Source organism: Taudactylus pleione, unplaced genomic scaffold (genome assembly GCF_031769625.1).
Source record: "Taudactylus pleione unplaced genomic scaffold, aTauple2 ptg000501l, whole genome shotgun sequence".
Classification (NCBI taxonomy): domain Eukaryota; kingdom Metazoa; phylum Chordata; class Amphibia; order Anura; family Myobatrachidae; genus Taudactylus; species Taudactylus pleione.
In genome coordinates, this window is record NW_028284903.1 from 562,995 (window position 1) to 846,129 (window position 283,135).

At 43.9% G+C, this 283,135-nt stretch overlaps 1 protein-coding gene across 1 annotated transcript; it reads left to right on the top strand.

Annotated features, from left to right (window-relative positions):
- Positions 1-22,723: 22,723 nt before the first annotated feature.
- Positions 22,724-236,746, top strand: TYRO3 (TYRO3 protein tyrosine kinase). The gene is made up of 19 exons (XM_088449938.1): positions 22,724-23,314; positions 92,577-92,772; positions 93,797-93,897; positions 97,065-97,238; positions 105,396-105,482; positions 131,144-131,259; positions 143,988-144,165; positions 174,186-174,328; positions 181,136-181,280; positions 185,120-185,249; positions 188,117-188,217; positions 189,444-189,539; positions 190,845-190,925; positions 194,340-194,432; positions 205,435-205,556; positions 209,855-209,964; positions 228,116-228,275; positions 229,077-229,213; positions 235,673-236,746. Exons 1-19 carry the CDS (start codon positions 23,251-23,253, stop codon positions 236,073-236,075), a joined length of 2,637 nt encoding a protein of 878 aa, XP_088306064.1. The 5' UTR covers positions 22,724-23,250; the 3' UTR covers positions 236,076-236,746.
- Positions 236,747-283,135: the final 46,389 nt, after the last annotated feature.

Sequence of the window (283,135 nt, forward strand, 5' to 3'; positions counted from 1 at the left end):
CTTACATTATAGGTGCTGTCCTGTGTGTTGTGGTGTAGGCCGCTGCCCTTCTTACATTACAGGTGCTGCCCTGTGTGTTGTGGTGAAGACCGCTGCCCTTCTTACATTACAGGTGCTGTCCTGTGTGTTGTGGTGTAGGCCACTGCCCTTCTTATTCTTACATTACAGGTGCTGTCGTGTGTGTTGTGATGTAGGCCGCTGCCCTTCTTATTCTTACATTACAGGAGGTGCTGTCCTGTGTGTTGTGGTGTAGGCCGCTGCCCTTCTTATTCTTACACTACAGGTGCTGTCCTGTGTATTGTGGTGTAGGCCGCTGCCCTTCAATAAAAATAAAAACTTTTACAGGTGCTGTCCTGTGTGTTGTGGTGTAGGCCGCTGCCCTTCTTATTCTTACATTACAGGTGCTGTCCTGTGTATTGTGGTGTAGGCCACTGCCCTTCTTATTCTTACATTACAGGTGCTGTCCTTTGTGTTGTGGTGTAGGCCTCTGCCCTTCTTATTCTTACATTACAGGTGCTGTCCTGTGTGTTGTGGTGTAAGCCGCTGCCCTTCTTATTCTTACATTACAGGTGCTGTCCTGTGTGTTGTGGTGTAGGCCTCTGCCCTTCTTATTCTTACATTACAGGTGCTGTCCTTTGTGTTGTGGTGTAGGCCACTGCCCTTCTTATTCTTACATTACAGGTGCTGTCCTGTGTTGTGGTGTAGGCCTCTGCCCTTCTTATTCTTACATTACAGGTGCTGCCCTGTGTATTGTGGTGTAGGCCGCTGCCCTTCTTATTCTTACATTACAGGTGCTGTCCTGTGTGTTGTGGTGTAGGCCTCTGCCCTTATTCTTACATTACAGGTGCTGTCCTGTGTATTGTGGTGTAGGCCTTATTCTTACATTACAGGTGCTGTCCTGTGTGTTGTGGTGTAGGCCGCTGCCCTTCTTATTCTTACATTACAGGTGCTGTCCTGTGTGTTGTGGTGTAGGCCGCTGCCCTTCTTATTCTTACATTACAGGTGCTGCCCTGTGTATTGTGGTGTAGGCCGCTGCCCTTCTTATTCTTACATTACAGGTGCTGTCCTGTGTATTGTGGTGTAGGCCTCTGCCCTTATTCTTACATTACAGGTGCTGTCCTGTGTATTGTGGTATAGGCCTTATTCTTACATTACAGGTGCTGTCCTGTGTGTTGTGGTGTAGGCCGCTGCCCTTCAATAAAAATAAAAACTTTTACAGGTGCTGTCCTGTGTGCTGTGGTGTAGGCCGCTGCCCTTCTTATTCTTACATTACAGGTGCTGTCCTGTGTATTGTGGTGTAGGCCACTGCCCTTCTTATTCTTACATTACAGGTGCTGTCCTTTGTGTTGTGGTGTAGGCCGCTGCCCTTCTTACATTACAGGTGCTGCCCTGTGTGTTGTGGTGTAGACCGCTGCCCTTCTTACATTACAGGTGCTGCCCTGTGTATTGTGGTGTAGGCCGCTGCCCTTCTTATTCTTACATTACAGGTGCTGTCCTGTGTGTTGTGGTGTAGGCCGCTGCCCTTCTTATTCTTACATTACAGGTGCTGTCCTGTGTGTTGTGGTGTAGGCCGATGCCCTTCTTATTCTTACATTACAGGTGCTGCCCTGTGTATTGTGGTGTAGGCCGCTGCCCTTCTTATTCTTACATTACAGGTGCTGTCCTGTGTGTTGTGGTGTAGGCCTCTGCCCTTATTCTTACATTACAGGTGCTGTCCTGTGTATTGTGGTGTAGGCCTTATTCTTACATTACAGGTGCTGTCCTGTGTGTTGTGGTGTAGGCCGCTGCCCTTCTTATTCTTACATTACAGGTGCTGTCCTGTGTGTTGTGGTGTAGGCCGCTGCCCTTATTCTTACATTACAGGTGCTGTCCTATGTGTTGTGGTGTAGGCCGCTGCCCTTCTTACATTACAGGTGCTGCCCTGTGTGTTGTGGTGTAGGCCGCTGCCCTTCTTACATTACAGGTGCTGTCCTGTGTGTTGTGGTGTAGGCCGCTGCCCTTCTTATTCTTACATTACAGGTGCTGTCCTGTGTGTTGTGGTGTAGGCCGCTGCCCTTCTTACATTACAGGTGCTGCCCTGTGTGTTGTGGCGAAGGCCGCTGCCCTTCTTACATTACAGGTGCTGTCCTGTGTGTTGTGGTGTAGGCCGCTGCCCTTCTTATTCTTACATTATAGGTGCTGTCCTGTGTGTTGTGGTCTACGCCGCTGCCCTTCTTACATTACAGGTGCTGCCCTGTGTGTTGTGGTGTAGACCGCTGCCCTTCTTACATTACAGGTGCTGTCCTGTGTGTTGTGGTGTAGGCCACTGCCCTTCTTATTCTTACATTACAGGTGCTGTCGTGTGTGTTGTGATGTAGGCCGCTGCCCTTCTTATTCTTACATTACAGGAGGTGCTGTCCTGTGTGTTGTGGTGTAGGCCGCTGCCCTTCTTATTCTTACACTACAGGTGCTGTCCTGTGTATTGTGGTGTAGGCCGCTGCCCTTCAATAAAAATAAAAACTTTTACAGGTGCTGTCCTGTGTGTTGTGGTGTAGGCCGCTGCCCTTCTTATTCTTACATTACAGGTGCTGTCCTGTGTATTGTGGTGTAGGCCACTGCCCTTCTTATTCTTACATTACAGGTGCTGTCCTTTGTGTTGTGGTGTAGGCCTCTGCCCTTCTTATTCTTACATTACAGGTGCTGTCCTGTGTGTTGTGGTGTAAGCCGCTGCCCTTCTTATTCTTACATTACAGGTGCTGTCCTGTGTGTTGTGGTGTAGGCCTCTGCCCTTCTTATTCTTACATTACAGGTGCTGTCCTTTGTGTTGTGGTGTAGGCCACTGCCCTTCTTATTCTTACATTACAGGTGCTGTCCTGTGTTGTGGTGTAGGCCTCTGCCCTTCTTATTCTTACATTACAGGTGCTGCCCTGTGTATTGTGGTGTAGGCCGCTGCCCTTCTTATTCTTACATTACAGGTGCTGTCCTGTGTGTTGTGGTGTAGGCCTCTGCCCTTATTCTTACATTACAGGTGCTGTCCTGTGTATTGTGGTGTAGGCCTTATTCTTACATTACAGGTGCTGTCCTGTGTGTTGTGGTGTAGGCCGCTGCCCTTCTTATTCTTACATTACAGGTGCTGTCCTGTGTGTTGTGGTGTAGGCCGCTGCCCTTCTTATTCTTACATTACAGGTGCTGCCCTGTGTATTGTGGTGTAGGCCGCTGCCCTTCTTATTCTTACATTACAGGTGCTGTCCTGTGTATTGTGGTGTAGGCCTCTGCCCTTATTCTTACATTACAGGTGCTGTCCTGTGTATTGTGGTATAGGCCTTATTCTTACATTACAGGTGCTGTCCTGTGTGTTGTGGTGTAGGCCGCTGCCCTTCAATAAAAATAAAAACTTTTACAGGTGCTGTCCTGTGTGCTGTGGTGTAGGTCGCTGCCCTTCTTATTCTTACATTACAGGTGCTGTCCTGTGTATTGTGGTGTAGGCCACTGCCCTTCTTATTCTTACATTACAGGTGCTGTCCTTTGTGTTGTGGTGTAGGCCGCTGCCCTTCTTACATTACAGGTGCTGCCCTGTGTGTTGTGGTGTAGACCGCTGCCCTTCTTACATTACAGGTGCTGCCCTGTGTATTGTGGTGTAGGCCGCTGCCCTTCTTATTCTTACATTACAGGTGCTGTCCTGTGTGTTGTGGTGTAGGCCGCTGCCCTTCTTATTCTTACATTACAGGTGCTGTCCTGTGTGTTGTGGTGTAGGCCGATGCCCTTCTTATTCTTACATTACAGGTGCTGCCCTGTGTATTGTGGTGTAGGCCGCTGCCCTTCTTATTCTTACATTACAGGTGCTGTCCTGTGTGTTGTGGTGTAGGCCTCTGCCCTTATTCTTACATTACAGGTGCTGTCCTGTGTATTGTGGTGTAGGCCTTATTCTTACATTACAGGTGCTGTCCTGTGTGTTGTGGTGTAGGCCGCTGCCCTTCTTATTCTTACATTACAGGTGCTGTCCTGTGTGTTGTGGTGTAGGCCTCTGCACTTCTTATTCTTACATTACAGGTGCTGTCCTGTGTGTTGTGGTGTAGGCCTCTGCCCTTCTTATTCTTACATTACAGGTGCTGTCCTGTGTGTTGTGGTGTAGGCCGCTGCCCTTCTTATTCTTACATTACAGGTGCTGTCCTGTGTGTTGTGGTGTAGGCCGCTGCCCTTCTTATTCTTACATTACAGGTGCTGTCCTGTGTGTTGTGGTGTAGGCCGATGCCCTTCTTATTCTTACATTACAGGTGCTGTCCTGTGTATTGTGGTGTAGGCCACTGCCCTTCTTATTCTTACATTACAGGTGCTGTCCTTTGTGTTGTGGTGTAGGCCTCTGCCCTTCTTATTCTTACATTACAGGTGCTGTCCTGTGTGTTGTGGTGTAGGCCTCTGCCCTTCTTATTCTTACATTACAGGTGCTGTCCTGTGTGTTGTGGTGTAAGCCGCTGCCCTTCTTATTCTTACATTACAGGTGCTGTCCTGTGTGTTGTGGTGTAGGCCTCTGCCCTTCTTATTCTTACATTACAGGTGCTGTCCTTTGTGTTGTGGTGTAGGCCACTGCCCTTCTTATTCTTACATTACAGGTGCTGTCCTGTATTGTGGTGTAGGCCTCTGCCCTTCTTATTCTTACATTACAGGTGCTGCCCTGTGTATTGTGGTGTAGGCCGCTGCCCTTCTTATTCTTACATTACAGGTGCTGTCCTGTGTGTTGTGGTGTAGGCCTCTGCCCTTATTCTTACATTAGAGGTGCTGTCCTGTGTATTGTGGTGTAGGCCTTATTCTTACATTACAGGTGCTGTCCTGTGTGTTGTGGTGTAGGCCGCTGCCCTTCTTATTCTTACATTACAGGTGCTGCCCTGTGTGTTGTGGTGTAGGCCGCTGCCCTTCTTATTCTTACATTACAGGTGCTGCCCTGTGTATTGTGGTGTAGGCCGCTGCCCTTCTTATTCTTACATTACAGGTGCTGTCCTGTGTATTGTGGTGTAGGCCTCTGCCCTTATTCTTACATTACAGGTGCTGTCCTGTGTATTGTGGTGTAGGCCTTATTCTTACATTACAGGTGCTGTCCTGTGTGTTGTGGTGTAGGCCGCTGCCCTTCTTATTCTTACATTACAGGTGCTGTCCTGTGTGTTGTGGTGTAGGCCGCTGCCCTTCTTATTCTTACATTACAGGTGCTGTCCTGTGTGTTGTGGTGTAGGCCTCTGCCCTTCTTATTCTTACATTACAGGTGCTGTCCTGTGTGTTGTGGTGTAGGCCTCTGCCCTTCTTATTCTTACATTACAGGTGCTGTCCTGTGTGTTGTGGTGTAGGCCTCTGCCCTTCTTATTCTTACATTACAGGTGCTGTCCTGTGTGTTGTGGTGTAGGCCGCTGCCCTTCTTATTCTTACATTACAGGTGCTGTCCTGTGTGTTGTGGTGTAGGCCGCTGCCCTTCTTATTCTTACATTACAGGTGCTGTCCTGTGTGTTGTGGTGTAGGCCGCTGCCCTTCTTATTCTTACATTACAGGTGCTGCCCTGTGTATTGTGGTGTAGGCCGCTGCCCTTCTTATTCTTACATTACAGGTGCTGTCCTGTGTGTTGTGGTGTAGGCCTCTGCCCTTATTCTTACATTACAGGTGCTGTCCTGTGTATTGTGGTGTAGGCCTTATTCTTACATTACAGGTGCTGTCCTGTGTGTTGTGGTGTAGGCCACTGCCCTTCTTATTCTTACATTACAGGTGCTGTCCTGTGTGTTGTGGTGTAGGCCGCTGCCCTTCTTATTCTTACATTACAGGTGCTGTCCTGTGTGTTGTGGTGTAGGCCTCTGCCCTTCTTATTCTTACATTACAGGTGCTGTCCTGTGTGTTGTGGTGTAGGCCTCTGCCCTTCTTATTCTTACATTACAGGTGCTGTCCTGTGTATTGTGGTGTAGGCCGCTGCCCTTCTTATTCTTACATTACAGGTGCTGTCCTGTGTGTTGTGGTGTAGGCCGCTGCCCTTATTCTTACATTACAGGTGCTGTCCTATGTGTTGTGGTGTAGGCCGCTGCCCTTCTTACATTACAGGTGCTGCCCTGTGTGTTGTGGTGTAGGCCGCTGCCCTTCTTACATTACAGGTGCTGTCCTGTGTGTTGTGGTGTAGGCCACTGCCCTTCTTATTCTTACATTACAGGTGCTGTCCTGTGTGTTGTGGTGTAGGCCGCTGCCCTTCTTACATTATAGGTGCTGCCCTGTGTGTTGTGGTGTAGGCCGCTGCCCTTCTTATTCTTACATTACAGGTGCTGTCCTGTGTGTTGTGGTGTAGGCCGCTGCCCTTCTTACATTACAGGTGCTGCCCTGTGTGTTGTGGCGTAGGCCGCTGCCCTTCTTACATTACAGGTGCTGTCCTGTGTGTTGTGGTGTAGGCCGCTGCCCTTCTTATTCTTACATTATAGGTGCTGTCCTGTGTGTTGTGGTGTAGGCCGCTGCCCTTCTTACATTACAGGTGCTGCCCTGTGTGTTGTGGTGTAGGCCGCTGCCCTTCTTACATTACAGGTGCTGTCCTGTGTGTTGTGGTGTAGGCCACTGCCCTTCTTATTCTTACATTACAGGTGCTGTCGTGTGTGTTGTGATGTAGGCCGCTGCCCTTCTTATTCTTACATTACAGGAGGTGCTGTCCTGTGTGTTGTGGTGTAGGCCGCTGCCCTTCTTATTCTTACACTACAGGTGCTGTCCTGTGTATTGTGGTGTAGGCCGCTGCCCTTCAATAAAAATAAAAACTTTTACAGGTGCTGTCCTGTGTGTTGTGGTGTAGGCCGCTGCCCTTCTTATTCTTACATTACAGGTGCTGTCCTGTGTATTGTGGTGTAGGCCACTGCCCTTCTTATTCTTACATTACAGGTGCTGTCCTTTGTGTTGTGGTGTAGGCCTCTGCCCTTCTTATTCTTACATTACAGGTGCTGTCCTGTGTGTTGTGGTGTAAGCCGCTGCCCTTCTTATTCTTACATTACAGGTGCTGTCCTGTGTGTTGTGGTGTAGGCCTCTGCCCTTCTTATTCTTACATTACAGGTGCTGTCCTTTGTGTTGTGGTGTAGGCCACTGCCCTTCTTATTCTTACATTACAGGTGCTGTCCTGTGTTGTGGTGTAGGCCTCTGCCCTTCTTATTCTTACATTACAGGTGCTGCCCTGTGTATTGTGGTGTAGGCCGCTGCCCTTCTTATTCTTACATTACAGGTGCTGTCCTGTGTGTTGTGGTGTAGGCCTCTGCCCTTATTCTTACATTACAGGTGCTGTCCTGTGTATTGTGGTGTAGGCCTTATTCTTACATTACAGGTGCTGTCCTGTGTGTTGTGGTGTAGGCCGCTGCCCTTCTTATTCTTACATTACAGGTGCTGTCCTGTGTGTTGTGGTGTAGGCCGCTGCCCTTCTTATTCTTACATTACAGGTGCTGCCCTGTGTATTGTGGTGTAGGCCGCTGCCCTTCTTATTCTTACATTACAGGTGCTGTCCTGTGTATTGTGGTGTAGGCCTCTGCCCTTATTCTTACATTACAGGTGCTGTCCTGTGTATTGTGGTGTAGGCCTTATTCTTACATTACAGGTGCTGTCCTGTGTGTTGTGGTGTAGGCCTCTGCCCTTCTTATTCTTACATTACAGGTGCTGTCCTGTGTGTTGTGGTGTAGGCCTCTGCACTTCTTATTCTTACATTACAGGTGCTGTCCTGTGTGTTGTGGTGTAGGCCTCTGCCCTTCTTATTCTTACATTACAGGTGCTGTCCTGTGTGTTGTGGTGTAGGCCGCTGCCCTTCTTATTCTTACATTACAGGTGCTGTCCTGTGTGTTGTGGTGTAGGCCGCTGCCCTTCTTATTCTTACATTACAGGTGCTGTCCTGTGTGTTGTGGTGTAGGCCGATGCCCTTCTTATTCTTACATTACAGGTGCTGCCCTGTGTATTGTGGTGTAGGCCGCTGCCCTTCTTATTCTTACATTACAGGTGCTGTCCTGTGTGTTGTGGTGTAGGCCTCTGCCCTTATTCTTACATTACAGGTGCTGTCCTGTGTATTGTGGTGTAGGCCTTATTCTTACATTACAGGTGCTGTCCTGTGTGTTGTGGTGTAGGCCGCTGCCCTTCTTATTCTTACATTACAGGTGCTGTCCTGTGTGTTGTGGTGTAGGCCGCTGCCCTTCTTATTCTTACATTACAGGTGCTGTCCTGTGTGTTGTGGTGTAGGCCTCTGCCCTTCTTATTCTTACATTACAGGTGCTGTCCTGTGTGTTGTGGTGTAGGCCTCTGCCCTTCTTATTCTTACATTACAGGTGCTGTCCTGTGTATTGTGGTGTAGGCCTCTGCCCTTCTTATTCTTACATTACAGGTGCTGTCCTGTGTGTTGTGGTGTAGGCCGCTGCCCTTATTCTTACATTACAGGTGCTGTCCTGTGTATTGTGGTGTAGGTCGCTGCCCTTCAATAAAAATATAAGACTTTTAAAGGTGCTGTCTGTGATGTCCTAGTTTTGTTGTGGGCCCGGGGTGGTGATAGGAGCAGACACAGAAGCAGATTTAAAACAAAACGTGGAACTTTTAATAAGTGGTTTGGCAGACATGAACAATAGGAGAAAATAAGTCCAGGGATGGCACTAAAGTGCAAATGGGAACTGAGGTGAATGCAATGAGTAAAAGTCCAGGTAGTGGCAGATAGGAGCAGTCCAGTATCTGGGTCTTGTGAGGGTGGTGAAAAAAGACTTGTCCAGCAGTGTGAGATTCTGGTTAATAGGGAAATGTCCAGTTAATGACAGGCAGGGGAAATCAGGTGTAGTGGTTGAAATGAAAAATGCAGACTGAGGGAAAATCATCCAGCAGAATGTCAGAGGAGGCAAGGTGCAGGGTGAACAGCAGACTCAGGTTCTCAGGCAAGGGGAAGGTAATGGAGGATGCAGGGTACTCCAGCAGGGTAGGAGAAGACAAGAAGGCAGGCAGGTAGCGTTACACAGGAACAGATGGTGAGCACAGGGAACTCTCTCAGCTATGCTGAGAAACACGTTGCACTGGCAATGAAGTGAGGCTCTGAACCTCCCTAAATACCAAGTGCTGTGCCGTGACTGGCCAGAGAGAGCATGTGACAAACCAGGATTGGACAATTAGTTCACGTGAGCAGAGGCAAGATGGTGGCGCCCATGCCAGAGTGGAACAGAAGCACCACCAGGCTTCACCAGCCCAAAGTGACAACATGCCCGCACAGAACCACGCACAGCCAACACCCCTCGCCAAACACCAGCGCCACCACCAGACGCCCCCCACCATAGTGACCTCACAGGTAATACCCGTTGACCACCATGCCGAGAAACTCTGGTTGTGACAGTACCCCCCCCCCCCCCTTATGGGTGGCCTCAGGAAATCACCAGGCTTTTCCGGATGAGCAGTATGGAATCTCCTGACCAGGGCGGGAGCATGGATATCTCGAGCATCGGTCCATCAGCGCTCCTCCGGACAGTAACCCCTCCAATCCAGGAGATACTGCAATCGTCCTCTGCGGATGCGAGAATCCAGGACCTGAGAGACCTCGAACTCCACGCCTCTTTCAGTCTGGATGCGAGGTAGAACAGGAAGGACTTTGCGGAATTTGTTCAATATTAGAGGTTTTAGAAGGGAGATATGGAATAAGTTTGGAATCTTTAGATAAGCAGGCAGCTGAAGGCGATAAGCCACAGGGTTGATTATTTCTGTGATGGAAAAGGGTCTGATGAACCGGGGAGCAAACTTCATTGAAGGTACTCTGAGACGGATGTTCCGGGTGGACAACCAGACTTGGTCTCCAACTTGCATGCAAGGTACCTTCCTACGTCTCCTTTCTGCCTGAAGTTTGTAATGGGAGGACGCCTTCTCCAAATCAGAACGTATTTGAGCCCAATTAGATGCAAATCTCTGTACAGTATCCTCCACGGCTGGCACATCAAAGGCAGACAGGCTTCAAAACTCAGGAATACGAGGGTGAACACCGTAGATGATCTGAAATGGGGTTTGATTTGTCGAAGAATGATACGTGGCATTAATTGCAAATTCCACCCATGGTAGCAATTCAGACCAATTGTCTTGGCATGATTTCATGAAGATCCTTAGGAAGGTCTCAAGATCTTGATTGATCCTCTCTGTGGATCCATTGCTCTGAGGGTGATAGGCCGTGGAGAAATTTAACTTTACTTGTAGAACAGAGCATAAAGCTCTCCAGAACTTTGCCACAAATTGAGTACCACGATCAGAAACTATTTCGGTAGGAAGTCCATGGAGGCAAAATGTGTGCTGAATGAACAGATGAGCCAAGTCAGGAGCAGTAGGCAGATTCTTTAGAGATATATAATGAACCATCTTCGAAAATCGGTCTACCACAACCCAGATGGTGGCGTAACCCTGAGAGCTAGGTAAATCCGTTACGAAGTCCATGGAGAGATGTGTCCATGGACGTGATGGAATAGGCAGGGGTAACAATTCACCAGCTGGGGCTTGATGCGAAGACTTATGCTGAGCACATGAGGTACAAGAGGAAATAAACTCCAATACATCAGTCTTCATGGACGGCCACCAATAACTTCTCTTTAAAAGTTTCAGAGTCTTCCGAGTACCTGTGTGACCTGCAAAACGAGAGGAGTGAGTCCAGGTGAGGAGCTGCTTCCTTAACTCCAGGGGCCACAATATTTTCCCAGTAGGGGGCTGTATCTGCACGGTGGCAAACACTCTTGACTCCAGGACAGGGGCACTATGCAGGGTCTCCGAATTGTCGTTACAGAGGAGAGATCTAGACAGAGCAACTGCTTTCTGATTTAGAGCTCCAGATCGGAAGGTCAGGGTGAACTGAAAGAGAGCAAAGAAAATTGCCCATCGTGCCAGACGAGGGCTCACACACTGGATGTTTTTGAGGAAGAGGAGGTTCCGATGATCAGTGAAGACAGTGAAGGGAAATTTAGCCCCTTCCAGTAGGTATCTCCACTCCTTCAGCGCCAACTTCACTGCCAGGAGTTCTTGTTCACCTATAGCATAGTTCCTTTCGGCAGAAGAGAACTTCTTGGAAAAAAACCCACAGGGATGAACTCTGTTGTCCTCATATCGTTATATAGGACCACTCCTACTGCTTCAGATGAGGCATCAACCACTAACAAAAAAGGTCTATTCAGGTCTGGTTGTCTTAAGACTGGAGCTGAGATAAAGGCTTGTTTCAAAAGCTGGAAGACTGTCTCTGCCTTGAGTGACCATAGGGCAGGATTAGCTCCTTTATGGGTCAGTGCCGTAATGTGAGCCATCAGTGACGAAAATCCCTTGATAAAGCATCTATAATAGTTGTCGAATCCGAGTAGTCTCTGGATGGCTTTCAAGGTTTGAGGTTGGGACCAATCCAGGATTGCTTGCACTTTTTTGGGATACATTTCTAGACTGGAGCCAGAGATGACGTAACCAAGAAATGGCACACTGGGTACACTAAAGACACACTTTTCCAGTTTACAGTAGGTTCTTCCTCAGATGAGACAGCACTTCTTCACATGGTAATGATGTTCCTCTAGAGAAGACGAGAAAATCAATATGTCGTCCAGATAGACAATGACTGACACATATAATAGATCCCGGAAAATTTTGTTAACGAAGCCCTGAAAGACAACTGGGGCAGTGAACAAGCCGAAAGGCATCACAAGGTATTCAAAATGTCCATCCCTAGTATTAAAAGCGGTCTTCCACTTGTCAGCTGAGCGAATATGAATGAGATTATAGGCCCCTCTCAGATCTAACTTGGAGAATATGATGGACCCCTTGACCCTGTCAAATAACTCCATGATTAATGGAAGCGGATATCGATTTTTGACCGTTATATCGTTCAGGCATCGGTAGTCTATACAAGGTCTTAATCCACCATCCTTCTTGCCAATGAAAAAGAACCCAGCTCCTGCAGGAGAGGTAGAAGGACGAATTAATCGTTTCTCCAAATTCTCTTTGATGTATTCAGACATCGCTTTGGTTTCTGGCAAGGATAGAGGATAGGTGCAGCCACGAGGAGGCATCTTGTCAGGAAATAAATCGATTGGACAATCCCATTCCTTGTGAGGAGGTAAGAAATTCGCTATTTGTTCAGAAAATACATCAGTAAACATTTGATACTCCTTGGGAATTGCTGGAGATACTAATGAGACTGTTTTCCTCACAAGTCGTATCTTGCGAAGACAAGATTTCTGACAGTCAACTCCCCATGAAAGAATTTGCATTGAGCACCAGTCGATCCTGGGATTGTGCTGGCATAACCAGGGTAGCCCTAAAATGATTTCTTGGGAGGCCTCAGGTATCACTAAGAATTTTAGAGACTCAGAATGGAGTGCCCCACTACGGACCAATACTGGTTGAGATTCCTTGGTGAAAACTCTGTTAGCCAGAGGACGTCCATCTACAGCGGTCAGGGAAATCGCGTGATCAAGGGATGAACAAGGAATCTGTAGCTTGTTAACTAAGCTGGAGGTCATAAAAAATTTCCGGCTGCTCCAGAATCTAGTAGAGCAGTAACGTTCAGCTGAAGTGGAACGTGACATGTCAATATCTCCTTCTTCATTTTCTCCCGCAGCTGGGGCCGCCAGGATTCAAGGGTAGTCAATCTGTTGGACAAACTGGCTCTATTTTACCTAAGTTGCCCCCCCTCCAGGGTGTACTCCGAAAGAGTTTTTAGTGCAGCCGGGAACCTTGTCAGCGAAAAGGCGTAGGAAGTTGCTTCCACAAAACGTGGTGTCAAAGTCAAATAATTGGTTATGATCGTTGTACAATTATTATCTGATGATCTAATCGTCTATGGTCTGACGATGTGTTTCCACGATGCTACTTTGCGTCGCGCAATCCGATGCGCTAAACTATGTATTAAGAACACACATACACTGATGCACCTAACGCACACACATATAAATGTATATATACTTATATACACGGACGCTCATATGCGTATGCACATACTTACACATGGACGCTCATTTGTATATAGTTGCTATTTCAACACACAGATGCACATATGCGGACGCGTATGTGCAAGATGGTTCCCACACATTATAGTTAATAACCAGTGTTATTAAAGGTATTTTTAGCTAATAATTATGATGTAATATTTACTTAAACGAGATCTAAGGTTTAGAATATAGTGGACATGTCATGTTTGGTATCATACTAAATCCCTGTTTAATTGCAGACATCCGTATCTATCGGCAAAGAAGTCGCATCATGCGTCCGCTAGTTATGGATGATAGGGAGTTATTGGTTAGAAATGTTATAACATGCATGTAGTGTTGTAGCCAGTATTAACCAGTTGTTCGGCGGGAAGCTACACAAAGAGACCGTTGGAGAACTGAGCCATGCCCCTGATGACACCATATGAATCGACCAATGACCAGATTATCCAGAAGCAAGAACCAATGGAAACTTGTCAACTAGTCCCTTTGTTAACTCTGAACTCTCTAAGGTATATAAGCTGCATCCTGATCCCAGTGTTCAGACATCCTCTGATGATCACAGGCTTCTGGATTGATAACTGTATGCTGGGACCAGTGCGCATGCGTATGTATTGGCTTGTACGTTATTATTGCTTTTTACTCTAATTGTTAAATCTTACATCGTGTTACCACTTTATACATAAATAACTTTTTGTGCTTTGGAAAAACACGATTGGACTGGAAAGCAATTCTTTCTTAAGCGACTTGCAGCACTAAATAGCGACTAGTGACTATTAGGAATCAATAGTGGAGAAGATAATGTTCATCAAAATGAATGATCAATTCTTCCGGGAAGACCAGCCTCCAGAAAGTACAGAGGGACCTGTGGTGGTGGATTCCAGCGGGGACGAATTAATACTCTGTGAGGATAAGGATTTACACAACTCTGAAGAGGGTGAGGAATCGGTGGATGAGGAGGATGAGGACGACATCTTGCCTCTGTAGAGCCAGTTTGTGCAGAGACAGATTAATTGCCAGTTTGTTTTGTGGGGGCCCAAACGAACAAATCATTTCAGCCACAGTCGTGTGGCAGACCCTGTTGCTGAAATGACTGGTTTGTTAAAGTGTGCATGTCCTGTTTATACAACATAAGGGTGGGTAGGAGGGCCCAAGGACAATTCCATCTTGCACATCATTTTTTTTTTGGCATTATGTACTCCTTGGGGCCTAGTTTTTCAAACTGCCATCCTGTCTGCCACTGCAGTGTCACTCCTACATGGGCCACGTGTTTGTGCCGCCCACTTGTGTCGCTTAGCATAGTCATCCAGCTGCCTCGGTGCAATCTTTTGGACTAAAAACAATATTGTGATGTGTGAGGTGTTCAGAATAGACTGGAAATGAGTGGAAATTACTGTTATTGAGGTTAATAATAGCTTAGGAACAAAAAAAAAAACAATTTCTGTGATTTTAGCTGTTTTTATGCTCTTTTCCAAAAAAATACAGATCCAAAACAGAAAACCTAAAACACGGAAGGGTGGTTTTGGCAAAACCAATCCAGATCCAAAACATGAAGAAAGATCCAGAACCAAAACCAAAACACGAAAAGTGGCCAGTGCACACACCTAGTTTTTAGTAGGGGTGAGCGGGTTCAGATTTACTCGGTTCTTATCGCCACTTTACCGCAAGTTCGGATTAGTTCGGATTTATTTTATTGGCTATCCAAAACATGTGAGCCGATAGCCAATAAAATGCCATGCTGAGAACCGAGTAAAACCGAGTAAATCCGAACCCGCTCATCCCTAGTTTTTAGTCACGCTGGGGGCGAAACCAGTACATTGAAAATACAGGCCAGGTCAACATGCTATATACTGAAACAAGCCAAATCCACATAAAATACACTGAAAAAGCCACTTCCACATAAAATACATTGGAAAAGCCACAGCCACATAAAATGTGTTTTAAAAAACACATCCACATAAAATATATTTTGAAATCCAGAACCACATAAAATACATTGAAAAAGCAAGATTCACTCCAGCCCCCTCCCTTGCTATTTCAGCCCACGTGTCATTATGGTATGCAGTTGGGATGCCGACGGTGTAAATGCCGACCGTCAGCATCCTGACTGTCTAATCCCGGCAAGTTTCTAATGACAGGCGTCAAAATCCTGACGCCTGTCATTAGACCTACGCCGGGAGCCCGACACCCGGCTTAGTGATCGAAGGTAAGCCGGGTGTGGACAGTCACGGGGGGGGACGACTTAGGGTTAGGCACCCCCCGGGAGGTTAGGGTTAGGATAGAGGAAGGGAGGGTTAGGCACCCCCCTGGGAGACTTAGGGTTAGGCTGTGGGGAAGGGGGGGTTAGGGTTAGGCACCTGGGGGGAGGTTAGGGTTACCCCTAAGGGAGGGTTAGGGGGGGAGGTTAGGTTAGTAAATAGAAAAAATACTTACCTGTCGGGATCTTCACTGCCAGGCTTCCGCTGTCGGGATATGGTCCGGTGGTAAATCATACTGATCCCTTTCATTACAGCCCCCCCATGCCACTGCAGTGACCCCTTGTGTGTCACTCCTGCCACCCCCACCCCCCTGAGTTATCTCAACAGCCCCACTCTGCCCCCATAAGCATTAAAGCAGGCATCATCCACCCAGCTCTCAGGCTGAACCCCCCCCCCCCCTCCCCCCCACTGGCTCTCAGGCTACAGTTCTTATTATGCTGTGCCAAAAAAATTGGTTTGTCTGGAGGGGGTTACTGGGTACTCAGAATCCCCCCCCTGTGTGTGCTACTGCTTCAGCCTGTACAGTAGTCCTGTTTATCCTAGAGACTATTATAGTGCTTCAAGTACCAAGTATTCTGCATTCAACTCACCTGCTCATTCTGGGTTCAAGTGAAATATTCCTGTTTACACTTTGGACTGTATTACTGCGCAGTGAGGCCACTGCCTATCTCAGCACAACAGTTCCTACCTGTCTCCAGGACTGTTTGCACCTCATACCATCGGTATTACCAACAATGGTGGTAGTTGTCCTAAGGGTCCTCTTTCTGAGTGTTGGGGTTCGTGCTGAGTGTCCGCTGGAGTGGTCACTCTGGGTGCTGGGGACTGGTTCTATATCCTTCTTTGAGGATGTAGGCTCTAGGTACTCAGTACTGGTAGTTGGTTTGTACTATCGTCAGTGGATTCCAGGCTGGCTATTGATCTGCTGTATTACTCATTGCTCTGTTCCCTGAGTTCTCAAATATTGGTTCCAGCTCCTACTCCTAGGGGCTGAGTTCCCTTCAATTGGTTCAAGGGGTAGACTGAGATCCGTATAGAGATCTGACCTCTTAGACTGCACTAGGCAACTTGCCACATGGGTCCTTTTCATGAGTAAACAGCTAAACCAGGCACCTATCCTCCTGTGCCCCTTGTCAGCCCAGTCCATGGGTTCTGACTCAGATCTGATTATTCAAACTGTGACAAGGGCCTAAGGCAAGATTCTGGTTTGAGGCCCCCTATTAATGTCAAGAGAGGGAATATACAGAGCAATGCGACAATTATTACCTTGACACTACATGTGTGGAGGCCAGCATCCTGGCACCAGTATGCCGGGAAGCTGACTTTACTCCCTGACCCTCACACGCAGCTCTGCTCCCCGACCCTCACACGCAGACCTGCTCCCCGACCCTCATGCGCAGCTCTGCTCCCCGACCCTCACGCGCGGCTCTGCTCCCCGACCCTCACGCGCGGCTCTGCTCCCCGACCCTCACGTGCGGCTCTGCTCTCTGACTCTCACGCGCGGCTCTGCTCCCTGAAACTCACACGCGGCTCTGCTCCCCGACTCTCACACTCGGCTCTGCTCCCCGACCCTCACGTGCGGCTCTGCTCCCCAGCTCTGCTCCCCGACTCTCACGCTCGGCTCTGCTCCCCGACCCTCACGTGCAGCTCTGCTCCCCGACTCTCAGGTGCAGCTCTGCTCCCAGACCCTCACGCGCAGCTCTGCTCTCTGACTCTCACACGCGGCTCTGCTCCCTGAACCTCACGCGCAGCTCTGCTCCCTGACTCTCACGCTCGGCTCTGCTCCCTGACTCTCCCGCGCGGCTCTGCTCCCCGACCCTCACGCGCGGCTCTGCTCCCCGACCCTCACGCGCGACTCTCCTCCCCGATCCTCACGCGCGACTCTCCTCCCTGACCCTCACGCGCGACTCTGCTCCCTGACCCTCACGCGCGACTCTGCTCTCCAACCCTCATCCCTTTATTTGGCAATTGCAGCCCATATTTCATGTTTTGTAAAAGAGTGTTTGACCACATATATTTTAAGTGCTGACACTACCTTTAACAGTCCTATATTGCTTGGCTCCCATTTATGGAGAGTAAGGGGCTAGTTTTACATAGCAGAAGTGTCACAAAGAAGTTTTGATCTATGAAGTTGACTTCTCTACTATGGCAGGGAGATCTCATGCTGCGTGTCTCCCTGCTGTAGTGTCTGGCTGGTAGCGCCTAGTAATGGTTGTGGAAAATTCAGGGGGTCTCCACTCTCTTTGCACCCACTTTATTTTTCCACTACTAGCCTACACTGACGTGCCAGTACTGGTCTATTTAAAATTACATATGGGGGGAGGGGTTGGGTATTTTTATTATTAATGACATTATTCTTTTATTATCAATGACATTATTTTGACAAATGCAGTTATGTTACCGGCAGGAGACACCTCTGTGAGAACTTTTTCTGGTGCATTTTTGCAAAGATTCAAATTTTTTGTCTATTACATCTGTCGACTTGTATTTTCAGCACTACAAAAACTGGAATGACGAGGAATGTTTCATTCTGGCGTGCTTCTGGTGACTTAGCTTGGATATGCATCTCAGTTTCACAAGTTTGCAGCTATTACATTCCTCCCGGGAGCACTCCTTTCCCCTGGAGCTAACACCAGCTTCTCGGATACAACAGGGGCTGTCTGCACTAGTGTCACCATGGTTGCTCCTTTAGTCAGGCTATGGGAGCTGAAGCTTCCCGCAGCCTGACCGGGTGCTCGTCACTTCAGAGGCCAGGAATCTGTGTCTGTTGTCCTGTTGCAAACTCTGGCCCCATCCCTCCCGGAAAACGGGGACGACCAGGGAACGGTAAACAGGCACGCCCCCGCTGCGCCACCAAAACGCTGCAGCATGTCAATCATGCTGCAGCTTGGAGGGGGGCTGTGAACGAGATTGGAGGACCCATTCAGCACGGGTGCAGACCTCTAACAATCGGAGATGTACGTTCATCGTTGGGTGAACGTATATCTCTAAATTTGGCCTTGTCTCTTTTCTTTTCTTTACTCCACCACTGTGTATTTCCTACTTGTATAGCTGCAGCTGGAGTTCTGGCAGCACTCATTCATCATGCTATGCCTTCTAGGCAAATGGTGAACCTGCAGTTCTTTTATTACTATTCTGTACTATTACCTTACTTTACCTTACACTGATACATTTCTATGAGGATTTAGATGTTTTATTTTTGATGCATGAGAGATCTATTTGTGGATGTTTATATTTGGGTCTGCATGAGCCAGAGGCAGGGGTGTATCTAGGGATCCAAGCACCCCTGCCAAAATAAGGGGCTAGTGCCCCCCCCCTCAGATATATTACATTATTCCTAAACAATATAATGTATAATGTTTCATATAGCCCACATGGAAAAATAGTGCCTTCACATTGCTGTTAATAAATAACACACATTCTAGAGACAGCAAAGGTAAAAGAGTTTTTTTGGCATGCAGTTGTGTGGGGTTGAGTACGTGATGCCAGGGTAGGGATCCCGGCTGTCATAATCCTGGCGCTCGCATCCCAACAGGGTTAGGGTATGCTAATCCTACCCTTAAACCTAACCCTTCCTCCCCACAGCCTAAACCCAACCTCCCCCCTTCAGCATGGGCCTAACCCTAACCGTCCCCCTAGTGCTGAACCCTAACCCCTAACACTTACCATCAGGATGCTGGCGGTTGGTATGCTGGTGCCGGGATTCTGACTGGTGTCGGGATTCTGGCACCAGCATCCCGACAGCCAAGATTTAAACTACATCCCATTGTATGGGGATACTGGAAAGTACAGACTGCGCAGGGCTTGGGAGTGCCGGCGGAGCGTGCGATCACGGTGTTCAGCGCTGAATGCTCAGTCATTTCACATCTTCTATTCTGGGATCAACATAATCACTGCTGGTCCCATGTATCCATCTCCAATAAGTAAATAAACCTTCCATCCCATAAAGCTTATAATTAGCATTAATATTTAATACATTACCCTTCACCCCATCTTAAATTAATAGACATTGCCAAGATGCTACTGTTATACTATTAACTATCCCTCATCATTAAATAAATAGTTGCCACCCACTATTAAATGATTTACCCCACCACATCAATCCATTAATAGCCCAGCCCCCACCCCATTACATAAATTATTAACCCTCACCACACTAATAGCCAACCCACAAAATAATAATAAAAATAATAGACCAGCCCCATTACATTAATAGGTTCCTCTCTCCATCATCTCCTCCACATTTACTTTGTTTGATCCTGTTCGAGCTTTACAGTGACAGCTGCAGCCTCCACAGACTTCCGGGGGCGGAATCTTCATAGAGATCCGGGTGCGGAGTCACTTTGTAAGGGGAGGAGCATCAGCGTGCCAGCGTCTGTCCTACTCTAAGACACACAGCTAAGGACAGCTAGCTGCTGCAATAAATGATTGACCTTTGAAGTGTGGCAGGCGGTGCTACTTTCATATAACTATGTTGGCCGCGGCTGCCGCTATTGTTAAAACACTCAACAGCCGGGTATGCACTGTGGGAGCGGGGAGTCATGCACAGTCAGTCAGGGGTGTATCTACCCTGTCTGTTGGTGGCACCACTGGGTGGCGCTCCCCCTCGGCCGCCGCCCCTGGTGAGTGCCATCCTGGCCAATAGGTAGATACGTCCCTGGCCAGTGGTTCCCAAACGTGGTCCTCAAGGCTCCCTAATAGTTCAGGTTTTAGAGATATCCATGGTCGAACACAGGTGGATTAATTAGTACCTCAGCCAATTTGATTTAATCACCTTTGCTCAACCATGGATATCTCTAAAACCTGAACTGTTGGGGAGCCTTGAGGACCGCGTTTGGGTATCTCTGGCATAAGCATTGGCTTATCAATCTATAACAGTGGTTCACAAACTCGGTTGTCAAAGTCAAATAATTATATACGATCGCTTTACAATTATTATCTGACGATATATATAGTCGTCTATGGTCTGATGACGTATTACTAGGACGCTACTTTGCGTCGGTGGAATCCGATGTGCTAAAATGTATATTCACAACACACATGCACATAACGCACATATATATATATATAACAGCAGAGGGACTGGCACTCAGGGTATTGCAGTGTAACTTTACCGGGTGCCTCCACGGCAAATTGTAGAGTTCAAGAAAGGTGCGGCACTCACGGATAGATTAAGCAGATACAACAGGTCTTTAACGTTTCAGTTTTTATATAACTGTCCTCAGACAGTTATATAAAAACTCAAACGTTAAAGACCTGTTGTATCTGCTTAAACTATCCGTGAGTGCCGCACCTTTCTTGAACTCATATATATATATATATATATATATATATATATATATATACAGTGGCAAACGCAGGATTTCTAGAGGGGGGTTTCCAAATGCTTGATTTTAGAGTGAGTGTGGCCTGTCCACGAAGAGGGCATAATTAGCACTTATCCAGCTTTAATATGTTACATACAAAGTGTATTGTGTGTAATAATTCCAGCATATACAGGACCAGCGATCACAATAAGCCATTAGATGTGGCAGTAGGGCCATCCTGCCTGACCTGAATGTTTTTATGTCAGATGTGGGCACAATTCCAGAGCATTGGAGCAAGTTTGGGAGTCTGGGGGAGAAGCAGAAGAACCTAGCACTGCCCTGGACATATATGTACATATCGGTCTCCATATGTACTGGATAGTGTATTATTATACACTATTAATAATTAGCCCTATAGATGGTCTATAGCAGTGCACCCCTAACAGTGCATGTTTTCCACATTTTCTAGTTGGTGCACTTGTATATTTATTACTGGCTGACACATTTTAAAAGATCCACAGGTGGTGCTAATTATTTAATTTGTGATACAGAGAAGAACATGCAGTAACATTCTATTATTTTACTATTTCTATTGTGGTCATGGTGTTGGCTGGGGAGGGGGGTTTCCAGGCAGACGGAAACCCCCCTGCGTTTGCCTATGATATATATATACACACGGACACTCATATGCGTATTCACATACATACACGTAGATGCTCATATGTAAATTCACATACATACACACAGACGCACATATGCGAACACATACATATAAAATGGTTTCCACACATTATAGTTAATAACCAGAGATATTAAAGGTATTTGTTAGCTAATAATTATGATGTCATATGTACTTAAAAGAGATCTAAGGTTCAGAATACAGTGGACGTGTCATGTTTGGTATCATACTAAATCCCTGTTTATTTGCAGACATCCGTTTCTATCGGCAAAGAAGTCGCATCATGCGTCCGCTAGTTGTGGATGATAGGGAATTATTGAATAGAATGTTATTACTAGTATGCAGTGTTGTAGCCAGTTTTAACCAGTTCTTCAGCGGGAAGCTACACAATGTGACCGTTGGAAGACTGAGCCATACCCCTGATGACACCGTATGAAATGACCAATGACCAGATTGACCAGAAGCAAGAACCAATGAGAACCTGTCAATTTGTCCATTTGTTAACTCTGAAACCTGTAAGGTATATAGGCTGTGTCCTGACCTCAGTGCACACACATCTTCTTGCGACCGCAGACTTCTGGATTGATGACTGTATACTGGGACCAGTGCGCACGCGTATGTATCGGCTGTACTATTTTCATTGCTTTTTACTCTAATTGTTAAATCTTACATCGTGTTATTCCTTTTACATAAATAACTTTTTGTGCTTTGGAACCACACGATTGGACTGGAAAGCTCCCTCCCGCGGCTATTCAACATCATGTTTAATTTAATCGCCCCTTTTGTTCTTACTATTTTTTGCCATCTACAATTATAGGGGGCGATTCAATTCAACGCCATAGAAGATAATAGCTAGAATCTGATTGGTTGCTATGGGCAACATCCCCATTTCTAAAAACTCTCACTTTAGTAAAATGTACCCCCTAGAATTGTATTAATTGAACCCTGGGATTCAGGGACAGAACACACCATTCTGCCCTTCAGGATTTGATTCGATTTTTTGTTTTGTGTTGTGTGTTGAATATTTGAATGACCTTTAATAAATACTGTTTTTAACTATTTATACTGACGAAGTGCCCCCACCAAAAAAAGTTTCTTTCTCTTTGTGTGTGTGTTTGTGTGTGTGAATTCTTATAAAACAGTTAAAAGAATTTTTTACATCAATTCAAATATTTGAGCACAGGAAATTGTAACTGGAAAAAAATGATAAATAAATAACAGGGTAGACAAATGTGTATAGAGAAAAACAACGAATTTGCGACATCTCACAACATAAAGCTTACCAGATGATATGATGATTGGAGACACTTATTAAAACAAATCAGCAGAATTATGCTTGTAAATGGAATTGGTGCAGCTACTTTTGGTATGGGTGTCCATGATTATTCAGATGATCCGATAGATAGCCTGAAACATCATAATGTCATTTGTCTGTACAGTATAGACTCCGTAGCGCCATACGCAAGGCTTCGTCGAGGATGGGATGATGCTGCAAGTCTGCCAGCAGAGGGCGCAGCTTGCAGCACATAACTGTAGTACGCGGAGGGGCCAGTGGCGGAGGATTGCACGCCTCTTCCTGCTGCACTCGCAGTCCTCCCTGTATACAGAGCACTTTGTATTGCTCAGGAAAAGGAGGAGACATCGGTGTTCTCTGACAGAAGCGGGATTGGTGTCTCAGCCTTGTAAGGTGGCATAGACTCCATCCAGAGCTCTGTGGAACAAGGTAACCTGGGCTGCATGAGAATTGCTACACCAGGTACAATGCTCTCCATGAAAAGGTACATAGAGCCTATACATTGCTGGTCCGAGGAGGCACAGTGAGGTGCAGTGTGGGGTGCTGGTGTCTGGGATCGCTGACCACCCAATGCATTGTCTCAGCATCATCACCTGTTGCTCTGGAGTCTGGGATTGACCCCTGTTACATGTGCTTGCTGGAAGCTGTCATTCATTGATCAGCCGGAGAGGTCTGTGGGAAAGCGCTGAGCCGGAGGACCCACCCTGCTGGATCGGTGCTTGGGAGTGCTGCTGTATGCACAGCTCTTGCCGGCCACGGTGAGCCCCGCAGGAGGATGGACAGGCGGTGAGGAAGCATGGTCTACCCCGGGCCGGTCACCCTCATCACGCTCCTAGCCACGGTGATCCTGCAGTCAGCAGGTAAGAGGAGAGCAGATACCGGGGTATCACTCTCAGGGCGAGGATGTACGGATAAGTACTGTATGTAGGATAGAGCTGCAGCTCCCACTTCATTCATTCTCTCCATCATCGCCTCCCAAATTTGATTCTAAAGCACCCTATCAGTCCAGGTTTTAAGGATATACATGGTTGAGCACAGTTAAATTTAATTGATTGAGGCACTAATCACCTATGCTCAAACATGGAGATCCTTAAAACCTGCACTGTTATGGTGCCTTGAGGACTGAGTTTTGGAACCTCTTCTCTACATAGTTGAGGACACAGGTAGTAGCCTGCAGCCCTCAGTTTGTCCTGCTGGTGGGGCCTACTGTGATCTGTAGTTCCACAGCAGCTGGATTAGCATGGTAGTACACAGCAGCCTGTCGTGAAACCCTACACATCACTGCATGTGCCCTAGGTGGGATAAAGGCCAGTCAATATTACAGAACACCAACATTATGTCCTCTAATAGAGGTTAGGTTAATGTTTCACCTCCCAGCAGTAGCAGGGTCCCTATGACTAGTTGGGGACTATGACTGATGTGACCATGAGCTGGTACTAGGTGATTCTGCATAAGAGAGTTGTGGGAGACCTAGGAGGTCCCCGGCACCATATTAGGTGCTAATGTGACAGGAGTCTCTGGAGTGGAGGCCACATCAACAGGAGGGACTGTCTTGGCATGGCTTCTACGCGGGGCAGGGTACATTATATAGTAGCATGAGATAAACTTTGACATCAGAACTAACAGTACATTAGACATGAACATATATTGACAATTATGATGACTGTTTAGTAAAGATCCATTATTCAGGAATTTTGCTACCAAGACCAGCATTGAGTTTATTCTTTTTTTATAACAATAGAATCAGATTGACTTCTTATTACTGAGTCATATTCTCTTCTAGGTTAACAAAAATGTGTCTCTGTTTTCATTCCATGTAACCGCTGGCACCTTAACCTTTATATTGTGTCTTTTCATTTTGTATATGTTTATGTATAAAGGGCATGTACCATACTGGCTAATAAATCCTCCATCTTTGGAATAAGCACAAGTGTTTGCATTTTCCCCAAGCATTTGATTTCAGTTAATTCTTTATTAATTTGCCTTAAGGTCATGATTGGAATTTGTATATGTAAAATACTTGGTCCACACACAATGTATCTTAAGGGCCCCACACACGGAACGATATAGCAGCGACATTGTTCCAATCCTTCGGATCGGCTGCTATATCGCACTGTGTATGGGGGCCTTAGCTGCAACTTAACTTGCGTCTGTATAGGGATAACTGGGATGGCAATGGGGCCTTCACACGTATGTCATGGGCCTGAAGTCAGATTTGCGCGGTATGTTGAGTTTTGCGTACACAGAGCTTTGACTGATGTGATACGCGTCTCTTTCAGCAGGTATTGGGTATATGTGTACTAATTATGACAGTTGTTTGAACAAGCATATGGAAAGGACGGTGCTATAACACCATTACCTACAACTCGGCATGCAGGCAAATAACCGCATTTATGGCCGGATTCATAGATGGTCGCAGTGTCTATGATTTGCTACTGTGCATGGTCAAAAAGTCCAGAAACCTTTACTGCGCACGTGTAAACCCAAGTGTCCTGTGCAACACTTGAGAAGGAGTTTTCGATCCCTGGGCGTATCAGGATGGAGACTGTCAGGTGACCTATAGTGAACACTAAGTGGCTGTCTCATGGGCGTGTTACGGGAGTGTCACAGGTGTCTGAGAACGCTGCTGCAAATCCCCAGTTTCAGAGGCCGTGTTTGGGTGGATTAGAAGAGAGCAGATAGAGTAGACAATAGGCTACCACAAATGTCGATGGTGCGACTGATATTGCATCGATGTAGGAGTGTGTACAATCTCCGTCGCATATACATTGTCAGATAAAATGTCTATCGGACATGCACACATTTTATCTGACAGCCGTAGAAACCCATCCGATATATTGCGATGTATGGCCATGATATCTGCGCTCCTCCCCTGGGGTGGAGACATTTCCCTGTTCCTCCCCTGTGAAGGAACAGGGGAAACGCTGGTCTGTTGGGCAGGGGTAGTATACGTTTCCCGATGCGGCGATTGGCAGCTCACAAATCTTTCTCCATGCCAGATGATATGGCGTGGTCGGTTGTGCTTGTACAGTGTAGACTTATCTGGCTGATATCAGATAATCTGATAATGTACGTCCAGTTGCCTACCCAATATAGATACGGCGAATTACACACTGATAATTGGAAGCCAAATTATCTTCCCCCGAAATATTTGCAAAGCTGCACTTTTTCCATTCAGTACTGCGTAATGCCAGGTACAATCCCTTGTGACAGCTAGTGATTACGTAGCCACTGTCTAACGATGGCAATATTGTGAAATATCCTTGGCTAATACTATGAGTCATACTCCTGCAGCGCCTCTGTTGTCAGTACTGTATATAAAGTGCATGACTTGTAGGTGAGTGATTTGGAGAGCTGAGATAGGAGATGTAAGGGAAGAACTGTTTGCTGACCTTGCCTGCTTTGTGTCCGATGAATCAAGCTCAATGTCGTCCTACCTGCGATATGTTGTCCTGTGGTCTGACAGGAGAGTAGTTAAGCTCTATGGCATTTGTCAGCAGACCTGACAGTAAGCAAGTGTATTGGTAGGAGTACTGTGATTCTCATAGAAAGTTTGTGGCAGTATAGATCCTGATGTATATTTTTATGTGAAAACTAAGTTGGGCAGTAATTTATAAAGTTCAATTGAATATGAATATTCGTATATATTGGATTATTAATAGTACAATTTTTTTGCTATATTTAAAATATAGTTTTTGGAGCTGTTTGCTATAATTATTCCTCCTCTGGCTCCTCCACACAGGGTAAGTGATATAAATGGTACATCTACATTACGGAAATGGGTGACACATTATCTGTAGTGGAACACCTGTTTGTTAGCGAAGCAGTCGGGAAGCCGATGGACGGAATCCCGACCTTCGGCTTCCCGACTGTCTAATCCCGGCAAGGGTTAAATGACAGGCGTCGAAATCCCGACTCCTGTCATTTTCCCTACGCCGGGAGCTCGACACCCGGCTTACCGATCGAAGGTAACCCGGGCGCGGACAGCCGCAGGGGGGGTGGTGGTGTTAGGTTTAGGGTTCCCGGGGGGGTCTTAGGGGTAGGCACCCCGCCAGGAGGTTAGATTTAGGCTAGGGGAAGGGAGGGTTGGGTTAGGCAACCCCCTGGGGGATTTAGGCTTAGGCGGCGGGGAAGGGGGGAGTAGGGTTAATTTCTTGGAGGGGGGGAGGGAGGTTAGGGTTAGGCACTTGGAGGGGGGGAGGTTAGGCACCCCTAAGGGAGGGCTAGGGTTAGGGGTAGAATAGGTTAGTCAATACTTACCTTTTGACGATTGGGATTTTCACTGCTGCGGATGCTGCTGTCAGGATTTAAACCGCCGGCCATGCAGACGTCGGTAAATAATTCTGAATCCATTTGTTATATTGTACTGTACATGCACAATATGAAGGCTATAGATCCCTTATTGTCAGTTACCCTTGCTGACTGTGTAAATTGGAAACTATTTAAGTTGTTAATTAGGTGTATTTACTATGGAAATATGGTTGTGCTCGTATCCATTTTATATAAATGCAGATTTAATAAAAAAAAAAATGTCAATAATATTATTATCATCATTAATACCTCTTATGGCTATCAATGTGCATCTAAAATGGGGATGCAGTTTTTTGTTTAGACTAAGGGGCACACGAGTAGCATAGCCAGATCATCCATCCAGGCAACCTAGAGTCCTGCCTATGGCTCTGAAGCAACATGATCGCACAAACCTGTCCTTCAGTATTTTACATTTATTCATTTATAAATAGGAATGGGATAATGGCCGAACCAGTATATTGCCTATGACCTGTGGTGTCTTTTTACTGCTCGGATTGGCAGATTGTACACATTTGAAGGAACTGAAATAAAATCTTAGTTTGCTCTGTCTGTAAAATACATATAAATGATTACAGGAAAAGATGAATGTAATTCAAAATTGTGAAAATCACCATGGGGATAGTGCATACTGCCAGTAGGGGTGCAGGGAGGGGGGAGGATTATCTGAGCCCGGACTTGATGGTGTGGCCTGTCGAGGGTCTGGGTCTGGGTCCGCTATTTTTTTTTATTTTATTTTTTGTTGTTGTAAGGAGGCGTGCCCATCTCTTTACATTGGGCCACCCCCCTAAAGTACCAGTGCTCTCTATGGCCCTGACTCCCAGGCAAGGTAATGCCACACGGGGCGGGATGCATCAAAGGTAGAAATGCGGTCAAACCACAAAAATGCGAGTTTGACCGCATTTCTCGTATGTACCAAGCAGTTTGGTTGTGGTGGGTAACACTATCTCCTGATTGGCGTTACCCTATGGAAGCCTATGGGCTTCTATCGGGAGAGTGCTGTGAGAGTGATCCAATCAGATCCCTCCCAGCACCCCCCGCTGCGCATGCGTCCTTCTGCACATGCACAGAAGGACACAAGAGGGACTTCTGGGTCATAGTCCCAGAAGTCCCTCCATCGCAAGAGCGGTCCTTTGCAGGGTTCGTCATGCATACCGGTGTTGCAAATGCCGGCATGCATGCGAAGGGTGGCGTCTTCCTTCCCGCCCAGGGAGTGTTCCATGCCCCTCCCCTCAATCATTTAACTCACTCATGGAAATTCGTACCATCTCCTGTCCCTCTCTCGTCTGTAATCTGTTACCCCCATCTCAGGATCGATGTCTGCATTATTAGCATTACTTTACTTTCCTGTGGTGAAGGCAATGTGGCTTCCAGACAGAAGCAGCAAGACTTATGGGTGAATTTACTAATCTTTGGTCTTCAAAGCGTTAATTATCTGTAGTTTTGCTGTTGGGATTTAAAACTGCAATACTATTGTATGCAAAATCGGGTGTGTTTTTTACTTAATAATATTGCCGTTTCAAATCCCGCAGGCAAACCCGCTGATACTTTTGAAATCTCGACACTTAGAAAATATACACCTTAGTCTTCCGAGATGAGATGTTAAACATGATTTAGTCGTAGCTCCAAAATACAGTAGCATCTGGCAGTAAATAAGACTGCCAGACTTTCTGACCTCACTGTCACAGTACACATAGCTACAGTGACTCCCTGGTGCAATGCAGGACAGTAGTGTTTCTGTCCCCTGGAGTTAAGGGTTGCAATGCATCTGTACTGTTGATCATCTGGAATGCAGACGCCAGGACTAAATCAAGCACACGAGCTTAGGACCTCTTTATAATGCATTTGCTTGTACTGTAAACCTACATTATATTAATGAGACCGAATTGTTTTTATGCAGTTTGTAAAGTGCCTCCATCGGCTTCAGCAGAAATAGAAACCTGCAGTGAATGTGATAGAAGTATTGCAGTTGCAGCTATATGTGCTGTACAGAGATGCTGGGCCATCTACTTTTGGATGAACCTGTTCTGTTCTTCTGAGCAATGTATGGGGGCTGGCGCACTTTTGGATTCATATTTCTGGAGCCCTCCTCATTTTGTTATGTCTCCCTTTTATAAAAATGCATCCAAGATGTTTTTCCAATGTATAAGGGCCAGTTGGCAAATGAAGAAAAAAAAATAAAAAAATTCTATACTATGCTCCTATTCAGTGGCTCTTATATGGTAATGGTGTGCAGGCCATACATGTCCCAATGTGATGACCCTACACAGAGGGCCTGATTCTGAGTCACACGCTGCAGTGAGTGCATTAGCGCCTGTTGATGTAAGCATGTCTGGTATATAACCGTGCGTTTGAATGTGTTAAGGCTGGGACGCTCACTTTGAGCAGCTGTAGACGCAACCATCCCACTTCGTAGGTCTTCGGACATAACCTTCGGACGCACCATCGAATCTTGCACCAGCCACGTGCTTCTGTAGGTGCAGATTTTGCATTAGAGTATGGCCTCCAATGTGAGCACTTATAGAGGGTAGACACGTTCAGACTTGGAGACTATATGATATCGACCGTTATCTGATCATCCTGCTTGTGTTGGATGTTCGATATCGAACATCCAACACATACATCAACCCCCCAACTACTATAACAACCCACGATCGCGGGTCCCAAAAGTAAACTATATCGACCAGGTTGGCCTGCATGCACGGGCGATGGTCGATATCGATTACTAAAGTGCTGGTTTTTAGAAGTGGAGATGTTGCCCATAGCAACCAATCCAGATTCTATTTATCATTTATCTAGCACTTTCTAAAAGATTATAGCTAGAATCTGGTTGCTATGGGCAACATCTCCTTCACTTCTAAAAACCAGCACTTTAGTAAATATACCCCCAGGTGTGCAAAGCTGATGGAGACTAGTGCAAAAAGATTTTCTGCTGTAATAAGCATCTTTTGCTTTTATGTCAAGTTGTAGTCTAAGGGTGCGCATGCTTAACTCTGTTTTTCACTTGCATTTTGTTGGTTGCAGTGTAACTTTACAGGTATTAATCGGTCTGAATGGCGGACCTTGATATCAGACTTTACATCACAAAAAACTGCATTTTTAATAAGGGTGTGGAGATCCACTGTATTTCCTGTCTTTACTGTTGTTTTTTTGCTCGTCTATAAGTAATGGGTGCCCGACGAAGCCGTTCAATTGTTGCTCTGCTCTGGTGCAAGAGTTGCGGGTGCCCATTACATATTGCTCTTGTCGTGCTTAAATCTACTGGGTTTAGCTCTGTAAAGTGGCTTAACCCATCTAAAGTCCTGGTTAGGATGCCCATAAGCTTGGACTTTTTATGAAATTCTGCCTGCCACCTCAGGAGGGTATGAGCAGAAATCTGGGTGCCAGTGACACTCGCCCCGGATCAGGGCTACAATTGAATTGCTCTGTCGGGTGCCCATTACTAACTGGTGTGCAACAAAAATTTAATTCCCCTCACTGAGTGTATTTAATGTTAGCTTCAATGTAGAAATGCTCTATTCTAGTGAGGTACATGCATATGCCCAGTGATGCTGCCACATCATCTGGCCAATGGCAGCCGGTCAGTACTCAACAGCGCTAATGTCGTCTTTTGCATAGAGTTTGTATTGTATGTGTGTAACATTAACCAGATGTTTTCTTGTTTGTTTTCCACACTTTTAGCCTGTGTTTATGCATGGAGTCTAATGTTACAGATGATGATGATGATGATGTTTTTATTGTAAAACACAAACACATTATTCCTATTGCAAATGATATTTAGTGTCATATCATCAAGTTCATAGAAGGTTTATTTCATTTTATTTTCATGTTGATCTTTTGTGCTCAGGCTTTTAGCAGGATATTGTTTACATTTCTTATCTCTATGCATCTCTGATGTTACGTTTTAGCTTCTTGTGTTACATAGATCCCCGGACTGACATCACTTAGTTCCACCTAATTTGTAAGTTTGTGTGTTCTCAAGAGAGGCTAACAGTAACTTTTAATGAGAAGAAAACAGACACTAGAAGTCCTATTTTGCAAATCTACAGAAGATGTAAGGGAGGCTATACTTCTACAAGTTGCTCAGTGGCGTCATGAGGGGGGGGGGGCGCACCCGGGGGTCACCCTCGGAGGGGCTGACACCAAAATGCCGGCTCGTCTGCAGTGACAGGAGCAGGCTGCTGTAGGTGGATGTTGCACTGCAGCACCCGGATCCTGTCATAGAAGAGGAGCCGACAGTGTGGACTGTCCAGTCTCCAGGGACAGCCCAGCATCTTCGGTGATGCTGGGCTGCCCCCGGAGTGATGATATTGGGATTCCCCGTGAGGCTACGCCCCCTTTTTGGCAGGGGGGCTTACCAGAGTGCGCATTGGGTGTCACCAGACCTCGTGACGCTTCTAAAGTTGCTCGTCCTGCCATGGGCAGGATGAGCAACTTGTGTATGTATTCATGAAGTACATATCTCACCACAAATGGTTCAGTGACCCGTATTTGCTCCTTGTATGGTATCTCGCACACTGTAACCTTCGTAGTGCGCCCAAGATGGCTGCCTCACTTGGTACGCCTGTGAGTGGGATGAGAAATACTTGGATCTGCTGGCTATGTAAGGTAACTGCTCTTAAATGTAGTTTTCTGTAACTTCCCCATTTTGTGTTATCTCTCCTAAGCGTTACCTATTCCACCCAGGGTAACCTATGTGGTGCCCAAAATGGCTGTCTCGCCTGGTACCCTTTGTGTGTGGGAATCTGTAACTCATAGAAGTTATCCCCCAAAATGGCTCCACCAACCCTGCACTATGTTGACTGTTTTCAGGTTTATTTTCTTCTTTCTGTAATACTAAACCCCTGTTCTTTGTTTCTGATGGAGAAAAACGCAAAATAAATGAAATTATTATTAGGTGTTTACTTTCACAACCTGTAAAACCATATGTGCAGTTCAAATAAGTTTTACATGTGTCCATTCTACTTGCACTGAATTGGTCGACCCCAATGCTTTTACTTTGCGTCAGCCAGTGAAAGTGTAGAGAATTGCATTAAAGTGGACAAACCTTTCAATACTCCTGACGCTTCAGAATGGAACATACCTGCGTTTTCCTACTGCCAATAATCACTAGGTGCAGTCTTGGGTCTTAAGGATTTGTCATTGCGTCTTGTCTTAGGGATTACCTTGTTCGTAAGATGCAATTTGCTTGTCCTGTTGTACTTGTAATGACTTCTTGGTAAGTTTGCCTTAATTAATAATGAGCATTTAAAACCTAAAACATATTATTAAAATCCTATTTAGTTGATGCAACATGATGGAGAGTGCCGTGCTCCGAGGGGGATGTAGTCAGCATCCCGGCCCTCTCCTAATTTACAAGCAATATTTATTTTCTTATTTCCTATATATATTCAGTACAGCATGTGCTCTGCACAATGGACCATATATCACTGTGCATTTGTGTTTATTACCATGAGTGAGGGTTTCACAAGTTGGCTGAGCTGAGGAAGTGAGATTTATTATCCATGAGGTACCACCCAGTGGGCACATTATGAAATACTGAGGAAGTCTGAATTGTGCCTATAGCCAGCAAGTAATCATAGCCTCTGTTGCATAAATTATAAATTTTTTTCAGTCATCACGCTGCCACACCCAGGCTGTTCATTTTTGACTCAAAGCCCTAAAAATCACAATGTCATTCAGGAGACTTGCAGCACTGCGCTTTCTCAGATCATACAACTGGTCCCTACACACGGAACGATATTACACAGAATCCGACGGATTGGAACGATAATTCAGCAATATTGTTCCGTGTGTATGCACGATATCGTGCATTTTGCGCGCTCCCATGGGGTTGTCCGTCGCTTCGTCTAATCTTTCTGCATGTTCAAAAGATCAGGCGAATCAATTGATGATCCCATGTAGCGCTATGGGGGAGGGCCGGCATATCGGGCAGTCGGCCACCGGCTCGTCCAGTGTGTAGGGATCACCCAATATGTCAGCCCTCGGATCATCCGTTGCATTGGTGGGTACATATTATGTACCGTGTGTGCCTAGCTACAAGGTTTACTTGGTGGCCATGGAGGGGTTAAAACATCAGGTGAGGGTACTCTGATTACAGTTTTTCTGGTGGATTTATGGAGGTCCCTTTTCACCATAATGACCAACCTTTCACCATTTCCTTCATTGATAAAACTTGCAGACAACCCATTTCCAACTCCTTCTCTCTCATCAGTATAAGATATGATAAGTGCTGAGGTTTAAAATCTGTAGCTGAAAAACCATTTGGTACCAGGTCCAGCATTGTTTTTCAATCTCTACTGAATATTAGATAATCAATACATTTCCGTATTAAAACCACCTCTTTTGAATTAATGGAACACACTGACATTTTGTTAAAATAAATGTTGTGACCTTACTAAAATGTCCCTAATATTCAAAGTAATTGCTCACAGGGTTGCGTTAACGTTATTTATCCGGGTCCATTCATTGACACTGACCTATATAAGTGGGAAAGATGCTATCGATGTTAGGAGTAGCTCAGCTGTTTGAGATTTCTCAAGATAGCCTAGTTCAGGTGTTAGTGACTGATCACAGAGCAGGACAAAGCCTCACATTCCTACAGTGCTGTAACTGCTGCAGGGAAGTGATCATTATCCAGCCACACAAAGAAGGGCGGGTTACCCTCCCAGAAACATTGTCAGTGCTTCTAAAATGTCCCCACCAGTGCACTATTCTCTCATGTTTTAGTTGTCCCTTTTATTGATGGTCATAAGTTGTGTTTTTAGAATAAAAAAAAAAACACGGTAACTTGTGTTAGAAAATGTCATGCCATTTATGTATTAAGCTCACCCTTACCGCACTGCTCCCCTCCCCTGGGTGCCAATGGCTGCCCCATGCATTGCTTTTTTCCTGGGACTCTCGTTTTTCTCACACATCCTACAGAAAGCCCTGGAGCTATGTGACTGTGCAAAGGGGTTTGTGACTTAGCGGACCAATAAGAAGTCGGAACCACAGAATTTGCTGCATTCTGTTGCTTCTCTTATGCTCAACCATACCCGCAGCTATTTTAAAATGGTGAATGGGATAAACCTTTGGAACAGCCCAAGGAGCTATAGGAACATAGGAGCTCTAGAAACAGTTGTTTCAGTATGTAAGTCCCAGAGCTCACTTACAGTATACCACTTTCAGACATGAAGTCTCTGCTTCAACCCGGCTTGGACCTGGCACACTGAGCACGGGTTGAATTCAGGCTACCCCTTTTACACATGGAATAACCCGGGTCGTCACCCTTCACATCGGACCCGAGTCTTGCAGTGACCCGGGTCTCTATCAGGCAGCAGTGGATGCTTGGAGATGTAATTTCCAAGCGCCACTGAGACTGCAAATTGGAGCCTGTTGGGCATGACCCGTGTCATCACGACCCGGGTATGCCATTCAAATTAGAGGCGACCCGGGCATAACCCTGCTACCGAGCAGGGTCGCGGAGTTGGGACTCCAACACTGGATGTGTTCAAGCCTGAGCATATATATCCAGTATTATACATGATCATCCCCCAAACCGGTTTGTTAGCATCTGGGATTTATGGACTCACTTCTAGGGGGTAAATTTAGTGAGAATCAGATTCTAGATACAATCTTCAAGAAGGTGCTAATTAAATGTTAAGTAGAATCTGATTGGTTGCTATGGGCAACATTTCCACTTCTGAGAACTCTCCCTTCCTTTTGCATTATTCGACTTCAAATAGGCACAACACTCTTTGTAGCTTTTACTCATGTTGATGCTGTACTCTACTTCAGTTATCTTATTTACTGAGAGATCTCCCAAATGTATTTATTATTTTTTTGTACCACCTCCTCTTATAAGTTTGAAACATTTTAATACTATTGACAAAATAAAAGCCAGAATTATTTTTCAATGTAAGTGATTTTTTTTTTTTTTATTTAATTTGTCAAATTTGGTGTATGTGTGTGTGTGTGTGTGTGTGTGTGTATATATATATATATATATATATATATATATATAAATATAATTTTTTTTTACCTACTTGTACTGTTATGCCTGGATTGTGATGTATGTGCTATCATTTTGAGTGGATAGTTACTGTGTGGGTAATAATTCACATGCATTATCCTCCCAGTGTCATCTGTCTTGTCCCCTGTCTATTTACGTGTTATGCAATGCATGCTTCATTGATTTAGCTCTGTTACCATGCCACCAGTAATTATCTGATTATCTGACAAGGAGAGTAAATAACACAAAGTAGTAGTAATAATAATGATAATATGTAAAGGGACTTTTCAATAAACAACAATGAAGCGGCCATCACTGATAGATTATTAGCCCAGGTTGGGGATTGTCTGTCAGTGGTTCCCAAACTTTCACAGCACACTAGGGTACCAGCATTTTTTTCACGGCACTCCTAGGCCAACAGTTTCTTAAAGAAATTCAGCAAAACACATTAAATTAAGGATGACAGGTACACACAATTTTCTTAAGTCCAGTTATGTGGTAGTGGACAGGGGTGTGCTTCTGTGTGACCATATATTTTATGGTTGGCAGGCGCCAGTGCTAGTTTTGCCAATCACCTTGAAGATAAATAATTTGAATTGGTCCTGGACCACCAAGCTGTGGCACCCCTACCTATGTACCCTGCGACACCCAGTTTGGTAGGAGCTGGTCTATGGAGAGATGATACAGAAGTTGGGTGCGCGAGTAGTCTATGGCACAGGGCAGCATAAATAATGGCGTGTTAAACTAGTGCCCCTTTTACACCAGAGCTTAAACCCGGGTAATTGCAGGGTTAACCCGGGTAGCTCCTTGGTGTAAAAAGGGACAGAGTTGGATTTCCTAGTCGAGTGACCTGGCAATTCAACCCAGGTAACTTGCAGGGCTTAACACGGGAATGACCCGTGAAACCCTGAAGCGTAAACGGCGTGATCCAGGTCACGATGAGACTGGAGAGTGTCGCATGTTGACAGATTGGTCGGCTTCAGTGGCGCTTGGAGAAGACGTCATCTCCAAGCGTCCACTTCCACGCCGGAAGAGCCGGGTCACTGCAGACCCGACTCCGGTGTGAACGGCGCCGACTCGGGAATATCCTGGGTCAGCGCCGGCTAAATTCCGGGTCTGATACGGGTTGGAACCCTGTTCCAACCTCCTGGTCGGACCCGGAATTTAGTTATAAAAGCGGTTTAAAGGTGCTCTTTTTGAAATTGTAAAAGGTGCAATCTTACGCTGACTCTGACACACCTATACACCCACACTTTCTGGCCAGGGGACCTTTATTTGTTTGTTAGCTCTTATTTCATAGTACTGATATATTACGCAGTGCTTTTACAGGGAATATTTAATAATTTAAATCAATCCATGCCCCAGTGGAGATTACAATGTAATCCCTAACATACAAACACATTGTTGGATACTTCAGCAGTCAATTACCCTGATTATATGTTTTGATAGATGGAAACCCATACACATGTAGTGAGAACCTGCAGATTTCACATAGATAAGGCCTTGCTCAGAATTCAACCCATGACCCTATAATCTTAAAGAAAAATGTATTTGCTTAATTTTAACTCGTACAAGTCAATGCACATGAAAGACATATGGCGGGATGCACTAACACTAAAATGTGGCCAAACCTTCGATAACTTAATTTCCCATATGTATCAAGCTCCGGAAAGCAAAACATTCCAGACCTTGCACCCAATAGGCAACGTAAATGACATTGCCTAATAGAAGCTATGGCCTTCATTTCAGATAATTCCACGAGCGGGATCCAATAAGATCCCTCCCAGTATCCCCCGCAGCTCAGGTATGCGCTGGGTGACAGCAACTCATGCATCGAAGGACTCCTGGGTCAGAAACCTAGAAGTTCTTGCACCACAAAGGACAGCTCTTTTATGTCCTTTGCGGATCTAATAGCAAAACTACATGTATACGGAGTTAATAAACGCTACTATGCTTGCGGTAAGTGGTGGAGTGTATGGCATTCATATTGCGATGATTGATACAATCCCGCCCATAGAGGTATATTTAAAAAAACATGGTACAAAATGGTCAGATATCAACCAGAGTATTGTGTTTTTTTTTTTTTTTCTAGCACAGTTTCAAAACAGAAAGACCAGGTGTCATTTGCACAATGGCTTTAATAGGTTAATGATATAATTATTATTATTATTAACAGTTTCTTATATAGCGCAGCATATTCCTTTACGCTTTACAATTGTAAACATTAATAGAACAAAACTGGGTAATAACAGACAGATATATAGGTAGGAAGGCCCTGCTCGCAAGCTTACAATCTATAGGGTATGAGAAAATACTCTGGACAAAGAAGGCTGAATGCCATTCTTGTGCTAATCCTTACCATGTACTTATTAATGGGTCTATTTTGCTAATCAATATTGACCCCTTCCTTGTCAATACATTGGCCATTACATGTTCCCGAGGGTGTGTCTGTGCTCCTGTATCTCCGCAAGGGGAGTTCGGTAATGTGTGCCATACTCTCATTGCGGTCAGTTGGCGGTGGTCTGCCTCTGATTATTGGAATAACATGGTGAAATGGGACAAAAAAGTTTTGAAGGCAGACAGGGATTATTTGAGCATATACTTAGCAGGGACGTGCAGTTAGTGTAGGCATGGGAGGCAGAGCCTCCTCGGTCATATTCCTGAGATTTGATCTAAAAATGTATAGAACTTATAAACATCTTTGTTTATTGTAATCATTTTTATAGTTAAAACTCGCCACCCTGGGACTGCTGGGAGACGAGAGATGAGGCAGCAACAGCTCAGCCTTGCTTCTGCGTAGTCAGACACTCCTTGCAGAGCTGGGGGAGGGGCCACACCTTGAGCAGTAAGCTGCACAGAAAAAGAGCTAATAGAGGATTGCCTGAGTATGGAGGCATGTCTTGAGCACTGATGGACACCTTGGATGTGTCATGTGACACAAGCACTGCAGTGTTTAGAGATCGGAACTTAGCAGCAGCAAGAGAAGGTACAGTGATGCAGGTAGGAGAATCAATGGACACTGAAGCTTAGTGTAGTAAGGTGAGAGTTACAGTGAATAGGGGTGAGACAGGCTTCCAGCACTCAGACTCATCTACATGAGTGCCTTCCCAGCCATTGACCTCACCGCATGTCACTGATACTTAGATAGTGGGGGACTGATCTCTGGACAGGGGCAGATTATCAGAAATGCATGTTACTAGTGTGTACGCGTTTAGACTTGTTTCGGGCTGCCAATTCAAAGTACAGTACACCCAGGAGTCCCTCTCGCGTCCTTCTGCACGTGCGCAGAAGGCCACAGAGGGTGCTGGGAGGGATCCCTCTCATGAGAGGTGTCCCTAAAAGAAGCCCATAAGCTTCTATTGGGTAACGCCACCTGAAGATGTCGTTAACCATTGGGACGAGGTACTGGAAGGCATCACATTCTGTTGCTTAGTACAATGTGGTAAAATGGGGCTTTTATCGCATTTTCCCCTTTAGTACATCCTGGCCCCTATCTCGAAACGCGCCGGCCAGAAGGCAGTAACCAGGAGCTGCTGATCCATACTTCAGTGGTTGTGTAGTATTAAATCATATACACTATATGCATACATTTAATATAATATTGACACCACTTACATTGTTGGCCTATTTACCCCAAAGGTTTAAATAAAGTCTCTTTTCTATTTGAATACACAACTGTGTAATATCTCCACCAGCAATTCCTAATCAAAAGATCAGAGAGAAGAGAGAACCAAAGGTTGGAAACTAATATCCTTATCTACTCTTCTTGTGCCTATATGCATATCCCACTATCTTGTCTTACTGGGTCATTTGCTTCCAAGGAGTTAACACTAATAATCCAGCACTATAGTCTGTTCCTATCAAAGGAACTTGGACCATTACTCCTTCAGAAAACAACATACTGTATCTGTTAGTCATGCAGATTCCATAACTGACCTGAATTCTCTCTGCTCTTCATTGTCAAAACTCAGATTGAAAGATGGTTTCACTTTGTTTATGTATTAAAATCTGCATATATATTGACTGCATATCAAATGCAGTCTGGTCATTTGCATAGTAGTTAGGCTCAGTTTTCCTGCTGTATTTGTTTGGTTTAATGCAGGTCTTGTTTTCTTTGTGTGGATTTGGAAACATAATCAGGGGTGCTGAAAGAGGTGAAGGGTGATACTGATCTCTCAGGCCTGGGTTTGTCTGGGTGGGCCTGGAGGAGGCCCAGGCCAGCCATAGATTAGGTGGAATGACCCCTTCTAAGTGCAAGCCACTGTTTTTCTAACAAGTGGGTGTGGCCACTTGCCATATGGCCACACCTCCTCTAGCACCTGAGCCCGCAGTATGTGTACTAAACAATTAGAATGATAGCATTGAGTTTGCGTAGTGTGATGCGTTTTTTTTCAATCAATTTGCTTACCAATGCGCTTGACAGGTTTTTTTTTTTTCTCCAATCCTCAAACAAGGCAATTGAATTCAATTAAACAGTTTATAGCAACAATATTATACAATACAATACATTAATACATTTCAGAAAAAACAATATAATGGACACTTTTCTGAGAATGAAAGTAACTCTCTGGTCCGAGTAATATTTATTAAACAGGAACGCAGGATACTTGATCCACCTACGGGAGCAATGGGTTAAACACAAAAGAGCATACAAGATCACCTTCTTCTGCAATAGTTGGACCCCAAATGACACAATTGATTACTTTCAGGTGCACCTGAACCTCGAATGCACTAATCTCTTAGTTAACTCTGGCATGCAGAGATATAACAATCAGTTTGATATGGGTATACCATTGCCTGGGATGATGTGTAGCTTAAGTAGAGAAGAAGTCTATAGATCCTCAGACAATACAAAGTCCTGCGATGCTATAGATGGGGTGTAATAAATTGTAGCAGCCTTTACTGGCTAAGTTCCCTGTAAATGGGCTGTGAGAAACTGGTAACTCCACTCGCTGTTAATGCTGTAATGAACGTACGGTGCCCTTCTGAGCTATAGATAAATTCTTTGCTAACTATGCCAAGGATAGATGCTTTTTCTTTAATTTTGCAGTCACAGGGTTAATTATGCCTGCTGAGATGACCTTACGGTTCTCTCCCTGCCCAACTCTGACATGATATTAGCTGAAAGTGTTCTGCTAATTCTCCTTCTGGCTTTATTCACAGTTAGGTAAACTATAGTTCACGTTATAACAGCTGTAACTGCTGGGTTTATAAGATGTTCTGCTTAAGAGTCACAAGAATCTATTGCCTCGCATCTAAACCTCTCCTGAGCTGACAGGGCGAGAGTTAACTGGAAGTTTGACTGGTACTTCACTATGATGCATGTACTGAGCAGTTCATATAGTGTTAAAGTGCCAGTGTATAAAGATTTGACAGACTTGTACTGTTGGCTGTACTCCACAGCAGAGATAACTAGCTGACAGGGCGAGAGTTAACTGGAAGTTTGACTGGTACTTCACTATGATGCATGTACTGAGCAGTTCATATAGTGTTAAAGTGCCAGTGTATAAAGATTTGACAAACCTGTACTGTTGGCTGTCAGTCTCTGTGCAGAGGGAGGAGGCCGGGCAGTTCCACCGCTGAGGCCGCTTTCCTCTGTTCACGCCCCCGCATCAGCCGCACAGCTCCCCGGCTGTCTGTCACTCTGCAGGGCAGGTTTGGAGGCGGTGCCCGGCTGGTGCGACCTCCTCCGGCAATGCCTCCAGTCGCTAAGCAGCTCCGGTCCCGGCAGACGCTACACGGAGTCCTGCGGCTCCGCTTCACAGCTACCGGTAGGTCCCGCTTTCCCCTTATTCAACTCAACAAGCGCAGCGTTTCCTCCCTTACGCTGGCTTACCTCAAGCAAACTCTTCCTGGCAGTCCCCGCGGGTCCTCTTATATATTAGCGGTCGCATGCAGGTCAGCTTCCCGCTCACCGCACGCGCCGCTCTCTTCACTGGCCACCTATGTAAGCTAAAGGGGGGAAGGATTCCCCTCATAACAGTTGGGCCGTCCTGTCCTTGACCGCGTGCCTGCTGGTTCCCTTAATGCCAAGAGTAGGCAGCAGGCTCCATTTGCTCTCCCTGAGGGGGTAGTTCACTCCAATGTTCCCCAGGAAGGGGTTAACAGGTCCAAATGCACTGTATATACATATTAACCAGTACCTGGATCCCTTATAAACAAAGCAAGATGACCACATATATATATTGGCAACCTCCAGTTTCCTATCCGTGTAAACACATCAACTACAGCATCCTGTCATTAAAATACAATGCATTTTATGAATTTACCAGCAAGCACTTCTAAGGGTATTACTTATGTCTCTGTGTCCTGATGATCATAACATATACAGCAGTGCTTAAAGTGGTCCTAGAAAAGTGGTGGAACTCACTCACTCCCTCTCCCCCCCACCCCCCGAGCTTCTTCAATTAGGGGACAGGGCGTGCCGAGAAAAGGGTGTGGTCTCCAAAGACAGGGGCGGGGTTACACACTATTCCAATTTCAAACTACGTCACACAGTAGCACAATATTCCAATTACACCGCACATAGGGAGAGAATCAATAAAGCTTGGAGAGAGATAAAATTGGAGGTACATTTCCCACTTACTACATTTCACGCAGATCGCATTTCCCATTACCAGTAGCGTCACAAGGTGGGTGTGGGCCACACCTAGGTGCACTGTAGTATTACGTGCAGCACTCTGCTCCTGACACAGTGAGGGAGCCGGCACTGCACACAGAGTGGTCCCTGGTGGCAGTCCGCACTTCCAGTCACGCCCCTACCCATGAGGTCACGCCCCTACATGTGAGTTCACACCGCTTTTTGTACTACAGTCCTCCCAGCACCTGGCGTCACCTTGGGGAAAGACGCCACTGCCCATTACAAGTATGGGAATTGCAAACTGCTTGCTAAAGAAATGCAAATTAAAGGGCTTGGAGTAGGTTTTTCATGACAACTGCTCCAAAAGCCCTTTAATACATTTCACATTATTTTAGTTTCATTGAAAGGGTGTGACAACGCCCATTTTCACATTATTTTAATTAAAAAAAGATTGATAAACAGTGTGTGAATGATTGTGTACTTTTCTGTATTCTGATTTAACTCTATTTAATTTTGTTAACTGTAAGCAAACAGTATTTCTTTCATTTCCATCTGAATTAGTGAATGTCTCCCACTCTGCAGGTAAAAATGAAAAAGGCATGCCTTACCTGCCGCCGTTTACTCAGGCTGCCTGGGAGATGCCAGAGGATTGTGTGTGTGTGTGTGTGTGTGTGACGGGGGGGCTATGATGAGATTCAACGGCACCACACCTACCCCCCCCACCCCATACCTCACACCGGAACCTCCAAACCACTCACAACCCATGGTTTGCGGCGGCAATGTGGGTGTGTCACGATTATGTAATTTACCATGGATTGCGTCAAGTCCTCGAACACCTGCTTTTCTCAGGAAATAGGGGAACCGTGAGGCTGGTCTACGCTTGGGTGTCCAGTTGAGCTCCATGAACTTCACTAATCTCCAGGACATACCGGGAGAACAGGCAAGTATGAGGTGCGCATGCGTTCAGTTATATTGCTGGAAATATAAGCAGACAGGCCTGATGTCACTACATGCAAGTGTTGTTACTTGCATGTTTCATATAGAGAATGAAAAAATATGTTTATGGTTTAGTCTTCTGTTACTGCGAAAATACTGCAGCAGTTTTAACAAAGTGTTAATTTTCAGGTGTATTATTGGGACTGTGATCGTAAATCCGCTAGTGATCATAATTTGAGCTGCTAATTTGTCCTTAAAGACAGTTGATATTGTATAATTAGCATCATTTTTCTAAAAATCTTGCGGATGTTTATGGCAGTGAGTGACTAATTACAGTGTAGGTAATTGAGCCCCCTGTTGTTTAAATCAGGCTGCAGCCTTAATAAATAATGTCTAAGGTGTATTCCCCAAGGCTCCGTCATCCTCACATCTTGTCAGAGCGTGGCAAACAGCAGCTGAGGGATGCGATTACACAGCTGCACTCCGTAGGTATCCAGCCTCTCATTCCTTCAGTCCTCCCACAGTATAAATGTGTGCGCTTCCTGCTCATTTACATAGAGGTGGCTGGGATCCTGGCCCTCTGTTTCTGTAAAATCCTAATGAGTTTTTGTTCAGCTTGAACCGATGGCAGGGGCCCAATGTAGGCTGAAGCGGCAACACTTGGCATGGCGTCTCACTTTATGCTCCCACATACGCTTTGTATTGTTCAGGAAAAACTCTTCACTGTGTGATTAAAGGAAAAATTGCATAAATTGCTGAAAACCCCCTCAGCACATATAGAGCCTGAGGAGGTGAGCTCCGTGGTTGTATAGGCTCGTGCGTTGTGTGCATGCAAGAAAATGAGACATGTGCCGTTCGGTTCCCCAGAAGTCCAAATCCACATGAATTTTGTGAATGTGGACAGATTCAAGTTCCTGAGGAGATCCGGACAGATCCGAGGTCGTGCTTCTGATCGTCCCGCCTTTGGAATTGGGATTTCAAATCCGAATTTTGGGTTTTCGAATGCAAAAATTACATGATTTTAGCTGTTTTAAAAACTTTTTTGTTATCAATACACATTCACTTGTGGCATACTTGCTGACATTCAGCTCCTTCCTTCCGGGAGGGAGCTGAATGCCTGCATTCTGCGGGGGGCGTGGCCGGGCTATGTAGCAGTTTTGGGGGCGGGGCCAGGGGTGTGACTGAACGATCATGTCATCATGGCCCCGCCCCCTCTTCACAATGTTGGAAAAAGGGCATTGTGAAGCAGGGGGCGGAGCCGCGATGATGCGATTCAGTGCGAATTGCGTCATCGGGCATCCCCGCTGCTGGGTTTTTTAGTAGTAGTCCGGCTTGTAGGCGGAAGCCGGGAGGCTTGCCTGCCTTTCCGGGGGGTCGGGAACGGCACCCGATATTCGGGAGGCTCCCGACCAAATCGGGAGGGTAGACAAGCCTGACTTGTGGTCATAGGCCAATCTTGATCTGATGCTGATAGGGATTTGTGATTGTTTATGGCCCAAGCTACAGCGATTTATGACCGGAGAGAGCAAACCAGTGTAGATCCTATAATACAGGGGTTTCCAACACTAATCCTCAAGTACCCCCAACAGGTCATGTTTTCAGGATTTCTGTCTTTGTAAACTAATAGGAGAATTTTTGACCCAGCATAATAGAATGAATCGCCTGTACAAGAAATCCAGAACAGGACCTGTTGAGGTACCCATAATTGGAGATTAAATCCCCTGCTATAATAGCGTTCTTATTATTTTAGGCTTCAGTTACACTGTAAGGATTGAAATATGAAAACTTCTGATCTTTACACATGTTTTTTTTTAGCTATTCTACCCCCATATCCCGGCTGGTTCTCCTGTTTGTTCCCAGGTAAAAGCATACAAAATAGTTTTGGTTAAATGATTTATGTCTGGAACACAGCAAATGGGAAGAAGAAAAGGGACAGATTTTCAGTCCTACAGTCCTCTCATACAGAGCTATGTACAGATGCTGACTGTCAGTTCACTGCTGACAGCTTGATATAGGGAAAAAAAATCCCTTGCATACTAATCTGCCTATTCCTGTCTTTGTTTTCAAATTTCTGCCAATAGCAAAGACATATCAAGAAACTAACAAAACTCTGGCATGGGGCGTAAATGGTAACGTAACAGATGTAATTGGAACATGTAGAATATAGTGTCCCAGCCTCCTCCTTATCTCGCGTCTCTTGTTTTTGTCCCTCTTGGGGACAAATCTGAAAACAAATAATCTCGGGCGTCACATCTTTAATTTATAATGAGCCAATGTAATCTGTCCTTGGGGACTGTATCAGTATTAATAAAATATGCAGAATGTTTGCTGCAGCAGTGATAATACACATGGTACAATAGGCGTCAACCTGCTATTAGGAAGATAGTCATAAAGAAGCCCGGCAACCGTACTGGCTGCTGTTAATGTCCTCTAAACCATTTTGACCAGTACTAAAGAAACTGGTGCTGAGAGGTACATTTATTATTGTGGATCCTGAGGCTTTGAGGTCAGGTATTGAAACACAATCAATATTTCAAGAACCGTGACTCACTGGGGCTATTTAAAGTACTATATTCTCAACAGGGTTGGAAATAGAGAGGCAGGAAGTGTACTGTACCATAATAATCAATATACTGTGGTGTGTATACTTGTTAACTCCTTGTCTGCCGTACCCCCCCACAACCTGCAACTGTTCCTGACCGCACTGCATGTGAGACTTGGTAGGAGTTACGTTTATTTTGCTGCAGGGCAACTAGAACAAATCCTTGCACGTTCTTTCTGTGAATAGAAGGGAAGGGAGGAAACCCCCACCTAATTGCTGTACACAGTGGGCAGGATTAATTAAGAAGGGTTTGGCAAAATTTGACAACCCATTTAAAAAGGACTAAAGTGAGGAGGTAGCTAAAGGCAAGCAGTGTAAAAACCATCAAAAAGCATTTGTAAAAGCGTCAATTAGAAAATAAACCCCATTATGTTTCTAAGCTAGACAGTCAGAGCTAGAATTCTCCTTCTAACTTGTATGTTCTTGTTTCTTTTGCAAGTTCTTCTAACCTTCTCTTTTCTAATGCTGCAGGATTGGTTTGTAGTAATGGGGAAGAACTGTGTTGTGCTGATCTTTTGCCTGGTTTAGAGAAGACTGCTACTATCATATTATTATATCCTCCTAGATTTATTCCGCTAATTAGTCTGACTTCTTCTGGATAAGTAATTTCTTCTTCCACTTTCAGGAACAAGATTTAAAAAAACATGCCCTGACATTACGTGTATATAACGAGGGGAAGGGGTGGGACCACCAGAACCAGGAAGAAGAGCACTGTCAAAATCATTCTGGGTTAGGTTTAAAGGGAAGTGGGCTCAGAACATGGGACTCGAAGTATACTCTCGCGGGCTCGCCACGCTTAGAACACAGTGGCTCGCTTCACTCACCTCAGGTTACTATTACCACTCTATGGCCACATGGATAGTAAAACTGCTAGCTCACCGGCCTTGGCACTCCCCCTGCCACCTGCAGGTCACATGATTGAGGTCCTTCTGCCCACTTGGATCTAGCATCATCCGCCTTTTGGAGAGAGATAAAGTACCAACCAATCGCTCTTTGCTGTCATTTTTCAAAGACCGCCTGTAAAGTGACAGGAGCTGATTGGCTGGTACTTTATCTCCGTTTTCTCTTTCCAAGGCTTAGCACATAGAACCTAATATGTCCAGCATGGTTAATTTAACGACATCACCTGTGTACAGATAATTCAGTAGTGTGTAGACTGCAATCGGATGTTTTTTAAGGTTGTTTTCATGTATCAGAAAATCGTGGCTTGTGAGTAAAATCTTTCAGGTGTGTACCTAGCTTTAAACTAGAACAAAGTTATACTTAGCTTGGAGGACTGACTTGGCTCTAGATATCCTAGAACTGGAAAACCAGGGTGCCGTGGAAAAGCGCTATCCGTGTCACTGATAATAGATGAATATAGGAGCAGGAATGGTAACAAAAAAAAATAGCTATTCATAATACATCTAAATATTTGTCATAGAATATTGAGTTCTTTTACTAGATACACTGGGGTCTATGTACTAAGCCTTGGAGAGAAAGTACCAACCAATCAGCTCCTGTCACTTTACAGGCTGTTTGAAAAATGACTGTTAGGAGCCGATTGTTGGTACTTTATCTTCATCCACTTTATTGCTCTCCAAGGCTTAGTACATAGACTCCACTGTGTGAATACAATTACAGTAACAGTGTAAAATGCCATTTTTTTTTTAAATTGTAAATTGTTGAAGGAATCAAGTACCTGTAGTTGGTAAAAATAATATACAAGACTTCCTCAGGGGTATATCTTAAAAATATGTTCAAATATCACAATGAAAGTCAATGGCATAATGAAGATACTGGTGTGCCAGGTATAGATCACACGATTTTGGACCTTTAAAGTTGTAATGTAGTCATATGGCATCCAACTGTTTCCTGTACAGTATCTCTGTCTAAAAAATTCTGTCCTATGAACTGTATGATTGTTTACATTTTATAAGTTTTAATACTAAAAGTTACATTGACTAATCTTGAGTAATATTTCTACTTCAGGGTCCATAGGGTATCCACAGGATACCTTGGGGTATAGGTGTGACGTCAGTCATCGGGCACCATAGAGTTAAGCTTTCAGCCTCCCAGGATGCACTAGGGTCCCCCTCCTATACCCCGCCCCCAAGCCAAGGCATCTCAGTTTAGTTTGGTGCCCGGCCGGAGTCGGGTGCACCTGTTGGAGTGGGGACTAAGAAGAGCCCCTGAAGCTTTCTACATGCAGCTGTGGCTGCACATCTGGAAGTACAGCATGGACAGTCAGTCCTGACGTCCATGCTGTCTTCCCTACACCCCCGCCGGTACCAGAACACCGGTACCGATCCGGGGATGCTGGTGAGCATCTGGGGTCACAGCTAGCGGTGACCCCAGATGTTCCGGACCATGGCCGGAATCAAGGGGGACAGCAAGGTAAGCAGCGGGGTCCCGCGGTGGGTCCCCGCTGTTACATGGTCCAGAGTCCCCAGGCAGGGGGCTCCCTGGGGACTGGCTGCAGCGTGGAGCCAGGTAAGAACCTGCGCTTCCACTACCCCCCTGGGACAGCGGACCGCAGCAGAGCGGTAGCGCTGCGGCGTCCTGGGGGTTAAATGCATGCCAGGGGAGCGCGCCTTCCCTGTCTCACAGCCGGCGCCTCCCCCGCTGCACACAGCCCTCTCTGCAACACGCCGACTGGCTCTGTGGCAGCGCTCCTCCCCCAGGCCAGCCTCCTCTCTGCTCCTCGTCGGCCATCTTCAAGAACTCATGGTGAACGCTGCTGGAAGTCTGGACGGAGGCATCGTGGTCTGGGTCCCCCCGCATACCTCTCCTCCGCTGTGGTCAAGTCTGTGTATGCAGCGCTGTGTCCTACCAGACTCTGTGTAGTTGATTTATCAGCGCTGGTTAGTGCAAGAATTGAGTTTCTTTGCATTGTATGTGACTGTGCTAGCGCTGCTGCCTGTACTTTACTTCTATTACTGTCAGCCTTATTACTGTCCCTGTCTTTCTTCTAAAGCCCGTGTGGTGCGGTACTGCAGGGTGGACTCTCACCTTTTTAAAACAATTGGTGAGAGGGGTCACATACTTTCTACCATCATGTCTGAAAGTGACTTTCCACTCCGGCTACAGTGTACTACGTGTAAAGTACCTTTAGCGGAGGGGGAGGGTAGCGCGGAGGGCCTCTGCCGGCAGTGTTTGTCAATGGCGCGGCCTATTACGGTTACAGCACCGGTACAGGAGCCGCCCTGGGCTTGTTTCGCTCAGGCGCTTACAACCTTTGTGGGCCAGTTAGCTCCGCAGCCCGCGTTTACGCAGATGGGTTTGTCCCAGCAATCAGTGGTGTCGTCACCCATGCAGGGTTTCCCAAGACAATTGGTGGTACCCCGCAGTCTCCCTATTTCCCCTCTCCCGGTTTCTCAGGAGCCGGCGTGGGTTAACTCCCTGACGAGTTCTGTACAGCACTTGTCGCATGTGTTGCAAGGGGAGTATGTGATGCGGCCACATAAACGGCCGGTGGCGTCTCTGTCGGCTCCTTATGAGGATGACGAAGGGACGTCTGATGATGGGGAGATTCTGGATCCTTACGATCAGGAACCTCTCCATACTAAGGCCGCAGACGCTAGGTCCAAGATGTATATTCCTGGACTTATTCGGGCAGTCCGCACAGCCTTGGTGACTGAGGACGAAGTTCCCCCAGCGGCTAAATCCAAGTATGCCTTTTTTAAGGAGGTGAAGGGTGACGCCACAGTCTTTCCTCTTTCGGGTCAGTTGGTGGATCATTTAGAGGAGGCGTGGAAACAGCCTGGCAAGCGATACCAGCCGCAGAGGCGCCTGGCGGTGGCTTATCCGTTCGCGGATAATTATTTTGTTAAGTGGGAATCCCCTCCACAGGTGGATTCTCATGTGACACGTCTTGTCCATAGTGCCACATTACCAATGCCATCCATGTCCTCCCTTAAGGATGCTACGGACCGCAAGGTGGAGATCTGCCTGAAGTCCGCTTATTCCCTTGCCCCCCGCAAGGGCTATGGCCATTTGCTGGGTTGCCAGAGCTATGGAGCGTTGGGCGGATTAGTTGGAAGCGTCCTTCGATTCCGGCTGAACAGGCGGAGTTGATTGGTAATCTCCGTGATTCGGCCACTTATATCAACGAGGCGGCCTTAGACATTAGTACCCTGGTGTCTCGAATTTCTTCAGCAGCGGTGGCTGCTCGTCGCACCTTGTGGTTGCGATCCTGGAAGGCGGACGCTGATTCCAAAAAGGGTTTGGAGGCGTTGCCCTTTAACGGAGAAGTTCTCTTTGGTCCAGGTCTGGACAAGATTGTAGCCACACTGGCAGCAGCCAAATCGGCATGTCGGCCGCTGTTCCTTCTGGTTCAGGACCATCGTCCTTTCGGTCTTATAGGGCCCAGGGCAGGCCCAAACCACAGTCTTTTCCCCGACAGGCTGGTCCCAAGAAATCGGCCAAGGCCCGGAAGCAGGCCTGGAGTACCAGACGTCCGGCCGCTAAGCCAGATGACAAGCCTGCGGCCTGACGGTCCGGGCCTCCCTTTGGGGGATCCCAAAGTGGGAGGCCGCCTGCTGCAGTTCGCCCTGTGTTGGTCGGTCACCACGACAGACACTTGGGTTCTCGAGGTGGTCTCCCACGGGTATGCCCTCTCTTTCCGGCACAGACCCCCGGCTCGATTTTTCACCACGGGTCTACCATCAGACCGGAACAAGGCCACGGAGCTGCGGAAGGTCTTGCACACTATGCTCCAGGCTGGAGTTATAGTGCCTGTTCCATTCTCCCAAAGGGGCCAGGGTTTCTATTTCAATCTCTTTTTGGTGCAGAAACCCAATGGGTCATATCGTCCGATTCTCAACCTCAAAGCTCTCAACAAGTCTTTGCGGAGGCCGAAGTTTCGGATGGAGACCCTACGGTCCATCGTTCTGGCGCTGGAACCTGGGGACTACATGGTGTCATTGGACATACAGGACGCTTACCTGCATGTCCCTATTCTTTTGCGCCATCAACAGTTCCTCAGGTTTGCAATCCGCAGCGACCACTTTCAGTTTCGGGCGTTGCCTTTTAGCCTGGCGACAGCACCGCGTGTGTTCACCAAGGTGATGGCGGTCATGGCGGCTTCTCTGCGGCTGCAGGGAGTCCGCATGTTGCCGTACTTGGACGACCTTTTATTAGTGGCAGGATCTCCGGAGCTCCTTCTGCGCCACTTGGACCTGACCATTGCGCTACTGCAACGGCACGGCTGGTTAATAAACTGGCACAAGTCCACTCTAATCCCGTCTCGGCGGATTCTGCACCTCGGAGCCTTATTGGACTCGGGACAGCAAAGGATCTTTGTGACGGGGGAAAAGATCTCTGCTTTACAGTCGAGGGTGCGCAGTTGTCTGCACAGCCGCCGGGTGTCTCTACACTCGGCGATGAGGTTACTGGGCTCCATGGTGTCGGTGTTCGACATGGTGGAATATGCCCAGTTTCACTCCAGACTTCTGCAGCACCTGATCCTGTCCAAGTGGAACGGGCTGCCTCAGTCTCTAAAATCCCAGACGATAGTGCTCACCCCGGAGGTTCGCATGTCCCTTGCTTGGTGGTTGCAGACGACCCATCTCAGCAAGGGACGTCCGTTCTGGGTACCAAATTTGGTCCTGTTGAAAACGCAAGTCTTCGGGACTGGGGAGCAGTTTCGGGTCCACACTTGTTCCAGGACAGGTGGACTCTGACAGAAGCGGAGCTTCCAATAAATATCTTGGAACTCTGAGCGGTCTTCAATGCCCTCCAGATCCTGGTATGGACGGAGCGCAATCTTCCGGCCATATCGGCTGTCTTCATCCCGGGAGTGCTAAACTGGGAGGCGGACTTTCTCAGTCGCCAGGACGTTCATCCGGGGGAATGGTCCCTGCACCCGGACGTTTTTCAACTGCTGGTGGACAAGTGGGGTCTTCCAGAGATCGACTTCATGGTGTCCCGGCACAACAACAAGTTGCCGGTGTATGGGTCTCGCACAAGAGACGAAAAGGCGTCTCTGGTGGATGCTCTGTCCGTCCGGTGGACGTTCCGGTTCGCTTACCTGTTTCCTCCGGTTTCCCTTCTTCCACAGGTAATCCGGAAATTCAAACAGGAAGGAGGGACGCTCCTGTTGATAGCTCCCGTGTGGCCCAGATGGCACTGGTTCTCAGACCTTCAGGGTGTGTCCATGGACAGTCCTCTGCGGTTGCCGCTATGACCGGACCGTCTGTCGCAGGGTCCTTGTCTTCACCCGGACCTGACTCTGCTGTCTTTGACGGCGTGGCTGTTGAGACAGCCATGTTGAGGTCCAGGGGGTTTTCCAGCTATGTAGTGCGTACCATGTTACGAGCTCAGAAACAGTCTTCCGCGAGGATATACCATCGCCTGTGGCATACGTTCTTCCAGTGGTGTCGACCGAGAGGTTATGCACCGCGGGAGTTTCGTCTGTCTCGGATACTCGCCTTCCTAAAAGCGGGACTAGATCATGGGCTTCGCCTTGCTTCTTTGAAGGTACAGGTTTCGGCCCTGTCTGTCTGGTTTCACCGTAGGATTGCTACAATCCCGGATGTGCGCACCTTTATGCAAGGTGTTCTCCGCATTCAGCCGCCCTTTGTTCCACCTGTGGCGCCTTGTGATTTGGCTGTGGTCCTGAGGCCTCTCCAAGGACCGCCGTTTGAACCACTGGGCTCAGTGGATCTTAAATGGCTAACAGCTAAGACTGTTTTCCTTCTGGCCATAGCTTCGGCCAGAAGTGTTTCTGATTTAGGGGCTCTTTCTGTCCGCTCGCAAGTGGGTCGATGTTCTGCACTGAGCATGCGCACGACGGAGGGAGCTCCGTCGTGCGCATGCGCCAGACGCGACGAGCGAAGGACTTTCCTTCGCTCGTTGTGTCTGATCAAAGGGGGCGTGCTGTCGATGTTGATTGACAGCACGCCCCCTTTGGTGGGCGTGCCGGGGGCGTGCCTCCCTGACGGGGGCGTTCCTAAGGGAACGCCTACCGTCAGAAGCCGGCCCACTGACATCACTAGTGATGTCAGTGGGAGTGATTTTGGCTCTGATAGAGCCAAAATAACTCCGGGCCTTGCGGTTGAAAACCTCAACCGCAGGCTCCGGCTCGCAGTTTCGATGGTCGCGATGGTCAAGACCATCGCGGCCATCAAACTGCACGCTCGTATAGGCTGTGGGTGGTGACCCACAGCTATACGAGCGTCCAGGGGGACGCTCCATAGTTATGGAGGATGGCCCTCATTCAGAGCGTGCGCTCTGCTCAGAGCGTACGGCTCTGAATGAGGGCCTTAGTGGGTGTCTCTTAGTGCGATCAGTTGACGTCAGCTATGGGACATGTTACAATACAGTGGGTGGAGGACACAACATGATTCACTGAAGTCTATGATTTTAAACATTGTTGGAATAAATGTGGTGATTTACTTAATGTACTCTCCTCCTGTTGGGAAATCCTCACATGGCTTGCAGGGGTGGCACGTTATCCAGCTGTCCACAGCTGGCAGATGAATGGTTTATAATTACTCTTCACGGATTACTAATTATCAGTGCGCAAGCCAGTTGTTTCACTACATACTATGTGAAAGCATGTGAAAACAATTACTGTAACAGTGTATTAAGGCATTTTGTTTTACTGGAAAGTGTTTATTTTTCCACCAAATACTAGCAATTGTAAAACACTTAATAATCACCTTTTTGTATTTGCTATAAATATTTACAAATTGCATTACAAGGAACATTGTAGATACAAAGTCGTATTTACTACACATCAGACCTATTTTTAAATTTAAAGCTCTGTTACTACCAAGACCACACTAACCCCTTCCCCTCTTGGAAGAGTGACACTATTGGTGAGTGACAGCGCGACTTCTAATGAACCCTCCCTGGAGCTGGATTTAAGTGGTAAACAAAAACTTTCACCATATTAGTTGGTAAGGCTTTAATGAGATATAAAATATGTCAGGCGAGGGACACTTTGTGGTTAATTAGAAAACAATGCACTGTTCTGGTTATTTTCATTGGCAGCGGGTACGCCTAACCTTCACACATTGAGCCTTATTTATTCAGAACAAAATAGCCCTAATCATCTTTGGTTGCACTATGCTCCTTGATCTGTGCAGGTGTGTGCCTAGGTTTCAGTCATGGGTTTCAAAGCAAATGGTGAACATGTGTGTAGGAGTTCGAGTTTGCACCAAACAATGTTTGGCGCTCTGGGCCTGATTCAGACCCGCTCGCGAGCGCTGAGCCAAGGGCGTGGCTGCCCAGACGGAGGCGTTCCCATGGGAACGCCCACCCTCTGGGGCCGGCCCCACTGACATCACTAGTGATGTCAGTGGGAGTGCTTTTGGCTCCGATAGAGGCCTCGTCGCAAGCCCGATGGTATTGACAATCGAGACCATCATTTTGGCCGCTCGCTATAGGTGTGGGTGGTCACCCATAGCTATGCGAGCGGCCAGGAGGCCGCTCCAAAAAGGAGCAGGGATGGCCCTGATTCAGAGCGAGCGCTCTGTCAGAGTATCCGGCTCTGAATCAGGGCCTGTGTACAGAGATGCATCCATGTGCCTAGTTTTGCGGAGCAGAGCAATAAACGGTTTGGGTATAAGATCTTGGAGGTCAGAATACCGACATTTAGACATTGCGTCAGTCGGAATCCCCCCCCCTCCGGCAACCTAACCTTAATACTTACCGTCGGGATTCCAAGGCCGGTATTCTGAGCGCCGACATCCTGACCGCAGGGATGGTAACTACGTCACTAATATGGAAAGCTTCATTTTGTGGACAGAGGGTGCATTTTTAGTGGCTTTCTTGATGTGTTGGATTGAATTCCACAAAAGTAAGCAAGCTTTGCATCCGCTCTGACTCAGCAGAAATCTGCTGCCGTACTGTTTTTTTTTTTTTTCTTTTCTAAATAGATACATTTTCTGTGGGAAAATGAGAGCTAACACACAAGTAGGCAAAGTATTGCACTGGTAGGCAGATCAAACACAAGTAAGCAGAGGCGGTACACCGGTTTCAGGACAGCTAGTCGACAGTTTCTGTATGTCTATAGTCAGAATGTCGACATGGTCATTAGGACGACAACCAAAATGTTAACACGTTCAGGATGTCGAAATTTTTTTGTAGTTGATGGCTTAGTTTTAGGGTTAGGCTAAAATAAGATAAATGTGTTGATAGTCTGGTGTCGACATGTTAAATTACTGTATTCTGAACGTGTTGTCATTTTAACCACGTTGACCTAATTGTATGTCGACAAACTGGTTGTCAACCTAATGAAAAAGTTGACATTCAGATCCTGTCGGCATTCTGGTGTCCACATTCTGAGTGTTGACCTTCTGAATGTTGACTGGTCATACCACACCCAGTACACCAGTGGGTGGAGAAGCTTAATCCGGCAGAGAGGAGTTTCCAGGTGTGTGATAGTAGTTTGATCTGAGAAGTCCTTGTTAGTGCATGAATCCAGCACATCATTATTAGACTGTTTTGAATGATAATACAGAAAGCGCTCTAAAGTCTGCCATACGATGCAAAGAGTACCCTAGTGACTGCCATAGAGTATTGAGTGTGTACTAGTAACTGCCATAGAACAGAGCATTCTAGTCACTGCCATACAATAGAGCACTCTTACGACTCTTATAGAATACAGTGAGTGCCTAGTGACTGTCATACAATAAAGGATGTGCCAAGTGACTGCTATACAATACAGAGAGCTTTAGCGCCTTTTATAAAATACAGCAAGTGCCTAGTGACTACCATACAAAGGAGTGCTGTAATGACTGACTGACTAATAATTTAGACCGCCCTAGTGACTGGCATGCGGTACAGAGCGCCTAGTGACTGGCATGCGGTACAGAGCGCCCTAGTGACTGGCATGCGGTACAGAGCGCCCTAGTGACTGGCATGCGGTACAGAGCGCCCTAGTGACTGGCATGCGGTACAGAGCGCCCTAGTAACTGGCATGCGGTACAGAGCGCCCTAGTGACTGGCATGTGGTACAGAGCGCCCTAGTGACTGGCATGCGGTACAGAGCAACCCTAATGATTGGCATACAACAGTGTGCCTAGTGATTGGCATATAACGCAGCGCCCATAGTAACTGTCATGCAGTACAGAATGCCCTAGTGACTGGCATGCAATTCAGAGTGCCCTAGTGCCTGGCATATAACACAGCACCTAGTGATTGGCATATAACGCAGCGCCCCTAGTGACTGGGATATAGAAACATAGAATTTGATGGCAGATAAGAACCATTTGGCCCATCTAGTCTGCCCCATTTTTAAACATATCGTTACCTCAACCCTTATTGATCCTGACTTCTTCTGAAGAATATCCTTCTGTCTATCCCATGCATATAACACAGGGTCCCTAGTGACTAGCATATAACTCTGAGTTCTGAATTTGTTGTGGACTCGGGGTGGTGATAGGAGCAGACACAGAAGCAGACTTAAATGAAAAAGTGGAGTTTTTAATAAGTGACTTAGAAGACATGGGAATGGCAAATAAAAAGTCCAGGTATAGCACTAAAGTGCACTTGATAACTGTAGTGGGGGTTAATGGGAAATGTCCAGATAGTGACAGGCAGGAACAGTCCAGTAAACAAATATGTTGAGCTGCAACGAAATCGGTATGAAATTCCCGGCAGTGCCTGGCCGACCAAAGCAGAGTTCCCGGCAGTGGAAGCCCGACAGCGCTGGAAATCCCGATCGTCGATAGGTAAGTATTGACTGACCTAACCTAACCCTAACCTCCCCCCCTCCCCCCCCTCAAGTGCCTAACCCTAACCCCCCCCCTTCCCCGCTGCCTAAGCCTAAGTCCCCCCTGGGGGTGCCCAACCCTTCCTCCCCCTAGCCTAACCCTAACCCTCCCGGGGGGGTGCCTAACCTTAAGTCCCCCCCAGGTACCCTAAACCTAACCCTCTCCCCCCCGCGGCTGGCCGCTCGTGGTGCCCGGCATCCCTTCGATCGAGATGCCGGGCGCCGGTCTCCCGGCGTCGGGGAAATGTCAGGCGTCTACATCTAGACGTCCGGCATTTCACCCTCGCCGGGATATGACAGTCGGGAAGCCGGCTGCCGGTATTAAGGAAGCCAGCTTCCCGATTGTATACCGCTGTAACGAGTGCAGGTATGGTGAGCTGTAACAAATGCAGGCTGAGGTAATGAAGTCCAGCTGGGAGTGAAGGGAGGCAAGGTGCAGGGAACAGCAGGTTCCGGTACTCAAGCAGGTGAAAAGGTATGTGGAAGGTGCAGGGTAAATCCAGCAGGTTGGAGCAGGCAAGGTTCAGGCTAGTAGCGTAACAGACAGGCAGGCAGGTAAGGCACAGGTACTCTCTCTCAGCCGCAGCTGAGAAACACGTTGCACTGGCAAAGGAAGAAAGGCTCTGGACCTTCCTAAATACTCAGTGCCGCGCTGTGACTGGCTGGAATGAGCACATGACCCACCAGGATTGGACAGCCTGAATCACATGGCCACAGGCAAGATGGCAGCGCCCATGCCAATGGAACGGAAACACCTCCAGACCTCACCAATGTGCCCGCACAGAACCACGCGCAGCTAATGCCCCTCGCCAAACACCAGCACCACTGCCAGAGGCCCCCGTCATAATTACCTCACAGGTAATACCCGGTGACTACCATGCCGAGAGACCCTGGCCATGACAATAACACAGTGCTCTAGTGACTGGCATACAACACAGAGAGCTCTAGTGACAGGCATACAATGCAACAAGCATCCTACAATACGAGAGCATCCTAGTGACTGCCACACAATACGGAGAGCATCCTAGTGACTGCCACACAATACGGAGAGCATCCTAGTGACTGCCACACAATACGGAGAGCATCCTAGTGACTGCCACACAATACGGAGAGCATCCTAGTGACTGCCACACAATACATAGAGCATCCTAGTGATATTACTGAAAGCATTCTAGTATCTGACACACACATGTCCTTGTGACTGTCGCATAATGCGGAGTCATCTGTACCTTATCATACAAGACTAAGCATTGGCCCTCACTCTGCAATGAGAAACAGTGTAGCAGCAAATCAGACGGCAGATGTGGTGTTCTGATTTGCTGTCAGGCTGTCTGTCGTTTGAATCATTTGATACTCACAACTGGAGCTCGGCCACCTTAAAGTTGGGTACACACTGTGCTGACGGATACGCTGACACAGCGGCCAATCAGGTAAGCTATACAGACTTGCCGATCAGCCGCTCTGTGTGTTCCCTGACGTCACAACTGGGTGGGCATTTGAATTTGTCCGCTGAGTTGAACTTGGGTCACCAGCCATCCCTGCAGCAAGTGCACCGATATATTTGCAAATATATCGTCCATCTGCTGTGCCGCAGAGCAGATGTGATATGTCTGTGAGTGAGGCCGTTCACAGGCATATCTGGACTACACATCCGCCAACGCGCTCGTGATACAACGACCGTTCAATTGGAATGAGTGCAACAAAATCACTAGGTGGCCTCCTGAAAAGTCCTAGTGAGATCTATGGCTGATCTGCCCATGAGTCTGTGATGTATCTGTTTAGTAACACTCAGCACTGTGGAATATGTTATTGCTATATAATTAAAACATTAATTTCGTCATAGTCTTAATGTTGTTACATAATTAACCTAATTTAAGGAATGCAACATCTACAGTATGTTCCAATTTCTCTCTATGGCTAGTATCATCACATGAGCACTCTGTGTGCCCACATATCTCAACTCTAGAATCTGGGCTACACATTGCAGGCATTGGAAACACTGAGGTCCTGTCAGCTAAGTGCTGATAGATTATAGGAACACTACAGGCAGGAGGCTATCTCCGATTACATTATCTGCTATCGAAGACGTCATACTTGCCATTTCATAGGGGATATATGTCTTCCCCTGAGCTTAGCACTGGCTTTCTGGCTGAACTGACCAGTGCTTAATTAACAAATTGATGTAAAACACTTGTTTATATAAGTTAACTCATCCAGGGTAATTACTGTTAGAATCTCAGTGAAATATTCAAGAGTAGACAAATATCTGCAGGATAAACTGGGTCAGCCAAAAGTGTCTTGTGCAGGCAAATTGTGCTCCCAGGTATTGTACACACCTTGGACCTCATTCAGAGTCTCTCTCAAGCGCTGTGAGCTCGCAAGCGGCCCGATGGTTTGCAAATGCGCATGCTTCGTTCTGCGTGTGCGGAAACTACTCTGTACATTCGCAGCCCGCTCGCACGCCCACCAAAGACACCCCAGTGAAATGAGTGACAGGAGAGGCCGTTTGTGGGTGGTAACAGGGGCAGGACACTAATAACGGGGGAGTGGCGGTGCGAACGCAGGCGTGCCTGAGTGTTCACCGCCGTTTTTAAAGCGTGCATAATTAACAGGCAGCGTCATAGTACACGTCACATGCTTGTTTTTTACACTGAAATCCTCAGAGTGCTTGCGGCAGGGTAAGGCAACCACAAGCGCTGCAATCGCAACCGATGATGCTCGATGTACCAATGTTTTAATACACTTCCTGGAGATGACCTGCGCAAGTGGGCGTCTCAACATAGGCTAATGGGTGTCAGCATACACAGAGCGATCGCTCGCACAGCCAAAGTGGACGTGCTTATGCCTTGGCGAGCGATCTCTTCCCATGGCGTCACTTTGAAAAATGTGCATACGCTGGATGCGAGCTAGCGGCCGTTTGCGAGAGACTCTGAATGAGGTCCTTTTATTTGTAGTAATTGCATGTATGGGACTGGCTTAGAGCGAGTACAGGTCGCATCTGACTGATAACTGAACCATTCCATATATAGTAACAGTGTTTCCTAAATGCTCTTATTAACATATAAGGGTAGAGATATCAGACCTTGGAGAGAGGTACAGTACCAACCAATCCGCTTCTAGCTGTCTCTTTTTTTTTTTTTTTAACGCAGCCTATAAAATGGCACTTAGAAACTGATTGCTTGGTACTTTGTAGCTCCACTTTATCGCTAAGCTTTGATACAGCTCCCCCATATTAACAAATGTGGTGAAGGCACATTACAAATGAGACATCCGCTCCAAACCTGAGTATGTTTATGGGATTTATTATTGAAATATGCAGAGACTTTCTCTATGGCTGCTAGATTCCAGACATTATTTACGTGCTGTCGGCAGGTGGGGGACTCTGGATGTTCCCACTGATCAGGCACCTTGCAGCATTTAGAATTTGGATGGATAATTTAGCAGCATATTTGTCTAGTCCTACTCATGGTCTACCAAGGAGAAAAGACAAAAGGTATTGTTAATATTACTATCAACTTCATTCCAAAATGGTGAACTCTTAGGACATGATCACTAGATGTGGACATCTGATCTCGCATTACCACAGCCCCCCAATATTGATCTGAAGCAGTACCATAGCTATTCTTCAGCCTGGTAGTGACCAGATACCTCCTGCAATAAACCATATAGTTGTTCTCTTTGAATAGAGATGAAAGCGAGGATATTGAGTTGAATGTTTTGTATTCGATGGCTTTGGTCCTGGGGCCTCGTTCAAATTCAGTCCTTTTGTCATTTACACTATCTCCTGCACCACAACCATCTTACTTGGGGGATCTGTATCAAGCCTTGGAGAGAGATAAAGTACCAACAAATCAGCTCCTGTCATTTTTCAAGTACAGCCTTTAAAATGACAGCAGCTTATTGGTTGGCACTATATATCTCTACTTTATTTTTCTCCAGGCTTGATACACTCCCCCTAAGTGCTCTGAGAGTGCTAAGAGGAAAGACTGGGGAGATGATGCTTGGACAAAAAAATCTTGAATTGAGTAAACCTGTAGAGAAGAAAGGTCTCTTAATTGTCTTATGCTATGCAGATTTTTTTTTTAAACTCTTCAGTAATTCACTGCAAGATTTTAGTCCTCAACTAGATGCCAGCAGCATTCCCACCTTGTCTCCTTTTCTCATGGAAAGTCTGGTACGCCACTTATGGATGGACTAGGCTGTTGCAGTAATAGAAGACCCAATTCTCCTCCCAAAATCCCCAGTTTATGGTATCCTGCAGTTTTAAGGATTTTATCCAGTTTGGAGACTAATTCTTTCATCAACTTCTGTGATCCGATTTACTTAGCATAAGCTGCGGCTTTGATCAAACATCCCCAGTCCACCGCTACTGTGTAAGTGTTAGCCTTTTGAGTGTCCCACAGAAACACAGGAGTAGCCTTTGGTCTGCAATTGGTAGAGTAGTGATTCTTTGACAGTAAGCTGCATTTCTTTCTAAGGATTAAGGAGAATCATAGAGGTTCCAGGTGGGTATGTCCAGGACCTTCTATGTCTACTGTGACCGGTCCATGATTTCACCAAGTCTTGGGAAGATATTAATATCTTATAGATGTTGCACAGGGGCAATACTTCAAGACCATATGCAGCCATAAATTAGCATCATGGACAGGGATATTAATTAACATCATGGATAGTCTCTAGCTGTGAGATTTTTCACGTCATGTGTCGAATATGTTTAAGGTGTGCTGGGTCGACTTAGGTGGAAGCTTGGATCGATCTAGGTGCAAGTCAAGTGAGGTATTAAAATTTCCCTCCAAAACCACCCTGTACGTCCTGTATTGTGATAAGTGATGCATGGTTTTTGTTACCTGCTTTTTATGCTTTGCAACTCATTGTGCTGGTTGCACAGATGTTAATAGACATCTTGAATCCGCCATTTCTATTTGTATTACCTTTTTAATACACTTTTTCATATTCAAACCAAGTGTCAGGTTTTATTTTTGTAATAAATTCAAGTGTACAGCTTATTAAAAATATGAACTGTTTGCAGTCCTGAGGACTGGAGCTGAGATACTGTGATTTGGAGGAAATAGTCTTTTATCATTGTTACATAAATTTGCCTCTTATGGCACAGCCAGGGGGATACTAATGACCCTCTAGTCATGTATCGTGCATATTTATATAGGACAGAGTATGGCAGCCTTCATTATTATAGTTCCTGCCGGTCGATCCATCTCCCATAGAGGTGTAATTCCGCATCAGCTGAAGAGCCTACGGCCGCCCATTTTTGATTTGCTCCGAACTGATTTATGAACCAATTAAAATAATATGCACAGGGCTGGGTGAAATCAATGGACTTCTTATAGTGCCCACGGCATAGGTGAAATCAATGGACTTCTTATAGTGCCACCGGCATAGTTTGAAAGAAGAAATCATTCTGAGATATAATATGTAGTATGCCTTTAAGTATTTTACTGCACTTTCTTTAAAATACAGTATATCAATAGAAAATATAAGCCCTGTTACAGAGAAGGCACTGTGCAGTTTTCGAAACTATAACGAATGACCTAATTCAAATATTTGTGCAATAACTGTAAAATGTAAAGGTTGTATGACTTTTAAATCAATTGTTGCTGGATCTTTTTATTACAAAAAATGTCACTTGTCTGCCTATGCTATAATACATAACATCAAGATATTGCTAAATTGCACATTATTATCATCACATCAAGTGAATTACATGATAGCATGTAGTGGAAGGAGCAGGTGATTTATTGCACAAATATGCATGCTGTTGATTCTAGTAATAAGTTGTATTGGATAATGCACCTCTTATAGATGTTCTAAATGTGATCATTTAGAAGAATTATGAAAATTGTAATATGGTTTCCGCACTCTGAGGTCATATTCTACCATTGCAAGGTTTTAATCTATGGGCAATGTTATAGATATCCTTGGTATGGTGTGTGTGCGCTTTGTATTGTATTGAAATATTGTCAAACTCTATTAGCAAAGTCCTGGTGTAAACCAATTGTAGGGTGGGTGTTCTTATAACATCAGTACTGGTACAGGTTGCTGGTTTGCAAAAACTCTAGGCAGTTATGTTCATCTGTATCTTATATGAGGGTTGTAATAGGTGATAGTCAATGGAGTCCCTGGTGGGCAATGTCGTAGTATAGATGTCTTCCCCTATCCAAATGGTGTCTGCATTGGAAACTGCCACTCCACCTCAAATGTTCACATAAACAAACCACAGTATCAGGTGCTGATGGACACTATTGTGCAGGAGGCGGGTAAACAGTTGCGACTTACCCAAGTTCCAACGCTGTCCTGGTTCACCAGATGAACACTCTCTGCGTGGTTTGCTGTGTGTGGGTATGGGGGGCAGGGGACACAAGGTCCAATGATAACCTTTGCAAATATCATTTATTACTCTGTCCACATACCTCACTGTGGCAGATTGTAGTGACAGAGCGCTCTAAAAACATGCAGTACAACTACAAATCATGCAGACATCTTCGTCTGAAGGTAATGGTTGAAAAGGTCAAAGTCAATATACAGAGTGGTGTTGCTAGTTCTCCAAACGCGTTTCATCCTGTGTGGGGACTTTTTCAAGGGTAGGTGAAGTGGTGACCCAAGACTGGGGTTTAAATACCTTGTGTAATGAGTCCATTAGGTCCCGGATACATTGCTTCCAGTTTTCCGGTCTGTCTGAGCTCTATGCGTCATCCGCTAGAGCCCACTCTGTCTTGCTGTGTTGTAGATGTCGCGTGCATGCTCTGTAGGCTATGCGCGGACATAATAGTCCATAGCAGAATGTCAGTGTGTTTTAACTGTAGCGCACTGGCTAACCTCTTCTCCACTGGTGTAGTTGTGGAGATACTGTCCCCACTCTGTAGGTGGCCATTTTGGGTGTGATATCTGTGTTATTTATCCTTTGTGATATTCTATATCCGCTACTCTACAGTTTATATTCCCATGTTTTAGTGGTGGGGTCTCTCCTTAATTAGAACATTTGCCACTTAGCATGGTCATGCATATTATTTATTTAGTGTTATGTTTGGGGAGTTACTCTTTTATAGATATTTAAAGTGGTCCAATACAGTCATAGTGATTGCATGTATTGCAAACTCATCGGTTATCATGTGCTGTTTATTTTGGTATGTTCAGTGACTTGATGCCAAGTAAATTCAGCACAAATGATCATACTATCAAGGTTAATTGCTGGTGTTGTGTTACCATGTGGTTTTAGTGTTTTCTATTGTAAATCTTTTAGTTCTATAGTATCTTAGGGATCTTCTGCTGGTATTATTTATACAGGTTATCTTGCCTGTATTTTCATGCGCTCAAGTTGGTTTACAGGAATATACTATCCAGGGGTCTATATTTAGGCCTTCTGGTTGGAGGGTCTTCATCTCAGAGATCCAGCAACTTTCTACTTGATCGATCCTATTTGAGTGATCTCCCCACGCCCCCCCCCTTCCAGTTGGGCTCTACTGATTCTAACCCAATAAATTTAAGGCCATCTGGTTTGCTACTGTGCATGGTTCTAAAATGGTCTGATACACTGTGCCCGACAAATGCCTTCCTGATATTATTGATGGGTTCATTAATCCTCACTTTCAGCAGTCTTGTTGTTCTCTATGTATTGTAATTGACAAGGGCATTGTAGAACATATATAATGTTACGGCTATCACAAGTGATTGTGTTCTTGATTTTATAGGTCTTTCCGGTTTTCAATGCAGTTATCTCTTGTGTTGGTGCGTAACTTTTGTATTTCAGTTGTTTGCAAGACTTGCACCATCTGCAATGGTAGAAGCCTGTTTTCACCGTTTGTCTATCTAGAGTGAATTGCTTTTGGTGTTGTGTGTTTCTGATGTGATTTTACCACTAATTTTCTCTCCAAGTCTGGTGCTTTCCTAAAGACCAGATCTGGTTGTGCCGGTATATCTGTGTGCAATTTCTCATCCATATGCAAAATGGGCCAGTGTTTTTTTCGGGTTTTCCAACTCTTAATGGCCGACTTTGTGTAGTTGGTTATGAAAAGGACTTTTTCTGTCTCTTTCTGCATTGTTTTGCCTTTGTAATCTAACATTGGGGCTCGTGGGTCTTTGAGTGACTTATTGAATGCCTTCTCCACCCTGTCCATATCATAGTTTTTATCTTTAAAGAGCTTTTTCAGGTCATTACCTTGCTCCACGAAATCCTCTATATTTGAACAGTTCCTCCTGACTTGTGTGTACTGGCTTAGTGGTACACTGTTTAGCCAACTTGGGTGATGGTTGCTGTCGGCCCTGATATAGCTATTAACGTCTACTGTCTTATAATGCATCTTCGTATGTAACTCGTTGTTTTGGATAAAAATGTCCAGGTCTAAAAATTGGACTCTATCTTTACTGTATTGTGTGGTAAACACCAGATTGCGATTGTTGGCATTTATGTATGTCAAATAGGTTTGTAGTGATAAATCACTGCCTTGCCAGATAAAGAGCACGTCATCTATGCAACGTCTCCAGAGAACCAAGTTTGCCCCAAGCTCACTGAAGGAAAAGATGTTGTTGTCCTCCTGATGACTCATGAAGAGATTTGCATACCCTAATTCAGGATCCTGTTCTAAGAAGTGTTTTATACTTGACAGGCCCTGGGTGTAGTTAATGACGGTATAAAGTGATGTTACATCGCATGTTGCTAACCAGCACTCATTGTTCCAGTTGATGTCCTGTAGGACATTCAGCACTTGGGTGGTGTCCCTCAAACATGATCTGTTTTTTTTCACATGGATTTGCAAGTAATAGTCTATATATTGGGAGAGTGCTGATGTCAGTGAAGTTATCCCAGATGTAATGGGCCTTCCTGGTGGTTGTTTTGCATCTATATGCAGTTTCGGCAGGTGCTAGAATACCGGAATTATTGGATGGGCTGTGTTTAGGAAATCAAACTCATGTTTCTTTAAGATCCCTGTATTGAAACCTTCTCTAATGAACTTGTGTAATTCTTGATGATATTGATTGGTTGGAGTTTGGTATAGGTATGGGTATCCCCCAGGTTTCTAGTCGCCTCCTTTATGTAATCTCCCTTGTCGGGTAACACACTCTTTTCCCCCCCCCCCCACTTCCCCCCCTTATCTGCAGGCTTGATGACCAAGTTAGTGTCGTTCTTCAGGTCAATCAGTGCTGTTCTTTCTGCTCTGGTCAAATTGCTCTTAGTGTGCATATGTTCTGTTTTAATTCTCTCAATGTCGTTCATCACAGCTTTTTCAAAGGTGTGTGCATAATGTCCTTTTAGGTATATGGGATTGAATTAGAATTGTGGTTTCAAAGTTGTATGTTTATAATTATTCGTATTTGCTGTAAGCGCTATCTCTATTTGTTTGTCCATGAAATACTTTTTTAGGCTAAGTTTCCTCGTGAAATTTTTGAGGTCTTGATGCATCGAAAATTTGTCTAGTTTATTATCTGGGGCAAATTTTAGGCTTTTATTGAGTACTGAGATTTGGGGTTGTGTCAGTGTCTTCCTGCTCAGATTAAAAAATCCTATTGGTTGTTTATTGTCTAAATAATTTCCTGCTCCTTTTTGTTTGTTTTTTGTTTGTTTTTTCCTCCTCTACATACTTTTCTACCGTATTTAACTTCCTTTTTTGTGGTATTTGTGTTCTGCTTGCTAGTATTGGTATTTGGTTCCTAATTCTAAAAAATTGTCCCCCCTTTTTTTGCTGATAAGTCTTTTTGTACTGCACTAATCAGGGACTCTGAGGTGTCAATGTTGGTTTGGGGGGGAATTAACTGGGTGATCTCTTGCACTTGTGTATCTCTAGTGCCTAGAGAGTCCCTCCAACCTCTTTCAAATGATTGTCTCGCGATGTTTGCATAGTGATCTGTGGTGGGGCTCAGATCTTTAATGGAATGAATGGAGAATTCATCTGTATCTTCTTCGTTATGGATACTAAGGTTTAATAAATCTGTTATTTGGTCACTCCCTGTTGGTTTTGTGTGTAAACTGGTCATGAATTGTTAGTACGTTAAATTACATTTTTTGTATATCAGTGTCTCAAATGTTCTTTTTGTGTTGTGGTTATGATAATGTTTTGGAGTGGTTATTGATCTTGTGGAAACTAGCTTTTTTTGTAATTTATCAGAAACTAGTTGTTGTTTCTTTGTTTTTGTTTTTCTAACTTTTGTCCCTGTGTGGACCTTTTTGATAGCCTTTTAAAATTTTGGATTTTTTCTTTTTAATGATGGAATCTTCCTCTCTATCCAATTTCTGTTTGATCAGTTGTTCTAAGGTTTTATAATCCTTATCAGCCTTATGTGGTTCTAAGATGGTGTCAAGTGTACGGATCTCACTTGCGATCTCCTCTAACTCAGACTCCCTTTCTTTGACAATCATCTTCATCAGTTGTGTTGAGCACTCGTGTAGTGTGTTGTCCCATTGTTTGATGAAATTGATGTTACGCCTGTTGTGGATGGGTTTCTTTTTTATCTTTAATCCCTTTGGTATGATGTTTTCTGTAATGTACCATTGTATGGTTTGTTTGTCCCATACAATTTTAGTTTCTTTTTCTAACAATTTTGTTTTACTATATTATAGATATTATATTAGCCCTATCTAAGAGTGTTTGTCTTGAATCTAGTATGCCCATATGTATTATGTGATACTTTCGTTCAAAATATTTAAAACTGCAGAGAGGGAATCTCTAGGATTGGATATGTAGAATAGGACATCATCAACAAAAGCCGTAAAAAGAGAAGATTGTAGTATTCTAAAGAGGGGGTCAGTTGCCAGGTTGAACAATAAGGGCGAGAGGGAGCATCCTTGTCGTGTTCCTCTGTTAATTGTTATTGGAGGGCCACGCGATCCATTAACAATTAAAGAAGTTGTAGGTGAAGTGTAAAAATATTGGACAAGGCGTATGAATGAGGGGTCAAAGTCACGTTTCTCAAGAAACTGAAACAGATCAGGCCATGCTACGGTGTCGAAAGATCTGTGTGTATCTAAGCTCAATAATATGCAATCAGGAGCTGAAGATTGGGTGACTGCAGTCACAGTTGCAAGGGCAGTCCTGATTACCCTTACCGATTTAACGACCTTGGACAAAACCTACCTGATGGGGAGTCAACAGATCAGGAAGGATATCCTGAAGCCTATTAGCCATTATTTGGGAAAAAAATCTTAAAATCAGTATTTTAATAAATAAATTGGTCTATACGCATCTACTGAAGTTGAGTCCCTACTCAGTTTGGGAATTAGAGTTGTATGGGGATTGGTAAAAGAGCGATAAGGAGGGTTATCACGAAAAATCTTACCAAACGGCTCAAGCAAGCTTGGGGTGATTTCGTTTTGAAGAAGCTTAAAATAAGCCCCAGTACAGCCATCAGGGCCTGGAGATTTATGTAAAGGCAAGGCCTTTAACACCGATTTAAATTCCCCCTCTGTTATGTTCGCTGATAAAAGGTCTTTTGAGCCTGTCAGCTTAGGGAGACCTGCCTCCTCTAATATTTTAGGTTGTATCTATTTTTGTCTTTGCAGCATATGGATCAATATAAAATTGGTTGAAATTGTTGTGATATTTCAGCAGTATTAAAGAGGGTTCTATGAGAGGTCGATCTCTAATTTTCCAAGGCCTCGACATCATAGCAGTTTGCCTGCCCTATTGCCCTATCTATAATAGGTGTGTCTTGTATAATCTAAACGCTGACTGGCCTGAGAGGTTAACAACTCTAGTAGCTTTTTATTTTGTAGGTACTGTTCTAAGGTTAAATCAGAAGGATTACTGATATAATCTTGGAAACTACGGGATACCACCTCCTGCAACACCTGATATTTTCTGGCACTCCTTTTTTTATTTTCCTGGCGACGTAACCCATTATGTGGCCTCTCAGCACTGCCTTTGACGTCTCCCAGAAAAGTATCGAGTTATCCCAATATTCTACATTATTGTCTAGGAAGTTGTTCCAAGAGTATGGGCCTGATTCAGACCCACTCGCGAGCGGCTGTCCGCTCGCAAGTGGGTCGATGTTATGCACTGAGCATGCGCACGACGGAGGGAGCTCCGTCGTGCGCATGCGCCAGACGCGACGAGCGAAGGAAAGTCCTTCGCTCGTTGTGTCCGATCAAAGGGGGCGTGCTGTCAATGTTGATTGACAGCACGCCCCCTTTGGTGGGCGTGCCGGGGGCGTGCCTCCCTGATGGGGGCGTTCCCATGGGAACGCCTCCCGTCAGAAGCCGGCCCACTGACATCACTAGTGATGTCAGTGGGAGTGATTTTGGCTCTGATAGAGCCAAAATCACTCCGGAGCTTGCGGTTGAAAACCTCAACCGCAGGCTCCGGCTCGCAATTTCGATGGTCGCGATGGTCTCGACCATCGCGGCCATCACAAAGCACGCTCGTATAGCCTGTGGGTGGTGACCCACAGCTATACGAGCGTCCAGGAGGACGCTCCATGAAAATGGAGCCCGGCCCTCATTCAGAGCGTGCGCTCTGCTGAGAGCGTACGGCTCTGAATGAGGGCCTATGTCAGAAAACTTTTAAAGTCCTCCGACTGGGAGAGCGAGTCTGGGAAGCACCAAAAAAGATCCTGTGAACAAGTAGTCCGTATATACAGGCATAATCGTATTGGGGCATGATCGGATATTATATCTCCTATGTCCGTTGATTTAACCTGAGTTAAAAGTGAGATGGTTAGAAATAATCTATTCGTGAGAGGGAATTATGGCCCTGATTCAGAGCCGGACGCTCTGACCAGAGCGCTCGCTCTGAATCAGGGCCCACCTCCATTAATATGGAGCGTCCTCCTGGACGCTCCTATAGCTGTGGGTCACCACCCACAGCATATACGAGCGTGCAGGATGATGGTCGCGATGGTCTTGGCCATCGAAACTGCGAGCAGAAGCCTGCGGTTGAGCTTTTCAACCGCAAGGCCAGGAGTGATTTTGGCTCTATCAGAGCCAAAATCACTCCCACTGACATCACTAGTGATGTCAGTGGGGCCGGCTTCAGACGGTAGGAGTTCCCTTGGGTACGCCTCCGTCTGGCAGGCACGCCCCCGGCACGCCCACCAAAGGGGGCGTGCTGTCAGTCAACATCGACAGCACGCCCCCTTTGATGAGACACTCCGAGCGAAGGAAAGTCCTTCGCTCGTAGGGTCTCGCGCATGCGCACGACGGAGCTCCCTCCGTCGTGCGCATGCGCAGTGGGGACCATCGACCCACTTGCGAGCGGACAGCCGCTCGCGAGTGGGTCTGAATGAGGGCCTATGTGCTCTAGCATGATGAGTAGAAGATCTATCTGTCATATTCAATAGACGCCAAGGATCCCCTAAATGAAGTAGATCTTTTAGTTCCTGAATACATCTCCAACATGGCAAGTTTAATCTTTAGGTCAAGGGGCAGATTTGTCAATAACTTGGTCGTCAACAATATTAAAAGCTCCACCGATGATCAATGAGTATAAGGTGCGATTTAGCTAATTTTTGTCTCAAATCACGAAAAAATTCCCCAGGGTTTACAGTAGGAGCGTATACATTTACCAATGTATAGCGTGTTTCTTCTATCTCCATATCCACCACCGACCATTAGGATCACATATTGAGTCTAAAATAGTATACTGTAAATCACGTGCGATTTTGAGCGATAAGAGGCTGACAGACATTCTCCAATCCAAGAAGCCCGAAGAGCGGAGCCACCCAATAAGTCTCCTGTAGAAAGATTATCTGAGAACGTAGTCTACGAATATGTGTAAGCACCTTTTTACGTTTTATTAGGGAATTCAGCCCCCCCACATTCCAAGATAGCAAGGAGATGGATTGCTGCCTTTGATGGGTAGAGATATTATTGAGCTGTGTTGCCATAATGTGTGTAAAGAGAGAATTCTCCCAAAAGAGGCCAGGTCATACCACTTCCACGCGACTCCCCACAGCACCCCCAATGGACAATTATCATACATAAAAGATAATACATATCAATTCCAATTGTCAATAGGGTCGGTAGATAGTCATTGACACATAGTGGTGCAAACAGTTTCCAAACAAAATAAAATATATAATTTTAGAAGGCAACAAATTTCTCCACCCTAATAACCCAAGGATCGCACTTTTGAAAAAATGGGATACTCCAGACAAAAAACCAAACCAAAAAAAATACAGACGTAAAACACATTGTGAAATGGTTGATACCAGGATACAAAGAAAAATAGGGCCTTTAGCCTAATTTATAAGATCAAATATATAATTTAACATTAATATAGTGTAAACTTAAGTTTTAAAGAAATATAAACCCCCCCCTGTCTGGAAACCTAGAATAATGAGGGTGAGGGTTGAAACATCAGTATAGATGGAATATAGGTTCAAATATTAAGACCGATTTAATGCTTTATAATTTGGATCAAGAAACTCACTAATTTAATACAGGGAGCCACATTTGTAAGATTCAAAAAGTTTGATATTTGAAATATTTATTGGAAAATAGAAGTAAAGCTTGTTGAGTTGTATAGAACACCTTGGGTGTTTTATACTAAGTTCATCATGTTATATTTTATTTCTCTTTAGCTGTTAGCTATGTTATATGGAGGTTCTTCTGTAACTGAGTAAGGAGAGTGAGAGTGACAGGTGTCACAGGCGAATGAGTTTGAGGCTGTGTTCCCGGGCTGGGTCTTGAATCTGTCTTGTTAGACTCTGATGCTTCTCTGGAGAAGACTGGGTTTGATTAAGTCCCTGCGCGTGAAGGAACTAATAGACAGCAGGGACCTATGAGTGGTTACTGAGAAACTGCTGTATTCCGGTTAGGACCGGGAGGTAATTGGACTCCAAGTATAATGGCGGACGGCTGGAACTCCGGGCAGGACCGGAGGGTAACTGGACTCCGTGTATAATAGAGGACGACTGGACGCACACAGCAGTATAGCACTGAAGAATCAGCTGGAATGCATATGAAGAGCACGGTATGGAAGTCCACTTAGACAAGGCTAAGAGTCCTGTTGCACTGGCAACCCGTTACTGCAGCAGGAACTCCTTTATAGAGGCTGCAGGAAGCTGATTGGCTGAAACCGTGTAGGTCTGATCCTGGGGTCTCTCCGGAGGGCTGTGACAACAGGCTTGCTCTGTAGAAATGTACTATGTGGATTGGTTGACGTTATAGCAACTGAAATGGCTAAAGAATCCTTTTTACCCTGCATGAGAATGTGACATTGTGAATGTCAGTAGGCAAATGTCAACAGCCCATATTAGGGTTAGGATCGAAATGTGCTAAAACGCTATGTCGACAATCCGTCGGCATTATGTCAATGTGAATTTCAACATTTCACATGCACAGCCAGTTAAAAGCCTATACTTTTATATTAGAAAAATAAAAAAATGGCCTTTAGCCTATTTTATAAGATCAAATATACAAAGAAGTCCGAGTAAATATGAGAATCAATACATCAGTACAGAAAGTGTGTTTTTAAGACGGCTTGCATTTTCCTTAGGAGCATTGCTTTACCTTCAATGGTGATGTCTTTGAAACTCCGCAGGTCAATTTTCATACGGCAAATCTGCAATCTGTTTAATCCTCCAAACCGAACTTCCAGGATCATGTTTGATTTTTTTTTTTTTTTTTCAAGAGGAATTGTGTGATGTGTGCCAGATGCCACTGCCCGATATGCCCATAAAGTATCACCTAGCTCAGCCAAAGTAATTCGAGGTCTGAATTAGTGCTGTCTCCAAGTGCTGTTCTGCATAGAAGACCGCAATCCATGTGCAGCAAACAGTTGGGGGTAGATTAAATTATTTGCAAGGTTCTAAGCCAGGACTTGACAAATTTTTCTAAAATCTAGGATCCAGGATGAAATTGTAAGAGCCAGACCACCGCCCCCCCAAAAAAAGTACAGGAGCACAGCTCTGTCTGTTATGCAACTGTTATACAAACTATACTAGTCCACAAAATGGTCACACAGCTCTGCACAGCTCCCCTGCTCCACCATCCAGTAATAACAGACCACGTTTCACATAAAACAATGGTGCCAGAATGTACAACAAAACCCCCCTCCCCTCATGGTCACACCACTAACCCTTTGAAGCCGCTCCGCAATCACTGGCCACGCATAGACCCTACTACTGGAGAGCTCTATGCAGCCGGAGATGGGAGACCGTAGACAGCCAGGAGGACGTACAGGAGGTTCAGCGTAGACTGGGACAGACAGCAGGGATCAGAGGAGGCTGGGACAGACACAGGCACAGCAGTCCCCTCATACGACACTCAGCACATGCACTCCTGTGCATGACATGAACACCCCAATACTATAGGCCCGAATCTCCGCCAGAGCTGATGAGGATCTGCTTCCTCCCTCACTGCAAAATCTGGTAGCCAGGCAGCAAAATCTGGTAGCCATGGTGACCTGGCCCCCAGGATTTGTTGAGCCCTGTTCTAAGCCTTATGCAATGTGTGGCTGTGCATAGATAAGGTTTAAAATCGCACTACTTCATATTGATTGCACTTATGTAAATTGAATGCACGAACAAGCCAGGTTTTCCTACCCAGGTAACCAGCATGGTAATAATGGAACCTAATTGGTTCTGCCTTGTGTCCTCTCATACGTCAGGTCCTAGTGCTGCAATGCTTCCGTTTTCTACCTTCTGCCTGGGGCGCAAAGCACAGATATTCATTATCTGGACAAGCATGCAGACGGCCATTAGGGACGGCTGCACATTGGAACGGCTCTGTGTTCTCCCACATAATCATCTTCTCCCTAATATAAAACAGGACCTTTATGAAGGCAGTGGGGGTAAAACGTGTCATCACACCAAGTATGGGCTTCTTTCGAAGATGTACTGGAATATCATCCCGTTTCAGCTGCTAGAGCCAGAGAGCTCAATTGTCCACCTCATTTCCATCTCTGTTCCTCCCTTGGTGATCTTTGCAGCCTCCTTGTCGGCGACAGCTGCTGCCATAACTTCTGCAGAAACTAGTGTTTTGGCTTTGTGTTTAGCAATGATACCAAAGATAAATACCAGGCACACAGCTACTCTACGCTGGTAGATAACCGTAGTACCCACGCAGGACTGAAACAAAAGCCTTCTCCACAGCCAGAAGAGGAAGCAGATTGTGTTAAATTAAATGGTGAATGACCGTTATGGTTGCCAGAGGCTGATTGAGTTAAGGTTTCTACAATTTAATATGGATATTTCTTCTCCACCTTCCAGTCTCTCTTTTCATCCCACCCATACCACACCACCAATAGATGCCCAAAAATGGCAATCATCAAATGCAGCTTTATTATTGATGGCTAAGAATGACTTAGACTAGTTACACACACTTCCCCCACTAGCAGCCACAATTGTTACTCCCCTACCCAGTGCTCGAAGTGGGAATTTAGAGGTGGGGGTATGGAGACTGAATTTCCCCCCCTGGGCCCCTGCTTCCATATCACCCCATTGTACATCTTTCACCCCACCCCCACACTTCTCCCTGCCTGCTCCCCTCTCTCACACCCTGCTCTTCTAACTGAATCCCTCTCTTCCCTCACCTCCTACAATACTAACTGCCTGCCTCCCTCTATCTGCCCCTCTCTCTATTCCCTCTCTCACATCCTCCCCTCTCTACTTCCCTCTTACCTACTGTCTTGTGCTGCTGGAACGGAGCTGCCAGGAGCACCGGGTCTTTGTTGCTGCTGCAGTAGTGCGAGCCAATGAGAAGCTGCCACTTGGCAGCTTCTCATTGGCTGGCGGCCGCGAGCCCTGCGATTGACTGGCGGCCGCGAGCCCTGCGATTGGCTGGCGGCCGCAAGCCCTGCGATTGGCTGGCGGCCGCAAGCCCTGCAATTGACTGGCAGCCGCAAGCCCTGCAATTGACTGGCAGCCAGAGTGCGCTGCTTACAATGCAGCCGGGACCAGATGGCTGTTTTGTCCCGGCTACATGCCAGCCGCTGATCGAGATGTGTCCCCTGCGGGACACATCGCTACACATTGCCGCCGCTGCTCCAGCGCTGGGATGCCATAATGCATCTCAGCGCTGGTGCATTCTCTTCTGCCTCTAAAATGAAGTGGGGCCGGGAAGTGGCGGTATGTCATATCGCCGTATACCGCCCCACTTCGACCACTGCCCCTACCTTGTATATCTGATGTTACTAACACCTCTTAGTTTATTATCATGATCAGCATAGCTCGCAGGATAAGGGATGTAGTTATGAGACCGGCGGCCGCGATGCCACTGGTCTCAAAACCAACAGGAAAATCCCGACAAGGGACTTAAGATAGGCGTCAAAATACCGATGCTGGAGCGCCAAATGATGCCAGCACGAACTAGTTAAGTCCAGTCCAGTGCACCGCAGGGCAGGGGGCGCTGATTGAGCCTGTCAATTTTCCTGTTTGATATCATTCTCACTTGTAGCTTCCTCTTTTTTTATCCCCAGCATCTCCTGATCTCCCCTCTCTAAGCCCCCCCCCCCGCCCATCTCTTCCCTGGCTCTTTCTCATAGTGCAACCGAAGAGGGGCCATTGCCTTATCTCATGTCCCTGTTTGAAAAATGGGGGGCGCCAATGCTCCTTCTTTCCAAATAGTCTAGTTACGGCTTGGGAAGTTGAGGTACTAACTGGGAGGGTTATGATGTGGGGTGGGGAGGGTTAGGCTACAAGAAGGGAGGGTTAGGGGGGAAAAAGGGGGGAGTTTAATCATACTTACCCGACCCCTGTCGGGGTGCCGCTGTCGGTATTTTGACAGGAGGCACCCCCACAGCCGGCATTACATACCCATTCCGCAGGATAATATGTTAGCATTTTATAATAAAATGATAGTGATACAGCTTTGTTTGAGTAAGAAAGAGAGTTCACTGCATCACCTCTCATTTTATGGCTGCACTTCCCCTCATCAACCCCTTTCGCTAGAGACAAAATACGTGCCATTGAAGGCCATTAAGTTTGGAGGTGGCTTGCTTTTACTTTTTTTTTTCTTTTAGATCTCTCTTGTCTAATTGATGTTGTTTAGAACAGGCATTGATGCCTGCATTGTGAAACTGATCACGTATTGCATTGTTCTTTGCAAGGCCAAGGTTCTGGGCTGGTTTAATGATGATTCACATACGTTAATTATTAAATAATTAGCGAGGATGCTCTTTAATCATATGTTGGGTTTTAATGAATAGGGTCTCTAACATTTTTCACATATATTAAAGTGAACCTACCCCAAAAAAAATATATCAAAGTCTGAGAAGGAAGCACAAACCAACATACGTTATTATTTTTTTTATTATTCTGCTTACAACATACTGCAGTCAAAGTTATTTAGGCCATGGACCGAGAATAAAGGGAATTTTAAATCCAGATCTTCAGATGGTCACCTTTTAGAACAGGTTATATTATCTTGTGTATTAAGTATTAATATTGGCTTTACATATCTAAAGAACTTCTAACAGACTTCATGTCCTTTGAGTATTAGACCAGTCAAGAACCTAAATCCATGAAGAATACAATTAACTGTTATGTAACTGCTTTAAATTTTCTACATTATTATGTAGGACAAGATAGATTTATTCGTTCACCGCAATGTCTTTGACAGTGCCCTTCTCAGAAAATTGTTTAGCTTCTAAATGTTTAGCAGTGCTCCTCACAGTGATGATAATAGTAAAGAACACGTGTTTTTTTTTTTCCCCTGTACTTTTACCCCTTATTTTTTCTTTGCATTGTTTTGTGTTTTTCTTGATGTTATGCTCTGTCCCTCTGATTTGAAGAAGTACGGCAAAGAAATGTAGGCAAAAACAAGGTTGGTACTCCTCCATGCGCACCTTGCGACTCTGGGCACCATCTGTACCTAGGATGGGACGGAGAGGGGTGTTTTGCTATGTTGTTCAAAAAAAGCAATGCTTGATGCATCCCACCCTGGAAAGTTTTGGGCCCTTGTATGGTCCAATAAGGGTTAACTTGGAACCCCCCTTCAACACCATAAAAATCTTTCTGGATCACACACACACTAATAGGCAGAGGGAATCACTACTTATTGATATGAAGGTCTGGTAAGAGTAGTAGTAGTAGTCTCTATAGAGAGCAAAGGACAAAGATGCTGAGTATTGTAGCCATGACGTTTTAAAGGTTTAGGGCCCCATTTATCAACAAGTTTTATCATTCACAACGACTCACACAGTCTATTCCCTCAGTTTTCACCAACAGCTCCAGTGACCAATATATATGCAGGCTCTCTGCTCTCAGGGACACCTGAACGTGCCTGATTCATTAAGGATAGCTATTGCGATCACAGCTCCGTAATTGCACGCAGGTCTGCTGCGATAATAAGCTAATGAACGCTATTGCAATGCCATCGCACTGCCAGCAGAAACGCCCACTGCCTCCACTACCGCTATCTCACATCTGTAATACCTTGCAGTCCTGCGTATATGTCGGTAACATTGGCCCCTCACGCAGAATTACAGCGGCCCTGGCCTTACTTAGAAATTGCTAACTTCGCTGCACACAGTAAGTACTCAAGCTGCGTATGCTGTCGCAGTGGCTAATTTATGCACGCCCATGTAACTGCATTCAAACGGACAGGCACGCCAGCGTTTCTCCAACTACTCCCCCGTCACCACCCCCAAACGCTGATTACCTGTCACTCTGCACTGGCTTTCTGCGCTCTGCATAATCGCAGTGCCATCGCATTGTAGCCTTCACGCACGCGCACTGCGATGCATGCGCAGTACGCAATAATCGTCCAACTGCGTGCTGTTGGAGTTGCGATTCGTAATGAATCGGGCCATAAGTCTGCTGGAAAAAAGGGGTTATTATTCCCAGTTACTAATGTGATCTTAGATTGCTATGAAAAGAAAAGCTATTATTTTACTGCAGATCTGCATTTATAGGTTTTTCTGTCACCTAAGCAATGTTTACTAAATAGGAAACTTTGTGTTGTATAATTTGCATACTAAGAAGTAAAATAGCACTTTAGCAAATGACTTACAGAAAGAGAGTGTCTTGGGTGGTAAACTTGGGTGTTAGATGAAAGTGAGAGGATTTGCCTCATTATAGAAAAGAGCCTAATAAGGTTGCCAGATGTAGTCTGTCTGTAACTAAGCTCTGAATAGTAATAAGTTCATTAAACTGGGGATGCTGGAAGGTGCCAAGTTATTGGAGAGAAAAGAAAAGTTATGTATATAGGATCTCATTCAGATAGGACACAATTAGCAGCTAAGCACAAATGTAAAATGTGCCAGGAAGAAAATGACAGTTTTCTACCTATGCAGAGTTGGCTGCAAATGCGAGATGCAACCATATCTGCACAGGTACCAAAGACGCCCCTCTCCCCATGCAAGTAACAGGAGCTGCGCCAGGAATATGTTGGGAGGTGTGGCTACACTGTGAGCACAAAAGATCCTGAACAGTAGGGGAAGGCGGGGCTAGTTGTTAGAGGCAAGTTGTTACAATGAATCTAAAACCACGCCCACGTCTCGCTGCTGCTGATGCGACTGGGAACAAGTTTGAACATGTTACAGTCAGTGCTCAGCAAAACGACGCTAACGCAGACGTGTTTATTTAATATGTACCTAAACAAACTCGATTTTCTTGTTCCATAGTACAGGTTGAGTCTCCCATAACCGTATATTCTAAAAACCTAAATATTCCAAAAAACTGAATATTTCGGGGCAGCCATGACGTCACTAGTGTCAATGGCCAATGACTAGAAGGTGGGTGTGGCTTCAGAGGCATTCTCTCACCAGAAAAGATGATTTAATATTGGCAACTATTGTAGCGAATCACCTTTTAAAGTTATTTTCTTTTGAAAACAGAACCTCAGTAATATTGCTACTACAGTCTGCTTTTTAAGGATGTCTCATGGCCCCAGGGATTAGTTAGTGTAATAATGGTAATCTAAGCCAGAAGGTAATATCTCTGTAAATGCAATCACTGCAGGTCTAAATTAATCCAATCTCTCCCCCAGCACTTCTCTCCATTTGGCTATTATAAAAGTTTTATAAGAGTGACTCCTTAGTGTTTGTTATTAACTGGGCTCACCACCTCCGCGTATAGCTGCTCCCAGCTGACTCCTTATGTCACTCAGGCAAATCTCTAGCAGCTGCCTCCGCCTCCTGCCTTCCTTCAGCTGTACTGAGCTCCTGCGTCACACAGCTCCCTGCCTGAACTCCACTATCTCAGTGGCCAGATGCTGCTGCGGCTACTCCTCCGATCTGATGCTGTCAGCTTAGTGCAGATGCTGCTCTGCTCACACTGGCCTGACTGAGCCTGTTACTCCATCTCTGCTGTCATCTCAGCTCTTAAGCCAGACAGCATGGAGGTGATCAGGTCAGTCAGCACTGGAGGGGGATCAGGAGACTGGCAGTTACTAGACTGGCAGTTACTAGACTGGCAGTTACTGCTGCTGCAGTGGCATTTATAACCTTGCTGACCTGTCCATGTGCTCTTTCTAGAACTATCCCTCCATGCAGTGTATGAGGTGCAGTAAATCACTTTCACTGGGGCCATGTTTCACCCCTTCACACTGTACATATAATAATTATACACAGTCATATTAAACACATACAGATACAATACTATCTTAAAGATGTAATATACACACATATAGTTCTGTTTTATTTTACATATTTTACACCCTATATGGATTATCCCTCTTGATGTCATCAAGATACACCACCACTTCTCGGAGATGCATATCTCCAACTGTCTTCTCCATACTCCTCTGAAACGTGGCAGGAGCTCCCTTGGTTCCCTGGGGCATTCGTAAACATTCAAAAAACCCCAACGGACAGATGAATGCAGTCTTCTCAGCATCTTTAGGATCCATCAAGATCTGATAAAATCCACTTTTTAGATCTAGCACTGAAAACCACTGACTACCCTGTAGGCAATCCAAGGCCTCATCCACCCGTGGTACTGTGTATTGATCTGGTACAGTCCGTTGGTTAAGTTTACGGTAGTCAATGCACATGCGTACCTCTCCATTCTTTTTTCTTGCGACCACTATAGGTGAAGCAAAAGGGCTTTCCGACTCCCGAATGACTCGGCTGTCTAATAATTTTTTCAAATGCTCTCTCATATCTTCTAAATCAGCTGGCGCCAATCTACGGGATCTTTCCCTAAAGGGAGTTTCGTCGGTTAAACGAATTTGATGGGACACATTGGTGGATAAACCTAGATCCCACTCATGCTGTGAGAACGCAGCATTCCGCTGTATGAGATCCTTCACCAACTTAGATTTACTTTCATCTGGGATATCACTCCCTGAAAAGCACTCTTCAAAGTCATGTTGTGGGCTGTATTTGGTCTTGGCCTGCACTTCTTCAATTTTCCGATATGCCTCCAGGCAGGAGGGATGTATATGTAAGGAGTTGGCATAGGCTGTCCCTCCCACTTCTCGACACCACTGCGCCAAAGTTTTGAATAAATTTGCATTGGTTCCCAGAATGACGGAAGCCTCTCTTTCCTCTCCATCTGATTCTGGGCAAATTAAAGCCGTGGTATGTATTTCTCCATTCACTCCAGCTACTTCCAAGGGAAATTTTAATGTAATAGGTATGTACCCTAGATATGGGTAACTATGATCACTTAATCCCCATAGGATAAGACCTGACAAGGGTAATATAGGAATATCATCCAAATGATGTCTATACCAGTCCTCGAATATGATGGATACCTGGGATCCGCTGTCTAACAAAACAGTACATGGGTTTCCATTAACAAATGCTGGTATCAGTGGAGCCGGTCCCATCAATCCCTCAGGCACAGAGTAGCTGCCACTGTAACTCCCCATCACTTCCTGCTGATTCTTTAGGGAGCCGATGCGGGGTTCATCGGTCTCCCACTGGCGTTTCCCGATGAGTTCCTGCCTCGACTAGCCCGAGAGCCTTCTTCAACACCGTTCCATCTCTGATCACATTCAAACGCTCTGTGGCCAAGTCTTCCACAGCGAAAACACCTTTGCTGTCTAGTAACCCTTCCTCTTTCAGCAGTATTCATGGGCGTAGTTCCAGTGGGTGTTTTAGCTGCGTCATCTTTCTTCTTTATCTCCTCTTTCAACTGAAATGCTAGCTGCCCAACTTGCTCTCGTAACTCTTCTACTACTTTAGCTAAATGTTCAACCATTTTAACTTTTTTTACAGTCTTCTCTCGTGTTTCAACTAGAGCTTCTTCCTGTTTAACTTCCCTCATTAATTGCATAAAGGAAGGAGGTTGTCTGCTGACTGTAGTGTATCTCAGCCGCTGAGCGATTGGATCAGTGGTAAGAGCCCCTTCTATCAACTGTTGCATCCTTTTATCATTAACCTCTTCTGTTGTCATTCCCCCCTTTTCAACAATTTGATGAATGATTTTGTCAATGCGATACAGATATGCTGTCAACTTCTCCCCCACCTCTTGGTAAGTATGCCGCAACCGATACTTAAGATCATCTACATTCTCCATTGTCCCAAATTCTAATTCTAGAGCTGCAAGATAATCTCGGAAATTTATAGTAGGGTCATCTCTCCGAGTGGCATTTATTACTTCCATAGCTGGGCCCCTTAAACCTTCTACTATTCGTTGTTTTTTTATTGCATCAGGACACTGCCACTCTTCCGACAACTGATGTACGGTGTCTTTCCAAGCTTCATAGCTGTCTTCTCCAGTGGGTACCGGCCGAATCCCAGAAAAAATCCTCAAGCGTCTATACCCTCCCTCATGATGAATTCTCCCAAATTCATCTACTAGCGTCTTTACAACAGTCACCATCGCATTGTTCTGGTTTGTATCAGCATTAGATCCTTGGTCCTGAGTATTACTCCCCATATTCTGTAAATTCTCCCCATTAAAGGGTGTGGAACGATTATGAACAGATTCCCCTGCCCCTATACCACTGCTTGGCTTTTCAACTGGCCAAATAATATTCCACTTCTGTCCATCTCCATCAGGAGTGGGTATCCTAACAGGAATCATATCCCTTTCCAGCGGTTCCTTGGTGACTACTAATGCAGCGCACACTACTCCATCAATTTTTTCCCAAAAATCTACCACTCGTGGCTCTTTGATGCCGTACAAATTCTCAACAGCTAATACTATCTGAGCACTCCGAACATCGCTCAGATTCCCCCCTAGGGCTAAGCAGTTCAGTGGGGGGACACTTTTCCTTTCACACCACTCTAAAATATCTTCCGTCTTTATTGACGCCATACCTTGATAGTAAACAGAAGATACCCCGAGGCTTCTCTGTCTCACTTTTCAGATCTCAGCAGTGCCTCCAGTTGTAACCCTGTTTGTGACTGCAGATTGGTTAAGTTTAGTGCCTCCACCCAAGCTATTTACTGTTATAATGTAGTATGGGTCCACTTGGGCAAAACCCACCTAATTACTAAATTAGTGTTGCGTTACATAGAAACATCATTTACCTGCTATCTGTATAATTCTTCTCCACTGAATTCACTCTTTGAAATATCTCACCTAAGGATTATTAAGTAAATAACACCACAGTACAAGTTTCTTTTCTATATTTTGTGATAACTTTCAAACAGAGTTTTAAAGGTTTCGTACTACTAACATATTGAATAACACATGTTTATGTTGCAAATATATTAGAATAGTGGTTTTAATACAATCAACCATACTCTTATTATTAATATAGTAATTTATATTATACCTAGCAAATAGCTAACAGGATAAATAGCCTGTATATTATTACATACAAACACTGTAAAACATCACATATGAAATTATTTAGAAAAGTCTATGAATGAGTCCTGCATCAGGGAGTAATCCCAATTTGTATTTAACAGAAGGATGTCCGCTGCTATAGTTCGCTTAGACTGAGCAGTATTTAGTTTGCTATATGTTCCGGGTAGTGTTTTATATCATATCCTGAGGACGGGTGCCTTTAGTACAGTAAATGTGCTTCTCCTGTCTCAAGTCCAGAATCCCGTTTAATATTGGCAACTATTGTAGCGAATCACCTTTTAAAGTTATTTTCTTTTGAAAACAGAACCTCAGTAATATTGCTACTACAGTCTGCTTTTTAAGGATGTCTCATGGCCCCAGGGATTAGTTAGTGTAATAATGGTAATCTAAGCCAGAAGGTAATATCTCTGTAAATGCAATCACTGCAGGTCTAAATTAATCCAATCTCTCCCCCAGCACTTCTCTCCATTTGGCTATTATAAAAGTTTTATAAGAGTGACTCCTTAGTGTTTGTTATTAACTGGGCTCACCACCTCCGCGTATAGCTGCTCCCAGCTGACTCCTTATGTCACTCAGGCAAATCTCTAGCAGCTGCCTCCGCCTCCTGCCTTCCTTCAGCTGTACTGAGCTCCTGCGTCACACAGCTCCCTGCCTGAACTCCACTATCTCAGTGGCCAGATGCTGCTGCGGCTACTCCTCCGATCTGACGCTGATGCTGTCAGCTTAGTGCAGATGCTGCTCTGCTCACACTGGCCTGACTGAGCCTGTTACTCCATCTCTGCTGTCATCTCAGCTCTTAAGCCAGACAGCATGGAGGTGATCAGGTCAGTCAGCACTGGAGGGGGATCAGGAGACTGGCAGTTACTAGACTGGCAGTTACTAGACTGGCAGTTACTGCTGCTGCAGTGGCATTTATAACCTTGCTGACCTGTCCATGTGCTCTTTCTAGAACTATCCCTCCATGCAGTGTATGAGGTGCAGTAAATCACTTTCACTGGGGCCATGTTTCACCCCTTCACACTGTACATATAATAATTATACACAGTCATATTAAACACATACAGATACAATACTATCTTAAAGATGTAATATACACACATATAGTTCTGTTTTATTTTACATATTTTACACCCTATATGGATTATCCCTCTTGATGTCATCAAGATACACCACCACTTCTCGGAGATGCATATCTCCAACTGTCTTCTCCATACTCCTCTGAAACGTGGCAGGAGCTCCCTTGGTTCCCTGGGGCATTCGTAAACATTCAAAAAACCCCAACGGACAGATGAATGCAGTCTTCTCAGCATCTTTAGGATCCATCAAGATCTGATAAAATCCACTTTTTAGATCTAGCACTGAAAACCACTGACTACCCTGTAGGCAATCCAAGGCCTCATCCACCCGTGGTACTGTGTATTGATCTGGTACAGTCCGTTGGTTAAGTTTACGGTAGTCAATGCACATGCGTACCTCTCCATTCTTTTTTCTTGCGACCACTATAGGTGAAGCAAAAGGGCTTTCCGACTCCCGAATGACTCGGCTGTCTAATAATTTTTTCAAATGCTCTCTCATATCTTCTAAATCAGCTGGCGCCAATCTACGGGATCTTTCCCTAAAGGGAGTTTCGTCGGTTAAACGAATTTGATGGGACACATTGGTGGATAAACCTAGATCCCACTCATGCTGTGAGAACGCAGCATTCCGCTGTATGAGATCCTTCACCAACTTAGATTTACTTTCATCTGGGATATCACTCCCTGAAAAGCACTCTTCAAAGTCATGTTGTGGGCTGTATTTGGTCTTGGCCTGCACTTCTTCAATTTTCCGATATGCCTCCAGGCAGGAGGGATGTATATGTAAGGAGTTGGCATAGGCTGTCCCTCCCACTTCTCGACACCACTGCGCCAAAGTTTTGAATAAATTTGCATTGGTTCCCAGAATGACGGAAGCCTCTCTTTCCTCTCCATCTGATTCTGGGCAAATTAAAGCCGTGGTATGTATTTCTCCATTCACTCCAGCTACTTCCAAGGGAAATTTTAATGTAATAGGTATGTACCCTAGATATGGGTAACTATGATCACTTAATCCCCATAGGATAAGACCTGACAAGGGTAATATAAGAATATCATCCAAATGATGTCTATACCAGTCCTCGAATATGATGGATACCTGGGATCCGCTGTCTAACAAAACAGTACATGGGTTTCCATTAACAAATGCTGGTATCAGTGGAGCCGGTCCCATCAATCCCTCAGGCACAGAGTAGCTGCCACTGTAACTCCCCATCACTTCCTGCTGATTCTTTAGGGAGCCGATGCGGGGTTCATCGGTCTCCCACTGGCGTTTCCCGATGAGTTCCTGCCTCGACTAGCCCGAGAGCCTTCTTCAACACCGTTCCATCTCTGATCACATTCAAACGCTCTGTGGCCAAGTCTTCCACAGCGAAAACACCTTTGCTGTCTAGTAACCCTTCCTCTTTCAGCAGTATTCATGGGCGTAGTTCCAGTGGGTGTTTTAGCTGCGTCATCTTTCTTCTTTATCTCCTCTTTCAACTGAAATGCTAGCTGCCCAACTTGCTCTCGTAACTCTTCTACTACTTTAGCTAAATGTTCAACCATTTTAACTTTTTTTACAGTCTTCTCTCGTGTTTCAACTAGAGCTTCTTCCTGTTTAACTTCCCTCATTAATTGCATAAAGGAAGGAGGTTGTCTGCTGACTGTAGTGTATCTCAGCCGCTGAGCGATTGGATCAGTGGTAAGAGCCCCTTCTATCAACTGTTGCATCCTTTTATCATTAACCTCTTCTGTTGTCATTCCCCCCTTTTCAACAATTTGATGAATGATTTTGTCAATGCGATACAGATATGCTGTCAACTTCTCCCCCACCTCTTGGTAAGTATGCCGCAACCGATACTTAAGATCATCTACATTCTCCATTGTCCCAAATTCTAATTCTAGAGCTGCAAGATAATCTCGGAAACTTATAGTAGGGTCATCTCTCCGAGTGGCATTTATTACTTCCATAGCTGGGCCCCTTAAACCTTCTACTATTCGTTGTTTTTTTATTGCATCAGGACACTGCCACTCTTCCGACAACTGATGTACGGTGTCTTTCCAAGCTTCATAGCTGTCTTCTCCAGTGGGTACCGGCCGAATCCCAGAAAAAATCCTCAAGCGTCTATACCCTCCCTCATGATGAATTCTCCCAAATTCATCTACTAGCGTCTTTACAACAGTCACCATCGCATTGTTCTGGTTTGTATCAGCATTAGATCCTTGGTCCTGAGTATTACTCCCCATATTCTGTAAATTCTCCCCATTAAAGGGTGTGGAACGATTATGAACAGATTCCCCTGCCCCTATACCACTGCTTGGCTTTTCAACTGGCCAAATAATATTCCACTTCTGTCCATCTCCATCAGGAGTGGGTATCCTAACAGGAATCATATCCCTTTCCAGCGGTTCCTTGGTGACTACTAATGCAGCGCACACTACTCCATCAATTTTTTCCCAAAAATCTACCACTCGTGGCTCTTTGATGCCGTACAAATTCTCAACAGCTAATACTATCTGAGCACTCCGAACATCGCTCAGATTCCCCCCTAGGGCTAAGCAGTTCAGTGGGGGGACACTTTTCCTTTCACACCACTCTAAAATATCTTCCGTCTTTATTGACGCCATACCTTGATAGTAAACAGAAGATACCCCGAGGCTTCTCTGTCTCACTTTTCAGATCTCAGCAGTGCCTCCAGTTGTAACCCTGTTTGTGACTGCAGATTGGTTAAGTTTAGTGCCTCCACCCAAGCTATTTACTGTTATAATGTAGTATGGGTCCACTTGGGCAAAACCCACCTAATTACTAAATTAGTGTTGCGTTACATAGAAACATCATTTACCTGCTATCTGTATAATTCTTCTCCACTGAATTCACTCTTTGAAATATCTCACCTAAGGATTATTAAGTAAATAACACCACAGTACAAGTTTCTTTTCTATATTTTGTGATAACTTTCAAACAGAGTTTTAAAGGTTTCGTACTACTAACATATTGAATAACACATGTTTATGTTGCAAATATATTAGAATAGTGGTTTTAATACAATCAACCATACTCTTATTATTAATATAGTAATTTATATTATACCTAGCAAATAGCTAACAGGATAAATAGCCTGTATATTATTACATACAAACACTGTAAAACATCACATATGAAATTATTTAGAAAAGTCTATGAATGAGTCCTGCATCAGGGAGTAATCCCAATTTGTATTTAACAGAAGGATGTCCGCTGCTATAGTTCGCTTAGACTGAGCAGTATTTAGTTTGCTATATGTTCCGGGTAGTGTTTTATATCATATCCTGAGGACGGGTGCCTTTAGTACAGTAAATGTGCTTCTCCTGTCTCAAGTCCAGAATCCCGTTTAATATTGGCAACTATTGTAGCGAATCACCTTTTAAAGTTATTTCCTTTTGAAAACAGAACCTCAGTAATATTGCTACTACAGTCTGCTTTTTAAGGATGTCTCATGGCCCCAGGGATTAGTTAGTGTAATAATGGTAATCTAAGCCAGAAGGTAATATCTCTGTAAATGCAATCACTGCAGGTCTAAATTAATCCAATCTCTCCCCCAGCACTTCTCTCCATTTGGCTATTATAAAAGTTTTATAAGAGTGACTCCTTAGTGTTTGTTATTAACTGGGCTCACCACCTCCGCGTATAGCTGCTCCCAGCTGACTCCTTATGTCACTCAGGCAAATCTCTAGCAGCTGCCTCCGCCTCCTGCCTTCCTTCAGCTGTACTGAGCTCCTGCGTCACACAGCTCCCTGCCTGAACTCCACTATCTCAGTGGCCAGATGCTGCTGCGGCTACTCCTCCGATCTGACGCTGATGCTGTCAGCTTAGTGCAGATGCTGCTCTGCTCACACTGGCCTGACTGAGCCTGTTACTCCATCTCTGCTGTCATCTCAGCTCTTAAGCCAGACAGCATGGAGGTGATCAGGTCAGTCAGCACTGGAGGGGGATCAGGAGACTGGCAGTTACTAGACTGGCAGTTACTAGACTGGCAGTTACTAGACTGGCAGTTACTGCTGCTGCAGTGGCATTTATAACCTTGCTGACCTGTCCATGTGCTCTTTCTAGAACTACCCCTCCATGCAGTGTATGAGGTGCAGTAAATCACTTTCACTGGGGCCATGTTTCACCCCTTCACACTGTACATATAATAATTATACACAGTCATATTAAACACATACAGATACAATACTATCTTAAAGATGTAATATACACACATATAGTTCTGTTTTATTTTACATATTTTACACCCTATATGGATTATCCCTCTTTCTCATACTTATTAAAGGGTGTTACAAATGTAACTTACACCCAATATAAATAGAAGAAAGAGTTCTGTTGTGTTTGTAAGTTTTTCTGTTCGGTTGTGATTTAAAGATTTGAGATATTTGAATTTCTGTATTTTTGTAACAACTAGCCCCACCTTCCCTTACACCAGTGGTTCCCAAACTGTGCGCCGTGGCTCCCTGGGGTGCCTCGAGACACATGCAGGGGTGCCTCAGGTTGGTCGTCCAGGACCAAATCAAATTCTTTATGGTCAATGTAATGTAAATATGTGCACAAACAGAAGCACAAACCTGTCCACCACTATATAACCAAATCTAAGGATAACCGGTAAGCACAATTTACTACAGTGTACTACTTCACTGCATTTTCTTCTGAATTTCTCAATAACAAACTTTTGGCTTAGGGGTGCCGTGAAAACAAGGCTGAAGCACTAGGGCGCCGTGATTCAAAAAAGTTTGGGAACCACTGCCCTACACAATTCATACACATTACAGTAGAAATCATGCATTTTTGTTTTTAAAAGAGCCAGTACACGGTTATCCTGCTATTGCATTGCAATAGATGCAGTTATATTATATTTGCATAGCTAGGTGTGTCTTACATGGTTTTGTCAAATCCGGTGTGGCTAGCGGCCTTCTTCCTTATCCACTTGCAATGTGCACCAGGGGTTGAGTACCCATAAGTCATCCCTCTCCAAAACAGGCGAATTTGAACCTATTAGGTGGCCATATTTGGACATATTTTTTGTCGGCGCACCCTTATTGAAACTTTGGCGGTGTCTATACACCCCCTCCAACTTCTGTCCTCACTTCCTTAGCACAGGCCACTGTAAGCACAAAATGTGGCTAGAGCAAAAGTCACACATTGCGATTTGACACACCTGCGCACGTAAAAAAAAAAAGACAGCATGTGGTGGGGGAAAAATGCTAAAAAGTTGGGCTGGAGCTCTAGTGGTGTTATACAATCTGATTGGCCAGATGCTTACATTTACCAGACATGCTCAGTTGGACACAGTAATATTATGATCAGGTAGATGAAATTGGTTTGGGGTCATAACTCATAAGCATCAATTTCAGGCCGGATTTCTAAAAGAAAAAAAAAAGATCTATAGGAATAATGGCATTGTGTTTTATATTTTGCACTCTCTGTTTTATAATGATGTCGGCAAGTGTGCCATGCCAATTTAAATCGTATTTAATGGCCGTACTGGCTGACAAAAATAAGATAACTAAGCACATCGTGTGCAGCTTTTTCCTACAGACCATGACACATTACAATGAACTTTGTTAAAATTTAAGTTTGAATACTCCAGTTCAACTTCTAAAGCCCAAATAATAAGAGTGAATATGGAAAATGATGTGTTCTATACAAAACAAGAGAAACTGTGCTGTATAATTGGTATTTTGTTAACTATAGAGACAGATGCAGTGACTGTCCTTTAAACCTACAAATTAGGGAGCGGTGACAATGATGTATGATGGCATCCAGTGTTTAATCTCAAATCTGATAACAAGACCAAATCAATGCATTACGCTACAGAGAGATGCGGCTGTGAGCCATCCTGCATCAAAGCCCAAATCTCCATTTTCTTGGGGGGTGGGTGTGAAGATTGCCTCTCTGCTATTACCAGCAAAATTCTAGAATGATATCATTCATTCCACTAAAATCTGTTTAATCCATGACGGCGGCACTCTGCTCATTTTACATTTTATTATTTATTTATTTATTTCTTGCTTTTATTTTGTATGCTATTTATTTACATATTGTCAGTATGGAACCATATTCTCTCTTAGGGCTAGTTTATGGTATCCAGCTGGAGTTCATAGACAATAATGGGAAGGGGGTTTTGAGTCACCACAAAAAAAAAAAAATAATTGAGGAAGTCCGAAATGTAAATCCAGGTCCATCTGCATCTACTAAACCATACTTACAGTATGTGTGTTACGGTTTGAGACAGTAAAGGTGCGTATCCACTACACGAGAGTGGAATGACTGTGCGATTACAACATTGTAATCATGCAGTCGTTCTCCACCCTTTGCAGTGGATAATGTGCCCACACTGAACGATAGGTCGTTCAGTGTAGGCACCCTCCCTCATTCCTGTACATGCACAACCTGTCGATATCGGCAGATTGACCGGCATGTTCAGGCAATGATAGATGTCAAACGACCAGCGGGAGCGCGCATCGCTGGTCGTTTCCGACATTTAACTGCATGATTTAATGAGCGATTGAATGATTACGATGTTGTAATCGTTCAATCGCACATTTTAATTGTCTAGTGGATATGCACCTTAACACAAGTTGGGTGTAATGCTTAAGGAATAAATTCCTGTCAGAGATTGGAAATTTGGTTAATCTCACAGTGGAGTCCACCCATGAATCTTAATCTCTGATTTCAGAGGTAGAGGGGCCTATTTATCAAAGCATCACTGTCAGTGTTGGAACTATTGCCACTGCAGGGGTCTTGACCACTATGGGCCCCGGAGGTAAGGGGGGTCCAGTGATGCCAGGTCACAGAAGATTGGGGGCATCTTCCTAGTATTGCTGGGCCACATAGCAAAATTTCAAGGTAGTTCTGGTAATACCGCATTTTGCACGCGATTCCAGCGCACATTTCCGGCTTCTCAGTGGCGCAGAATGGGGCCTCTAGGGAGATGTATGCGGCTCAAAGCACTTTGGTAGCAAGGTATCGCTTAGTTGTTATGGAGATAAAATCATAAACTGCAGTGGATATAAATATATATTGATAAAGCACCGATATTATCACTGTAGCAACAAGATGTTTCATAAATAGGCCCTGTGTGTTATTAAAGTGCGCTGGAATGGCAGAGTGATAATGACCAGGGTTTTAATAGGAGAAGGGAATTCTTGGCAGAGTGCACAGGAGAGTTTTGTCCTCTGCGATGTCTCATGGCTATTTCATAAGCTTTTTAGACCTTCTTTTGCTTTGTAGATTAAGTAATGAGACTTTACATGTGCTAGGGTGTACTGAGGACACAACTATTAACAATAAAGAACTGGGAATCCTCTCTTTGATCCGAATATGTGTATACAGAACTGGTGACAGCATTGTTGGTCATTCTAAGGCAGACTCTATGCTGCCGTCCTTCCCCTGACAACCAAATTAAATACAGCTCTATCATTTTATATTTGGTTTTCACTGAAAGCATTGATTAATTGTATTGCAGTTCTTGTAGATGTGACGCAAGTGTTGTTAGATCGGACATTAAAGAATGGTCTATTAAATGCATACGTTGCATGGCCCTGTTGTAAGTAGTGCAGACATGCTGAATTCCTTCATAACAACCATTGCAAGCATGCAGTAACGTCTTCACTAATTACAATAGAAACTTAGAACATGTAGTTAATATGTATTGAATGATCTGCAGTATATGATTGCAATGCACATAAGAAGTATACTTACAAGAGACAATACACATTTTAGTCCTGTTTCATTGATGGATGGTTGCCTTTATGTGGTTTTTCAGATATATCCATATTTTAACATCTCTAAAGGAAGCGGTGTCAGTGCACTATTAGTGTTCACAAGACTAGCTAAACCTGTAACCAATCAGAAAATTGCAATGTTCACAAGGCTAGCCAAACCTGTGGTCAATCAGAGCAATACAATGTTCCAAAGGCTAGCCAAATCTGTGGACAATAAGAGCATTAGAATGTTCAGAAAAACCTGGGAAGAATCAGGAAGTTAGAATGTTCATAAGATTAGCCAAACCTGTGGTCACTCAGCGTATTAGGATGTTTACAAGTCTAGTCAAAGCTGTGGACAATCAGAGCAATTACATTGTTCACAAGGTTAGCCAAACATGTGGACAGTCAGAATGTTCACATGGTTATCCAAACGTGGTCAGAGTAATTAGAATGTTCACAAAGCTAGCCAAACGTGGTCAATCAAAGCATTAGAATGTTCTCATGGGTAGCCAAACTTGTGGTCAATCAGAGCAATTAGAATGTTCACAAGGCTAGCCAAACATGTGGTCAATCAGAGCATTACAATGTTTACATGGTTAGCCAAACGTGGCCAATCAGAGCATTAGTTAGAATATTCTCATGGTTCGCCAACCCTGTGGTCATTCAGAGCAATTACAACGTTCACAAGTCAAGTCAAACCTGTGGTCAATCGGTGCAATTAGAATGTTCACAAGGTTAGCCAACCCTGTGATCATTCTGAGCAATTACAGCTTTCATAAAGCAAGCTAAGCCTGTAGGTAAATCTGAGCACTGGAATGGTCATAAGGCTACAAACCTATAACAATAGAAAACTTACTTAAAATGAAACAGTACCAATATCTGTAGCCTATGTATCTATTTGATTTTCGATACAGTGCCTCTCTTACTTTTTATTAGAGTACATTTTGCATACTAAAGAATATCACCTCTGATGTCTTATTTCTTGTGACTGCACTTAGCTTGTTTTATTTCCTTTCTCTCCAGTTTGTCTTAGTGATGTCTCTCTGGCTTTTGTGTGAGTGACGTCATTGTTGTTGCTTGCAAAATGCTTTGACAGATGTGATAGGCCAAAAATATACAGTGACTAATGAAATCCTCTGTATCCCACCACCTACTTTCACCAGTAATGACAGTCTTCTAGAGAACCGAAGGGGGGGGGAGACTGTTGGTAACACTGCAACATGCAAAAATTCGGGATTAGGATTCTCTATATTTTGTTTTTCTCTTTTTTACATTGGATGTGTTTGCAAAACCATTTTTAAAGTATAATTAAAGATTACTTAAAGGACTGTGAACATAATAACATAAAATATGATTGGGGTAATTTCTGTTCAGTTTTTTTTTTCGATCATATTAAAGAGCACTGTATGCAGCTTTTCGTTGTCTAAAATGGCTCATAATGCAGAAAAATAACTTGCACTTGGCATTAGTTACAGCAGAAGTGTCCTGTGCGTGGTAAAATTAATCACTGTTTTGGTCTAAAGTTATCTAAGGGGAATTCAATAATTTTTTTTACAGCCGTAGCTCATATGTAAACAGACAGAAGCTACAGTATGTGCCACTGAGTCCTGCAGGCGCCCATTACTTATTGCAGATGTCTGCTCTCACCCACCTGAGAGACGAGCAGAACTCTGACCAAAGTCAGGCCTTAACCTTATCACGCATGGCTTTTGGGTCTCTTTGGACAGGCTGATCCCATGCATTTTGGGTGCGACATTCACGATGAGTGATGGACGCCTATGGCGTTTTCACCCAGCGCCACAAACAATTAAAAAGCTCTTGTCCCTTAAGTTGGGAGCTGTGGCTGTGACAAAGCAATTGAGTTCTCCTCTAATAGGGTAAACGTGTAGCTTATAGTGCACGGATGCAATATGGTAGGACACAAAGGCAGGACAAAATTGCAAAGATCTAGGCTGAGTGATAGGTCTGTCTGACAGCTTTACATTGTTGTCCTATCACATTCAGGTTTGCTGCTTCCCTAACACACACACGAGTGGTTGTTGTTGACCAACCACATTTATTGTCCTGTCTGGTGAATCTGAACAGACTGTTCTGAACATTTGTTTTGTGGAGTCACACAAACTGTACAGTGTCTGGTAAACCCAACCAACAGTTATCCTGTACCTGCATGTCCGGTATATGTTCATAATCATAGGCATGTGCAGAAGCCAGCACAGGGGGTGCCTCAAAGAGGACTCTGGACATTCAGAATGTTGACAATGACAAAGTATTGACATTGTGAATGTTGACAGCCTATTTTCTTCTCAGGTTAGGTTTAGCATTAGGCATACTTACCTCACAACACAAATCCACATGGCTAACTGTCGACATTCTGACAATGTCAACATTGTAAATGTCGATATTTGACATGTCGACTTCCCGTTCAAATCGACATTCTGAATGTCTACATTTTGTACCACACCCGCATTGTCAGCACAAAACCAGCTTATAGTCCTTTTTAGAATTTTATTTGGTGTTTTTGTTATATTGTTTTTGTTTTATATTTTAGACATGTAAGTACATTACATACAGCCAACCTAACTAGCTTTCATCTGTTTCATGTCATTGTTACAGGAAAGGCTACTGGACTGTCATTTACAGGTCATGGGTACAACCTGACCGTATCTCAAGGTCATGAAGCAAAGCTGAACTGCAGTTTACTGGGCATAGAGGAGCCAGAAATCCAGTGGATGAAGGATGGAGTTCCGTTACAGAGCGCCGACCAGATGTACATTCCAGAGGATGAAGATCATTGGATCAGCTTCCTCAGGTACTGTATTTGGTCCAGGCTGGTGCTCAAAATCATGGATCTGTGTATTCCTAACAGGCATAAGGAGTGTGTACTAACATTTCCTTTATCTAGAGCCTCAGTTACCCATACTAAGATAAGTATGCAGCTGTCCCATATGGCATGCACAAGGTGATATTCTCAGGACAGATAGAAATATATCAGAGGCGAAATTGTACTAGACAGGTTTATGCAATACTTTTATATCCACGGAGGTCTCAGGAGTTTATAAATACATTCGCTATGACTGATGATGTTTAATAATTTTCTAAGATGGATTAAGAAAAAGCTAAACGTCCAAACTAACCTAAAGTTCACGATCGTCTAATCATGTTAGCTTCACGCTTAGATCCCATAGCATTACATGGCTCTTCAGTAAAATAACTTGGGGATATAAACTAGTCAGCCTTAAAAATAAACTATATTCCAGTCTTGTTGTATTTATAGACAGGATTCCAGATCAGCAAAACATTATTGCAGGAATTCTATTGGTTGTGAAGATTACTGTGTTGGGATCTCGTGTGGCATTTTTCTTTTATAACAACGAAAAAAGTTCCAGACTCTTGATGGACTTCCCAGCTGTGGTGTTTCTCAGAAGACCCATATGTCTCACAATTTGGCTAAATCCGGTTGACCTCAATGCTAAGCAACCAGATCTCTCTTCAGTTTAATCTACTGCATCATGGGTGATCTAATGAAAGTAGACACCCCACAAATGAAATGTCAGCTTTTATTAGAACAACCACTGTGGATCTCCCCTGTTATAGAGAGACTTTAGAAGTGGCAAAGTTGGTCGTCTCATATTCTGGCTGCGGATACACTACTAGATGAGGTGCCTGGTTTTAGGGAAGGGATCCCCGCCTAGGTTCTAATATATAAAAGAAAGAAAAGGGATTTAGATAATGTATAGTGGAGAACCACTTTTAAATGACTCGTAGAGCAGTACTGATATGTTGTGTAGAAATTTGGGTACACAAACGTCTAATTTACACAAATGTATCTTCAGTTTGAAAAATGTGGAGCGTCCTGATGCTGGAACATACTGGTGTGAGGCAGAGTACGGTGGATTGAAGGCGGTGTCAGATAGCATCTGGATCGTGGTGGAAGGTAGGCATCTCCCGTGAGAATTTGTGAATCTATATGACAATGAGGGATATAATAATAAAAATCATTGTGCAAAATCGGTTTATTCGCAATTTTCAGGATCACCTTATTTGTGGTAAAATTTTACATTTATTTGTTCAAAATAAACAATTTATTTCAAATGTTTTCATCTTCTGTTCATTCAGTGATTGCATATAGCAGAGACTATATCATTATCTTCTCTGTAAGTTGTGATTCTGCTATGCGTTCTCTTTCTGTATTATTGATGGAATGTCGATGACGACTTCCTTTGTTAGAGTAGGGTTTTCCCTTCTATTTCCCAAGCTTCCCTATGTTTAGTTAAAGTAACTGAAGTAACAGCTTTGATTTGAGTGGGTGCAACACCTGATGTACAGGATGGAATAGATGAAGAATGGCAGAAATTGGTTTCACAGTTTACGGCAGCATGAGGTGAAAGTGAGGTTACGCTGTGTGTTCCAGGCGTGAGCCGGATTATCCTCTGTTGCTTTTTAGCTGACTGCAGAGAATGACAATGTTCTGTTTTTAGAAAACTGGAATTTCCAGAACTTCAGCAATACCAGACCTGGTTGAAAATAATGAGTGCAGTGATCTATCAGGCTATAATTTGCCTTCCAGGGCAGGGCATTCTCCAAGAATATATTGGTCATAAGTTAAACATATATACCAGGCCTTGCATGAACTTTCTGCCAACTTCCAAACATCCAATTAAAAAAAAAAAAATACAGTACATGACACCCTTTAACGTCCAATCTTCCATGTCACCCACACTTTTCAGTGCAATCTCTCTGCACATATCACTATACTGTCTCCATTTATATTACCACTCCTTGCTGCTACTGTTTCACTTTATTCCCAGCCTTCCTTCTCCAAGCACACTGTTTCTTGGACTTTGGCCTTCTATTACAGCTATCATGTACTACCAGGAGCTGTAAAGATAAGGCAAGTGCTTATTAATGTGGTATGATCTGTTTCATCAGCAGCTGAATTGGGATCCTGATGTCTAATTGTGTAGCAACAGGACCACCCTAATGACATACCTACCTTCATTAGTTACTGGGCTCGGGGCCAGGACCTCTTGTTAAAGGCTTGGTTGAAACTCTTGTCTTCACATCTTGTTGTAGAGGTTTGGTTTTGTGTAGACCAGTGTTTCACAAACTTTGCTATTAAAGTCCAGGTTTTATGGATATTCATGCTAATTAAGTCACCTGTGCTCAAGCATGGATATCCTTAAAACCTGGACTGTACTGGTGGAGTTTGGGAAGCTCTGGAGTAGGCTCTGGCTAACGTTATTTGGCACAATATCACCATTTTAATATTGTATTGCAGAATTTGTATTTAGAAGAAAAGCGGTGTATTCAATGCAGATAGTATTTTTGTAGGACTAAAGGCTGGGAGGCCTAGTATACCAAAAGCTTTGTATAGGTTATCTATGTATATTACAAACCACTGTACCACCTACTACTCATAGGGTACAGATGTGTAAAATATGTGTCATTGTTCAGTGTACATTTAGGTGAATGATACCTGCAGGCAGTGTCGGACTGGGGCATGAAGGGCTCACAGGGGATTGTAAGGGCCATAGTGTGGAATAGTACCGTGGGTTCAGAATGGCCGTCTCCAATGCCGAGGTGAGCAAGTCCATGCCCTATCAGTTTAAGGGGGGAATGTACTAAAGTGCAAAATGCAGTAAATCCCCTGAAAATGCAGTTTTTGGGGCTTTAGTGCATTTTCCATATGTACAAAGCACCAGAATGCATCGTCCCGGTGGGTAACGCCATCTTCAGACCTCCGCTGCCCATGCAACCAACTGTGTGTGTATGTATATAGGGCATCGTTTCTAATATCCTTGAAGATCAACACCAGCTCCCTGTTGTCTTGCGGGGCCAGAGCTTAGTCTCTGCATGAGGAAGTGGACTGTAGGAGGGAAGGGGGGGCTGCTGCCTGCACCCATCACCAGACGAAGGAGTCACAGTGACTGGGGCAGTCATGCTCTGACAGTAAGTGACCCAGAGCATGAACGGCAGCGCGCCCTCCCCTCACTCGCGACCTAAGTCCCGCCCTCTCACTCAAAGAAGCATGGCCACAACACACTAGGGCCCACCGGGGTATTACCCAGTTCCCCGGTAGCCTAGTCCAAGCCTGCCTGTAGGGCACACAATGGCCCAAGTTTTGTCATTTGTAAATTGTGGTCTTTTCAATGTCAGTTTTACAGTTAAGGGCCATATCCAATTAGCAGCTGTAAATTACCGCAGCTGATTAGCTCGCTCGGGGCTCGCTCGTGGCTATTCACTTAGCCCCGAAGTTGGCCTGACAACAGCACTTATCAGGGCTTTTTTTTCGGGGCCTGATGTGTCCCGAAATATAATCCACGATAAGTGCCGATTTTTCGCCCAAAAAAGGGTGAGAGCACATAGGTCCGCGAGCTTATCGCGGCTCCTATGTGTTAACAGGCGTATTATCCTATTATTTTGCCCGAAATAATAGGATAGGGAGAAAGAAAATTTTGGCAAAAATCGGGGATAATCGGCAAAAAATATAATTTTTTGCCCATCGCGGGCATCAATTAGCGCCCGAACAGTGTTCGGGGCTAATTGGATATGGCCCTATATATCAAAATGAACCAGGTTTGCTATGTTTAAAACGTGATGATAAAAGGAATAATTATTCTTGGATACAATAAAGAACTTAGTGGAAGATCTATCAAAACTGGGAGAGAGAAAGTGGAGAGAGAGAAAGTACCAACCAATCAACTCCTAACTGTTTTGTTACAGGCTTTGTTTGAATAATAACAGGAGCTGATTGGCTAGTACTTTCTCTCTCCAAGGTTCAATACACCTCCTCTTCTATTCCGATTTTTGTGTAGACAAGTGCTCCCGGTTTTTAAAAGCACATATTAATGCAAGTTTCTAAATACTATTGGTGAATATTTAACAACCTCACTCTGATTTTAAACACTTGAAATCAAGGCTGTAAAATGTTTTTTTTTAAAACATTTGTGTATTCCACATTGAACAAAATAATTGTTTTTTTTTAATTTTTTTGTTTGTTTGTTTACAAACACCACTAATCTAAATATAGCCCACCGTTACTTAGAAATAATACCAAAAATCAGCTAATTTACGTAACTTATTTTTGTCTCTGGTACCCAGGTATCCCGTATTTCACCATGGAGCCGAAGGACATGGCTGTGTTACCAAACACCCCTTTTAATATTTCTTGCACGGCTGTTGGACCACCAGAGCCTCTGACTATTATTTGGTGGATGGGAGATTCCCCTTTTCTCAGGAAACCCGAGAATTCCCCATCTGTTCTGCCTGTGCCAGGTGAGTTCTTGATCTATCAGCAATCCTTGTATTTTTATTGTTGACCTATGGAAAAAAATTGTGGTATAAACTGTTGTAATTTTATTTTCCCGTTTATATAACGCTGCAACTTGTGCAGCACGAATATTTGTCATATACATAAGACACATTTAAAATAAGTATTTCAGCATGTGTTGAAAATAACTTTACATACAGGTGCTTGTGATTTATTTGGGGTTCTGTGGAATATACTTGTGATGTTCTGCATATGATAAACTTGCCGTTTATTATTAATATAAGGGAGAAGGGGAAGGCCTGGGTTCTTCTAGTACGATTTGATTCAGTGTTTGTTTACATTTTTAGGGGTACCCAAAATAAGTCTGGATAATAGAGAATAGAAAGTCAGCCATACTGTATATTTAGTTTTCTGTAACATTGTGTACATCTTTATGCGGTTCTTTTCTTCCTGACTTATCTCCAAAATAAATTTAAAGGCTATATGATAAACCACGTGTAATTGCTCAAAGACAACGTACCATTGGTACAGAATTGTGTAGCATTTTTAGTTCAGGGGTCCATCGGCTTTTTATAAACAATAGTATCTAGATATTCTCTTTTAAAGTACAATATAACCTTTAATAACCACATTCTAGGTTAGGCCCTCCAGGATACGTATAGGTTTGTTGGGATGCAAGGTAGGCTGTTTGAATTGAGTACAATGTGGGGTGAAGGGTAGGGGTGAAATGGGGAAGAAGGGGATGATTGGAATAAACATGAGAAAAAACTGGGTGTTTATATAACATTTGTAACAGTTTCTACATAATGACATAATAAGCCTAAAAGTTAAATTTTGTAGTCCTAACTAAAGATTTTGTTTTGAACTTGTTTAAAAATTGTTGCAAGTATGTGTATGAATGATGTAAGTAGCTGTGTTAAGTTCATATATGTAGGAGTCAGTCCTATTAGGGGCGAGTGACCAAAGCTCAGTTAAAACTCGAGAATTAATAAAGATACGTTAAAATAAAGAACACCATTGGTTTTTCTTATGAAATTCTGCATCTGTTTGACATGTTACATGACTACCTTCCTATTTAAAAAATGAGTTGCATCCAAGATGGCTGACTTCAGGATGGCCGCCATACTGATGACACACCTTTAAAAAGTTTTTCCCCACTCCCATATCATATGTGTAGACACTGGATTAATATTTCCTTACTCATTTCCTTTTTATAAGAGTGTTGAGATTGTCTTAATATCTGGAGAACGAAGCACAGGTGCTATTGGCAAATTTAAAAAAACGGGATTATCTGCAGATAAACCAAAAACTAGACGACCAAGAACTGTTACAGATGAAGCAACCACAACTGCTGTGCTTGACATCATTTTTCAAAGAGCCCACAACGCAGCACTCTTCGTCTGTCTGGTGAATGTGTGGTTAGTAGTATGGCCATTTTGAGAATTCCTCATCTGTACAGTTTTTGGTCGTCCGCATTTTGGTTTATCTGCAACTGATCCGGGTTCTTTAAATTTGGCAAGGAGTTTGGCAAATGTACTGTGGGTAATGGGTGGCCTATTTGGGTGATGTTGGTTGAAATAGTTTGCAATAGCACGAGTGCTTCATTCTCCAGATATCAAGACAATCTCGACAATCTCAACACGTTCTATTTGTTAGTGCCATTGTCATTAATGTCACTATCTGCAAAACTCAGTTAAAACTCTAGATTGAATAAAGATATGTTAAAATGAAGACCACCATTATTGATATGTCACATGACTACCTTCCAATTTAAGAGAGTCTCATCCAAGATGGCTGACTTCAAGATGGCCGCCATACTGGTAACATACCTTAAAAAGTATTCCCCCACTCCCATATTATATTTGTAAGACACTGGAATAATATTTCCTTACTCATTTCTTGTTTATAATGGCGTTTCCACACTTATGGACTTGGCTGTATATATAACTGCACTTACTTACGCCGTGAGCCAAATTGCAGCTAATTGGAGCACCCCTTAGTGTTCCGTTTAGTGGCTGTTAAAGGAACCAGTGAGGGGAGATTGGTCCACAATAAAGCATTCCTGTCACACTCATACTGTTCTTCATTGTTCCCGGGTGTTTTCCCTTATTTAACCCGCCTGCGTGATCCTACACTCTCGACACTACACATCGTACATTCACAACTGCTATGTCCAGGGCAGTACCAAGGTTGTAGGCGCCCCAGGGCAACTAACTTGTCGGGGCCCCACCAATAACATTGTCAATATTATATGCTGGAGATGTTATTAAAAAGTATACTGTGTAAATACTCCCAGCACCACAAATGTGTTGAGCACACTTTAGTTCTCCAGTTCATGTTATGCCACACAGATTCCCCAGTACACATATGCCTCAGTGTGCCCCACACTGGTGATGTAGCCATGTGTGGGGGCCCTTGGGCAACCTCCCTGTTGTTAAACCAACACTAGCTCTGTCAAATACGGAGTAGTCCCTTTTACCAGCAATGACAAACCTATTTGCAACCTGCTTTCTTTTAATCCATTGCTCTCAGCTACTCTGCATTATACAGTCCTATAGTTTAGTAGTTTGATCTCAGAGCCTGAGGGGGTCCTTTATACTCCCATTCTTTCACTCTTTAGTAATTGAATGAAAGGCAATGGTGTCATTCCTACGATTGCAATCTAGTATATTAATGTCATGCTTCAAATGTTAGAACACAGCACAACCTCTTTCTTTTGTGGTAACTTGCTGTCACTGCAGCAGGCTGTATTGGTAACAGTCCAGACACACAGACTGCATGGAAAACTCATCAGAAACACGTCACGTAACTGAAGCACATTTTACTTTTATGCTTTATTACCCAGGTATGTGCATGTGTTTCATCAACCCCTGAGTCTTTGCAATTCCTACTTCACTTCATGTAACTCCTGGGCTGCACTCTAGCTGAGACTTGTTTAGGGTGGCAAGTGAGGCCGTTCACACAATTTTGGAATTTGGATGAAATCCATTGTTCAGCTCCAATGAACATATAGGACAGTAGCTCAGAATGAATTGTGTTGTACAGGTTGTTTGTGTGTGTCTCTGCGATTAACATTCTGCTAAATAAACATTTTGGAATATATTTTAGATACGCTGCAGTCATTGTTTGTTTGCTTTGCATGTTGAGCTCTTATGTAATCTGAAGTTATACATGGCAGTTGGCAGTAGTGGGCATCGTACAAGATTTTCATAGTATCTCCTCATTAACTCCCAAGCATTTCATTCCGCCTTGCCTGTTGTGTATTACAGACCACCACCGTCTTCTGTCCACTTGGCCTTTTTTTTCTGGACAACACCTTCACCTGTCCCTCTTGATCTCTGCTCTTGCCTTTTCCCTGACCACGGCCTACCAACTGCCACCACCTGGTGGCATCAATGCGGGCAGTGGTACAGAGTGTTATTTAAGAGATCTACAGAACTGTACAACATGTGGGAAGGGTGTGGAAGTAAAAGATGTCCATATATGGTTTGCTGAAAATATTGAACAAAATCTCCTTCCACACTTTAACACTTTTCACCATGGGGCTCGATCCACTTAGCTGCGATGATCTCGCAAGCTCAAGTCATCTTGGTAATGGCCTCACTTTACGGCAGCCCGTATTAGCTGAAATTTGTTCGGAGCCCCATTGGGCTCCGAGCAAAATTCAGCGAATTCTCGCTCGGAGCGGGCCGTGAAGGGTGCAGGGTGCCGGTCCATTGCCGGCATTTTAACGCCATTGCAACGGCAACTTGCACTCTTCGTATGGATAGGATTGGCCACGTCTGCAAATGTAGCTTTAAAAAAAAAAAAAAAAATGTTCCTGCAATAAGAAACATCATGTCCGCTAGCTATCCCATACAGGCTGACTGTTCCTTAAAAGATCATATTACTTTGCTATTCATAGCAATAAACTGGCTCTGTGTAACACATTCAGGGTTATTGATTGCAAATATTCATGTCTGGATAATCTGGCTAGATATTAACGTTAACACAGAATCCGCTAATGCCTAACTGGGCGCTATGCCATGAGCACAAAAACCATGGAAAGTGACTTTTTGACTAGGAGAGTCCGAGTAATCCACAAACCTTTTATTTTGTGTATGTCATTATGCTGCATATAATATTTTGGCTGCACAGTTTGCTCATCTGGCTGGTTACATTCCCAGGTGAGCCAGTCACACTTGATTCTGAAATTGGTTCAGTTATGGCAATACAAACTATGGAGGATACAGCACATCCCCAACAAAGGAGGCTACAACTATTTAGGTACTTTAGAAATTGCAATGTGGAGTACAATTCCCAGGAACAATTTGCTGCAGGGCATGTCTATCTGTTTTATCAATTCCTACCTATCTATATACTCTAAAATTGTCGCTATTTAGCGTTATGAGTCGCACAAGAAATAATTGCTTTCAGACTTTGATTGTGGTTCCAAAGCACAAAAAGTTATTATTCAAGATAAAAGCAGATAGTTACATGCTGTGATCTAAATTACAATTAGCGCAAACAAATTATACAGTCACAAGGTACAGTTGTTACATACGCACGCGCTCTGGATCCAGATACCGGCATCAAAGATGAAACCTCAGTCAGCAGCAAAGAAAAGAGATGACTAGCATCTAGTTTCATAGAGCCTGCATATATACTCTTACAGAGATAGGCAATACAATAGAACAGTTTGGCATGATTCCATTGGTTCTTCTTCCTGGTTCTTCTGTTACAGTACAGTTCATAGGTCAATTTGTATGGTCACATTCCAGCCTCCAACAGCTCTTTGTGTCCATTTTTCCGCTGCATTACAGGATACATTTTAATTTTCAACTCTCTATGATCCATAATTTGCAGACACATGTTGCGATTTCTTCACTGATGGAACCGGAAATCTGCAAAGACACAGTGGTTTAGAATGACACCAAACACGGTCTGCTTATCATGCAATAAACCTTAGCTATCAAATAACATGTATTTCACAATATTACTGATAATGAATAAAACCTTAAATATTAACTTTAATGGTAAGGAACCTTTTTATGTTAAGGGGCACATCCACTAGACGATCTACTCCCTGTCCAATCTCTAAACGATTTTCCCTTGATTTTTCTCTTGAAATTTTATCTTTCAGTCTGAATGATTTGCAAACGATCTTTAATAGATCAAGTGAAATTGACATGCATGTTCAGTCAACTGACGAGACGATCAACCGACCAGCGGGAGCGTGCATCGTTGATCGTTAACGACCAAACACTGCACGATTTATAAATGATTTTTGAACGATAACGATGTCGTTATCGTTCAATCGCCTGCTAAAATCATGTAGTGGATGCCCCCCTTTAGTGTGCAGTGTGTAAGTATTGGGGTAGTGAGAAAAGACGCTAGTTAGCGTTGTGCGACTACATGTTTGTGGAGTACACCGTGGTACGTGTTTTGCAGGGTTGATTATATTATATGTTTTAGTAACTGTATTTATATAATGAGGACTTTTAACATCTTTCTATTGCGTGGGAATCACACAACGCTAAATAATAGCATCGCTGGATGTACTTATGTGTGAGATTCACTAAAATGGCGCTGGGCGGCCAGTCGCAAAATGGCGTCTCGTTGCCATTTGCAAAATGGCGTGGTGCAGATTTAATTTTAAACAGATTCTGTCTCAGCCAATTATCCAGCTTCGACAGTTTCCATCCCAAACGTAGAACACTACACCCCCTCACATGGCTTTCCCAGTGCACATATTCATAATTCCATTGTAAGCTAAATCTTTTCCTTCAGTACATTCTAGCCTGTATAGTGCAGAAGAAGATATTGTGCAGTTGTCCCCACGTGGATAAAATAAGAACAGGTCATGAGATCCGCATTCGACAGAACTGAAATAAAAAGATCTGGAGCAAAGAGTTTGGACTAAATGAACATAAAAATGCTTCTGCTGTGTGCAGTGCAGAAAACAAATAATGGGGCTGATTCAGAATTGGACGCAACCTCGTCTGTGTCCACGTCTTTTGCTGGCCACACATCTGCGATTTTATGCTAATGCCTCTACATAGCGCTTCCCTGGTGTACAGCTGCGCGTCCGATTCTGAAAGGATTGAAGTACCCGCTGTCAGCGTTCATAGACGCCGAGATACGGTGTGGTGCAGTTTCTCCATCCTAGTATGGCCTCTATTGTGGGTGGCTGTGCATCTCTGTACGTAACCGCTTTCAGCGACATGCCTGTGACTTTCTTATAACACACCCATAAGATGATCCATCATTTGCAAAACATATCAAATACAGCGCGCCTCAATTGCACTTCTGACTGTGTGCGCACTCTATCTGGACGCATGCGCTGAAGAAAAAATTAGCTCTACCACGTACTACTCACCTCAGAATCCGACCCAAAGATCACTGTTACAACTTGGATGTGTGAGAAAATCAATTAAAATACATATATAAAAATATACAAAATGTTCTATAAAGATTTAAATCTAAAATGACTAAAACATGTATCATATATATTAATAAATGTTAGATTTACTGTATATTAATAAATTTAGTAGAATATTTTTAAAGTAAAGTATTTGCTATATTGTATATACAGAGTATATGTGTGCAATATATATATATATATATATATATATATATATATATATATATATATATATATATATATATATAATATATACTTCCCATGGAAGCCTGGCACTCTGGATGAATAGATCAACGGAGGGGTGCCTTCCTAAGCACATGCAGTTCTCTCACGTCCCACTCAAAGAACGAGGCGGCACTCCCAAATAATCGTAATGCAAAAAAACGTGTATTTAAATCGATTCAGTGACACATGTTATCGATGTTTCAAGGTCCTTAGACCTTTTCATCAGGATGGGTCACATTATGTGAGAAAACGAAATGTCGAAACGTCGATAACATGTGTCACTGAATCGATTTAAATACACGTTTTTTTGCATCACGATTATTTGGGAGTGCCGCCTCGTTCTTTGAGTGGGACGTGAGAGGACTATATATATATATATATCTATAACAATGGGATGTAGATATGAGAGAGGCGTCAAAATACAGATGCCTGTCTTAAGCCCGACGCCGGAATCCAGGAGGATGACAGCCCGAACGAAGGTAAGCCCTTAGCCGCAGGGGGGATGGGTTAGGTTTAGGTAGCATAAGCAGAGTTAGCGTTAGGTTTTTTGTTGAGGGGGGGGGAGTTAGGGTTAGGCACCCCTAGGGGGGAGGGTTAGGGTCAGGCACCACTGGGGAGGCTTAGGTTTAGGCATGAAAGGGGGAGACTTAAGGGCCCCATACACGGTGCGATATGCACTTTACGATGCGAAGGCCGATCCGGCGGCTGACATATCGGGCGGTGCCCACACACCGATCGCCTGGCATGCCGGCACCCCTCTCCCTCACCCGCATAGCGTTGCATGGGATTGTTTGGCGATCCCCCAGATCATTTGAACATGCAGAAAGATCTGGAGGAGCGACTGATGATGAAACTGAAGCGCGAAGCGGACTATATCATTCCCATACACTGAACGATACAGCGGCGATATCGCTCAAAACCGTCGAATCGCCAGCTGTATCATCGCTCAGTGTGTGGGGGCCTTTAGGTTTAGGCACTAACTGGGAGAGATAGGGTGCGGGGTGGGGAGGGTTAGGGTTAGGCTACAAGAAGTTGGGCTTCGGGGGAGAAGGGGGGGAAGGGTAAGTATACTTACCCGACCCCTATCGGGATACCAACCATCGGGATGCCGCTGTTGGTATTTTGATAGGAGGCATCCCTACAGCCAGCATTATATACCGATTCCCATGTTGTATTTTTATATTAACTTGTAACCGCTTTTTTTTTTTTTTTTTTTTTTTCTGTTTGGTAATTTTTACTTTTCGATAAATCTGGCACAAAACCTTTATGATCTTGTTTGGTGGATTTTAGAGTGTGGTGGGTTTTTTTTTTTTTTTTTTTAATTTTCATTATTTATTGTTGTTTGATATTGGTTATAGCTTAGTGCCTGAATACACATTACCATATACCTGTACAGGTGTAGATGCATAAAGAAATGCAGAGAATTGTATCCAGCGAACAAATAATACCGAGGTATGCACAGTTATCACCCCAGAATGAGCACAGATACTTACCATAGACCACAATAAAGTTTTCGGTTCTATTTTATTTACAGGTATCCGTCAAAAAACAGTGTTCTCATGTGAAGCTCACAACTCCAAGGGGGTCTCGTCATCTAGAGCTGCCATTGTTCATGTCAAAGGTAAGTGATTATGAAAAAAATGTTTTATGAAAACATAATCGAACATTTATTTTCTATAATAAAAAATTAATTGGCACCTAGGGGTTTAAGTAACATGTGTATGAACTGGGATCAGAGGTATGTGTATGTGTGTGTATGTATGTATGTATATATATATATATATATATATATATATAAATTCTTTCAAAAATTTATATATATATTGCATACACAACCACTGATCCCAGTTTATACTGACATTTAACCCACCTATGCATTAAGGAATACCAATATTGTTTATTCTAGAATCTTAGGCAGATATTGGGAACTCATCCCATAATTCCTGCAGGCAGCACAGGAGTTAATACGCAGCTTACAAACAGGAGAATCGCAGATGTCTGTATCCTAAACAAAGATTTATTTTCATCAGAAAATATACAATTTTATGTAAAGATGGGACTATCATTAATATAATTTGGAATTACTTATATTATTTTTTTAAACGTTGGTTGATTATTATAATAAACATATTGTTCAAAGTCAAATTGTAAGTGCAAACTGTAAGCAAATATTATTGCAAAATATACCAAAAAGCATGTTCAAATAAATTTTACACAATAACACCCAAAATGGTAAATTAACATTTTTTTTTCAGTTCTAAAATACACCCAGTAAGTCCTTCAAGTGAATCGCACATCTGTTCCAGGAATCTAATTCCCCAAGATCCATCCTCTCCTTCACTGTATCACTTAGTATCTTAGATCTAGAATCCTCTTGTGTAATTGCAGAAGTATAATGATTCTTTCATCTTGAGAACATTAGAACATTTCACTGCTGTCTGTGGTTGGCGAGTTATTTTCTTGTGGAAGACATCCCACCAGAAATGTACACGGCTAAACTGACCGCAACCGTGATGTATTGATAAGTTGGCCAGTCAGGTCTTATTACTGAGCGTTTCCAAAAACAAAATAATATAGTAAATTCTTTCCTCCACCCCACATCTCCAACACAGAATGGAGAAGTCGGGAGAATAGAAGGGAGAGCTCTTGGTAAAATTACCACGCGCTAATTGGTCCCCCGTGGCTGTCCAATTGGCTACGAAGAGCTGCCGCATCTGAGGTTTTTTTTTTCTGGACCTCAGCAGGCTAAAAAAAAAATCCCCGATAATTGACACGGATTCTATGTTTTTTTGCCCGAAGACAGATAATTTTTCGGGGTAAAAAAAAAGGGTCACTAGTTGAATTGTCCGAAGCTCAAAAATGGGCAAAAGTCAGTAAAAATTATCGGGGTTAATTGAATATCGGCCTTTGTCTTTAATTACTAAGATTTTAAACAAAATCTTCAGGCTAATATCTATCCCCTAGCTCCTGCTTCCCCTAACAATACAGCCATGTTTCTGGAATCTGTACTCATTTTAATGTACTAGTCTTAGATTTATATTGGAGAGTAGCATCTTTTGAGAATTACTTTTTATTACTGACCTATGAAACATATTGAAGTGATAGTGTGATATTTATCATTTTTGCAAATACAAAAAACTCCTTTCCATGAGTTTCCCTTGCACTGTTACCATCTCTGGTAAAGTGATCCATTCAAAGCATATAAACTTAAAGCTGCTTAGATCAAGCCGCACCCCAACAAAAGCAATTTTATGCTAATTTATTCCATACCTTTTCTCCAGATGTTTTGTCTGTAAATGTGTTCTCACCTCTCATCTGTAAGTAATAAAGTTTTAGGTTTTGAATTGTGGATAAACCTGACTTAACATGGCGAAAAAGGTTTCTTGCTGGCTAGCTGTAAAGGGCTTAAATTCTATCAAAAATATTAATTACACCTTCTTAACTAGTAGTTGGTTTGGAGAAATTGTGTCAGAAAATGTTTTCACCAACCTAAAGTATGTGGGGAGATGTATGTTATGGTGAGAAGTGTCTAATGTCTAGATCCAGCACAATTTGACACTTGTATCGATCTGCATTATGCATTAAAACAGTCACTGTAGAGAAAATCACTTATTTTTTTTTCCTATGGTCTCCGCAGAATTGTAAATATATCGCCATTGTCATACAACTGTATGACGACGATTTTGCGACAACACTTATTAAAAAATTACAAGCACTCCTTTGTAGCTTATTGTTTTTTCACATATCAGCAGGATTAGCTGCCGTTCTGTGTAGTGAGTCCAATGGTGCGTAACTGTGTGCATCCTCGCACATGCGTCCTCTGTCTGTGAATTAAATCTCGCAGTCTTTGCAAGGACCCACGTCTGTGCATTGGGGCTGGCCAGCTGGCATGACGTAGTGCATCAACACCAGGCTGGTGCACTTCAGGACTTGCCGGAGTTGGGAGTTTTCTCTCCACTACTTCGGCTGCCAAAATATTAATACATCTCAGTGCTATGGCTCCCTGCTTTGCCTCGCTAAACAGTGAAGCAGGAGCTAGTGTTTTGCCGGCAGGATATGTGCCTTAATAATACATCTATTAGTAATCTATTCTAAAAACCACCTCTGAACATAAAACAAGAATTAGCAGGTGGTTCACAGTTCTCCAGAATCTGTGCTGGAATCAGTACTGATTATATGCTGCTGTTACAGGGAACTTTAAGATAAACTGTATATGACGCACCCAGGATATAATTGAAAAAATGAGGCAGAGGAAAGATAACAAAGTGTTGTGTCATAATATTTAATAAGGGGGTCATGATTTTCTTGGGTTCGTATTAAGTATTTCCAACTGCCAAGTGTGGAAGACCAGAAAGATAATGGATAACGTTGGAGCAATAGTGAGGTGAGCCACCTGGTTCTATAGGTCAGAGAGGCAAGAGAGGTAATCAAAGAGGCCAAGTCATCAAGTCATCAGTATCATTGGCATTATTCATAGGAGGAGGGAGCCTGCAAAATGACACTTGTAAATACATGAAAAAAATGATCATTAGGAATATTGTATTTCTCTTTAAGGTCTTGAGGAAAGCAAAGAACCACCTGGATTAAAAATGCCATGAATAGCAACAATACCTTTAGATTGCCACTACTGAAATTTGACATTATTAAGTCCTGGAGTAAATAATGGATTACCCCAAACTGTGGTGAATTCCATTGCACTGTACAATTAGGAACAAAACAGTAATATAACGAGACTGGATAATAGCAGGCTGACAGCGAGGTATGAGGGCCCTGCTTGCAAGCTTACAATCTTTAGGGAAATAGGAATTTGATACATGAGGATAAGTGCTACATGTTGCATATTTCTCCAGCCAGATTGCAGAGGTTCTTGTTGGGCTGTATGATCTAGTCACATAGCAGTGTTGGCCGGGGTTCAGTGGGTTATTGAATGTAGAAAGAAAACCTATGTGTGTATTATGCAGAGGTGAGATAACCTCCAAAAAGCTATTCTACCCAGTTATTTGGGTGGTTCTTGAATTCGATAAGCTTTCCTAAGAGGAGTTCGGGAAAAGGTTTAATAATAAGTTTGACAAACTTTTCATCCAGAGAAGAGCAAGGGTTCAATTTCAAAGGTGGAATGAAGTTCATGTCACAAGGCTGTTTAAAAATATAATTTTTTTTAATTTTTTTTTTGTCGTTTTATTCTCCTCTCGTATTTTTGCTATCTTTAGAACCCTCCAACTCTTTGTGTTTTCTTGTTGCTTTAATGTTACTATGACACATTCTCAAGTTTCGACTTATTTAAATGGAGTTTCTACATCAGGGTCCATAGGGTATACACAGGATACCTTGGGGTATAGGTGATGACATCAGGCACCATAGAGTTAAGTTTTCAGCCTCCCAGGATGCACTAGGGTACCCCTCCTATACCCCGCCCCCGAGCCAAGGCATCTCAGTTTCGTTTGGTGCCCGGCCGGAGTCGGATGCACCTGTTTAGAGGGGAGCTAAGGATAGCCCCTGAAGTTTTCTTCAACAAGCAGCTGTGGCTGCTCATCTGGATGTACAGCATGGACAGTCAGTACTGATGTCCATGCTGTCTTCCCTACACCCCTGCCGGTACCAGAACGCCGGTACTGATCCAGGGATGCTGGTAAGCATCTGGGGTCACAGCTAGCGGTGACCCCAGATGTTCGGGACCATGGCTGGATTCAAGGGGGCAGCAGGTAAGCAGCGGGGTCCCGCGGTGGGACCCTGCTGAAACATGGTCCAGAGTCCCCAGGCAGGGGGCTCCCTGGGGACTGGCTGCAGCGTGGAGCCAGGTACCTAACCTGCGCTTCCACTACCCTCCTGGGACAGCGGACCGTGGCTGAGCGGTAGCGCTGCGGCGTCCCAGGGGTTAATTGCATGCCAGGGGAGCAAGCCTTCCCTGTACACAGCCGGCGCCTCCCCCGCTGCAAACAGCCCTCTGCTCTAGCTGACTGGTCCTGTGGCAGCGCTCCTCCCCCAGGCCGGCCTCCTCTCTGCTCCCCGGTGGCCATCTTTGCTGGAAGCATGGTGAGCGCTGCTGGACGCTGAAGATCGGTGGCATCGCGGTCTGGGTCCCCCGGCATACCTCTCCTCCGTTGGCTTAAGGTCTGTGTATGCAGCGCTGTGTCCTACCAGGCTCTGTGTCTGCGTAGTTGAGAATCAGCGCTGATAGTGCAGGAATTGATTTCTTTGCATTGTATGTGACTTCTGCTAGCGTCTGCTGCCTGTACTTTCACTTTCTACTGTCAGCCATTTCACTGTCCCTGATCTTTTTCTGCTAAAGCCCTTGCGGTGCGGTGATTGCAGGGTGGTCTCACACTATACTAACAAGTATCAGTGAGAGGGGTCACATACTTACCATCATGTCTGAGAGTGACTTTCCTCTCCAGCTTATGTGTACTACATGTAAGGTACCAATAGCGGAGGGGGAGGGTTACACGGAGGGGCTATGTCGGCAGTGTTATTTATTGGCGCGGCCAATTACTGTCACGGCTCCGGTACAGGAGCCGCCCTGGGCTTGTTTCGCCAAAGCGCTTACAACCCTCGTGGGCCAGTTAGCTCCGCAGCCTGCGTTCTCACAGATGAGATTTTCCCAGCGGTCAGTGGTGTAGTCACCCATGCAGGGTTTCCCGAGACAATTGATGGTACCCCACAGTATCCCTATTTCCCCTCCCCAAGTCTCTCAGGAGCCTGCGTGGGTTAATTCACTGACAAGTTCTGTACAGCACTTGTCGGACGTTTTACAAGGGAAGTCTGTGTTGAGGCCACATAAGCGGCCGATGGTGTCTCTGTCCACTCCTTATGAGGATGACGACGTGACGTCTGATGACGGGGAGATTCTGGATCTTTCTGACCAGGAACCTCTCCGTACTAAAGAGTCGGACACTAGGTCCAAGGTTTATATTCCTGGATTTATTCGGGCAGTCCGCACAGCTTTAGTGATTGAGGATGAAGATCCTACGGTGTCAAAATCTAAAAATGCCTTTTTTAAGGATATTAAGGGTGACGCCACAGTGTTTACTCTTTCGGGTCAGTTAGTGGACCATTTAGAGGAGGCGTGGAAACATCCTGGCAAACGGTATCAGCCTCAGAGACGCTTGGCAGTGGCTTATCCGTTTGCGGATAATTATTTTTCTAAGTGGGAATCCCCTCCACAGGTTGATTCTTATGTGACACGCCTAATCCGTAGTGCCACATTGCCCATGCCCTCCATGTCTTCCTTGAAGGATGCTACGGACCGTAAGGTGGAGATCTGCCTAAAGTCCGTTTATTCCCTTGCGGGGGGGGGGCAGCTAGGCCGGCTATGGCCATTTGTTGGGTAGCCAGAGATATGGAGTGCTAGGCTGATAGTTTGGAGGCGTCTTTCGATTCCGACTGTTCGGCTGAACAGACTGAGTTGATAGGCAACTCCGGGATTCGGCCACTTATATCAATGAAGCGGCCTTGGATATCAGTACCCTGGCGTCTCGGATTTCTTCGGCAGCTGTAGCTGCTCGTCGCACCTTATGGTTGCGATCTTGGAAGGCGGACGCTGATTCCAAGAAGGGCTTGGAAGCTTTGCCTTTTAATGGTGAAGTCCTATTTGGTCCGGATCTGGACAAAATCGTAGCCACGCTGGCGGCAGCCAAATCAGCATGTCTTCCGTCTGCTGCGGTTCCTTCTGGTTCAGGTACGTCGTCCTTTCGGCCTTACAGGGCCCAGGGTAGGCCTAAGACAGTCTTTTCCCCAACAGGCTGGCCCCAAAAAATCGTCCAAGCCCCAGAAACAGGCCTGGAGTACCAGACGTCCGGCCCCTAAGCCAGATGACAAGCCTGCGGCCTGACTGTCTGGGCCTCCCTTTGGGGGATCCCAAAGTGGGAGGCCGCCTGCTGCAGTTCACCCAGTGTTGGTCGGTTGCCACGACCGACACTTGGGTTCTCGAGGTGGTTTCTCACGGTTACGCCCTCTCCTTTCGGCACGGGCCCCCGTCTCGATTCTTCACCACGTGTCTTCCATCAAACCGGAACAAAGCCATGGAACTGCAGAAGGTTTTGGGACATAGGGACGCTTACCTGCATGTCCCTATTCTTTTACGCCATCAACAGTTCCTCAGGTTTGCAATCCACAACGACTACTTTCAGTTCCGGGCGTTACCTTTTGGGCTGGCGACAGCACCACGTGTGATGGCGGTCATGGCGGCTTCCCTGCGGCTGCAGGGAGTCCGAATGTTACCGTACTTGGACGACCTTCTGTTGGTGGCAGGATCTCCGGCGCTCCTTCTATGCCACTTGGACCTGACCATTGCGGTACTGCAACGGCACGGCTGGTTGATAAACTGGCAGAAGTCCACCCTGATCCCGTCTCGGAGGATTCTGCACCTCGGAGCCTTATTGGACTCCGGACAGCAAAGGATCTTTGTGACGGGGGAAAAGATCTCTGCCTTGCAGTTGAGGGTGCGCAGTTGTCTGCAGAATCGCCGTGTGTCTCTGCACTCGGCGATGAGGTTACTGGGCTCCATGGTGTCAGTATTCGACATGGTGGAATATGCCCAGTTTCACTCCAGACTTCTGCAGCAATTGATCCTGTCCAAATGGAATGGACTGCCTCAGAGTCTAAAATCCCAGACGATGGTGCTCACTCCGGAGGTTCGCCTGTCCCTAGCCTGGTGGTTGCAGACGACCCATCTCAACAAGGGTCGTCCGTTCTGGGTGGCGAATTGGGTCCTGTTGACAACGGATGCCAGTCTTCGGGGCTGGGGAGCAGTCACGGGTCCACAATTGTTCCAGGGCAGGTGGACTCGGGCGGAGGCAGAGCTTCCAATAAACATCTTGGAGCTCCGTGCGGTTTTCAATTCTCTCCAGCAGGCACATCGGGTTTTCCAAGGTCACCCAGTGCAGGTCCAGTCGGACAACGCTACCACCGTGGCCTACATAAATCGGCAAGGAGGAACCCGAAGTCGGGCGGGTCTCTTGGAGGTGTCCCGAATCCTGGTTTGGGCGGAGCGCAATCTCCCGGCCATATCAACAGTATTCATCCCGGGAGTCCTAAACTGGGAGGCGGACTTTCTCAGTCGCAGGACGTTCATCCGGGGGAATGGTCTCTGCACCAGGACGTCTTTCAACTTCTGGTGGACAGGTGGGGTCTTCCAGAGATCGACCTCATGGCGTCACGGCACAACAACAAGTTGCCGGTGTACGGTCTCACACAAGAGACTTAAAGGCGTCTCTGGTGGATGCTCTGTCTGTCCGGTGGACATTCCGGTTTGCTTATCTGTTTCCTCCGCTTTCCCTTCTTCCACGGGTTATCCGGAAATTCAAACAGGAAGGAGGGACGCTCCTGTTGATAGCTCCCGCGTGGCCCCGGAGGCACTGGTTCTCAGACCTCCAGGGACTGTCCGCGGACATTCCTCTGCGGTTGCCGTTACGCCCGGACCTCCTGTCACAGGGTCCTTCACCCGGACCTGACTCTGCTGTCTTTGATGGCGTGGCTGTTGAGACGGCCATGTTAAGGTCATGGGGGTTTTCCAGCTCTGTAGTGCAAACAATGCTAAGGGCTTGGAAACCGTCCTCTGCAAGGTTATACCATCGTGTGTGGCATACGTTCTTCCAGTGGTGTCGGCCAAGAGGCTATGCTCCTCGGGAGTTCCGTCTGTCTAGAGTGTTAGCTTTCCTACAGGCGGGACTGGACCATGGGCTTCGCCTTGCGTCTCTGAATGTGCCTTGTGTCTGCCCTGTCCGTCTGGTTCCATCGTAGGATTGCTGCAATCCCTGATGTGAGCACCTTTATGCAAGGTGTTCTCAGAATTCAGCCTCCTTTTGTTCCACCGGTGGCGCCTTGGGATTTACCTGTGGTCCTGAGGACTCTCCAGGGACCGCCGTTTGAACCACTGGGCTCAGTGGACCTCAAATGGCTGACAGCTAAAACAATTTTTCTTCTGGCCATTGCTTCGGCCAGACGTGTTTCTGACTTAGGGGCTCTCTCCTGTAGACCCCCTTTTCTGATTTTTCATAGGAACAGGGCGGTGCTGCGCACTCGTCCTGGTTTCCTTCCTAAAGTTGTTTCCAGTTTTCACATCAACAAGGAAATCGTTGTGCCGGCTTTTAACTCACCTGATCTTTCAGTGGGTGAGGTCACTTTGGACGTTGTGCGGGCCTTAAGGATTTATGTTGACCGCACTTCTTCGTTTAGGAAGTCGGACGCCTTGTTTGTCCTCTATGGCTTCCATAAAAAACGTTGGCCTGCTTCAAAGCAAACTTTGGCAGGCTGGATTCGTATGGCCATTTTAGAAGCTTATCTTCATGAAGGCCTTCCGGTTCCTTCCTCTGTGAGGGCTCATTCCACTAGGTCTGTGGGTCCTTCGTGGGCTGCTCGACGTGGTGCCTCTGCAGTCCAGATCTGCAAGGCTGCCACATGGTCCTCGGTTCATACCTTTGTGAGGTATTGCGCGTTTGACACCTTCGCCTCTCAGGATGCTTCCTTCGGGCGGCGGATTCTCCTTTCAGCACAGGAGCGTCCCCACCCTTAAAGGATACTGCTTTGGGACATCCCAAGGTATCCTGTGGATACCCTATGGACCCTGATGTAGAAAATATGAGATATGGTAAGAACTTACCTTTTGTTATCTCTATTTCTACGAAGTCCATAGGGTTCCACAGGACTCCCGCCCTGTCGCACCTGTGCTGCAGATGGGCTTTGCTCTGGTCACCGGTTTTTCCGTCTCCCTCTGGTGAGAATGTGATTCTTGTGTGTGTCCAGATCTTTTTTCTCTCTCTCTTCCTTCTCCTCCTCCGGCCTATGGCTTGGTACGTAACTGAGGTGCCTTGGCTCGGGGGCGGGGTATAGGAGGGGGACCCTAGTGCATCCCGGGAGGCTGAAAACTTAACTTTATGGTGCCCGATGCCTGACGTCATCACCTATACCTCAAGGAATCCTGTGGAACCCTATGGACTTCGTAGAAATAGAGATAACAAAGGTAAGTTCTTACCATATCTCATATTTTTTTTCTAGCAGCATTTGTCTTGTATGTGTTTATAGAAGTTTTTTTTACTAGTAGTGTTCTATGTATGTCTTTGCTGAGTACACTTGGGAGATTCTGATGAATTTGCAGTTTGAAGAGTAAGGGATCAATTCAATTACCCACAAGGGGGGCAAGTTGCCATTGCAATAGAGTGCAAACGCTGCCAACAGCTCCGCAACTCGACCCCTTCGCGGCCTGTTCCCGATCGAATTCATTGGGCTGCAAGTGCCAAAGACTGTGAGTGCGGCATATAGCTGCACTTGTGCCGCGAGGGGACTCGCAGGTAATTGAATTGACTTGAAGTGTCCAGAGTTTTTTCCCTCTACTTTTCATAAAAATAATAACAATCTATAATAAATTTCTTTATAAAAACGCAGCTTGCTACACTTTTGTATGCATTTTATGTTCATCGTTGAATGTATCGTCACAAATCTGAAAACATAACATACATATCAAACACGTGCCGTTACCATGCAACAAAATGCGTCACATGATTTTTTGAAAGCTTTTTTAAAAAAATGTTATGTAAAAATGCGTCATATTTTACCAAAATGCATTATAAGCAGATCTGAAAAACACGTTACCTCCTTTTTTTTATGGTGAAAAATTCCTGGGTCTAATGTGTTGCCAGACTTTCATCCAAACAGCATGTGGTGGGTTTTCATGACCTCCAGCACAAGGGCCATGTTTTCCTCCACAGAGAATGTCACATTGTGCCCCGTCTTGGTCTTGCCCCTCTGCCTGGGCGCCTCATCTCTGCTGTCTGTACTGCTCTCCCTGCCTCTCCTCTGTCCTGGACATAATCCTGTAACTCTCCCTATACAAACACAAAACACACACAAAAAAAGACAAACTAACACAACTTCTATCCTACTACACGCACACACACACACACGATGTGACTGCTTCAACCAATCAGAACATGTTTCTAGGACGATGCATACATTCTCATGTGTGTTTTATAAACGCATGCATTCTCACGTGTTTTGTCAAGCACAGAATCCGAACCGCTCCGAACATAGGGGATCCGAGTCCACCCGAACCCTGTACGGGTGTTCCCCCCGCCTGACTCGGATCCCCGTTCGGGGCCGAACGGCGGCCGCCTGATGTCGGATTCTCACTAGAGATTCCGACATCAGGGCTCCTCGAGTGTAGGGCAGAACGCTGTGATAGCGGTCTGCCCTACACAGAAGAAACACACAGCCGCCAGCGGCAGCTGTGTGTTTGTTACAGCAGCCAATGAGAGTCACACAGACTCTCATTGGCTGCTGCACGGAGGGAGACGGCTGGAGCTCACTCAGGAGCTCCGTCTTCCTGCTCCCTCCTCGTCGCGTGGCAGCAGAGCGGACGGCGGCTGGAGCGGGGATACAGGCAAGTTTTTTTTTTTTGTGTGTATGGGGGCCTGCTTATGGGGGGCATACTACTGGGGGGGCCTGCTAATGGGGGGCATACTACTGGGGGCCTGCTTATGGGGGCATACTACTGGGGGGGCATACAACTGGGGGCCTGCTTATGGGGGCATACTAGTGGGGGCCTGCTTATGGGGGCATACTAGTGGGGGCCTGCTTATGGGGGCATACTAGTGGGGGCCTGCTTATGGGGGCATACTAGTGGGGGCCTGCTTATGGGGGAATACTAGTGGGGGCCTGCTTATGGGGGCATACTAGTGGGGGGCCTGCTTATGGGGGCATACTACTGGGGTCCTGCTAATGGGGGTCATACTAGTGGGGGCCTGCTTATGGGGGCATACTAGTGGGGGCCTGCTTATGGGGGCATACTAGTGGGGGGCCTGCTTATGGGGGCATACTACTGGGGTCCTGCTAATGGGGGTCATACTAGTGGGGGCCTGCTTATGGGGGCATACTAGTGGGGGCCTGCTTATGGGGGCATACTAGTGGGGGGGCCTGCTAATGGGGGGCATACCACTGGGGGGACTGCATAGCGGGCCGTACTACTAAGGGGACTGCATAGCGGGCACCACTGCTGGGGGCATTGTGTAAGGGACACCACTGCTGGGGGGCATTGTGTAAGAGACACCACTGCTGGGGGCATTGTATAAGGGGCATTACTACTGTGGGCATTGTGTAAGGGTCACTACTGTGGGCATTGTGTAAAAGGGTCACTACTGTGGGCATTGTGTAAAAGGGGCACTACTGTGGGCATTGTGTAAAAGGGGCACTACTGTGTGTCGTAATATAAATAAGAGACACTACTTTATGGTGTAATGTGAATCAGGGGCACTATGTGTGGTGTAATGTGAATAAGATTGTGCACTGTGACTCCTTGGGCCGTAGCCCACTTTGTAAACAAGTACTGTGATTCTGCTGGTCGTACCCCACTGGGTGGGTGCACTACTTTTCATTTCTGCCACTGCTGTGTGGCAATGTGTCATAGATGTGCTTTATACTGTGGTGTCTGTGTCGTCGTGCCGCTGCTTTTGTCGCTTAGTAACCAGTCAGCTCACTGCAACCTGTGGCCAATAATGTTGAAAACAATATTTTAAGCTGTGATATGGTCTAAATTGACTGGAAATTAATGTTATTGAGGTTAATAATACTCTAGGAAGAAGAAAAAGCCCAATTTATGTGATTTTTAGCTTTTTTTGTAAATTTTTGTAAAAAAATCCAAATCCAAAGCCAGTCTTCGCAGTTTGGCAAATCCAAATCCGGATGACGAATTAGAACCAAATCCAAATAAAAAATGGTCCGGCGCACATCCCTACTATAAATACTCCTCTGACATCACTCTATTGACACAAGGACATTGGGATACATTTCTATAGCCTAGGTTGGTCTCACGCTCCAGTGGCCTGTTGGCTAAAGAAGGAAAAACCTGCCAATGCTCAGCTGAAGAATAGGCTCCAGTCATAATGGTAACTTTAACCAGCCCAGTTCCACCCACTCCTCCTGCTCCGGCAGACGTCCTTGATATGAAATGAAAGAGAGCGTACTGTCTTTTTCACATGTTATTTTAAGGGTGCAATCTTTCTGTGTTAACATGTCCATCACTACATAGATATGCAAATATTAATGAGACATTAATAATGGGATTTATACATTTTTCTCATCACAGAGAAGATGCAAACTGCAAACTTTTTGTTTAGGGTGTGATGCCAAGCGGAGTGAAGCTTGCATGCCTGTTAATTTGACAAAAGGATGTTAAATCTGGGCATGCAGTAGCATGTATTTATCTGGTTGTAGTTTAGGTGGGTCAAGGGATGTGGTCTAGTTTCCTGCTACTTTCAATCCGAATTGAGGTCGTGAAACCCATAATATTACACTTTTTCCACTAAACCTCCACTTACAGTTTAGTGTATAAAATTTAAAATGAACAAGTTGTTTCAAAAGTATAGTCCGAGATTAAAAAGAGAAAAAAGTTTTACATTCACAGGAAGCGAGCTAGACCGATAGGTAGACATTTAAAATGAAATTATGGAGATGTGCAGGCTAATATTCATTGTAGTCATTGTTTTGTACATTAAGGCTGAAGGATGAGTAGTGTCCCCGGCTGCTAATGACAGGGAGAGAGTTTAAGAGATGGAATGCGAGTCTGAGGACAGACTATTTCCATCTCATTGTTATTCATGTCCATGCCTAGGCTGCGTGTTTATGGATGAAGACAAAGAGAATCTAGGTCATGGTTGAAGAAGTGGCTGAGCCACTGATCTGTGTAACCACAACCACACATCCCCATAGGCATACGTCTAACAAAGCCAAAAGTTTATGATGTCTCTGCTACGGTCCATGTTACGTATTACAGACGTATCCAGTAATATGTGTGTGCACAGTGATTACTTTCTCCTCTACACAGATTAATGGGACAAAGCTCTGTTCTCACTTACTGTAGAGAATTATGTGCAAAACAATATGACTCTTCATTTTTCTTCAAGTGCTATCAGTTCAGCTACATTTGAAACATATATTTTTGTTCACCATAACATGTATTACTTCAGCTTTCTTTCTCTTTTTTAGGAATAGTTGAACTATATACAAAAAAATAAAATAAAATATATATATATGTGTGTAAATATATAAAACTAAATGTATACATACACACGTATACAGTATGTTTACGTGTGTGTATGTATATGTATGTATATATATATATATATATAATATTATATTATATTATATTATATTAGGGGTGTGCACCGGCCACTTTTCGTGTTTTGGATCTGGATCTTTCTTCGTGTTTTGGATCTGGATTGGTTTTGCCAAAACCACCCTTCCGTGTTTTGGGTTCTGGGTTTTGTGTTTTGGATCTGTATTTTTTTTAAAAAAAGCATAAAAACAGCTAAAATCACAGAATTTGTGTGTTTTTCTGCTCCTATGCTATTATTAACCTCAATAACCTTAATTTCCACTCATTTCCAGTCTATTCTGAACACCTCACACCTCACAATAGTGTTTTTATATCCAAAAGTTTGCACCGAGGTAGCTGGATGACTATGCTAAGAGATACGAGTGGGCGGCACAAACACGTGGTCCATCTAGGAGTGACACTGCAGTGGCAGACAGGATGGCAGTTTGAAAAACTAGGCCCCAAACAGTACATAATTCAAAGGAAAAAAAAAGGTGCAAGATGGAATTGTCCTCCCACCCACCCTTATGTTGTATAAACAGGACATGCACACTTTAACAAACCAAACATTTCAGCGCAGGGTCTGCCACACGACTGTGGCTGAAATGATTGGTTCGTTTGGGCCCCCACAAAACAAGCTGGCAATTAATCTGGCCCTGCACAAACTGGCTCTACGGAGGCAAGATGTCGTCCTCATCCTCCGATTCCTCACCCTCTTCAGTGTTGTGTACATCCTCACAGAGTATTAATTCGTCCCCGCTGGAATCCACAACCACAGGTCCCTCTGTACGTTCTGGAGGCTGGTCTCCCTGGAAGAGTTGATAATTCATTTTATGAAAATCATCTTCTCCACATTTTGTGGAAGCAACCTCCTACGCCTTTTGCTGACAAGGTTCCCGGCTGCACTAAACACTCTTTCGGAGTACACACTGGAGGGGGGGCAACTCAGGTAAAATAGAGCTAGTTTGTACAGGGACCTCCAAATTGCTTCTTTTTCCTGCCAGTATAGGTATGGACTGTCTGACATGCCTACTTGGATGCTGTCACCGATGTAATCCTTTAACAGACAGACGCACGCTTGTCGCTGCTGCTTTAAGGATGCAGGTGCGGCTACAGCCCACACATTTCACAAAGACAGAAAAAAAAAAGAAGAATATTTTTATTGTTTGTGGAGCACACTTTGAGGGTGTCACCACCCTTTAACAGACAGACGCACGCTTGTCGCTGCTGCTTTAAGGATGCAGGTGCGGCTACAGCCCACACATTTCACAAAGACAGAAAGAAAAAGAAGAATATTTTTATTGTTTGTGGAGCGCACTTTGAGGGTGTCACCACCCTTTAACAGACAGACGCACGCTTGTCGCTGCTGCTTTAAGGATGCAGGTGCAGCTACAGCCCACACATTTCACAAAGACAGAAAAAAAAAGAAGAATTTTTTAATTGTTTGTGGAGCGCACTTTGAGGGTTACACCACCCTTTAACAGACAGACGCACGCTTGTCGCTGCTGCTTTGAGGATGCAGGTGGAATCTAGACGGGATTTGGAACCGGGGACACACTACCTCCATCAATTGTCTAAATCCCACTGCACTAATGGCGGATACCGGACCCACGTCTAACACCAACATAGCAGTCAAGGCCTCAGTTATACGTTTTGCTTCAGGATGACTGCTGTCGTACTTCATCCTCATCGCTAGGGACTGTTGGAGGGTCAATTGTTTAGTAAAAGTGGTGGTGTTCCTACTTCCTCTCTGGGATGATGAACAACTCCCAGCAGCAGCAACAGCACTAGGAGGAAGTGGTTCTTGATCTTTCCCTATTTTATTTTTATCAGAGAAAGTTTGGTCCTCCATTTATGTTATATTGATATATACGTGCGGCTAAAGCGCACACAAACACAGAAAATATTTTTTTATTTTTGCTGGAGAGTAGTGCACTTTGTGGGTTACACCACCCTTTAAGAAATGAGCCAGCCGGCTCTTTACTTATGGGACACAGGCGCACGCTTGGCGCTGCTCCTTTGTTGATGCACAGTCACAAACACAGAAAATATATTTTTTTTTGGTTTGGACTGGAGTGTACTTTGGGGGTTGCAGCACCCTTTAACGGTCAAGCCAGCCGGCCCTTTACTTATGACACAGGCGCACGCTTGGCACTACTTTGTTGATGCACGTGCGGCTACTGCGCACACAAATCACAAACACAGAAAATAATTTTTTGTTTGGTTTGGACTGGAGTGTACTTTGGGGGTTACAGCACCCTTTAACGGTCAAGCCAGCCGGCCCTTTACTTATGACACAGGCGCACGCTTGGCACTACTTTGTTGATGCACGTGCGGCTACTGCGCACACAATTCACAAACACACAAAAAATATTATTTTTTTAGCACTTGGGGGGAGCACCCCTGATGGACAGAGCACCCCCTGGACAACACTACAGCACCCCTTTAGGACTGGGACACTGCACAGGACTTTGGAGTGGACACAGCCCCTATGGACAACTGACTGCACAACACAGTCCAGCCAGCCCCTATGGACTTTGGAGGAGTGGACACAGCCCCTATGGACAACAGCAGCACAGCACAACACAGCCAGCCCCTATGGACTTTGGAGGAGTGAAAACAGCCCCTATGGACAACAGCAGCACAGCACAACACAGCCAGCCCCTATGGACTTTGAAGTAGTGGACAACAGCAGCGCAGCACAGCACAGCACAGCACAACACTACTCTGCACTACACTACACTACACAGCCCAGCCAGCCCTAACTCCCACCCTCCCTCTTCACTGTCCACAGCCGAGTGAGAAAATGGCGCCGACGCGGGTACCTTATATAGGATCCAAAACCCGCAAGACTCGGAAGGCGGGAAGATGACGTTTTGCCTCGATTTCAGAATCCGAGTCAGGCGGGAAAAGTCGAGCCTGACTCGGATCGGACTCGGATCGGGGGGCTCGGGGGGGTTCGGATTTCAGAAATCCGAACCCGCTCACCCCTAATATATATATATATATATATATATATATATATATATATATATATATATATATATATATATATATATATATATATATATTATATATATATATATTTCGAAGAAATATCCAGTAGGGAAGGATGCACTATGATGCCAATAGTGACATCAAGAAAGTGAATTTCACTCATACTGGATTCATGTGTAAAACGGATCGGTGAATCCAACATATTAAGATTGAAAACCATTTGTTCAAAAGAATCTACTGTATCTTGCCACAGAAGAAAGATATCATCGATGAAACGGCGGTAGAATTTAATTTTGTTACCATTATTAGAGATATGTTCTTGTTCATATTTAGCCATATATATATTGGCATATTTAGCCATATATATAGGCGTATGAGTGAAATTCACTTTCTTGATGTCACTATTGGCATCATAGATGGTAAAATAATCACTTCCCTATTTAGAAAAGCCACAGATAGGAATTTAGCCCTACTACCCACCAGCCATCATCCTACGGCACTGAAGGACAGCTTACCATTGTCACAATACTTACGGGTGATACGTATCAACTCTGAAGTTGACAAGATGGAATTGCAACTGGCAGAGATGACTGGTAGATTTCTAGCATGAGCCTAGAAACGAGCCACTCTGTCCAAGTGTTTACAGAAGGCTAGGGATACTGCTCAGGCCGACAGTGGAGTAATCACAACAAGTAAGAATAAGACACGTCTCATTTTCACCACTACTTTTGATGCCCAAGCTCAATCGACAAAAAAATCTCTCAAGAAATTTTGGCCTATCATCATTAGCGACAAGACACTACCTTTCCACAATATGGCACCACTGATGATGGCATATAGATGGGGTCCAAACTTCAGACAAATATTGATGAGACCACGCTTCTACCCTGGTAAACCTAATGATGTCTCTGAAATCATGGTAAAAAGACCGGGTAGTGTTTCGTGCGGTGGCTGTGTGACCTGCACCTCTATGATGGTTGGCCCAACCTTCCCGCATCCACATTCGGGACGGTTAATCCAAATCAAAGACAGATTACATTGCGCCCTTGACCATTTGATATATTTTGATCTGTCCATGTGGCCTATATTATGTAGGCCTTACGACTCGCAGGTTCCGTGATAGAATGGCCAACCATAGAGCCTCTATCAGGGCGGCATACACTACGGGTAAAAGCGATAAACCGGTGGCTAGACATTTTCTGGAAAAATCCCATCAATTGGCGACAGATGTAAGCTTATAGATTGGATTCCTCCTAAACCAGGGATGGATAGGCTTTCGTCTTTAAAAAAACAAGAGGGCTTTTGGATTCATACACTGGATACAGTGACTCCCAGAGGTTTAAATGAGAATAACCGTCTAGGTATTTTTCTTTAAAAAATCTCCAAAATATATATTAATTTTTGGGCTTTAGATAGATGTACTATATCTCTGATAATTAAATTCTTTGGATATTCATATGTTTGTGGAATATCCCTCTACACTTCTCACATGTACTTTCTTTTATGTGTACAGTATCTTATATGTATTGATCTTTAGATGTACTGATGTTGCCTCCATAGTCAGACCTTATTAATAATATTCATGTTTGTTAGTTATGTATGTTAGTTATAGTAGGCTCCATGAAAAATACTTAACACATATACTGTAAATCGCATATGTAGTACTTCATTAGCACAATACGCGATTTTTTCCACATATTATCCCTATTTTGACTACCTGCGGCCACCGTATGCTTGCGTGTCAGGCTGGCACGCGGAAGTGACCGCTTAGTGATTCCGACTTCCGGCTAATGCGCTTTTTAGGCGCGTGGCGCCAGACAGCTGATATGCTGCGGACGCCGGCGGCACACGCGACCTCTTCACTCCGGTTTGGCCAGCTATCCGTTACCCTTATGCCTGTTACTATCAGCTAGGTAAACCCAAAGATGTCGGCAGCGTTGTTACTGTATGCCTACTAGAAGGCATTTATCACTTATACTTATTATTTTTTATGCTATTTTTCAGACTATGCTGATCATATACTAAGCACCTAAGTTGTGCTTTAGATGCTGATTTGATGGGCTTCTAGGTAGATACGATTACCAACTCATTCCATATTATATTGTGTCATTTGTGCAACTATATATTCTCACTTTTTACCCACTGTTCATTTACAGGGGTATACACATATTTGGAACCCTACCATATTGGGGGAATATGTACTAACTACATGAGGTACTTATCTACTACCTTGCATACAGAGGTTTGGCCACTATCTGCACTGCTTATGGGTGTAATTTTTCTTGTGAAGGAAAAGGTGTCTTTCTTCCCACACGGGTGTATATGTGATTCTTAGTATTTTTGGAGCCTGCTAGACAAGTTTTTGTGTTTTTTGTCATTTGTACAGAATTTTGTTATTGCATATCTGATGACCACTATGTGAAAAGATGTCTACGATGTCTACTATTTGAAAAAGTCTTGAGAAAGGTTCACTTGGGAACCGAAACGTCGACTGACTGATTACATTGCAAATTCTCTGCGACTATTATGCTGTTTCATAATAAGATTAAATTGTTTCTATATTTTTAAAAGGAGAGTGCATCCTTCCTTACTGGATATTTCTTCGATTATATAGGGACTCTGGTCCTTGGAAGCACCCCGATAAGTTACAATTTATATATGCGAGTGCAGGTCCCCTTTTTGGTGTGTGTGTGTGTATGTATATATATATATATATATATATATATATATATATATATATGCACAGCCGTGCACCTAAAAAAACTGATTTCTCTATAGAGAATTACGAAGGGGGGCAGGGTGTTTAAGGGGCTAGACCTCAAAAGCTATAGGAGATACCGAGTTGAAGTTTGGTAGGGGCGTGTAAAAGTGTTGCATGGTGCTGCATGCCAAATTTCAGGGCATAAACATAAAAAAATGAGGATTTGGGAGTAATCTAATGGAGCATACACACGGTCAGACTTTTCTTCAGATCTGAACGATAACTATTTAAAAAATCGTTCATATCTGAAGGAAAATATGACATCTGTCAGATGAACGGTGCGCGTTCCCGATGGTCAGATAACGATATCTGACATCTGATGTGTTTGCAGTCAGACTTGGACGATTCCATTCATTCTATTGCTGTCAAAAATCGTTCAAATAGTTCAAATCTTTGGTAAAATCATTCAAATCGTTCAAATCTGACATATCTGACCGTGTGAATGCTCCATAAAGCTCCAACTGTCACATTTTTCTGACATTCTCAATTAGGACCACTTTTCTGCTGTAGTCTATGGAGGTTTTTTGGGAAGGCAAAACTCAGGATAGGTGGCGAATTTAGACTTGTGGTTTGTTTTATTAGGTAGCTATTGTACCAGGGTATGTGCTTTTGGGGTTCAGGTAAATTAGAAAGTTACAGTTTTTAAACTATTACCTCAAGAATGCGCCATTGTAGAGATAGGACTTTTCAACTTGTTGCGCAACCTCAGTAGGAGCCTCCAGCATGTGTAGTAATAGTGGCTTCACTTGGGTGCAGCAAGATGGCCGTCATTTTCGGGTGGTTTTTAATATTGCTTTTGCTGTGGAAGGAAAAGTACCAGCAAGCCCGTAATGCCCCACATGCTGATACTTGTGGTTCTCCAAGTACCAGCATGCGGGGGGAGGCTTGCAGGGAACTGTAGTTTCACAGCGAAAGACAATATTTATATTTTCATATGCACCACACTTTACATAATCAACCCGGCACCCACCGCCCAGGGGTGCTGGGGATAGCCCCGGGCTATCAGCCTGGGCCTAGGGTGCCCTGAGGAGGGGGACCCCTTTATGGGGGGGTTGTTCCCAACTCCCCAGGGATCCCCGGCCTGGGCTGACTAGCGGTCAGGAGTGATGCTGCGGCTGGGGGGCCTGATGAAAGGGCCCCCCTGGCTGTGGTATCACCCCTCCGCTAGAAGGAGTCCGGTGCTGGTTCTGGTAAATACAGGGGGACCCTACGCATTTTTCCCACCTTTTATTTCCAGAACCAGGACCAGCTCAGAGCCCTGTGCTGGTTGCACTAAATACGGGGGACCCCTACGTCATTTGTCCCCCCATACTTTGGCAACCTGGACTGATTCTGAAAGGCCTTGTGCTGGTTGTACTTAATACAGGAGACCCCCACGTTGTTTGTCCCCTGTATTTAGCACAACCAGTACTGGGGCTCCAAAGCCCGGTGCTGGTTGTCTTTGAGGGGGCGGGGCTACGCCTTTTTTTTTTTTTGCACATTCAATTTTTAACAGATGCGTAGATGGATCTGTGTGTATTTCAATGAGCACACAGTTCTGTGAAGTAGCAGCTCCACCATTTTGCGAGTGACGGCAATCTCATTCTGTGAGAGTGCTGAATCTACAGTTAACCACAGGGTGTGATGGCATACCATATCTGTATTGCGCAAGGAACACATCCATTAAGGTGTCAGCCTTAATGATCGTAATTTCAGTGCATTTTGAAGTTTGAGTGGCAGAAAACCAACAGGTTTTGAGAAATTTCGGATCATGTCTAAGCAGCCTTAATGGGACATGTGAAACTGTAAGTTTTTTTGTCTATGATATAGATATATATATATATTAGGGATGTGCAGGCTCGGATAGGTTCGAGTTTGCACGTGGAGTTCGGATTTTTCCCTCCAAAAAAACGGAACTCAGAACGAGGCAAAACGTCATCTTACATGGACGAACATCATCATTCCTGGACAAAAGACCAGGAATGATGATGTTCGTCCATGTAAGATGACGTTTTGCCTCGTTCTGAGTTCCGTTTTTTTGGAGGGAAAAATCCGAACTCCACGTGCAAACTCGAACCTATCCGAGCCTGCACATCCCTAATATATATATATATATATATATATATTATATCTATATTATGATGATTTTTTATTTTTATTTTCTCTTACTCCCTGTGTGTGCAAAGGCATGTTGGAACTGGCTGGTGCTACGTCTCATGAAGCATTATTTGGTCAATATGGCCTTGCTGGAAGTAGTACTTTGCTACTGAAATTACCTAATTACCTAGTCCTTTTATGTTTGCATTATTTGCTGTTATGCCGAAATGTATTGTAACAGGTGAACTTTATAGTACGGTTCTTCCTGTCAACAATTCTGAGTTTTTTCTGTAGTGCGCAGATAAAGAAAACCTACTGAGAAATGCATGCACCATATAAAGGGGATACGTTTAAGATGCCGGCGGTCGCAATCCCGACCACCGGCATCTAGAATCCTTAATCCCGGCTAGGGTTAAATGACAGGCGTCTATAATCCAGACGCCTCTCATTTTCCCGGCGCCCGGCATCCCGATCAAAGGGATGCCGGGCGCCGCCAGCGGACAGCCGTGGGGGGGGGAGGGTTAGGTTTAGGCTACCCGGGGGGAGACTTGGGGTTAGGCACCCCCCCGGAGGGTTAGGGTTAGGCTAGGGGGAGGGAGGGTTAGGGTTAGGCAACCCCCTCCTAGGTCTTAGGGTTAGGCACCCCTCCCCCTGGGATTTAGGTTTAGGCAGCGGGGAAGGGGGTTTAGGGTTAGGCACTTAGAGGGGGGAGTTTAGGGTTAGGCACCCTTAAGGAGGTTTAGGGGGTTAGAATAGAATAGTTTATACTTACCTTTAGACGATCGGGATTTCCAGCGCTGTCTGTCTTCCGCTGCCGGGCTCTGCTGTTTTGTCGGGCTGCCGCAGCCGGGATTCGGACTGCCGGTCATGTGGCAGCCGGCATTCCATACCGAATGCCATATAAACCAAAGGTGACACTAAGCAGAAGAAAAAAAAACTTTGATTTTCAAAATCTTTTTTTTTTATTATATTATTTATTCAATAGATGAAAAAAGAATAAAAAATACAATGGAGCCTACACAAAGGCTCTAAATAACAGAATACGAAATTGACATCTCGTGTTCTAAATTTTGTTATACATACTAGTTTCATCCATATTTTTTATAAACCACGACAACAATACAAAGAAAAATAGAAAACAAAATAAATAGAAAGGAAAGCGTGGTGTGGCAGACCACATAGAGGAGGAGAGAAAAAAAAAAAACAAGGGAGAAGAAAGACATAAACCCGACTGGATTGTTGTACAATTCTATCTGTATCTGTAGAAGCTCTTTATGGGAATGCTGAGGGTATTTGAAAATTCGAGGTCCATGGATCCCATATTTTAGTAAAACTTTTGGAGGAATTATGTAATATGCTTGTCATATACTCCATAGAATATACGTGCCATACCTTAGCTATGATCTCATGTATCGTAGGGGCTTTGGATGTTTTCCACATTGTTGCGATATTACAGGTAGCAGCCAAAATAACATGTCTAATAAGTTTGTGTTGGTGATGAGTGGCATCTGGGGCAGAAAGAGGCAGCACAAAATATTGAGGATTAAACGGGATATATAACCCGACCAAGGTGTGAAGGAGAGATCTAATTTCTTCCCAAAAAGACACAAGTTTTGGGCAGGACCACCAGGTGTGTAAAAAAAAAAAAAGTCCCAATATCAGTGCCACATCACCAACACAAATTTGAAGTATCAGGGAACATTTTATGCAGTCGTGATGGAACATAGTACCATCTATAGAAAAGCTTATAAGCATTTTCTTTTATGCGGACACATATAGAGCTAGAAGCTACATTAACAAAAATATCTGTCCAATCCTCACTATCTAGAGTTTCATCTATATCCGCCTCCCAGGCTAATTCATGTGGGTCTTTTAAATCAGTGTTAGATCGTGAGAGACTTGAGTATAACGTCGCGATAAGACCCTAAGAACTAGTGCCACGAAGGGATAATGATTCGCAGTTGTTTAATGATCTATTAATAACCCGATTTTTCATGATAGAATGAAAGTGTCTTAGCTGTAAATATTGATAAAAATGTTTATGTGGAATGTTAAAATTGGTTTGTATGTCTGTAAATGTAGGGAATATTGAGTCATGGGTAATATCGTTCAAGACCCTAATCCCTTTATCCTGCCAGTGCCTAAAGGAAGCTGGGCGACAGCCTGCTGGAAAATCAGGTTTGTTGAACAAAGGAACTATGGGGCTTGGATACGGGGCAATGTGAAATCGCCGATTGGCAAAATACCAAATTTCTAAAGAAAGTGATATGACTGGGTGGGCCGACACGAGTTTAAGTCTAGACAACCGAGGAAGCCATAGTAAAGTAGAAAGCGTTTCTACTTGGATAGCATTTGCTTCAAGCAATACCCATATTCTTTCCGATTTTGGTTGACTCCACATGATACATTGAGCAAGCCTGGCAGCGATGTAATAGAGTTTAAAGTTTGGGAGACCTAAGCCACCTCTAGATGTATGTTTTTGCAAAATGTCACGTCTGATCCTTGGACGTTTTTTGGACCATTTAAATTGGGAGGTAATATGAAGTAAATATTTAAAAGCAAATTTTCTAAATCTTTTTTTAGTTTACAGATGTGTCCTCATACACCCTGCCTCATTACCCATGAGCAGTGTTGTCTTTTTCGCTCTAATGTGCATCTTCGTCACAGCACTTCACGAGACTGCACTGATAAATTCGATATGTGACATCTATATATCTGTCTGAATCTGTACAACAAGACTTGACTTGAAAAACTGCTGCAGTCAGTTAAAAGAAGTGACTGCAACAGAAAGAACAACAAATTCTGTGAAACGATAGTTGTTTATTTACCTTTTCCTCCACTCATTAGGATTTGCGACCGTTCTCTGCCATGAAAGAGTTATCAGATGATGCATCACTCCGGCTACAAAGTGTTCTTGGCAACTGTGTTTATTTTATACTCTCTTACCACTTGAGAATGATAATTAATAACATTCAGTACTTCTGCAGCAAAAAAACCCAGTGGAGATCATTTATGTGGGTTATATTTACTAAAACAGATTTTTAGAAGTGGAGATGTTGCCCATAACAACCAATCACATTTGACTTATTTATCTAGCACCTTCTAGAAAATAATAGCTAGAATCTGGTTGCTATGGGCAACATTTCTACTGCTATAAATCCGCACTTTAGTAAATATACCCCTGTGCCTCAATTTGTACAAGGAGGGCCAATATTTACAGTATGGGGCATGGGTTTGTGGAGGAACAGAAATTTGTCCTGGCCGATAACGGTAGTTGGGTAGATTGTGGATATTTCTTGCATAGAACAGAGTAGCGGTGGTGTTGCAATTGCTTTTGACTTTCAGTGCAAAATAGTTGTTTTGTGGTGCAATGTTATAGAAATGCTATATAGGAGCGGAGGGGGTCGCTTTTTTAGGAGTATTCATTGCTGTGCAGATGGGTGCATGGTCATTCACGCTGAGGGCCTGTTTCAGAGATGGACGCAGGAGTGATTGTGCTGCATCTTCAGCCACAGCGGATATGAGAAGTTATGTTACTGCTGCAGGATCACCTTCGCAACCATTGGACATGTGCGCAACCCTAAGGTTGCTCAGAAAGCCCAGCTGCTGAGACCAGTGAAGCTGCATCCGGCAACATAGTCACTGACTTCTGCACGCCCCAGAAACGGAGGCACTACACCTCTGTTTCCTGTACGCACTCCCTCCCCACCCCCACAAATTTCCGAAAACATTGCTCAATAAGGACCAAATCGGAACTGTGTTCGGGGCTGAATCAGTCATTGAATCCACAAATTCTGATTTTTAGGGGTCTATTTATCAAGCAGTGAAAAGTGTGGAGAAGTTTCTCATAGAAACCAATTGGCTTTCAAGTAACATTTATCAAGTACAGTCTATAAAATAATAGGTAGGAGCTGATTGGTTGCTATGGGCAACATCTCCACTGGTCCACTTCTCCACACTTTTCACTGCTTGATAAATAGACCCCTTAATGTAAGATGTAAGTGAGGCTAAACCTAGCAGCAATTTAAGGTAAAAACTGGAAAATGTTAATTAAAAATGGCAGTATTATTAATGTGTCAGGCGGCTGGATTTTGGTATGACGTTTACACTTTAGCACAGTGCACCTCCTATAGATTATATCTGTGCATCGATGTGTAGAGAATCAGAATTGTTTGCCATGAGTTGGAGGTCTCCATGAAGACACTATGCTGACCACCAACAAAGCACTAGTGCATATTCAAGCTGTTTTGCAGTGTGCATCAAGCGTGCTTTGTGAAACTGACATGTTTGTACACTGTTTAGAACATCAATATTAACTGTTCTAAATCAGGCAATAGATTTTATATTTGTGTATTCCTTATTACAGGCCAGCCCCATCCGCCATACAACTTGAACCTGACTAAGGTGACGAGCACCACAGCAACTGTGACATGGACTCCAGGATTTGACAACTATTCTCCGATCCTTTTTTGCACAATGCAGGTATGTGAATATGATAGAAGACTGCACTTCACAGCTAGGTGAGAACATTCAACAACAAATCCGTTCTGTTGGGCTGGACCCACAATCTTTACTCCTCACATTGTAGTCATGAATGTACATTCTCAGACTTACCCTGGATTTACTCTGCAGATCTGATGGGGGGAAAAAAAGTTTAATTTTGTGCTTGAGAACAGGAAATAATGAATCTATAAATTCGAAAGTAGGTGTCTGGGGAACAGAAGGGGAAGCATTGATTTTGGAGGGGAGAGGGGGCAAGCATTGATTTTGGAGGGGAGAGGGGGCAAGCATTGATTTTGGAGGGGCTAAGGGGGGAAGCACTGATTTTGGAGGGGAGAGGGGGAAGCACTGATTTTGGAGGGGAGAGGGGGAAGCACTGATTTTGGAGGGGAGAGGGAGAAGCACTGATTTTGGAGGGGAGAGGGGGAAGCATTAATTTTGGAGCAATTTTCTTGTGTTCTGCTAATCTACTTAAAATATGCACTTTTCTTGAACTGTTCACATAGTTTATTTATTTGTTTTACCCTTTTGAGAATCTGAAACCCATACATTAAAAATGTATTGACTCTAATATGCTACTAAATGTAAAGGGAGATTTATCAAAGCTTGGAGAGAGATAAAGTAGAGAGAAATAAAATACTAACCAATCAGCTCCTGTCATTTTTCAAACACAACCTGTAAAATGACAGTTAGAAGCTGTTTGGTTTTTACTTTGTCCCTCTCCAAGGTTTGATAAATATCCCCCTATATTTTTATCTTCTGAACAAAGAAAACAAAAACTTTCTCTTGAGTGGAGTGTGAAACAAAAAGATTAGCAATCTCAAATTGAAGAGATTGCTAATCTTTTTGCTTTACTGTGGTTATGGTGAAGGAGTGGGAACACCTTCTATAGCGATTTCTATACTTGCTGCTTTTCTTTGCGCACGTTTTTTCCATTTACTTTTACTTGATATATTGTGGACAAGATCAGAACAGATTGCAAATGCAGTCTGCACACGTTAGTAAATATGCATATATCATTAAAAACGAAACAAAAGGTCACAGCACATGACTTGTTTTATTATTATATTATGTTAAACTGGATTCAGTATGATATACCGCCGGCCGCATGGCGGTTCAAATCCCGGCAACAGTGAAGATCCCGATCGTCCTAAGATAAGTATAAACTAATCTAATCCCCCAACCCTATCCCTCCCTTAGGGGTGCCTAACCCTAATCTGCCCTCTAAGTGCCTAAACCTAACCCCCCCCTTCCCCGCCGCCTAGACCCAAGTCCCCCGGGGAGTGCCTAACCCCTAACCTCCCCCTGGGGGTGCCTAACCTTAACCCCTCCATCCCCTAACCCTAACCTCCCGGGGGGGTGCCTAACCCTAAATTACCCACCCCTTCCCGGAGCCTTAAACCTAAACCCCCCCCCCCCTCCCCGCGGCTGTCCGCGCCCGGCATCCTTTCTATCGGGATGCCGGCCGCTGGTCTCCCGGCATAGGTAAAATGACACGCGGGATTAAGTAGTCTGGAAGCCAGCGGTCGGCATTGCGTCCGCCAGCTTCCCGATTGTTTCCCATTAAACTGCTTTCATCGTTTGGTTCTTGTAAGTGATCAATGAAAGCAATGAAATTGGGGACCGCCAATACTGTTGTCCCAAGGGAGGACCTGACCACTAAAAGGAGCACCCAGTAGATGCCAGGCTTAAGTGGCCTTAGCATGAGTAATACAAGGAAAACATTGTAAGGTTCTTTGACATCTCAAAATCATAAGCCAACTGAATCCATCTGTACTAGGTTATTGTGTACTTGCCATATTAATGTTACATAAATATAATCTTCAACTCTTCAGTGCCTCTTTTCATCCCATGTAGTAAAGTGAGACCTCATCTCCAGCAGCACCACCATAAGGACAGCAAAGAGACTGTTGTCTCCTCATCTCCTGCATCTCCCCACCTCCCTGACACTCTGTTCACCAGCTGATCACTACAGGAGGGTGGGCAGGGTAACTAAACAGTCTTAAACTTTCTCCACTGTCACATCTGGTGCAGCAGAACGGCATGCAATGTATTAAGCAAGCTGTGCCATCACTGCTCTGTTTGGTTTGGTAGCCCTGACCCAATCTCCCGCAGAAGGATAAAGTGACTCTGCCCTTTTACTGTACATAGATAACACTATGAGGGAAAGCCAGCGTACACACAGTGTGACGAAGAGTGGGTGTGTGTAAGTGCTACTTTACTGCTGCGATCAGATTATCAGTCATCCTCCAGCCGACATCCACTCTGATCGGCTGACAGGTCACTGTTGGTGTCTCTGAAATGGCTTGCTCTGACTGTATCAGTTTTATTGGCACAAGTTATTTATCCTTCTGCCCCTGTACACATTCATTTGGCCCTGACAGAAGTAAGCACAGCGACTGACAGTTTGATGGGAGTAGGTTAGGAGTAGAACCTATAATCACCATATTAAAATGCTTAGCAGTGCTCTTCACCAGTGAGTGTAGTACAGTGATTTACTTTATCTTTCTTTTGGAACGTTCTGGATAATGGATTTCCAGCTAAAAAATCCCACCACTGCAATACATTTTTTTATCGTTTAATTTCCAGTTAGATGGCAAGCTTTTGAGACACATGCCCCTGCACACCTTACCTAAAGTGCCTTTTTGTGCTTTTTTTCCCATAAAAGCTTGCAGTCACAGTGGATAAGAGGTTTTGTTTATCTAAGCTGTTGCTGTACTGTTTATATGTTCATTTCTCATTCAGAATCCAGTTTCCTACCTGCTCTGTTTTACTATAAGTTGTTGTGTAAAAATATTAATTGCCCGGGGGTAAAGTGGATGCTTCGGTATAATAAAGAATACAGGTTACTATAGTAACCCGCAGGGTTCCAGAGAGAAAAAGAGAAAACCATTTGTAATGTACATGTTTAACAGAAAACGTGCGTGGATAGCTATTCTGATTATATACATTAATATCACTGATGGGTTGCTTTCGGTGCCTTAACCCTTTTCCTGCTAAAAAGCCAAGAAGTAATTTACTTTGCTGTGATATAAAAGCCAGTTAATGGCTGTTTTTCCGAGCTGCCTGTGGTTCAGTAAATCTGCTGACTCTGTCTTATGGGTCTGACTCATGCAGCAAACTTGAGAATAAATATACTTCTTTTACTTGCAGAAATGTCAACTCCAGAGTGGTTTAGCAGGCAGATTCTCTGCAAGAAATCTTTCCCTAAAAGACAAGTAATGATAGTGTAACTGAAGTGTGATGTATTTTGTATTTCATTTGGGATTGTTTTATAGACCTGGTATTTGTTAAAAGTAGGGATCATTTATTTATGTATTTACATTTTGTCATATAGTGTTCATTCTAGCACCCTGCACCTGTGACAACCTGCACCTCTTTCCTGCCACGCAGTTCCTCTTTCCTGCCTGGGGTGGCGCGCTCTGCTCTGGTGCTCTTAGCACACTCAGCTGCTGAGATAGACCAGAGTGTGCAGACAGGAAAGAGGAACTTCATAGATTGTCACAAGTGCAGGGTGCTAGAATGAACACTAGTTATATAGCAGCAGCATATTCTGTTGAAGCTGTGTGTGTTGTATGTAGAATTGTATTTCATTAAAGGAAGAATAGAAGCTGGTGACGTCACATCAAAGCTCCCAGTAATAGGTGTTTAGTTGGGGCTCTCTCGACTCTTGAACACAAGATGTAGAAGGGCAAAGTAGGAAGTGGGTGAGGCTTTGTCCAAATGTTTGTATAGTTTGACAGATTGGGGAGGATTTTAGGTGGGCATGCTTAGGGTGGTTCATGAGTGGAAACGAGATTCACTTTTTTAAATGTTGAGAAGAATTGTCTTCTTCCGGGTAGGTGCCAGTTTTGCAGAATAACTCAAAGCTGCAAATGCGCTTTGGCAGACTGTTAGCCGTTGATAAATAGGTCGTCTACTCACTGGTAACGGACACATACCTTCAAAGATCTATTTGTATTCTAAATAGACACACTATTTTTTTCATGCCTTCACAGATACGGTTTTGCACATTTGGGGCTCTCACACACAGGTGTCGGTAAACAAAACGTGTTCTGACCTCGCTTTTGAGCGTTCAAAGCATGTTCCAGCATCCCTGCAGCATAGAGTACTATGTACTTAATAAGCGCTCATGTAGATGCCAATTACTTGTACTCTGTGATAATGCTTCTGATCAGTGCAGGAAACGTTGCATGTGGCGTGACATGAACATCTGCCAGAAAGAGGCTGTATACAGGTCCATACCGTTACTTTATTTTTTGGTCTTGTTTACCCTATATGCTGTTAATAAACTTGCCATTGGGATGCAGGCAGGATACAGGCGTGCGGGATAGCCCGACACCCACATCCCGACATGGGACTAAAGATAGGCGTTGAAATCCTATCATTAGCCCCACTACTACTAAATCCTGACACCTGGCTTACAAAACGAAGGTAAGCCCGGGTGTCTTGGTGTGGAGCCACGTGAGGGGGAGTGTTAGCTTTTGGGGCCCCCGGGTGGACTTAGGGTTAGGCACCCCCCTGGGAGGGTTAGGGTAGGGAAGGGGGGGTTAAGGTTAGGCACCCCCTGGGAGGGTTCGGTTTAGGGTGCGGGGAGGGGGGTTAGATTAGGCAGTAACGGGAGTAGGTTAGGGTTAGGCACTAGGGGGGAGGTTAAGGTTAGCCACCACTAAGGGAGGGTTAGGGTAAGGGGATGGTTAGAGTACTTTCCTGCTGCAGTAGGGATTCCGACCCGTCGTGCTGCCGCTGACGGTATTTGATTAGCCGATTTCCTTGCCATTAATGCCAGAATATAACATTTGTCTTTGAAAACTTAGTTCCGCTGAGTAATAAGACATCCATGCGAGCAGGGCTGTGGGCAAAAGCTAGTATAACATTGAAAATAGAATAAATGGTTACATTAACACCTAGTGATAAATAGTTAGACCATCAATGTTTTTCTTCTTATGGTAGTGATTTTACCATTCGATGGAGGCTTTCTGATGTTTGTCGCCATTGAATGGCAATGAAGATATGGTCTCAATAGCTGAGCCACCCCTGGCTTCTACCTGTCTGATGCTGGTGTGTCTGTGTTGGCCGCGGTGTCACTCAGTCTCAGGTCACTTGCAGCCGTGTCCACCTTTCCTGCTCCAGTGACCGACAGTCCAGTCCACCTCCGGCAGGCCGCTCTGCAGGGGTATTGTGCATGTGTGAACTAAGTCTCTGCCTCCTTAAGTGACAGACCGGTCGATCCGCATCTGGCCTGACACACTGAGATGGTCTTACGCATGTGCCAATCCGCAAAACTGCGCAGACGCGAACCATCACCGTGGATTTACCATCAAATGCTTTTGATGTGATGGTTAGTTACCATCGTATCGGAACATTCAGTGAAAGCCCATTCCACCATTCGATGATGAGCTTCCGATGTCCATCCCTATTACCGCCATGGCGTTGTAACATTTTAATGCTGCATTCAAAATTTTTGAATGTAGCACAATCTATTTTCCATGTGTTTATGTACCATAGGTTGTAGTGCTGAATGCACAAGGCATGAAAAGGACATCGAAATGGCTTTACCCATTTTCCCAGCGCATATGTGAGAACAAGTCTGCAATTGTATAAGAAAATCTAATAAACTTTAAGTGCACAGATTAAACGTGATGTATATGAGCCTCTCTGGTTAGTAATTATTTAAAATCCCCAAACCACAATCATTTACTATTCGCCAAACATTTTATAAATGCAGGTTGGATGACCTCAATATTATCAGTTTAGAAGCCAGTGCTATACATTAGACTTGAGGAGCAGTTTGGAAGAAATAATATAATCTATCATGATTTAGAAGCAGAGAGCGGAAATGTCTGTCTAAAAAGCTGCTTCAGGCAAACCTGATAATGTCACCCAGAGGAAGAGTCCTAAATGTATGAAATATTCTAAATGGCGCTCTTCAGAAATAATTATGTGAATGGGCTTCAGTCTGTATTGATAGAATACATGTGTTGGTGATAAGTCCGTTTTGCAACCAGTATGTAGTAAACACAGGTCCTGAATTGGTCATCCAATTCTCCCGCCAATTCAGGAGACACTTTCATTGTTTCCATACTGAATCTCCTGCTTTGACCCCAATTTCCACTTTCTTCCAGCTGTCATCACTAGAGCTGTGCAGCTGCTGCCTGTTATTGGGGATGTGCATTAATATTAGCAGCTGTACAAAGGTTTACAACCCATTTACTTGGGCATGTGACTGCAATGTTGTCGATTTGAGGATCCGTTTGATATGGTTGGCAGCTAGTCAAAATGGAAGGACACATTTGATACCATATAATCAGTGGTAAATTCTATAATGATTTTGGGGGAGAAAAAGTACCAATCAGTCAGCTCCTAACTGTCCTTTTCCAAATACAGCCTGTAAAACGACAGACGCTGATTGGTACTTTCTCTCTCTCCAATTTATCTCTCCCCAAGGCTTAGTACACGTCTCCCATAGTCGCTAACCAGGATGGTTTGGTCTTATAACAATTACCTCTTTAAATTTAGCACCTCTGTCGTCGAAATCACGCAGGTTCCCCGAAAAATAGGAACCTATTACATATAACCAATAGACCTTATAGAGAGAATGTGAGTTTGGGGTGGGCATCTTGATATATATTTCAGTGAACTTTGGGGGTTGCTGTTCTTGCGTTTTCCTGTAGTGCCGTGAAATATGAGATATAGAGCATGAATAAGAGTCGCACACAAAGCGGACACATTGCAAGTTTTCGCAGTGCGTACACTCACAACAATGAACGAGGCGTACTTCCACATCTGCTGAGCTATTCTAAGTAGCACGGAGATCAGCCAAATCTCCATTTACAGTTAGTGTAACTGGGGGATAACGGGGCATGAGACAGAATTGTGGCTGGTGTGTTTCAATGACTAACCAGACAACAAAGTGTGTGGTCCATAGTAGTTTCAATTAACCACTAGAAATCAGTATTAGTCCTTACAATTGGCAAATCCTGGCCCAGCTATCCTATTAAAGTTGGAATTGGTCCCATAATTATTGTGCCTGTGACAACATGTATCAACAATTTGTCTTGATTTTTGGCCAGCTTGACTGGATTGGATATGTGGCCAGTTACAATAATCCAATCGAAAATGTTAGCTGGCAATTACCTACTCCAGTATGTAATATTGGACTAATAATTGCATTTCCAAATCCAATAAATAAGCATGTAAGTGACGGCGTGTCTGTTGGGGTTGGGTATGAAATCCCAGCGGGTGAAAAGCCGATGCGGAAACCTGAAATACCAGAATCCCGACAGGGCAGGTAAGTATACTAACCCTACCCTCCCCCCCCCAACCCTAACACTCTCTTAGGAGTGCATAAACCTAAAACTCCCAGGGTGGTGCTTAACCCTAAGCCCCCCAGGGGGTGCCTAAACCTAACCCCCTCTTCCCACACCCTAACCCTCCCGGGGGGGATGTCTTACCCTAACCCACCCCCCGGTATGCCGAACCCTAACCCCCCCCTTTCCCTAGCCTAACCCTCCTCAGGGGCAGGGCCAACGAGTGCCGCGCCGGACCCAGGTGACAGGGTGTGGCCTTATCGCTGCGATGTGGCCATGCCCCTTAGCAAAAGGAGGGGGAGGGGGGGTGCCGTGTGCCCCTCAGCTCGGCGCACAGCCAATGGGGGGCGCGATCAGCGTGACCGCTCCCCCCATAGGCATAGGAGACTGCTCCGGATGCTGCATGAGCAGTCTCCCAGTGCAGCCCAGCACACAGCAGTGCGTGCTGGGCTGCTTTGACTTAAGAGGCAGGGGGAGCGGTGCCGACCCCAGGCCCCTGCAGCAGGCTCGGGTAGTTTGTATCCGCTCCCCCCCTCTCTGCGCCCCTGCAGCAAGCCCCTGTCGGGGGTGCCTAACCCTAAGTCCCCTCAGGGGTGCCTAACACCCCCCTCCTGTTGCTAACGCTAACCCTGTCCCCTCTTACCTGCGTTCTGGAAGCCGTCTGTCGGGATTCCGTCGTCGGGCTAAAGATAGGCGTCAGTGTTTAGACGGCTATCTTTAGTACTAAGTCGGGATTTCGACGCTGGGATTCCATCAGACGGCTTCCCGTGCATCTGTATTCTAATTAGAGATGTGCGCCGGACCATTTTTGCCGGATTTGGATTTGGTTCTAATTCGTCGTCCGGATTTGGATTTGCCAAACTGCGGTGACTGGCTTTGGATTTGGATTTTTTTACAAAAATTGACAAAAAAAGCTAAAATCACATAAATTGGTCTTTTTTTTCTTCCTAGAGTATTATTAACCTCAATAACATTAATTTCCAGTCAATTTAGACCATATCACAGCTTAAAATATTGTTTTCAACATTATTGGCCAAAGGTTGCAGTGAGCTGACTGGTTACTAAGCGACAAAGCAGCGGCACAACGACACAGACACCACAGTATAAAGCACATCTATGACACATTGCCACACAGCAGTGGCAGAAATGAAAAGTAGTGCACCCACCCAGTGGGGTACGGCCAGCAGAATCACAGTACTTGTTTACATAGTGGGCTACGGCCCTAGGAGTCACAGTGCACAATCTTATTCACATTACACCACACATAGTGCCCCTGATTCACATTACACCATAAAGTAGTGTCTCTTATTTATGTTACGACACACAGTAGTGCCCTTTTTACACAATGCCCACAGTAGTGCCCCTTTTACACAATGCCCACAGTAGCGGTGTCCCGTACACAATGCCCCCAGCAGTGGTGCCCCCTATGCAGTCCCCTTAGTAGTAGGGTCCACTATGCAGTGCCTCCAGTAGAATGCCCCCCCAGTAGTATGCCCCCCATTAGCATGCCATCCAGTAGTATGCCCCCCCAGTAGTAGGCCCCCCAGTAGTAGGCCCCCCCAGTAGCAGGCCCCCCCAGTAGTAGGCTGCCCCAGTAGTAGCCTCCCCTGTACTATGGCCCCCCCTGTAGTAGGCTGCCCCAGTAGCAGGCCCCCCCCAGTAGTAGTAAGCCCCCCCCCAGTAGTATGGCCCCCCAGTAGCAGGCCCCTCAGTAGTATGGCCCCCCCCCAGTAGTATAGCCCCCCCAGTAGCAGGCCCCTCAGTAGTATGGGCCCCCCCAGTAGCAGACTCCCCCCCAGTAGCACCCCCAGCCCTTGCACAAATAAAAAAATAAAAACTTACCTGTATCCCCGCTCCCGCGCCGTCCGCTCTGCTGTCACACGCTGATGAGGGAGCCGGAAGACTGAGCTCATGTGTGAGCTCCAGCCGGCTCCCTCCGTGCAGCAGCCAATGAGAGTCTGTGTGACTCTCATTGGCTGCTGTAACAAACACACAGCTGCCGCTGGCGGCTGTGTGTTTGTGTCTGTGTAGGGCAGAGTGCTATCACAGCGCTCTGCCCTACACAATAGGAATCCGAACCGCTCATCTCTAATTCTAATACATCCCTTATGTAGGATACAAGTCAATTTTCTTTTATGAAACATACTGCAATCCTTATTAGGGATCAGAGCGTGTACTTGAGCTACTTGTTCCTGACAATGATACTTATCTTGTAGTAGAGACCAAAGTCTAACATTGCTGAATGAAACAAGATTCCAACCCAAATAAGGGATCTGACTGAGATTTGAACTTCTAACTATAGTTTAGGTTACATTGATCAGTCTGGCATCTGAATAATGACTATTCATCCACAGTCACCGACAGTAACATTCTGATGCCTTCTAGCCAGCACTTCAGGCTGTGCTAAAAAAGTATTTCTGCATATGTCACGGTAGTCAACATAATTGTTTGATATAGTCTATGCTGCTTATGTTTTATATTACATTTTTTATTTGATTTATTATTTACACTTTTGTTTCTCGTCTTTCTTAAATCGCATGAAGCTTATTTACACCCAGGTCAAGCATTTATAGACTCGATATTAATTTCCACCCAAAACAAATCCACTTTCAATATGTCATTTTCTCTTCAGCTCCATGATTCTGTTCTGTATTTAGGTCTGTAGGGTAATATGAAATAATAACTGAGATTTAGGGGTTGTTTCTAAACTACTTCCACTGTTCCTGATATTGGGATCTTTCTGATACAACACGACTCTGAGCCACCACATTTCTGAAATACCTAAATCTACACAAACCGATCAGTACTTTACCATTGTTTATTTTGTTTGACTATTTTTACTTAGCTCTGTAGTTTTCACAGATGTAACATGAGCTTTCTGCCACAGTCTACTGATTCTACACTGTAGTGCGTGTGATTTTATTTTAGCAACTGCTGTCATCTGCCACTTTCTGAAGACCGTACCCAGATAATAAGGCAATATCATTCACTGAAATACGGTCTGAATTTTTTTTTCTTGTGATTAAGGGCCTCATCCTTAATACCAGCAGCATACAGTACTTTGTTTAGTATCGCAGTGGTACTAACAAATATGCCGTAGATATTTAACATTACTTACACATCTGGCAAGGTCCAGAGACATCCCCCTCTTCGCCGGCATCCTCTACACTGTTGCTGGCCGCCGATCACTGCCAGCTGTGGACTGTTGTGCCCTGCATATGTGATAGGGCCAGTCTGCGCATTCACATTACCTGGCAGGGACTCTGCAATGCCTGGAAGGCTCCCCTGAATCCGGAAAGACTGTTTCTGGTTCCCCATTGACAGCAATGGAGATCGTATTGCTATCATCATCTATAGATTGCATATGCGGTACAGTGACAAACTGTTCAATACTAAAAGGAGGATAGAACCCCTTTAGCGAGCACTAAAGGGGTTATGTCTTATTGTTAAATGGGGCCATAAATGTATTTTGTCATTTAGACTGGAAGATACGTGTTGTGGGGGTGGGTGGTGGACGCAAATCTAAATTGCATGGATAAGTTTAGAGGGGAACACATCATAATTCTAAATTACAATATAAAAATAAAGCTGCGTAATATTGTGTGCTACATGCAAGTGCAGGCAGTATTTTACCTCCATGAAGAAAAAAAAAACTATTCACACCCCTTGCATTGCAATATGGTTTGGCCAGATCCAAATTTGCACCCTTTAGCTGGATTTGTATGTTAAATTGGGCCAGACTCTGAGCTTGTTACATTTGGCCAGGTCCATTCCCATACGACTATGGTGACAGCAGTTCTCAGTGGTTCGTGGGTTTGACAAAGGTGATTTCACCTGTGTAAAATGCCTCCAGTACCTAAATGAGATGTATTAATGTGGAAACTGCTATTTCTGCTTGAATCTCAGGGGAAAAATATGGGTGTCCTAACAAAGGGATACGTGTGCCAGCTGTTGCTTTCACTCGGGGTGTTGCCTCAGATCTAACTGTTACTCAAGAAGGGTGGGCGCAGCTTTCCTTATCGAGGTGGAGAGCGTATACCTGTCCAAAGCTTATCCTGTTCCTATTATAGCATTAGCAGAGTAGGTTGACTGTGGAACCATATCAGACTGGGTTACAATGGTGACAATGTGAGTTACTTTGGATGTGGTGATGAAGGGAGAGATGACCATCAGTCTCTCAGCTTGTAAGTGATGAGTAGAGCCACACATTTGCAATCTGTCACTTAAAGCATCCACAACATGTGGCAACAGTGGTTTTAAAGCCAGGTTAGTATATGGGCATGGAGATGTGGAGTGGCTAATTGACGTCTCAATGAGGATAATGGTTTAGGACACCTCATATTACGTAAGGATGTTAGAAAGGTATCATTTCTTTTAACAACAAGATAATATCGTGAAAACAATTCCTACATAAATTTACCTAAGTCAGGCAAATCAAAGTCCACAGCATCTGGATGCTGCGGACTTTGATTTGCCTGACTTAGGTAATTGACTCTTGTTTTTTCCAAAGGATGTTTTAAATACTTTTTATATTGTATACCCGTTTTTTGTATGTCTCTTCCCTTGCATGGGAATATATGTGTTTGAATAAATTTTTGATACTATATATACACCACTGAGACATACCCTTTTTATTAATTTTTTCGGTATAATATATTGAATATATGAACACATGGGTACATCTGCGTGTATATGAACAAAGATACCTTTATATGAAAGAGAACGTCTAGAACACTGTAAATGGGGTACGCATATCGCCCTGAGAGTGAATTCTTACCATCACTAAACAAACCATTATACACCGGTGCATTTCTGCTTTTATGTGAGTGAGGTATGCCTGATCCTACTCTGAAAAATATGGTGATGGCACAAGTGTGAGACTGAATCGGGTGACTTTAAAGAAACCTTGATATTCACGTTTAAAGGTGTTTCACTGTGAGTGGGTACACCTATATTTGAAAGATATGAATCGATTAATATTAACTTATTAATATACCACTGAGATTTTGGTCTGAAGAAACTACAAACACATAGGACTTGTTGTTCTTTTCCATATTATCTGCATTGGATTGGACTGTGTTATCATCAAATATAAGAAGAAGAAGAACAGAACAACATTATCCAGTTAAGGGAAGATTTGAGATTTATTATTTTCCATACCAACATAGTGCCATTTATGTAGGAATTGTTTTCAGGATATCATCTTGTTGTTTTCCGATTCTTCAGGCATGGTGATGCCAGTTATGTGAAATTTAGTTCCCGCAATCAGGCAGCTTTCCGCATAGAGCAACTCCCTCTATTTTTCTTTTTGTTGCTATGATCTCTTTTAAGTACTTTTTACTGTGTTGTCATAGTTTTAATATTTATCTTCTAACAACAATCTTTCTTTCTTTGACTCAGGTATTGGTGTCACATGATTCTTATGAAATGTACTCGCAGTATATCAATATATCGCTTAGTTCTACTGTCTTGGAAGAACTTAAGCCACTAACCAATCACAGCATCCGTCTACAGTGTACTAATGAAGTGGGAGCTTCACTCTTGACTGATTGGCTGTCTTTTCAAACCCTGGAATCAGGTAAATAGCGGAATGCAAAAGTATACATTTTAGATGAAAGGGACTATAGTAAATGATTGTCCCCTCTGGTCATACTGTGTATGTATATTACATCCATATTCTGTCAATAGGTGAAAACTACTACACTTTTTCATATAAGAGAAACAAAGCATAGTGTTTAAAGAGGACGTATCCCTTTTATTTTTATATACTTTGCAGCTTCAGGGTGCGGCTATTGAGGATTAATGTAGGAGCAATTGGTGGATCATGGCCCTTGAGGATCAATGCGTAGTAGCTGATGGAGCTTGCTCATTGTAAATCTGTGTGTGGCCAGTTTATGGAGTATGGCCATTGAGGATCAGTGTGTGACCAGTAAGTAGAGTGTCATTATTGTGTGGCCAGAAAGTAGAGCGTGGTCATTGTGGGTTATAGTGTGGCCAGTTAGTTGCGTGTGACCTGGTGGTGAAGATGGGCCATTGTGGATCATTGTGTGACCCGGTGGTAGAGTTTGGCTATTAAGGATCAGTCTGTGGCAACTTGATGGGGCATGACATTTTGGATCATTGTTTGGCCAGCTGATGGAGCATGACCTGATGGATCAGTGTATGGCCAGTTGATTGAGCAAGACTAGATAGATGAGTGTGAAGCCAGTTGATGGAGCATGACTTGGTGGATGTGTGTGTAGCCCATTTATGGAGCATTACTGGTGGATCGGAGTATGGCCTGTTGATGGAACAAGGCATGGTTGATCAGGGGTTTGCATAATGTGTCCACTTTTAGAATCAGCGATCTTGTGAACTATAAAACTAAATGTTTATTTCTGTTTTTCGTGAAAACCATCAGGATCTAATTTGTAATGACTACTAGTTTTGTAAAATGTTTAAGTGATGCTACTACCATAAAGTTATTGAGAAACATTGTTATTTTAGCAATGAAGGATGTATCTAATTAAAATCAACTGCCTTAAATGTCAATTTATCATTATTAGAGTCATGGCACCAAAAAATAACTGCTATTTCCATATAACTTCAAGATAAAAGGGGCCTGAGAAATAGGCCACTTACTGGTATATTAACTAAAGTGCAAGTTTTTACAGTCTGCACCTTTTAGAGGATAATAGCTAGAATCTGATTGGTTGCTATGGGCAGCATTTCCACTTCTAAAAACCTGCACTAAATTTACCCCTTAGGGTCAGATTCTAAAAGTTCCCAAATATGGTATTGTTCCTTCCATGAGATATAGGTGACAGTCAGCATTGTGGCGTATTGCCTATTATAGTGCATGTGTGAACATTCCTGCACAGTAATGAAAAGGAGATGACCTATGTGTCATGCAATCACAGAAGAACAAGCCTACATAACTCCATTTTACTGAAAAAAGCATTACAGGGATTTCCTCGCTGCAGATTCAGGAAATATGACACATTTCACCTGTATCCCTGGGGCCTTGCAATCTCAGAAGTAGCTTACTGTGCATTCATAACTTAGGATATACATAAGAGACTACTGTAAGAGGTAAATGCCATTTGCAAAACAGACAGTGAAAAATCCTCTTGGCGACATTGCAATTTGAGTTTAGAAAAAAATAAATATTTAAAATCTGTCCCAATTATGTTTTAATAATTTATGATCTTTATTTCAATTTTGTATTTTAATTCAAGATCATTTTAACAGAACTATTTAGCCCCTTTATTTGGATGTACACAAATAATCTTTAGTAATGACTGTGAGATGTACAGTACATGGCTAGAATAATCTTCTGGCATGAAATTAATTATTTCCTGCTTCCAGAAATCCGTATTTCTAAGGACCAGTGCAAGTCGCTTATATACACACATAATGTTTGCTTCTAGATTAGTTTCATAACTGTAGATATTCTGATTTAATGCTGAGATGACTGTGACCGAGTCCTTTGTTTCTTAGCACACACATTCTCCAACCTTAAGCACTTGTCAGCCACTGCAGGGAGCCTCTCACAGCCTAGAATGGCCGACCACTAAAGACAAAAGCGCTATTATAACACATAATAAGGCTACATGCAATGCGAAACCTTTTAAGTTATTTCTGTGTCTGGGATCATTTACTGCAAATGTTACAATGGACCTTTTTCAATTAAATCAATATACAGTATACTTAAGGTTTATTTCTTTAAACTTATTTTAGAAACCAGTTGTTGCAAATTATATTTGTTTTCAGTGTGTTGGCTTGTTAACACTTTACTATTAATCCCTTTAATCCCTACTGTAGTTATTACCACTCTTCTTTCGATAATATATTTTCCCAGCAAGTGTTAGGGGTATCCCCCTTTCCCAAACTTTTATCCCCATCTCTATCTCATAGAATGCTATTGTCATGATCGTCATTACCCCAAATGACTGCAACACACTGCAAAGGAATGATAACTACCATGTCATTCATGTACAATTAGACTGAAGCCCCCAATTATCATTCCACGTTAAACCTCACCAATTTTGAAATAAATCCCCCAAATTAGCTTTCCACAAATACTATTATCAATCTTTTCTGTCATTGTGGCTGCCCCAGGTTTTCATGTACAGCCACAGGGTTTGCACACCTATACGTCTGCCTACTCCATAAGCATGGTACATTCTTCTGTTGAAGCATAGTCTTACATAGCCTAAAGTGGTACTAGGTAGTTATACCCTGCTTTGAATACACGGCTCCTCTCTACCTTTACATTCTGGATGCTCTATTCTCCAGTGCTGTCTGTAACATATGCAGGTTTTCGGGAGATTATTTTTAGATGATAATAGGTCAGGGTGGCAGGGTTGTTGTGCTGATGTGATTTTGCTGATCTGATTGTGCATTCAGACTGTTTTATTGTACTACTGCATATTTTGTGTTTAAAACATCATTAGATACAGAAAGGTTTTTATATATCTGGAAAGATGGGTAGCCAGCAGCTCTTTAGCTGCTGTTGAATTAAAAATTAGTGTGTTCTTTAAGCCAGAAACTGATCAATCTTTGGTAAATATGGCCCCTCATTTTATGAAATCTATTGTCTAGTTTATTACCAGTTATTTATATAGTGCACACATATTCTGCAGCTCTTTACAGAGAATATTAGGCCATTCACATCAGTCCCTGCCCCAGTGGAGCTTACACTCGTTAATTTTGTTGGGAGCCAATTAACCTACCAGTATATGTTTGGAGTGTGGGAGGAAACCGGAGCACCTGGAGGAAACCCACGCAAGCACAGGGAGAATATACAAACTCCTAACAGTTAGGGCTGTAGTGGGAAACGACCTCGCGACCTGAGTGCTGTGAGGCAGTAATGCTAACCATTACACCGTCTGTGCTGACAGTACTCCCCAGTTATTTTATACTTCCTTACTTTTAAATTGTTCTCTCCGGGACATCCACGTGGCAAGATAAAGGTGGAAGGCGAAAGCGAGAATCGCAATATTGTGTTTGTGCCCCCCCCTTCCACTGTGGAATGGTGTGATTTCTACCAGTGGGGAGTGGGGGCTTGAAGGATACAAATAGTTTCATCAAATCCCCTGGTTTACTGGGTTATTGGGTGACAAATCCTGGAGGCTGTTGTACTCTAGTGATTCTGGTAGAGCTCCCCTAAATTCGGCAGTCTTCTGTACATTCCAAGAGAGTAATGTAACCCTGGTTAAGAGTTAAAATAAGAACTGTACTTATCTATGTAATATTTATAAATGTACAATTTGAGGTAATATATATATATATATATATATATATATATATGTGTGTGTGTATATATAATATATATATATATATATGTAGTCACAATTCATGATATATGTATTAGCATATCAATTTATGTGCTACTTTTTATCTCTGTGGTGAGGCTGTGCTATAGTGTGATATCGCGAGGTGTTTTGGATTTAATTTTTAAACCTTACTTATTATAAGAAGAAATGGAATAATTCACACCAATACCAACTTTTAAAATAAATGACAATGTTTTACTTAAAAAGCAAATTAATTATACATGTATTATTGTATTATTATCAAAGCAGACTTACAACATAAGAAACATTAGTTCAGCAACAGTGACAAAATGATTATTTGCAATGCCTAGCATAGACTAACAAGGTGACAATCAGCCCTGTTTATACTTACAGCCCAGCGTCCCGCGACTCTCTCGACCTACGATCTCTCCTGCTCAACCCGACTGACCAACCCCTCCCCTATTTGATCAATCTTTTATACTCTTTCCCTCTTTGCATACTGACATATTCTAAAATGGTAAATATTAATTAATTCAATATTCATGCGCACTAAATATTTCACTAATTATACATTTTAATCATAACAAAACCTATAATCTCCTTTCTATGTTCTCAAAATACTGGTGACCGCATATAGGCCAAGGCTATCCTGATTAACTCCCTTCTTGTTTAGACAGATCTGAGACCTACTGTCTCCTAGTCTGTTCATACTCAACTAACCCATTATTCTATCTTGCTAGAGAAGAAATAGTTTTCCACAGTTCTGATTTATATCTATTTCTGTAATAACACTTATACCTTTTAGATTATACAATATTAAACAATAATAACTGTTGCTTCAGACACACACCTGCCTACTTTAGATAGAGAGAAGGCCTCATCTCTAGGCGTGAAGCCATTCGACACATGTTGTCCTCTGCAACTTACAACTAATATATATCCTGAATCATTTCTATGTACTTTTAATTGCAATGAAAATAATGAAAGACATAAGCATGCATATATTTGTGAATTGCTGAAGGAATATGTACGGTCACATATTCCGGCGTTATCAGTTCCATCCTCATGAAATTTGAGGGGTCATAACTCCGAAAAAAGTTCATATCTCTGAAGAAAGTTCATATCTCTCATAGACTGCATCATCCAATTTCTTGTTAATCCATTGGAAAATCTTCTTGAAGCATTTCACTAATATATAGAAAATCAACAACATCATCATGACATCATGACAAAAAATATTAATCTTCCCATTGCGTGCATAATGCTGCTAAACCCATTTTCAACCCATGCAAACCACGTGCTAGGGTTCAACCAGGTGAACCAACTGTCGGGAATCACATCCTCATGTTTATTCAGCAAATTCATTTTTAACCTGAGTAATTTCATTTAACCTTTATTTTATTTATTCTGCATCAGAAGAATTTGTGATGTATGTATGACACTTTAACTCATATACTGTTTGTAATGTGACACAATATCCTAAGTTACAGCTGTAAGGTAGTGTGTGCTGCATTTTAATTCAATGTTTTATTGCTTGAAAGTCTCTTACCACAATGTCTGCGATATTGTTTATTAATTCCCTATGTACCAAATGTTATTATGTTACCAAATCCTAAACCAACCTTATAACTTTGGGACAGTGTAAAGAGGTGCTTGTACTTTTCCATATACCATTTATATTTCTATATACCGTTCTTTCATCTGTTTCTTTTAGATTTTTCTGTTGTATTACCTTTGCATCAAGTAGCAATGTTCTTATAAGACCCATTTCAAAAGAATTCACCGGTAACCATCTATAAGCCTTATGCCCACACATATAATATAACCCCTGTGGTAGTGTCATGGTTTATTAGACAATGTGTTAGAAGAACATGCACCATTTTCATCCACGCTTTATTCTTGCTTGTTCCATTATGCGATATGATGACTGTATGTTTTATTGTACCCCAACATTTTTTCTGTTATTACACAGTTTATTAATGCACTCACATATAATAATTTTTTTTTTATTAGGTTTTGTGTATTTAATAATTTCTAAAAGATCCCCAAACAAGTTTAATTCAGTAAGATCCTCCTTGTAAGATTGTGTTACAAACACTGGTTCCCAAATAAATACCTTCAGCTCCTGTACCATTTTGTTAATGCACCTGATGCTGTCCTGATCATACCTTGGATACCTTGTTAATTTTAAACGTAGGGAACCTGTGACATTATAAGGTTCAAGTGTGTGAGTTCCACATAGTGAGTGATGTGTTGTTTGATTTGAGTGCAATGAAATAGACATTAGCACAACATTCCCTGAATGACGTGGTGACTACATACCCAACAATCAACTTTATTGTTCTTTCTATAAGCTCATGATAAGTGTCCAGGGAAGAAGTGTCAGTTTGTATAGAGATGCTGTCTTTGCACCATTGTATACCCCTTTTCTGAATTTATACCACAGAATTTACATATACACCTTGGAATTGTGAGACAACCCTTCACACCTTTGCCTTACAGTAATGTCTCTTTTTTTCCGATACTTCATCAGATGTATCTTATACCTAGTACCAGTATGAGTCCTTATTTACCTGTTGTGTATTTCTTTTTCAACCATTTTAATTATTTTTATATATGAGTTATTAAGAATTTTCCACCTTGGTCTTTTGACCATCCTCTGATGCGTACCTATACCTGGGAGTATCAGTAGTAAAATGAGTGTGTGCGTCTTTTATGACTCTTAATGTGATTAAAACCATATCCCTTATGATCATGAGTTTTAAAATAGGAGTGGAGTCTACCAATATGACCCCTGGAGTACCCCTAGGATAACACTCCACACCATCCTCATCAGTCACCAGTCCTTGTCAGCTCCTATTCACTTTAATAAAAAATAAAAAAAATAAAAAATGGATAAAGAAAAAAAAAAAAAATAACTTTCCCAATCAATGGATACACAGAGACTTGATCACCAATAGCCATCTTTCATTTTCTTTGTTCACAACCCGCAGAACATTACTAATAATGTCCCCGATTCTGTGAACCTTATCTTGGTCTGAACTGTGGCTGTGATCAGGCACATCATCAAATACGTTCGTAAGATTTAAATCACAGTCAGTGTCTTTATCTGCGTCTTCTTTGGCTTTATCTGACCTCACCGCTGGGTCGGCAACCTTCTTGCAGTGAGATTTTGTGAATCCAATTGTCCTTTTCAGCCACATCGAGGTTGTTAGCAGAACCTGGAACAGACCTTGCCATCGATCTATGAGACAACCAGAACATAAGAAATATCTCACCATTACATAGTCTCCAGACTGGACTCCATGACAAGGTTCTTCTGGGAGTCTCTTCATAAGCTTTCCTTGCTTTTCTTCAGATGCTGTGAGAATTGTATAACATAGGGCCTGATTCAGAGCCGGACGCTCTGACCAGAGCGCTCGCTCTGAATCAGGGCCCTCTTCCATTAAAATGGAGCGTCCTCCTGGACGCTCGTATAGCTGTGGGTCACCACCCACAGCATATACGAGCGTCCAAAAAGATGGTCGCGATGGTCTTGACCATCGGACTTGCGACGGAAACCCTGCGGTAGGGTTTCCCTGCCACAAGTCCTGGAGTGATTTTGGCTCTATCAGAGCCAAAATCACTCCCACTGACATCACTAGTGATGTCAGTGGGGCCGGCTTCAGACGGTAGGCGTTCCCATGGGAACGCCTCCGTCTGGCAGGCACGCCCACCAAAGGGGGCGTGCTGTCACTCACCATCGACAGCACGCCCCCTTTGGTGCGAGACCGGAGCGACAGCTTGGCTGTCGCAGTCCGGGTCTCGCGCATGCGCACGACGGAGCTCCCTCCGTCGTGCGCATGCGCAGTGGGGAACATCGACCCACTTGCGAGCGTACTGCCGCTTGCGAGTGGGTCTGAATGACCCCCATAGTACATAGTTAAATCATATAACAGTGACAAGTCTGTTGCTGGACTTACAATAGGCAGTTTTCCACAAAAAAAAAAAAATAGCTCATAAGGCACAGGTTAAGTGATCGCTTTGGAGTGGTATGGATGCTATAATAAACCAGAGGTAAAAGCCCCCAGTCAACTCATGGCAGTCCCCACATCCACCTCAGCTAACTTATACTTAATGTTAGTGTTTACGCATTCAATTTTGCTTTTTTTATAAACACATATATTGACATATTGCTTGTAATACCTTCCCTGCAAAATGTGTACCCCTGTCACCTTCAACAACACATAGGATACTATATTATATCTGGAAACAAAAATATCTGCGCAATTTCTTAGCTATGAATGATGCTGCACATGATGTTAGATTTCTGTGACAACATCCAGAAACTGTGAAGTCCTCACAAACAATAAATGGTTAGATAAATGCAAGGTATCCAGGACACATTGAACCTGCTAATGATAGTGAGATTAGTTGCAGGAAGGACACGAATATCAGCAATAATCATCAATTGAATCAGCTGAATCAGATCTAACAGTTCACTTCTGGGGAATAGTCATAAACACATTGTTGATTAGAATAAACAGGCATAACTATAACAATAAGCTTAGACATTTAAGTTAGCTTCAGACAATAGTCTGTGAGATACAAATCTTGGAATGATTATTAATTAAAATAAGCAAGCATAAAGAAAGTAATAAGCTTAAGCGTTACATCAACATTGTCATCACCAGAGACTGGAGTCTCTGGGGTTCAAATCTTGAAAAAAAAAAAAAGGGGGGGGTCAGCTGGGCCAGCTGTGAGAGCCGGGGGCGCTACCGGTGCTGTTGGCTGACTGCCACCTTGTTCCACCTCTTAGCCTCCTGTTGCCATATTGACAGACATTGCAAATACTTAACCCTATTCTTCACCAACTTATACAAAATAATTGTTGCTTTCAAAGCCTCCAAAATAGATTGGTTAAATGTGCCAGCCATGGAGAAATGACCAGAGGTCCATCCGGTATCTCACCTCACCCTGCAACAAACCTCACACTCTCATCTCTGTACCTGTCTTTCATAACTGCATACATACTTGTCATACCTAATCACATATGCTTTTGTTTTATTATTATTCCTAGATCCCGCATTACACTACCCTTATTCCCCATCCTCTGTTGCATTTCTTTGACATTGTTTTTTTTAAATAACTACCCTGGTAACTCTTGGCAACTCACTCGATGCCATATTAAAAAAATGTCTCTCTCGCTCTGCTGCAAAAATAAAACTGCATTTTTTTTTCTTCTCAAATAGCTAATCTCTATGACCTTCAAAGGGGAACACTCTTCCAGCTCCTCAAATAAACTTTTACACTTGCAATGAGAAACATTAATTCTTTCTTAAGTACAAGTTTTGTTAGTGGGATACCTTTACAATTTCATGGTAAACTACCCTGGTTTCAGATTTCCGTTTCACCAAACCAATTCCTTCTCCCCTTCATTAAAACAACCATTACCATCCAGGTGCATCACGCACCATTCTCCCCATACTCTGTAGCTTATCAAGCTACAATCAACCTCTTCACCCTCAAATCACTTGCGCTTACCTTCTATATATCACTTACAAGAACCACCTTCAGTTCCATACAAGTACTAGACAATGTTGCCTTTTAAAAATCAAATGAGACTGTTTCTTTCACTTTAAAATTGTGACACGTCTGTCAACATGAAAACTCAAAAAACTACCCTAAAAAACTACCCTAATCGTGTTTCCTGTCCTTCGTTATCAGACCAAACAGATCTCAGGTACAATATGACCTCGTTAACAGATTCAGTACTTCAGTTACCTTGTGCCCCCCTTTATTAGGGTTCAAGACACCTTTTGCATCACTTGTAACTACACAAGTCTATTTATATACCTGTCTTCGTTATCAGGTATCTGTAAATTTATATCTAACCACGTGGATTTCTCTCTTTGTTTACAATATTACCCCGCAATTCACATAACCAGATTCATGCCTCTCTACTCCACTTCTTATGCAAGGCATACTACAGGGGAAAATGGGAAAAGCTAGCTCACCAAATGCCTCCCGTCCTAACCCCTTGCTGACATTTAATTTTTATAACCACAAAAGCAACCACCAAAAAAACACAACAATACTGCCCCTAATATCTGGGAAAAATAACTCAAATACAATTTCAAATTTCTGGAAACCAGAAAACAAACAACAATTCTAATGAACTGCTTCCATCGGAACCCAAGTCAAAAAACCGAATCAAATGACAAATCACTCTCTAACAACACTATTGGATCGAAATCCTCAAACCTCAATTTCTCAATTTCCAAAAAAAAGAAAAAAACAACATTGCATATGTCATAAAATATTAGGAAAAACTCATCTATGGTAATCAAATCCTTTACTAACTCTAACACAGCAACATATTCACAAGTAAGACACATCAGGGGTCCCTATCAATGAAAGAGAAAGACAGAAGAATGAGGAAAGATAAGACAGTATGCACAACCTTTTTCTTTTTTTTTCTTTTAAGAAAAAAGTTATAGTTCACTCACACAAGTTGCATACACTGCTGTCTACGTTTTTTTTTTTTTTATAGTGTCTTTTTCTTTTTTCTTTTTTTTTTTTGACACAAGACCCTAATCTAACCCCAGCTCCAAGCGGAAGCTGTAAGCGATACTCGGGTGGGGTCCTTTCCAGAATCTGCTGCCGTGAAGGTCAGCCAATTACCCAAACATACGTCATTCAACCAATCATACGTCACTCTTTCATATAGAGCAGGGAAAGAAGAAAAATGAAGAAGGAAAAAAACAAAAAACTGGTTTGCACAAAAAAAAATTATATATATTTCTCAGAGTGAGCAGAAAAAGAAAATAGAAGATATCAATAAAACTTCATAAAAAATCATCAATCTTCCAATAATTTCAGAAATAGATATCTCAACTAACAAGAATGCCAAGAAAATCACTTAACTTGCAAATGTAAAAATCCTCTCTATTCTACACTCAACATATTTCAGTGCACGGGGAAGGAGAAAAAAAACCCTCAGCAAATACCATTTACTTTCCCTATCTACTCGGCACAATGCCCAGACAAAAAAAAGGAGGGGAGAATCCCTCTTCCTAACACCATTTCTCCAAAATACCGAACTTTCTTATACAAACTACACAACGGAGAAAAACCTTATTTTGAGAAACAAATCCTACCAATACAAAACAAGTCCAAAACAATCAATACAGCACAATTTAACTTAACCATCATATCGGAGACTGAGGGAGAGGAAAAAACAAAACTGCACGTTTAAAAATAAAAATTATCTAATGAGCAAAATAACTCAATGCCGTGCACTCTCAATCACTGATACGGCAGGCGTCAACAGGTGTATCTTGCTGGGGCCTCCAAAATTGATATCGCGAGGTGTTTTGGATTTTATTTTTAAACCTTACTTCTTATTATAAGAAGAAATGGAATAATTCACACCAATACCAACTTTAAAATAAATGACAATGTTTTACTTAAAAAGCAAATTAATTATACATGTATTATTGTCAAAGCAGACATACAACATAAGAAACATTAGTTCAGCAACAGTGACAAAATGATTATTTGCAATGCCTAGCATAGACTAACAAGGTGACAATCAGCCCTGTTTATACTTACAGCCCAGCGTCCCGCGACTCTCTCGACCTACGATCTCTCCTGCTCAACCCGACTGACCAACCCCTCCCCTATTTGATCAATCTTTTATACTCTTTCCCTCTTTGCATACTGACATATTCTAAAATGGCAAATATTAATTAATTCAATGTTCATGCGCACTAAATATTTCACTAATTATATATTTTAATCATAACAAAACCTATAATCTCCTTTCTATGTTCTCAAAATACTGGTGACCGCATATAGGCCAAGGCTATCCTGATTAGCTCCCTTCTTGTTTAGACAGATCTGAGACCTACTGTCTCCTAGTCTGTTCATACTCAACTAACTCATTATTCTATCTTGCTAGAGAAGAAATAGTTTTCCACAGTTCTGATTTATATCTATTTCTGTAATAACACTTATACCTTTTAGATTATACAATATTAAACAATAATAACTGTTGCTTCAGACACACACCTGCCTACTTTAGATAGAGAGAAGGCCTCATCTCTAGGCGTGAAGCCATTCGACACATGTTGTCCTCTGCAACTTACAACTAATATATATCCTGAATCATTTCTATGTACTCTTAATTGCAATGAAAATAATGAAAGACATAAGCATGCATATATTCGTGAATTCTGAAGGAATATGTACGGTCACATATTCCGGCGTTATCAAGTGTATTGGATGCACTGGAGGAAAAGGGGCGGAGTAATATAGGTGGGAGTGATTTGGTTTCTGTCAGGAAAAGAGGGTCCAGTTTTGAGAAAGTGATAAGAGCTTTCAGCAGCAGCTGACAGGAGGCTGACGTTGCCCTCCTTGTGTGCCCACCTCCTGGTGAGGAGGCAGCAGCATTGGCTGTCAGTAGTGCGGTGTTAGCTCACTGCTGTCAGGAGGCAGAGGGACTAGCGGAGGCTCTGAGCGGAGTGGAGTTGCGGCACACCCCCGCTATTGAGAGGCTGTGGACCCGAAGAGGGGTATGTCTGCAGGCGTGGATGTGGAGCAGCAGCGGCTGCATCAAGAGGTCAGCCGCCAATCAGAGCCAGGTTGCCGGGAGCCATCCTGTGCTATGAGAGGCAGGTCTGGATGCTGTCAGTGGAGGCAGGATTTCAACTTTGTTAGGAAAAAGCTCCAATAGTGACAAGTGGATGACTGGTAGTGGCAGTAGTGCCCACCAGTAGTAGTGAGTAACCGCAATACACTGCATCCCATACAAAGCCTCACAGAGCATCAGGAGACTTGAGGATAGTGTGGAGGGTTGGGATTGAAAGCCTGCGCAGGGGTGCCAGTTACATTCATAGATATGTCTAATATATATATATATATATCCACAGCATCCCCAGCGGCATAGGGATAAGGAGACACTTGAATATTTAACAGTGTATAACTGAATTACAGCAAACAAGTAGTGATAGGATTTGGGAAGCTCATAGAATAATTATATAAAGTATTATAAGCACAAGGCTTGCATCTCTGGCTTTTTGAATGATGAAAAACAAAAGATATCTATTGAAAATTCCGTTGGCTGCGCTGAACGATATCGGTCATGTACATGACAGATTTTTGCACAAGATGAACGATATTACATGACATCATTCAGGGAGTGGATTTTTTTTCTCTCCAAGGCTCTATAGCTGCTTCTAATATCGTTCGTCGTTTACCGCATATAAGCTGCCAGATATTTCTAATATCTGGCAGCGATATGCGATAATTAACCAACATGTTGGAGAGACGAAAGATAAAATTTATCTGCCGCGGGAGTGCACATCTGTCATCGTTCAGGGCCTATCCACTAGCAGATAAATTGGACGACTGAACAATATATCGTTCAGTCGTTCAATTTATCTGCTAATGGATAGGCCCCTGAAGAGCCAGTTAAGTTTGGACTCTCATGTTCAGCAATTTAAGTATATGAATATATAGCTTTTGGAAACTACCTATGGAGGAAACACATCTATCTTTCAGCCAGCAGCATAACTGATACAATATATCCATTATTTGTCAGGAACACTAAAGTGCAGTTGGACATCATTAAGGACCTCACTCCAATATGATTCTCCAAAGAGATACTACTAGGAAAGGATTTGACTTCATTGTTCTTAGAAAGAGATGAGACCTACAATACTAATTTGTGAACATTCTCAGCAATATTAAAGGGAATTCTTTATCTATATAATATATTGTTCAGTTAAGGAGTAGTATATTCTAATACATGTAACAGATTGTGACATAGTGGTAATGTATTGTTATTAATATGTATTTACCTATATCTTTAAAGAGAAAAGGTGTTAAGATATATCTACTATTGTCTTACTTACCTGGAGAAGTGATGAGGGGAATCTGTGGTCATTGAAATCCATAAACACAGATGGTTTGTTATTATAACTGTACAATTGTATGTTGGTAACAGTATGTAATACACATAGGGCCTGATTCAGACCCGCTCGCAAGCGGGTCGATGTTGTCCAAGTGCACATGCGCACGACGGAGGCGGCTCCGTCGTGCGCATGCACGAGACCCGAATAACGGCGGCCAAGCCGTCGTTATGGATCTCGCACCAAAGGGGGCGTGCTGTCGATGGTGATTGACAGCACGCCCCCTTTGGTGGGCGTGCTGTCGGCGTGGCTGCCCAGACGGAGGTGTTCCCATGGGAACGCCTACCTTCTGGGGCCGGTCCCACTGACATCACTAGTGATGTCAGTGGGAGTGCTTTTGGCTCTGATAGAGCCAAAAGCACTCCAGGGCTTGCGGCAGACGAGACCCTACCTTAGGGTCTCGTCGCAAGCCCGATGGTCGCGATGGTCTTGACCATCGCGACCATCATTTTGGCCGCTCACTATAGCTGTGGGTGGTCAACCACAGCTATGCGAGCGGCCAGGAGGCCGCTCTTAAAAAAAGATAAGGACAGCCCTGATTCAGAGCGAATGCTCTGTCAGAGCGTCCGGCTCTGAATCAGGCCCATAGTATCCTACACAATAGGAAATAGAGGGTATAGTACTAGGCACTTGGCTTACCCAAGCGAGCCAGGTGATAGAATACCAGTTAATACAGCTTGGGTGGAGGCACTGATAGAGAAAAGGTAAACCACTTAGAGAGAGGGGAAGGGTGGGTACAGTAGACTATACAGGAGTTAGTAACCCAGTATCCCCTTTAGAGAGTAAAGGGAGTTACAGTAATATAAGAGAACTGTATCTCCAGTACTGGCTTAAGTGCAAATTGCAATGTGAGACATGTTTTAAGGATTTAAAATACAACATTATTTAATCCATTAGGACAATATTGATTGTTCTCACTTATAAACTGGGCTGAGCACATAAATAAGAAATGTCCATATACGGAGGTGATATGGGTTAAATACCAAGTTCCTTTTATGTGCTAAAACAGCATTAGTTGTCCTATCACAGACAATACTAAAATGTATAGAGCAACTTGTATAAAAAAAAAGAAGAAAAAGAAACGTTTCAGAGATAAATACTGACATAGGACATTGGTGAAAGTATTACACTGTGCCTCAAACTGTTGCCTTAAATTACGGATTTTTCTCTATATTTCACCTAGTCTGGAGCTGCGAACTAAAATCCACTTTAACTCCTATTGAGACCAGTGTTAACCAACGCCAATTTCTAATAGAATAGCAGAAAGGCGCTGCCACGGGATTTCGGCCAACTCGCAGCTAATTCATATTTGCTGGCAGGGGTTTCCGGGAGGATCCAGGGGAGGGGGCAACCAGATGGGCTGTATGGGGTGTGATGCTGTGATCGCATCATCCCGACCCTGCCTGCCGCTATACAACACTACAATTCTCGGCATGGCAGGACCACAGTGACAATTCAGCATGAATCGCTTCATCCAGACATTGGATGGAGGGGCAATGTACCTGCTTTTCCCGGTACCAAAAAGAAGGTGATTGGCAAAAGGTTGCTCTATTTCTGACGCCTATGACATTGGGGGTGTCTGGGTGATCAAGAGATGATAAAAAAAAAAAAAGGTGCTCTTATATACCCCTTCTCCACCAAAATCCCGGATCTGTTCCGGGATTTGGAACATGGTTCCAAGCCGGGTCAGATCCAGGATTTACCCCATTCCCACTGTGGCCCCGACCCGGGAATACCCCGGGTTGGAGACGTTCACACTGCACACGGGGGCAGTGCCGGCGCTGGAAACTCCAGCTCTCCCCTGAACGCCAGAGCGTACCGGCCACCAGGGGATGGGGTCCTTTCGGTAGTCTGTGTGATGTCACAGCTGTCACTGGGGACACAGACAGGGAGAGATTGCAGCCTCCCCATATGAAGCGGGGATGGGGTAAAGAGCAAAACGGTCCGGACCATATGGAGAGTCCGTAATCTCTCCCTCCCCGGTGACAGCTGTCACAGACTGCTTCCGTATAGCACCCAGTCAGTATGCTGTAAACTGGTCCCTGGTCGGAAGACCCGGGTTACCCGTTTCCACTGAACCTGAACAGGGTTTTACCCATGTAAAACCCTGCTCGAGACTTAAGAAGAAAGACCTGGGATTTTTTCTTAGGAGCCTTTTCCACTGAGCTGCTAGCTGGGTTAACACGGCAATAACCCGGGTATTTTGGCCAGTGGAGAAGGGGTATAATCCTAGTCAAATGTGAAGTTAGAACTAGAATAGAGTTCTTGTAATTTAGATTTGGTCAGCCTTTATACCCTTTTATAAACTAATAGAAAACTGGCTGAATCTGTCTTTCTTTAATAATATACAGGCTATTAACAGTTTGCCAGGAAGTCCTAAATATAAGTTTTAGACCAAATTGGCATACATTTGTATTGACAGATATTGGCATACCTTTCAGCACAAACTTCTCTGATGTTCTGTTCAACTCTATTTTTATTTCCTTGCAATCAATCATTCTACAAAGTCTGTATAACTGTTCAGCAAAATAGTAATAGGTTTTGAATCAATAGTTTGAGAAAAGCAGAGACTCCGGTGGCTGAGGTTTGCCATATGGCATCACAATGCATAAATCTGTCACATTATGTATCCTGGCGCTATTTGTGTGCAGGGTGAATGACTGATCAACTCCTTCAGACATAGTGATGTGTTCTCCAGAGATTGAAGAAAATCCTGTATTGTAATGGAAAATTAGGGAAATGTGTTCCATTGTTCATTTCATACAAGCATGTCTCTCACACTGCTTACAGCATATCATGGCCTGTTTGAGAAAACATTTCCAAAACATTATAATTAAATTATTGTCCTATACTTTTTATTGTAAACTCATGAGCATGATCATACAAACTCCATAAGCTCTTTGTTTTCATAAATCCCAAACCAATTGGCTTCTAACTGTCATTTTTCAAACATAGCCTAAAAAATTACAGTTCAGAGCTGACTGGTAATTTATCTCTCTGAGATTTGCTGCATCTCCCCTACTACTTCATAATGGGATCTGATGTTTCTCTGCAAATAAAGGGGCTGATGTAGAGTTGGATCTAGGGGTATATGTTTTGCCACATATTCAGGGTTGTACGATTTAAATCGAACAATTTAAATCAAATGATTAAATCATGATATTTAAATCATCAGGGTTGCACAATTTCAATCAAATGATGTAGCTATAGCTCTGGATAGTGCACAAAGACTCAACTGCACAATCAGTGATTTCGTACAAGCGTGGAAGGAACTGTTAGATGATCTTGAAGAGATTGGACACCACAGCAATGTAGTAAAGATGGCAAAGGCAATAGCTAAAATTGCACTCACAGATGCCCACTTGTTGGCTAATCTACTTGATCCTAGGTACAGAGGAAGAAAGCTTAGTCCTGCTGAAATTGAGACTGCTATAGAGTTTGCTCATGCAAATAATTGTCAAATTATGCCGGTCATCATCAACTTTCGTGCATCCATGTTCACCGCAGTTTCATCAAGTGCAGGAATTGAAAGGATTTTTTCAACGTACGGTTTTGTACAATCCAAAACGCGCAACAGATTGGGAAATGAAAAAGCAGCTAAGCTGGTTGCATTCTACAGAGCCTTTTCTGTTGAGGACAAGCGTGAGGACGTGGACAAAGACATGTACATGTTTGGCTCAGCCTCAAACAATTGAGTGAAATTCAGAGCCTAATTGTACTTCTTGATGCAACTGTTTAGTGTGTATTCTATTACTGTGTTCATTTTGTTATTGTTTTCACTTCAAAAATTGTTCATTTATTACTAAAACAAGGTTTAAACATCTAAAATGAAAGTTTACTTAAGATTTATTAATTCATTTTTTTTTTATTTAAATACAAAAAAAATCTGATTTAAATCAAATAAATCCGATTTTTTTTTTTTATTATAAAAAAAAATCTGATTTTTATGCAACCCTGCACATATTGCACTTTTATGTACTGCACGCAGTATCGGACTATGGCATGAAGGGCCAACAAGGGGAATGCAATGATAGAGGCCCACGGAAGGGTGGTGGCGCAAAGCTGAAGAGGCGTGGGCAGCTGATTGAGGGAGTGTGACTAGTCATCAGAAGGGCAGTAATCACAATAATTGCCCAAGACCAAAGCCGGATTAAGAATATTAAAGAGAGTACTTAAGCTGGCCATACACGCTACAATTATCTGAGCGATCCGCGGATATTGGGCGGATTGCCCCGATAATTGTAGCGTGTGTGCGGGCGACCGAAAGTTAAATATTGGTCGGGCATGCCGGATTGTCCAGAATGCCCGTCCGATGCAATACTTAACAGGTAAACTGTCGGCCGCATCGGGCTGTGCATGCCAAGCCGCGGCCGACAGACATTTCCTGTGTTCCTTACCATGGAAGGAACAGGGAAATGTCTCCTCCCCTGGGGGCGGAGCGCAGATGTCGGGCTAATACACTGTGAGAAATCTCAATGTATGCCGCGGACATCTGCGGCTGGCATGCTGCCAGATAAAATGTCTGTCGGTCTGACAGGCATTTTATCTGCTCATGTATGCCCAGCTTAAGTCGCAATCTATGTTCCCTACCACATGGACACAAACTGGGCTTAATTTTATTGTCAGAATTCAATTAGCACACCAGTATGTTTTTGGATTTAACTCACATGGCTCAGAGAGTACTGGGATGGGAAGGGAAGTAGGTTCTGCACCCAGTACTGTGACTGCAGATTGTATGCAGGGGGTGCAGAGAGGCCCTAAGGCAGGAGACCCACGTATGTCTGATTGTGTATGCTGGGTGAGGGGGACAAGTGGAAAGGTGAATATCCTGAAATTGGAACATTGGACTTGTACTATTCATTAATACCTCAGATGACCGATGCTGCCCCACAGCCACATGTCTGTATTACACTGTATCCTCTTCTCCCACTTGGAAAAAGCGGAAATGTTTCCATACACTGGACTGTTGTTTGGATTCCGGATCATAATGAAGAATCCATGATTTGTCACACGTCACAATCAGTCAGGAAATCATCTGACGTAATCACACATACACGTCTTCCTCATCCGCCCCGACTAAACATACGAAGATCTTCCACTCGTCGTGACCAAACAAAGAAGGGCTACCTCAGGCCAACCACAGGTTCAGACACATCGATGTATGTGCTTCACAATAACCTGCATAGGGTTGACACATCGGGATGTAGTTAATATACCTACAACCGGCATCCCGGCACCGGAATGCCATTACCCGGTCAGAACACCGAAACCAGAATACCGACAGAAGTGGACATCCCGACAGTCAGGATGCCGATCGTAAGTATAGGTGGGCTTGTTAGGTCTTAGCCGTGGGGGGTTAGGGTTAAGCTTTGGTAGGGGGAGGTTTGGGTTAGGTACCCCCGGGGGTGGGTTAGGGTTAGGCACGTATCTAGACATTTTGGTGCTCTGTGCGAGAGAGAGCATAGGCGCCCCCCCTCCCCCTCAACCCTACCCCAACTGACTACCTAGAAAAAAAATTACTAGCAAAAACACCATCCGCTCTTTTTCTTCAGGGATGCCTTCTCATGAGAATTAGCCTCTACTACCCTCTCCCACCCCCACCCCTGCACCTCACTGCCTACTTCCTTCTTCCCTCTCACCCACTACACCTCACAGTGCTCACACTACCTTGCCCCCAGTACCTCTCAGTCCATGTTGTCTGCTGCTTCTCCTCTTCCCTGTCCCCCTGGCTGGCAGTGGGCTCTCCATGGGCAGCTGAGCACAAGCAGTGGTGCATCTTCTATCGGCGCATGCTGAGACCAGCTGCTTCTTCTCCTCCCCGTTCTGCTGGCAGTGGGCTCTCTGCAGCAGGGATTTAATCGGCTCTGTGACGGAGGATTGGGTCCCATCGCTGGGACATGAAGACAGATGCATCCGCGTCGGCAGTTTAAACTTTGCATCGGATGTGAATCAATCGCGGTGCGGACCGGCAGCCAATCAGAAGCAGCCACGTTTAAAAGGCCACCACTTGTTTTTGAGTGTCCGCCGGTCCGCGATTGTCTTGCGGCCGGCAACAAGTATAAACTGTTGCTCCCTTCCCATTAGATGTGAGGAGGCGGAGTAATGTGCAGGGGGCAGGCTGCTGTCATTTCCGCACCACCCTAGCTACGGCCCTGGTTAGGCAGCACTGGGGGGGGGGTTAGGCACCAAGGGGGGTGGTTTAGGTTTAGGCACTAACATGGAGGGTTAGGCTGGGGGTGGGTAGGGTTTGTGTTATGATGTAGCAACGTAGGGTTAGGGGAAGAAGGGGGGACATTTAACATACTTACCTGACCCTTGTCGGGATCCTGAGCATTGGAATGCCGCTGTCGGTATATTGACAGCAGGCATTCCGAGTGCCGGGATTTCATACCGATTCCGACACGTCTACCTATGGGACAGACTAACAGGAAGTCTCATTACTTTTCAATCAGCCATCGTATATGATAATTCATTAATGTATTATATTGTATATGAACTGAGTACTGTAACTTTACTACTACTTCTGTCAAGCTACATCTGTGGGTGCAACTAGGTGCATATACTACTGTTTTTTTTTTCTGGGTCAGCCTGCCGCAAATACTATTGCTCCTTCTTTGTGTGAAACTGGCGTGCATACAGTATGTTACATTTAATTAACTGAATGTATCTCACGATTCATCCAGCTCTGCAGTTGGAGTTTAAAAATTGTCAGCATTTTAATTTATTGAGCAAAATGCAACAAATGTTCCATCAGCCACAAAATGTACAGCAGCCTTATAGTCTTATAGGACCAAGAGCTGCTTAGGAGGTTCCTCAAGCATACAGTATCATGTAACCAACTCCATGTACCACATTTCGGAAGGACCTGTTTGCAGGGTGCATAATATTAAAGGATCCCCTGTCCTTCCAGAGTCTGTACTGTGTGACAAAAAAAACATCCTAGTGTCAGGATCCTTTGATTCAATTCATGGTTACATTTGTACATCACAATTCTCAGCTGTCGCAGCTCCTGTTATAAAACAAACAAACAATTGTTAAAATCCTCTACAGTACAGCAGGCGGGGTCAGTCCTTGTTACACTGTAATAGCTTTTTATTAGCAGAATTTGGCAGAAGAGCAAGATACAGAGAATGTATATAATCTAGTTTAAACAAGCTCTTCTGTTTGTGTTTTAAGTGGTTTGAAATTTCCAGTTATACAGTTTATACTAAGTAAATAGATTTTAAGTGATCTATCACTGCTTGTGTTTTGTACAATCATAATATTTAAAGTACAGAAACTATAGAGATTACACATTTAAAAAAAGAATAGTCTTTGCTAAACTAATGTGCGTAGAACAAATAAAGGAATGGACAAGGTATGACCATGTACGAAAAGGCAGAGGTGCAAATAGTTAGAAACTGCCAGTCTGCTGATTTTTTTTGTAATTTTTTATTTCTACCAAAACATCACATAATGCACTTTTCTTTTTTTCTATAATTCTTTATTTTGAGAGTTGTGACAAATAAAAAATAGATGTAATACGGACAGAATGCCACTGTGTAACAAGGTCAAAATAGTAATAAAAAAATGATTCGGAAAGGCATTGATAACTGACCAAATTTTCTTCAGCTTCAGGTAGGGATGAGGATGGGAAAAAGGGTGGGGTCCATGAGATAAAACAATGTAGGCTACTTCAGATGTAAAATCATAAATTTCGCCAAAGGAAAAGAAAAGAAAATAGGATAGAGGAGACAGATTACGTCACCCACGGTTCGCCTAAGGAGGGCAGAGCATGGGTACCGAGGAAGATGGGGGCCTACGCTCCGCAAAGAGCCAGGGAGCCCAAACTTTGGTGAAAACATGACCCCTGTCATGGAGAGCCAGCCAGTGACAGCTGTGGGGGGAAGAGTGACAGGGTGTCCTCCCTATAGCCAGGGCCGGATTAACAATGGGGCTGGTGGAGCTCCAGCTCCAGGCCCCCAATAAAAATAGGCCCACAGGAGTTTACTGTCTGTAGTCTAGTGGTGACAGAAAAAATCCTGTCACAATCTGTGGCAATGCGAACCCCCGCTCCTTCACCCCAGTGGTTGTCCTGCAGCCTGCCGGCTCACTCATTTCAGCCCCCTGCCGACCAAAACCCCGCCCATTTACCCACATCAAATGAAGCTCCGCCCAGCCGGAGCTCCGCCCACCCGCGGACAGCCAAAGCCCCACTCACCCATTTACCCACTTCTCCTCCCTCAGCAATTGAGCTGGCTGCTGCGTTGGCAGTTGGAGCACTGAAATTATGAGAAAAGTGGAAGGAAGGAAATACAGAGCTGAGGAACACAGGCCAACTGTAATGCATCTCCCAGAGGTCAGTGTAATCATGCCTGGCACTGCTGAGAAATAAATATATATATATATATATATATATAATTTATTAGGGGTGAGCGGGTTCGGATTTCTGAAATCCGAACCCCCCCCCGATCCGAGGCCGATCCGAGTCAGGCTCGACTTTTCCCGCCTGACTCTGATCTGAAATCGAGGCAAAACGTCATCATCCCGCCTTCCGGGTCTCGCGGGTTTTGGATCCTATATAAGGTACCCGCGTCGGCGCCATTTTCTCACTCGGCTGTGGACAGTGAAGAGGGAGGGTGGGAGTTAGGGCTGGCTGGGCTGTGTAGTGCAGTGTAGTGCTGTGCTGCGCTGTGCTGCTGTTGTCCATAGGGGCTGTGTCCACTACAAAGTCCATAGGGGCTGGCTGGACTGTGTTGTGCAGTCAGTTGTCCATAGGGGCTGTGTCCACTCCAAAGTCCTGTGCAGTGTCCCAGTCCTAAAGGGGTGCTGTAGTGTTGTCCAGGGGGTGCTCTGTCCATCAGGAGTGCTCCCCCCAAGTGCAAAAAAAAATATTTTTTTATCTGTGTTTGTGAATTGTGTGCACTGTGGTTGCACGTGCATCAACAAAGGAGCAGCGCCAAGCGTGCACCTGTGTCCCATAAGTAAAAGGCCGGCTGGCTTGTCCGTTAAAGGGTGCTGTAACCCCCAAAGGACACTCCAAACAATATAAAAGAATATATGTGTTTATGAGTTGTGTGCGCAGTAGCCGCACGTGCATCAACAAAGTAGTGCCAAGCGTGCGCCTGTGTCCCATAAATAAAGGGTGCTGTAACCCCCAAAGGGCACTCCAGACAAAATAAAAAAATATATTTTTTTGTGTTTGTGAATTGTGTGCGCAGTAGCCGCACGTGCATCAACAAAGTAGTGCCAAGCGTGCGCCTGTGTCCCATAAATAAAGGGTGCTGTAACCCCCAAAGGGCACTCCAGACAAAATAAAAAAAAATATTTTTTTGTGAATTGTGTGCGCAGTAGCCGCACGTGCATTAACAAAGTAGTGCCAAGCATGCGCCTGTGTTCCATAAATAAAGGGCCGGCTGGATTGACCGCTAAAGGGTGCTGTAACCCCCAAAGGGCACTCCAAACAAAATAAAAAAATATTTTCTGTGTTTGTGAATTGTGTGCACTGTGGCTGCACGTGCATCAACAAAGGAGCAGTGCCAGCCGTGCGCCTGTGTCCCATAAGTCTGTTAATGGGTGGTGTAACCCCCAAAGTGCTCCAAAAAATAAAAAATAATTTTTTTCTGTCTTTGTGACTTGTGTGCGATGTAGCCGCACGTGCATCAACACAGTAGCAGCGCCAAGCGTGCGCCTGTGTCATAAGTCAAGGGCCGGTTTGGACATCTGGCCGGACTGAAGGACGTGCTAACAATTTCTGAGAAGTCTACTGTCACTGCATATGATACTGTCCTCAAAGCAGCAGCGACAAGCGTGCGTCTGTCTGTTAAAGGGTGGTGTTACCCCCAAAGTTCGCTCCAACAAATAATCTTCTTTTTTTTCTGTTTGTGTGTGAAATGTATGCGCAGTAGCCGCACCTGCATCCTCAAAGCAGCAGCGACAAGCGTGCGTCTGTCTGTTAAAGGGTGGTGTAACCCCCAAAGTGCTCCACAAACAATAAAAAAATTCTTGTTTTTTTTTCTGTCTTTGTGAATTCTGTGGGCTGTAGCCACACCTGCATCCTCAAAGCAGCAGCGACAAGCATGCGTCTGTCTGTTAAAGGATTACATCGGTGACAGCATCCAAGTAGGCATGTCAGACTGTCCGTACCTGTACTGGCAGGAAAAAGAGGCAATTTGGAGGCCCCTGTACAAACTGGCTCTATTTTACCTGAGTTGCCCCTCCCTCCAGTGTGTACTCCGAAAGAGTGTTAGTGCAGCCGGGAACCAAACAAAATGTGGAGAAGATGATGTTCATAAAAGTGAATTATCAACTCTTCCAGGGAGACCAGCCTCCAGAACGTACAGAGGGACCTGTGGTTGTGGATTCCAGCGGGGACAAATTAATACTCTGTGAGGATGAGGATGTACACAACACTGAAGAGGGTGAGGAATCGGTGGATGAGGAGGATGAGGATGACATCTTGCCTCCGTAGAGCCAGTTTGTGCAGGGACAGATTAATTGCCAGCTTGTTTTGTGGGGGCCCAAACGAACCAATCATTTCAGCCACAGTCGTGTGGCGCTGAATTGGTTTGTTAAAGTGTGCATGTCCTGTTTATACAACATAAGGGTGGGTGGGAGGACAATTCCATCTTGCACCTCTTTTTTTTCTTTGCATTATGTAGTGTTTGGGGCCTAGTTTTTCAAACTGCCATCCTGTCTGCCACTGCAGTGTCACTCCTAGATGGACCACGTGTTTGGGCCGCCCACTCGTATCTCTTAGCATAGTCATCCAGCTACCTCGGTGCAACCTTTTGGACATAAAAACACTATTGTGAGGTGTTCAGAATAGACTGGAAATGAGTGGAAATTAAGGTTATTGAGGTTAATAATAGCATAGGAGCAGAAAAACCCACAAATTCTGTGATTTTAGCTGTTTTTATGCTTTTTTTTAAAAAAAAATACAGATCCAAAACCCAGAAACCAAAACACGGAAGGGTGGTTTTGGCAAAACCAATCCAGATCCAAAACACGAAGAAAGATCCAAATCCCAAACACGAAAAGTGGCCGGTGCACACCCCTAAAATATATATATAAATATATATATATTATACTGTATATAATGTATATTCAAAAATATTGGACTACTTTATGCAGATATTCTGGAATGCCGTCCCTAGACTGTGTTATATTATCAAATATTTTGAAGGGCACCTATCTATATATGTACATACACAATCTCCATTCACATAAGGCACACATCCACTAGCCGATATATCTGAGCGATTGTACGATAACAACATCGTTATCGTGCAATTTCCCGGAAATCGTGCACAAATCGTGCACTTTTTTGTCGGAAACGACGAGTGATGCGTGCGTCCGCTGGCCGTTTCCAACATCAATCATTGCACAAAAATGCGGTACAACCTGACCAAATCATCAAGTTGTACAGCACAGCATAGGTGATGATTGATGTGCCTACACAGATCATTCAGTGTAGGCACAGCGTTCAGTGTTTGTACACTGACAAACGACTGCACAATTACAATGTCGTAATCGTGCAGTCGTTTGCATATCTACTAGTAGATGTGTGGCTATACACATACATTACATCCCATTAATTATCGCGTTCATCGCTCCCTATTAGACCGGTTTTAGCCCTGTAAAACAGCTAAACATATCTAAAGTCCTGCAGTTTAGTGGAAAAGAGGTATGACTGAGACCTGTCACCCGAGAGAGTTGAGATTGAGGTAGACAATCTGAATTCTAGTCAGGTGTTTTTATAGGGGATATATATGTATTTATATGTATGTTTTATTTAAAAGGGATTCGGTATGTAATTCCGGATGTCGGGATGCCTCCTGTCAGAATACCGACAGCGGCATCCCCATGGTTGGTGTCAGGTAAGTATACATACCCTTCCCCCTCTAACCCTCCCTTCTTGTACCCTAACGCTCACCTCCCTGCACCCTAACCCTCCCCGTTAGTGCCTAAACCTAAGTCTGCCCCCTTTGTGCCTAACCATAACTCTCTCACCTTAGTACCTAAACCCAGTGGTGTCTATCCCTAACCTCCCCCCCCAGAAAAAGCCTAACACTAACCCCACTAAGTGAACTAAACCCAACACCCCCCCCTACCGCGGCTAACACTAAGGACGCACCGGACTTATCTCGTTCGGGCAGCTGTCCTCCTGTGTTCCGGTGCCGGTATTCAGATAGGCGTCAGTATTTCTACGCCTATCTTAACTCCCTTGTCGGGATTCTGCCGTCGGGATTCTGCCGTCGGGATTTTGAGGCCGCCGGTCTGTTGACTACATCCCTTTATGGGTATGTGTGTATATACATCCCCAACAGGCCCCACATATTATAAATAAAACAACTACAGTATATGTATGTATGTGTATTTTGTTTTATTAACAAGTAAAACTGAAAACCTAAGTTGATCCTTATCGTCTTGTTCCAGTATTGCCATTGTAGCTATTTTTTTATGTTTTTAAAGGTTACAGCTAAAAATTCAGTCAGTTAAGGATGTGGGATGGACACAAATACAAAATATGGCAGTAATCAGTGAACAATTTTAGATGTTTTTTTTTTATTTATTAATCTAAACTATTCTAGCATTCAAGCAAAGGCAGGTTACACAATACACACCCTTTCACAAAAAAATCCAACATTTTGGACCTTATTTATTAACGAGGTTTATCACTCAAAACGAGTGATAAAACTCACTGTGGGCGGAATGTACTAAAGGAAAAATGCTGTAAAAACCCAGTTTTCGGGGTATTTACCGCATTTCCATATGTACTAAGACCTCGCCACCATATTATCGGTGCGGAGGGTAACTCCAGAAAAACCTGGCGTTACCCTATAGAAGCTTATGGGCTTCTTACCGCATCCCGCACCCGACTCTTCGCCGCCGCCCCGCAAACGCCCAGCACTGGCCCCCACTCACCTGAATCTCCTGGTTGCCGGCCCATGCTCCTCCTGGGTCCTCCGCCTCCTCCTCCTAATCTTCTTCTGGGTGCAGGGAGGAGGAGGTAGAGGAGCCCGGGGCTTCCTGCACAGGTCACCAGCAGGAAGTTCCCGAAGGCTTGGAGGGGTGGGGTCCCACAGACACCCTCTCACTCGGCGTTGGCTGCTTCGCAAAGGGCAGCTGTTATCGCAAGATCTGTCCTTTGCGATACTAATCGCATATGTTAGTACGTATGCGATTAGTAAGGTTGGGGTGACTGGCGGGATGTACACCGCAACAGTAGTACATCCCGCCCTGTGTATAATAAATGGTGCTCCTGCCAATCAGCTCCCAACTGTCATATTTCAAACAGGTGACAGTTGGGAGCTGATTGGCTGAAGCACCATTATCACACACAGCGAGTTTTATCACTCGTTTTGAGTCATAAAACTCGTTGATAAATAAGGCCCTTTGTTTAAATTGTGAATATTTCTTGGCGTGCCTCACGAGCTGTGATGAAAAAATCTGCGTTTAGTGCACCCTTTGGGACTTAACGCGCAGGGTAACCATAGATTCCAGACACTTAATTGAATCTGCCCCTATAAATTAAATTGGTTAAAGGTAGACACTAGCTATGCCCTCCAAGGAACTAGCCACACCCCATGGCACAGGCCACACGGCTAGGTCTAGAATTGGGTGCTGCAAAACACCTCTGACGTCACATCCACAAGACAAGCGACCAAAGGGGGAGGGGCAAGTATCCGAACTGGGGGGCCAAAGGTGGCCCCTCGCTGGCTCGCTTCTCTCGCCGTGCTTCGGGCACAGTGTCTCGCTACACTTGCTACAAAAATATATTCCCCCCCTATGCCCACATGGATGGTAACACTGGAGCAGTCCAGCGCTGCCAAAGCGGTCACGTGGTTGTAACATCAGAGAGGTCCTTTCTCCAACTAGGATCTAGCAGCAACCCCACACACCCTATGCTGACCAAACCCACACAGCGCCGGCCATGCTCCTACATCACTAGTCACACCGCCACAAGGCTGGTCACACCCCTGCAGCGGCTTGCAATAGGCCCTTCATAAATTTCAGCTCCAGGCCAGTGTTGACCTTAATCTGGCACTGCCTATAGCTGTCTGCTGCGTCTGTGCTGGATGGACAGCAGTATATAATAGATCTGTTTCTGTTACGGTGATGTGCTGTGGAATATGTTGGTCTTTTATAGAAGTACAAAAATAAAAAGTGCAGGTAATTCTCTGAGCTTGGTGGGAGGTGGAGAGTGGGACACATTTTGCACTGAGGCCTAAAATATCTCAGAATAACATAGTGGATTATCCTTTTTTATTATCCCGTTTCCAGGAAATATGTTGCTTTGTTTACTTTGAACAGTCTCAAGGATGTATTCTGCGTAATTCAAGAATTTACATACAAATGTGAACACCGTTTAGACCGTGGTGAAGCGACCAGTACTGAGAAAAATTCTGATATTGTGTCGGTCTGAGTCACTGCTCCGCTGTCTCACTCAAACAAGTGGAGAATTCCTGAATGTGAACAGCACTAAGGTTCCAGGTGGTTGTGTGATTTGCTCCATTTGTCAGGATGTATTAATTTGACCATACAGTATGTAGCAGATTTGGCCAGTCAGTGCAAGATCCTGGATCCATCTCCAATTTGGCAAATAAAATAAGTAGTATACCTTATTCTGTGATGCTGTACTTGTTTGCAGTGCACTAACTGGTGCTTTGAAAGATTTTCCCATTTTATGCCATGTTTATAAATACACTGCAGCAGAGGTTTCCAAAAGCCATCATTACAGTCCAGGTTTTAAGGATATCCATGCATAAGCACAGGTGACTCAATTAGTACCCAAGTCAATTTGATTTAACCATCTGGACTCAAGCATGGAAATCCTTAAAACCTGGACTGATCGTGCCGCCATAGCTCCCCTTGTTTCACCTCTTTACCGAAGCGAAGCATTACCGATGAGATGTGTTAACATCTCGTCTGCTGAGTGAGGGAGTGAAAACTCCTCCCCTCTGGCAATCCCTGACAGAGCTCACAGCACAAAAGCCTAGTGCTGATGCGCTGTATCTCACCTTACGGCCGGCTTCATTAGGAATGCGCGAAATCTCACAAGCATCACGAGATCTCACTTGCAGTCTGGCAACCACCGCAGCCTGGGACAGTGCTGTCCGTGCTGTGGTTGTGGGCAACGACAGCTGCAGTTGTTGAAATTAATAGCTGCAGCTGTCAGAACAGTCAGTGCCACCGACCGTTCATACATTGGCTGGCATATCGAAATGCTATTTTGTAAATAGCAGCGCCGATAATGACAGGGGTGCGCGCCCTTGTCATTTACCACCCAATCCCACATTATTAATACATATGGGAGAAGCGGTGTCAGCGCGCATAAAGTGTGCTGATACCACTAAACCCCCATATCGCCAGTTCATACATCTCCACAGCCTGGAAAGTGACAGTTAGGAGCAGATTGTTTGGTACTTTATCTCTCACAATCTTCTCTCTCTTCAAGCTTTCATGAATACCCCCCCTTAATTTTTTTTTTAATGGTCTTGAGTTGATAAATTTAACAAGCCCGGACCAATGTCTCAGTGCATTGGCCTAAACCAGGGGTTCCCAAACTTTTTTGAATCACAGCGCCTTAGAGTATCAGATTTTTTTCCAAGGCACCCATTGGCCAAAAGTTGAGAAATTCAGCAAAAATTAATTGAAGTAATTTGTGCTGATATGTCACCCTTAGGTTCAGTTATGTGGTGGTTGACAGGGCTGTGCTTCTTTTTGCCCACATATTTTTTGATAGGCAAAATCAGTGCTAATGATTGCCAATCAAACTGACTAAAAATTATTTTATTTGGTGCTGGACCACCAACCCGAGGCACCCCTGTAAGTGCCCTGAGGCACTCCAGGGTGCCACTGTACACGGTTTTGGAACCACTGGCCTAAACAGATTTTCCAGAAGTCCCGTTTGGCTTCTCATCAACCACAAGCCAATGCAAGCTAATTGTCCATCCCAACTGTCCTGTTTATAGCTATCAGCAGGAGGAGGAGGGCCTGCAACATTCCTGGTAACATCTCCAGAGGAATAGGATTGCTCTACCCCTTACACAGGGCAAACTCATGATATTCTTAAGGCCTAGCAGGCCTAGTATGGAGTACTTTACTAAAACGTAGGAGTAGAAAACATTTGTACACTGTGCCACCCACTATCCATGTACATAATATTTATATTGTATTTAGTCCCTTTACTGCCATCCTGCCCCCTCCTTACTCCTATACCTGTGTTGCTATCATGTACCTTCACTTGGGGTTAATAAAGCTGCCATTCAGCTATATGACCATTGTCTGTGTACTAACTCAATCTATGAATAACACTGTCAGTTCATTATAAACTTAATTTAATTTTAAATATAACTTTTTTATATTTTTTATTTGGCCCATAGTGCCTCTGCTTGTGCCACAGAATGTGCACCTGACCAGGACTGACTCGGGATTGATGCTAGAATGGGAGGAGGTTGCACCAGGCCTGCAAAACTACAGCCTGCTGGGATATAAAGTTCAGTGGGAACAGGAGAATGTAACGCAAGTAAGAAATACCCAATCTATATGTTATCTGCTGTATTTAAAAAAAATCCTGAATATGTTATTTGCTTTATATGAAAGAACTACTTGTACATGTAACATCCATTTATATATTCGGACCAAACTCCCAATCTTCCACGATGTCTCCTAATTGCGCATCTTTTGAATATTTATTTTTGATCTATGTAAGACTGGATTTTGAAATTTCTGGTAGCAATCATGTGTAGTAAAAGTGTAACTACTTTGTAGTGAGGTCAATGTGTATATTGCTAACTTGCATCTCAAGGGCCACCAAGAGGAACACAAGCTTCTATGATCTTGTCTTTTGCATTAGTCATTTAAAATGTTGGGAAACCTTTGTGACCTTTCACCACATTTTTATAACATTTCAATACTCTCTATCACTTACTGTATGATAAGCGGTTTTATGAGCATTGTGGGTGGTTTTTATATCAGATTGGAGATTAAAATGTAGCAATTGGCATTCTGTAAAATACAAATGTGGTCATTTGAAATATTCATTAATATCTAATTAGATCCGTCATGTAGCAATTGCTCCCCCTAGGTTTTCTCATGCCCCTTCACACCGCAGAACTAATGGGGCGCTCACGCGTTATCGGCCAGGCTGGTGTCACGCTAGTGTTTGATGGAATTAGCTTGAAATCTTGATGTTCTGTAGCTGAATTAGTGGCATGCTGCAGTAATTATGCAGTAAGGGGTTTATTTACTAATCGTCCGGGGTCTAAAACCTGGCACTTCCAATCGTGTTTTACCAAAATTTAAAACGGCAATCTAGTCATGTTTTGCTAGTAAAATCATTGCCCTTTTAAATTTCAGGCATAAACATGATCGGAAGTACCAGGTTTAAGAACCAGGCACAAAGCAAATAAACCCGTAAGATGTTTTTCTGGCTATAGAAGGCTGCTTTTGTTTTTATTAAGTTTATTTTATAGCGCTTACATGTTACACAGTGCTTAACAAAGACTATGTAATCATTCACATCAGCCATGGCCCTGTGGAGCTTACAGTCTACACACACACGTCAAAAATATGTTTTTAGATTGAGGGTGGACACCCATGCAAACTTGGGAACCACACCCATACTGCACACTGATAGAACCCTAGTTTGAATTGAACCCAATGATTCCATAGCAATCATGTAGTACTTTAAAAACCTTTCTGGAAAGGACTGAAATTTTAGGGGAGGCCTCCAGAAAAAAACAAAATATATTTATATATTAGAGATTGGTTAAATCCGCGCACTGAGGGCCTGGCCCTCCTCCCTAAAAATGGAGCGGCCTCTTGGACGCTCGCATAGCTGTGGGTTACCACCCACAGCTATAGTGAGCGTCCATGATGATGGTCAAGACCATCGCGACCATCGGGCTTGTGACGAGACCTTGCGGTAGCCTCCGTCTGGCAGCCACGCCCCCGGCACGACCACCAAAGGGGGCGTGCTGTCACTCACCATCGACAGCACGCCCCCTTTGGTGCAAGACCCCGAGCGACGGACTCCTCGTCGCTCGCCGGGTCTCGCGCATGCGCACGACGGAGCTCCCTCCGTCGTGCACATTCGGGCACCATCGACCCGCTTGCGAGCGTCCTTCGCTCGCTCGCGGGTCTGAATTAGGCCCTGAGCTTTATGTAGATGGCGAGCCGCTAGACGATTGGATAGGCACCCTTACCTAACTATATAAACACACAATTTGAAAACTGATATTGGGAGCGCTCAACTTATCTCTGTGGGATTAGACTGGTGTTAGTTGGTAGATCCTTCAGGGGGTGATGTTACAATGTGGAGAAAAAGGGTGTAGTGACTATATGTACCTTGCTTATATTGTAATACAGTATCAATAATAGTAAAATAAAGAATATATGTAGACCATATATATCATACATAACGTTACTGATCATAGGAATGAGCAAGTGTGCATCACATAATGTATAAAAGCTAAATTATAAAGGAACAAAAAAAAAGCAGCAACAATAAATGTCCCTAGCTTGTAATCAATGTGGACCTGCAAAATGTCCACTTTAAATACACTATCGGATCTTGATGAGCAGCCTCCTGTGCGAGCAATGTATAGCAATTGGCTTGTAGAGGTAAAAATAAAGGGGGGGTCTCCAAGCTGGTCAGAACACTGAAAGCTTAGACAGACCGCGGTGTCCCGCTTGTCTGTTGCTGTACTGTAATGTAGGAGGTACTGTTGGTTGAACTATCTCTAAATGTTGCCCGGGATGACCTTCTTGGGAATAAGGAGCTGGGGTACTGGGACAGTGGAGAGGGCCTCCTGGCTTGACGTCCTTCCCTTCAGACGGGACACATATATATTGTGAGAAACTCAACCTAACACTACTAAATATTTTTCATATGAATAAATGGAATTACAGAAAAGTAGGTAACGTGCCTTCAAGGACGCATGGAGTAGATCTGGATAGTGCTACTTAGGCAGACCTAACAACCCTGCCACCTGCTGGACATGACGACTTTTACAGCGGCCTGAACTACGAAGTCTATACAATTACAAATATGATATCTGAAATTTTATTACATTGCAAAACATTACATGAACATTTTTACAAAAATGTGATTATCAGAATAAAAGATGGGCAGATAATGTTGCCACCCTACTTGTCCTGACTGCGTATATAACCATACTACTGCCTATACTATAAATATCCATTCGCTTTCCTCCGGTAGTGATCCAGATATCATTTGTGTGCCCTAATTAAAAGGCAAGTTATCAATATTAGTCCTGAAACCAGTTAACAATGGTTTATGTTTTAGGTGAAGGGAGAGGTTACAGTATATTTTTTCTGTTTCTTATATAGTCCTTAATTGATTAAAACAAATGGACACATTATTATGATTTGTAATTTGTAGATTTCTGAAATCCCTTATTATGCTGTCAGATCAATAGCAGACACTATATTAGCCTTAAGAAGACTGACATCAGGAAAGGGAGGGGGGGTTTGCAGATGATCGGCAACTTGTAATATAAAAAGGGTTTCCATTGATACTATTTTGCACATATCTTTTAAATTGTTACTGGTTAATGGTTGGAACAATTCCTCGTGGTGGAATAAAACACAGTGCTATTATACACAATGTTGGTATGGATGTAGTTTGAATGCTATTATATACAATGTTGGTATGGATGTAGTTTGTAGAGTTATTTGCACAAAGTCGCAGTCGCCAAAAGACGCTGCTGCGTGCGGCTCAGAATTTGACCCTGTCTATAGATGGCAACATGAGGGTGATAGGGCTAAAGCTGGGTACACACTGAGCAATGTCTACCCAGCCGATATATTGGCCCAACGGTTGACATATCGGATACTGGGTACACATCAGAATGATGTAATAAACAACAGAACAATCACTCGTTCTGTCCTTCATTACACTGCATGGAGCCACTTGCGTTATTGTCATGGTTTTATGTGCTGCATATCAAGCCTGACTATGTCGCATGCAACCTCAGGAGCGCGCATATCGTGCATACATACTGCACGATTTGTTTTGATTTGGCCAAATCGGAACTACATTGCTCCAATGTATATCTAGCTTTAGACTACTCCTTATTACCTGTTGTGCGCTCACAACTAGCATCTAACAGCAAGCCTCCTTCCTGACTAGCTACCTCTGCCCCAGCTACCTGCTTTCCCCCCTCCAAGCAACCAGCTAGCCAAGTTAGGGACCCATGGAGCCCTAGACAAATATACTGGGCTCTCATAACTCCTCTAAACAACTTATACATACCAGTGCTTGCCTCTGCTCCAATCCAGTGCTCTCCTTCTGCGCAGCTGAATGTTGGGGTCCGGATGCTCCAATTTGCAAAGATTTGATGGCTGGAGGTACATATTTTACTGTTTTGTACAGGTACTCATTGTAATATCATTGAAATATCCCACTTCGCTTGAACCACTGTGCCAATGCACCAAAACCTGGAGAGAAAAGCTGCTACTCCACCCACCTGCTGTCCAGTACCCCCACACCAGCTCTCATATGACACTAATACAGCCGCCATATTATATTAATACACCCTCCTCACATAACGTTACTACACCCCCCAAGGGACCCTTGTCTGTCCTGGAATAAAGGTCTCTGCACCAGTCAATGTGCAGAGAGGAGGTTTGCGAATGGATGGAGAGGGAATGAGAAGGAAAGTGCATCAAAGGGAAGGTATGGATTGTTGGCTGGCCCTGGAGGAAGCTCCAGCTAATGGAGGGCAGATCAATAACAAAAGTGAGGGGTAGAGAAAAAGGATAAGCAGAAGGAATGGGTGAGGAGGGGAAGAAAGGGTAGGAATTCATCTTTGATCTGCAGAGCAGTTCAGTGGTGGCTGGTACCGAGGTGAAGGCTAACCACTGGGAGTAGAGTGAGGGATCAGCCACTTTAAACCAGGGCTAACTTCAAAATGTCAGTAATATGGATCACTCACCATCTGACCTATTCCCACTTGCCTCTACCTACTGGGAGTGGCGATGAGCGGGCTTCCAAGAGCACTAGACTTAGGCCTAGATCCAGTGCCAGATTAAGGTCCACCTGGGCCTGGAGCTGAAATTTTGAAGGGCCTACTGAGTGCTGCCACAGGAGGTGGGACTAGCACAGTGGGTGGGTACCTACTGATGAGAGGGTGTGGTCTGTGCCACTGGGTGTGGCTAGCAACATGGAGGGCAAAGCTACCCGTCTACCTTTGACCGCAGGTGAGGGACGTGTCCTGTATTTGTCACTCTGGGGGCGAGTTTAGTGCTCCCTGAGTGGTTGGGTTCCCCCTAGGCTTTTCTCCCCACACTGCTTACATGCCTTCTATGCTAATCCAACCAGCGGCATTTAGGAGTCCTTGCCAGTATCCAACACTGAAAGTTGCCGGAGAGTGGTCTGTGACATACCAACTGATCAGAGCAACACACACACACGCACGCGCACACACACACACACACACACACACACTATATATATAATATATATTCATATACTGTATACATATATTCACATATACACTCACACATCTATGAATATACACATGCATATTTATTTTCAATTAACATATGTGATCAGCCAGCCACATTTTGCTGATCAGCAGCAGCCTCGCAGCACTGAGCCTCCCTGACAACTTTCTGGTGGATCAATTACTTACCCAGCCTTCATGGAGCTCAGTCTGAGTTGTTTCTTTGGAGAAGGGCAACTGCTTCTTCTCGGCGCGGACTGGCAAAGAGTGGGTATCTAAGTGATGTCATGCGTTATGACGTCACTCGGCATGGCGGAGGTGGCGAGACACAGTGCGTAAGTGGCGCAGGGAGGACTACAGAAGCCTTCTACTGCGCCTATTAATCTGTGTGTGTATTAAAAGCAGATGCTGGTGTTTGATCCCCCACGGCCGTGGGGTGGGATGGTCGCGGCTTGCGGTGGGGGGCGGGGCCTCAGGAGGCTACTGTCAGGCTGCTGTAACAGGAAAAAAAAATCCTGTCTACAGCAGTGTAGCTGCATGCTGTGGGCCTATTTTGATTGGCGGCCTGGAGCAGAAGCTCCACCCGCCCCATTGTTAATCCGGCCCTGCTAACACTGAAACGTTGATTACATCCGATTGTCAATGCCTGCTATTGCACCGAGTGCCGCACCTTACTCTACTACATGTTTTGCTTTTGTTGTGAGGGCACCGCCAATGTGTATGTATGTGTGAATATCTATCTATCTATATATATATATATATATATATATATATATATATATACACACATACATACACACACACGCACATAGCTTGTATGCATGGTCTTTTCTTTGCAATATACTTTGTACACACAATATATATGTTTATAAACATATTTTTAAGGATATTTAAGAATTTAATATTATGTATGGATATGTATACGATTGATATGCATACATATCAATACATATACAGTACACAGCAGCAGCATGGAATTGAGGACTGAAACCCAGCTTTGCTCACCTTTGGGGGACTAAACAGAACCCTGCAGATCAAGCTGCTGCTGTCGTGCGTCTGAGACAGTTGCTGCCAGTGGTCGGTGCACGGCCGGGGGTGGGGTGTGGTCGGCCCACAGGCTGCTGCAGAGGGACGGTGCACAGCCTGGGACGGGTTACGTGTGGACGCGGTGCGGTGGTGGTGGCGGCGGTGGGTGGGACCTATGTGACGTCACACGCAGTGATGTCACATGACGGGCAGGCTCCGCCGCTGCCTATTCGCTGCGCTTGGAGGGCTAGAGAAGCCCTCCATTGCGCTGCCCTTACAGTATTTTTGTTCCCCGGCATTCCGGTGTCACAGCCGCGAGGGGGGGGAGTGTTATGCGCGGCCAGCGGGGGGGGGCGTGGTCGGCCCTGAGGCTGCTGCAGAAGGAAATAAAATTTCCTTTATACAGCAGCAGACACGCATCAGAGGGCTGTGGGCCTATTCTGATTGTAGGCCTGGAGCTGTAGCTCCATCAGCCCCATTACTAATCCGGCCCTGCCTAGATCGCATAACAGTTGATATAGCCCTGCTCATCCTGAATAACAGATGTGTGCCATACGATCATGGTTTAGCCAATAGTGTTGACTATAGATCAAACTCTGCCACAGACTCCATGGATGTATGAAGCAAAAGGTGTTACCCGATGAGATCTGTCTGGAATACAAGGCTCCTGTAGAAACTGCGGACCAGGATCACTAAAATATGAATTTGACATTGATTACCTGCACACTGCAATGCAGTACTCTTCCGTAACAACCTTGAAAGTTAAATCCAGCCTTGTCTGTTGCTTTACCTTTTTCTTCATCATTTAATGATTTGCTAATTATTTTTATAACTAGGGAGAAGTGTTTGTCCAGGGAAACCAAGCCAATCTAACCGTCTGGGACCCCCAGAAAGATCTAACAGTCCGGGTGTGCGTGGCTAATTTCGCTGGCTGCGGACCATGGAGCGATTTTCTTCTTGTGGCTTCCAAAGAAGAGGCCGGTGAGTAAGCACCCTGTGACGTCCGGCTGCAGGTCACTGGATAAATAATAGATTCAGTATGTAGTGTGCAATTCCCCTCAATAAAACATACTGACTGAGCTACAGCACAGCTCAAAGCACTAAAGCTGATTGGCAGGTCACTGTGCTTCAAGGAAGCTGATAAATATATCTTTAATGAGTTCCTTATCCCTATTTATAGCAGTTGAGGGCTGATCATTGTTTTGCATTGATAGAAAGAAAATGTGAATTTTAAAGAAATACACCCTATTTACCCAACTGATTGCTTTCCCCTCTATAATTTGATGCCCAGTAATATGTATATAAGTATAACAAAAGTGCATTTATTTAGTTATGCAAGGTTCTGTGCTGTACTTTCTGATTTAAATAACCTTCCAACATTTATAAAGTCATGTACTAGACTTTAGACTACCACTAGTTGATTCAGCACCAAGAGTTCTACAAACACAATGGTTGTAAATAAATCACATTTCAGTATGTTTTATATTGATCTCTACTATCTATTTCTTTTTGTGCTACCAGCATTTTGTAATCGGTAGTAGGTATGATTCAGGCCATTCTATTTACAGGGAATACTGAAGATAGTGGTTTGATCTCTCTCTGTGTGGATCCTGCACATTTCTTTCATCACTGCATCCTCATTCGTTTTCCTTTTAAAGCCCAGCAGTAATAAGAACACTTGTTACATTCCGAAGTTACTCTATGTGAGAGTAGGGTAGATACCAGCCCACAATGCGGACGGCAGCTGGAGTTATCATGCACATTAGCTCTATTCCCTACCTCCCATTTTTTTTTCGTATTCTCACAAAAAGAAAGCATTGTATATTTCTGGATACAGGCCCTTATTCAGCGCTGCTAGCAAACTGGCCGCGTTTGATTTTTCGCACTGTTCATGCTTGCAAGGTGTACGGAACCATCTCTGACACTCTGTGGGGCTATTCAGATTAGCACAGAAATCTGTCACTTCCCTTGCGACTAGATGGGTGTATATGGGCATCAACTAGGCGTTGGCACGAAATGCAAGTTGGCTGTGGGCATGTAGTCAGAATTGCGGCCTATTCAGGGTTATTTGCATGAAAACATGCAGGAATTGCAGACTGATCTTTTTCACCCAGAATAGTGTTGGTGTAAATCCGTGATGATAATGATGCTCTTCTAAGCAGATATACTGTATGTATATATGTATGTATGTGTGTATACTGGCCGAATTCTGCAGCTATTTTCTAGCACGTAATGAGGCTACAGATTAAAGTAGCCTACATCTTCTCCATTGTCCTACACAACTTGGTTCAGTTATTAATTCCCAATCTCTCATTACCTACCTTAGATAATCCACATTCATCCCACATCTCACATACGTCCACCATGCACCTACTTCATTAACCTTCTCTCTTCCTTCTCACTTTCACCGTATTTCTCTCCAAATTCCTATTATCTGTAAAGCATCCTTATTATTCCTCCCCTCTTTTTATCTACCCCTCATTACTTCTATCCTTGCCCACTGTCTCCCCCTGTCTGTGTCACGCCTGTCTGTCTGCCCCTTCCCTTTAGAAGGTAAGCTCTCACGAGCAGGGCCCTCTTCCCTCATGTGCTTTTCTTTCCCTTACTTATATCATCTCCTGCATACCTCCAATGGTACCTAACCTTTAGTTTCTGTTGCCCTGCTGCTTATTTGAGTGTTCTAGTTGCTGTTGCAGCAATGTTTATAAACCATGTCCCAGTACTGCACTGTTTTGTACTGTAAGTCACTTTTTCTATGTACTTTGTAAGGCGCTGTGGAACCCTTGTGACGTCATATAAATAAAGGATGATCATTATAATCTTTGCAAGTCTGAACTGTTTTGTAGATTGCACTCACCAGTTTACTTCAGCAGAATCAAATCTTACTAGCCACACCAATGCACCCTCATTCAATTAGTATGTACAGTCAGCTCTCACCAGTTAATCCCTACCTTTCCTTTGTTTTCATGTAAAAATTGTTTTAATCTACCTTGTAAGTTCCTGTTGTATGCATGTCCTGTTTTCCCTGGCAAGCATTAGAATCCCAGTGCAGTGACTGGACATTTACGTAACCCACAAACTGTGCACACATGTAAAGATGTCACCAGCACACAGCTGACCAAGCCCACCATTGCAGGACCACCTCTGACAGTGACAGGCTGTGGGTCAAAGCTTGGTGCCAGGAACTAGTTCATTTGGTTCCTTGCTCCTAATTGCTGTACAGCATTCAGACTTAGCTCTGTGTGTAGTGGCATTGTGCCACTAGGACATATTCTAGTGCTGGACAAGGAGAATGAAGTCACCATTGACAGCATGCAATAAGATCCAGGTAAAATAAAAATAAATAAAAAATATCCCTCAATCTGAAATTTATTTATCCTATAGCTTCAGCAGATCTTTATAAATACACATACATTCAATAGAATTCTATCATATTTCTGGAGATCAACAGATAAAGGGATCTGCATCCCTTAAAGTCTATCCCAGACATTCAGACCACCTCCTTCTATAGACATGTTACAGGAACACACTTCAATACATAATAAACGACGTGCCTAATTTCAGAGACTCTTTATCAAAGTGCAGCCACAAAGTGCACCATAATACGTAGGAGAGCTAAGGTTCTCTAGAACTGTGATAATAAGCAGCTATTACAAGACCTCGTATGCATCAATCCACCTGAAACTCGAAGGGTTACCCCAATTATTTGATACAGTAATTCTGATGAAGCATAACTCATTAATGAAACACTGCAGTTAGCTGCTAATGGTTTAATTATTTTTCATTTTAAGACAAATTACTTTTGATGAGTTTTCTTGGGGGCCTGTTGAGCAGCCTGAACAGCTAACACTCATTTAAACAAAGCGATTTGTATAAACTATGCCTGCTGAAATATTCCAAAAATAAATTCCTGGCAGGCTGCTGGGTTCTTCACTTCCTTTGTGCCCGATTTGGCTGGCTACTAGCATTCATGCATAAAGCTGAGCTCCTAGATGCACCTGCAGGTTCTATTCATAGAATCCTAATTGTAATTATGCAAAATCCCAAGTGGGCAAGGCATGTGTGTGCCAAATGCAGCCTGGCACACCCCTTGCATATGTCTTTCTTGATGATTATCTCCAGAATTTCTTGCCTAAATCCCCTTCTTCCGAAAATTCCTTTTGCATTAAATGTTCTCTTCCCCGCAATACATTATCTTGTTTCTAGCTCGTAATGTTTAGCTTATTTTGAAACCTAAAAAACCTACTGATTCTACAGTAAGCAGTGAAATGTATGGTACCAGTGTGTCTGTGTATGTATACCTTTATGTTTATTGTGATCATTGCATATCAAGTAACAAATGACATGTATAAAACCTTTGCTATGGGTATCATTTAAGCATTATTGTTCTGGTGCAAATAATGTTTTAGTGCTTGACTGTAAAGCAATTATGAATTAATGTATCTTGACATCATTATGAGATGTAAAATAACCACTTATTTGTGATTTGTATGTTCTACTAAATCATAATTGGTTGCATCCACAAATAATTAAATATAACTTTTATACAACCAATACTTTGCAGGGGTTTTTTTTTTCACGTTGCTCTCACCCTGTTAGAGAGACAGTTGTTCTGAAATGCATCTGCCCAGAATTTAACGCTGTACTTATTTGTAAATAGCAAATGTTAAACTTGTTACATTAATACATGCGAAAATTGGCATACAGGTTTTAAATTAAAAAAAAAAAAAAAAGCTGTGCCCGTTTTGGAATTACCAGGACTCATTGTAACATCATATAATTTTTCTTTGTCTTACTGAAAATGTTCTTTTGACTTGTAGGCCAACAAAGACACCCTCATACTAGGATGTCCTGGGTGCCTCTGGTTTTGGGTATCCTCACTGCCTTGGTCACAGTTGTGGCAATGACATTAATCTTTCTGCGAAAGAGAAGAAAAAAAACAAGATTTGGGTAAGTGAAGAATTTATTATGGTAATAAAGAGAATTAACCCAAAAAATGTATGGACCCTGGCATGGGTGCCACCTCATAAGTCTTGCACCTACAGTCTTCTCTTTTTTTTTCCCACTTCAATTAAAACTGACGGCAAATACAGATGTGTCCACATACATTTATCCTCCGTGTGCTACAAGTCGCGTTACACATAACGTGCGAGCGCCGTGGGACTCTGTAGCGCAGAGCGTCTTTTCATGGAACTTTTTTCCTTCAAATGCATCTTATTCACACAGTGATGGAAATAGGATGCACAAGAGGCTTGGGGCATGTCTATATTCTGTGTGTGACTGCGGGTGTATCTGCGTGCTAAATGTTAGTGTTAGCGGCTGTGACGCTGTAACGTAGCGCTTCGCATGCAGATACACCCACAGTCGCACACAGAATATAGACATGCCGCATATCAGTTTAATCAGCAGTAGCTACATGTGCTTCTTATTCACATCGCTGTGCTAATAAGACTCATTTGTAGGGAAGAAGTTGCACGATAAGACTCTCGGCGCTACCAAATCACGGCATGGCGCGACTAGAACGGCTGTTTAATGCACAAAGAGGCTAGATGTATGAGGACAGGTCTGTAGAATCTTTGAAATAAATGAGTTAATTCAGCAGAGGCCTTTCCAGTTTTTGCAAAAGAAATACCAAAAGATTGGATACAGCCGCTGTAATGAGTGGTTAGTTCTAGCTGCCACTAAAAAAGGGCTAGTCAAGCCCAATAAAAAACAAACCGTATACAGAATGAAGTGGCACTTTTTGATGAATTTAACACAAGCACTGTCACAAATATTGTTAAAATTATATAGACCATATAGGTCACTTTAATAAAAATGTTAGACACTAAAATCGATAAGAACCTATATGGTTAATAAGCCAATGTATACATTAGGTACAGACCACATCAACACACTTCCTGTTAATGTATATGCCAAATATTGGGTGAAAAAATGCACAATAATGTCACTTGGATAATTTAGAAATGTATGAAGTCCAAAGGCAAGGACACTGGATGGAATCGTGACACACCAAATTTAGTGTATAGTTCAAATGTCCAGGGTATAGTTACCAGATCCTAATACCGATAGGAGGATACTCCTATTGACATACAATGGTATGCTGCACTTGGAGTCCTCCAAACTGTACGGCAGGGTCTGTTGAAGAATCCCAATCTTTGAGGATGGACAAAAGTGCAGGAAGTGTCCCCAGGCAAACAAAATATTCCAGGAAGATGGATCCAAGTTGGTCAATCCAATCGTTTGTGTGTGTGTGTGGACACTTGGCAGATGAGGAAATACTCCAGTGGTCTCCTTGGTGGTCTCCTTGGATCTCCATTATGAACATCACAAAAGTGTCTAGAGACACTATGAGACCGTATCTTCTTAATAATATTTCTGCGATGTTCTAGGAATCGATGTTTTAAATTTCTAGTGGTTCTACCAATATATTTGTAATTACATACACAAGAAAGCATATATGCAACAAACTTTGTATTGCAATTAATAAAACTATCAATTGTGTAGTCTTTATCTTCTATACATGTTTTAACAATTGTTGTTTTATTAACTGCATGATTGCAAGTCAAACACCTATTACCCCCGCATTTATAAAAGCCTTTTGGTTTAGTTGGTAACCAGGGGATAATCTGAACATCATCTTTGTTTTTTGGAGATTTTAAAAAACTAGGGGCTAGTAAAGTTTTAAGAGATCTGTTTTTTTTTTATATAAAAACAGGTGTATTGGGAATAAGATCATTCAACATACGATCTTGTTTCAAAATGTTGTAATTCTTCTTTACAATATTTTTAATTTCTATACATTGATTATTGTATGTTGAAATGAAAGCTATTTCTCTATTTCCAGAAGTGTCATTGGGAGGTATCTTTTTAGTTTTTGGTTCTAAAAGTGTTTTTCTATTTATGGATTTTACTTCCTCAAGAGCTTTCTCGAGGGAGGAATCTGGATAGCCTCGTTGTCGAAAGGCGTCTAACATCCCATTTGCTTGTCTCTCAAAAATTGCTAACTCAGAGCAATTCCATCTTAATCGGAGAAGTTGCCCTTTAGGGATATTGTTCTTCCATGGGGGGTAGTGAGCACTATTGAAGTGTAGATATGCATCTCTTCCCACCTCTTTTTTATATAATTGGAGGTACATATTTTATAATTTTTAATTTCTAGAGTCAAATCTAAGAAATTAATCCGATCTTTGTGATAATCATGTGTGAATTTTAGGTTATATCCATTGCAATTAAGGTGAGTGACAAAATCAAGTGCAGACTGGTGATCCCCATCCCAAATAATAATTATGTCATCAATATATCGACCATAGAGGACCAGGTTTGCGCCAAAAGTGCCTCCCCATACTAGGTGCCTTTCCAGTTTTTCTGTATGATTGCAGTGTGTTACATTGAATATTATGCCACCAGTAGCATTAGGCAAACCTAGGTAGTAGCAATGAGAGAACTGTTGTTATAGCTGTTAGAAAAAACAATAGAATTTATTATACATAGTTTTGTTACTTGGTAATGAGGGTCCCTTTCTTTTCTTTCCCTTTTTTCCATTCCTTTCCTTATTTTTGATTTATCTAGGTTTTGTTATAAAATGTGACCTTATTTTGTAATATTTCTATTATACGTTATGTCAATTGTTTTCTTCTTTGATGGTTGGAACATTTTGTATTATGTTTGATCTTCAACAAATAAATAATACGTAAAAAGAATGTATTATACATATAACATAACACTGACACAATGTTGCATTATTATACACACCTAGGTAGTGAATCAGTGATGACTGTTCTGTTTTGTGTATTTATGAATATTTTATTCCATAGACACATGTTTGGCACAATGTTGGGTCGGGGAGGTCCGATGATCCAGTTTACAGCAGCCAGGTCTTTTAACAGGAGAGGTACAGAGGTGATGGAAGCAACATGTAAGTCACAATGCTTCCTATATTTATAGTAATAATAGCACGATTGTGAAACTCTGTTTTTGAATAGTTTATGCAGCTGAACTACAAAAATGACCAGTGGTAGATGTATCGAACAAAAACGACCCTACGGAAAACGTTACCTCCTGTTGGCCACATAAACTATAATATCGGTAAATAGACCCAAAATGTTGTGCGAGAATGATTATCAGCATATGACCAGTGTCAGCCTGTGCATGTGATCTAGTCTGATTTTGGCCATCCATCCATATGTGTGGCCAAATCAGACAGTAGGTGGCCATCTTCGCGGTTTGTAGGTGCCACTGCACAGAAATACCTACTCTGCATGGGTACCCATTCCATGGCCCCCCTGGATTCTATTAATGTAACTGACTCAGAGGTCTATGTACTAAGCCTTGGAAAGAGATAAAGTACTAACCAATTGGCTCCTGTCACTTTGCTCGAAAAATGACAGGAGCTGATTGATTGGTACTTTATCTCTCTCCATGGCTTAGTACATCTACCCCTCAGTTTGAAATGTAATTGGTACTCAAAGCATAGTGTCATTTGCAGGAATAGACTTTACAGTTCTACCGTTGTAGACATTAGACTTCTTTTTATGATGAGGCAGATTGTACCCAAAAACAATTAGAAATCCTACTTAGGTCATTTTCATAGTCCTTTCAATTATTTGGGTTCACTTTTAAACTGTGCTTTTCACTGTGCATACATTCACTCGTTGGTGCTTAGCCTCCCACTTTACTTTATTTATAACACATTTTAACCTACTTATTTCAGTACTATTGTGGCTCTGTCAAATGTCACAAGCATCCGGCAATACCTCCATACTGTACAAAACACTAACAATCTCCGTGAGCAATATCGCTGCAAACTCCCTGCTAGTAAAGTCGACTTCTCCATTAGACGCAGTGAAGGCAAGGCAGACATTTTGTGAGCTGAGTCAATGTTCAGCCTATCCATCCAATGGGAACTAGTATGAGGTATGAAACACAAAAGTGATGTCATTTGCTCCTAGCAAGTTGATGGGCTGAATATTGGCTTAAGCCAAGGAATAACTGCACCCACTGAATATGGTTGATTGGCTCATGTTATTAATATGTAATGTTGGCCAATAAAATGGTGTCAGTGTCGTCAGGTAGATTCTGGAATTTATCTGTGACTTTAGCAATTTCCTTTAATATATTTTTGTGTAACATCTGCACCTATAGTGGACAGTATTGGGATAAGTGATGAGCTGAAGTCGAAACTGACAGATGTCCTCATACAACAGCAGCAGTTTACCTTGGGACGGACATTAGGAAAAGGTAAGTGCTGACAGTTGAGCTCTTAAATACTTAATGGTGTCATGAGATATAAATATTGCATGTTTAGAATGTGACACAATCTTATTACAGAGTACCTCTATAAGAAGGCTAAAAAGTGGGCGGGGTGACAGCCTGCTCATTATGTTTTATTTTGTGCTCGCTAACAGGTGGTTTAAGGGGTTTCTCTGCCCCATTATTGGAGGTATGTGAAATCTCTGTTGGCCATATTAAATGGGTAAAATCTAAGTGTCACTTCTATTGAGGATGAAATGATGATTCATTTGAAGCTAAAAGAAATATCTTAATGCTTATATATTTTTCTGAACGCATTTGTCATTTAAATGAATTAAAGCTATGCTCAACATCACAGGTAATGGGAGGGTCAGAGGCACACAGGGGTAATGGGAGGGTCAGAGGCACACAGGGGTAATGGGAGGGTCAGAGGCACACAGGGGTAATGGGAGGGTCAGAGGCACACAGGGGTAATGGGAGGGTCAGAGGCACACAGGGGTAATGGGAGGGTCAGAGGCACACAGGGGTAATGGGAGGGTCAGAGGCACACAGGGGTAATGGGAGGGTCAGAGGCATACGGGGGGGCGCCAATGCTCTTTCTGGCACCGGGCACCAAAAAGTCTAGTAACGGCTCTGATGGAATGCACCCACCACACAGTGCTGTGCAGGAGCACTCACACTGGGGCTAATGCAGTCACCACACATGCTGTGCAGTACCACTCCTACTCATGTAGCCATAGAAGTTGTCCAAGCTGTTGCTATGTATGAAGTTTTGTCCCCAATCGTGCAGTGGGCATCTGGGAGGCTGCTCAGGGTCCTGACAGGCTCCGCCTCTTGTTAGGACCCTTAGCAGCCGGCCAGATAGCGCAGGATGGCCGCTGTTCGAGTGAGTCACACTGGAGTCAGGGACATGCAGGCAGCGGCCAAGCGCTATTATTTCCCCCAGCGCAAGCTGCACTTTTCTATGCAGCATGGAGAAAAAAAACAAAACCTATTGTGCGGTTCCGGAACGCCGTGCTGGATGACTTCATTTTCCACACAAACTTCCGGAACGGTGTTCCGGCAGAAGTATAGCCCTGCCGACAAGTGTCTGTATCCTAACCCTGTCTGGATGCCTCCGTCGGGATTCTGACCGCTGGCATCCTGTACCCAACCCTTCTTTAGGTTCTTAAGCAACTGAAGGTTAATTCTTTGAAACTTTCATGACATTTGTCCTATGACCGGAAGATTGATTGTTCTATTTTTCCACAATTATTATTCTACTTAAATTGTGTAATTTCATTTGCCCATCAGGAGAGTTTGGCTCTGTCAGGGAGGCGCAGTTAAAAACGGATGATGGCTCTTTGCAGAAGGTTGCTGTAAAGATGTTAAAGAGTAAGTATAACATTAATCTAGAAATAATGATGTAACAAAGCTATTGTGAATATCAACTGCAGCCGGCATTTCTTCTCGTTCCACCCAAGAACATAATATACAGATAATACAAAGCATTAGGTGTAATGCTAGTCACTGTTCAATAGATGCTGCAAATAAATCATAAAGAGAGCGAGACCGCTTTTCTTTCTAGATTGTCAATATGATATTGTGGGTTGTTCCTCTCTTTAATTATTTCCGAGAAGTAGGCATGAAGAAACATGGTACATACAGTAATTTAATACAGTAATGTAATGAACCTTCCTTTGTGAGAAAAGTGGCCATAATGAGGAATAGGAGTATTGTCATAGATGGCATCACCTGTTCACCATATCGGGGTGCGGAGAACTTTGAAGTATAATTCTAACGGTAAAGTGCTTATTTCAAACAGACTTGTCATACAGCATATAGAAGGGTGTTTTGAGGTCATCAGTAGACTTCCTGTCACCAATGGCATGTCTCCCCCCAGCAGTACGCGGAAAGAAATCAAATTGATAGACATAGGGGCAGATTTAATTAGCCGCGATAAAACGAAAACTTAACACCTGAGAAGTTTTCGCTCTATTCGCCAGTTTTAGTGCAATATTTTGAGTCTTTTGGCAATGCGTGCTCCCATTTTTTGCCCTATCCTATTACAAAAGACTCAAACGCATACTTGAGAAAATTGCGAATGGTGAAACGAGCGAATTGTACAGCACATTTTGGAGAAATCAGTCTGTACCTAATAAAAAGCCTAACTGACATAGGAAATCAACATAGAAGTGTATTAATAGCCCTGATAAAAGTGTTTTTGGTTCTTAAATTGTGTCAAATGGATGTTATATGCATATTTGCATAAGTGTTCAAAAATGATAAAAAGCAATAGTTTTTGGAGAAAATAATTGTTGTAGTTAATTTGGGGGTACATTAAAATGGGTGTTAGTATATTTTTGTGGCTATAAAGTGCAATTTAAAAAAAAAAATATATATATACCCCTGCTGCAGCCACCTGCAATCCTAAAAACACCTGTCCCATCAATACAGTCCCTCCAAAATACCTGACCCAGTACTTTAAACCCATTTTATTTGTGATACTGTAAAACAATTTAATCTCACTTAATTAGAACCTTTTTTTTTTTAAGATCATAAAAATAAACAAGAATAAATACTGTAGAACTGGTTCCAGGTGATGTGTAATAAATGCTACAAGAGAACTCAATAGGAATGGGTCTGGAACCTTCTTTTTCTGGTCCTCCCATGAAGCGGGTTGAATGGTTAATTTCTTCTGGTTCATTCACACTGAAGCCATTGTCTATTTTTAAGCACAAAGTACTTCCGGGTTATGGTCCGTACCTGGAAGTGATGAACAGACACAAATTAATGATCAAAATACCTATTTTGTAAATGAATACAACTGAATATGTCCACTGTATATTATAGACTCAATGTAAAGAAGATGTGGACATAAAATATACTAAATACATAACATAATTTTTCTGATGTTTTAATGAACAAATTTGAGATATATGGTTTAGGAGGTATCCTATTACCTGCGGTAATTTGCCGTACAAAAAAACCCTTTATTGAAATAAAAGCCCAATGGTCATTATTGGGCTATCCAATTATAGCCCATTACTGTGTGCGGAAAATTACTTTCTCGCCCAAAAACACACAGGATCTGCGAAAAGCCGCGGATCCTATGTACTGATGCAAGAAAAACAAAACCCTTGTTAAGAGCCGGCATCAGGGCTAATTGGATAGCGCTGTTGGCTGTCTGTGGATTAGCCGCAGTAAGTTGCTGTGACTAATAGGATATTGCCCTAATTGTTTAAAGCAGAGCCCACTTTTCCTTGTCCTCTTTGAAATATAAATTTTGAGGGCAACTAACTATGGGCTCACCCGGATTCAAATGAGTGGGACTCTTTATCCCTCTTACTGCCAGAGAGATATCCACGCCATTTCTTCAGGATGTAGTTTGGAAGCCGACGGTCTAAATGCTGACCGCTGGTTCCCAGACTTTGTAATCCTGGCGTGGTACTAATGACAGGCGTCAAAAAACCTAACGCCTGTCATTAACCAGACGCCGGAAGACCGACGCCCGACATACCGAACGAAGGTAAGCCGGGCACGGGGGGAGGGTTAGGTTTTAGGGCTCCCGGGGGACTTAGGGTTAGGCACCCCCCCGGGAGGGTTGGGTTTAGGCTATGGGAAGGGGGGGTTAGGGTTAGGCACCCTCGGGGGGAGGTTAAGGTTAGGCACCCCCCCCCCAGGGGGCTTACGTTTAGGCTGCGGAGAAGGGTGATTATAGTTATGCACTTGGGGGGGAGTTTAGGGTACACCTCCAGTACTAAGTCTCTGGGTACTAAATGTCAGCACTAACAATCTCTGGCTACTATATGTTAGTAAATTACAAGAAGACTGATTGGGACTACTTGGGTAGGTCATAATAAATGTTTATATGTATATTTAATACATTATCATTCAAAATGGTTTACTGTTATTATTGCTACTTTTACTAAATAGCGTATGATCGAACAGTAGGGGGGCAGTTAGAGAGCAGTAGTGGATATTTTAAGATCCAAATCCTCCAGTCGTGGCATGAAGAGGTGCTGGCACCCTAACTGAAGCACTTCTTGGGGAAGACTATAAAAATAGCGAGGGTTGTTGATTAATGTGTACACAATGGGACCGATGCAAGAGTGTATCTTGCATTGTTCGGACCCAAACGTACAAAACTATGGGTGATGAATTATTAAATTGCCTGGTTTCTATAATTTACCAAGTGTTAACAACCATAAAGTAACTAAAAGTAACATTATTAATTCAATATTGATCCATGCGTCTCAAGCCTGTTTCATAGACACTCACTGGGATTTTAATGAAGAGAATGAACCCATACTATAAGGCAAATAGTAATATTGGATGTGAATTTTAATTTTATTTTTTTATTAGATCTGTACTAACACATGTCAAAGTCTACACTTCCTATAAAGATATAACTGTATTTGTGTTACATCAACCAAGTTTTATTTTTTACTACACTTTTGTTACATTAACCTAGTTTTAATGTGTTACGGCATCCGTGAAACACTTTGGAAATATAACATATACTTAATAATGAAATACTACAGTTCCACAAACTGCTAGACATCCCTCCATTCTGCTGTAGGCATAAAATTGAGAGCAAAAAGTGAAGGTTTTTATGTGCTAGTCTTTAAGGAAGGTCTTTAAACCATTCCTGGCATCGACATCACAAGAACCTTGTTAGCAGTGATTCCAATAGACGAGCACACATTTCAGTTCCAGAACAGATATAATGAGCCTTCCAGATTCTAATTTCATAGCCTGTTCCTCCGCACTTTTCGCCTCTTCTAACAGCCTCCTTTCTCCTGCCAGCGGAAATTTTCTGCTCCAGCGATATTGAAGAATTCTTGAGAGAAGCAGCTTTTATGAAGGAGTTTGACCATCCGAACGTCTGCAAATTAATAGGTAAAAAATGTTTGACATTACTGTGCAGAATGTGCTGCTTGCTCTTTCAATTAGTTAATGATTTGCCTTATTTTTGGATAGGATGAATAAAGTATAGAATATTTGGCAATTATGGGTAGGCTTATAGTTATACTTTTCTAGGTTAATGCACAAATCTCATTATTGTTAATATATCAGCATTCTGGTATGGCCTCCGAACACAGTGTATCTGATGAGGTCAAGTGTGGGCAAATTTATTTTACTAACTTTTATTTAAGGATTTGTTTTTCTCCTTTTCTGTTTGATAAAGTGCACCGTTGTTTACGCCGGTTCCTTGCCATTATGAACTTTTGTGCATCATTAATATCCGTGGATTTTATTTAAGTGATGGGCTTCATTCTTTTACATATTGGTTTAACCCACAAAGGGGGGTCTGTAGGTTATGGGATTCCTTTCAATAGGTTATATTTTATTAGCATTTATGTGTAAAACACATATTGAGAAACTAAATCAACAAATATCCAGACACCAACCCCAGGAAACCTGCCACCCCCTGCTCTCCACCACCATCCCCCGAGTCCCATCTCTAAGACAATCGCAACTAGGTATTTAAGAAAAAAACAATGACTACTATAAAAGCATCAAACCAGATGGGAGCCTTTTGTCTTGATATATAGACCAGAACTAAATTGCTTATAATTTATTTGTGCACTACCAATTTAGGTGTGTCATCTTATATAACAGTAAGGCTGATCATTACCCTTCTTATGAGGTTACAAATATCTACCTCTTATTCAATCTCCAGTGTCGTGTAAAATATTAGGAAACTGTCAACAGCATTGCCTCTTAGTAGGGATTACATCACCCACTAGTCTTAGCAAACATACCTGCAGGTCTAAATAAAATGTGAGATATCACTGATAATGGCTACTAGCTGTGCCATTCTAGAATCTACGTACAGTTGTATCATACTTCCCTACTTTTGGTTTCCCCTCTTAGGAAATGCAGCTAACCACTTCAGGGGCAGGGCCTGACTCTTCATGTCATTAGGCCCTGCCCCCCTCGCGGCAATATCACAGGTCTGTGTGGAGGGGCCAGGCTAAATGAAGCATCATTTTAGCCCCGCCTCCTCCATATGAATTCACAATTGCTGTATTTTCTTCCCATCCTGTCCACTTCACTAGGAAGTGGACAGGATGCAGGAGATCAACCCTCTCTTAGGGGTATATTTATAAATTGCAGGTTTTTAGAAGTGGAGTTGTTACCCATAGCAACCAATCAGATTCTACTTAACATTTCACTGGCACCTTCTAGAAGATAATAGCTACAATCTGATTGGTTGCTATGGGCAACATCTCCACTTCTAAAAACCTGCACTTAAAGAGAGGATGGATAAATATACCCCTTACAGTAGGTAAGTATGAGATTTGGAATTCAAGCTCAAAGCATTTTGGATAACTTGCATATTAGATAGGTCAGTAGGGGAGGAAACAAACTTCTATAAGGCTGATTTAAAAATGCAGAAAAACCAGATGATGTATAAAAGTTGTAATTAATCCAGTGGTCTAATAACTACTGTATATTGGGCAGCATTTGAAAGGGACATTTTTGGCAACATGCGTATTTCTACAACAAATGCTTCAATTATTATGGAAATATCTGCGTACAATAGATCAGCACTTTTAGATGGATATTTTTGTAGTCCAATCATTTTTTCTAAACTTTAAGATTTAGTTCACAGGAAATGGGAGGGGCTGGGCTGCACATCCTACTATTAAACATGATAATAGGTGCTACCATGCTGAGACCAGTAGTTCTACAGTGTGTCAGTATTAGAGATGTTAGGGACCCACCTGTATAAGGTTCACCGTGACGTGGTAGGTGGGCAAACATCTTTGGCCAAACATATACTAAGAAACCTTACATTTAAAACCATGTTAATTATTGCAGTCTATTATAGATATTTTGATCATTTGTATTCTTAGTGCTTATAGTGTGCACCTGCTCCTTCCCCCCCCCCCCCCTCTCCTTTTTGCTGTAGATTTAGTTCACAGCCCAGAAGATTATTATTCTGCCATTGTGTTTGTAATTAGTACCTCAAATCAATAAGTAATTCCTGCTCTAATCAATGCAGATGCTTCTATCTGTCATTAAGATTTGGGGAGTCCATTTGTGAAATGACAGCGTTGTTAAATGCTGAGGGATTTAAAAATGTTCACGTGTTCTAGAGGAGAGCTGACTGCATACATTACATCTAACTGTGGGAACGTCTAATATACATCACATCCTATTTTGAATATGATCTAAATTGTTACTTCATATTCACTGTTCTATGTACATGGATAATGTCTCTCTAAGCTAGACCATGGATCTGACTGATACTAAAACTCATCGTGTACTTGATATCTTTGGCATACAAAAAAATGATGCAATAAAACAGTAATTAGATATTTTTTCAAAATAGATTTTTTTATTTTTTATTTTTTTTGCAGCACGACCTGGTTATCTCAGATTATGGCAGTTTCACTAGTTCACTCTTACAGTGATTGAAAAACAAGATATGATTTTGTAGCTGATGAACATTCATGTCAGACTGGGCACCAGGTATGGGAGTTCATATGAGACTGGGCACCAGGTATGGCTCAATATATGGGACTGAGCACCAGGTAGGAGTCTGCATATGAGTCTAGGCACCGGGTATGGGGCTACAGATCAGACTGGGCACCAGGTATGGGAGTTCATATGAGACTGGGCACCAGGTATGGGAGTTCATATGAGACTGGGCACCAGGCGTATGAGTTCATATGAGACTGGGCACCAGGCGTGGGAGTTCATATGAGACTGGGCACCAGGCGTGGGAGTTCATATGAGACTGGGCACCAGGCGTGGGAGTTCATATGAGACTGGGCACCAGGCGTGGGAGTTCATATGAGACTGGGCACCAGGTATGGGTCTTTATATGGGAATGGGCACCAGGTATGGGTTTTTATATGGGACTGGGCTCAAGGCATGAGTCTGCATATGAGACTAGGCACTGGGTATGGGGCTACAGCTCAGACTGGGCACCAGGTTATGCGTCTGTTTATCAGAGTCCAGGTATACAGTAGGTCAGCGTATCAGACTGGGCACTAGGTTATGAATCAGCATCTCAGGCGGGGCTCCAGGTATGAGTAAGCAAATGACAGCTACTTATTTTAGAAGCTGGCTCCTAGATTTTGAGCATATTTGTCAGGACCTGCTTATGCTGTGAGCACATCTGGAGGCTGTCTGGCTAGTTTATTACTGAACCAGGAAGCTGCTGCGCAGGAAAGTGCAGTCAGCTCCAGGTCAGTGAGCATATAACAAGGCAGGCTACTTGAGGCACTGAGTGGAAGTTGCAGGTGTGAACGGCAGCTGTAGCTTGTGTGATATTACTAGGTGTTTCTGTTGACAATTTACTGAATAACTGCAACTGGCATATTCCTGCTGACATATTGCTGAGCAGCTGCTACTGGCATCATATTGTGTATTACTGTTAGTGTTCTCCCCAGAATTTTTTTCCAGCCGGGTGGCATTAAGAAGTAGCCGGGTGGGGTCTTTGCAATAATAAAATGTTTTAAACCCTGACCTTATAATGATTTAAACTTGAAATAACATTTTATATGTTAATTCTCCTCTTCTTATTAGAGGCCCAGTCATCTGATTATGAAAAAGCTGCAAAGTCTGTAGGATCTGGTCCTTTTTATACAGCCCCCAGATACTGTCCCCACTTGCAGGCTTCCAAAGTGCCAGGTGGTACACCCGCAAAAAACAGCCTGGGGAGAACTCTGTGTTATATTATTGGACAGCTGCTATTTGGCATACACCTACTTCTGGTATACATTACAATTAGTGCCATACTATTGGGCATTACTACTACTGTATATGTTAGCCATAGAACTATAAAGCATGGCTTAGTACAAGGCATTAATATTAGTGATAGCATATCACGAAAGGTGATGCTGAATAAGGGTTGGTGAAACTTAATAATTCTCCAAGAACAGCTAGACTCTGTCTGCATATGGTATATGTGTTAGAGAGCAGTGCATTCCACCACATAACCGTGTCACCAAGTCTCTGTCCCTCCAGCCTCAGCTATCTCTACCTCGCCTACTTCCTGCACTCAGGTCCCCCACTGCACACTCATGCCTCATGTCATGTGTCTGTCTCCCCTCTGCCCTAGATTGTAAGCTCCTAGGAGCAGGGTCCTCCTCCCCACTGTCTCACAGCCCTCTTCTCTAGCACTTACATGACAGCAGGGAACTCTAATACGTCTATGTACTCTAGTAAGAAATTTTGGCATTTATGAAATTGCTTCCCCATCCTCAAATCTTAGACAGTTCTCACATTGTGCAATGCATAGCAACTTTTTTTTTTTACTTCCTCCGTTGGCCCGACCAATATTACAGTTCAGTTACCATCATGTTAATGTAAAAGCCGTTCATAAATCACCTAATCATAGCAAAAATAGCTGCTGACTTGTTTATTTCTTAAACTTCCCATTAATCATATGTGTCCATGTATTTTATTGTGATAAATGAGGTAAGGCCCAACAAACTGTGATACTTTTTGGACATTTCCTACCAGAACATCCACAAGATCAGAATGTTGAAGGGGGATTCCATATTTGTCTTTTACCAGAATACATGTTCTGCATGTACATACGTCACAAATACTAGATAGGGTCAAATAGCAAACATTATGTACTGTATGCGTAGCTGGTAAAACATATAGATGACCCTGCCCTGCAATAAGGAATCCGTGCATGTGCTAGAATGGCCTATGTATAAAACCATTCACGCAAGTTCAAAATTAGATCGAACAGATACCGATACTTTGCATATTTAATGGAGGCTTGTAAATATTAAAAAGTATTTAAGATGGATTAACCACTAAGGAAACCACTTCATCAAATTCTTATAGTGGGAATATTGTCAAAGCGCACTTTGCTGTGTGTTTTGTTTTTGTGGGTATTATTCAAACCGCCAGACTTATTAAAAGTCAAACTGCAGGAAATTCTCCGCTAAAACGGTTTTGATGAGCAGTTTTATGTATAACTGTTTATCGTTTACAGAATTTCTCAGCAGTTTGCCTAGTTATAGAGAGAGGAACTACATATTCCAGCTGGCACTGACAGCCATTGACTTAAAGGGCATGCCAGTACCTGCTGCCCTTTCCTTTCCTGTAGTTCCACAAATCTTGAGAATGACTGAGAGGCTAATTGGACTCTTCACCAGCCCAGGACACCGCTAATTCAGTTCTTAGCACATGTAGTCAGCAGTTGCATTGGTGGTGGTTTTTATTGGCAGTTATTTATACAGTGCACACATTCAACAGTGCTTTGCGGAGGATGTTTGGCCATTCACATCAGTCCCTGCCCTAGTGGAGCTTACAATCTCTGGGGGTGATTCGTTTCAGCTTGATGTTGAATAGCCCCGGGAAGGGAAATTAAATTGACCAAGCTGTTAAATCCAAATACAGGATTTCTGATCACACCCTCCTGAGGTACGAGCAGAAAACTGAAAGCCTCGTGGCTGGTACTTTTAGTCAGAGAATGACGGTTACTGCGACTAAACTCCCAGCTTAAGGCGCGGTAACCAGCATTCTCCGACTTAAGTAGTTGTAGTCTGACTTAACAGCACGTTCAATTGAATAGCTCCAGGAACTCCATCCCGTGGCTATTCAACATCCATTTAACCTACCTGTGTAGGTTACCACTTTTTGTTCATTTACCACTTATTTAATTTGTTAGAGGGACGCACAACCCAATTTATTTATTTTCATTCATTCGCTGCAAACCGTTTAGCCTTGGGAAGAGGTCCCCAGGCCAAGTTTGGATGGTATTGTGGAAATATGTTAATAAGGGTTTTTAGGTTTCATGTTTTCTATGACATAAAGGGGTATATTTACTAAGGTGTGGGTTTTTAGAAGTGGTTTTGTTGCCCATAGCAACCAATCAGATTCTACTTAACATTTATCTAGCACCTTCTAGAAGGTAATAGCTAGAATCTGGTTGCTATGGGCAACAAAACCACTTCTAAAAACCCGCACCTTAGTAAATATACCCCAAAATGTTGGGCTTTATTGGGATTTCAGCACATTTTTGTGCCTGATGCAGGCGATAATCAGAATGAAAGCAACGTGTGATGAGCGTGAAAATTATTTAAATGAGGCAGGGACGTAACTAGGGTGGTGTGGCCGGTCCACCCACACAGAGCGCACATGCCCCGTGGGCAGTACCGGCCGTTTCCACTCACAATCACGCCTTCTCATCTTCTGCGGCCGCCCGCTGCAATGTATCATATTAGCGATGTACCCAGCTCCTTCTCAGTGCTGGCACACCGCTACTAATACACATTAAAGCGGGCAGCACTGCAGCTAGGGATGGCCATCGACTATTCATAATCATCGATAGTTTATGGTCGATGTCGAATGACTGTCATCGATGGGGGAGAACTAGATGGTTTCCCTCCATCGATGTCTAAGCATAATCAAATTTTTTTTTCTTTCAAGGTGCCGGGACACTGAGCATAGCCCCACCCCCCATATTCTGATTATCCCACGGGCCAGTCAGTCAAAAATAAATAGGGATGACCATCGGTTTGTGAACCATCGATGGTCATCCATTGCATAGTTGGTAACCATCGATGGCTACTTGCTATCAATGATGGTAACCATTGATGGGAAACACCGATGGCCTTCCCTAGCTGCAGCTGGCTGCCCCCTGAGCTCCGCCCCCTCCCCGTCTGCTGTAGTATTTTCAGGGACTGGGAGAGACGTCATGTCGTCTCTCCCAGCCCAGTCCCAGAGTGCTCTGCGCCAAGGAATCGTTCCTTCGGCATTGGGTAGCAGCACAGATGGGGACAGAGACTGTGGCTTACCTCGGCTCCCACAGTGATATACCTATGGAACAAACATGGCGGCGCGTGTATACGCTGCGGCTGCACTTACCGTTGGTGCCGGTGATGGTGATTCCTATGGTCCGGGTGTCCGTGTGTTGCGCGCTCCGGATGTGGTGTGGTTGGTCCTGTTCCTGCTTGTCGGAGTCCTGTGTGGTGACGGCGGCCGGTGTGGGATCACATACCCCCGCGAGGTGCTCCTTGGTCTCCGCCTGACTGGAGTTTGGAGTGGAGTGGCAGGTTCCGGAGCTGGTGGAGTGGAGCCGCTTGCAGGAGCTGTTGGGTCCGGCGCAGAGGCTGTGCAGGTTTCTGAGGGAGGTACAGCCCCGGGTAACCCCTCAGCCACAGGCATTGTGGGTGGAGCGGGGGTGGCTGGGATTGCTGCCGCTTCTGGAGCTTGTGTGTCTGCTGCCCCTGGAGTTACTGTGCCTGCAAGCGTGGCGGCCCTGGATGGGTCTGTCGCAGCTGGGGTGGTGAGTGGTGGCTGGTCTGGAGACTGGAGTTGTGAGAAGAGCCATGTGCACGGCAATGGAAGTAGAGATTATGGGGGTGGGCAGCGCTCTGGAGGGGGGCATTTCTGGAGACTCGGTTATCCCTGGAGATGCAGGAAGGGTTGGAAGAGGCATTGGAGGAGGGAGAGGAGGCAAAAAAGGGGTAACCGAGCTGGTACTAGAGCCAGGCTCAATTTATGTTTTATCAAACCCCCTTTGCCTAGCTTATTTCTAGCAAATGTTCAGTCCCTGACTAGTAAACTGGACGAATTACATGCAGTTCTTTCATACATGAAGCATCTGGAGTCCTGCTCTGTATTAATTTTTACCGAGACTTGGCTAAATTACTTAGTTCTGGATACTGCGGTCTCTTTTGGAAACAGGATTCTGTTCAGAGCAGACAGAACTTCTTCATCAGGGAAAAGTAGGGGTGGGGGGCTGTGTTTGTATGTCCTGCGTACCTGGTGTATTGATGCTATCTGTATTGGTAATCATTGCTCAGTGGATATTGAATATCTGTCTGTCAAATGTAGACCTTTTTATTTGCCCAGAGAAGTTTCGGTGGCAATTATCATTGCCGTTTATATTCCCCCTCAGGCTAATGTGACAATTGCCCTGGGAATTCTTTATGAGGAAATTGCGAAATTACTATCTGTGTATGTTGAGGCAGTTTTTATTATAGCAGGTGATTTCAACCAAGCTGATCTGAGGAAAGTATTGCCTAAGTTATATAAAAATGTATCGGCTCCAACTAGGGGCATGCGTACCTTGGACCAGGTGTATACAAACCTCAAGTCAGCTTATGAAACTGTTGTTTGCCCCCATATTGGCAGATCCGATCATATGTCCCTGTTTCTCATACCTGTTTACAGGTCATTAGTTAGGAGAGTGCGACCGGTCAGACATCTGGTAACTATATGGCCGGAGGACGCACTGACTAGATTACAGGATATGTTGGAATTCACAAACTGGGATTTGTTTATTGATGAGAGTAGGGTAAATGGCGATATAGATATTGACTCTCTAGCATCATTGGTATTAGGTTACATCGGTTGCTGTATGGATAGTGTTACAGTAACAAAGAGTATTAAAATATTTCCCAACGTGAAGCCTTGGTTGAACGGGGAAGTTCGATCTCTACTCAAGGCTCGTGACAGAGCGTTTAAATGTGGTGATTTAGAAATGTTAAAATCTTCCAGGTGTGAATTGCAGAAAGGTATTAGGAGGGCTAAAATTAGTTACTCCGCAAAGATTGAAGCTAGAAGTCATGATAACAGGAATCCGAGAAGCCTGTGGCAGATGATCCAGGATATTACTGGTTGTAAAATAAAAAAGGAGGTGATTAGCAATGACAATAATCTATTAGCTGAAGATTTGAACCTGTTCTACTCTAGGTTTGATCAAGAGAATAGTTTTTCTGTTACGCCCCAAATTCCCCGGGTGGGGGAGTCTCCTCTTATGTTGGAGGAGTATGATGTGATTAAATGTCTACGTCGGGTTGATTTGTGTAAATCAGCCGGCCCGGATGGGATTAGCGGTAAAGTCCTCAAGGGGTGTGCAGACCAGTTAAGTTGGATATTAACGGTCTTATTTAATTTGTCCCTTTTTAATTGTGTAGTGCCGAGATGTTTTAAGAAGGCAAATATTGTTCCAGTTCCAAAAAAGGGGGTAGTAAAATGCCTTAATGATTATCGCCCAATTGCACTAACTTCATTGATAATGAAATGCTTTGAAAGGCTGGTATTAGGACATATTCAATCTTTTTTCCCAGCAGATTTTGATCCTTTTCAGTTTGCATATAGGAAAAATCGTTGCACTGATGATGCGGTACTTACAGCACTTCATTCTATTTTAGCTCATTTGGAAGTGAGGGATTCTTATGTTCGGATACTCTTTGTTGATTTTAGTTCTGCTTTTAATACGGTTATTCCCGTCTCACTAACATCTAAGTTGTTTGACTTGGGGTTAAGTGGGTCTATTTGTAACTGGGTTTTAAACTTTTTAACTGATAGACCACAAGTAGTTAGAATTGGAGGTGCTGTGTCGGGGGAAGTGTTGATTAAGACTGGTGTTCCCCAGGGTTGTGTTCTCAGCCCCCTATTATACTCGCTATTTACCCACGACTGCGTGTCGACTTCTGATTCTGTGAAAATCATCAAATTTGCTGATGATATTGCAGTCGTTGGGTTAATTAGCAGGAATGATGAGTCCCATTATAGGAAAGAGATCAAAAATTTGGTTTCTTGGAGTGGTGATAATCACTTGCTCCTAAATGGTGACAAGACAAAAGAACTGGTAATTGATTTTCGTAGGAGATGTTTAGAGCAGAAATTGCCAGTGTCTATTAACAACCAGGATGTTGATATAGTTGAGTCTTTTAAATTTCTGGGTATCCAGGTTGCGGCAGATTTGACATGGTCTTTAAATACACTGTCCCTAATTAAAAAGGCGCAACAGCGTTTGTTTTTCCTAAGACGTTTGAGGGCCTCGGGAGTTAGCAAAGTAACTATGCTAAACTTTTACAGATGCTCAATTGAGAGCATTCTGACGTTTGGTATCATTATCTGGTATGGCAACTGCACAGCGAGTGAAAGATGTGCACTGGAACGGGTTGTTAGGACCGCCAGCAAAATCATTGGCGTGCAGTTGCCAACTATTCATGATGTTTATGGGCTTAGGGTTCTAAAGAGAACCAAAGGTATCATATCGGATCCAAGCCATCCATTTCATGAATTTTTTGATAAGCTCCCATCTTTAAAGCGGTTTAGAGTACTTCGGGCACGTACGAGTCGCTTGAGGGTTAGTTTTCTTCCATCTGCTGTGCGCATGTTGAATGCTATGATTGTATCTCTTTAGTTAATTTTAATTTTATTATTTTTTGTGAAATTGTTTGTGATAACCTTTACCATGGACTGCTATTCACTGTTTTAAAAAAGTGCAATGTAATTTCGTCTGTCAAACTTGTTTTGCTGATGACAACAATAAATACAATACAATACAATAGGAGCTGGAGCTGTACATGTAAGTGCTGAGAGATTTAGTGGTGGGGGGGAGTTTTGTGAATTGATGTATTATAGTGTGACCATATCCTATCCCTACAAGTCCACGCCCCTATTTTCACCCGTACGCCTGCGGCACACTCTGTCCCCATTTACGTTATGGGGGGCACCCCAAAGCTCTTTCTGGCACGTGGTACTAAAATATCTAGTTATGGCTCTGGAATGAAGGAAACTAAAAATTCCTTGCGTTCTCATAATATAATAAATACATGGTAGAGAGAGAGAGGCAGAGAAAAACACACACATTTACCAGCTGTCTGTGAATGAAGTCTGTCAGGCTGTATAATGCTTATACAAGTCATCAAATGTTGCCTGGTACTAGTTGTGGGGTATTTCAGATTTTTTGTTTGATTGTTTGTCTAACTTTTTTCTATTTAAGTGAATATGCTTATTACTTTTGTACATTAGTAAAAAATAATTATTATTAAATGGGATATCCGTGAATTTAGAAATATATTGTCTGTGCCGCTGATATACTGAAATTCCATCTGGGTTATTTATCCAGTAACCTTATAAGTCAGTGGATTTTATACCTGCTTATTCTTATTAAACTTAGGGGTGAGTTTGAGAAGTCGTACCAAGGGAAGACTGCCGGTTCCGATGGTGATTCTACCGTTCATGAAGCATGGGGATCTTCACACATTCCTGTTGATGTCACGCATTGGAGAAGAGCCCATTGTAAGTATACAAAGGGGTGATTTCTCTGCAAGCTTATTTTATATGTTTTGTCGTTGTTATTGTTGATCATCAGTTATTTTGCTTTAGGAATTGTCCTCTTGAGATCACACAGGTAACAATGACAAAACCAACATCAACAAAACAGAAGAAAATTGTGCACACATTATTTCCCAGTCTTTGTGTTTTTGCTGCATTACTGCTTTCATTACTGTCTGACCCCTTTGCCTGCAGTTTATTCTGTCTGCTAATCTCCAGGATCATACTGTGATTTTGGGTACAGATAGGACCGTTAGGATGCTTTATAAATACCTGGAAATTTAACAAAGTTCTTGTGTTGATGAGCTGTAAGCCTCGTCTCACATGGGTTATTGAATACTTCATTATTCCAGATAGACCTACCGGTATCTCTCCCATGTGATACCAGCCTTCTAATAGGAAAACTGGTTTCTGCTGACTCTCTCCCAAAGTCTTGTGTCTGAGATACAGAAGGTAGGAAAGTATTGAAACTCCATATTAGTGTCTTTGAAACGCTTTTTAGATTGATCAGGTGAATTATTCAGCAGATAAGAAGATACATTAAACACATCTGGTGCTTTATTAAATAAAATCTAATAAGGGGTTACGCAGGGGTAGGGGTTTAATGCTTTGGGGGAGGTTTTGTGTTTTATTTTCCTGATTCAGCAACAGTAATATGATTGAGGATAGGTAATGGTAGAGAATATTTTTTTGTGTATTCTGTAAATAAATGTTATATTTTTGGCAAATATGTAGTAAATAACAAGGACAAACAACATAATGCAACATGTATTAATAGGAATAAATTAGTTATTCAGTATTTGCTTTTCTGGACCAAGTGTATAGTTTTCTGCAGGGTATTTTGGCAAGATTGCATTGTTCTCCACTGTGCTGTACATTATGAAATAATGAATAGGGAAGGTTCTGTTTTGGCACAGGTTCTACCAATAGAAAGAATCAATAACACTTATTATAAATGGATTCATATTTATTTAAGACTTCATTGCATTTAGTTCAAAAGCCCCACAGGTAGCAGGGAAAACAATGTGTTGCTTAAGACCTATGGAAGAATAATAGTATAAACTGGTTGTGTGTTTCCAGGGTACGCACTGTAGGGGAGCTATGAGATCAGAGGGGCGGTATTGTGTTCTCTTAGTGTTAAAGTCACAATCCAGAAGTCTTCTATCCTTCTTCCATCTGTCTTATACAAAACGTTGTTTCCCTGCCACCAGTGCTGTGTTTGAACCAACTGCGATTAACTCTTAAATAAATTTGAATTCATTTGTAAGAAGTGGTTTTGACTTTCTATAAACCTGCTCTAAAAAAAGGACCTTCCCTATTTCAAAGTCACCACGAGAGGTTGTTAAACCCTTTAAAAAAAGGCAGCAAACACTTCCATTAGCTTCACCTAGCTCCTTCAGTGAGAGGGCATGGGGATCTTTTTCTTTACCATTGTGAAATGTGAGACAGAAGCTGCACAAACCCAAATACCATTACACAAGAGGATTTCGTACACACACATAAAGATACAGCAAATCGGCACTCCACTACAGACAGGGTACTTGCCCCGGTGCCCTCCACAATGTATCAGACTGATGGCGGCACACCAGGTACTCACTCCAAATACAGAACACATTGGCCACTGTCCTACGTTTCCGTTTAACTCCAAACTTTCTTCAGGGAATTAAAGAGCAACATAGGATTCATGCCTCAACCCTTCCATAATATCTACATTTTAGTTGCTGTTTGTTACAGCAGATTTGTGTTCCTGCACCACATTATTAATCTAGGGTAGTGCATGGCAGCTTGAATCATCCATAGCTCTTAAGTAAAGCTCTATGGGAGAGCAAAAAGACATTCTAGCACTCATGTTTCCCTATAGAGAGAGTGCGAAAACCCCTTTACGTAGTTAGTGCATTTTTTTGTGTCATTTGCCATCTATATATATATATAATGTACAGGTTTGCTGGAGTGAGCAATCCTATTAACTGTGAGGAAACACACACTATTATCGTTAGTAATCTGGCTCACAGAGCTCAGTTGGACTCTGGTAATACAGACGGGAGGCTGGTCCACACTGGAGACCGGAAGAGCTTCCCCATTCACTGGAATCACTTCACATCATGGACTCCGAGTTGATGAATGTTAAATATTGGTTTCATCCCACGAATTATCCGTTCTCCACCCTATGTAACCACTCCACACGTACATTGTATATACTCTTATTTGTAGAAGCTGGATAAAGCACAATCACTGTATACGGAATCGTTATGAAATACTGACGGAGGGGATGCCGGCTGTCAGTACACTGACAGCAGCATCCCGATGGTTCCCGACAGGGGAACGGTAAGTAATGTTGCCCTGCGGGGATTTCGGCGTCTGCATCCCCAGTCATGTCGGGATTCCAGCGCTGGTGTTCTCTCAGTGATCGGGATTCCGGCAGCTGGCATCCCGATCGTCGGGGTATTAACTACATCTCATTTTCTGTATGTTTACTGAGGTGTATAAAGGGGATGTAGTCATTATCCCGACGATCAGAAAGCCGGCTGCCAAAATCCTGTGTGTTTCCTCACAGTTTATAGGATTGATCACTCCAGCAAACCTGTCCATTATATAGATGGCAAATTACACAAAAAACGCAATAAGTACTTAAAGGGGTTTTCACACTCTCTCTATAGGGAAACATGAGTGCTAGAATGTATTTTTGCTCTCCCATAGAGCTTTACTTAAGAGCTATGGATGATTCAAGCTGCCATGCACTACCCTAGATTAATAATGTGGTGCAGGAACACAAATCTGTTTTTTCTTTAAAATATGTATTACTTTGTGTCATTTAGCTAACAATGCTATATAGATAAAGAGATATCTCTTGAGCAATATGTGGAAAATGACTCTTTGCAACTTTGTCACTAGATTCCATCTACCTCCAATTACTGTTACAGATTTTAGGAAGTAATTTCCATGAACGATACAGATGTGGCCGCTGTCACCTTACCTGCGATGCGTACGCATGTGCAAACTAGCCGCGCCAGGCTGTGTATATTTGCACTAGCGATCTGCCAATGTAATGTCTATGGTCGCAGGCGCGTTTTACAGTGACATCATTCCCGCGATGCGTGCAGATCGCAGGTAAGATGACAGTGGCACATGTGTAGAACTTCCTTAGTCCAAGTTGGTTTACAGTGCTACGTCTGGCATAGATTCAATTTTAACTTCTCTTTTTTGTTGTGCGAAGGCTATAGTGCTTGAGGATCAGATGCAGGAGAACAGTGAAATTACTTGTAATTTGGCCATACTATTTGTTGTGGAACAGAAGTAATGCACAAGCTCTACGTGAAGCAATTTTTTTTGCTTGAGGCTATATTACGGGTGTTTTTGGGGTCTATTTACTAAGCAGTGTTAGGAGACAGTGAAAAGTGATAAGGTTCCAGCCAATCAGCTCCTAACTGTCACCTCACAGGCTGTGTTGAGCTGATTGGCTGGCACCTTATCACTTTTCACTGTCTCCTAACACTGCTTAGTAAATAGACCCCTTAATGTTCAAGAAACCAACGTGTAGTTAAATGTCATCTAATAAAGACATGTTAACTGGAATTCCAGATTTATTTATTTTTTAATGTTATTGTATGTCTGTTTCTGACAGTCGCCGAATAATGTCTATGCTTAAGTGATTATCAATGAGTGTACGTGTGTATATTGTTTTTTGTGAATCAAAGTTATAGACACTTTTTTACTCTTTTGTGTCGGCATCCTACACCAATCTGGGAGACATAATTTGTACTTACTGTATTTAAGGTGATCGTGATGAGAGCATGTTTATACTGCCTTTAGTCCCATGTATCTGTCTACACAGTGAGGGTTATTTATGAACATTGATCAAAGATGCTAATCTGCACTGAAACCATAGCAACCAATCATACGCTTGCTTTAATTGTCTAACTTGCAGGCAAAAGCTGATTGGTTGTAATGGCTTTAGTAAATATTTGCAATATTAGTTAATAGGCTTATGCACTAAGTCATAAAGGTCAACTGTTCATGTAATAATCACAGGCCTATACAGTGTCATGATTTTATTTCTTGATGGCTACTTTGAAATAATGGTGTCAGTTTCTGTTCTTTCTGTATGATGGAATCATATACAAATTATATACATACACTTGAATACTTTTATCTGGTCAGAGCTAATCGCAACGTTATCTCAGTTACAATGTTTTCAGTCATACATTGTATTGTACTGACCTATGAGTAAAATGTATGAATTGATTTGCCTAATGTATCCACAGACCCTGCCAGTACAAACCTTAATCAGGTTCATGATTGATATCTGCAGCGGGATGGAATATCTCAGTGCGAAAAACTTCATACACCGAGATCTCGCCACCCGCAATTGCATGTGAGTACATACAAAACCAGATTTCGCATTCGACGCAGCAGACTGATAGGTGGCGCTTTGCTTGCACTGCATGTTACATATGGGAGCACTTAAATTGAGGTTGGGGAATTTTCCATTTACATGATGTATCCTAGAATGAATTGTGCAAGGTGGTGCAGCTGTGTTCTGTTTTTCTGTGTTACAGAACCAGCCAGAAATAATTTATGTAATAGGAGTGTGTCAGAGGTCAGGCTCTTGCATGCATGTATACATCAGCATAAGTAGGTGTCTGTTGTTGGTATAACTCCTCACAATTCACTAGGACCATGGAACTTAAGCAGATTTGAACACAAGTCTGTCATAATTGCTCCCCAGGGGCGTAATAAGAGGGGGCCTGTGTGCAGTCTCCGCCCGGGGCCCCCTTCTCTAACGGCCGGCAGTGCAACAGCAGACTCCAAGGACAGACTGGGGCTGCTGACCAGTCCTGGCAGTCTCCCTGCACGTCCACAAAAGGGGCGTGGCAGCGACACAAAGGGGGCATTCGCATGATGGGCAGTCCGGCCCTGGTAGACTCTAGTGCTGTGCCAGAGTCTACTGCACATGTGCAAGTCACCGGGGAAATGGTGCGGCAGCCATTTTCCCAACGGTTCCCCCACTGCGCATGCGCAAGGCACTGGAAAAATGGCCGCCGCGCCATTTTGCCGGTTATTTGTACGGCGCTGCTACTGCCGACGCTGGACTCCAGAGAGGTAAGTATTGAATAAATGGGAGCACGGTGTGCGGTTTGGGCCCAGGGGAACGCACAACCTGCACCCATTATAGATACGCCCCTGTTGCTCCCGTATTGCTTACACAGAGATACATATGTATATATAATCACCTGTAGGCAGGGTTGTACACATCTTTGTAAGTGAACCGCGACTATACGTACACATGGTTTGATACCAGTCATCATCAGTGCGCCCCTGCACCAGTTCTGCCCTTGGTGCAAAAGAACAGGCGTATTCATGCTTCCAGCTTACCCTGCAGTTCCACTGACATGTCCTCTATGAGGGCTACCAACGTGAAAATTCCTAGTTACATCCCTTCAGTCACAAGTGTAGACGCAGCTTAAATTCGTATAACTATTGCCTGTACTCAGTAGTTGCTAAGTTTCTTATCTGACAGACCCCAGGTGGTCAAGTTTCGGAAAACTAGCTCCAAGGAGTTGGTGCTGAATGTTGGAGTCCCGCAGGGGTGTGTTTTGAGCTCTGCTCTGTATTCTTTGTTCACCCACAATTGTGTGTCCCAGTCTCGGTCTGTTAAGATTGTTAAATTTGCGGACAATATCACTATCGTTGGTCTGATAACCAACGGGGATGAACTTGCTTATAGAGATGAGGTGGATAGGATGTTTGAGTGGAGCAGGGGAAATTGCCTCCTTTTAAACACGATGAAAACAAAAGAAATGATTATCGACTTTAGGAAGCGTAGTACTCCTATAAGGGCACCGGCGTGTCTAGGCGGTTTGACCATTGAGGTAGTACCCTCCCTTAAGTTGTTGGGGTTTTATGTCTCAAACACTTTGTCATGGTCCTTAAACTCAGCCTTCTTGGATAAGAAGGCGCACCAACCTTTGGTTTTTTTTTGCGCCGCTTGCGATCTGCGTGTGTGAGTAGGGGAACCCTTTTAAATTTTTACCGTAGCATTGTGGAAAGCGTATTGACTGCTATTGTTGCTTGGTACGGGAATTGTACTGTGGCTGAGCGGAGGGCGTTGAATAGGGTGATTGGAACAGCTAGTAAAATCATTGGAGTGGTGCTACCGGGCACACAGGAGATATATGAAAAAAGGCTCCGGAAGAAAACAAGTTCTATCTTAGCAGATTCCAGCCATCCTAATCACGTTCTTTTTGAGAATTTGCCATCAAATAGGCGTTTTAGAGCGTTGCGCACTCGCACAAAGCATTTGCGCAATAGTTTTTTTCCTGCAGCCGTGCTTATGTTAAACGGTTAGCTTAACGGTGGGGCAGCACAGATGGTGTAATGGTTAGCATTACTGCCTCACAGCACTGAGGTAATGGGTTCGATTCCCACCATGGCCCTACCTGTGCGGAGTTTGTATATTCTCCCTGTGCTTGCGTGGGTTTCCTCCCACACGCCAAAAATATACTGGTAGGTTAATTGGCTCCCAACAAAAATTAACCCTAGTGTGTATGTGTGTGAGTATGTGAGAGGGAACATAGATTGTAAGCTCCACTGGGGCAGGGACTGATGTGAGCAGCCAACTATTCTCTGCAAAGCGCTGCGTGTGCGCTATATAAATAACTGGTAATAAATAAATAGTTATATGGTGTTGTATTATAGTGTAATTTTGCTGCCTATCTTACTGTATGGTATATGTTGTATTGTTTTTTTCTTTGGCATCACTTGTGCTGTCAATGACAAATAAAGAAGAATTAGAATTACTCGCAAAAGTGTGGGCACCCCTGGTCGGTCAACTTGCATATTTCTGTATGTAATAAGAAGATACAACCTCTGCAGTGTACAAACGTATTTTTGCACATTTACTATTTATCTGCTCAATGTACAGAGTGAAAATAAAAAAAAAAATAAGATAGTGACTGTTTCATGTGCAATAGTTTGGGCACCCAGACAGGTAGAACTTACCAACACCTCCTTTGCCAGAAATCACAGCTACCAAATATTGTTATAGCCAGAAAAATAGTTACTTTTGGCAAAACTCTGTTTTAATTCAATTTGAGCATGGAATGATATTAAGGCTGCACATGCTCACAGAGGGATGGGTGACTGCTACACTTGTTTTTTAGAACATATTGGGGTATATAATTATGAGGGCAAAACCCCATAATGCAGGATCACCAGTTTAGTAAAACTTACTTTTGTATTTTTAGACCTCTGCAATATTAAATACATTTTGAGGGTGCAGTCAGAGGTAATGTACTAATTTATTCCTATGCAGTGCTAACAGCATATGGCACTCTGAAGCACAATTAATCCATATGCCACCGAGATATAAATATAATGTTTGTTGCCTGAAGCATAGTAAGGACCATATTTACTAAAATGTGGCATCCCATAAGGCACCATATGACCACCTATTTGCAAAGGTCTAGTTCTGTGTTGTTTTTAATACATATGGCAGAAGCTTTGCTGCACAGATCTGATCCTGATGGTTTGACCAGGTTTCTGCCTTGTACCCTTAGAGCCTCAGCCTGTGACACAGATAATAGGAAATCAAATCTCTGCCACCGGATTTTCATGGTGTCAAATTATGTGCGTGTGAAAAACATAATGTCAATGGGAAATGAGGCTCAAATGGCGCTTGAGAAGACCTCAATCTCTTGTCTGAGACAAGTTGGCACAGGAAAACATACCATGCTGATGACTGGAACAGCAAATGTTCGATGAAGAACAGAGAGAGGAAATTGGCTGCTTGGAAGCCAGTAAAGTAATTAACCCTCACTTTTGTCTGTTGCCCAGAGCTGTGCTGTGCAGTGAGCCCTAGCGTCAGCTGTGCACCTGGGCCTGCAGCTCTGTCCACATCATCCAATTAGCCTGGGAGATACAGATGTGTCCACATGCATCTTACCTCCGTGCGCTACAAGTTACGTTAAACAGAACACGTGAGCTCCTTGCAACTCGGTAGTGCCAAGTGTCTCATTGTGCAACTTTTTACTTTCAAATGCATCTTATTCACATAGTGGCGCACAAACAGCTTCTGCTGATTAAAATGATATGCATCATGTCCATATTCTCTGTGCGACTGCGGGTGTGTGCATGCGAAATGCTACGTTACAGTGTCAGCGGCTGTGACACTGTAACGTAGCGCTTCGCAAGCAAATACGCCCGCAGTCGCACAGATAATATGGACATGATGCATATCATTTTAATCAGCAGAAGCTGCTTTTGCGTCCTATTTGCTTTGTGAATATGATGCATTCGAAGGTAAACAGTCACACGGTAAGACACACGGCGCTACAGAGTCACGCCACAGCATGGCGTGACTAGACGGGTTATTTAACGTGCAAGGAAGCAAGATGTACGTGGACACATTTGTAGTCAAGCCCTGAGCTGCCTTTTCTTTTAGAACACAAGTATCCAATGCTTCTAGATTCTGAACTGGTTCAATACAAAGGATTGAATGTGTAGGAATTATACTTACTTGGTAATAGAGATGGAGAGGCAATATGGAAAACTTCCTTACACAGAAGGGTATGCAGTCTGGATGCCGACAGTCTAAATGCTGACCCCCTGCTTCACGACTGTCTATAATCCCGACAGGGGACTAATGACAGGTGCCGAAATACCGACTCCTGTCATTATCCCTGCAACGGGAACCCGGCATACCGAACGAAGTTAAGCCGGGTTGCGGGCGCGGACAGCCGCGTGCGGGGGAGGGGGGGCTAGGTTTAGGGCTCCAGGGGGGGAATTAGGGTTAGGCATCCCCCCGGGAGTCTTAAGTTTAGGCTGCAGGAAAGGGGGGGTTAGGGTTAGGCACTTACAGGGGGGGTTAGGGTTAGGCATCCCTAAAGGAGGGTTAGGGGGGGGGAAGGGTTAGTAATAGTTAATATACTTACGATCAGGATTTTGGAGGCTGGCGGTGTTCTGCTGTTGGTATTTGAACCGTTGGACATAGGTCCGGCGGTATTTCATACCGATCCCCAGAGAAGTCCATTTTTATAGCACTTCTCACCTAATCATTTATCAAGCAGATGTCTGCAAAATTTATATGATTTTCAAAATGAATGCATATTCAGTGTAATGTGCATTCAAATGAAAGCCATTACATCTTTACGAAGTGATGTCATCTGGTTGGATTTGCAAACCTACCTAACAAAACAATCAAACTGATTTTGATGAGATTTTAATTGGTTTAACTGGATATTTTTGGCCTGCATCCCAAGGGAACTCCGGGCAGTTTGGTATGCAAACAAAAAAAGACAAACAAATCAAATTAGCCAACACGATTTCTCCATGCAGGGTCAGCTGTGCACGAAAATAAGAACACTTTGTGTTTAACCACGCTTCTGGTCATAAGTGTGCATATATTTTATATTGCTTTGTGTCAAATCTACATTCTTGTTCTTTCCGGATTGGAGCCTGCCATGATGAGCTGGCTGTAAGTCAGTGCTACTGTAATTCTATAATGGAAGTGTTTGCCTCTGATTAAAAATTAACTAGAGTGCTTTATGTAAAACGGGTAAGACACAATTCTGCTCCTGAATAATTTGCTGCTAACTAAATTGCATCAGTGATTTGTTATAGGGAATAGATTTCCAGAAATATAATTGTATAATTAATGCATAATTAGCGACTTCTGAATGATATTCTTATAAAACAAAGCTGCACATAAACTCAAGAAGCAAAGTTACTAAAGCTCAACCTGAGCTACAAATATGCTTTTATCCCCAGTCTTACAGAGCGCGATATGATCGCCGCAAGCAAAAAAAACAAACACGCAGTATGGATTAGAGCAGTGGTTCCCACCCTGAGTGCCATGGGACACTTGCAGGGGTTGGTGGGCTAGGACCAAATCAAATTATTTATGGTCAATGTGATGGGCAAAACCAGTGCTGGTAGCTACTAATAAAATATGTGGAAAAACAGAAGCGCAATTACATAGCTAAACCTAAGGATGACCGGTATGCACAATTTACAATCTAATAATTTTTTCTGAATTTCTCAAAAAGAAACTTTTGGCCAAGGGGTGCCGTGAAAAAATTGCTGATACTCTAGGGCACCGTGATTTATGGAAGTTTGGGAACCACTGGTTCTAAGGTGCCATTGATATCTTATGAAGCAATTGGCTGCTGCTCCTCCTCCATGTCAGTGTTCTACTAGAAGTGTTGGGCATGACTATGATGTCCCAGGAGAGCGCTACGCTTCCAGTCTCATGCGGAGAAGTTGACACCCCCAACGCTCACCTAGTATGGTAATTAGCAGGGGTGCATCACAGCGCGAGCTACCAATGGAAAGTTGAAGGTCGGGCCTCCATCCTCAACATTACCATGACTGTGGAATTAGGCCCTGATTCAGAGCCGGACGCTCTGACAGAGCGCTCGCTCTGAATCAGGGCCGTCCCTGCTCCTTTTTGGAGCAGCCTCCTGGCCGCTCGCTATAGCTGTGGGTGACCACCCACAGCTATAGCGAGCGGCCAAAATGATGTCAGTGGTGCCGGACCCAGACGGTAGGCGTTCCCATGGGAATGCCTCCGTCTGGGCAGCCACGCCCCCGGCACGCCCACCAAAGGGTGCGTGCTGTCAATCACCATCGACAGCACGCCCCCTTTGGTGCGAGACTCATAACGACGGCTTGGCCATCGTTATTCGGGTCTCGCGCATGCACACGACGGAGCCACCTCCGTCATGCGCACTTGGGCACCATCGACCCGCTTGCGAGCGCTCAGCGCTTGCGAGCGGGTCAGAATCAGGCCTTAGTGTGTTCACTCATGTTTTTTCCCGGTACTGCAGTTTCCTCCCACAGTCCAAACTCGTACTGCTGTGTCCTTAGTTATCATTTCTCTCAGCACAACACATACTAGAGTGGCACAAGATGGTGTACTCAGCTGCGAGTTAACTTTCGCTTTACTTCTCTATACTTAACTCAATTGCAAAAATTCGCACAAAAGTAGAAAATAATTTTCAGATTAACAAATGGAAAATCAAGTTGTACATTGTCACGTATGTCATAGATCACTGCATTGTATCTACAACATGACTTTTCAGGTTTAGCATTGTTAGGAGGTGATTCAAATGTTTCTCACGCCCCCTGCAGGCCGTTTGTACGAATAGGCACCGTGAGGAGCTTATTCCATTGTTTCTCCATTCGTGCGCTCATTAGTACTTACCCCAGCTACAAGCGCGCCAGTTAAAGAAGTGGGTAGGGGGCCCAAATAGCCATTTGGGCGACAAAAAAAAAAGACTTTAGACACATTTCTTCTCGCACCTCAGGAGGTTGCAAGAAGAAATGTTGTGTGTCCTCCACCTCCCCACACACACAGCTTTAGGCGTGCGAACGGAGCAACAATTGAATTGCTCTGTCAGGCACCTATTCATATAGACGCTCAGTGGGGGGCATCGAAAACAATTGTATCGCCCCCTAAGACTTTGCAACTTTACTCCTTATATTCTGCTACTTTTTTGCATCTTTAATATAGACCAATAAGAATCTTTTGAGAGAACTCGCACTTTACAATGCCCGATAACATAGCTCGGGATCGAGGGGACACATCTCTACTGGTCAGTTAATCGGCTACTGACAAAAATGAGCCCATGTGTGTTTTAGGGAATTTAAAGTGTAAGGTCGAATGCGGCAGTAATGGATGTGAAAGATTACGGAGAACTGCAAATGAGCACACCTAAGCTTCCTATTGGACTATTATTATCATATTACTATTAATAATCTAGTATTCTAATATCTAGGACATCTAAGATTTTATATTGTTAAATGAAGTCTTGTTTAGAGAGGAGTAAGGCTTTAAGTAAAAGAGCCACAGAAACTCTCCCTGCCACCAGATTGAGAGAGCAGAATTTCACTACCTAATTTAATTTGCAGATCTGAAGCTGTAAGAGACTGCAGCCAATAACAGATGGCTTTTTTTTCTTCTTTCTCGAGAGTTCCAAGGGCCAAATAACCATTAGATGCCCAGGTCTCAAAACGAAGAATTTTGTTTTACTGCCATCCTGTGTGGATATTATGCCAGCAGGTTTTTACATACATATTCAGTTTCTGGACCGTGCAGCATACTAATCACTTTTCTGCAAATGTATAAGAACATACAGTAATTTATATTCATATTTAAAATTAAACCAAATGAATGCATGCAGTTTTTCTTTGAAATAAGATCATCCAGAAATACTATTCTACACTGGGATGTCCTTTTGTAAAATGGGACTTCCTATGAGTTGACTTAATTTACCATAATGAGGATTTTTTTAAATATTTGTTTTTTTCATTACAGAATTTGATACACACAAACCCATAGCCATATGCACTGAAAGGGGTTAACACTGCAAGCGAGACGATAATTGCTTTTAATTCAAGATATTCATTATTGTAATTTTCTCCTTCCCCCATCTGGGGGACACTTCTTGACCCTGGGGTGTAGTGAGGGTTGAGAAGATAGCACTTAATTAATTAACCTCTGCTTAGTATATAAGCTCCTCCCCTCCAACCCCTTCCTCTGTTTTTTATTAAGTACTGAAGGAGTAGGTCAGCACTAGGTTATCTAGAGTATATTTTCATTTTTTTCTCTCTAAAAAAAATCTACCACCCCTCACCTTACACAATATGAGAGGAGCTGCTGCTAAACACTGCAAAGATTATTATGCCGGGACCCACTGCCGGACAGATTTTGCATCTGGCACCAGGGGTCAGCAGCGAGCTAGCGTTATGGCCGGTGAGCAGCAAGGACGCTGGCAAGTAATTTTTTTTTTCTATTTAGATATTTGTTTTTCTCTGTATGTTTGATGTGTAAATCAGTATAATACTGTGTTTTGTGGATTTTTATCCTTATTGATCTATTTGTTAGAATGTCTTAGAAAGGGAATACTTTCAAAGCTAAACTTGGAGGGGGGAAAACTAGTGTGCTTCATGTTTGTAAACGTGCCCAGGCTAAATTATCTAGCGGGGACACTCACGCTTGCTGTGCTGCTTGCGAGGACGCTCTTGATCCGCGACTGGTTGCGGAGTTTCCCGCTGGCCTTGTTGAAGAAACCGTTTGGGCTGGTTGTTTGGCTCTTTCAGTAGCTTCTGTTATACGAGATTAAACGGTCTAGTTTTGTGTCCAGCTAGAGTCATAGAGTAGCTGATAAGTCAGTTGGCTAAGGTGAACCAGGGTGATAGAGACAGTTTTTTCTTCTTCTGGGGGATCCAGGACCTTAAGGTACTCAGAAATGTAATCTTGGGCCAGGGCAATGGAGAGGACTGCTTTAGGTCTTGAATGGATGTTCTCTTCAATTGAGAAATTGTTGTCTTCAGCCAAGCCAAAGATACGTAAGCGACAGCTTATGGAGCATGTGTCTGTTTTTCCTTGGAAAAAGAACATCATCAGGAAAATTCTGATTTTGAGGATCTAGTATCCTTAATAGAATAGGGAATTAGGTGTTCAGGGAGTGGATGGTCTTGGACCTTTGGGATATTGAAAATCATGAAATTCCCTCCAATGATTTAATTAGAACCAAATGATTAAAGAAAATATCTATGATTTCCTTCATCTTCACAATTGTCATAATTAGTATCTGAACCATGAATTAATCCTGATAAGAAGTTTAGATCCCATACAGGTTTCCTTCTATGGGGCATATTCAATTAGGTGCGAAAAGTCCCGTACTTTTTGCATGCCGCACTTTTCGCCGACTTCGCGTGTTTTAGCCGTGGAAACTTTTCGTGCACGCCCCCACTATTCGCCGTTTTCAATACCAAAGGACGCGAAAACGCTTCTCGGCGAAACTCACAGGCGAAAAGTGCTGTCCGTTTTGGGGAAATCAGCCTGACACCCCCCAAAAGATGCACTAACATTGAGGATCAGTATAGATGTCCCCGATTAGCCCCCCTGGAGCTATTTGGGGTACTTAAGTGTTTTCAATTGCCTCTATATAGCGTCTTTGCACAAGTGGTGAAGAATAGTATTTAGCAGTTTGTTTTTTTGGGGGAGAAAATAACTAGTTCCAGCAAATTTGGGTTACATGAAAATGGGTGCAAGCACGGTTAAAAAAACGGAAAAGTGAAGTCTTAAAAAGCATTGAAAACGCAACTTCAGCAAGCACCTGCAAACAAAAAAACGCCTCCACCATACTTGCAGATACCTCAAAAGCTTATTTCGCTACTTTTTAAGTGTGTACCCCAACTTTGTACTTTTTCGCCCCCTTTTTCACAGTAATTTTTGGGGATTTTCATCATTTTCTTTTTTTTTTTGACGGTTAACCGTTTGGGGGGCTGTGCAGGGTAGTTTCCCCACCTTTGCCTCACAAAACTGCAATTCTGCACTTTATTTCCGACACCTATTCATAGGCGAAACTTTTCCGCCGGGTACGGTGCATTGCGTTTTCGCACCGGCGAAAACTCGCCACAATTTAATACGGGGATAAGTTTCCGCTGGCAAAATTCCGTCTTCGGCGAAAGAGAGTTCTCATCTAGGGTAGATATTCCTGTAGCGCGTTTATCTAAGGCCACAGCCCTCACTATTCTGCGTGGGACCTTTTTAAAAGAGGGCTCATTTCAAAAGCGCAAAATAATTTTGACATTTATTTATATAGATGCAGGTGCAACTTTAAGGCCTAGTATTGATTCAGTGGAGAAATAAACAGAACTGTCTGACTGGACCCCTTCTATCAACAGATCAAAGTCTGTTATTATTTATTTCAGAGCAGCTTAAAGTAGGATCAGATTGGACGAAGCCGCTTTAGATACGTCTTTATTACAATCAAAAACTGTTGTGCCCAGAAGCATCCTATGATTAAAATCATGGAACGCAGATACGGAGACAAATACATTTGTATAGTGCTCATCTTAGGCCATATGATGTAAAAGTTAATTTTTAGCTATAGGAAAATCTTGTAAGCCGAACAGTCAGTCCATTCGTCCACCCTTTAAACAGGGGCAGTCATCTACATCCTTTTGGGCCAGGGGACAGGCACACTTATTCCGAAGTTTTGCAAGTAGTAGAAAACAGATTAGAACGAGTAGGAAGGAGCCAGGAAAACAGGTGCTTTAGGCTCCATGATAAATCAACATCACAAGTATGGACTACACACAGATGAGTTTATGTTGGGTGTCCGTCTTCTGTCATTCAGGAACTAGTGGAAAAGATCCTCGTCAGACAATTTTGTTACAGGTATAATAGAAATAGGTTATATCCGAAGTCTTTTGGGTCTAACACCAAAACAATTTACCTTTTGGAGTGGTTGTCCCAGTACCAGAAAGTCAAAAAGGAATGTGATTTTATTCCAATCTGTTTTTAGTCCAAAAACCAGATGGGAGTCACAGACCCATGTTAAATTTAAAAGACTTTAATAAAAGACTGCAGGTAAACCAATTCAGGATGGAATATGTATGAACAGTAATACACTAAATGGAGGTAAAAAAAAAAAAAAATTGGCATGCATAAACATCAAGGATGCCTACCTCCGCATGCCCATTTAAGATGGTCATCAAAGTATTTTAAGATTTGCTGTCAAGGGAAAACATTTTCAATTCAGGGCTCTTCCTTTTGGATTAGCCGCAGCCCCTCAAATTTTTACAAAAGTCATGGCAGGCCTTTTAAGATTTGTAGGAATAAGGATTGTTACCTATTTAGATGATTTGCTTTTCAAAGCAGACTAAAAAGGATGCTTTTCAAGTATATCTGCTAAGTCCAGTGGACGATCTTTGTTGTATGAAGTTACAAGTAAAGATGATCTTGTTCAAAGCAATCCAGTATGCAAAACTGCATTACAGGATGTTCCAGTTAAACATTCTAAAAGCTTGGTTGCGATCCAACCATCGATTATCTGCTCCGTTCATCTTCCTTTCACCAGAGACAAAACAGTTTCCCGGATGGTGGACCCTGTCAGAAAACTTGAACAATGGCAGGAGTTTCCTCATCCAAGATTGGTTGGTTATCACGACAAATGCTAGCCTCCAGGTATGGGGGCAGTCTTGCTACACCATCATTTTCAGAGATTCTGGTCCAGAAAGGAAACAAGACTTCCAATCAATGTGATGGAACTCAGAGCAGTTCTAAACACACTGAAGAAAACCTAGCCAGACAATGCTACAGCAGTAAGGGGGAACAAAAAGCTCCTGGGCGATGAAAGATCAGATCCTATATTGAGCAGAGGTTCATGTTTAAGTGATATCCACAGTCTTTATCCCAGGAATAGAGAATTGAAAGTTGGACTTTGAGTTGCCAGTCCATTCTTCCAGGGTAATGGTCTCTGCATCCAGAATTCTTCAACAGTCTGGTAAAGAGGTGGGGTCAGCCAGAGATAGATCAACAGGGTTCTCCGTTCAACAACAAGACGGGCAGATTTGTTGGAGAGTCAGGTATCCATTAGCCTTTCTAATAGATGCTATGGTTGTTCCTTGGAATTTTCATCTAGCTACATTTTTCCAGGCTTCCTCAATTTCCTCAATACCCAGACTTCCTCGAGTTCATAGGAAGATAAAAAAAAAAAAAAGGAAAGAGAATTTATATGGTCTGCGGCTTATACGTCAGCATTGGTTTGAGTTCTTGTCCTGTGTTTGTTTGTAGTCTGTCTTTTTTTTTTCTTTTCTTTTGCTTTTATACTATATAATGTTTAATCCATATTTGGTATTTAGCTGTCACCAATTATTTTGATATCTATATCTGATTTGTATGTACTATTCAATAAACATATATTGCAAAAAAAAAAAAAAGAGAGAGAGAATTCCAGCAATATTAGTTGCACAAGATTTGCCAATGAGAGTTTGATACTCAGATGTACTAAACATGGCACTGGATCCAGGAATCAGACTTCCACTTCAACAGGTCCTGTTTTCTCAGGGGCCGATTGTCAGAACCTCCACCGGTTAAATTTAATGGCATGGCTCTTGAAGCTAAAAACCTTAAAAAAAAGAAATGTTTTCCAGATTCAGTTATTGAGACTATGATTATGTGTGGTAATAAAGAGAGAGTTTCTTATACCTCTCTTTCCTTGCCAAGGGTTCTTTCTTTTCTTCAGGCAGATCTAGAGTTGGTTCTTTGGTTAGGTTGCCTTAAGGTACAGGTATCGGCAGAGGAGTAGCGTGTAGCCAGGGTTCCTGGAGCACGTGCGTGCTACGGCGCACCCCCATCCCTCAAGTGTTCCAGAGAGGAGGCGGGTCCATTTGGGATTAACGGAAAGTATAAATAATGATTAGGGGCAGCCCCCTGTAGTGGTGCCTATATGCAGTGCCCCCTGTGCCCCAGGAGAGGACCCCCTTATGCAGGCCCCCAGTAGTGATCCCCCCTATGCAGTGCCCCCAGTAGTGGTCCCCCCTGTACAGTGCCCCTTATATAGTGCCCCCAGTAGCAGTCCCTCCCCCCCATGCAGTGCCCCCAACAGTGGTAACCCTTATTCAGTGACCATTAAATAGTGGCCCCAGTTGTAGACCTCCCTCCTATGCAGTACCCCCAGTATTGCCCTTTATATAGAGCCCCCATTAGTGGTACCCAAATGCAGTGCCCCCAGTGGTAGTTCCCTCCCCCCTATGCTGTGCCCCTAGTAGTAGTCCCCTCCCCTTGTAGTTTCCCTAGTAGTAGTCCCCGGCAGGAGCCGGAAGTTGGAGCTGCTCCGGCAGTGGGCGCAGCAGCAGTCAATGAGTCTGACACTCTCATTGGCTGCTAATTAAAACAAACACACTGCTGCCGGCGCCGGTGGCTGTGTGTTTGTCAGTCACTGTGTAGTGCTGACCGAACTTCGTCTGGTCAGCGCTACACGCGCAGTGCACAGACAGAGACAGACTGCCCGTGGCCCGCATGGCGCTGCGACCTGGGGGGCACATGGCACCCTGCCCCCCGGCCCAGCCCGCCTCTTAGCTTAGACAGCTGCCGGGTACACAGCGGGCGGCGCCGCTCCACTGAAACCGCCCTCCCTACGCCCCTGTCAATTTTATATTCAAAAGAGATCTCAGAAGTAAATACTTTCTTGCAGGGCGTATTACATATACAGCCAACAAATAGGCATCCCATAGAGCCTTGGGATCTATAGCTACCTGAAGTGTCAGAATTTAGAGCTTTATCTTGTTGATCTCCATTTCTGGTAATTCACGAAAATAGAGCAGTAATACGTATACTACCTTCTTTCGGGATCCGGTCTAAAGATCTACAGTAAAAAGGTAGACAATGTCTAGATAGACACCAGATGTTAAACAGGCAATAGGTCGAAAGGGACAAAAGGTCGACATGTAAGAAGGTCAATAGGGTCAAAAAGTCGACATGAAAATTGTCGCCATGGAAAATTTTCGACACGTGATTTTTTTGTTTTGTTGGGGTAAGTGCCGAACCCTAAACCTAACGGTTAGGGTTAGGCACCAGGAGGGAGGGTTAGGCACTAGAAGTGACATTTAGTGTCGGGCACCTACCCCGACGTTTAGGGTTAGGCAAAAGGAGGGATAGTTAGGGTTAAGCACAAAGGGGAGGGTTAGGGTGAAGATTAGGGTTAGAAAAAATAAGACGTGTCAACCATTTTCATGCCATCCATATGAATGTCGACCTTTTGACCCTGTCGGCCATTTGTACCTGTCGACCTTCTTACATGTCGACCTTTTGTCCCTGTCGACTTTTTGTCCCTGTCGCCCTATTGATTGTCTAACATCTGTTGTCTATCTAGACATTGTTTTCCTTTTTACTGTAGATCTTTCAATCCACATACCTTCTTTCAGCCTGTAGTGGAGTCAGTATTTCATCTTAATCAAGAAATTGGAATACCGATTTTTTTCTTTTCAAATCAAGTGAAAGAATGAATCCGGGTCAGTTGTCTCTGTTAGATGTTGTAAGAGTTCTAAGAATTTATCTGGCTAGGCAGGGGCGGTTTAAGGGCCCGTGTGCAGGCTCTGATGGGCACCCTCCTCTCCGGTGGTGCAATAGACTCTGGCATTGTGCCACAGTCTACTGCGCATATGCAAGCTCTCCAGGAACATGGCGCCCGTGCGGACATCTCTACTGCGCATGCACAAATCACTGGAAAATGGTTGTGGTGGCCATTTTCCCGGTGACTTCTGTAGCTCTGCAGCTAGCGCTGGGCCAACGGAGAGGTAAGTATATTTTAAATGGGTGCATGGTGTGCGGTGTGTGGGCCCCCTTGGACCCAGGGGCACGTGTGCACCGCATACCTTGCACCCATTATAGATACGCTCCTGTGGTGAGGACAACCAGTATAAGGAAAATTGGTAGTTTATTTATCCTTTATGACACTAAGAAAAGAGGTTGGCCAGCGTATAAACAGACTATAGCCAGATGGATTAGGGCCACAATTCAGCAGGCATATTAGAGAGCTGAACAACCTATTCCAGGTAGTATCTCTGCTAATTCCAGTCGCTCGATTGGAATTTTGTGGGTGGTGTGGCATGGAGCTTCCAAAGAGCAGCTACATGGTCCTTGGTTCATGCTTTCAGCAAATTTTGCAAATTTCTTAACTTTGTATCCAAGGATGCTGTTTTTTTGGTCAGAAAGTATTGTGCTCAGCCAAGGATGAGAATAGCATACCCTAGGCGTACCTTTTGTAGATCCCCATGGTCAAGAAGTCTGCCCCCAATGGTGGAAGGAGAAGATAACATTTTTGGTTCTTACTGTTAAACCTTTCTTCCGAGTCCATTTGGGGGACACTATGATCCTTCCCTTATGTGGTTGTGCGTGTGAGAAGGATTTTGATTTTGTCCTTATTTTTCTTCAACCTATCCTTGGGTCTTTTCAAGTACAAACTGGGGAAGGGGATGGAGGGGAGGATCATATATAATACAAAAAGGTTAACCTATTTAGCACTAGCTCCTCAACCCTCACTAAACTCCATGGTCAAGAAGTGTCCACCCGACTCGGAGAAAGAGATTTAACTGTAAGAACCAAAAATCTTATTTATGTAAATACTCGTTTATTTATTAACTACTACATTTTCAATGTGGCTTATTCACTGTAATGGAAAACAAGTAGTCCTGTTGGTACATTGCATGAGGATCACGTTTTTTAGCAATTTTATTTTGGATGTCTTTATTATCCTTGTTTTCTATAAGTTTTAAATTAGATATGAATCACAACTGAAATATTTCTCAAAATTTTTCAAAGAGACATCTTTTCTATGACTCACTCATGATGATAAGCATACCTTATTTTAGGATTTTTTTTCCATCTTGCAAATTAACTGTAATCTAACTATATGTGACAATTTTCATCTGTTAGCTCAAGCTATTTATACCTTGTTGTCTGGAAACATCTATTTTTGCTAAATTGCAGCACTGCTCAAATAGACTTGAGCGCTTTTTTGTTTTGTTTTGCTTTTCTTTTCTTTTTTTTTCTTCTATATGACTCTTTTTTTAAAAATATTTTTTACCCTGGTTAATTTACTGTTGCTTGAGAAACAGTAAGCTCAGCGTCTGTGGGAGGGCAGTAAGCCCTTTCATATTTATTTTTAGTAATTTATGGCATATAAAAGCAGCAATTTTTTAAGGCATTTTTTGCAATTGCAAATTTGTTTTTATGGAGCACTTCCTGTTTCTGAGTCTCAATTGTTTATTAAGATCAAGTGTATTTCACACTAATAAAAGTAAAAAAAAAAAAGACACCCGCAAAGTTTGGGAAACTCTGCTCTACTATATCACATTCTAATGTAACGCCCATCAGTCCTGCTAGCAGCCCAATAGGTCCCAAAATAATAACCAATTTTATCGCCAGATCTCGGATATCGCAGCTTTATCAGCTCTGTCAATTAATGGCTTCTGCAGCATGGATTAACCATTGACATACAGATGTCTCTACATACAGCTAGCCTCTTTGCACGTTAAACAGCCCTATTAGTAACAACATGCCGTGGCGTGACTTGGTAGCGCAGAGTGACTTTTCATGCAAAGCGGTACAAATAGGATGCACAAGCAGCTTCTGCTGATTCAAATAATATGCGACATGTCTATATTCTGTGTGCAACTGTGGCTATATCTGCATGCCAAATGCGTCCTGTGACAAACACTTTGCAAATAAGTCGCATTTTAAAGGAAAATGTTGCACGAAAATATGCTCTTTGCTAGAGAGTCGCACGGTGCTCATGCGTTTTGTAATGCGTCTTGCAGCACACGGAGGATAGATGTATGTGGACACATCTGTAATTCTTATCTGTTCCACTGGTTTAGTGGTCTCTTTCCACAGCAAAAGGGCAACCATTGAGAGTGCATACATTTTGCTCACAAAGTATCTCTCCATGCAATAAACTATCCAGGGCTTCAGAAGAGTGTAAGATTAGCGCTTCTATTAGCGTAGCCGGGTCAGTGGTCTGTACCAACCAAACGCAGCAAGTTATCTGTGCCACCAAGTAGTAGAGGAAGAAGTTGAAGTGTGAGGTTCCCCGTTTCTGTGGTCTCTAAAGGTATGATTCACTAACCAGGCAGGGAAGGACCCTACAGAAAGGCACTTGGGGTCTGATTCAGTACGGATCGCTATGCCGTCACAGCACAACATAAGGACGCCCCCTTTACCTCACACACATTCGGAATACTTAGCAAGACTGCAAAACCATCGGTAACATTGAGTACAATCGCAGCCTCACACACACTTGCACAAGTTCAGACCTTACTCAAGAATTGCTAACCTCATCACATGCAGTGGAAGCCCAAGCTGCGTATGGCATTGCGGTGACTAATTTATGCACGCCCTGTAATGGCAATCATACGCACTGGCACGCCTGTGTTTCACCGACCACCCCCCGTCACCTCCCCCAAACGGTACTTCACTCTGTGATTGGTCTGCGTAGTCACTGTGATTGCAGTCCCGATTACAGTGGAATGTTCACACACTGGGACGCATGCGCAGAACTCAACATTTGGCTGATTGCATGCGTAATCGCAGTTGCAATCCTTGCTGAATCAGGCACTTAGCAAGTTATCAACCATATTAAAATAAGCATTTGGCAGTAATAGCTGTGAGGTTATGTACACACATAAAAGTGGCAGAGATGTAATGTTCTATATGAATATTTTGTTTTAGCATGGAAAAAGCGAGCACTATAACACTGATGCATGCAAATATGTACAAAAATGGGTTTTGCTATGAATAAAGTGCATCTATGCAGGACACCTCTGTAAGTGTGATTAACCCATAAACACCACACAATGCTTCACAATGGGCACTATAGTAAATAAAATGAGTAAAAGAAACCTTTCATAAAATTGCATGGTATAATCTATACACTGTATAAATGTTCAGTTCTGTGACATTTGTCATTATATTGCGAACGTCAATATTTAATTATTTTAGTGTTCCTTTAATGCAATTATGTATAGAAATCTTCTTTGTGCGTGTGGTCTAACCTATACGTATATATGTGAGTGAGGATGTATGTCCTCTTAGCACTTAACCTGTGTTTTTGCAGACAATCTATACTTGCAACATGCAGAAACTTGCCAATTCTGGTTCCCTTTGTATACATGTGATGACTTGAATGCAGAATAGATCCATGACAGCTGATATTCTGTAACACCTGTCCTAGGTTACATGAGGATATGACGGTGTGTGTCGCAGATTTTGGTCTCTCCAAGAAAATCTACAGCGGGGACTATTACCGACAAGGATGTGCATCCAAGCTTCCTGTGAAGTGGTTGGCGTTGGAGAGCCTGGCAGACAACGTTTATACCATGTACAGTGACGTGGTGGGTGCTTCATTCTGAAATTAATTCAGGTTACATTGTACATTCCCTATAACACTTGAGTGCCTGCGCTGCCTGCATGTTAGGGATTTACTCAGTGTGTGTTTTGACAAAATGTAAGATTGGTATAATAGCATGCCCCCCTCGGCCGTCACACTTCCGGTCCCTCCATATTCCCGTCTCAGCACTATTTGGTATGCGTGTAGGATTTATTAATAAGCCAACAAGATCCATGTGTGGATGTTACAAAAATAGTTTTCCTATTTGATCAACGTATTATTTAGTGGCAGTTTAACTATGCCATTTTAAGCTCTCACGAGCAGGGCCCTCTTCCCTCATGTGCTTCTGCTTCCCTTACTGATACGATCATCTACTCCAAACTCGCCACAAGGGCACCTAACACTTGGTCGCTGACACCCTGCTGCTTTGGAGTGGTATGATCGCTATTGCAGCAATGTTTATAAACTATGTCCTTGTCCTGCATTGTGTTGTACTGTATGTCGCTGTTTTCTTGTATGCTCATTTGTTTATGTACTTTGTGAGTTGTGTTGCCATATAAATAAAGATTAATAATAGTCCAAAAATTATAAATTACTAAATATATTATTTAGTAATATACATTTATGGGATCTATTATCCAAAATTCTATGGAAGTGTTCGTTTGTGCTATTTGTATTATGTTTGTGTATCTTAATTAGCAGGACCCCACAGTAAATGTAAATTAATTGTGTTCCTAATTAAAAACAATAAACAAAATCATCATTACTTGTTTCAGTAACTGTTTCACTTTGTAATCTTTCCTAGTGGGCCTTTGGTGTCACCCTCTGGGAGATAGTAACTCTGGGGCAAACCCCTTACGCTGGTATTGAGAACTCTGAAATCTACAGCTACCTCGTTGCTGGGAATAGACTGAAGCAGCCGCCGGATTGCCTGGATGAGCTGTAAGTAAAGTGCCCACCTGGGCCGTATCCTGCAGACGTTCGAGTCCCTGCATGCTGCGCAAACAGCTTTTTTGTTAGATGTAGCAGAAAGATCTGAAGACGGGCTGATCAAAAATAAGGCGTAATGAGAGCATCTGCTGTACATTCAGTGTGAGGCTTCTGCTGCTCATTAAAAAGTAAATGTACTTACAATTTGCCTGAGTGCCAGGGAACAGAGACTGCCGGAATTCATGTTCTGCAAATCTGATTTCTGTGTTATGCCACCTAGATGCAGCTAGTACTGTAGTTTGGACAGTGCTAATCGCATGACAAGCTCATAGGATAATGGATTAACAAGGGCGTGTCAGGGGACTGTAAAATATATTTATTTAAGCAGTGACTTATCTGCTACTATATAATTCACAATCAGATGTAGCAAAATACAGTTTATATTAGGGATGTGCAGGCTCAGATTAGTTCAGATTTTCCCGCCAAATTCGGATTTTTCCCGCCAAAAAACGGGTCTCAGAAAGAGGCAAAACGTCATCTTTCATTGACAGACATCTTTCATGGACTTTTTTCCAGGAATGATGATGTTTGTCCATGAAAGATGATGTTTTGCCTCTTTCTGAGACCCGATTTTTGGCACTGGAAAATCCTAACTAATCTGAGCCTGCACATCCCTAGTTTATATATAATCACTTCTGCTGCTGTGGCGATTCTATGGGTCAGAATATGCCTCATCCATTCAGCTCCGCAGACTTCTTCTGTGCTCCAGACATTGCACTCTGAGGATCCAGGAATGCAGGCATTGGCAGCTTTGTTTCATTTAAACCGTCATGAAACTGGCACATTTTTGCTATTTGGCACAAACAAAAACATTTCTCAAAAAGTTTTCCTTTAAGAGCAATTATATTTCTACAACACAGCATGCAAACAGCGGACTGTAAGCTCTTCTAACTCAATGCGGTTTACTTGATCCATGTAATAGAGAATATAAGGAGACAAATAAAGAAGTTACGGGATGGGTGTTTGCGTCACCCTCAACCAACTATCCCCAAGTGCAGTATTTGAGGCTCCCCATAGGAGACTCATTTAAAATGAGAGCTGTATAAAAGCATGAGTCATTCATTGGGCGGAATTCAATTGATTCCTGCCCCCATCGCGCCCGACGGAGCTATTCAATTCTTGCTCCTGTCGGGCACGATCAGCTGACAGCGCTACATTTCAGCTTGCAGCCCCAGGGGGGTGAGAGCTGAAATGTGCGAAAAGTGACATGTTTGGGCGCCCAAACATCACTTTCCGCGATCGCGCCCAGCACTTTGGTCGGGTTTAGCTGCTTTACGCGGCTAAACCCGACCACTTTGGGCGCGATCAGCACGAAAATCTGGAACAATTGCATAGCGGCCCGCGAACTCCTGTCACTTTAGACGGGAAATGCGGGCCGCGAAAACAATTGAATTCCGCCCATAGTGTGAACAGTCCTGAACTCTTGCAGGACAGAGAGAATGGGACCCCTGTTGTACTGTTGCGTACGCAGCTACTAGCTTTATAATCCGGATATTTAGCGCCCATTCACCTCTCTGCACATTTTATGTTGCATTGTGTTAAGTGTCTGCTTAATCAGAGGAACAAACTGCTATCCGGTCACTGAGTATGACGGTCTCTTGAATATCAGGGGTCCTGATATTCTCCTTGTTGTAGAGTACAAGTTTACTATAGGAACCTCAGCATGCGTTGTGCTCTACCTTAATTTTTATTTAAATTACATTAGTTGTCAACTGTCTGCAACATATGTCTGTGTACCACTAAAGGTGCATACACACGTAAAGATTTTTTGAACGATATGTCGTTAACGACGTCGTTATCGTTCAAACGTTCAAAAAATCGTTCAGTTTCTAAGTTATAACGATGAACGAAAATCGTTCAAGCGTGCTCCCGTTTGTAGTTTTAGTTCATTTCAGACTGTCCAACATAACGATTTTCATTAAGGGAATGAACATTTTTCGTTCATCGTTGTAAAAATCGTTTATTACACTTCAAAAAAATCGTTTACTTTTTCAAGGGAAAATCTGACAGATAATCTGACAGAAAATCGTTTGTTACAAAATCGTTACGTGTGTATGCACCTTTAGGCCCGATTTTAACATTTTAGGGCAATGAAAAAAAAGATATAAAGTGAAAAAAAAAAAAAAAAGTAAAAAAAAAACCCATCTAAAAATAAAGGTCACGCTAGTATGCTAATAACTCCGAGTTGGAACGGCTTTTACCCCCTACCCTCCAATCCATCAGCCCTGCCAGCTCTTCTCGCTATTCACACTCAGTGACTTGTATGATCTTCAGAAAATATGAAAATAAATTGGGATAAGGAATTGCATTTTCCAATAAACTTGGAGAGATATTCTTGCTCCTGACTGCAGTTACTTGGAGTATATAGCTTACTATGTAAATAAATTGGTGGATAGGATAGAATTCTGACCTTTCAATGAGCGTTTAAGCATGACAAATTATGTGGAGTCGGAGTCCATGTGTTGAATACCACCCAGAGCACGTTGTATTTTTCATTTTGCCAGTTCTGCAAAATATTACATAGAAGTGAAATGATTTACTAAGGGAAATATGTCACGTTTTCTAAAGAGGACATGTGGAAAGGTTACTCATAGCAACCAATCCGCTTATAGCTATCATTTATCTACTCCATTCTTTAACTGGCTAATTTATTTTAGCCGAAACCACTTGGAAATTGTCATTATTATTATTATTATTTAATAAAACTTAGAATGTGTTTTAAAAGTTCAGTAAACAAAATATTCCTGAGAATGTCCTTGCACTCCCTCTCCCCTTTCATTTCCATAGGCCCCCTTTGTAATTGTACCTCCCAGCCTTGAGTGTTAACAAATTACAGAATACCCAGGGGCAATCGTACCCCACTGGCATTTTCCCCACTCCCTAGTGGTTATAGTTCCCCATTGGTAGAGCCCTCCCACCCACCAGTGTCGATAAACACCCACCCTTTAGTAACCCTCCCATGTGTCCTATATTAAAATATATATATATATATACACCCCCCCCCCACACACACACACTCAAATTATTATAAGGTGGAGCAATACCACCACAAATTACTATCTGTCAGAGTAAAACGAAGCGTGTGTCAGGGAAGACTGATCATCAGTTCCCCCCTGCTACAGCTGAGATCAGCCAAATAGTACTCAGAAGGGGAACAAAGTTCCCCTCCTTGCACTTTTGTCCCCAGTTTATGTACCCCAGAATGCACAGCATTCTGGGTGCCCAATTCCAGCGGCAGTGATGGATGTCACAGACCATTGCATCACTGTAGGGAGGATGGACGAGCAGTAGGAAATCTGTACAGAATGGATTTCCTCCTTAAATACTGGGGAATGCAACGGGATGGCAGTCACACAGGATGCGACCAGGTCAGCTGAAGCAGGCCTGGCTGTGGTAGCATCCCATGCGATGCCGCCAGTTAAGTGGTAAAATGATAGCTAGAATCTGATTGGTTACTAGGGGTAATTATCTATACTTCTCTACTTTAGAAGGTTTGATGCACCTCTCCCTTAGACATGATGCATATTAGCTGTTGGTGAACGGCAGATCACATGAGACATGTCTCATGTGATCATTCTGAGCCAATGTGATGAGAGCTGGCAAACTTTCTACAGCTTGATGTCAGAAGTTTTTCTCAGTAGCTGCCTTAGGGGTCTATTTACTAAGCAGTGTTAGGAGACAGAGTGAAAAGTGATAAGGTGCCAGCCAATCAGCTCCGAACTGTCATCTCACAGGCTGTGTTTGAAAAATGACAGTTGGGAGCTGATTGGCTGGCACCTTATCACTTTTTACTCTGTCTCCTAACACTGCTTAGTAAATAGACCCCTTAATACGTTGTCTGGAATAAATGCAGAGAAGATGGCTCACTTTGTGCAGTTATTTGTTGTCTGCTCAAGTGTTCAATGTGCAGATGACTGATACTCTAGTATATTTTATACATTCTTCATGTGTTGTTATATTATATAGTCTTGTTTTTCTTGCCCCTCACACATTTGTGAACTCTTAAATATATTATAACATATTTATAACAATGTCTGTGATTTATTTCTGGTTTTATAATTTTTCTGGGAGATGCAAAAAAAAAAGCCACTCAAAATTACATCATCAACATGCACAAAATCATATTCAAACTTCGCCCACATCCCCATAGGAGTCAGAAGTGTTAATAATAATAATGGCTTTTTAAAGAACATTTTTAATCCCATGCAGACCTGACATTGAAAGGTGGGAGGAAACCTATTATGCCTGAGACATAGAAAGCTACCAAGTTAAAGGCACATTCCACCCTACCAGAGTAACATACTCACCATTGTAGATGGATTTACTAATTCCAGTAATCGGGTGAATACAACCTCTCCGATGGTCACTATTTATGTCCATTTTTGAATCCTCTATGGAATAAAAAATACACAGGAGGGTTGAAAACTTAAAATTCCCAGTTTAATAATAAGAAAACAGCATTTGGTGGTGATGTAAGAGGCAATGTGAACGTTGATATCGCAGCGCCACCTTGTGGTAGTCCCTCAGAAATACCAAAACAGTTCATTCCTTTTAAGCTTTATATTATCATACGGATGTGTCCTATACTATGGCTTCAGTCGGCGCAAAATAGCCCCTCTCAGCACCAGGTCCGTGGCGACTCGGCTGAGTGACCGTATTTTTCGCTCAATATGTGCGCCTTAGTCGCACAAATAATATAATTGGACGCAACAAAACTACTTTGATAGATTGCACTGAACAATTTGATGTGTGACATTTGTACATCTGTGTGCAAATGACTCTGAGGGGTCTATTTACTAAGCAGTGTTAGGAGACAGAGTGAAAAGTGATAAGGTGCCAGCCAATCAGCTCCCAACTGTCATTTTTCAAACACAGCCTGTGAGATGACAGTTGGGAGCTGATTGGCTGGTACCTTATCACTTTTCACTCTGTCTCCTAACACTGCTTAGTAAATAGACTTTATAATCTGTATACGAAGTGCTAAGGTGCAATTCCTGCGCGATTAAAGTTGCTGCCCAGCGCCTGTAGTAAACTTTGAGTGGTGTTTTGCTGCGTCTGCGATGGAAATTAGACAATGTTACAAGAAAAAGATTATACACTGCACCTCTCGGAGAGGCTCAGTCATGCTGGGTGTCTCGCGCAATATGGCGTATTGAGGCTAGGTGTATGAGAACACATCTGTATTTTTATTATTAAAGCTGCCTAGCCCTAGTGCTACCACCTTTCACTAGGTTGTTGTCCATCTTCAAACGTTATTCTTGTATGAATGTTTTCATCTAATGGGGCATCTCACAGGTAAAAAAAAAATTGAAGAACCTTCAAAAACATGTATTCTCTCAGCAAATATTTTGTTGCATTCTTAAGGTTGAACACTGTTCATAAAGGGATATACAAGATAGTATTCAGCTTGGTTTGGGTTATAAAATGGCTGTTCTTTTTGTTTGGATGAGGGCCCCTCCTCTGAGCGCACCTCCCCCCACCCCCGAAAGCTCTGCATCTTGCCTTATGCTTTTAGATGGCCATACACCTGAAGATTCTTTCCAATCTTCCAACTAGCTGGCTGGTTGGATTGAAAATCAGGAAATATATGGAAGCAAATATCATTAGGCATCTGCTCTCAAACACTGGAAAATGGTAATTCAGACAAATAGGTTGAATCATTATCTCCTTTTCAAAATCTCTCTTAACATTGCTAAATGTGACTGCCAGTTACAGATGGACAGTTCTCAGCATGCCATATGAATACAGTGGGAGGAGGAGGTGAGGGACAGGCAGCATTAACGGAGCAGAGGGTTTGGGAAGCCCCTCCTATCTCTGTCTGCTCACTATAGCATCTTGTGCCATGATGGCCAATGACACTGTGTAAACCATGGTAAATGCCAACATTCTTATAGCCACTGTGATTTATGTGGAAAACCAAAAAAACAAAACAAACCTATGAGATTGCTGCTCTAAATATGACCAGCCACACAAATCATATGTTAAGCTGGGTACACACTACACGATATCTTGTCTGATTCGGCCAGATCAGACGAGATATCGGACACATCGTCTAGTGTGTACTCTCAATGTCACTGACGATGCGTGCTCACGCATGTAGTCAGCAACATCGCATGCATGCAGGTCCGACGGGTGACGTCGTTAGGAAGGGCCATACTGCCGCCTGATGCTGTCACTTACGAGGTCGGTACACACTAAACATCTCCTGTGTACCGGCCTTTAGGCAATAAGCAATATAATTTATAACCAACATGCTGCAAAGCTTTACACTTTAATATACAGCTTTAATATAAAGAAAGAATAGTATAATGTTATAATTGCATAGTTGTGATCTATTTTATGTTACTGGCCTCTCCTAGCAATGGCTTTTTGAATATTAGGAAGTTTGTAATAAATGTCTCTCTTTTGCAGGTATGAGATGATGTGTCAGTGCTGGATCACTGAGCCCAAGCGGAGACCCTGCTTTTCTGACCTGAAAAGACGCCTGGAAGCTATTTGGGGACGTCTGTCCATGTTATCGGCTAGTCAGGACCCACTGTATGTAAACCTCGGGGAGATTTGTGGAGCCTCCGCAGCAGACTCTATTTTGCACTCTGCTTTTAATAAAGAGGAGGACTGCTGGGCGGACACTACGGAGACATGTGGCGCGACAGCAGTCAATAGCGACTATCGCTATATTGTAAACCCTGGGTGCCTTAGAGAAGCGGATGAGTGGCCTCCAAATACACAAACCCCGGAAGCTAGGGGTCTCCTAAATGAAGAGGATGAAGATGAAGAAGAAATTCGGGAAGCTTGTGTTGTCATTAACCTTTAGTACAAACTTCTTACCACTGCAAAGAGACTTACAGCAGGCTGTGATACCTTTTTATAGCATCAAGATTATAGTGGTTCCTTCTAAAGGCATGTCATGACTTTATCACTGACAAACGAAACAAAGGATCCGCTGTATACCTTTATATGAAATCTTATCAGTTAACTGCAAGACCTGTCTTAATGTGCACCTTCACATTTAAGAATGATTTCTCCCATATTACAGTAAATCATAGGTATTCCTATGACCACTTTTAGATGTATATTTTTTTTTGTGAATAAAGATCATAGTTAGCAATCTCTTCTTTTTGTCTACTTAAATGGTATCACAGCCTCACCATGCTCTGTACTTGTTCAAGGACAGCTTCCCTTCTTCATATGAAGCCCCAGGTCAACTTCTCAATGCAATATGTGAAAAAGTACAAACATTGGAGAAAGCCCTGCATTGTTTCCAGGTGCAATGACTTTTTTTTCTTTTTTTTTAAAACTGACTCTAAAGAACGGGGAATGGAGGGATTGCATCACTCTGTAGATTTCTAGTTACCCTAAAACAAACCGGATGGTTGCATGTGTTGTATTTAATTAATCTATGTTCGGGTGGAGGGGGTTTTCCAGCTAAACGAACAAATGTTGTAACTTTTATGCTTCCAGAACCAAAATAATATTTTTCTAGAATTTGTGACTTTGAATTTATTTGCATCAGTGACACTTGAGTGGCTTTGGATTTTCTTTTTTTTTTTTTTTAGTACTCACTGGTATGTCTTGTTATATAAACCTATAAATGCTGGTGGGACCATGATTGCCCTGTGACTGAGGTACCAGTTATAGGGTTAGGGACTTATTAGAAGACTGTTTAAAGTTTAGTGTTTTAGGTGAAGCAAATATAAATGGAAAACACTTGTTAAGGTTCTTTATCACTGTATTTCTCTACAAGCAAATCAAGCAATAATAATTTATTTATATAGCCCTTTTCTCCAGTAGAACTCAAGGTGCTTTAGTGATTCTACACAGCAGCAAGTATAATTTCTCTGTATCAGTAAATGTATAGACATTGGAAGAAGTGCATGCTCTGTGCGGAACCCGCACATCTTCCTCTGTAGCAATAACAATGTGCCACTGAGCAAACAAATCAATCTAAACTACGGTTAAACATTAATAACATTTGCAGATGTTTATGAATACTGGTGCACAGGGAAAGGTGCTGTAACCTATAGTAACCCACTATGTGTTTGTTTTTATACCAGTGACAGGCAACCTGATATACTTCATTGGCCACGTGTGCAGCACTTTTCCTTCACAAGGGATGCACCTCACCCTTCTTATCAGTAATAAGTTTAAACAATACATTTAATCAAAGAGAGAGACACTTCATGCTCTCGTATAGATCCCACATTTACTTTCCAGTTTTACCTACATTGCCCCTCAAGCTGCCCACTCACTCCGAAGAACCACTCAGACTCGGGGCAGTAACTAGGGGTGTTTGAGCAGTGGCGTCGCACAGGGCTCTGTAACGGCACCCTGAAGCTAGGAGCATTGGTGCAATGCAACCAGGTGCATCCTATGGACACTCCAGACATGCACACTGCAGTCTGTACAGCCTCCCAGGTAGTGCTGTACTTCTCGGCGCTGGCGGGTCTGCCCCACCGGTGTGACCTCATGGAGCATGGCCGACTTCTCATGGCACTGCTCAGACTCGCTGCCCACTCTTCCATATGCCCTCTAAGATCTCTTTCGGAACATATATAATGTTACCCTAAACTGCTCGTCAGCCTCCATTCACAAATTCAACGTATCTTTAAGACGTCGCACAAAACCTCAAGTCGCCTACTAACCCCTTGCTGGAAAGGATCAGTGACCACTGTACCCATTACAGATCTATCTATACTCTGACAAAAAATCCCTTCCCTTGCTTTAATGAAATAAACATGAACTGCACACCTCTTCCCATGCAGGAGGGTTATGTATTTACATTTATTTACATTTACCTATATAGTGCTAGCATATTCCATTACGCTATACAGTTGGGAACAAAATAGTAATACAAGAAGACTTAGAAATAAGACATAGTTGAAACTGGATGTCCCTCAGGTGCTCTGCTGGTGCTTTCCGACCTCCCTACATGATGCAGAGGTCGTCACATGATAGTCATGCTCTGTTTTATGACCTGCAGAGCGTCACTCCTGACCCCAATTAGAACTGGGACCGTCCGTGCAGCTCATCTAAGCATAAAGCAGGAAGGAAGCAGAGGGCATCAGGTAAAAGCATCTTTGGGCCACTTGTCCTTCACTACAATGTACTAGGGGAAAATAAAACCTGGTTTGATGATAAGAAACTGTTAATAAAAATGTTATGGGTAACAGCAGATTTTTTTTCTGTTCACCAGTTTTCATAAATCTTAATCATTTACATATATATCAATGACACGGAATCGCCCATGTTTTAAACCACTAGTCCTATAGTTACTTATAACGTCTTTATCATTGTAATGCATTCAGTAAGCTTGAATTGTTTATTTTGTTTATGTATTTAGGGGCCTATGTGTCAAAGCTTGATGAGAGAGAAATTTGTGAGATATAAATCCTCAACCAATCAGCTGCTAACTTACATTGTATAGGCTATGTTTGAAAAATGACAGTTAGGAGCTGATTGGTTAATACTTTTTCTCTCACAATTTTATCTCTCATCAAGCTTTGATACATAGACCCCTCAATACAGAACACATTACACATGAGCAGTTATAAAGCATTAAAGTTTCTCATAGTCTTCCCACAGGGTACTTCACATTGGGGTAGGTGTTTCAGCTTTTTAAATGTAAATAAAAAGTGCACTAATATTATAAAATAATAACAAGTGGTTTTTTTTAACCTATATTGACACAAGGTATTTTGTATAGTTTGTCAAACGAGGGTATTTTGCAAATGTTTACAGTCCTAAGGAGGTACATAGCAATAAAATGACACATTAGGGCTATTTTATTATATAGACTGATATTTGGAATAATGTGACACACTAGGAATACTTGGTATGCACAGACAAAGCGGTAAGTGGGAATTATATGGACAAAACATGTTGCGCTGGGAGAGGGGCATTTGTAATTTTGTCATGCAGGAAAAATATTGCCACCTTTTGTACAGCAATGGCCAAAAGTTGGAGAATGACAAGTATTGGTTTTCACAAAGTTTGCTGCTTCAGTGTATTTAGACCTTTTTGTCAGATGTTACTATGGTATACTGAAGTAAAATTACAAGCATTTCATAAGTGTCAAAGGCTTTTATTGACAATTACATCAAGTTTATGCAAAGAGTCAATATTTGCAGAGTTGACCCTTCTTTTTCAAGACCTCTGCAATTCGCCCTGGCATGCTGTCAATCAACTTCTGGGCCACATACCAACTGATGGTCGCCCATTCTTGCCTAATCAATGCTTGGAGTTTGCCAGAATTCGTGGGTTTTTGTTTGTCCACCGGCCTCTTGAGGATTGACCACAAGTTCTCAATGGGATTAAAGTCTGGGGAGTTTCCAGGCTATGGACCCAAAATATCGATGTTTTGTTCCCAGAGCCACTTCGTTATCACTTTTACCTTGTGGCAAGGTGCTCCATCATGCTGGAAAAGGCATTGTTCATCACCAAACTGTTCTAGGATGGTTGGGAGAAGTTGCTCTCGGAGGATGTTTTGGTACCATCCTTTATTCATGGCTGTGTTCTTATGCAAAATTGTGAGTGAGCCCACTCCCTTTGCTGAGAAGCAACCCCAATCTTATAAAGATATTGTCCTCTTTGTATCAATTAGATGTTAATTTTCACCTGGTCTCTCAATTTTCACCTTTCATTCCACTGAAGGTAAAAGATATAATGTGTGGACAGGATAATGGCTGCTTTCAATGAATGACATGTAATGATCTTCTGTTATAATATTAAATTCTCCAATTATATGGGGTGCTTGATCCCTGATAAGTGTCACGGAATGAATGTCCGGATGCTTAAAGATGGTGATTCAAAGGGAGCCGTGTTCGCATGCCATGTTGCACGGATCTCCCCAAAAGTCCACAAATATATATCGTTTGTATATGTTTGTGCACAACAATGAAGCTGCGGCTTAGCTCTCACCGGCAATGTCACTCCGCACATCAATTGCGTCCGACCGTCTCTGTTAGGCCTCAAAGACCGGTGCCCGGCTGCAGCTCCCGGAGCACTTGATTAATCCACACGTAGGCCTGTACACATCCAGCAGATGACACCTGTCTCAATGGTCTCTACAGGGCAGCTGATATCCCAATTATGCAGTAAGCGGAGACAGCAGTGTCAAATTCAGATTTGGAATTCAATATGACAGACCTTGGATAGAAAGATTAGTAGATGGTAGGGGAAACTGTAATATGACAGATGGGCTGTCCCATGCTCCAAGGGTTGCAAGTGTCGCACTGTATATAGTTTTAGAAAAATTCTGGAGCTGGACGGGATCCTCATACTGTAAAGTCAAAAATGGGGAAATTTTCCCAGTATGTCACCCTCCAGCTTGACCCAAGGTTTAGGGCTGAGGACTGGAGACCAATCACTAATTTGATCAACCAGGCACACTTCTTGGTAAAGTTCCAGATTATGATAAGATACTTTTTAGCAAGTCTGGCTCTCTTATTATTCCATATATGTTTATTCAGCACTGCATGAAATCTGTTTAGCCATGATGAGGGGAGGATCCTAGTGATAGATCTAAAGTAGTTTGGGGAAGAAGAGACAAAATTTATGGGGAAAAAAAGGACACCCCTGTCTGGCGCTATATACACAGGCTCCTGGTGAAGGGTAAAGTGCTAGTATGGCCTCCAAAAACCATCCTATGAAACCAAATTTGAGGAGAACTACCTTCATGTATCCCCAGTGGAGCCTATCAAGGGCCTTTTCGGCATCCAGTGAAAGTGCTGACATTTCATGCTTTATTTTGATCATCACCCTTAATGGTAATTACAAATGACGACCGACTTTTTTTTATATAACCATTTCCTAGACTGTAGAAGTCCACAACCTTCTGTCTCATTTGAGTTGCAAACTCTCTGGTTTTAGCCATATTGATGGATGACATAGGGATTTTTACATGCATATATGATTTTGCCCAATATCTCAAAGGGTGACAGTAATTCTGAACTTGACTGCAGGGGGTAAAATTCTAACTATTCTCTTCTAGAAGGTGCTAGTTAAATATTAAGTAGAATCTGATTGGTTGCTATGGGCAACATCTCCACTTCTAAAAACTCTCACTTTAGTAAATATACCCCTATATGTTTTTGGACACAACCACATGAAGAATATATAAACTCCAGGTGGATCGTGCCCTGGTGGGAATAGACTCAATTGCCCAGTGCTGTAAAGTATCATTGCTACCCACTGTGCTGCCTATTATAGGAATATTAGAAATGAGATAAAATCCTTATATACAGTATGTGTCAAATGTAACCTTTTTTTAATCATTTTTGTCAATCAACGCTTGTTTTATTTTGTAATCCTATCAAACTCCTATTCATTGAGTTATTGAATAGGCATCTCACTTACTGAAGGTCAACCAGATAACTCTGCTGGGAAAGAACAGGCTTGTCACCTGGTGGCACATATCAGAATTTGCCTTCTTCAACCACACTTCCAACAAATGATGGGAGTTTTGCATGGTGCTGACAAAACATACACAAAAACCCCAAAACATTTTGATGCCTGCTGCATAGAAGCTGTTAATACAATGAAGTTATCAAGTATTATCCTACTCATGTAACTGCTTGAAGTCAGGTGTGTGTTTATCACAGAACAACTGCATGACCTGGAGGCAGAGGTGTTACCTGGTAAGGTGTGCTGCTAAAAACTCATGGAACAGTGGGGGACAACAGCATGCAAAACGTGTTTTGTTAATATGTAGTAAATGGAGTTCTCAGCCAACCAACACATCAATAAATCTAAAGGTAGAACTTCGTTTTACACTTCTTGGTAGCAATATGTGACTGAGAGTTTCATTAATTTATAAAGAGAAAAATGCATGCAAAACAATTTCATAATTACTTTTCTTATCCATTGCAAATGTAAATTAATGTAAATATCTTACTAAAACCAAATACATTCTTCAGTGTCAATATGACAGTCACAAATGTATGCAGCATATAGATCGACAAAGTACCTGTCTATGGCAGCTCATTTTTAGTAGTGGCTGTGACTATTCATTAATTCACAAAAATAACCCTGTTCTTAGAAATATATATTTACGAACATTGTAACCATATCGTCTAAATTGAGCTAGAGAGACCACATGTAATTGCTGTGAATTAGTACACATTTCTATACCCCTTTCACACCGAGAAGCAAATTAACGGGTAAAGCACTTTTAACTGGTAATTTTCTGGGTTGAAATTCCCAGGACTTCGACCCAGATTTTAACCAGGGTTGGAGACCCTGGCAATTTCGAGCTTGGTTGACCCTTTCACACAGAAGAAATACCAGTTTTGATCAGTAAATTACTGAGTAAAAGTGCTTGACGGTAATTTGTTTTTCTGTGTGAAAGTAAGGTCAGGCTGGGACCGTCAAAACGAATCAGCACTCAAATGCTGGGTAAAAGCCGGGTTTTAGGGACATTTGTATTTGAAAGGGGTGTAAATAACGCTCAATGTACAGTATTGCTCATATTAAGTACTAGCTCAGGGGAGGCCAACACGCAGCTCTTTTGTTTTTGTGATGCAACTCGCAGCTCGGCAAACCCCCACTGGAACTATGAACGCTGGTCTCTAAAGCGATGAGGCTAAAGAAGCCTCTGAAGACTTCAAAGGCCAAGGTTCCCAGTGATTCAGTGTGCGGGGTGACATCATGACGTCACCCGCGATGTGAGGAGCCTGCGTGCGTGCTGGATCTAGTTACTTCCAGTCAGCGCAGCAGCGACAGTAGAAGTGGGAGCCCCTACAGCGTGTTCCCTGGGCTGGGGCACAACCACTGGGGGCACTGCATATTGGGCAAAACCACAGGGGGCCCTGCATAAGGGGCACAACTACAGGAGGCACTGCATATGGGGCAAAACCACAGGGGGCCCTGTATAAGGTCATGCTCCTGCAAATGTCATACTAAGGCATGTGCACAAAATGGGGCGTGGCCTTGTGACAGCTAGGCCTTGCCCCATTTTTGCGAGCGTGCATGTTATCGGCTCTTTAACTTGACTACAGATATTTTTTGGCTCTTTGACTCTGGTTGACACCCCTGAACTAGCTAAACATCTCCAAAGAATTGTAGCTTATTTGGTGAAGTTTATTCACTGTGGCAAGTACAGTGTCAGATTGCATTTTCAACAGAAATCACACAGGTGTTACATTTTTGTTTTAGTTTTGTTTCAAAAGTAATTGCTAAGTTCTCTAATGCCGGGTATACACTAGACCAGTGTATACCCGGCATTAAGTTCCCAATCTTTTTTGAGTCACGACGCCCTACAGGACCAGCTTTGTTTTCACGGCACCCCTAAGCCAAAAGTTTGTTATCGAGAAATTCAGAAATATGAGGTAAAGTGAAGTAAATTATGCTGACCTGTCATCCTTAGGTTCAGTAATGCAGTGGTGGACGGGTTTGAGCTTCTGTTTATCCACATATTTACATTACATTGACCAGAAATAATTTTATTTGGTGCTGGACAACCAACCTGACGCACCCCTGCAAGTGTCCTGAGGGTGTCACGGCGCAGAGTTTGGGAACCACTGCACTAGACTCATGCATCCATCCACTATAGGAGAAGGAAATCTTGGTTCTGGGTAACAGAGACTTCATTGTTAGACTGCGTGATACAACACTACCGCACAGCCTGTTACCACTTTTTTTTTTTTTTTTTTTTTTTTTTTTTTTGGGCAGAAGGTGGTAATTTAGCACAGAACCCCCTTAGGAGTTAATTTAATAAGAATAGTGTTTGACGTCTAAATCGCTGGACATTGTGGAAATGGAAATGTATTTGACTGTCTAATTTGCTGTAATGGTGATAGTCATCGGTTTCTGCCATGTGCGATTTCATTCGGATTGCCCTGTTTTACAATAGACTTTGCTAACAAACAGAAGCATGACTGTCAGCAGTTTCAGAGAACTGAACAGATCAGCATGAACTATGCTGGCTTTTGTGTGTAAATTATTAATGACAGGGTTAATAAAAAAAAAAAAAAAGCACAACCTGGACTTCTGGTACTGGAAAATTGGCGTGGGGTCACCCCATTTTTCCAGTAACCAGCACCGGGCTTACACTACAGCATGGGGTACTACTGCCATAATGTAAAACCAGCCCCAAACTGATCCGCCCATGGCTGGAAATCTCCAGAAAGTCAGGACCTAAAAATAAAATGGGATCACCCCTCTCAAGGATCAACCAGCACTGGCTGAAAGTCCAGAGCTCTTCACCACATGCCTGTGGCGTTGGATGTGGGGGTAATCTGTTTCGGCATGCTGGAACTTGCAGAACCAGAAGTGCCAGCAAGCTGGGACATTAAGCGCCTGCTGGCACCTGAAGTCCCACTGTGAAGAAAATATTAAAATAATGACAGGACACGGATGCTGACTGTATTAACCCTTTATTAAACACGCTCACACTTCATACTTACTCCTTGGATGTGCTCGGTTAGGTTGTAGTTATACAGGTTATAGTGGAGAGATACTCAGCATTGTACAACACCTCCTCACACCATGATATTGGTGAAAAGATAGTATAAAAGAAAATGTGAGGTGTGTGCCTACCTCTAAAGCAAGGTACTAGTAATAGAACTGGGCAGAAGTAGGGGAACAAGGGGGCTATATGCAGCAGGAGTAAGTTAAATAAAGTATGATGTGTGTCCACCTACTGTTATAGGAGGAAAATATTTGACAAATAAAAAGAGCAAACTGTGTAGGTAATATATAATACAATCTGGCACTACTATGGGTGTTTCTGCCAAGGCAGCTGTATTACAAGAGAGAGTCATTCTCCGCAGGATAAACAATATAACAAAATGAAACTGCGCACATGTGGCCTTAGGCCTCAAACATAACTCGGTAGAGCAATCTGGCTAAAATAGGATTGGTTTCCAGATACATCAGCCGTCATGTCCCAATGCAAAATGCCGCTCTAGAAAAATAGAACAAAATTCTGCATTTGCTTTTGGAGCCTTCATTGACACATAAAGATAAGCGTAACAATAAAAAGCTTGTTTGTGATAAATATTGTATGTCCATACCAAGAACACAGCCCATTAATTTCTTAATCGAATAGCTTCCATGGCTGTGTTTCATAATTACCCAAGATTGCAGTGTTTTCTCTCTGCAAAACTCTCCCGAACTAGCAGCCTGCACAAAGCAGTGAGATATGTGAAGGTTGCCTGTGTGATATACCTGTAAAAGAAGGGTTACATTTTTTTTAAAGTGACGTAGGGTCCCCCCCAAAACCAGGACCAGCCCTGGACTGGTCAGCCAGTCCTGGTTCCAAAACTTACGGGGAACAAAATGAGTAGGGTTCCCCTGTAATTTAGGAACCAGCACCTGGCTGCAGGACCAGTGCTGGTTTTAAATATAGGGGAGAAAAAAATTGCGTAGGGGTCCCCCTATATTTAAAACTAGCACCGGACCCAATACTTTAACTACACATGCGGAAACATACACAAATCACATTGATCTGTGTATGTTTCTGGCAAACTCGCACCTCAGGAGGGTGAGTGTTTGAAACTTCAATTTCTCTGCGAGTTTGCTGTAATCTCACCCGAGATTGAAATCTCGAATCTTAGTAAATTTGCAAACTGCATCTTTTTCATGAAAAGTACTTCCGAGTTTGCCCGTTGGTGGGAAGATTTGAGTTTGCGATCTCACCCGAGTTTTACGAGTAAAATTAGAAATCTCTCCCAAATTCACCAGAGTTTGCCTTAAGTAAATTAGCAAGATGAAAAACATACCTAAACTCACCCGGGATTGCAATCTCGACCAAACTCTAATCTTAATAAATTTACCCCCTAGAGATTCAGCAGAACCCTAATATAGTACATTTGGTACATCCTTACATACGAGTATGATGCTGCTATAAAGTAAAACTCAGAAATGCACTTTCTCTAACTTTTGACAAAAAATAAATAAATCTTTTGTGCATTTGTTTGTATTCTCTCATGACGCTGCTTTCTACAAACATTCGTTCAATAACGTTACCATGCTGCGTGATCTTCTAGAGTGTTGATGAGGGAGGGCGTCAAGACTATAGTGAAGCACCATAGGGTAATGTTTAAAACATTTAGCATCTTGCGTAGCTCCTGCTGTATGCCAGCTGACGCCAATAGATGATGCTGAAATCACCACAGTAGCAAGTCTGTTTAATGCTCAGCAATTACTCATCCAGCCTCAGGCTGCAATGTTCACCATCTAATAGAATGGAATGTTTTTTTTTCCTGTTCTATTGATACCACTGTTACAAAGTAGGTTACACCCCAATGATAATATTGTAATTATTACTATAATATAATCCATGTTCAGTGGCGGGCTGGGCCGGGGGGCAGGGTGCCATGTGCCCCCCGGGCCGCAGCGTCATGCGGGCCGTGGGCCGGGGCAGTCTGTGTCACTGTGACACAGACTGCACCGCGTGTGTAGCACTGACCGGCTCCGGCAGCTGTGTGTTTGTTTTGATCAGCAGCCAATGAGAGTCTGTCAGACTCTCATTAGCTGCTACTGCGCCCACTGCGGGGCCGCTCCATCTTCCGGCTCCCGCAGTGGGCAATGGGAGAGGCGTCATGACGTCATATGACGTCTCTCCCATAATGCACAGCGGCCCGGCCCGGGAAGGACAGACGGAGGAGAGGATAGCGGGAGCGGGGATTCAGGTAAGTGTTTTTTTTTTAGTTTTTTTATATTACGTGTGTCTACTGGGGGGGGGGTCTGGCACTACAATGAGGAGACCACTACTGGGGGCACTACAAAGGGGGGGACTACTACTACTGGGGGCACTACAAGGGGGATGGGGGACTACTACTGGGGACACTACAAGGGGGGGGACTACTACTGAGGGCACTACAAGGGGGAGGACTACTACTACTGGGGGCACTACAAGGGGGGGACTACTACTGGGGGAACTACAAGGGGTGGGCCTACTACTACTGGGGGTACTACAAGGGGGGACTACTACTACTGGGGGTACTACAAGGGGGGACTACTACTACTGGGGGAACTAGAAGGGGGGGGACTACTACTACTGGGGGCACTACAAGGGGGGACTACTACTACTGGGGGCACTACAAGGTGGGACTACTACTGGGGGCACTACAAGGGGGGGACTACTACCACTAGGGGCACTACAAGGGGGGACTACTACTACTGGAGGAACTACAAGGGGGGGACTACTACTACTGGGGGCACTACAAGGGGGGGCTACTACTGGGGGCACTACAAGGGGGGGCTACTACTACTGGGGGCACTACAAGGGTGGGGACTACTACTAGGGGCACTACAAGGGGAGGGGACTACTACTAGGGGCACTGCATAGGGGGGAGGGGACTACTACTAGGGGCACTACATAGGGGGAGGGGACTACCACTGGGGGCACTGCATCGAGGGACCACTGCTGGGGGCTCTATATAAAGGGCAATACTGGGGGTACTGCATAGGGGGGAGACTACAACTGGGGCCACTATTTAAGGGGCATTGCATAAGGGTTACCACTATTGGGGGCACTGCATGGGGGTGGACTGCTACTGGGGGCACTATATAAGGGGCACTGCATAGGGGGTACCACTATTGGGGCACTATATAAGTGGATTACTACTGGGGGCACAAGGGGCACTGTACAGGGGGGACCACTACTAGGGGCACTATATAAGGGGCTTACTACTGGGGGCACTGCATAGGGGGGATCACTACTGGGGGCACTACTGGAGGCCTGCATAAGGGTGTTCTCTCCTGTGGCACACGGGGGCACTGCATATGGGCACTATGACAGGGGGCTGCCCCTAATCTTTATTATTACCTTACATTAATCCCATATGGACCCGCCTCCTCCCTGAAACACTTGAGGGGGGGCGGCGCCGTAGCACGCACGTTCTTCGGGCACCCTGGCTACACGCTACTCCTCTGCTAGGGCCGCCTGCATGCATTTGCCCCCCAGGCTAAAAGTTGCCAGCCAGCCCCTGTCCATGTTCATATTCTTAATAACAAAATGTTGATCTCTTTTAAGAACATAACATATCCTTCTTAATAAAAGCAGATGCAGTGTCAGGGTAAAGCCTGTATATTCCAAATGCACATCACATGACAAAACCCATAGGGCGGTATTCAATTATTTTAGCGCGTCCGATCTCCCGTCTAAAGTGACAGGAGATTGCCTGTTATTGCGCTGATGGTGCCCATAGAGGTCGAGTTTAGCCACGTAAAATGGCTACCCCCAACCAAAGTGGTGGGTGCGATTGCGAAAAGTGCTGTTTGGGCGCCCAAAAAGGTAACTTTTTGACTATTTCAGCTCGCACCCCCCGAGGGTGTGCCAGCAGCTAATTGCGCCCGACAGGAGCAACAATTGAATAGGTCCTGTCAGGAGTGTAGGGGGACGAAACAATTGAATTCCGCCCATAGTACAAAGCATACACTAATATTTTATTATAACTTGCTTATGAGATATCAAAGGAAAGGGATGTAAAATAACCAAATGCATATTTCTGTGTGTCAGACATGCTATTTAAATCTCAGGCTGAACCCTTAGTAACTTATTGTACGGGGAAATTCATACATGAGTGGATGCACGTTTGCTTTTCAATTGCGATCCCATCGTTTCAGTACTTCTAGTTGCAGATATCTCATATGCCCATGGAAGCAGGGCCGGCTCCAGGGCTAATAGTGCCCTGTGCCGGCCGAGTGCCTTGCGCTGTGAAATTGGGGGTGTGGTCTAAATATCATAGGCCATGCCTCCTTATGTGACGTTATCTGAGGGGCGTGCCCGCATGGCGCGCCTCCAAATAACGTCAGGCTGGGGAGCCTCACTAGCTGGGCTTCCCCCAGCCCTCTCACGGCACTGAATGGATGCCGCTCGCATGTGCGCACCATCCATTCAGACTCCCTCATTGAAGATCCCTGCCGAGACTGGATCTGATAAGAGAGGATGCAAATCTGCATCAACTGTTAACACTTTTGATCTTACTGCAGCCCAGGAACTGCGGCTCCGATGGCATCAGGTGACTTTTGCTGCCATTTATGATCCCTTTATTTTCCTTTAGGAATGAGATCACTTTGAGTGCTTTGTTCTGGGCACTGTTTTCTTATTTTATTCTATTACTATAATATTGTCCAGAAAGGGCCATACAGCAATTCTTTGCTTCCTGAGAGCCACTACCTGTACTTACATAAAGTTCTAGGGGATGTTGAGATCCCAACTAGAAGACAAGTAAGCTGGAAATGGTATCCCAGACAGTAGAAACTGCAGAAGCAATGATGATGTGATATTATGTGAAGGTAGGCATCTTCTAGAAGCATTTGTGTGAAGTAATGTCCTTCTATATCCCTGAGGATCAAATTGACTCGTACACTACAAAAATGCTTTGTCGTTACAAACTGACGTAGTCTCCTGAGATCTAATAGTGCACAATTCCCTGACTATTTCCCCAACAGAATAAAAGCCTGTTGTTTTCTGGGCAGCAGGCTTTGTATGTGAGATTATGGAGTTTGTGACTTCACAAATACATCTCTATTTGGTGTGTGGAATTCTATTTTTTTATTTTTTTTTAACAACATCCTTGACCGAAAGGTCCTGTGTACAAAGAATTCAGGCCTACATATACATGGAAATCCTGCCAGCCACCTGGTATGTTGGAGGCTCTGTAATTCCAGAGTAATTGTGGATTTGTTATCAGCCTACCTCCTTTTCCATGAAAGGAACAAATAGAATGCCAACATGTGTTACTCAAAAACTAGTACACTGTCTTTTAGGATGATAGGCCCTGGCTTCCTTGAACTGTTATCATTAAGAAGAATCAGATTTTTTTTTATTCACCATAGGGAATTGGTGTAATCTATTTTCAATCCGTCTGTCCATGTTTTTTTTTCAAACAAGAAAAACATGCTCAAAAAGTAATGTTGTTATGCTGGTTTTAGACTGCTGATCTGCTGTCCATAAAATCAGCCACAGGGGTCTTTTAGTCACCACTGTAGATTAAATACTTTTAGCTGCAAATTTAATAGTATTCATTAGGGCTTTATAATTAAAATCATCATCATTTCCAAATATTTTAATATTTTTTTTGGTATTTTTCTTATTTTCAGTACATATCCAAATTCTGATTGCTGTGTAGATTAATGCTGGCCAAACACTAGACCACAGATTCTCAAACTCTGTCCTCAGGACCCCAAACAGTGCATGTTTTCCAGGTCTCCTCACAGAATCACAAGTGAGATAATTAGCTCCATCTGTGGATCTTTTAAAATTTGCCAGTGAGTAATGAATACAGGGAAACAGAATTAATGTACTGTGCTGTGATTTTTAATGAGCAGCTCAGTCAAAATATCTGAATATAATGTTTATACAGCCTGAGGCTGAGACTAAGCGCTGATGTTAAAGATAGCTAAGTATTCAATGGTGAAGTGTATAAGATCAGGTTTAAAGTAATACAAATAATAAAATAGCAAATGAGAAGTAATAAAATAAGTAAAATGAATAAAAGTTATGGACACGATCAAAATAAATAAAATATTGTGATAAACAAATTAAAATAAAATAATTGAATAATAATACCAAACAATGCTGTGCAATGTACTGTAAGTAGGTTAAAACCACGATGAAATGTCTACAGCCTTTTATGGCTTAGTGGTGTGGAGCGATGGGAGGTCCGGTGTGGATGGATTGGATAGAGATCTCTTCACCCCGGTGGGGCTAATGAATAGAGCTGTGCACCTGCTAGGTGACCTGGAAAACGTGACCTGTTTGGGGTCTGGAAGACAGAGTTTGAGAACCACGGCACTAGACTACAGGTTCCCAAACGTGGTACTTAAGGCTCCCCAACAGTACAGGTTTTAGAGATATACATGGTTGAGCACAGGTGACTTAAGTAGTACCTCAGCTAATTTGATTTAACCACCTGTGCTCAGCCATGGATATCTCTAAAGCAGCGTGGACACTTGGTGATTAGGAAAGACAGCACGATTATGACATTGTAATCGTACAGTCGTTCCTGATCCCCTGTAGTGCCTACACTGAATGATATGTCGTTCAGTGTAGGCACCCTCTCTCATTCCTGAACATGGCCAATCTGTCGTTATCGGCAGATTGGCCGGCATGGTCAGACCGATGATGTCGGAAACGACCAGTGGGAGCACGCATCGCTGGTCGTTTCTGACATTATAGTGCACGATTAATGAGCGACTGAACGATTACGATGTCGTAATCATTCAATCCCTCATTGATATCGCCAAGTGCGTACGCTGCTTTAATCCTGAACTGTTGGGGAGGCTTGAGGACTGCGTTTGAGAATCTCTGCACTAGACCAACTTACATCCAACTGGTTGGTTGGTAGGAATGAAAATCTGGTAAGGTATAAAAGCAAATGACAAACAATAATTTGCTCCAAAAACTGTTGTTTAAACAAATTGTTTATATCAAACATTTAACCAACTTGTCTGAAGGACAAGTTATGCATATGGAAAGTTAACATGTAATCTTTTAAAAGATTTTTTCATCTTTCTGTCCATATGATCTTTAAGTGGACCCCTGTCCTCTAATGGTGTAATAGTTGGCTGATAAACAACTTCTGAATCCACATTGGGAGCAGACTCATAATCAGTGTCCTCAGTGGTTATAATCTCACAATATGCATAAACCATAACACTGATCAGAACCAGTTGCAGGTGCACAAAAAGGTTTTCTAACATAAGCACATGGGAATGCAGTTTTAAGCTCTTGTAGGCTGGAGAATATAAAAACAAATCTCAGGGTACAGTCCATTACAGGCAAGCAGGATGAGCAAAAATTAAATCCAAACTGAGGGCCTGATTCAGCGTGCACTGCTGAGCGCAGATTCCAGATGTTTGGGAATCTGCGCAGGCGCCAGACCCGTACTGCGCATGTGCAGAACGGATGTACGAGTCTGCTTGCAAACTGGCAGCAGACTGTAAGTGATTCACAGTCTGCTGTCGTTTGGGGGCGGCAACAGCCTCAGTTACCCGAAACAGAGGTGTGTCGCCGCTGTTTGGGGGGAGGAAAGAGGCCAGGATCTCTGTCGGGTGATGGAGATTTCCTGGCCTCTTCCCCTAAACTGTGGAGGCCGGCTGCGGGACCCTATGGGTCACCACAGCCGGCCGATTGTACGCAGATTAACTGATGCTGCGTTGAACGCAGCTCGGTTAAGTAATGCACAGGGGGGTGAACCTCCTGCTGCATTACCATATCTGCAAAGAATCGCAAATACAAAGCTGCCTGAGGGCCTGATTCAGACCCGCTTGCAAGTGCATTGCGCCCGCAAGCAGGTTGATGGTGGCCCAGTGTGCACGCACGAGCCCCGGAACTAGAGCAAAAAGCACTCGCTCCGGGACTCACTACAAAAGGGGCGGCTGTCAATGTTGATCGACAGCTCGCCCCATTTTGTAGGCATGGCAGGGGGGTGACTTCACAAACGGAGGCGTTCCCATGCGAACGCCTGCCATTTGTGGGCGGCCCCACTGACATCACCAGTGATGTCAGTGGGAGAGCTTCCGACTCGATTTGAGCCAGAAGCTCTCTGGGGCTTGCGGCCACGAGACCCTACCACAAGGGTCTTGTCGCAAGCCCGATCATCATGGCCGCTCGCTATAGCTGTGGGTGGTACCACACAGCTATGCGAGCGGACAAGAGGCAGCAACTAAAAAAACCTGCGCCCGCCCTGATTCAGAGCGAGCGCTCGCTTTTTGCGAGCACCTCTGAATCATGCCCTGAGTACATACATCATATCTATAGCCTGAGTGCAGCTTTGCAATTACGATCCTTACAGAATCAGGCCCTGTGTCAGAAGCAGGAAGTAGGTGAATATAGTCCAAGTTCCTGACACAGAAGAGGGTCAGGTTGCAAATAGACAAGTCCAGAACCCAGACAGAGGGTTGTGACAGTAGACAAAGTTCTTCAAATTACTGGCAGGATCTGTGGCAGGCTGGAGACAAAGGCAAACCATCTAAACAGGCTCAGGAACATCAGAAGAATACAAGTCCAGCAAAGGAAATATTAATGACCCAGAAGCCACCATTGAATCAGGCACTGGTCCAGGCAAACTTAAATAGTGAGGTGTCAGATGTAAACCACAGTGGTGATTACTAACCACCTCACAGTAGGACACAGAACAAACTTTCCAGAACTGCATCTCTTATAACCAGAGGCCTGGCGACCCCTGGTGGCAGGAAATTAATACTGCCAGGTAACAAGACAACAGAGTTCTAACATCAATATCTTGAAAGGCAAACATTGCTTAACCCAGTGGTTCCCAAACTGTGTGCCTAGGTACCCTGGGGTGCCTCAGGTTGGTAGTCTAGCACAAAATCAAATTATTTATGGTCAATGTAATATAAATATGTGGACAAACAAAAGCGCAAACCTGTCCACCACCACATAACTGAACCTAAAGAGGGCAGGTCAGCACAATTTACTTCACTACATTTTTTTCTGAATTTCTCAATAACAAACATTTGGCTTAGGGGTGCCGTGAAAACAATGCTGATACTCTAGGGTGCCGTGACTTAAAAAAGTTTAGGAACCACTGGCTTAACCTCTTGGAATTAATATATCCTTTCTCAAAACTATTCCATTCTTTACCCAGCAGATCTATAATCACCTTATGTACTATAAATACTCTATTCTCTTAAAAAGTAATCTTGTGAGCTAGATGTAGGTGTATCCTGGATACACATTGTTTTTTTATACATTTAATTAGGGGATAAAGGTTTTGGGTGCTTCTTTAATTTCTCCTTCACCATCAGTTGCGTTTTCACATTATGAAATCTCTTGTACATTAATCACATCTATGACTGTCTGTGATCTTGTCCTTTTAACCCCTCAAGTTGTTTACATGTCCTCTTTGGACACAAAGGGCCTGAATCTAAATCGAGTGCATAGCATGGTGGATAGCGTGGTCTGTCAATATACGGATCAATCCGTCCGCTCTTTCAGTCTCCATCAATGTGCAGTTGGCGTTTGTGTTGCATGTGCAATTTGCAGGTATCCACGGGATCTGTCCGCATTTGGACTTATATCAGAATAAGAATCAGGCCCAAAGTATTTCATCATTAGTTCATTTACTTTTTATAACGATATGGAGGTTGCACTTTACTATTTTCCTTACAATCCACACATTAAGCTTCTTTGCCATCATTAGGTACATTCTTATTTCAAGCTCCACACACATGGTAATGAACAGTGGTGGATGTTACCTAGGGGCTGCGAGGATGCAGCACCCCCCAGAAAAATCTGCCACTTCAGTGAGCCAGTGCAGTCCGTGACTGTACTGGCTTCACTGTGACTGGAGGTGGCTTCCCATTGGAAGCGCCACCTGCCAGTCACGCTGAAGACAGGCAGCCCCAGGGTGAGGTGTCTCCTCCTCCTGGGACTGCCAGTCCGGGCTGCAATCAGTAGAGTGCGGCTTCCTAAAGGGCTTCCCGGAGCTGCAGCCAATGCAGCCCCGAGAAGCTGGTGTTATTTGCATGCACTGCGCCACCGCTTCTTATGCACATGCGCCAGACCCGGCGCCTGCCAGATTTATTGAGCAGGCGCCGGAGCCTGAGACCCAGGTAAGAGGGCAGGAGCCTCTGCTGGACTTGTAAGTTTTATTTCCTTCTACAGGTTGGCAGAAAAGTACTAACAAAGTACTTTAAAAATGAAGATTAAAAAAAAAAAACCTATGCATATTTTCCTAGCAAGTACATACTCCTAGAAGGGGCTTACCTACAGCAGGTGTCCTTGGGCTTCTTGGGGGCAGGTTCTGGATCCATCCTGCAGGCTGTACAGCCGCACAACTTGCACCAGTGTCAGTGTGGGCTTTTCAACCTTTACCATATTACATATGGTTGTAGATAACAGACCCTGGGAGTAATCATTTGCAGTGGTGAGTTATCCTCCATGGTGGCGACTTCCGGACCACCTGTATTCTCTTATCCTAAGTAAGTTAACTTTCTTCTAACAGAAATACCCCTTAATCTTCTGGAGAGACAGGAGAAGGACAAAGAATGGAAGGAAGATGGAGATAATGTAACTGCACATACCATAAAGGAAGAATTAACCAGGCTAAAAGGATGGAAGTCCTCACAGGACGTGAAAAGGTTCAATTAGAAATCTTTAACAAACTGGACCAGTGGTTCATAACTTCAACCCTCTAGTAACCCCAACAGGTTATGTTTTGAGGATTTTTGTCTGTGGAAGCAGGTGGGATAATTACTGACCCAGCAAAATAGATTAACTCACCTGTGCATCATTACAGAAATCCAGAAAACATACCTTTTGGGGGTACTTGAGAAATGGAGTTAAGAACCACTGTACTGGACTAACCTTTTACTGGGATGCAATCTACCCTCATCGTTACTTCATCATTATAAGTAAGAGTATGTTTTAATTAGAAATGAGTGGTTTGGTTTTGACTCTGATCTTCCCGCCAAATTTGAATCTCAGAACGAGGCAAAGTGGCATCTTTCATGGACTTCTGTCTGCCTATATCACCTATTCAGCGGCTTCCTGAGAATGGAATGTCTACTAATCAATTTTATTATTGATTCATTACTAGTGACAGTATGGACTTTTCATCTACTGTGGGGTTTTTTATGTGTATTTTATGTATGTAATTGAGTTTTCACCAGTCACGTGATATTTTGTCATATTAAAGCAGTAATTAAGTTGTCTGATAGACAACACCTTTTTGTATTTTGCATGGTTAGAAGGTTACAGATTTCCCTTCAATTAGGGGCAGCGGTCTGTCCAATGCCAATATTTTATTAGTCTGCGCCAGACTGTTCTCTATTCTTTTCCAAGTTATAATACAAGTACATTTCAATAAATAAACAATTGGAAGAGTTCTAGCCATGTTGCATACAGAGACAGTGGCATTAGAACCGACGAGGCAAAACCATGGGCGTTCCTGGGCGATGACCTGAATTGAAAACTAAAAAAGTCTGTGTTATGGGCATGTTATGGGAGTGTAATGGTGTTTCAGCGAATGCGGCCATATTCTCAAAGGCACTGCTGCAGCAACAGAGATCATATTTAGCCTGAGTTCAGAAGGAGACACTGCGCCTACCATAGGCTGGTGGGCGCAATGGTGCCCTGATAGTGGAGTGTGCAGAAGCAGCATTGGACGTACACTGTCCACAGCGATTGAATGCCGGCAACAGCATACTACAGTGTGCATTTTACCTCACAGCACCATAGGGGTGCTCAGAAAAATGCATTATGTAAGCCAGTATAATATGTACAGGATCTGTGCGCACTGCGGGGGAGATTCAATAAAGCTTGGGGGGAGAGAAAATTGGAGGTAAATAGCACCAACCAATCAGCTCCTAACTGTCACTTTACAGGTTGTGTTTGAAAAATGACAGTTAGAAGCTGATTGGTTGGTGTTATTTACCTCCAATTTTATCTCTCTTCATGCTTTATTAAATCTCCCCGTGTATCAGACCAGAATGTAAGATCTTACAATGCATCTAGTTCAACTGACCGCTATGAGTCTTATTATTTATGTCAGCATTAAAATTCTTCATGGCTCCAACATGCTCTATATTATTACGAAGAATGGTGAGGGGGGTGCCTGGGACATTCAACTAACACTACGAAGGATTTGTCTAGTGTGGATTTTCTCATTTCTCTCTACAGTATATATAGTTATAACAGTACAGATGTCAGTCACATTGGCAACCACTTTTTATAGGTTTTGTGATATGTGTAATGAAATCCATTGGACTTACAACTCTAATCTTGGAGTCTTGTTAAACACAAAAAATGTCAAATGCTAACAGCAGCATAATACAGTGCTAGGTGAAAACAATATCTAAAATTAGGTTAATGAATGAAAAAACGACAGTATAGTGTTAGGAGCAGCAGTAGCTAGCTCAGCGTTTCTCTACCTCCTCAGGTTCCGTCGGTTGCTAGGAGATCTGAACACCAGCGTCAGTAGCCGCTTTGCATGCTGGTCCCAGTCATTGCTAGGAGATTGGGACGCCAGTATATGTGATTAGAGGCTGCACAGGAATTCTGCAGCTGTGTTATTGCTGGGATTCACACTAGTTGCTCTCCTATGTGCATCAGCACACATGTAACTTATTTCACTTGCAGAGGGTTGGTCTTAATTGATGTTTTGTCATTGGTCTATGTGTGTGTCTGTGTGTGGGCCTTTCGGATCCCTCCGCCCCTGTCCGGCTCCTTCCACCAAACGCCGGGGCTCTTGTGCGCATGCGTAACCTGTAGGTCGCACATGCGCACCGCCGTCACTGCTCCGATAGGAGCAGTGAAAAAATTCACTGCTCCGAAAAGTGGGGCAACTGATTTCACATCAGCTGTCACCGCTCCCGAGCAATGCTGAATTGCTCCGGTGGCCGCGGCGAGTTGGAATGTTAATTATCGGGTCCGTTCGGACCTTGACAATTAACATCATGAATAGGCCCCATGGTCTCCTGCTCCCTGCATCACCTGTTGTTAAGTATCATCTTACTTAATATTGGAAAAATGTCATTTGTTTGCAGTTACCATTATCAAGCTATCTGTTGTTACAGCTCTTGCTGTTATTGTAAAAAACCCTGCAAGTTTTATTATACAGTCTCATTGTCCTCACATTATTCTACTAATCCAGCATTAATCCAGTGATCACCTGATTATTGTATAAACCTCTACTATCCTGAGTTTATGACCTGGCAGCATCTCAGTACCAGTGACAGCATCTCTCTCTAGGGTAAAAATATGAGATATGGTAAGAACTTACCCTTGTTATCTCTATTTCTACGAAGTCCATAGGGTTCCACAGGATACCTTGGGGTATAGGTGTGACGTCAGTCGCAGGGCACCAAAGAGTTAAGCTTTCAGCCTCCCAGGATGCACTAGGTCCCCTCCTATACCCCGCCCCCGGGCCAAGGCACCTCAGTTAGTTACCAAGCCATAGGCCGGAGGAGGAGAAGGAAGAGAGAGAACAAAGATCTGGACACATACAAGAATCACATTCTCACCAGAGGGAGACGGAAACCCGGTGACCAGAGCAAAGCCCATCTGCAGCACAGGTGCGACAGGGCGGGAGTCCTGTGGAACCCTATGGACTTCGTAGAAATAGAGATAACAAGGGTAAGTTCTTACCATATCTCATATTTTCTACTTCAGGGTCCATAGGGTATCCACAGGATACCTTGGGGATGTCCCAAAGCAGTATCCTTTAAGGGTGGGGACGCTCCTGTGCAGAAAGGAGAATCCGCCGCCCGAAGGAAGCATCCTGAGAGGCGAAGGTGTCAAACCTGTAATACCTCACGAAGGTATGGACAGAAGACCACGTAGCAGCCTTGCAGATCTGAACTGCCGAGGCACCACGTCGAGCTGCCCACGAAGGACCCACAGACCTAGTGGAATGAGCCTTCAGAGAAGGAGGGACCGGTAGGCCTTCATGAAGATAAGCTTCAGAAATAGCCATACGGATCCAGGCTGCCAAAGTTTGCTTTGAAGCAGGCCAACCCTTTTTACAGAAGCCATAGAGGACAACAAAGCGTCCGACTTCCTAAACAAAGAAGTGCGGTCAACATAAGTCCTTAAGGCCCGCACAACATCCAAAGAGGCCTCACCCACGGAAAGACCCGGTGAGTTAAAGGCCGGAACAACTATTTCCTCGTTAACATGAAACTGGGAAACAACTTTGGGAAGAAACTCGGGCCGAGTGCGGAGCACTGCCCTGTTCCCATGAAAAACCAAGAAAGGGGGTCTACAAGAAAGAGCCCCTAACTCAGAAACACGTCTGGCTGAAGCAACGGCCAGAAGGAAAACAGTCTTAGCTGTTAGCCATTTAATATCCACTGAGCCCAGTGGTTCAAACGGCGGTCCTTGGAGAGCCCTCAGGACCACAGCCAAATCCCAAGGCGCCACAGGTGGAACAAAGGGCGGCTGAATACGGAGAACACCTTGCATAAAGGTGCGCACATCCGGGATTGTAGCAATCCTACGGTGAAACCAGACAGATAGGGCCGAAACCTGTACCTTCAAAGAAGCAAGGCGAAGCCCATGATCTAGTCCCGCTTGCAGGAAGGCGAGAATCCGAGACAGACGAAACTCCCGCGGTGCATAACCTCTCGGTCGACACCACTGGAAGAACGTATGCCACACGCGATGGTATATCCTTGCGGAAGACGGTTTCCGAGCTCGTAACATGGTACGCACCACAGAGCTGGCAAACCCCCAGGACCTCAGCATGGCCGTCTCAACAGCCACGCCGCCAAAGACAGCCGAGTCAGGTCCGGGTGAAGACAAGGACCCTGAGACAGAAGGTCCGGTCGTAGCGGCAACCGCAGAGGACTGTCCACGGACAGACCCTGAAGGTCTGAGAACCAGTGCCGTCTGGGCCACGCGGGAGATATCAACAGGAGCGTCCCTCCTTCCTGTTTGAATTTCCGGATTACCCGTGGAAGAAGGGAGACCGGAGGGAACAGGTATGCGAACCTGAACGTCCACCGGACGGACAGAGCATCCACCAGAGACGCCCCTTCGTCTCTTGTGCGAGACCCGTACACCGGCAACTTGTTGTTGTGCCGGGACGCCATGAGGTCGATTTCTGGAAGACCCCACCTGTCCACCAGTAGTTGAAAAACGTCCGGGTGCAGGGACCATTCCCCTGGATGAACGTCCTGGCGACTTAGAAAGTCCGCCTCCCAATTTAGCACTCCCGGGATGAAGACCGCTGATATGGCCGGAAGATTGCGCTCCGCCCAAACCAGGATCCGAGAGACCTCTACGAGAGCCGCCCGACTGTGAGTTCCTCCTTGCCTGTTTATGTAGGCCACGGTGGTAGCATTGTCCGACTGGACCTGCACCGGGTGACCCTGGAGAAACCGCTGTGCCTGCAGGAGAGCATTGAAGACCGCACGGAGTTCCAAGATATTTATTGGAAGCTCCGCTTCTGTCGGTGTCCACCTGCCCTGGAACAAGTGTGGACCCGAAACTGCTCCCCAGCCCCGAAGACTGGCGTCCGTTGTCAACAGGACCCAATTTGGAACCCAGAACGGACGTCCCTTGTTGAGGTGGGTCGTCTTTAACCACCACGCAAGGGACAGGCGAACCTCCGGGGTGAGCACAATCGTCTGGAACTTCAGAGACTGAGGCAGCCCGTTCCACTTGGACAGGATCAGGTGCTGCAGAGGTCTAGAGTGAAACTGGGCGTATTCCACCATGTCGAACACCGACACCATGGAGCCCAGTAACCTCATCGCCGAGTGTAAGGACACCCGGCGGCTGTGCAGACAACTGCGCACCCTTGACTGTAAAGCAGAGATCTTGTCCTCCGTCACGAAGATCCTTTGCTGTCCCGAGTCCAATAAGGCTCCAAGATGCAGAATCCTCCGAGACGGGATTAGAGTGGACTTCTGCCAGTTGATTAGCCAGCCGTGCCGTTGCAGCAGTGCAATGGTCAGGTCCAAGTGGTGTAACAGGAGCTCTGGAGATCCTGCCACCAATAACAGGTCGTCCAAGTACGGCAACATGCGGACTCCTTGCAGCCGCAGAGAAGCCGCCATGACCGCCATAGCGTCCTGTATGTCCAATGACACCATGTAGTCCCCAGGTTCCAGCGCCAGAATGATGGACCGTAGGGTCTCCATCCGAAACTTCGGGACCCGCAAAGACTTGTTGAGTGCTTTGAGGTTGAGAATCGGACGATATGACCCATTGGGTTTCTGTACCAAAAATAGATTTGAATAGAAACCCTGGCCCCTCTGGGAGAATGGAACAGGCACTATAACTCCAGCCTGGAGCATAGTGTGCAATACCTTCCGCAGCTCCGTAGCCTTGTTCCGGTCTGATGGTAGACCCGTGGTGAAGAATCGAGCCGGGGGTCTGTGCCGGAAGGAGAGGGCTTACCCGTGAGAGACCACCTCCAGAACCCAAGTGTCTGTCGTAGTGAACGACCAACACCGGGAGAACTGCAGCAGGCGGCCTCCCACCCTGGGATCCCCCAAGGGGAGACCCGGACCGTCAGGCCGCAGGCTTGTCATCTGGCTTGGGGGCCGGACGTCTGGTACTCCATGCCTGTTTCCGGGGCTTGACCGATTTCTTAGGGCCAGCCTGTCGAGGAAACGACTGTGGTTTGGGCCTGCCCTGGGCCCTAGATGACCGAAAGGACGATGGTCCAGAACCAGAAGGAGCAGCGGCCGACGGGAGACAAGCAGATTTGGCTGCCGCCAGCGTGGCCACAATCTTATCCAGATCCGGACCGAAGAGAACTTCTTCGGTAAACGGCAACGCTTCCAGACCTTTCTTGGATCTGCGTCCGCCTTCCAGGATCGCAGCCACAAGGTGCGACGAGCAGCTACCGCTGCTGAAGAAATTCTAGACACCAGAGTACTAATGTCTAGAGCCGCCTCGTTGATGTAGGTGGCCGAATCACGGAGATTGCCAATCAACTCCGCTTGTTCGGCCGGACAGTCGGATTCAAAAGAAGCCTCTAATGAATCCGCCCAGCGCTCCATCGCTCTGGCAACCCAGCAAATGGCCATAGCCGGCCGTGCTGCCCCCCCTGCAAGGGAATAAGCGGACTTCAGGCAGATTTCTACCTTGCGGTCCGTAGCATCCTTAAGGGAGGACATGGATGGCATCGGCAATGTGGCACTACGGACAAGACGGGTCACGTGAGAATCCACCTGTGGAGGGGATTCACACTTAGCAAAATAATTATCCGCGAACGGATAAGCCACCGCCAGGCGTCTCTGCGGCTGGTATCTTTTGCCAGGTTGTTTCCACGCCTCCTCTAAATGGTCCACCAACTGACCCGAAAGAGGAAAGACTGTGGCATCGCCCTTCACATCTTTGAAAAAGGCATACTTAGATTTAGCCGCTGGGGGAACTTCGTCCTCAATCACCAAGGCTGTGCGGACCGCCCGAATAAGTCCAGGAATATATACTTTGGACTTAGCATCAGCGTCCTTAGTATGGAAAGGTTCCTAATCGTAAGGATCCAGAATCTTCCCATCATCAGACGTCCCTTCGTCATCCTCATAAGGAGCGGACAGAGACGCCACCGGCCTTTTATGAGGCCGCATCACAGACTCCCCTTGCAACACATCCGACAAGTGCTGTAAAGAACTCGTCAGGGAGTTAACCCACGCTGGCTCCTGAGAACCCGGGAGCGGGGAAATAGGGAGACTGTGGGGTACCACCAATTGTCGTGGGAACCCCTGCATGGGTGACGACACCACAGACTGCTGGGACAAACCCATCGGAGTAAACGCGGGCTGCGGAGCTAACTGGCCCACTAAAGCTGTTAACGCCTGAGCGAAACAAGCCCAGGGCGGCTCCTGTACCGGTGCTGTAACCGTAATAGGCCGCGCCATGGACAAACACTGCCGGCAAAGGCCCTCCGCGCTACCCTCCCCCTCCGCTAACGGTACTTTGCACGTGGTACACTGTAGCCAGAGGGGAAAATCACTTTCAGACATGATGGCACCACGTATGTGACCTCTCTCACCAATTAAGTATTAAATAGGCGAGAGACCACCCTGCAGCACCGCACCGCAAGGGCTTTAGCAGAAAGAACAGGGACAGTAATAAAGCTGACAGTTTAGAGAAGAATAGTTACAGGCAGCGCTAGCACAGTCACATACAATGCAGAGAAATAACAATTCCTGCACTAACAGCGCTGATCACTCAACTACACAGACACAGGGCCTGGTAGGACACAGCGCTGCATACACAGACCTGAGCCACGGCGGAGGAGAGGTATGCGGGGGGACCCAGACCACGATGCTTCCTTCCAGACTTCCAGCAGCGTTCACCATGCGTTGCAGAGAAGATGGCCGCCGAGGAGCAGAGAGAAGCTGGCCTGGGGGAGGAGCGCTGACACAGGACCAGTCAGCACAGTGCAGAGAGGGCTGTGTGCAGCGGGGGAGGCGCCGGCTGTGAGACAGGGAAGGCGCGCTCCCCTGGCATGCATTTAACCCCTGGGACGCCGCAGCGCTACCGCTCTGCTGCGGTCCGCTGTCCCAGGGGGTAGTGGAAGCGCAGGTTGGTCGCCTGGCTCCACGCTGCAGCCAGTCCCCAGGGAGCCCCCTGCCTGGGGACTTAGGACCATGTGATCAGCGGGGACCCACCGCGGGACCCCGCTGCTTACCTCTGTCCCCCTTGAATCCGGCCATGGTCCGGAGCATCTGGGGTCACCGCTAGCTGTGACCCCAGACGCCCACCAGCATCCCCGGATCAGTACCGGCGTTCTGGTACCGGCGGGGTGTAGGGAAGACAGCATGGACGTCAGGACTGACTGTCCATGCTGTTCATCCAGATGTGCAGCCACAGCTGCATGAAGAAAAAGCTTCAGGGGCTCTTCTAGCCCCCACTCCAACAGGTGCACCCGACTCCGGCCGGGCACCAAACTAAACTGAGGTGCCTTGGCCCGGGGGCGGGGTATAGGAGGGGACCTAGTGCATCCTGGGAGGCTGAAAGCTTAACTCTTTGGTGCCCTGCGACTGACGTCACACCTATACCCCAAGGTATCCTGTGGATACCCTATGGACCCTGAAGTAGAAAGGGCTGTTTTTATAGGTAGAAGACCTCTGTAGTATGGTACTAGAGGGTTTATGCAATTAATTCAGGTATATTATAACATTTAGAATATGTGTTAATGAATGGCTGTTTATTAAAAAAAATAGTATTATCTGCCTTGTAAAGAAGATAATGTAGTTTATATTCCTTTGCTACCCACTGACATATGTTTTTTTTTTTAATTCCCAGGTTTTTTTAATCTGTGCCTTAGAAACTCCACCTTTCACTTTCTTGATTATCGCTAGTTTTTCCTTTACTATGGGAGGAAAACCCCACAAATTCACCTATGTCAAATAAATGTGCCATGTGGGAGGGGAATTTACCCTGCACTACATCTGAAACAATGTTATAAAAGTCCTATCTATTACCGGAGCGCACTATATTATATAAATACTGCAAGTAAATCAAAATAGATATGCCCACGGCCGATTAATTAAATTAATGTGCTAAACGATATTGCTGATTGACATACTAACTAACAGGTGCATGTCATAGCATCCAGCAGCCGGGACTATAGTACTCACTGTTAGGATGGCAGGGCAGTCCCATAATAGCCACATATTTAGCTGGATATATTTAGATGCTAAAATGTAACAGACAAAAATTAAAGTGCAACTACTTTACTTTGAACATTTCTCATGCAAATAACATAAATAAAATCTATTTTTGTCATAGAGATAGATCAACGAAGGACTTAATTTTGACATAACACAAGGTCATCTTATAACACACACATTCCGCGGCACATATCCTAACTCACTGCTCATGCTCCTTCCTCACTATCCACCCCATCAGTGTCGCCCCTGTCTGTCTGCCCCCCTCCTTTAGAATGTAAGCTCTCATGAGCAGGGTCCTCGTCCCTCATGTGCTTTGCCTCCCCTTACTTATACTATCATTTACTCCTAACTCCCCAATTAGCACCTAACACTTGGTTGCTAACGCCCTGCTGCTTGTGCTATGCATCAATGTTTATAAACCATGTCCTTGTCCTGCATTGTTTTGTACTACTATTACTGTTTTTCTTGTGTGCTCATTTATGTACTGTGTAAGGCACTGTGGAACCTTTGTGGCACCATATAAATAAAGGATAATAATAATATACTTGGCAAGAGTGACTTTTTAACTATTTTACAGATATGCATGATCCTAATCCACAAATTATCCTAGTAACTTTTTCCATTAACATTTAATTACAATAAATACTCACTTTAATGAGTACCAAGTCTGAGTCTGGTTGGCAATTTTACCCCTGATGTATTTGTCATAGCACTATGAAACGCATCAGTAATGTCACCATATACCTGCTAGGTTTTTGATTAATTTAATTCACAATTTTTGAAAAAGTATCTTATTAGATCTGAAATGCGTTGATGATTAATATTACCTGCGAGGAGTCTTTGACATTGCCATTCTTCATTTCTACTTACACGCTGCATGCTGGAGTTAGTCAGCTGAAGTCCAGACCACTCTCCTTGTGCAGCAGCATGACACACGTGGATATTACAAGAGCTCTCTGATTCTGATTGGGAGATATTTCACGCACACACTTGACACAAAGTGGAGATATGTTGGAGTTTGCTGCCTTTGTCCCGTATTTTGGACTATCACCATTGCTGTAAGTACAGCTAAAGTCACAGGATATTTCACAGCCATATATTGTTGTCCCAGCTAATGGGCCTGATTTAGAGTGAAATGTAATGCCAAAGTTCACGTAGTTGAGTGATATTTTTTTGCTACTGCATGAGTTAAAATCCCTAAAAATCTGTACAGCGCATGCGGTGCACAGTGTGTACACACAAAGGTGCTGTTCCAATTGAGACACACGGTATTAGAAATGTCTTGGAAATTATGGGCAGTGACAAGGAGGTGGCTTAGCGCACGGGTGGAAATGGTCCATCTTCTGGGCGTGTTGTAGAAGTCTTGTGGGTGTGTCGGTGATAGTGGTTGCGTACATAGACCCCCAACTGCTTACACAGGAGGCCATACTCAGACGGAGAAGAAGTGCCTGCCATGAGGCTGGTGCAAGTTTTGATGGTGTGACTGATGGTGCATCTAAAGATGCACCAATTAGTATTTCAGCGCCTATGGACGCTGAACAGTGGGCATCTTAGCCCTTGCACAGTTGAACACACAGCTGTACACCAGGGAATGACTTTGTAGTGGCATTTGCATAAAGTCACAGTAGCGCCTTTGTCCACTTCTGAAGCAGCCCCAACATCTCCTCATATGGGACTGTGATTGTTTCAGAGCTTTTATACATTTAATAGTGGGATTGTGGTTTTTTTTTTTTTTTGACACAGGTACAGGTATGAGCATCTTTTGGCAGTTATTTTTGTTCTTCTACTGCTCACATGCCTCATAATTGTTTTTATTATTTTGATATATGCATTTAGTTATTGTATGCAATTTTTACATTACAACTATTAATGTTACAGTTCACGCACGGTTGTGTAAGACCTCTAGAACCAGGGAGAGGATCTGCCACCAATAACAGCCACCCGCTGATCCCTTAGTGAATTATTTACACACCGGTACTAAGGTGGCCACCTGGATTTACGCCTCCAGCAGTGGAGGCTTGCACAACAAGAGACCGCAGGACTGCAGACTAGGACAAGACAGGACAGTGATGTGGCAGTCCTTCCACAACTGGCTAACTGGAGTGAAGCTGCAGGTAATAGTATGGAAACAGGCGTAATGGACAGGATACACCAGCAGTGACAGATAATGGGTCTCAGGAATGTCCAGGGACAGTGGTGCAGCTGGGAAGCAGTATGGAGAATGGTGGTAGCACGGGAGCTACTTGGTATGGCTGGGAAGCTGTATGGAGACTGGTGGTAGCACGGGAGCTACTTGATGCGGCTGGGAAGCTGTATGGAGAATGGTGGTAGCACGGGAGCTACTTGGTGCAGCTGGGAAGCCGTATGGAGAATGGTGGTAGCACGGGAGCTACTTGGTGCAGCTGGGAAGCCGTATGGAGAATGGTGGTAGCACGGGAGCTACTTGTTGCAGCTGGGAAGCCGTATGGAGAATGGTGGTAGCACGGGAGCTACTTGGTGCGGCTGGAAAGCCTTATGGAGAATGGTGGTAGCACGGGAGCTACTTGGTGCGGCTGGAAAGCCTTATGGAGAATGGTGGTAGCACAGGAGCTACTTGCTGCGGCTGGGAAGCTATATGGAGAATGGTGGTAGCACAGGAGCTACTTGGTGTGGCTGTGACAGCCGAGATGAGATGCAGGCTATGATGCGGCCTTGCAGGTCATGGTGCGGCTATGACAGCCAAGAAGAGATGCAGGCTATGATGTGTCTGGAGCAATATGGCAGACAGGTGAACTCTGGCATGACAGGAACACAGGCAGGAAGCAGACTGAAATGGCTTGGCTGGACTCTGGAATGAAAGTGTCCCAGGCAGCAGCAGGGTAAATATCACAGGCAAATACTAAACAGACAGATTAGTGCAGGACACTGGAACTAGGAGAGACCGGCAAAAGTTCAGACTTCAGAGACACATGCATACACTGGTTGTCAGACAGTATAACTGGCAATGAGAGCAGGGCTGGCTGTAACTTAAAGGAAGCAGGGTCCAATCAGAACCAACTCCAGGAGAGTAATTTCTAATCAAAGGCATGTGTGTACCTGCTCTGCAGAGAGACAGCTAGTTAATTAGTGAACACATGAAACAACACACACACAGACAGACATGAATGACAGGCTATGAATAGACACAGACAAGACAGGATTTCCAGCTTCCTGCAAAAAGCCAGAACAAGGACAGGACATGATGTACATGTCATGTAAATGTACATCCCAGTACCAACTATGACTGGGAACTGCCATGAAGACGATTTGCTAACCGCAAATCCTAACAATTATAAATTGATATTTCTATACAGCTATGGCTGATATGTGGATTTTTTTTTGCCAAGGAAAATTTTATTGGATTGTACTATTGTGTCATGGTCCTGCGGACCGACCCTCCAGATACGCCAATCTGAGAATCGCCGTCCATGACTTTTACAGGTTACCACCACCAGCAGAAGAATATAATGCCAAAGCATAAGGTGAGCTTCTGCTCTCACCTGCATACACAATTATCAATACTTAGAAAAATAGGTAACATGAGCCATATGAGGTCTTGGGTCATAAAAACACAGATCCAGAACTATAATTAATGTTTATTTCAAGAATGTATTCAAAGCTTATGTACAAAAAGTTACAAAGAATATAATGTTAAAAAAATTACAGTTACTCACACTTTCCAGAAAATAAAACAAAATAATTAAAAGGGAGAAACAAACCATTTGGACCACGGGATGAGGCCTTCCCAGTGATGAATTGGGGATCATCTGTATCCTACTGATAGCCTACCGATAGCCTCATGCAGGATGAACAATGGGCCAGGGTTGACTCACATTTTATGCCTGCTTTTCCATGCACCCCCTCCCTGGGGATGATTTTAACCTTTTTCAGCACAGAGTGGGTTGTTTAGCTGGCTGAAACTCAGGGTTTCCTGGCCCCCTGAACAGGGGTTCTTTAATTACACATTCAGCCCTATTTGAAGTTTGGGAAACAGGCCTGGGTCAATACACATGCCCAATGACTAGCTGCGGAGATTCACACCTCCGGAAACTGAGTGTCTCCCTGGTCCATCCATTCTTTTGATCACTGTCCCCAAACAGAACACAGGTCTCTTAGTGACTGTTTTAGCAAGGGCCTGGCCAGCTGTCATATAATTTCACAGACATATTTCTTTTATGCCACTGATTCAGGAAGACAGACCTTCTTACAACCTCACTTGCCGAGCTTCAAAGGGGACTAGTCCAGAGGGGTTTTGTTACCTTTTCATACACCAGACCTCATGATGATTATAGTACACAGACCCTTACAAGGATTCTTACATTCAACTTTACAAGAGCGAAAAAATACGTTATTACCAATACAATTTGCAGTTATGCCCATTCTGATGTGAAATTAGCTTTTCCGCTACACCTTCCCCTTTAAGATCAGAATGGGAGCAGTGACACTTCATGCCACGGTCTACCATGCTGTATTCTGACAGCTGTCATTACCCTACTTGAATAAGCTGCTGTCGTCTCCCTGTTGAGACAGACCATCACAGTTGCCATGTTGAGACCCCCTTCGGTGCTGGATGGTGAAGTTGTACTGCAGCAGTAACAAACTCCATCTGAGCAACTTTCCATTGTCACCAGACACACAGTGTAACCAGCTTAATAGATTATGGTCCGTTATCACCGTGAAATCACGTCTGTACAGATAGGACTGCAGTTTCTCGAGGGCCCAGACTATTGCGAGACACTCCTTTGCATATACTACCTCATGAGGAAGCAGCTTCCGGAATAAAAAACATAATGGGGTGTTCCCACCTTGGTCATCAACCTGACTGAGCACAGTCCACAGCCCAAAGTTAGAGGCGTCTGTTTGCACTATGAACCTGCATCGGAAGTCAGGTGTCTATAGCATCGGTGCTTCAGACAGGGCTGTTTTCAATGTGCAGAAGGCCTGTTCACAAGTCTCAGTCCAGTGTACCAATTGGGGAAGCTTCTTTTTTTGTGAGATCTGTCAGTGGCCTCGCATTTATGCTGTACTGGGGTACAAAGTTGCGATTTACCCTGCAGTCCCCAAAAAAGACATGACCTGTTTCTTGGTTTTAGGGGATGGCCATGTAGCAATAGCTTCCACCTTCCCTGGCTCTGGACGGAAGTTACAGCCTCCTACTCTGTGCCCCAGGTACTGTACCTCTTGCATTCCAAGCTGGAACTTCTCTGGTTTGATGGTCAGGCTGGCCCTAGTGATTTGTTATAATACATCATCCAAATGGATCAAATGTTCCTCCCAGGTCTGACCGAATACCGCAATGTCATCCAGGTACGCAACCACGTGCCCCTCCCGGCCCTCCGGTAGGTCATTAACCAGGCGCTGGAACGAGGCTGGGGCATTTTTCATCAAAAAAGGGCATGACTAAGAATTCATACAGCCCAAATGGGGTGATAAAGACAGACCGCTCACGGGCCTCGGGTGACAAAGGGAACTGCGAGTACCCTCGGCTGTGATCCATGATGGTAACATATCATGCCAAGGCCAGCTTGTTATGTTCTGGGTTGTTTGTGGACCCGGGGTGGTAGCAGGAGCGATCACAGAAGCAGATTTGAAAATAAAACTAGGATCTTTAATAAGTGCTTGAGTAGACATATAATGTGGCAGTATATAAAAGTCCAGGAATATATAAATGTGCACAAGAGTTCTGTGGTGGGAGCAAAAGGGTTAATGTCCAAGTAGAAACAATTAGAGCTGTCCAGGTGTGCAGGTAGTGAAACTGAAAATAATCAAGCCAGGTTTGCAGATAGTGAACTGAAAATAAACAAGCCAGGTTTGCAGGTAGTGAACTGAAGCGCAGGATGTCAGCAGGCTCAGGCACTCAGGTATGGGCAAGGGTGATGGAGGAAGCGGGGTAGTCCAGTGGGAGCTAGGAGCTGACAGGCAGACTGGCAGACAGCGAATTCACAGGAACAGGAAAGCACAGAGAACTCCCTCTCAGCTAGGCTGAGATACATGTTGCACTGGCAAAGAAGGAAGGCACTGACCCTTCCTAAATACCCCATGCCGTGCTGTTACTGGCCAGAGGGAACATGTGACTCACCAGGATTGGCCAGCCGCATCACATGGCCAGAAGGCAAGATAGCGGCGCCCATGCCAAATGGAATGGAGACGCCGCCAGGCCTTACCAGTGCAGAGTGACAACAGGTCCGCACAACAACACGCGCAGCCAAAGCCCCCCGCCAGACACCAGCTCCGCCACCAGACAGCCCGCGCCACAATGACCTCACAGGTAACACTCGCCTAGCGCCATGCTGAAATACCCTGGCCGTGACAGTACCCCCCCCTTTTGGGGTGGCCTCAGGACACTCACCAGGCTTCTCCGGATGGGCAGAATGGAATCTCCTGATGAGCGTGGGAGCGTGGACATCACGAGCATCGTTCCAGCAATGTTCCTCTGGACCGTAACCTTTCCAGTCCAGCAAATACTGTAGATGACCTCTGCGTAGACGAGAGTCCAAGATCTGGGCGACCTCAAACTCAACACCTCTCTCCGTCTGGACTCGAGGAGAAGCAGGTAGAGCACTATGGAATTTATTCAGGACCAGGGGCTTCAATAAGGAAATATGGAATGAATTAGGGATTTTTAGGTATGGGGGTAACTGTAGACGATAGGCCACTGGATTAATGACTTCTGTTATGGAGAAGGGACCGATGAAGCGTGGTGCAAATTTCATAGAAGGAACCCTCAGACGAAGATTCCGGGTGGATAACCAGACCTGGCTTCCAACTTGCATGCGTGGAACTATTCTACGCTTCTTATCGGCCTGGGTCTTATAGCGAGAGGATGCCTTCAACAAATCAGACCGTACTTGAGTCCAGATGGCAGCAAAATTCCGCACCGTGTCCTCCACGGCCGGAACATCGAAAACAGGCAGGCTTCGAAATTCGGGAACACGAGGATGAAGGCCATATACAACCTGAAATGGCGTTTGGTTAGTTGATGAGTGGTAGGAAGCATTATGTGCAAACCCACGACAGCAAGGCAGCCCAATTGTCCAGGGAAGATGACATAAAAATTCTTAAGAAAGTCTCTAGATCTTGATTAACTCTCTCGGTGGAGCCGTTGCTTTGCGGATGGTAGGCCGTGGAAAAGTTTAACTTCACTTGAAGAACAGAACACAAAGCCCTCCAGAATTTTGCAGTAAACTGCACACCACGGTCAGAGACAATTTCAGCAGGAAGGCCATGTAGACGAAATATGTGTTGGACAAACAACTGTGCCAGGTCAGGGGCAGAAGGTAACTTCTTCAACGGTATATAGTGGACCATCTTAGAAAATCGGTCTATTACAACCCAGATAGTGTTGAAACCTTGAGAGACTGGCAGGTCTGTGACGAAATCCATGGAGAGATGCGTCCATGGACGTGATGGAGTAGGTAATGGAAGCAATTCCCCAGCTGGAGCTTGTCGTGATGATTTATGCTGGGCACAGGTGGAGCAGGAAGAGATGAACTCCATTATATCTGCCTTCATAGAAGGCCACCAATAGTGTCTTTTCAGGAACTCCAAGGTCTTCCGAGTGCCTGAGTGCCCTGCGAAGCGAGAGGAATGTGCCCAAGTGAGAAGCTGCTTCCTTAATTCCGGGGCCACAAATGATTTTCCCGTAGGAGGCTGAACTTGTAATGAGGCAAAAACTCTTGATTCCAAGACAGGGGTATTGCTTTGATTTTCAGATTGATCATCACAGAGGAGAGATCTCGATAGGGCATCAGTCTTCTGATTAAGTGCTCCAGACCGGAAGGTCAGGGTGAACTGAAATCTGGCAAAGAATATTGCCCAGCGGGCCAAACGAGGACTCACACATTGGAGGTTTTTGAGAAATAGGAGATTTCTATGGTCCGTAAATACAGTAAATGGAAACTTGGCGCCTTCTAGCAAATATCTCCATTCCTTCAACGCCAACTTTACAGCTAGTAGTTCTTGCTCACCTATGGCGTAGTTCCTTTCGGCAGGTGAGAATTTTTTAGAAAAGAACCCACACGGATGGACTCGGTTGTCCTCATAACGTTGAGACAAGACTGCTCCCACAGCTTCAGATGATGCGTCCACTTCCAACAAAAAAGGCCTGTCCGGATCTGGTTGTCGAAGAACTGGTGCTGAGATAAAGACCTGTTTTAGAAGATGGAAGGCAGACTCTGCCTCAGGTGACCATTGGGCAGGATTAGCACCTTTGCGGGTCAAGGCTGTAATGGGAGCCAGCAGTGTAGAAAATCCCTTAATGAAGCGTCTATAATAATTGGCGAAGCCCAACAATCTCTGGATGGCCTTCAGTGTCTGAGGTCGGGTCCAATCCAGAATTGCTTGTACCTTCTTGGGGTCCATTTCTAAACTTGAGCCAGATATTACATAGCCGAGAAAAGGTACACTGGGCACTCCAAAGACGCACTTCTCCAGTTTGCAGTAAAGGTGGTTTTCTCTCAAACGGGTCAGAACTTCTTTAACATGTTCTTGATGTTTAGCCACAGAGGGTGAAAAAATCAGTATGTCATCCAGATAGACAACAACCGAAACATATAACAGATCCCGGAAAATCTCATTAACGAAACTTTGAAAGACAGCAGGGGCGTTACACAATCCAAAAGGCATTACTAAATACTCGAAATGTCCATCTCTGGTATTAAAAGCGGTCTTCCATTCATCGCCAGCTCGGATACGAATGAGGTTGTAAGCCCCTCTCAGATCTAATTTAGAAAAAATGACAGAGCCCTTGACCCTATCAAACAACTCAGTAATCAGGGGAAGAGGGTATCGATTCTTTACAGTAATGTCATTAAGGCCTCGATAATCGATACATGGTCTTAGACCACCGTCCTTCTTGCCAACGAAGAAAAACCCAGCTCCGGCAGGTGAAGTAGAGGGGCGAATGAACCCCTTTGCCAGGTTGTCCCGGATGTACTCGGTCATGGCTTGAGTCTCAGGCAAGGACAGCGGATAGGTACGACCACGAGGTGGTATCTTATCAGGTATCAATTCAATTGGACAGTCCCATTCCCTATGAGGGGGTAAGATATTTGCTTGTTGCTCAGAGAACACATCGGCGAACATCTGATATTCCTTGGGAATGGCAGAAGAAACTAATGGAACTGTCTTTCTCACAGGTTGAATTTTTGGAAGACAGGATTTCTGACAGTCCATACCCCATGACAGAATCTGCATAGAACTCCAATCAATCCTGGGATTATGTTGACGTAACCAGGGTAGACCAAGAACAATTTCTTGAGAGGCCTCTGATATCACCAGGAATTTTAAGGACTCAGAATGAAGTGCTCCAATTCGGACCAATACTGGTTGAGTCTCTTTGGTGACTATCCCGTTAGTTAGAGGACGTCCGTCTATAGAAGTCAGAGAGATGGCATGGTTGAGAGACAAACAAGGAATCTGAAATTTATCTATGAAACTAGACGTTATGAAATTTCCGGCTGCTCCCGAGTCAAGTAGAGCAGTAGCAAAGACAGGTTTGGGTTTAAGATCAAAGGCTAGGGTAATCGTGAAATCTTTAATTTTTGGAGACGGGTTCATAACTCCTAACTTGATGTCTCCAGGGTCAGTTAGGATTTGGCATTTCCCGGTTTACGGGGGCAGGAGATCAGCAGGTGACCGGACTCTCCGTAGTACAGAAAGAGGTTCTTTTGCATTCTTCTCTGACGTTCTTCTTTGGAAAGGTGTGTATGATTCACCTGCATAGGCTCCTCTTCAGTAGGAGAAGGAATGGGTCGGGTAGAAATGGAGGGGGTAAATGACCTTTGCCGGTCAGTTCTGTTTTTTTCAGCCTGATGTTCCCTGAAGCGTAGGTCAACTTTGATACACAACGAAATCATGTCGTTCAGATTAGTAAGAAGCTCTCGAGTGACTAGATCATCCTTTAGTCGGTCTGACAACCCATGCCAGAAGGCCGAGGTGAGGGCTTCCTCATTCCATTTGAGCTCTGATGCTAAAATTTGAAATTGCACGGCATATTGACTGACAGGACAGACCCCTTGTCTCAGTGTCATGATGTTTGATGATGCTGATACAGTACGCCCAGGTTCATCGAAAATCGTCCTGAAGGATGACACAAAGCCTGCGTAATTATCCAGCAGCGGATCTGAGCGCTCCCAGAGTGGGGAAGCCCATTCCAAGGCCTGGCCGGATAACAGAGAGACTATATAAGCCACCTTAGTTCTTGCAATTAGAAAGTTGTCAGGCTGCAGGGTAAAATGTATGTCACACTGATTTAGGAATCCTCGGCAGAGTTTAGGATTGCCGTCAAATTTATTTGGTAAAGGAAGACGTAAGCGGGGAGATGATCTGCCTCCTGTATTCCCAGACGCTGATGCGGATGTAGATGCTGGTACTTCAGGGGTAGAAAAGGAAGTTTGCAAACTATCCTGTCGCTTGGACATCTCTTGCAGAAATTTAGCCATCTGATGCTGCACGTTTTCCAGATTTTCTAAACTACCAGAAATGCACCTGAACAAATCCACTCCTGACTCCTGATCCGTGGCCGGCTCCATGGGGCCAGTGCAAACTGTTATGTTCTGGGTTGTTTGTGGACCCGGGGTGGTAGCAGGAGCGATCACAGAAGCAGATTTGAAAATAAAACTAGGATCTTTAATAAGTGCTTGAGTAGACATATAATGTGGCAGTAAATAAAAGTCCAGGAATATATAAATGTGCACAAGAGTTCTGTGGTGGGAGCAAAAGGGTTAATGTCCAAGTAGAAACAATTAGAGCTGTCCAGGTGTGCAGGTAGTGAAACTGAAAATAATCAAGCCAGGTTTGCAGATAGTGAACTGAAAATAAACAAGCCAGGTTTGCAGGTAGTGAACTGAAGCGCAGGATGTCAGCAGGCTCAGGCACTCAGGTATGGGCAAGGGTGATGGAGGAAGTGGGGTAGTCCAGTGGGAGCTAGGAGCTGACAGGCAGACAGCGAATTCACAGGAACAAGAAAGCACAGAGAACTCCCTCTCAGCTAGGCTGAGATACACGTTGCACTGGCAAAGAAGGAAGGCACTGACCCTTCCTAAATACCCCATGCCGTGCTGTTACTGGCCGGAGGGAACATGTGACTCACCAGGATTGGCCAGCCGCATCATATGGCCAGAAGGCAAGATGGCGGCGCCCATGCCAAATGGAATGGAGACGCCGCCAGGCCTTACCAGTGCAGAGTGACAACAGGTCCGCACAACAACACGCGCAGCCAAAGCCCCCGCCAGACACCAGCTCCGCCACCAGACAGCCCACGCCACAATGACCTCACAGGTAACACTCGCCTAGCGCCATGCTGAAATACCCTGGCCGTGACACAGCTGACATAACAGGTTATCCATCCTGGGCATGGGATATGCATCAAATACCATGGCCTTGTTTAACCTCCGGTAGTCCACACAGAACCGAGTGCCCCCACACTTCTTTGGGACCAACACTACGGGGGCAGCCCATGAACTACAGGACTTCTGTATTACCCCTAAGATCAGCATCTCATCCACCTCCCGCCTCATTGCCTGTAACAACTCCAAGGTACTTCTGTATGCTTGCTGTCTAAGGGGGGTTTGTTAGCTTTGTTTACATGTGTGACTACGTGCATTCTCTCTGGCCTTCCTGTGAAGTTGGCCTGGCAGGGGTGCAGGGTGTCGGATAGCTGACCTTGCTGCACCTCTGTTAATTCCTCCCCATACTGGGCATCTGCCAGGGTACCACTTGAAGCGGCCGCTGCAGTGAGGTCCAACAGTGGGTCCAGTACCTTTTCCTCTTCCGGGAGCCTGCAAACTACTAGCACGCACGTGTCCCTGTCCTGGTAGGCCTTGAGCATAATGATAGACTCTGTCTCTTTCTGCCCTCCTCTCTGGCAATTACATAATTCACATCCTTTATATGCTGGACTACCATGTACAGGCCTTCCCATGCAGCCTGCAGTTTGTTCTGCCTCATTGGAATCAGTACCAGGACCTTTTGCCCCACTTCAAATATGCACTCCCTGGCGTTACCATCATACCAGAGCTTCTGTCTGGTTTGTGCAGCCTTAAAGTTGCTCTGAGCCAACCCCATAAATGTCTGCATCTTTTTTCTAAACTGCATGACATAATGCACGACAGATGTCTTGGGCATGGCTAGTTTCCCTTCCTAGTCCTCTCGGATCAAATCCAAGGGACTGCGCACCTTGCATCCATGCAAGAGTTTGAAGGGTGAGAAGCCGGTGGATTCCTGCGGTACCTTGTGGTATGCAAAGAGGAGGTGCAGCAGGAATCGCTCCCAGTCTCTTCCCTGGGACTCTACAAATGTATGGAGCATTTGCTTCAGGGTGCTATAAAACCTTTCCACGAGTCCATTCCCACCAGGGTGATAAGGAGGTGATCCACCTGCATCCTTTTGCAGAGGCTCTGCATGAGGCTGGATATGAACTGCAGGCCCTGGTCGGTCAGCATCTCCTTAGGGAACCCTACCCCAGAGAAGATGGTGATAAGGGTGTCCGCTACCTTGTCTGCTCTAATTGAGGAGAGGGCCACAGCCTCTAGGTACCGGGTGGCGTAATCTACCACGGTCAGGATGTATTGTTTCCCGGAGCTACTGGGAATCGCAAGGGGCGGTGATAAGGAGGTGGCTTAGCGCACTTTGATCACTGTCCCAAAAAAGAACACAGGGTTCTTAATGACTGCTTTAACAAGGGCATGGCCAGCTGTCATATAATTTCACAGACATATTTCATTTATGCCATATACAGTAAGACATATTTATGGCTGATTCAGAAAGACAGACCTTCTTACAACCTCTCTTGCCCAGCTTCAAAGGAGACTAGTCCGGAGTTTTGTCACCTTTCCACACACCAGACCTCATGCTGATTATAGTACACAGACCCTTACAAGGATTCTTACATACAACTGTACAAGAGGGAAAAAAATACATGTCATTACCAATACAATATCATTTGCAGTTATGCCCATTGTGAATTGAGCTTTTCTGCTACATATTGTTTATTATCACCAACACATTAATTTCTTTGTTTGTTCTTTTTCTATAGGAGATTGGTCACCTCTGGTGTTTTGAGCTGCTGTTTTTACATTATGTTATTAATATATTACATTTTATTTTTATATGTGCTAGGATTAGAGTTGTTTCACTCTTCATTGAAACCTAAATCTTTTGACCACATTATGGATGTGAGTTTTGTATTGGAAAAGATTTGATACCTACAGTACTTGGAAATCAACTTTTTTCAGTTCAGCCAATTGTTTTGGAACAGGACCAAACTGCAAGATACTTCCTAATCAGGATTCTCTGCATTTGGAAGCTGGTAACGTCTCTTTAATTATTTTGAGACTGTTGGGACACTAAATTTTGTAAATATTTATTCTATGAAGGACACTGTGCTGACTTCAGCTTGTGGTACTGCTCATATTATGCACACATTCTAAATCCATAGTGGTCAGATGAATAATAAGATTAAGTTACTGTTAGAGAATCTATGAATGTGTTTTAATTATTGTATATACCTTGCAAGGTTTATAGTCTTTAGTTTTAGTTGTTATAATTTATTTTGAGATTACACACATCGTACCTTTATTCATAATTACTATTCACTGGATATAAGTGCTTTTTTTTATTGTTTCTTTGTGGGTGACTATCCCGACCTTGAAGACTACTAATGACCATGATTTTTATGAGTTATATTTTAATAAGGATTTCATGCAGCACCATTAGGATTTTTCTTTAGAAAAATATTATGATATACAGGTTCTCAAATTCGGTCCTCAGGACCCAAACCAATGCATGTTTTCCAGGTCTCCTCACAGGTGAAATAATTAGCTCCACCTGTGGATCTTTTAAAATCAGTCACTGAAGAATGAATGTGTCACAATCTGGTGCAAGAGTTCCTCTGTGGAAGACAGTGAGCCGGGGGGTTAGGATGACTAGGGAACAACTAGGTAAGTGACAGCTAGGTCTCCCTATTGCGGCCAAACCCAGGTTTGGCTAGACCTGCCCAGAGGCGCGGAGTCTAACCCACTCGGTGGTCTTCACCAGTGACCCCTCCAGTTGGGATTTGGATTTCGCGGCACCTAGTGGGTAGGTCGCAGCCCTCTGAACAGGTACCCGGGAGTGGCAGAAAGACCGGAACTATATTACATTAATTTGTATATAAACTAATACTTGAAGACTGGAAATTAACTGAAAACTTGAATATTGGAGATGAACTAAACTTAAACACTGGAGATGCACAGAATACTTGAAGACTGGAAATACACTGAACACTTGATATGAACTAGATACTTGAACACTGGTGATTAACTAAATACTTGAACACTGGTGCTGAACAGAATACTTTAACACTGGTGTTGAACTTAAGAATGAAGAGATCCTAATCACAGGTTTGCTTGACAATACAGGGAAATGTACTGGGAACTGCTGCAGATTCATGTGCTGATTTGCACAGAGAGATACAGAGAGAAGTGGACACAGGCATGTACTGAACTAGAAATTAGCAGGAAACCTGACACCTCAGTAACACAGGGAAGCTGCAGAAGAACTAGCAGCACACTACAGGAAAAACATAACACTCGGGCCTCTGAGAGAGAACTAAAGTCTCAGACTGAGAATTAGCATGGAAGCTAATACAAGAAATACTGGAGAACTGGGAGTAGGCTGAAGCCAAGGAAATGGCACAGAGCAACACTTGGTGAGTATCACAAGTCATTGGAACAGCAAAGTTGAACAGCAGTTTCCTGTTCCTGGAGTCAGACTTAAATACCCCTGGGTAGCTGATCATTGGATCAGCTGAGTGACCACAGGGCTACCATTGGGAGAGACTAGTCAGGTAATATGGACCAACATGGCTGCGCCCATGTCCAGCACCCCGGAAACCAGGATGCATGCACGGAAGCCCTAGCAGACCCCAGGGAGAATACTCAGTCACCACTCACCTCCACTCCCAGCGACTGAACACCTAAGCCCAAGAACGCCGGCGCAGAGGTGAGTAGCAGCCGATCCCAGGCCGCATCCTGACAAAATGTACCTGTGCACCTGCTAGGTGACCTGGAAAATGTGATGTTTGGGGTCCTGAAAACCGAGTTCGAGAACCACTGTTATTATAGCTGAAGTCCTTAAATGATTATTTACAGGATTATTCTACCCTTGAATGAAACTTCCAAAATAGCCTGGCTTCCCCTCTCTAGAAGTACAACACGTCACGCAAGCCTGGACCCTACAAGTTATACCGCTTTTATACCGAAATTCCGGGTCTGACCTTGAGGTTGGAATAGGGTTCCAATCCGGATCAGACCTGGATTTTCCCTGGCGCCGACCCAGGATATTCCCGAGTAGGCACCGTTCACACCAGAGCCGGGTCTGCAGAGACTCGGCTTTTCCGGTGTTGAAGTGGACGCTTGGAGATGACATCATCTCCAAGCGCCATTGAAGCTGGCCAATCGGCAGGCATGCGGCACGATCCAGGTCACCCCGACCTGGATCGTGCCATTTACACCGCAGGGTTTCACTGGTTATTCCCGTGTTAAACCCTGCAAGTTACCTGGGATGGATTGCCGGGTCACTCGACCCGGCAATCCAGCCCTTTCCCCTTTTTCACCAAGGAGCTACCCCGGGTTAACCCTGCATTAACCCGGGTTTTAGCTCTGGTGTAAAAGGGCTATTACTTACCCTGTCCAGCACTTGTAAAACAAACTTTTCCTTGGTGGGATTAGGAAATTTCTGCAGTAGTGTTATTGAGAAATTTAGACTCTATGGGGGGGTTAAATTAGCCACGGGGATTACCCCACAGCTAATTGATTGTGCTGCCTGATTCAATTAGCTGCAGGAACCCTGCTTGCTAATTACCAGAAACAGGATTAAAATGCAGATTCTGCATTTAAACGCTACGGCAAACCCACTGATTCTGCACTTTATGCAGAATCAATGGGTTAGCGCATGCTAACCCCTGGTTTACAGCGCAGGGAAAAAGGTGAATTAATTGAATAGCTATTCCCCGTGCAGCAAGATCAAATAGCTACGGGGTGTATCCTGCAACTAATTGAATTCCCCGCATGGGGTTAATTCAATTAGTTGCGAGTTTGGTCATTCGAGCCGGTCTCATGGCGAACTTGCACTGCGAATTACATTTGCAGTCCAATTCCAAACTCAATTTTTTTTTTGCACCCCATGACCAGGGGAAAAGGTAGGGATAATATTTATTTTATGGTAAAATGTTGGCACAGTGTAGAATCTCTGATACACCCCTCCCAATGAATAATCACGCACTGGAGGAGTTTAAATAGCATAATTAGGCCAATAAATACATGTCCTTTTTACCTGAATTTCTCTAAATAGTTCAATAATGGGTTAAATTATGTGGGACAGGTACTGTATGGTGAGGTGTAAATGATGTGGAACATGTATGGTAAGGTGTAAATGATGTGGGTCAGGTATGTGGGGGTATAAAAGATGTGGGACAGGCAGGGCTGTCACGAGGCACGTTTGACCAGTGCTATCAAACAGGGACACCACCCCATGGAGGGCGCACCCCTCCTGACCCCCAGCGGGACACTATGGCCTGCTGGAGGAACAGCGGAGCAGTGCCCGGAAAACGGGACTGTCCCGCTGTTCCACCTGTGGGCCAAAGTGTACCGCCGGTAGTCGGGCACTCCCACCGCTGCAGCTGTGCAGCGGTGTTGGCCCCGGAGAAGAGGAATGGATGCCACGCACATTCAGTGCAGGAAGAGGGCTGGGGGCAGCCCAGCTACTGAAGGAGTGCTGGGCTCGCCCCAAGCCTGACGTTAAAAAGGAGGCGTGCCATAATGGGCACACCCCAATTAGCGTCATTTAGGAGTGTGGCCTGTGATAAGTAGACCACGCCCCTTTTCGGATGCACGGTTAAGGGGGCATCGGAGACCCTCTCTGCACAGGGCACGGCTCCTTCTCTAGCCGGCCCTGGGGACAGGTATGGTGAGATGTAAATGATGTGGGACAGGTATGTGGAGGTGTAAAAGATGTGGGACAGGTATGTGGAGGTGTAAAGAATGTGGGACAGGTATGTGGAGGTGTAAAAAATGTGGGACAGGTATGGTGAGGTATAAATGATGTGGGCAGGTATGGTGAGGTGTAAATGATGTATGACAGGTATGTGGAAATGTAAATGATGTAGGACAGGTATGGTGAGGTATAAATGATGTGGGACAGGTATGGTGAGGTATAAATGATGTGGGACAGGTATGTGGAGGTGTAAAAGATGTGGGACAGGTATGTGGAGGTGTAAAGAATGTGGGACAGGTATGTGGAGGTGTAAAAAATGTGGGACAGGTATGGTGAGGTATAAATGATGTGGGCAGGTATGGTGAGGTGTAAATGATGTATGACAGGTATGTGGAAATGTAAATGATGTAGGACAGGTATGGTGAGGTATAAATGATGTGGGACAGGTATGGTGAGGTATAAATGATGTGGGACAGGTATGTGGAGGTGTAAATGATGTGGGACAGGTATGTGGAAGTGTAAATGATGTGGGACAGGTATGGTGAGGTATAAATTATGTGGGACAGGTATGTGGTGGTGTAAATGATGTGGGACAGGTATGGTGAGGTATAAATGATGTGGGACAGGTATGGTGAGGTATAAATGATGTGGGACAGGTATGGTGAGGTATAAATGATGTGGGACAGGTATGTGGAAGTGTAAATGATGTGGGACAGGTATGGTGAGGTATAAATTATGTGGGACAGGTATGTGGTGGTGTAAATGATGTGGGACAGGTATGGTGAGGTATAAATAATGTAGGACAGGTATGGTGAGGTATAAATAATGTAGGACAGGTATGGTGAGGTATAAATTAAATGATGTGGGAAAGGTATGTGAAAGTGTAAAATATGTAGGACAGGTATGGTGAGGTATAAATGATGTGGGACATTTATGGTGAGGTGTAAATGAAGTGGAACAGGTATGTGGAGGTGTAAATGTGGGACAGGTATGGTGAGGTATAAAGGATGTGGGACAGGTATGTGGAGGTGTAAATGATGTGGAACAGATATGTGGAGGTGTAAATGATGTGGGACAGGTATGTGGAAGTGTAAATGACGTGGGACAGGTATGACGAGGTATATATGATGTGGGACAGGTAGGGTGAGAAGAACTGTACAAAACTAATTCTAGCAATACTTCACAGTCCTGCAAGAAAAGAAGCCAGCAGCAGACGGTGGATGTCACTGAGGATTGCCCATCACTTCTGCGGCACTGCCTGGTAGCGAAGGGAGACACTGGGGGAGGTGCGACTGCAGGGAGTTCAGACTGTGGGCAACCCTTTTAGGATCACCAATCACAGTCCTGGTGGCCATGGAAAGCCGCTCGCAGTGACTCTAAGCTCAGGCTGCAGAAAGACTGTAGGACCGTCCTTCACTGTGGCTGACGTGGGAAGAGGGGACTGGCTGAGCCAGAATAACTTTAGGACTACAACTCCAGGCCTTCATATAAAAATAGGCACATCATTATAACAGCATGAAGATGCTCAGTTACCTAGCTGGCTACATAATTGGCCATGAATCATAAGGATTAAATTGTATTTATTTTCTTCATAAAATGATACAATTTATATTTTCTATATTTGGGGAAACATTGGGGCGTGTAAATACCCACATGGTACTAGTCACACTCACACAGCACTGGTCACACTTCCTATGCTTCTCACAATAGGGTAGCAGATAGATCCCCTTCAGTAGATGTACCCTGACGTCATCAGTTACTGTCCACGTGGACATAGAGGGGGAATATAAATCTTTGGCGAGCTAAGCGAGCCACCGTGCCCTAAGTGTAGAG

What these genes read in the sequence shown, in the direction of transcription:
- TYRO3 (XM_088449938.1), top strand. Translation starts at nt 23,251, where the DNA reads ATGGTCTACCCCGGGCCGGTCACCCTCATCACGCTCCTAGCCACGGTG. An exon ending in AGAAAAAAAACAAGATTTGG is followed by an intron (nt 185,250 to 188,116) that starts GTAAGTGAAGAA and finishes TTTATTCCATAG; the next exon opens with ACACATGTTTGGCACAATGT. An exon ending in GCATTGGAGAAGAGCCCATT is followed by an intron (nt 205,557 to 209,854) that starts GTAAGTATACAA and finishes ATGTATCCACAG; the next exon opens with ACCCTGCCAGTACAAACCTT.